General features: G+C 46.1%; 3 protein-coding genes across 3 annotated transcripts; 1 reads left to right on the plus strand and 2 right to left on the minus strand.

Moving 5' to 3' along the window:
• Window positions 1-10,164: 10,164 nt before the first annotated feature.
• Window positions 10,165-19,100, minus strand: CUNH22orf39 (chromosome unknown C22orf39 homolog). Its single transcript, XM_073675215.1, has 3 exons — window positions 19,005-19,100; window positions 18,472-18,639; window positions 10,165-10,478 (listed from the first exon to the last, which is right to left on the minus strand). Exons 1-3 carry the CDS (start codon window positions 19,020-19,022, stop codon window positions 10,335-10,337), a joined length of 330 nt encoding a protein of 109 aa, XP_073531316.1. The 5' UTR covers window positions 19,023-19,100; the 3' UTR covers window positions 10,165-10,334.
• A 47,290-nt stretch (window positions 19,101-66,390) lies between these two features.
• UFD1 (ubiquitin recognition factor in ER associated degradation 1) lies at window positions 66,391-93,293 on the minus strand. The gene is made up of 12 exons (XM_073675244.1): window positions 93,138-93,293; window positions 86,909-87,041; window positions 81,900-81,932; window positions 80,166-80,287; window positions 76,061-76,191; window positions 75,797-75,869; window positions 74,970-75,038; window positions 72,557-72,622; window positions 72,347-72,394; window positions 72,115-72,203; window positions 68,378-68,459; window positions 66,391-67,282 (listed from the first exon to the last, which is right to left on the minus strand). The coding sequence occupies exons 1-12, from the start codon at window positions 93,138-93,140 to the stop codon at window positions 67,208-67,210; spliced, it is 924 nt and encodes a 307-aa protein (XP_073531345.1). The 5' UTR covers window positions 93,141-93,293; the 3' UTR covers window positions 66,391-67,207.
• Window positions 93,294-93,331: 38 nt separating this feature from the next.
• On the plus strand, window positions 93,332-187,846 carry CDC45 (cell division cycle 45). The gene is made up of 19 exons (XM_073675229.1): window positions 93,332-93,535; window positions 135,039-135,098; window positions 135,689-135,781; window positions 137,905-138,042; window positions 138,135-138,281; window positions 139,747-139,805; window positions 140,728-140,776; window positions 150,358-150,419; window positions 171,882-171,932; window positions 172,612-172,731; window positions 173,758-173,889; window positions 175,494-175,592; window positions 177,281-177,442; window positions 178,020-178,158; window positions 180,200-180,283; window positions 181,281-181,399; window positions 186,841-186,917; window positions 187,276-187,341; window positions 187,635-187,846. The coding sequence occupies exons 1-18, from the start codon at window positions 93,485-93,487 to the stop codon at window positions 187,338-187,340; spliced, it is 1,707 nt and encodes a 568-aa protein (XP_073531330.1). The 5' UTR covers window positions 93,332-93,484; the 3' UTR covers window position 187,341; window positions 187,635-187,846.
• Window positions 187,847-288,358: the final 100,512 nt, after the last annotated feature.

Consider the following 288,358-nt stretch of genomic DNA (forward strand, 5'->3'; position numbering starts at 1 on the left):
AAAAAAAAAAAATACACATAATTGGTATCACTGCATTCCTAAAAATCCAATCTATTAAAATGCTAAATAAATTTCAGTAAACGTCGTAACGAAAAGAAAATCAAAACACCAGAATTACTATCTTTTGTAAAAACATCGTATCTACCCTAAAATGGTATCAGTAAAAACGTCAGCTCAGGGCGCAAAAAATAAGCCATCACATAGTTCCATATATCGAAAAACAAAAACGTTACAGATCTTGGAAAACGGCGACAAAACAACATTTTATTTTTTTTACAAACTTCCGATTTTTTTTTTCACTACTTAACTAAAAAAAACTATACATGTTTGGTATCTGCATACTCGTACTGACCTGGAGAATCATATTGCCAGGTCAGTTTTACCTTATAAACATGGTAAATAAAAAAGCCCAAAAACCAATTGTGAAACTGCACTTTTTTTGCAATTTCAACGCACTTGGAATTTTTACTATGTGGTAAAATCAATGGTGTCATTCAGAAATACAACTCATCCAGCAAAAAACAAGCCCTCATATGGCTATATTGATGGAAAAATAAAAAAGTTATGGCTCTTGGAAAAAGGCAAGGAAAAAAAGGAAAATGGCCACAGTATGAAGGAGTTAATCCCACGGCGGACCTGCCGGACTTTTCTTTCACAATACTGCTTCAGGCAAAAGCCAGCAGCGCCGGAGGTGGTTTTGCAGTCATCTTTGTGGTTCTGGTGTCTCCTCTTATAGAAAGCTATCAGCTTCCAAACACCCAAAGACTGAACATGTTACGTCTTTTAACTGCTTTGCGGTTTTCGCAATCATAATAGTAACAACGGTTAGGGTAATTAATAACTATAACACTGGTAAAGTTTGAACCAGGGTTTTAGTATTAGAGGAAAAGGAAGGGATAAAGAGATGTGCCTATGTGTCACTATTCCGCCATTCACAGTGTCCTAGGGACGCAGTGAGTGACAGCTCAGCCATCCTATGGACTGCAGGGGCGTGCTGTACTGTCAGTTTTGTGTATGGGATTTACTTGCAGCCCAATTAGGACAGGCCTGCTGGAAATCCTTCAGGTGTCGCCTTCTCAGGGTGATAGCTTGGCCATTTACCTGGCTAGCTCTGCCTTGACTATTGCCAGTCGTAGCTTCAGCTCAGTGGTGTGTTTGATTTGTGCTCTGAATATTATGATCGGAGCTTGGATTTTCCTTTTGACTACCCGTTTGTATTACCCCTTTTGCCTTGATGCACTCTGGCTTTGGAATTCTGACCCTGGACTGTGACCTGACTACGCCTTTGTCTCTGTTTATGATGTACCCTCCTGGCTGTTTACCTCGGACTCCTTGACTTCCCCGACTCCCCCGACTCCCGACTTGTCCTTGAGAAGTTACTCAGTGTTACATTAGGTAATATTAAAGGAGTTGTCAACGCGGCACAAGAAGTAAGACTGCCTTCGGAGACAAGGGACCCCTTATCAAACCTAGGTCTTTCAACGTCTCCTCTATTTTAACCCAGAAATGTCTAATATTAGGGCAGTACCAAAATATATGGGACATGTTCCCCACCCCTGCTTTACATCTCCAGGTAAGGTTAGAGTCAGACAATCCATAATGGCATAAAAGTTCTGGCATTCTATACCACCGTGTTAATATTTTGTACGAATTCTCTTGCAAACATATGCACCTGGAGAATCCGTGAAAATTAGTAAGAATGGATTTGACGTCTTCATCCGCCAAAGAGATGTTAAGTTCCTTTTCCCAAGAGTATATAAAGGAAGGTTTTTGGAAGGACTGAGGCAGGATCATATGGTTATATATCTTCGATATTCCTTTAGGAAAAGGGAAGGAGAAACTTTTTTTTTGCAAAGCCGCACTATGGGGGCAGAATGGAAACATGGCGGCAGAATAGGAGACATTTGGAGCACAATGGAAACATGGGGCAGAATGGAGAGACATTGGGGGCAGGATGGAGAGACATTGGGGGCAGGATGGAGACATTGGGTGCAGGATGGAGACTGGGGGCAGAATGGAGACATTGGGGGCATGATGGAGAGACTTGGGGGCAGAATGGAGAGACATGGGGGCAGGATGGAGAGACATGAGAGGCAGGATGGAAAGACATTGGGAGCAGGATGGAGAGACATGAGAGGCAGGATGGAAAGACATTGGAGGCAGGATGGAGAGACATTGGTTGGGGGCAGGATGGAGATATTGGGGGCAGAATGGAAACATGGGGGCAGAATGGAGACATTGGGGGCAGAATGGAGACATTGGGAGCAGAATGGTGACATGGGAACAGAATGGAGACATGGGAACAGAATGGAGACATGGGGGTAGAATGGAGACAAATGGAGATAATGGGGGTAGAATGGAGACAAATGGGGGCAGCATGGAGACAAATGGGGCAGAATGGAGACATGGGGGCAGGATGAAAACAAATGGAGTCATTGGAGACAGCATGGAGACATTGGGGGCAGGATGGAGACATGGGGCCAGGATGTGGGACATTATTACTGTAGGGCAGGGGTCTCAAACACGTGGGCCGCATGCGGCCCTTCAGGCTGCTTCATGCGGCCTGCAAGAACCATAGACCCCGATCGCGGCCCGGTCCAGGAGCTGCCGACAGCTGCGCCTTAGTTCAGTGTATTGCCGTGCAGAGACCGGCTCTCTGCACAGCAATACCAATGCCAGCCGCCGGCTTATCAGAGGCTAGCAGCTGACATCTGCGTCCCAGCGCAGCGACGTATGACGTCACTGCCATGTGCAGATGATAGGCCGGTGGCTGGCATTGGTATTGCTGTGCAGAGAGCCGGTCTCTGCGTGGCAATACACTGAACTAAAGCGCACCTGTCTGCGGGTCCTGGATCGGGCCGCGATCGCCAAGGGGGCTATGGTGCCTGCGGGCCACAGGTGAAGAAAGGACACCGAGGGAACATAGGACATGTGAGAAGAATCTTTTTTCTTTTTATTCTTATATGTGTATGTGAAGAATGGCACAAGGGACATTCCTCCAATATGGGGACCAGGATGGTGAACTTCCTACAAGATGGGGACCAGGAGGGGACATTCCTCCAACATGGGGACCAGGATGGGGACCTTCCTCCAAGATGGGGACCAGGATGGGGACCTTCCTCCAATATGGGGACCAGGATGGGGACCTTGCTACAATATGGGAACCAGGATGGGGACATTCCTCCAATATGGGGACCTTCCTATAAGATAGGGACCAGGATGGGGACCTTCCTACAGGATGGAGACATTCCTCCAACATGGAGACCAGGATGGGTCCATTCCTCCAACATGGGGACCAGGATGGGCACATTACTACAAGATGGGGACCAGGATGGGAACATTCCTACAATATGGGGACCAGGATGGGGGCATTACTACAAGATGGGGACCAGGATGGGTTCATTCTTACAATATGAGGACCAGGATGGGGACATTCCTACAAGATGGGGACCAGGATGGGCACATTACTTCAAGAGGGGGACTAGGATGGGGACCTTTCTACAATATGGGGCCCAGGATGGAAGACATTACAACAAGATGGGGACCAGAATGGAATATTACGACAAGATGGGGACAAAGATGGGGGACATTACAAGATGCAGACCAGGGTGGGGCACATTAATACAAGGTTTTTGCCAGAAAAGCTTCAAAATAAAGCATGAAAAAATATTTTTCCACTAAAAATGCTGCTTTATAAACTAAAGTAAACAAAAAAAGTGAATGTTTATTATCGCCACATCCATAACGACCCAAGCTATAAAAAATAAAATAAAACAGCAAAAATGTTCAAAAGGTGTACAGAAAAAAAAATGGTATCACTAAAAATTTCACTTTGTCCTGCAAAGAATGCGGCCCCCCAAATTATTTTTTTTTTCCGTGTGCGGCCCATATATCCAGTCGAGTTTGAGACCCCTGCTGTAGGGGTTAATTATGGAGACATTGGGGGCAGGATGGAGACATGGGGGCAAGATGGTGACATTGGGGCAGGATGTGGGACATTATTACTGTAGGGCCTAATTAGGGGATATTATTACTGCCGTGATGTATTTTATTTTTGAGGATACTGTTTTCAGTGAGGGGGGGTGTCCTGTTACTGTGCATGGGGGCACTATGTCGCTTTTATTTCTTCATCTTGTGTAGTGTAGACATTGGGGAAAAATTGGGGAATGTGCTCTGGAAGCAGTGCTCTAGATAACTGTGTTATTTTATGCAAAGACGAGTTCTGGCTGTAAGAAGTGATGGCAGTTTGAACAAGAAAAGCGAAGATGAAGGACTTCAACTATAGACTTCACTGGTGAGTCAGTGTGTTATCTGTACACTTACACTATACACTGTACACTATGTACAGAGCTCCTGTGTATAATGGCACTTATGGTAATATTAGTATTGTGTTTTTTTTTTATTAATGATCAGTATTGTAGTATTTAGTCACTATGTGGTGGCAATATGTGGTCCGGTCATGGTTATGACAGTATTTGTTCCTTGTATTTGGTATTATTTGGTCACTATGTGGTGGTAATATGTGATTTGGTAACGGTTTGGCGGTATTTGTCCTTTGCATGTGGTATCATTCGATCACTATGTGGTGGTAATATGTGATCTGGTCACGGTGTGGTGGTATTTGCCCATTGTATGTGGTATTATTCTGTCATTATGTGGTGGTAATATGTGGTATGGTCATGGTGTTGCGGTATTTGTCCCTTGTATGTGGTATTATTCGGTCACTATGTGGTGATATGTGGTCTGGTCATGGTGTGATGGTATTTGTCCCTTGTATGTGATATTATTGGTCATTTTAAAAAATGTATGTGACACATTCCCCTAAATAAAAATAAATACAAATATACCTAAAAGGAGTATTGGGTATTATAAGAAATGTTTAATAGGTTAGAGTAGAGTAGGGCCCGGCCAAAATAGTCTACCTTGTCCTGGTGGCGGCTTAAAAATATCTTTTGGCCAATACAAAATCTGCTGGCTATGCATGTGATATTGTCTTTGATGGGAACTTTTAATGTATGATTGGTGAGGACGTGGTGCAGAAAGTAGAGTTTTTCCAAGAGTGGGAGTGGGACTGTGGAAGGTTCGAAGGGGCGGAGGAGGAGCTGGGGTGGAAACGGAACTGGGGTGGAGTCTGGGCGGAGTCTCAAGGGGGCCCGAAAATTTTGCCCGTATGGGACCCTGAAATTCCTGGTGGCAATCCTGTGTGGACACACTGCGCTATGGGCCGGCCTTACCCTGGAGGGGCATAACTTAGTGACTACCTGGTATTCAGTAGAGCCTCTGATGGTGAGGATAGGCTTGGCTGCAGGTAGTCACCAGGTAACACTCCGGGGCAGTTCCCGGGTATGCAACTGCTGACCGGGGGGTCAGAGACACGGGTACGAGGTACAGGAGGACGAAGACTAAGACGTGGTTAGATAATCCGAGGTTAGGGCAGGCAGCACAGGATCAGAGTACAATTCCGAGGTCAGGAGCGGAGAGGTCAGACAGGATGAGTATACAAGCCAGGTTGATCACTGAAGAATCAATATAAACAAGCGCATAAACAGGATACTAGCAAACAAACTAACTAGGAATCATTTTTCAGGCAAGGAGTGATGGGAGGAGCTGCCTAATAAACCCTCTGCTGCCTTGGGAAAAGCTGGGAAAGTAAAACCTTGCACGACACAGCAGGGTTAAGTTCCTGCAGGATCTGGCTGCGTTTCCCTATAGCCAGGTGGAGACAGCAGGGATGTGCAGCAGAGTTGGACTCAGCACGGTGACCTGATATGGGAATTAGCAGCGAGGCGAACACACTGAGTAGCACGTAGCTGGGAATGCGTACATGTTACCACCGTGACAATGGTGAACGGTGCTACTATGACTGGACTAAAGCACTCAGGACGTTTGGTGACCCTGACAATGGCCACACTCCCACATCTGCTAGTCCCTAGGAAGGGGATGGGTTAAGGTGTATCTATGGAGACGCCAAGAACTATCCCATGGCCTAGGTCGATTTACGCACAGACTGTGGTTCCGTGTCACATGAAGTGGTAGTTGTCAAAGACTTATTGCATGCAATTGTTACCAAACTTGGCTTTCTGTTGTCGTGGACTTATAGTCTAAAGCTGTATCACCCAGTGGTCTGGTATGCCGCCAGAAGTCAGCTATGGTAACTGGGTCACATGATGTAACTGGTGAATTTCTTTTCACTGTACTGGCTAGAGAAGAGGAAGAGAAAGCATCACCTGAAGCCAATATCCCTAACCTGGAGGAGTCTTAAAACAACTTTGGGATTGCACAACTCACAGACGTTACTGTAAAATGTACTCTGGAAAATATAAGTAAGTTGCTATCACGTGATCACCGGTGCTAAAGTAATCACCTGTGCTAAAGTATAATCGGTTGGCTCAAGTGAGACAGTTTAAGCCTGGGGATCGGGTACAGTGGAGAGAAAGTGCCTTACCAAGTGGCAGGGACCCTATAAGGTAGTTGGAAAAGGTGGGAGAACTCAAACTATAAAGTAGCAGGATATTTGTCACCTTCCCCAAAACAGCAGGACTGGAAATTGGTACCCAAAAACAGGGACAGGTTTGTGGACATACTAGGTCACACTCGTGTTATCAAGCATGAGCCTCCCACTCCAGTCAATTTAAAGCCCTGTAGGCACTGTGGGTTGGCAGACGGTGCCCAGCCCTCGGCTTTGGACAGAGGGGCTAGATATATAGGAAAGGCAGGTAGGTGCTATGGTTAAATCCTAGCACTGCAGGCCTTGATTAGATACACCTGGCTAGCTTTGACTAAACCAGGACATGTGTTCACCTTGGGGGCTCTCAGTATGCTAGGGACATTGATCAGAATGGAGTATGTTGGAGCTACTGAGTGACCAGTAAATGTGAACTGTATCTGGGAGGAAGAAAAGACCTCTGGTGTTGGCAGTCTCAGCTACAAACGGAGAGGGAGAGGGAGCCCGCACTGACACATATCTGCTATATCTGCTTGCTGAATGAACTGTTTATTTGTGGTTATACCATTGAGCCCAGAAGAGGCTGTTTTGTTTTGAATCCCTTGGAGTTTTATGAAAGCAATAAAACTGCACGTTTAGACCATAGACCAATCCGTATTGCCTGTGTGAACGCTACCTACTGCTGAGGGTGAATCACTCCAATATAAATGTATTTATACAGTGCTCAGTATAAATGAGTACACTGCCTTTGAAAAGTAATATTTTAATCAATATTTCACTGAAAACAAGAGCAATAGAGCAATTTCAAAGAACATTTTTTTAACCCATAACATGAAAGTAAGGTTAATAATATAACTTTCATTACAAAATCTTCAGTTTTACTCAAATTAGTTGACTAGCAAAAATGAATACACCTCACATCAAAAGCTACTACATCTAGTATTTTGTATGACCTCCATGATTTTTAAGGACAGGCATGGAATGAACAAGTTGGTGACATATTACAACATCTATCTTTTTTCATTCTTCGAGATTGACCACTCAACATTGAAATTACATAACCAAGAAGGAAAAGTCATGGACTTATGGAAATCTCAGGATGGATGAATATGTTAATGATATGCAAATTATGAAAACATTGAATCAACTTTTTCAAAACTCAATTTATTCAATATTGAGTTATTGAGTATGAGCGCCACATGAAGAACTCGCCGCACTTAACCTTATTGATACCATGTCAAGGCATGTATCAATGGTTACTTCAGGAATGTTCTGCCATTCTGAATGCACTTGGGCAAATCACCAAAATCCACTGCTGGCAGCTCCCTTTGTAGTTGCTGATCAATGAAGTCCCAGATGTGCTTGATAGGAAAAAAGTCGGGAGAAGCTGCAAGCTATAGTAGCACAATTAGGCATCGTAGGCTGTTAACAGTCGTACAAGTGGCCTAGAATTGTCGTGTTGAAAAATGGGCAAATCACTGGTTCCACAACCAAATCAATGCAATGCTGAAATGATAGTGTACCTGTAATGAAGGCTAGAAGGTTCGGCTACCGCACATTATATGATCCCACACCATAATCCCGGGAGTAGGACTGGTTTGACGTGTGGGATACAGTAACTGGATCATTCTAGTCTTCATTCCAGGTACACTAATAGCTGATGGTATTCCATGATGGATAATTATTTCATTATGTATCTCAGCATTGAGGACAACATGGCTCTGTCAAGCAATAACATTTAGGGCTAATGCAGACATCCATGCAAATCGGTCTGAGCACAGACAGCTAAAGAAAAGACTAGCCATGCGTCTCCCTATACGAGAGTGGTAACCTCATACAAATATATAAAGCTGTGACGCTTGGGGCGGGGGAGATGCAGAAAGAACTCTTATGTAGGTTTTAACCCTTTCCTTACTTGTGACGTACATGCAAAGTGCAGATGTATGGCGCAAGCTCAGGAGATAAGCCAGTTCCATACATAGTGGACGCTGTCTGTGTAATATGGCTGGCATCTGCTTCTTACAGCGGCATTTAAGTGGAGCGATTGCAACTGTTTCGGCAACTATTGTGCTTGTGGGGTGCCGATCGCCCATGACTGGGCTTCAGCCCTTTTATGTACATTACTGAAATATTTAAATATATATGACAATTAATAAAATATTCGCCAGGGAAAGTGGTTAAATCAAATTAAGGCTTTCTCCTACCTTTCTTTAATCCCCTCACTACCGGGCGGTTTTCCATTTTTTCCCTCCCCTTCTCATATGAGCCATAACATTTTTATTTTTCTGGCCATATAGACGTATGAGGGCTTGTTTTTTACAGGACGAGTTGTAGTTTCGAATGACATCATTCATTTTACCATGTAGTGTACTGGAAAAAGGGAAAACAATTCCAAGTGTGTTAAAACTGCAAAAAAAGTGCAATTTTACCATTTTTTTTTTTTTGGGGGGGGGGGGTATTTCATTTACCATGTTCACTATATAATAAAACTGATCAGGCAATATGATTCCCGAAGTCAGTACTAGTACACAGATACCAAACATGTATAGTTGTTTTTTATTTAAATAGTAAAAAAAAAAAGAGGAAATTTTTCGGTATCTGGGGCTGGATGATGGCTTATTTTTTTGCGCCCTGAGCTGACGTTTTTAATGACACCATTTTGGAGTAGATATTATGTTTTGATTGCCTCTTATTGCATTGCATTGCAATGTTGCGGAGGCCGAAAAACCCTAATTCTGGTGTTTTGATGTTTTTCCTCATTACGTTTACCGCTCGGATTAATTTATTTTATACATTGATAAGGCGAACATTTCTGAACGCAGCGATACCAAAATGTGTATTTGTTTTTGTTTTATTTTTAATGCGAAAAAAGGAAGATGCTTTGAACTTGTGTTTTTTTTTCATATTTTTAAAAACGCTTTTACTGAATTTAATAGTCCCTTTAGGAGATGTGAAGCTGCTATCACCCGGCATTCACAGGAGACTTGTAATGACAGGCATGGAGATCATCAGCAGACCCCCCCCTTTCCCCCTTCGACTGTCATGACAACCCATAGGCACCCCGTGATCACGTCAATGGAACGATGCCCTCCCCGCCGGCGCGTGTTAAATGCCGCTATCAGCGATTGACAGCAGCATTTAACTGGTGGCCAGAGCATCGCTCCACCTATGGCTGTTAGAGGCACTTGCTGGCTGATTTAATCAGTGTGGAGATAAATGCAGGCTCAGCGTGTGAGACTGCATCAAATACAGGGGCATTACTTTTGACGTACAAGTACGTCAAAGGTAGTGAAGGGATTTAAAAAAAAAAAAGTGTGAAAACATTACATTTTTGCAAAAACCCTATTTTCTGGCCTTTTTTGTACAAATAATTTTTGGTACCCATTTTATGCATTACAAATCATGTGATTTATAAATTACTGTATTTGATTTACATAAAAGCTGCAAAAGATTTGCCCCAATATACTCAAGACCCTCCCCAGACTGACTTCATGTACGTCTGAGTTTTTTTTTTCTTTTTTTTTTTTTACAAGTTTTGCATAATTTTAGCGGAGCAAGCATTTTTTTCAAGCTAAATAAAGTTAGACCTGAAATAAAGAGCATTTTTGGTTTTGCACAAGATTTATGACTCACGTGAGCCATTTTGAAGTATTTGGCATCAACAAATACCAGAAAACTAAAAAAAAGAAAAGTTACTTAAAAAAAACCCAGAAATGATGAATCAGCCAACTGTCTTTTTTATTTTTACTCAGCACACAAGTGTTTGCAAGGAAAAAAATGTTTTAGTCTTTATAGGCACAGCTGTAAAGCAGAATGCAAATCTGGAAATACAAATAAATTAGGGAACTGACAGCACCATTCCAGATAGGTAGGAGGTTGTGCCATCATTTCAGTTCCAGGGGTCTTCCTGCTGAGGTTTATCTCGGTCCAGAGGGAGATGCCAGTCTACAGGCGGTCGCTTTCTCATCGTCCACACTGGGGTGTTATTCTGTCTCTCTTTTTCCCTTGTCATCTCACTCTGTATTAGAGCTTCCTGGAGAAGAAAACAGAAACTTCTGATTAGAGTACAGTTAGCATGGCAGACACCTCTACATATAGGTTTTATGCAAAACTGGCCTTAGACATTTAACATCCTTAAGGCATATCCTTCTGTATAAACTCACATCACACCTGGAGAGACATTGTGCCACAATGGGAAGGACAGATGCTAAGGTAGCTGTCTAATGTCCCGCAGGTATTGTGCACGTGTCCTATTGTCATTAATAGTGATAGGGTCATCAATGTCCAAGAAACGTAAAGGATCCAGCTTACTGTATATATACACACACATATATACAGTACAGATCAATAGTTTGGACACACCTTCTCATTTAAAGCTTTTTCTGTATTTTCATGACTATGAAAATTGTACATTCACACTGAAGGCATCAAAACTATGAATTAACACATGTGGAATTATATACTTAACAAAAAAAGTGTGAAACAACTGCAAATATGTCTTATATTCTAGGTTCTTCAAAGTAGACACCTTTTGCTTTGATGACTGCTTTGCACACTCTTGGCATTCTCTTGATGAGCTTCAAGAAGTAGTCACCGGAAATGGTTTTCACTTCACAGGTGTGCCCTGTCAGGCTTAATAAGTGTGATTTTTTTGCCTTATAAATGGGGTTGGGACCATCAGTTGTGTTGTGCAGAAGTCAGGTGGATACACAGCTGATAGTCCTACTTAATAGACTGTTAGAATTTGTATTATGGCAAGAAAAAAGCAGCTAAGTAAATAAAAACGAGTGGCCATCATTACTTTAAGAAATGAAGGTCAGTCAGTCCGAAAAATTGGGAAAACTTTGAAAGTGTCCCCTAGTGCAGTTGCAAAAACCATCAAGCGCTATAAAGAAACTGGCTCACATGAGGACCGCCCCAGGAAAGGAAGACCAAGAGTCACCTCTGCTTCTGAGGATAAGTTTATCCGAGTCACCAGCCTCAGAAATCGCAGGTTAACAGCAGCTCAGAATGGAGACCAGGTCAATGCAACACAGAGTTCTAGCAGCAGACACATCTCTACAACAACTGTTAAGAGGAGACTTTGTGCAGCAGGCCTTCATGGTAAAATAGCTGCTAGGAAACCACTACTAAGGACAGGCAACAAGCAAAAGAGACTTGTTTGGGCTAAAGAACACAAGGAATGGACATTAGACCAGTGGAAATCTGTGCTTTGGTCTGATGAGTCCAAATTTGAGATCTTTGGTTCCAACCACCGTGTCTTTGTGCGACGCAGAAAAGGTGAACGGATGGACTCTACATGCCTGGTTCCCACTGTGAAGCATGGAGGAGGAGGTGTGATGGTGTGGGGGTGCATTGCTGGTGACACTGTTGGGGATTTATTCAAAATTGAAGGCATACTGAACCAGCATGGCTACCACAGCATCTTGCAGCGGCATGCTATTCCATCCGCTTTGCGTTTAGTTGGACCATCATTTATTTTTCAACAGGACAATGACCCCAAACACACCTCCAGGCTGTGTAAGGGCTATTTGACCAAGGAGGAGAGTGATGGGGTGCTACGCCAGATGACCTGGCCTCCACAGTCACCAGACCTGAACCCAAATTGAGATGGTTTGGGGTGAGCTGGACAGCAGAGTGAAGGCAAAAGGGCCAACAAGTGCTAAGCAACTCTGGGAGCTCCTTCAAGATTGTTGGAAGACCATTTCCGGTGACTACCTCTTGAAGCTCATCAAGAGAATGCCAAGAGTGTGCAAAGCAGTCATCAAAGCAAAAGGTGGCTACTTTGAAGAACCTAGAATATAAGACATATTTTCAGTTGTTTCACACTTTTTTGTTAACTATATAATTCCACATGTGTTAATTCATAGTTTTGATGCCTTCAGTGTGAATGTACAATTTTCATAGTCATGAAAATACAGAAAAAGCTTTACATGAGAAGGTGTGTCCAAACTTTTGGTCTGTACTAATATATATATATGAAGACCATCAAATTTTATTTATTCAATTAAAACAGTGAAAAAATACGCACTTTGCAAAAGGTTGAGATGAATGGCGTCCATGAAAACCAACACGTTTTGAACGCTATTCTAGCGTTCTTAGTCCTAAAAAAATACATTGTATATTTTGTGGCAGATTTGATGCAGTTTTTCTGAGTCAAGCACAGGACTGGATGCTAAACAGCTTGGTAAACCAGCTTGTACAAGCAAATGTTATTTCCATAGACATTTACAAACGTGCCGATGATGGCTCTACTGCTCTCAAATGTGAACAAGACCAAAGTAATGATATGAAGAGTAAGTCTGTAAGAGTATGTGCACACTGAGTTTGTTAAAGTGGACAAAAATGACAAGATTTTTAAGTGGAAAGCTCTTCAGGATACACTCCTATGTGTAAGTTTTTTTCTGTAAGCATTTTGCTGACATTTTCTTGAACTTTTTTTTATAAATATACTTTCAAAGCGTTTCTTTTTGTAGGCCATTTTCTCACTTTATTTTTTTTTTTTTACGCATTAAAGGGGTTTTCCCCATGAACAAAAAGTTAATTTTAAAAATTGTCTGTGTCTGACTGTGCAGGAACATGGTCTGATAATACCACAGCTCCTGGGCAGGGGAGGAAGCTAAAGACTATACAGACATTACAGCAGGGGATCACAGAGGATTCATTTTGTGAGGTAAAACATGTCACTGCCTGTTTTTTTTTTCCTTTTTTAATATTTTATTTAGGAACGAAACATAAAACATAGCAAGTATATAGATAAAGCCATAGACTAAACATATTTTTGGCAGAGTAATACAGTAGAATACAAAAGTATCATAGAACAATCAATACACATATTAATAAAATATACTAAACATCTGTAATGCAATCAAGAATCCACATTGTGACTTTATTTTCGTCCAAATTTTTCATATTAAGACAAGATGGAGAAGAGCAGAGAGAAAAGAAGAACTTCAGGCAAAAAAGGAAGGGACTAAAAGAGAAAAGTAGACGGGGAGGAAAAAAAAAAAAAAAGAGGAAACAATCCCACCCCAGTCCAGACTACCGTTCGAACAAAAATCCCCCAATGGCAATCAAGTCGAGCTGCACAACACTGCCTGTTTTTATACAATATTTTACCTCACAAAATGAATCCACTGTGACCCCCTGCTGTAATGTCTGTATACTCTTTTGCTTCCTCCCCTGCCCAGGAGATGTGGTACACGGTCAGACACAGACAATTTTTAAAATGAACTTTTGTTTGGTGGAAAACCCCTTTAACCGGTTCCCGACCGCCCACTGTAGATAAACGTCGGCGCTTGCTGGGCTCTGTGCAGCACCGACGTTTAAAAACGGTGGGTGGTCTCGCAGCGCTCAGGACCCCCAGGGTCCTACAAGCACTGCGATTCCGGTGCAGATCGTTAGCTCTGACAGGGAACATCATCGGGACCTGATCCAGGTCCCAGTGATGTTAACCCTTTGCTATGTTCTATATGCCGCGATCTATAGTGATCGCGGCATATAGAAGATAGACAGAGGAGAGGGGGTCGTCCACTTACCTCTCCGACGACCCCTGATACCTTCCAGGACCTGGGGTTGCTATGGCAGCTGGAGGTCACATGACCGCCTCCAGATCTGCCATATATGGTGTCCTGCCTGGCTCAGCCTGCAGCTGAAGCCAGGCAGGAGACTCTGACTGTGAAACAGTGAGCGAAGATCTCATGTAATGTAATACATGTCTATTACATTACATGAGATCAGTGATCAGAAAAATAAAAATTAATGTCCCATACAGGGACTAAGTAAAAATGTAAAAAAAGTAAAAAAAAATGTTTTTAAACTGTAAAAAAAAAATAAAAATAAAAAAAATCACAAAATAAAATAAATAAAATATTAAACCAATAAATCTGTATATTTTTACAAAACCAAAAAAAGTACACATATTTGGTATCACCGCGTCCGAAACAACCCGAGCTATAAAACTGTCACACTAATTAACTCCTTCTGTGCACACCGTAATAAAAATAAAAAACAGAGCAAAAAAATATGCTTTTTCATCATATCGCCAAACAAAAAGTGGAAAAAAATGCGATAAAAAAACAAAATAGAAATGAAAATGGTACCGCTGAAAACGTCATCTTGTTCCGCAAAAAAAAAGCCGCCATACAGCTCCATCAGCCGAAAAATAAAAAAGTTATAGCGCTCAGAATAAAGCAATGCAAAAAAAATATTTTTTTCTATAAAGTTGTTTTATTGTGTAAATATTTTTTTCTATAAAATTGTTTTATTGTGTAAAAGCGCCAAAACATAAAAAAAATACAGTAAGTGTAGTATCGCTGTAAACGTACTGACCCGAAGAATAACGCTGCCTGATCACTTTTACCACACGCAGAACGGCATAAAAAAAAAACCTCAAAAAACAATTCCTGAATTGTTGGTTTTTGTTAATTTTACCTCCCAAAAAACGGAATAGAAAGCGATCAAAAAATGGCACGTACCCAGAAATGGTACCAATAAAAATGTCAACTCGTCCCGCAAGAAAACAAGCCATCACATGACTCTGTCGGCCGAAATATGGAAAAATTATAGCTCTCAAAATATGGTGATGCAAAAACTAGATTTTGCAAAAAAAGCGTCTTTTAGTGCGTGACAGCTGTCAGTCATAAAAACCCGATATAAATCTGGTATCTCTGTAATCGCACCGACCCGAAGAATAAAGTAATCTAATCAGTTATATCACACTAGGAACGGCGTAAAAAATAAATAAAACCAATTCTTCACCTGCTACTGATTTGTTTATTATGTCTCCCAAAGATCGCAGTAAGGCTCTGCTCACATTTATCCTGCGCTCTGGCTAAGCGCTTACACCAGAGTTTCCGTGTAAATCTCTGAAATATGTGATTCAGCCGGAACCCATGACGGAAGATTCCCTGTAATGAGGCAGATATAGGCCACTGTTGACGCCGTCTAGCCTGGGATCCCACGGTGTCATTTGTTTTAGGCGTACATAAAAGTGCGGTTGGCCACAGTTTTGTGCACTTCTGAATAAAAAGAACACCGCTAAACATAGGCCAGACGGAGTCCAGAGTAACTCTGCTGCCTCATTACAGTGAATGGATCCCGCAGGGGTTTCATCTGAATTACATCACTTGGAAATTTAGATGGAAACCCCGATGTAAGTGCTCAGCCTAGAGCGCCGGATAAATGTTACGTAAAATGTTCCCAATAAAAGCTTCAACTCAGTCCTCAAAAAAAGCTAGTCCCCACTCAGGTCCGTCATCTGTTAAAAATATAAGGGACTTCCAAGTTACTGGTAGCAGAAAGGCTCTGGAAAAGCGAAATGGCCCTTGCCCCCCAAAAGAAATTCAGAAAATGTTGTGCTCCCAAATCCAAATGCCTATTCTACAATAATTTGTTCTCCAATTGTCAAATAGCGCTCCGTCCCCCCCAGGTCTCGCCGTATGGCTGAGTGGTACGATACAGCCACATATGGGGTATTGCCACTTTTAGAAGAAATTGTGTGACACATTTCAGCACCATTTTTACCCATTGCCCTGTGTAAAAATGTAAAATCTGAGGGTAAAACATTTTTTTGTGGTAAAAATATAATTATGCTTTTTTCACTGCACAATGGTATAAATTTAAAAATTAAAAAATACTCACTACTTCCCTAGATGAATTCCTTGAGAGGTGTAGTTTACAAAATGGGGTCACTTGTGGGGGTTTCTGCTGTTTCGGCATGTCAGCGACTCTTCAAATGTGACATGGTGTCTGCCACCTATCCCAGCCAACATAGCGCTCCTTTCTCTTCCGAACCCTGCCGTACACCAAAGCAGTGGTTTTCCCCCACATATGGGGTATCGGCGTACTCAGGAGAAATTGCACTACAAATTTCAAGGTGCAATTTATCCTGTTACCCTTATGATAATGCAAAATTAGGGAATGAAAAACATTTTTTGTGGGAAAAATGTGAAAATTTTATTTTTACGGCTCAATATTATAAACTTCTGTGAAGCAGCTGGGGGTTCAAGGTGCTCACCACACATCTAGATAAGTTCCCTAAGGGGTCTAGTTTCCAAAATGGTGTCACTTGTGGGGGGTTTCCACTGTTTAGGCACATCAGGGGCTCCCCAAATGCAACATGGCGTCCGCTAATTATTCAAACAAATTTTACATTCAAAAAGTCAAATGGCGCTCTTTCCCTTTCAAACGCTGCCGTGCACCCAAACAGTGGTTTGCCTCCACATATGGGGTATCAGCTTGTTCAGGAGAAATTGCACAACAAATTTCATGGTGCAATTTTTCCTATTACCCTTATGATAATGCAAAATTAAGGGATGAAAAACGTTTTTGTGGGAAAAATGTGAAAATTTTATTTTTACAGCTCAATATTATAAACTTATGTGAAGCACCTTGGGGTTCAAGGTGCTCACCACACATCTAGATAAGTTCCCTAAGGGGTCTAGTTTCCAAAATGGTGTCACTTGCGGGGCGTTTCCACTGTTTAGGCACATCAGGAGCTCTCCAAACTCAACATGGCGTCTGCTAATTATTCAGACAAAGTTTACATTCAAAAAGTCTAATGGCGCTCCTTCCCTTCCGAACCCTGCAGTGCGCCCAAACAGTGGTTTTCCCTCACATATGGGGTATCAGCACGCTCAATAGAAATTGCACAAAAAAATTTGGGGTCCATTTTTTCCTGTTACCCCTGTGAAAATAAAAAAAATTGGGTCTAAAGTAACATTTTTGTTTAAAAAGTTAAATGTTAATTTTTTTCTTCCACATTCCAAAAATTCCTGTGAAGCACCTGAAGGGTTAATAAAGTTCTTGAATGTGATTTTGAGCACCTTGAGGGGTGCCGTTTTTAGAATGGTGTCACTTTTGGGTATTTTCTGTCATAAAGACCCCTCAAAGTGACTTCAAATATGATGTGGTCCCTAAAAAAATGTTTCTGTAAATTTTGTTGGAAAAATGAGAAATCGCTGGCCAAATTTTAACCCTTATAGCTCCCTAACAAAAAAAAATTTTGGTTCCAAAATTGTGCTGATGTAAAGTAGACATGTGGGAAATGTTATTTATTAACTATTTTGTGTGACATATTTCTCTGATTTAAGGGCATAAAAATTCAAAGTTTGAAAATTGCAAAATTTTTGCCAAATTTTCGATTTTTTCACAAATAAACGCAAGTTATATCGAAGAAATTTTACCACTATCATGAAGTACAATATGTCATGAAAAAAAACAATCTCAGAATCAGGGGAATACGTTGAAGCGTTCCAGAGTAATTACTTCATAAAGTGACAGTGGTCAGAATTGAAAAAATTGGCCCGGTCACGAAGGCGAAAACAGGCTCTGCTGCGAAGTGGTTAAACCAAAATAACTCAAAAAAATTTACAAGATGCTCAGGTGTCTTCAAGGCATTTTTGTAGCCTTCCCATTGCCTTATACTGTAACGTATGGAGTGATGTCATAGCAGAATACACCTAAAGAAAAGACAGTTTGTTTCCCATCTTTGGAAACCTAAAGCTAATCAAAAATGATCATAAGACTGAATGTATAAACAGCAAGTCGTTTGTCAATAGAAAATAGAAGGTAGGATCTTTCAAGTGTTTTTTGAGCAATTTTTCAGGTGTTTTTTTTTTTTTTTTTTTGGAGCAGACCTGCTCTGAAAGAGTCAAAAGCTCTGTGTACACATAACCCAATAGTGGTGGATAAATAACTGCAATGGCCGACCCAGGTCTTATCAATACAGGCAGCGCGGTAGCTCAGTGGTTAGCATTGCAGCGTTGGGGTCCTGGGTTCAAATCCCACCAAGGACAACATCTGGAGTTTGTATGTTCTTCCAGTGTTTGTGTGGGTTTCCTCCAAGCTCTCCGGTTTCCTCCCACACTCCCAAGACATACTGATAGGGAATGTAGATTGTAGATTGTGAGCCCCAATGGGGACAGTGATCATAATGTCTGTAAAGCGCTGTGGAATTAATGGTGCTATGTAAGTGAGTAAAATAAATAACAACTAGCGACTGTCATTATTTCAGGAAAGGTCACCTTGGCTGCTGGACTCCTCTTCTTCTCCCATTCCCTACAGGCCGTGTAGTCCGCTTTCCACTGCTGGCAGGCTGGTTTTCCACCATGGGTGTAGTAGTAGTGAAAACGGTTCTTCAGGCTCTTGCAGTATATCCATTCATCCCAATAGTCCTCGCAGCTTCGAGGAGGCTTAGAGGAAGATACAATGATATGGTTACTGCGGTCACTATCATCTCCCGCCATCTATGTGTATGCTCCAGTGTAGAAACCCTTTAGAAGATGCGTGGATTACAAATTCTAGGTGTAGACGGAACCAACATCTCCCATCTCTCACCACATCTATGGCATATCCGTACTGACGGGCAGAAGACAATGTCGTCTCCTTCCATACATTCAGCAACAATGGAGCTCTGACACAGACATGACTCCTAGTCTTCAGTAAAGTGTGTCATGGTTCCTATGGTGTTATATGTGTGTCCAGTACATTAGGGGCTGCCGCCATCATGTGTCTACTACATACAGGACATTACCTATGTGTCTGTCACCACACTCACCCTCCAGGTGTCAGCCATGTTACGTACTACTGGGGTAAAGGACCTTTCATGATGTCATGACCATGTGATCAGTCACATGACTGGGAGGAGTCAGGCTCTGGGTTTGCTTCTAGTGCTTGCATGCTGCAACCACATGAGGAGACTTGTGCGACATATCTATCTCTGCTGGAGACGTAGTAATATATATGTATATAGATAAAAGTATTGGGACACCTACACTTTATACCTAAGGCCACGTTCACACTTTGAGTATTTGGTCAGTTTTTTACCTCAGTATTTGTAAGCCAAAACCAGGAGTGGGTGATAAATGCAGAAGTGGTGACGTGTTTCTATTATACTTTTCCTCTGATTGTTCCATTCCTGGTTTTGGCTTACAAATACTGATGTAAAATACTGACCAAATACTGATAGTGTGCACGTGGCTTAAGACATCCATTCTAAATTCATAGGCATTAATATAGATTTTTTTCAGCTATTTCTCTTCAGAGAAGACTTTCTACAAGATTTTGGAGGTGTCTGGGAATTTTTGGCTATTCATGCAGAAAAGCATGGTGAGGTCAGACAGTGATGTTGGAGGAGAGGCCTGGTTTACAGTCTCTGTTCTAGGTCATCCTAAGATGTTTGATGAGATGGAGTTCATGGTTCTTTCTTTCACATCAAACTCGCCCAACTATGTCTTTATGGACCTTGTTTTCTGCACTGGGTCACACACATGCTGAAACAGAAAAAGTCCATCTCCAAACTGTTCCCACAAAATTAAAAGCTACAGTTGTCCAAAATGTCTTGAAATGCTGAAACATTAAGATTTCTCTTTATTGGAATTAAGGGACCAACCCCTGAAAAACAACCGCTCAGCTTTATCCTTTACGGTTTGTACAATGCACTCAGGCAGGTAACGTTTTCCCGACGTTTACCAAACCCAAACTCTTCCATCAGACAGATAAGAGCGATTCATCTCTTCAGAACACATTTCAGCTGCTCCAGAGTCCAGTGGGATCGTGCTTTACACCACTCCATGCAGCACTTGGCATTATACTTAGTGATGCAAGGCTTGAATGTATCCTTTTAGCCATATAAACCCATGGAGCTCAATGCAGTTTTTGTGCTGGTCTTAATGGAGGTTTGGACTCTGCAGTTCTTCAGTCAGCAGAGCATTGGTGACATTTATGCCCTTTGTACCTCAATAGTTGGTGACCCTGTCCTGTAACCCTAGTCAGAAACTTTTAAGGGAACCTGTAAGGTGATTCATGCTGCCCAAACCATAGTCAGCATGAATTTCAGACAGGTATAATATACTTTGAAATACAAAGTTTTGCGGGTTCATTCAATAAATATATAAACTTTATTAGTTACATAATATGCACAAATATAGCAACGGATAGCATGTGCAGAAAGACAGGGATGTAAGTAGTAGCAAGGGCACAGGTCAACCAAACACCCTCAATAAAGGAGTGGTTCTGCAGGTGGGGACCACAGACCACATCTCAGTACCAATGCTTTCTGGCTGATGTTTTGGTCACTTTTGAATGTTGGTTATGCTTTCACACTTGTGGTAGCATGAGACGGACTCTACAACCCACAGAAGTTGCTCAGGTAGTGCAGCTCATCCAGGATGGCACATCAATGCGAGCTGTGGCAAGAAGGTTTGCTGTGTCTATCAGCGTAGTGTCCAGAGGCTGGAGGCGCTACTAGGAGACAGGCAAGTACACCAGGAGACATGGAGAGGGCCGTAGGAGGGCAACAACCCAGCAGCAGGACCGCTACCTCCGCCTTTGTGCAAGGATGAACAAGAGGAGCACTGCCAGAGCCCTGCAAAATGACCTCCAGCAGGCAACAAATGTGCATGTGTCTGCACAAACAGTTAGAAACCGACTCCATGAGGGTGGTATGAGGGCCCGACGTCCACAGATGGGGGTTGTGCTCACAGCCCAACACCGTGCAGTAAGCTTGGCATTTGCCACAGAACACCAGTGTTGATAAAGTCGCCACTGGCGCCCTGTGCTCTTCACAGATGAAAGCAGGTTCACACTGAGCACATGTGACAGACGTGACAGAGTCTGGAGACGCTGTGGAGAGTGATCTGCTGCCTGCAACATCCTTCAGCATGACCGGTTTGGCAGTGGGTCAGTAATGGTGTGGGGTGGCATTTCTTTGGAGGGCCGCACAGACCTCCATGTGCTCGTCAGAGGTAGCTTGACTGCCATTAGGTACCGAGATGAGATCCTCAGACCCCTTGTGAGACCACATGCTGGTGCGGTTGGCCCTGGGTTCCTCCTAATGCAGGACAATGCCAGACCTCATGTGGCTGCAGTGTGTCAGCAGTTCTTGCAAGATGAAGGCATTGAAGCTATGGACTGGCCCGCCCGTTCCCCAGACCTGAATCCGATTGAGCACATCTGGGTCATCATGTCTTGCTCCATCCACGTTGCACCACAGACTGTCCAGGAATTGTCGGATGCTTTAGTCCAAGTCTGGGAGGAGATTCCACAGGAGACCATCCTCAACCTCATCAGGAGCATGCCCAGGCGTTGTAGGGAGGTCATACAGGCACGTGGAGGCAACACACAATGCTGAGCCTCATTTTGACTTGTTTTAAGGACATTACATCAAAGTTGGATCAGCCTGTAGTGTGTTTTTCCACTTTCATTTTGGGGGTGACTCCAAATCCAGGCCTCCATTGGTTAATACATTTGCTTTCCATTGATGATTTTTGTGTGATTTTGTTGTCAGCACATTCAACTTTGTACAGATCAAAGTATTCAATGAGAATATTTCATTCATTCAGATCTAGGATGTGTTATTTGAGTGTTCCCTTTATTTTTTTGAGCAGTGTATATATATATATAATCTATAGCAGTATTTCGGAGAATAACATACCTGGCTGCAATCTAAGCTGCACACCATTTGGGCAGCATGAACCGCCTGACAGGTTCCTTTTAGTCGGAATGATGGGTGACACAAAAGGTAAAAAGTGCTAGTATTCTCTAGTACAGTCATTTTTTTCTATAATAACTAAAGGTATTCATGTCAAGCTGCATGGACCAGTCAACAGCCAATCTCTGTATATGCCCTCATACAAAATGCTACTAGAGTGCATGGAGGGTGCAGGAAACTGATGAAACGGACCACATTCTGAGGAGGTAAGTAGGAAGAGAAAATGTAAAAACATTAGATTAGTGAAGTAGTGTATTAGGCCTGCTTAAAATGTCTGGAAATTGCCCTGAATTTCCGGGACGCCCATTCCAGAGAATTGGCACAGCACAAGAAAGTCTTGGAGACGGGAATGGATGGTTCGGATTATGGAGGATATTAGTCTTAGATCATTAGCAGAATGGAGAACAATGGTAGTGTTGCTCACCTCTCCCGAATACAGCAATTGGTGCTGCATCCTTCCCTGAGTCTGTTCCTTGGCATGTTGGATTGCCATGGCAACCAGGCTTGCACCAATCAAATCAAGTTCTCAAGCTTATAGGCCGGCTCAGTATAAGGTAGCAGGGATCTACCCGACTACTGTGGGCAGCTTCATTATTTGAAGATTATTTAAAGGGAACCTATAACCATAAAAAATATTATTACCATGCAGATATGGGGTTGATCTGCAGGTTAATAGCATTATTAACCTCCCGAATGCTGCGGGGAGAAAATGAACTTTATTCTCCCGGGCAGCATTCCGGTTTAAGTCGCAGGGGCGGCGCCGATGTGAATTCAGCCACCGCTCCGAGTATACAAAGTGGTGGCTGTAACCGTGCCCCCGGCCCTGACGGACATTGGCTTTGCATTAGGGCCGGCTTTGACGATCTAGTTACTCTTGCACCACACTACATTTACGTTTCAAAGAGAGATCCAGATAAAAGGATCACGGGCTACCACAAGCTTCTCTCAAGTCTAAATTCACAGATTTTTTTTATCCAAATCCTTGCAACTTGGGCACGATTCACTGTCCTCCACTAAAGAGAAATGTTTAGCTCCTATTTCTCTTTTCCCTACACGTTTTCTATTATTTATTCATTTACTTTTTTTTTATTTTTTTTACACATGCATTTGTGGGTCCTGGAGGCGCAGGAAAATTTCACTGACTTATCTTGGGCCAGCTGAAGAAGTCTTGTTTGGCAAGATGAAGGGCAGGTGTATAAGTGTCATGGCTCGGTTTCGGGCAGCAATCCAGTGAACACTAGCTGCATGGTTGGTTTCCCTCTCTGGCACAGCCTGCGTGGTCTTTGTCCAACTGCTGATAGTTCTCTTGTCTTTGCCTTCCTTTCCTTGGTTTGCTTCTATTCAAATGTCTCTCACTTCCCCATTTTGTTCTGTCCTGTCACGTCTTGGGAAGGGCTATTTACACTCACCAAGCACCTGCCTTCTTTTCTGGCTATACTTCAAGGTTGATGGGTGTTTGGAGTTTCAGCTGCAAAGGCTATGTTCACATGTACAGTAGTGATACGTTAGAAGAACGTATCCAGCAGCAGTCCGTTGGCAAAAAAGCTGTGCAGAGTGCAGACACAACTTTTTAGTCTGTTTTTAAATAACTGATCTCTGCTGGATCCGTTACAAATGAAAGAAAAACGGATGGCTAATTAACGGATCTGTTTTCTATAGACTTCAGTGTTAAAAAAATAGCCTCCCTATGGTTCCTTAGGAGGCACAAGAAACCTCTCGACGGCCTTTTAAGGAGACAGGTCCGAGGACGTGGATTTTTTTAGCTGTGCGGCTAGGAACTTTTCTAGTCTGTTCAGGGACCAGTTGGGTGTAGGTGTGGCATCTCCCTTTATTAGTCCTTACCTTCTTACGCTATTTCGTGCGAGTGTGTGATCACGTTTATAACAATGTCTTAAAGTATACCTTCTCGGGGTGGAGCCTACCAGCCGAGGCAGACAGAAGCAAGTCCCAGAAGCTCCAGCTGGAATTCAAAATATAACCTTACAATCCTGCTAAAAATTCTTCCTTTTCCTGAGCTTGAGAGACTCTCTGCTGATAGTGCCTGCCAGGGGCGTACATAGAAATCATGGGGCCCCATAGCAGAGGTTCTAATTGGGCAGCCCCCCCCTGCAAAAAAATATATATTAATTGTCGGAGTCACAGAAGAGCATATCTCACAACTTTAAGCATTTACATAGTAATTTTCCTCTACACAAAGGGATGAGGGGAAGGGGGAGTGGAGACCTCCCCTACCATTCCTATATTGGATCCTCACTAATCGCTGAACGGGAAACCTAAGCCCTGTAAATCCCTAGAGCTAGGCCATGGATAGGGATAGGGGGATGAGCACTGGTAAGTCCCCACTATAAACTAAAGACAACAAGGAAGAAAAACACAGGGGGAAGAAACTTAGCTCGAGTCGACTTCAGAGAGATTACACCAAACATCCTACAAGCACCAGAGAGGAAGTAAGCAGACTGCAGTAGCTCCAAGCCTTCACAAGGGAACATGTGAATATCACCGTTGCCTCCCTGTAGCAAACTGAAAGTATTTAAACACCCAGGCCAGGGTGTCAATCAGAGCAGGAGGGAGGTAGCCACTGGGTCCTTAAGTAAGACAGATTTAAGAAAATGTCTGCAATGCCAAACAAAGAAATCTTCTGCAGCCAACTGAAGAGCGACTGTCTATGACATCTAATACACCCGTGACAGTACCCTCCCCCCTTCTACGAGTGACCTCCCGACACTCAGGACCAGGTTTCTCAGGATAAGAGATGTGGAATGAATGAACCAGCCTGTGAGCGTTCACCTCTGATGCTGAAACCTACATCCTCTCCTCTGGACCATAACCCTTCCAGTGCACCAAGTATTGTAGGGAACGACGTTGGAGACGAGAATCTACAATCCTCGAAATCTGAAACTCCAGATTACCATCATCCATTATTGGAGGCGGCGGTAGAGGTGAGGACTCAAGAGGTTCCACATATTTATTGAGCAGAGACCTGTGAAAGACCTTGTGAACCTTAAGGGCCTGAGGTAGCTCAAGACGAAACGCTGCTTGGTTTATGATGGTAGTTATTTTATAGGGACCAATAAACCTAGGTCCCAGTTTCCAGTAAAGAACTTTCAACTTGATATTCCTGGTAGACAACAACACAAAGTCATTCACACTCAGGTCCGGACCTGGCAAGCGTTTTCTGTCAGCCATACGTTTGTACCTGTCTACCATGATCTTCAAATTTCTCAGAACCCTCCGCCACATAGAGGAGAGCGACGAAGCAAAACATTCCTCCTCAGGAACTCCCGAAGCTCCTCCCCCACTAAAAGTACCAAACTGTCGGTGGTAACCATATGCATCAAAGAACGGTGTCCTGCCAGTGGATTTTAGACGATCATTATTAATGGCAAATTCTGCCAGTGGTAAGTAGGATGCCCAATCCTGATTTTCTGAGACAAAACACCTGAGGTAGGTCTCCAAATTCTGATTGACACACTCGGTCAATACATTCGACTCCATACAACAAAGGACAGCTGCACCGCCAGTCGAGAACAGAATGCTTTCCAGAACTTGGAAAGAGACAAGCTAAGCATGTCAAGGTGTGGAGACTTTGAGCCGCAATGCTTCTCTGGGAAATATGCAGATACCCCGAAACACAGTGTCTGCAAATGGTGTTTCTGGTCTTGGCTTTTATCCTAAGTCATGTGACACGGCTCGTTAAAGGGTCAATATTAACTTTTAGGATTGCTACTTCCAATAGGTAGGCACTAGAGTTCTAGTTCTCTTCCTCTCTGAAGAGACAATTTGCAGAAATTGGAAACAAACTGAGTCCCCCGATCTGACACCACATCAGAGGGAACCCCGTGAAGCTTCACAATCTCATTTATAAACACATGAGCAAGAGTCTTGGCATTTGGAAGTGCCGGTAATGCGACGAAGTGAACCATTTTACTGAACCTATCTACAATCACCAAAACCACCGTTTTGCCTGCAGAAACCGGTAGGTCAGTAATAAAATCCATGGACAAGTGTGTCCATGGCCTGCTAGGGATAGGTAGCGTAAAAAGAGCACCAGACGGACAGGTATGCGAAAATTTAAAACACGCGCAGATACTGCAAGCAGATACGTATTCAACAACATCCCGATGCAACCCCGGCCACCAAAAATGACGAGAAAGGAGGTCCGTGGTTGCCTTACCACCTGGATGACCAAAAAGCACAGAGTTGTGATGTTCCTTAATTACTTTGCGGCGCAGATGGTACAAATAACCTTCCTCAAGGGCAGGAGGCAGGTGCATCCCCCTGGGCCTCCAACACCTCACTCTCCAGTTCAGGGTACAATGCCGATATGACTACCCCCTTCTGTAATATCGGGGTTGGGTTCTCATGGTCACCACCACCAGGGAAGTTCCAGGACCAAGCATCAGGCTTAACATTTTTGACCCCTGGACAAAAAGCGACAACAAAATTTAAGCTAGTAAAAAACAGGGACCATCGTCTCAACCCTAGCTTGCCTAGGGTTGAGACGTTTAGCTGATTAAAGATATTACTGGTTCTTATGGTCAGTATTATCAGTAATAGGATAGACAGCCCCCTCCAACCAATGTTGCCATTCTTCGAACGCCAATTTGATCCCAAAAAGTTCCCTATTACCCACGTCATAATTTCTCTCAGCCGAAGACAATTTCTTAGAAAAGAAAGCGCATGGACGCCATTTACCAGGGGACAGACCCTGAGACAACACAGCCCCAATGTCACGGATGTGTCAGACGTCACCCTGCAGTTGGTTGCAGGAGATCTCTACGTTTGGCATTACAGACATCTTCTTAGAGGCTGGCTTTCTCCAGGACCCAGCGTCTTCCTCCCTCTGACTAATTAGCGCCCTGGCCTGGGTGTATAAATACCTGGCGTATCTGAGAGGGCGGTGCCGGCGATATTCATTACTACTTGTGAGGCTTTAGCAAGAGCAGTACTTCGTCCTGTCTGGAGCTTGCGGCAGTGTGCACATTTGGCTGGAGTCGTCTAAAGCTAAGCAATCCCCCCGTTTGTCTAATGTTGTCTATAGAGTTTAGTGGAGATCGACTAGTGCTCATCTCCTCCCTTCCCTAGCCTTAGCCATACACCAGGGAAAGTCAAGGCGAGGCACGCGTGTGGCGATTGGTGAAGAGCCAATATAGGGAGGGTAATTGAGACAGGGTGAAACTAGACCAGACTAGGAGGTCTCCACTCCCCCCTTTCCCTAGTGTCTGGGCTCCCTTTCCCTCTTCCCTCTGTGTTGCACTAAGTCTTTCCAACACCCTGCATGACACCTAACCCCCAACTCCGACGCATCAACTTCCACAATAAAGGGTTGGCAAACATCGGGTTGACTGAGTATAGGTGCCGTGGCAAAACAGTTCTTAAAAAGGAGGAAAAAGCCTGCAGGGAGGCATCCGACCATTTGGAAAAATCAGCCCCCTTCCTAGTCATGTCAGTAAGGGGTTTCACAATTACTGAATAATTTTGGACGAATTTTCGGTAAAAATTAGTAAAGCCCAGAAAACGTTGCAGAGCCTTCAGGTTCTCGGGACGGTCCCTATCAAGGACCGCACGGATCTTCTCCGGATCCATCTGAAAACCCAAAGATGACAACAGGCACCCCAAAAACTGCACCTTCTGGACAGCGTAAACACATTTCTCTAGTTTGGCATATAGTTTGTTATCCCTTAATATCTGGAAAACCTGTTTAACATGCCCCTGATGTGTCTCAAAATCAGGTGAGTAAACCAAAATATTGTCCAGATAGACCAACATAAACCTCCCCACCAAATGATGGAAAATATAATAAACCGAAAGGCATAACCAAACTCTTGAAATGCCCTTCAGGGGTATTGAACGCTGTTTTCCATTCATCCACTTCTCTGATCCAAACCAGATTGTAGGCTCCCCTTAAATCCAACTTGGAGAATATCTTAGCTCCCACAACCTGGCTGAACAAATCTGGAATCAGAGGAAGAAGGTATGGATCTCGGATGGTAATTTGATTTAATTCCCAGAAATCTAAATAGGGACGTAAGCCGCCATCTTTTTTCTTCACGAAGAAGAACCCTGCCACCACGGACGAAGATGAGGGTCTGATATGTCCCTTCTCCAGACTTTCCACAATGAAATCCTTCATGGTTTGTCTCTCAGGGCCAGAAAGATTATACAATCTGGACTTTGGTAGTTTAGCTCCGTGGGTCAAATTAATAGGACAGTCATATGCACTATGAGGAGGCAAATCCTGAAAAAAAATGGCCTCAAAACCAGACAGTAAAGCAGGTAAGATTTCCGTAGAGACTATAGAAAGGGAAATATCTAAACAGTTCTCATGGCAGTAATCTCCACATTCAATGATCTCCCTAGACCCAAAACAATTGGAGTGGGAAGACCAGGATATAGCAAGGGATTATTTCACAATGAACTGACCCCACCCTCAGTTTTACATTATGTGCAATCTGAGTTAGAGCTTTCTGTGCAAGTGGCACTGAGTCGATGGCGAAGATGAGAATAGGCTTAGCTTAAGTACATCAAGCAAGACCATGAGTTCTCACAAACTCGGCATCAACCATGCTGACTCCAGCTCCATTGTCAAACACAGAAATTTTCTCGGTTTTGCTCTCTAGCACCACCTCAGCTGTCAGGACAAACTAGGAACTGCAGGTTGACGATAAATGTACCCCTTGCTTATCCAACTCCAGACTACCAAGGGTTAATTGAGTTTCCTTTTGCTTAGGAATCGAAGGACAGACCCCAATAAAATTTTCCTTTTTCCCGCAAAAAAACCACACACCTTTTTTTTTGCGAATGTCCGGGGAAATGTACGATGCAGAGGCACCCCTTAACTGCCTCTGCAGTGGCGCTTTGGACCCCGGCTCTCTGCGCCTCCACGTTTTGGTGGTGACCCCGTCTTATGTCGGGGCTTCATAAATCAGTGCACACTGCACTTTGAACTCCTGGCACACCAGTTCACCTCCGACCGGGCCAAAGTGGCGTTCATCATGTCTCACCTCACCAGGGAGGCATTGGCATGGCTAAACCCTCTGTGGGAAAGAGGGAATCCCTTGGTGTCTGATCTTCTGGCTTTCCTCGCTGCCTTCCGGAAGGTCTTCGATGAGCCCGGACGAAAATCTTCTACTGCCTCCTCACTTCTCCGTCTCCGCCAAGGGAGTCTCACTGTGGGCCAGTATGCCATACGTTCCTGAACCCTCGCATCTGAACTTGCCTGGAACAACGAGGCCCTGGTGTCCACCTTTTGGGAGGGTCTTTCCGGACGGATCAAGGATGAGCTAGCCGGTCGTGACATCCCTCACACCCTGGACGACATGGTGTCATTAGCTACCTGGATTGACATCCGTTTTCTGGAATGTGTTAAGGAGACTACCCGGGAGAGAAGATTTCCGTGTCTCGCTCCAACATTCCAAAGGCCAGCCTCGCAACCAGCAATTCCCCGGGCATGTTCGCCTGAGCCTATGCAAATTGACCAAACCAAGATGGTCAAGGAGATGGAGATGCGCCGAGATGGTCAAGGAGATGGAGATGCGCCGAGCCGAGGGGAGTTGCTTCTACTGTGGTAGTATAGAGCATCTGATCTGTTCCTGCCCGGTGAGGCCGGGAAACTCCAGTGTCTAGGACCGCTTGGAGAGGTCGCCCTAGGCAAGAGTAAATCCTCTCCGTCCTTGACTCTGTCTGTTTCTGTTTCCAATGGAGAGACCCGCTTCTTCGAGACTGCCCATCTGGATTCCGGAGCCGCTGGAAATCTCATTCAACAGGCTGTTGTGGAGCGGTATCAGATTCCTACCGTACGTCTGGCTGAACTATTGGCGGTTGCCTCCGTGGATGGGAGGCTTCTTCCGGTGACCATCTTGCTCGTCACAGAGCCTGTAACCCTTCAGGTGGGAATGCTGCTCTCGAAGATCTCCTTTCATGTGCTTGGTCTACCCTGGTTACAAAGACATGAGCCTGTACTGAATTGGAGATCCAGTGAAGTGCTCCATTGGGGTCAGGAATGCCATGAGTCCTGTCTGGTTCCGGTTCATCCCGCTCGACCCCCGTCTACTCCGGCTAATCTACCTGGTCTGCCGGCACCCTACTGGTCCTATGCGGACGTCTTTGACAAAAAGGAAGTGGAGACACTACCGCCTCATAGGCCTTATGATTGCCCCATCGACCTGGTACCTGGTGCTTCTCCTCCCCGCAGGCAAATCTACCCCTTGTCGCTGGCTGAGACCCGGGCCATGTCTGAGTACATAGAAGAGAATCTTGCTAGGGGATTTATCCAGAAATCCACCTCTCCGGCTGGAGCAGGATTCTTCTTCATCAAGAAGAAAGACGGCTCTCTACGTCCCTGTATCGATTACAGGGGCCTTAACCAGATTACCATCAAAAATAAGTACCCCCTACCTCTCATTTCGGAGCTGTTTGACCTCCTTAAAGGCGCGAAGATCTTCACCAAGCTCGATCTTCGTGGGGCGTACAATCTGGTCCGGATCCGCCAGGGAGACGAGTGGAAGACGGCATTCAACATCCCGGACGGTCACTACGAATACCGCGTGATGCCCTTTGGTCTTTGTAATGCTCCAGCCGTCTTCCAGGAGCTGGTGAACGACATCTTCCAAGACCTCCTGTATTCTTGCCTGGTGGTGTACCTGGACGATATCTTGGTTTTCTCTCTGGATCTGCCCTCACACCAGAGGGATGTTCGTCAGGTTCTGGTAAGGCTCCAGAAGAATCGCCTATACACTAAATTCGAGAAATGCCTCTTTGAGCAGACCTCTCTACCATTCCTGGGCTACGTTATCTCCGAGACTGGTCTGCGGATGGATCCCGAGAAGGTGTCTGCCGTCTTAAAGTGGCCCCGACAGGAGGGGTTGAAGGCAATTCAGCGATTCCTGGGCTTTGCAAACTATTACCGCCTCTTCATTCCTCATTTCTCCTCCCGGACTGCTCCCATCTCCGCGCTCACCCATAAAAGGAGCAAATCACAGGGAATGGACTTCCAAAGTGGAGAAGGCCTTCGTCTCCCTTAAACAAGCCTTCTCCTCCGCTCCTGTGCTGCACCGCCCGGATTACAACAAGCAGTTCTTCCTGGAGGTTGATGCATCCTCCTTCGGAGCCATGCTCACCCAGAAATCCTCATCCAGGAGAATGGTAACCTGCGGCTTCTTCTCCAAGCTCTTCTCCTTGTTCGAGCGCAACTACTCCATAGGAGATCGTGAGCTGCTGGCCATCAAATTAGCGCTGGAGTGGCGCTACTAGCTGGAGGGGACTCTGCTCCCGGTGGTCATCTACACTGACCACAAAAACCTCGCTTATTTGCAGAACGCCCAAAGACTAAATCCGTGTCAGGCGAGGTGGTCTCTATTCTTTGCCCGATTCTGCTTCACTCTGCATTACCGCCCGGCGGACAAGAACATTAAAGCTGACGCTCTATCCCGCTTATTCCTGTCTTCCGACCAAGAGTTGGAGCCTCTACATATCATGGACCCCTCCAAAGTAATGACTGTTGCTCCGTTTGACCTGTCTCATCTTCCACCCGGTAAGACCTTTCTTGCGGTTCCGGATCGAAAGAAGGTTCTACTCTAGGGCTATTCATCCAAACTAGCCGGTCATGCTGGCCAGAGGAAGACCTTTCTGCTCGTCGCCCGACATTACTGGTGGCCTTCCCTGCGCAAGGATGTTGCGGACTTTGTCGCGGCTTGTTCCTCTGGTGCCCGTAACAAGGTTCCCAGGCACCTTCCATCCGGCCGTCTCCTTCCTCTTCCCATGCCTTCCGCTCCGTGGCAACACATTGCAATGGACTTCATCACGGATCTCCCTGTTTCTGCCGGTTGTACTGTCGTTTGGGTGGTCGCTGACCGCTTTCCTAAAATGGCCCACTTCATCCCTCTGCCTGGTCTTCCATCTGCATCTGTGCTGGCTAAGGACTTTATGCATCACATCTTACATCTTCACGGCCTACCCCTCCACATTGTGTCTGATCGCGGAGTTCAGTTCACTTCGCGCTTCTGGAGAGCTAAGTGCAAGCTGCGGGACGTCTCTTTGGATTTCTCTTCTGCTTATCATCCTCAGTCCAATGGTCAAGTGGAACGTATCAACCAGATCCTTACCAGCTTTCTTCGGCACTTTGTCAATGCTCACCATAACGATGGGTTGAGCTCCTGCCCTGGGCCGAGTTCTCCAATAACAACCATGAGAGCGAGTCTTCTTCTAAATCCCCGTTTTTTGTGGTCTACGGTTGACACCCCCGAATTCCGTTTCCCGTCTCCTCTTCAGTGGATAATCCTGTGGCGGAGTCTCTCGTCAGCGAATTTTTGACTATTTGGGAAGACACTAGATCTGCGCTTCTTCTGTCCTCCGAGTGGATAAAGAAACATGCTAATAAGAGACGTCTGGATCCGCCTCAATTCCATCCAGGAGACAAGGTCTGGCTTTCCTCCAAATATGTCCGTCTCAAGATTCCATCATATAAGTTGGGTCCGCGGTTCATCGGTCCGTTCGAGGTTCTGAACCAAATCAATCCCGTGGCTTACAAGCTGAAACTCCCAGTCACCTTACAGATTCCCAACTCTTTTCATGTATCCCTCCTCAAACCAGTTGTCCTTAATTCCTTCTCTGACGATCCAGGTACCACTCCAGCTCCAGTCTCCGCTGAGGACGTCTTTGAGGTAGAAAACATTTTGGCCACCAAGAGGGTAAGAGGAAAGACTTTCTTTCTTGTGGATTGGAAGGGGTTTGGCCTGGAGGACAGGTCTTGGGAACCCAGGGAGAACATTCATGCCCCTCATCTTCTTAAAAAATTTCTTGCGGGCCTAAAGAAGAGGGGGCGTAAAGGGGGGAGCACTGTAGCATCGGCATTTCTGCCTCCTGCTGGGCAGAGACGCCGTTCCCCTCACCGCCGCGGTCCTGGTCTTTAGTCTCCCCTGCTGCTGTGGCGCGGACCGCATGAAGCTTCCCGGGCACTGTGCTTAGGGCGCGCGCTTGCTCCCTCCCACTTAAAGGGGCCGCGCGCGCCGTCCTAAAGAGTCCCCGGCCAATGGCCGGAGGACTTCTGCTATATAAGGCACCGCCTCCAAAATGGAGGTGCCTGTGCAAAGTTATTGTTCCGTCTGCTAACATTTGCTTCACCCCTCAGGTCCCGCTGCCAGTCAGTCCAGACCGCCAGTCTGCCAGTTACCTGCCGTGCCCGCCAGCCTGCCTACCTGGAGCACCTGCCAGTAACCTGCCGTGCCAGCCAGCCAGCCAGCCTACCTGGAGCACCTGCCAGTTACCTGTCGTGCCCGCCAGCCTGCCCACCCGGAGCACCTGCCAGTTACCTGCCGTGCCCGCCAGCCTGCCCACCCGGAGCAGCTGTTTGGCTATCTGCTGTACCAGCCTGCTGATCTACCCGGACCACCTGTCTGCCTTCCTGCCGTGCTCATCCGCTGTACCGGTCAGTTCCTGTCATCTGACCCGTGGGAGTCACCTGCTCTCACACAAGGTCTGTCCCAGAGTGGCACCTGGTTCAACTGCCCGGTCCCTCCCTGGTTCACGGAGTCGACTAAGCCGCCGTGTGACCTGGGTCAGGCCGAGTAGGCCCTTAGTCACGCCCTTCTGATCCCTTCTTGCACCGAAGCACAGAGGTTCCACCACCCGGACCCGTAACAGTAGCTAGTCTATTACATCATCCTATTTAGACTATTGAGCATTCAGTATTCTATCTTAGGGTGACCAACCAAAAAACGCCAGCTCAGCTCCGATGACGTAATCCTAATTACAGTTGCATCACATACTTTTAGAAACGTTCTGTGTAAGGTATACAGTTTTAGGATTTCTTAGAATATTGACATGTTTCTATGAGTTTTTTCAGAAATGCCTCGTTCTTGCATTAACAAAGCAAATAGCTTTTTGCTACATATGCAGAAAACTCAATTTTGCATCACAAAGGTGAAACTTTACTACCATGATAAGGAAAGCCTACAATCTGTATTTTTGCTGCAGAATAGGAGATCAGGACAAGAGCTGGACTCGACACATATGCTGCAATAGATGTGCATCACATCTTACCCAGTGGTTGCATGGGAAGAGGCAAACTATGTCTTTTGCAGTCCAAATTACCTGGAGAGAGCCAATTGATCACACCACTCCTTGCTATTTCTGTGTGGTGCTCCCCATTATGAAAGCAGTTTCAAGGAAGAAGAAGTGGACTTTACAGTATTGAAACATTCCATCTGCAATACGTCCAGGACCATATATAGGAGAACTGGTGGTTCCAAAAGCACCAGAAATATTTTCAGTCGAGTCAAGTGAGGAAGAATCCGGTTGTTGGTTGTGGCCTGTGGAATGTTGGTCCACTTCTCTTCAAGTGCTCTGGCAAACCTACACTGGGAAAGGAGATGTGACAGTGACCTGGGAGGCCTTCAAGGACTATTTGAAGGGATGTTTTAAATCTACCATTTCCAATACAAAAAAAATCCTCCTCTAGTGAGAAATTATCCTCACGATGTAAGTCACTAGAGGCTGCTTTTGTGGCTGACCCCTCTGACCAAAATAAATATAGCTGGCTTCACACTGGTAGACAATACCTACATTTATTAAAAGACAAAGCGGATAGACATCTATTCTTTACCAAACAGTCTTTTTTTTGAACTTGGCAATCACACTGGGCATCTTCTAGCCCATATAATTAACCGTAATACTGCCTCTCCTCCAGTCCTTCAGGTTAATGATCCTGAGGGGGCAGCAGGAGCCTGATTTTCGTGAGATTCTGTGTTTTCTAACTTCTACCTGGATCTGTACCATGGGCGTACCCACCGTGGGGCAGGGGTGGGCGGGCAGCTGCCCCCCCCCCCCCGTTTGAGCATCCCAGTAGACAATGGGATTCTCAAATGAAGCGTCATCAAAAGGAAGCAGAAAAGAAAAAAGCTGTTTGAAAGTGTAGTTAAAGCTCCACTCCTGCAGTTTTTTATTTTGCTGCTGGAGTGGCGCTTTAAACCTCACTCCCCTGCCAGTGAATGGGTCTGCGCACATGACAGTGTGTTTCCACAGACCGTGTGTCCGTGGGCAAAACACGCTGACATGTCAGTTTTTTACACGCTGCACGGGCCGCAAAACATCCCTTACTGATGACACATGGTTGACATCCGTGTGTCATCAGTGTGACACGCACCGATGCCTGGGAATAAGTGTACAGTTAGCGCTGTTCCCAAGCGCCAGGTGCTGAACACTACCCTCATCATTGTCCCCTGCCGGCGCTGCGATCAGCACCAGCAAGGGACAATGAGGAGTAGTATTCTACTCCAGCTGTGTCCTGGTGTAAGAATAAAATAAAAAAATTATTATACTCACCTGTCCGAAGATGTCCCCCACTGTAACCCATCTGACCGTTCAAGCCGAGGAGCCGGAGAGAATGACTCACTCCAGCGAGCGAGCCCCGAACCTCCGCTGCGCTCAGTGAGTGACAGGACACCGCTCACTAAGCACAGCATCAGTGCTGCAGAAGTCATTCTCCCTGGCTCCTCGGCGTGAACGGTCAGATGGGTTACAGTGGGGGACATCTTTGGACAGGTGAGTATAATGATTTTTTTATTTTATTCTTAATTTTACACCAGGACACAGCAGGAGCAGAATACTACTCATCACTCATTGTCCCTTGGGTGTGCTGATTTCAGCACCGGCAGGGGACAATGATGAGCGGAGCGTTCAGCACCCGACACTTGGGAACAGCGCTAACTGATGCGGCACGGCTGCCACACAAGTACACACGGATATCTCCGGTCCTGTTTTTTCCAGTACCGGAAATATCAGGACATATGAAACTGGCCTAACACTGAGTGTGTGGTGCACAGATCATAGTTAGTCTGTAAGAGCCTGTAAGGGTATGTGCACACGATCAGCAATCGCTTTGGATTGGACGCAGTGCAAACCACAGCGGCCAGATGTTAGATCATAGTGAATGGGATTTCTTGAAATCCCATCCACTATGCGTCTCCATGCATCTGCGAATTACCCGCGGACACGTACATGTGGCGCATCTTCACAGACCGCAGCATGTCAATTTCTCTTGCGGAGGCTAGCGACTCCGCAAGAGAAATTAGATCACTGTAATGTTTAGGATGCAGTGAATCCGCATGGTTCAATGAACACATGCGGATTCACATGCGTGCAGCGCTTTGGATGCAGCATAAAGTATACTGCGTTCAAAGCGCTGCCAATACCGACCATGTGCACATACCCTAATGCGTCTCTAAGCACTTATAATCAGAATCTTCTCCAGCGCTAGCAGATGTCACAGCACTGACTGATGCAGAAAGGACATTTACAAGCAATATCAGATACTAGACAGTAACACAGGTCAGCAATAATGTAGTATCGGCGTCTCTGCCCCCTGCCAGGCAGAGACGCCGTCCCTCTCACCTCCCCGCTCCCCGCATGGCGTCCTCCTGCGCTCCTCTTCCTGTGGCTCCCGGCGCGCCCTCCTTCCCGGGCATCGTGCTTAGGGCGCGCGCTCCCTCTCTCTTAAAGGGGCCGCGCGCGCCGTCCTATGGAGTCCCCGGCCAATTGCCGGAGGACCTCCCATATTTAGGGCACCTCCTGCAAAATGGAGGTGCCCGAGCAAAGTTGTTGCACAGTATACTTACCTCTGCTTCAGCCCTCAGGTCCCGTTGCCAGCCTGACTACCGTTCCAGTCCACCAGTCTGACTACTCTCCAGTCCGACAGTCTGCCTCCGGTCATCCGCCAGTCTGTCTATGGGCAAGGCCACCTGCTTACCAGGAAGCATTCGCCAGTCACCTGTCTGCTACCTGCCGTGCCTGCTAGCCCGCTCACCTGGGAGCACTTGTCTGTTACCCGCCTGCTAGCCAAGAGACTTCTACCCGCTCTGCTGTCACTTGCCGTGACCACCTGCCTGCTAGCCAAGAGACTACTACCCGCTCTGCTGTCACTTGCCGTGACTACCCGTCAGCTACTCAGAGACTTCTGCCTGCTTGTTGTGTCCATCCGCTATACCGGTCAGTCCCAGCCATCTGACCCGTGGGAGCCACCTGCTCTCTTACAAGGTTGTCCCCAGAATAGCACCTGGTCCCTCAGCTCAGATCCTCCCTGGTCACGGAGTCGTTAGCCGCCGTCCGACCAGGGTCCGTTTGAGTTGATACTTAGTTACGCCCCTCTGGGTCCCTCCTTGCACCGCAGCACAGAGGTTCCACCACCCGGACCCGTAACAAATAACCAGGAGTGAGCAGTCTGTACAGGAGCTGACACTCTGAGGACAGGGCAAAAAGCAATCTGCACTGCTTCAATAGATGCCTATACAGGTGTGTAATGAGGTTCTGGCTTTACAGTCAAAGGACTGGAGTTATAACAGTGAGAAAATTAGTATTATACAACCTGAACAACCATGGCTTGCCCCCCCCCCCCCCCCCTAGTTTTGATCCTGGGTACGCCCATGATCTGTACTACACTCAAGCAGATTACCCGGAGGAGACACTACAGGAATATGTGGACAGTAAGTCTCATGATCCTCGGAGAGGAGAGTACTGCAGTACTAGAAACTCCTATTACTGAGGAAGAGATAATGTAAGCAGGCAGATGTATGGCGCCAGGGAAGTCTCCAGGTCCAGATAGCCTTCCAGAGGGAGTCTAAGAAGAGGAGCCAATTGGTCAAAATATCTTAAAGTATATAATTCCTCACTAGAACAAAGCTTGCTACCCAAATCTTTCTATGCCAATATAGTGTTAATACTAAAACCGGATAAGTCTCCCGAAGATTATGCATCATATAGACCCATATTATTAAATTTAGATTATAAATTCTATTGAATAGACTAAATAATGTAATTCACCCATACCAGTGTTATTCCAGGTCGATCTACATTCAATAATATAAGGAGAGCGCAGGTGTGGCACCCCAGGGGTCCGGTTGCCACAGTGGCTTTGCCTCCCTAAAAAGAGGTAATGCCATGCCTGGAAGCAAGCAGGGATCCCCTAGTCAGGGATACTAAACATGCAACACTTTCCTGGCTCCAGACCAGCAAGGGGAGTCCCCTCCCCTTGGCAACTGGTATCTGGGAGCGGGGTTAGTTAGTCTTAGTGTCAGAGAGTTGAGATTAGGACGTCGAGGAGACAAGAGCTAGGGACTGGAGTTGAGGTAGCTCGTCCTAGCTAGAGAAACACAGAGGACCGGACACCGGAGTCCCAGGCTGTGGGGCACTGAAGGCCCAGCAGCAGATACCGTAGGGCAGGAGATTGAAGGTCTCCTGGCCCCATCAGACGCCTGGAGGCTCAGCAGCACAGAGGGACCAGCACCGTTACGTGGGAGCAACGCATGAGTAAGGCCCGAGCTGCCAGCCATACTGGTGAGCACAGAACGTTACACTCAGGGACGTGGGCTATAGCACAGCTACAAGCAGCAAAGCCAAAGAGTATAGTGAGAAGAGGAGGCCTACAACTTCACCTGGCAAGGAGGACTCTATGTTTGCTTCCAGGCTGACTGGACTCTTACCTCTAGCCAGTACCCCAGTCCAGGCTTGTCTAATTGTCATCAGCAAAGACCCTGGGACTGCACTATACTGACTCTGTGGTTATTACTGCACTGCGACACCCTGCACAACCACCAACATCCACACCCTGCCCTGAAGCTAACTCTTCCTGTGGTGAGTCATAACATCCTTGCTGCAACACCACCAGCTTCAGAGGACTGCTCCGCAGCGGCGGCCCCTTTGGCCGCATTCCACAGGTGGCGTAGTCGGACTCTTTAATAAAACCTATACATATAATTTCCCTTGGATTGACCGCCCTGGATCACGGACCGGGTCACCGCCACTGTGACTACAACCCCCAGCATCTACCGGCTCGGCACCGGGTACCCCACGGCCCAGGGGGCGCGTCAACTTTGGCGTAGTCGGCAGGATTTCGTGCCCATTGCCACCGGGTACTGTGTGCCTTAAAGAACTGTGTCGCATACCATGGTGAAGTTTCGTGCCAATTGCCGCTGTTTCCCGCCATTTCCGAGTCGCCGCGTGGGAAGAAGAGGGGCGTAACCGCTGGAAGCGCGCGAAGCCCAAGCCCCGCCTCACGCACTGACGCAGCGTCAGGTCCTGGAAGGAGGGCGCTGTGCCAGGAAGCCCGCGCCCTGATGTCAGACGCAAGGGAACGCCAGGTCCTGTACCGGGAACTGCTAGTCGAGCAGTTCTCCTCTTCCCGTCCGAGGGACCGCAGCCGGCTTAACAAGCAGGAAGGTAGGCCGCGGTTCACTAGGGGGGAGGAAGATGCCCAACATGGAAGAGGGTTCAGCCGCAGGCGCGGCCGCTGCCACTGTAATGCCGTTATCAATGCCATATATACCGGGGGCGGCTTGGTTGCCCCAGTACTCAGGGGAGTCGCACACCCTGAATGACTTTGAGGAAAGATTGCGCAGTTTGTTTAAAGTATACCCCCTGTCTGAGGAACAAAAAGTCAGCATCCTCATAGGCCAGCTAATCGGTGCAGCCCAGAGAGAGGTGAAGTCATGGCCGGGCAGAGACAAAGGCACTGTAAAAGAAATACTGGCCCGATTGAAGGATACCTTTGACACCCGCACTGCAGCAGAAATTAAAATAAAGTTTTACGGGTGCAAACAAAGAGTACAAGACAGTGTAGGGGACTATGCTCTTAACCTGCAGGAGTCGCTGCGGGCCATCAAACAGGTAGACCCGGACAGTGTGCATGATGAGAACAGATTGCTGACTGAGCAGTTTATTGAGGGACTCCTGTCCAGTGCTCACAGGACACAGCTGCGCATTATGGCTCTGCAAAACCCTGATCTGGACTTTGCACAATTTAAAGACAGAGCCATCCGGGTGCTGCGAGAATCAACACCAGGAGGCGCTGCATCCCACCGGCGCCCAGCTATCACCTACCACCAGGAGGTGGCATCCTTTTCCCCAACACCTGTGGAGGTTGACGCGCAGACGCTGGACAATGACCCGTCTGCATACCTGCGCCTTCAGGTCCAAGAGCTGACCAAAAGCGTGGCCGCGTTAACCAAAACCGTGCAGGCCCTGCAAGTGTCTCCCCAGGAAAAGATCGAGCTGGCTTCCAGTCCATATGACGTCCCGTGGCGGCGACAGAAAAGAATTCCACCGATCAGAGTGAGGAACAGCGATCGCTACGACCAAGACGGACAACCCATCTGCCGCCGCTGTCAAAAGGCAGGACACTACGCAAGATTCTGCAATTTAAACGGGCAACACCTGGGGCAGAGGGCCAACCCCCAGGAGTAAGACGACCAGGCCCACAAAGCTGGTGAGATAAGTACGTGGGAGGATGGCCGGTCCTACCTGTCGTGCTTGATGGCATCCCAATGAACGCGTTGCTGGACACTGGGTCCCAGGTGACCACGATGCCATATGTTCTTTATAAACAATACTGGACTGACTCAGACATTACTCGCCGTCCAGATGAACATCTTAACATCTATACCAGTAATGGTCAGCCCTTGCCTCAGGTGGGGTATAAAGAGGTGACCATAAAAGTCGGCAAAGTAGAGTTGCCATCGCAGGGAATGATAATTGTTGTTATTGATCGCCGAGAAAGTCATCCCATGATAACCTTAGGCACTAATGTCATAGAAAATTGTCTTTCAGAAATTATTGTCTTGTTACAGCAGGTCGCGGAGACTGTCAGTTCCAGTCAGCAGCGGGTTCTGCAGAGAGAAATCAGAGCCCTGATGAGAAGACAACAGGTTGAACTGTCTGGTGGTGAAATTGGCAGTGTCAGGATCAGTGACCCATTCCCCATTGCAATGCCCCATAGAAGTGAAATGTTGATATGGTGTCGGGCAGCAATCGGTCTCAGGGGTCGAGATCACCAGGCCCTGGTAGAGCCCGTATACTCTGATAGTAGGCCCACCATTTTGACAGCCAGGGGTGTGGATGATGTCCGCAATGGGACAGTGCCAGTCCGCATCCTGAATTGTGGGGAGGAAGAGGTCCATTTACCCCGGTATGCTACCCTTGCTAAATTATTCACAGTTAGTAACAACTCTATAAAGGCAGTGGAACCCTTGCCTCCATCCAAACCGGTGGAGGATAATGGCTCTAAGGGACAGATGGAGGATTGGTGTCAGAAGCTACTCGTGGGCACTGACTCCTCCCCTCAGCACCAAAAACATGGAGTATACCGGGTGGTCCAGGAGTATGAGCGGATCTTCAGCAAACACCCACTAGATTTTGGGCAGGTAAAAGGGGTACAACACCATATCCCCACGGGAGATCATCCACCCATTAAATAGCGGTACCGGCCTGTACCCCCAGCTCACTATCAATGTGCCAAAGGGATGTTACGGGAGATGAAGGAGGCTGGGGTAATAAGAGATAGTTGTAGCCCCTGGGCAGCTCCATTAGTTCTCGTCAGGAAAAAGGATGGTACAATGAGAATGTGTGTTGACTACAGGCAAATTAACCGCATTACACATAAGGATGCCTACCCGTTACCCAGAATTGAAGAGTCCCTAGCTGCATTAAGATCTGCTAATTAATTCTCTACTTTGGATCTCACCAGTGGGTATTGGCAGGTTCCTGTAGCAGAGGCGGATAAAGAAAAGACCGCATTTACAACGCCGATGGGCCTCAGCGAGTTCAACTGCATGCCATTCGGGCTCTGCAATGCCCCAGGAACCTTCCAGCGGTTGATGGAGTGCTGTCTAGGACACAAGAACTTTGAGACAGTCCTGCTGTACCTGGAGGACGTCATTGTCTACTCCAAGTCCTATGAAGACCACCTGAAGCACCTGGCAGAGGTGTTTGAAGCCCTAGCTGGTTTTGGCCTGAAGGTGAAGCCGTCCAAATGCCACCTGTTGAAGCCCAAGGTACAGTACCTAGGTCATGTGGTAAGCGCCGAAGGTGTAGCACCAGACCCTGAAAAGGTCACCGTAATTAAGGACTAGCCAAGACCTTCCACTATCAAGGAAGTGCGGCAGTTCCTCGGGTTGGTAGGCTACTACCGAAGGTTTATCAAAGGCTTCACCAAGATAGCGGCACCCATGCAGGACCTCCTAGTAGGCCAGTCCAGGAAGGCCAAAAACCCGAAGCCTCCATTCAAATGGGATAAGCCAGAAGACGAATTCTTCACCCGACTGAAGATGGCTCTCACGGGAGACGAAGTCCTGACCTACCCCGACTATGGCCAACCCTTCATACTCCATACGGACGCGAGCAACGTGGGGTTAGGAGCGGTGCTGTCCCAGTTACAGCAGGGCAGAGAGAGAGTAATTGCCTATGCCAGCAGGAAGCTCCGGCCCACGGAAAGGAACCCTGATAACTACAGTTCCTTCAAGTTGGAGTTCCTCGCCGTAGTCTGGGCTGTGACAGAGCGCTTCAAGCACTATCTCGCCTCCTCCAAATTTACGGTCTTCACGGACAATAACCCGCTGACGCACCTGGAAACTGCGAAGCTTGGTGCCCTGGAACAACGATGGATGGCCCGACTATCTAACTACGAGTTCACCATCAAGTATCGGGCTGGGCACAAAAATGCAAATGCTGACGCGCTGTCCAGGATGCCCAACTTGCCAGATGGGGGAGAAGACCCGGAAGAGCTGGAAGAGATAGAGATACCCGCTTTCCATCGTCATGGGGTAACCCAATGCTCCCATTGTGTGAAGAACAGGTGCTACACCAATAGAGAGGTCACGTTCAACCCATTGCCCCACCATGGATGGGCAGAAACGCAGGATAGCGACCCGGCTGTCCGCCTAGTCAAGGAGTTACTGACGCAAGCTGACTCGCACCCTGACCCAGATGCTCCACAGGAGACCCAAGAGTTGTGGAAGGAGAAGGGCAAACTGTTTCACTACGAAGGAAAGCTGTGTCGAAGAAGCATCAACTCCCGAACACATGAACTGGTCTGGCAGGTGGTAGTCCCGAGGCTGGATGCGTCGATGGTCTTAGAAGCGTACCACGATGGAGTAGGACACTTCGGGTGGAAGAAGTTGGAAGTCCTGCTACGTGAGCGATTCTACTGGGCTGGCATGAGAAAAGCAATCGAGAGATGGTGTCGAGAATGCGGACCATGCAACCTGAGACGAAAAGACCGTGACAGCCAGAGGGCTCACCTGCAGCCCATCATCACCAAACAGCCACTCGAACTGGTAGCCTTGGACCACGTGAAGCTAGCCCCAAGCAGGTCAGGCTATGTCTACGCTCTCACCATCGTAGACCACTACTCCCGGTTCCTGGTAGTAGTGCCAGTGAAAGACCAGACGGCTCAGACGGCAGCCAAGGCATTTCAACAGCACTTCTGTCACCCGCACAGTTACCCTGACCGTGTGCTTACTGACCAAGGTCCAGCCTTTGAAGCGGAGGTGTTCCAGGAATTCTGAAACCTGTACGGCTGCAAGAAAATCAGGACAACGCTGTATCACCCCCAAACCAATGGGTTGTGTGAGAAGATGAACCAGGTGGTGATAGACCTGTTGAAGACGTTGCCCCTTGAAGAACGCAGCCTGTGGCCAGAGAAGTTGCCAGATCTGGTGGATCTATATAATCACATCCCGGTGAACTCCACCAATTGTACAGCCACTTACCTGATGAGGGCAAGACCTGGTAAGCTGCCCATCGACTTGGACATGGGAGTCCTAACACCAGAGACAACCTCACCAGATGCGGATTGGGATACCGAGCGGCAGCAACAATACCGCAAAGTGCAAGAGAGTGTTGAAAGAAGTTTGTCCCAGGCAAGACAAAAGCAAGAGAAAACTTATAATCAACATGCACCTGCTGTCCCCTTGTTACCTGGAGAACAAGTCCTTAAGAGAAAGAGACGACTCCACAAACTAGAAGATCAGTGGGAGGTAGAGCCGTACACCATCCTACCCTCGAGTTACGATAACACCAAAGTGTGCCTCATCAGCAAAGATGGAGGAGAAACTTCAGTGGCGGTCTCAAGAGACCACTTGAAGATATGTCCTGAGCAGTTAAAACACACTAAAGAAAGTCAAGACAACTCTCAGCCCACAGAAGAAGTGGAAGAAGTGGTCCAAACAGTACTCGGAGAATTTCCCCGGTCGTGGACACAGGTAAACAACGCAATTGTAGTACCGGTCATTACCTTTCTCCAAGCGGCCTCACCGGAAGCTGCAGAAGTCCCAGAACAGCTGGAAGACCAGTCGGCTCCGGAGACAGAGGTTTCATCATCAGCAGATCAGGAGAATCAACCCTCTGCTAGCAGTGAACCTGTCGTACCCATGGTGAGCCAAAGAATTCGTAGGAAATTGCCCAGCCTACCAGTCTTACCTCAGACTACCTGTAGTGTAGTTCTCACTGAACCCATCACACAAGGGGTAGACACAAGGGACCAGGGTAGAGCAGTAACTACCAATGTACTACGTATATCGACCAGGAGTACAAAAGGTCTGCTCCCTGCCCGTTGGAGAAATTAAAATGTAAAGTTTAAAGTATAAGAGTATTAAAATGTATGCTGTAAGGGTATGCCAGAGACATTGCCAGTTTGAAAATTTTATATGAGTTTATCCAGTTACCCGGTAAGGGTACAAAGACTTGTAGGTTATGGACGGTGAATAACCAAAGGACTTTCCATTGTAAATAATTGCACTTGTTAAAGTGCCCCTTATTGGTGCTATATTAAAAGACCACTGAATAAAAACCCGTTTGGCGTGGCCGAAGACGTGGTCCAACGCCGGACCACCAAAGCCCTGCAGCCACGCCCTGGGCCTACGTTGAGGGTTTTCGAACGGGTCCTTCATGTTCAAATTGCACCTTGCTCAGTGGAATGGACACCTGGTTGCAGATTATACTGTAACCTGTTAAAGACTGTAATGTTAATAATTTTCTATGTGCCTTGTTATTGTTATTTGTTAATTTTGAAAAGTATCCTCAGTCCGGGAGTACTGAAATTAACTAGGGGGGAATGTGGCACCCCAGGGATCCGGTTGCCACAGTGGCTTTGCCTCCATAAAAAGAGGTAATGCCATGCCTGGAAGCAAGCAGGGATCCCCTAGTCAGGGATACTAAACATGCAACACTTTCCTGGCTCCAGACCAGCAAGGGGAGTCCCCTCCCCTTGGCAACTGGTATCTGGGAGCGGGGTTAGTTAGTCTTAGTGTCAGAGAGTTGAGTTTAGGACGTCGAGGAGTCAAGAGTTAGGGACTGGAGCTGAGGTAGTTCGTCCTAGCTAGAGAAACACAGAGGACCGGACACCGGGGTCCGAGGCTGTGGGGCACTGAAGGCCCAGCAGCAGATACCGTAGGGCAGGAGATTGATGGTCTCCTGGCCCCATCAGACGCCCGGAGGCTCAGCAGCACAGAGGGACCAGCACTGTTACGTGGGAGCAACGCATGAGTAAGGCCCGAGCTGCCAGCCATACGGGTGAGCACAGAACGTTACACTCAGGGACGTGGGCTATAGCACAGCTACAAGCAGCAAAGCCAAAGAGTATAGTGAGAAGGGAAGGCCTACAACTTCACCTGGCAAGGATGACTCTATGTTTGCTTACAGGCTGACCGGACTCTTACCTCTAGCCAGTACCCCAGTCCAGGCTTGTCTAATTGTCTTCAGTAAAGACCCTGGGACTGCACTATACTGACTCTGTGGTTATTACTGCATAACGACACCCTGCACAACCACCAACATCCACACCCAGCCCTGAAGCTAACTCTTCCTGTGGGGAGTCATAACATCCTTGCTGCAATACCACCAGCTTCAGAGGACTGCTCCGCAGCGGCGGCCCCTTTCCACAGGTGGCGTAGTCGGACTCTTTAATAAAACCTATACATATAATTTCCCTTGGATTGACCGCCCTGGGTCACGGACCGGGTCACCGCCACTGTGACTACAACCCCCAGCATCTACCGGCCCGGCACCGGGTACCCCACGGCCCAGGGGGCACGTCACAGGCAACTGCACAGTTGGGTTGGAAAGGACAGGAAGATTGGACATTGGCATCTCTGTATGCTGCTAAAGTATTTGATTTAGTGGAGTGGGACTACCTTAAGAATGTCCTTTGGTGATTTCGCTTTGGACCAGGTTCCGGAAGATGGATTGCAGTTTTGTATTGTTCTCCGAAAGCCAAGGTCCTACTTAATGGTTTTAAGTCCAGTTGATTCCCTTGGGGAGAGGTACCAGACATGGGTTCCCTGTCAGACCCTCCCCTTTTGTTCGTCATTGATTCTCCTATGACAAACAAAAGGGGGGGGGACAATGTGATTAAAATTATAGTCCTCCCTAAATTTCTATATGTTCTGAACATTCAGCCTCCATAGTCCCACTAAAGGTCTTTGCCATGATCAGCTCCCATTTAGCATCCTTTATATGGGGCTCAAACTAACACAAACCAAAACTGACCAATCTTTAGAGACCCAGAGATGAGGCAGGTGCGGAACTCCTGGACTTCTTGTTCTACTTAGCTGACCAACTTCACTTTTTACAACAAAGAATAGCAGATAATCATTTTCCTAATTCTGATCACTACCTTGTGCATTGTTTGAATCTTCAGAGTGTATGGGGGGTCTTATAGGCAACAGACCAATACTCACATTCCTTCACAGACTAGCAGTTCAAGTGTGGAGAGCCACCAAAAAGATTTTAATTCAAGGACACAGTAGCTGAGCCCCCCCTTACGGCATAACGCTGTTCATCCTGAATTACTACATTTCCAAAATGCTCAGTTTTGGTTTAACTTTAGGGGTCAAGAGATTGGCGCAGGTATACAGTGGCTTGAGAAAGTATTCACCCCCTTGGCTTTTTACCTATTTTGTTAAATTATAACCTGTGTTTAAATATTTTTTGTAATCTGTTTTGTGTCAGATGCATCAGCACTAAATAGTCTACGTTGGTGAAGTGAGAAAAATATAGGCATAAATTAAATTTATGGGATAAAAAAAAAGTGGCATGTGTATATGTATTCATTACTTTTGCTATGAAGCCCCTAAAAATTTCTGGTGCAAGTATTTACCTTCATAAGTCACATGCTTACTGAAAGGAAGTCCACCTGTGTGCAATCTAAGTGTCACATGGTCTGTCAGTATATACACACCTTTTCTGAAAGGCCACAAAGGCTGCAACACCATTAAGCAAGAGGCACCACTAACCAAACAACACCATGAAGACCAAGAAGATCTCCAAACAAGTCAGGGACAAAGTTGTTGAGAAGTACAAGTCAGGGATGGGTTATAAAAAAAATATCCCAATTTTTGATGATCCCCCATCAAATCTATTATCAAATGGAAGGAACATGGTACTAAAACAAACCTGCAAAGAAAAGGCCGCCCACCAAAACTCTCAGCCCGGGCAAGGAGGGCATTAATCAGAGAGCTAGCACAGAGACCAAAAGTAACCCAGAAGGAGCTGCAGAGTTCTCAAGTAGAGATTGGAGTATCTGTCTATATGACCACACTAAGCTGTACACTCCATAGAGGTGGCCTTTATGGAAGAGTGGGCAGAAAAAAAGCCTTTACTTTACTTACACACAAAAATTGTAAGGCTTGTTTTGAGTTTGCCAAAAGACATGTGGGAGACTCCCCAAATATATGAGAAAGGGGCTGTGGTCAGATGAGACCAAAAATTTTACTTTTTGGCCACCAAGGTAAACACTATGTTTGGCACCAAACTAACACAGCTCATCACTCTAAGAACACCATCTCTACATTGCAACATGGTGGTGGCAGCATCATGCTGTGGGATGTTTTTCGGCAGCAGGAACAGGGAAAATGGTCCAAGTCGAGGGGAAGATAGATGGTGCGAAATACAGGGACACTCTTGAGCAAAACCTATTTCAGTCTGTCAGTGATTTGAGACTGGGAGGTTCTCCTTCCAACAAGACAATTACCCAAAGCATACTGCTAAAGCAACATTCGAGGGATTTAAGAGGAAACGTGTAAATGTTTTGGAGTGGTCTAGTCAAAGCCCAGACCTTAATCCAATTGAGAATCTGTGGTCAGACTTGAAAATTGCTGTTCAACAGAGGAAACCATCTAATTTGAAAGAGCTGGAGCAGTTTTGCCTTGAGGAATGGGCAAAAATCCAAGTGGCAAGATGTGGAAAGCGAATAGAGACGTATCCCAAGCGACTTGCAGATGTAATTGCTGCATAAGGAAGCTCTACAAAGTGCTGAATTTTAGAAGAGTGAATACTTATGCACATTGAAGGTTTCAGTTATTTTGTCATATTTGTTGTTTGCTTCACAATAAAAAGAAAACCAAATGTTCACAGTTACATAGGTTGAATAAAGACCTAGGTCCATCAAGTTCAATGTTCCTCCACCAATTGTACATTTTGTCACTAATTTAACTGTAACCCACAATGTTATGTGTATCGAGGAAATCATTCAACCCTTTTTTAAAAGCTGTTATAGTGTCTGCCATCACTACCTCCTGTGGTCGGCGTTCCACCGTTTGACTGCTCTAACTGTAAAGAACCCTTTACTATTTAGCTGCCGAAATTGCCTTTCTTCCACCCGTAATGAGTGTCCCCTGGACCCTAGGGTATGTGCACACACGTTGTGTTTTTGCTGCACCAAAATCTGCTCATAACTTTTCTCTGGCAGGAAAACAGCTGCATAAAAAACGCATGTATTTGCTGCGCATTTTTGACCACCCATTACTTCCTAAGGGTGAAAAACGCAGCAAAATACGCAAATACGTGCGTTTCTTCTGAAAAAACGCTGAAAGAAGGGACATGTCACTTCTTTAGGCGTTTTTCTAATCACTGAAAATACGCAGCAAACAAAAAAGCAACATGTGGGAACAGTGAATACAGTTTATTCATACACTTTGCTGGTATTGCCAGATGCACCTGAAAATTTACATAAAAATCTGCTGCAAATACGCAGCAAAACGCGTGTGTGCACTTACCCTTGATATGGCATGCAGGCATGTTCTTTACTTGAACTGATGCAAACCCTTGTAGAAAAATAAAAAGGGAAATTCCAGGTTGTGAGGTAGTAAAACACAAAAAATACCAAAGGGGTGAATACTTTCGCAAGCCACTGTATATCCAGGGATAAGAAAAAAAAAAAAAAAAAAGGGGGAATATCGTCTCACCGAGTGCTGGAAAATGCAGTGATTAGGGTGATTAGACTCCAGACTGGCTCCTGGGTGAAGCGTGTAACAGAAAAGGAACAAAGTCCAGCATCCTCGGGAAAAATGGGTAAATATATTAAAATGTGACTTTATTAGCAGCTATTAAAATGGGGAATAAAAATTCACATAGGAGACATACAGGGAAGTGAAAAAAAGACACCGGTCTACACGTGTCGAGCCTAACTGCTCTTTGTCCTGTCTTGCAGATGCTGGATTTTTTCTGAGTATATCCAGGGTGTTCTTGTTTCCTTTGATCAATGCCAACAGCTCTATCAAGCCCCCAGAAACGCTTTCTTTAGGTATCCGCAATTAAGACATAACCTAAATACCCAGTTCCCAGACATTGGACATTCTCTCATATCCTCATACCACCTGATTTGCATATCTGACTCCTTAGAAACCCAGGGGTTGATTTTTATACTCCCAGTTACTAAGCAGATGCTCATCATCACCATTGTTGGTTGAGGCCAAATGGAGGACAGTAATACCCTCCCTATCGGTGGAGGATTGGGATGAGGCCTTGACCTCCCTGCAATGTTTCACCATTAACAAGCTAATCCAAATGTATATAGTCCATCAATGCTACCTGACACCTAAAAGGTTATATAACATGGGTAGATCCACAACTGCAGATTGTCATAGGTGTGGGGATGAGACAGCAGAATTTAAACACCTGATGTGTTAATGCCTTCCTATTGCAAATTTTTGGAAAGAGGTAATAGATATCCTCATCAAGATCATACAATCTCTTTTACCACTCTGCCCTAAGCTGTGTTTATTAGAAATGCTTGATGAGGAGGCCTGGCTTTCACGGACGGACAAAAGGATGTCCGGCGGACGGCACAACACACGGATGCAACAGGGTGAAATAGGGGGGAGGAAGGCCCTAGGGGACGAGGGAAGGGACATCTCCTGACACCAACCTGTGTCTGTCCCTAAGCTCCCCTATAATCCCTAGACGGGTCCTTCCCCCCGTTCGCGATCACATGCCTAAGCCCTCGCTGGCCCTGGACTTAACCTGGCTAGCGCGCAGGCCAGCGAGATACTGGTCTCACCACTACAATAAGACAACACAGGAAGGTAAGACAAAGAATGGGAAGACAAACACATAGAATACACTTAGCTCTCCAACAGGAAACTTCACTGCTGCAACAGCAACAAACACCACAGCTTCTCCAGAGACTGGCTCCTTCAAAGAGGTCAGCATAGAATGAACTATAACCGGCATAGAATGAACTATTACACTTATATACTTATATATAATCACCACTGCCATTTACAAGTATCATGTATTTTTTCTATTTTGTGCAATCTAACATTCTTTTTCTTGTCTTTTAGAACCATCCCTAGATCCCTGCTCCTTCCCTGATCCATCCTGACGTCCCCTCCTTGGATTCCTTCTTCCCATCTTTACCATACCCCTTGTTTTAACTATTCATGCCATCCAGCCACACAGTGGAACGCACAACCTCCGCCTTGGAACGCAAGCGGCGCGTCACTTCCGCCCACTTGACCGCAACTATGCATCAGGACCTAGTGACGCGGCCGTTACATCACTTCCGGTCCGGCAGGTCCTTCCAATATCATGTGGAATCACGGCGCCTCACTGCCACCAATGCTATCCTATCTTTCCTCACTGGGTCCACCCACCGCCTACTTGGACACCGCGTTCCCATACACCGATCAACAGTTATGTCCATAACAGGGTGGCACAAGTTAAGGAGCTGAAACTCCTAAACCCTTCATCCAATTTTAATGTGGATACCCTCAAATGAAAGCTGAAAGTCTGAACTTCAACTGCATCTGAATTGTTTTGTTTAAAATTCATTGTGGTAATGTCTAGAACCAAAATTAGAAAAATGTTGTCTCTGTCCAAATATATATGGACCTAACTGTATATTCCACTTGCTCAACTAAGGTATGTGCCTATCCCTTTGCCTCTTCCTGCGTCTACAGGCTATTTCCTATAACCAATACCCTATCTCTCCGCAGCCTTCATTGTGGTCTCAGCCCACTCCAGGCAATCTCACCTCTGAATACTGGTATGTTCTCTTTTCACTTCTCTATATCTCTGGGACATCAACCTCATGCTCCCTTCCCCTCCTTCCCTGTCCCCTCCCGTTCCTTTTCTCATTCCAAGTATTTACAACCATTATACCTATATGATATGCAATATATAATGACATATATTTCGTTTAACCATTGTGACCACATAATGACTGTCATTCATCTTTTTCATTGTTTGTTTTGTTTTGTTGTTTTAGTACGCTGATGAAGGTCCTATGCGACCGAAACGTTTGTATTCTGTATCATTATTCACTTTATTAAAAACAAGAAAATCAATTGAGTCTTCGAGTGCCGGGTTTTATTATATATTGATACTCGGCTTGGCACCTTACCCATGCACCAACCAATACCAGGGGTGCGATTGTAGAAAAACTAGCTATTGATTCCTATATATCAGCACCCTGGTTGGTCATGACTTCCTCCAACACATTCTTCTATAACACTGAAGAAACTTCTCAAATTATCTCTCAATCTAATTTATCCTGCGACTTCCTCCAAGCACCACCGAAGGAAACACGAGGAAGGGATTGGGAGAGGGAGCTCCGGCACTTAACTAACATTGAACTCCACTGTGCCACACTGACCGAATACGTATGCGTTCAGCGCATCCCACGAGGTTTGAGGGTACCACTCCGCCCTACTCAGTTCAGTGACCAAGGGGAATACTGTGCAAAATTCGAACATATCTTAAACAAATTCTCTTTTCACCTAATGACCCTTACTGTTAAATCCCTGCAGAAAGCCATTTCTTCTTCCAAAGAACAGATTACTAACATTGAGACGCAGCTATCCACACTAATCTCTACTGAGGAATTTTATAACCCTGAAGAATAATATCCAGGTCACCATCGAACAACATAGATGAGACACCGAGAACAGGAAACGTACCAAATTCACCATAGATTCAGAAGATTACCAACAGAACCGCGTCTATAGATGGCGAGACAAACAGGCTCCCAGACAAAACTACACACGCTTTGGGCACTCCTCTACAGACCAATCTACTTCTGGATCGGAGGTAGACAGACGCGATCTCACTACATCTACTCATTTTTTAGGCAACCGCAAGAAAAACTTCAGAAGAAGAGGACCAGGAGAGGAGGTACCCACAAGAGGCAACATGGACTTAGTCAGGGTGACCCGCTCCCAGGTATAGCCCCACTTGTAGTGAACATTTCCTCACGTTCTTTGAGTATTGCTGAACTTTCTGTACTCCAGAAAGGTCTCAATTTTTGTCCTTCTAACAGATGTAATACTTTTACATTAGATATGGAACTGCAGAGATTCTTTCGCTCTATCAGACTTAAAGCACACCTTTCACAGGAGTCCACTCCGGACACAACTACTTCACTATCCACTACTACCTCGAGTTCACCCCATATTACGGCAGCCAGTCTAGGTTTAAAACTCAAAAGCACCTATCGACCTCCACACAACCAACATGCAGTGGAAACTTATCGAATTTATAGATCATTCTTTCGAAAAACTACGATCTGACATGGATAGGGGACATATACATTACCACCACAATATGTCCAGTCTGGACAAACAAGCCCTAAAATCTCTGCAAGCTGACCAATCAATCATAATTAAACCTGCTGACAAAGGCGGGGCCATAGTCGTAATGGACAAGACTACCTATCTAGCAGAAATCCAGCTCCAACTTGACGATACTAAAGTGTACTTGAAATTAGCAAATGATCCCTCACACAACATTAGTGCACTCATTACAGGGACTATTGACCAACATTTGAGGAAGGGCACAATTGATCTCAATACACGACATTATCTAATAAAAAAAAATTCCCATAACCCCCGTGTTTTATACACTTCCCAACATCCATAAATGTTTGGACAATCCACCAGGATACCCGACAGTCGCCTCAACGGACTCCATGTTGGGCCCTTTGTCAATCTTTCTAGAAAAGATACTTACCCCATTGATAAAAGAAAGCCCATCATTTATACTTGACACAGGAGCCTTTCTCAGTATGATTTGAACAGTTCACCAGATCCAGCCAGATGCCCTCTTAGTGACCTTAGACATCAATAATCTCTACACTTCTATTCCACATGAAAAAGGCATCCAGTGTGTTGAGAACTTACTGGACAAATTCGGTATATCCCCAGAGGTATGAGATCTTTGCATAGATCTCCTTACCTTAGTTTTGACCAAAAATTTTTTCCTGTTCCAAGACTCCTATTACCTCCAAAGAGAGGGGACCGCTATGGGCTTGAATGTAGCCCCTCCTTATGCCAACTGCTACATGGCTACATTTGAAGATAATATCATCTACCCCAACGCACTGTATAAAGCTCATGCCATTCTATGGAAAAGATATATAGACGATATATATACGGCATATAGGGAGGTAAGGTCGAGTCACTCACAAATTTTTTTCAATACCATCAATTCAGCATGGGATGGACTTAAGTTCACTATTTCCTCTGACAACTTCCTAGACACAGGGGTCATTAAGAACCAAGAGGGAACACTTGCTACTGACCTCTATGTCAAACCCACTGACCGTAACGGGCTACTTCGTTTTGACAGCTTACACCCCAAATCTACTGTCTCTTCAGTTCCCAAGTCACAGTTCCATCGCGTGAAACGGATAGTAAGCGATCCGGTTACCCGTGACCTTAGACTTAAAGAAATGCAATGTAAATTTGAAGAGAGAGGATATTCCCCTGATTTACTAAAGAAATCCATGCAACCCCTGTCTAACACAAGCCCCACTACCTCTAACCGTATTCCATTTGCTCATACATACCATCCGACTGTACTCATCCTCCATAAAAATCAGACAACATTGGAAAATACTACAAACAGCATATCCCTCTGTACCTGAATTTAACGGCCCTTTCCTACCTTGTTTCAAAAGAGCCCCCAACATCCGAGATCGACTTATCCGAGCTGACTTTGGCACCACTAAAACTTTATCCCGACAAAGATTTCTCTCGAACCCGAAAACCGGCACGTTCCCTTATTTACAATGCTACCAGTGTAATAACGTCACCAGAGGAAATACATTCTACCACCCACACTCAGGCAAACAATACCAAATTAATGACTACTATACTTGCAATTAGTCCTTCATGGTCTATTTGATCAAATGTCCATGTGGGCTCATTTACATTGGAGAAACGACACAATTCGTCAAGGACCGCATATCGAAACACAAATCTACCATACGCTGCAAGAACTTACTACTACCATTACCCAACCATTTCATAACAGCCGGTCACACAATTTCAAAACTTAAATTCCAGGTTATTGATCATGTACCCCTACCACGCTGAGGTGGTGACCGCATACATATGCTTAAGCACCGGGAGGCCTATTGGATCCATGAATTACAATCTCTCACACCCAGGGGTCTCAATCGAGAATATGACCTTCTCTCATTCACCTAAAACCCTAATAGCCATTTATATAATCACATCGCTCCATAACTTTTTGCGTTGAACCCATATCAATTCGGTCACAAACACAGAATGCTTCCAGCCAGTGATATATTTTACTAAAGATGGGATCTACTGATTCAAGTTGAAAATTTGATCTCATTTTGTTGTTATTCTACATACAGTTATATGAAAAAGTTTGGGCACCCCTATTAATCCTAAGCTTAATGTTTTCTTAAAATTGGTGTTTTTGCAACAGCTATTTCAGTTTGATATATGTATTAACTGTTGGACACAGTAATGTTTCTGCCTTGAAATGAGGTTTATTGTACTAACAGAAAATGTGCAATCTGCATTCAAACAAAATTTGACAGGTGCATAAGTATGGGCACCTCACTAGAAAAGTGACATTAATATTTAGTAGATCCTCCTTTTGCAAAAATAACAGCCTCTAGTAGCTTCCTTTAGCTTTTAATGAGTTCCTGGATGAAGGTATTTTTGACCATTCCTCTTTACAAAACAATTCCAGTTCAGTTAAGTTTGATGGTCGCCGAGCATGGACAGCCCTCTTCAAATGATCCCACAGATGTTCAATGATATTCAGGTCTGGGGACTGGGATGGCCATTCCAGAACATTGTAATTGTTCCTCTGCATGAATGCCTGAGTAGATTTGGAGCGGTGTTTTGGATTATTGTCTTGCTGAAAGATCCATCCCCTGCGTAACTTCAACTTTATCACTGATTCTTGAACATTATTGTCAAGAATCTGCTGATACTGAGTGGAATCCATGCGTCCCTCAACTTTAACAAGATTCCCGGTGCCGGCATTGGCCACACAGCCCCAAAGCATGATGTAACCTCCACCAAATTTTACTGTGGGTAGCAAGTGTTTTTCTTGGAATGCTGTGTTTTTTTGCCGTCATGCATAATGCCTTTTTGTATGACCAAACAACTCCATCTTGGTTTCATCAGTCCACAGGACCTTCTTCCAAAAAGAAATTGGCTTCTCCAAATGTGCTTTTGCATACCTCAGCCGACTCTGTTTGTGGCGTGCTTGCAGAAATGGCTTCTTTCGCATCACTCTCCCATACAGCTTCTCCTTGTGCAAAGTGCGTTGTATAGTTGACCGATGCACAGTGACACCATCTGCAGCAAGTTGATGCTGCAGCTCTCTGGAGGTGGTCTGAGGATTGTCCTAGACTGATCTCACCATTCTTCTTCTCTGCCTTTCTGATGTTTTTCTTGGCCTGCCACTTCTGGCCTTAGCAAGAGCTGTCCCTGTGTTCTTCCATTTCCTTACTATGTTCCTCACAGTGGAAACTGACAGGTTAAATCTGAGACAGCTTTTTGTATCCTTCCCCTGAACAACTATGTTGAATAATCTTTGTTTTCAGATCATTTGACAGTTGTTTTGAGGAGCCCATGATGCCACTCTTCAGAGGAGATTCAAACAGGAGAACAACTTGCAAGTGGCCACTTTAAGTAGCTTTTCTCATGATTGCATACACCTGGCTATGAAGTTCAAAGCTCAAAAAAAGTGCTTTAGTAAGTCAGTAAAAAGTAGGTAGGAGTATTTAAAACAAGAAAATGATAAGGGTGCCCATACTTATGCACCTGTCAAATTTTGTTTGAATGCAGATTGCACATTTTCTGTTAGTACAATAAACCTCATTTCAAGGCAGAAACATTACTGTGTCCAACAGTTATTACATATATCAAACTGAAATAGCTGTTGCAAAAACACAAACTTTAAGAAAACATTAAGCTTAAGATTAATAGGGGTGCCCAAACTTTTTCATATAACTGTATGTTAGGTGTTACATTATGCTTACAGAGTAAAATCTAAATAATACTATGCAAGAATGCTATTACACTTATATATAAATCGCCATTTATAAGTATCATGTATTTTTTCTATCTATTTTGTGCAATCTAACATTCTTTTTCTTGTCTTTTAGAACCATCCCTAGATCCCTGCTCCTTCCCTGATCCATCCTGATGTCCCCTCCTTGGATTCTTTCTTCCCATCTTTACCATACCCCTTGTTTTAACTATTCATGCCATCCAGCCTCACAGTGGAACGCACAACCTCCGCCTTGGAACGGAAGCGGCACGTCACTTACGCCCACCGCTATGCATCAGGACCTAGTGACGCGGAAGCTACGTCACTTCCGGTCCGGCAGGTCCTTCCAATATCATGTGGAATCACGGCGCCTCACTGCCACCAATGTTATCCTATCTTTCCTCACTGGGTCCATCCACCACCTACTTAAGGCCTGCCCCTTGCATCCCATACCCGACACCATAAGGAACAAGCGGTGGACACCGCATTCCCATACACCTATCTATATTCCACTTGCTCAACTAAGGTATGTGCCTATCCCTTTGCCTCTTCCTGGGTCTACAGGCCATTTCCTATAACCAATACCCTCTCTCTCTCCGCAGCCTTCATTGTGGTCTCAGCCCACTCCAGGCAATCTCACCTCTGAATACTGGTATATTCTCTTTTCACTTCTCTATATCTCTGGGACATCAACCTCATGCTCCCTTCCCCTCCCGTTCCTTTTCCCATTCCAAGTATTTACAACCATTATACCTATATGATATGCAATATATAATGACAGATATTTCGTTTGACCATTGTGACCACATAATGACTGTCATTCATTTTTTGTTTTGCTGTTTTAGCACACTGATGAAGGTCCTATGCGACCGAAACGTTTGTATTCTGTATCATTATTCACTTTATTAAAGACAAGAAAATCAATTGAGTCTTCGAGTGCCAGGTTTTATTATATATTGATGAGGAGGCCTGGCTTTCACAGACGGACAAAAGGATGTCCGGCGGATGGCACAACACACGGATGCAACAGGGTGATATAGGGGGGAGAAAGGCCTTAGGGGATGAGGGAAGGGACACCTCCTGACACCAACCTGTGTCTGTCCCTAAGCTCCCCTATCGTCCCTAGACGGGTCCTTCCCCCCGTTCGCGATCACATGCCTAAGCCCTCGCTGGCCCTGGACTTAACCTGGCTAGCGCGCAGGCCAGCAAGATACTGGTCTCACCACTACAATAAGACAATACGAGGAAGGTAAGACAAAGAATGGGAAGACAAACACATAGAATACACTTAGCTCTCCAACAGGAAACTTCACTGCTGCAACAGCAACAAACACCACAGCTTCTCCAGAGACTGGCTCCTTCAAAGAGGCCAGCATAGAATGAACTATAACTGGCGGTCAGCTGCTGGATCATGTGGCTATTTAACGGAAGGTGGGAGTGGCACCAACCAACATCAGCTGACCATCCTCAGAAGGCTGCCAGCAAGAGACTAACATTAACCCTTGCTGGATCAAAGGAAAAAGCTACATTTAAATTACAGCATACCCAGATCTGCTACAAATCCGCAAATTATTTGTGACACTGGCCTCACTATCCTCAAACTCTTCTCAGGCTTCGAAGGCTATTGCCATGAAATAGATGGATAGAATACCCCCACTAATTTCACACTCTGAGAGGGTGGTATATAAAAAAAGACTTTGACCTCAAAAGATATGAAAGCTTGGTTTGATTCTCCTTGGAATCACATTAGTCTGCAGTCAATGGAATATTCTCACATGATAAAGTATGTGATATTTGGTGCCTGACATGGGCATCTTATGCTTTTGGTTATTATATTAGAACCGCTAAGGGCAAGGTTAAATATGCCAAACAGTATTAATGAGCAATGTTGTTTGTTCTATGAGGTAACCTTGTTATGTTGTATAATCCTTAATAAAATTAATAAGAAAAAAAAAAAGTGTACCTTCGGCTTCTCCCAAAAAACGATCATAGTACAGTATAATAATATTTTCTGAATCACCCTATGATTTATTTTTTGCAGACAACCCGAAGTACAGATCACCAGAGGTCTGTGGTGTGGGCTACACTTGTGGGGGTCGTGATGACATTCCACTCGTCCTCCAGTCACTCCAAATTCAAACTATGAGCATGGGTCAACCATTCAAAGAATGAGTCAGACAACAAGCTGGTTCAAACTCAGAGCACGCTCAGAAGACTACTACAGACAACGTTCTCAGCAATGTTCTGAGTTTATTTTTTACATGCACAAATCTAAATACACTACATAATGGGGAGGGGATAGGGGTTGTCCGGAGCGGGGTAAGCCATGAAAGTCCAGTGTCTGGCCACTCCTGATTGGTCCACATCTCCTTATCTCAGTCTCTGGGCAGATATTGCAGCCGTCAGCTTATAATCTTGTTTCGTTTCTCTGAAATAAGTCTTGGCAACACTGGAACTGTCTTAGTTTAAATTTCGATTTGAGTATTACGTAGCAAGGAAAGCTTATTGTTATAGAACACAAAATGGTGGTTAGTACATTAGCAAAAAAGCATATAAAAGTTACAAGAATATAAAAGTTACGAAAATATATATATTCTCTTTTTCCCCGACATTCCCCCCTAAACACTAAGCTTTCCCTTGCTTCGGGGCCTTTGAGACTGTCCATGTGTGGGGAGAGGGGAGGTGGATTTCTTCACCCAATCATCTTAGAAGCTGCCCCCTTATGGGACGCCCCCAGACAATCGAGCCCTACCCTAAATGACACATGGAGTTCTCCCAACTGTCCCTAAACTAAATCTTTCAATTGAACTCTGTCATGGGGGGGGGGCTGGTCAGACTTGTTCAAAGGAGTGTATTTCTCCATATCTTCCTTTGATTCAGAAAGGTCCCGGAGGTTGGGACAGCATTGGTTATAGCTTTTCTGTATAAGGGGACTATGCAGCACAGGACCACCAGGCCCAATACTAGTAGACCTCCCATTACTAGACAAACTTGTTGGAGGAATCCCTTGAGCCCTCCCAACCAACCTGAGAAGAAGGAGGTATCTACCCCTGTGTGGTAGCTGTCCACCCTGGGACAGACAGTAAGCATATGGAAAGGATATAGAAGAAGGTAGTCATCTTTTATAGACTCGTTCTGTCTCTCTTGCAGTGGGAGGCGTGAATCCAGGTGCTCTTGCCCTCAAGCTTCAGAGCCGTCGGGGTGGTGAGAAGCACAGTGTACGGTCCCTCGAACCGGGGCTGGAGGCAGTCTTTCCGGACAAACTTCTTCACATACACTAGATCGCCTGGGATGAAATCATGTACTGCATCACCTGTAGATTCTGGGAGAGAAGCAGATACTGGAGAGCGGGTGTTAGTCAATTCTTTAGACAGAGCAATCACAAATTTTACTACTCTATCATGTGTTTCAGACAACTCTTGGGGCCTAATCTCTCCTATCTTGGGTGGGGTCCTAAACAAAATTTTATAGGGAGTCAGCCCATGTTTGGCCTGAGGAGTGTGTGTGATATGATACAATACTATAGGGAGTAGGTCGGGCCAGGGGAGGGGATGATCTTAGGTCATTTTCAAGAGCTGGGTCTTGAGTGTGGAATTCATCCTTTCCACTTTGCCTGAACTGGCAGGATGGTATGGAGTGTGGAGGCCCAAATCTGTTCCCAACATGTTCCAGAGTTCTTTGTAAATATTTGCTGTGAAAGCTGGTCCTTGATCCGATTCTATGACTTGGGGAACTCCAAATCTGCAGGCAATTTCGGTGATCAGTTTCTTGGCTGTGACTTTAGCAGTCATGTTGACAACCGGGTAGGCCTCGGGCCAGGCTGAGAACATATCCACGGCTACCAAAACGTACTCCTATTTTCCTGCTTTAGGCATTTGGATATGGTCGACTTGTATTCTCTGCCAAGGGTAGTCTGGTTTAGCCAGGTGTTGAAGAGGGACCCGTGCCGTACACGTTGGGTTGCAGGTAGCGCAGACAGAACAGGATTTTGAGTATGCAGTCACAGTGGAAGAGATTCCGGGTGCAAAGTACAGTTTCTTGATACATGCCAAGGCTTGATTCTTTCCTCTGTGTGTAGGCCCGTGAGCCCATGCTGCCACGGCTGAGTACATGCGTCTAGGCAAGCAAGGCTTCCCATCCACTTGGTAAAGAGTCAAGTTGACCTTTGAATCTTTGCGACCTGCCAGCACAGCTCCTGCCGCTTTCCATTGCTTGACTTCTTCAGTGGGGGTCTTCCTTTGTTCCTCACACAATTTTTCTTCAGGCATCCTGACCCCCCTGGATTCCACTCGTGTCTCCGCTGGACTTGTATGGTCTTCCGCCGGCTGTTCTTTGGCTCTTGCTCTAGTGAGCGCCACAGCTACGGTTTGCAGGGTCTCCCCCATCTCTTCTTCCTTTTCCTGCCACTTTGATGACACATTCTCCACTGCTGCAGTCTTGGCTGCTTGGTCAGCTAGGTGGTTGCCCCTGGCTTCTCTGGATTCTAGTCTTCCATGAGCCTTGACCTTCATAACAGCAACCTGAATGGGTAGTTCCAGGGCCTTCATTAGGGCCTTAATCCATGAGACATGTTTCACTGGTGTACCTGCAGCTGTGATGAATCCTCTAGACTTCCACAAGAGTCCAGAATCATTGCAAATTCCATGTCCATACCTGGAATCGGTATATATATATATATTCGCCTTTGTTCCTGCTGCCAGGTGGCAGGCCTCTGTGAGAGCCACAAGTTCAGCTTCTTGTGCAGACATGTATGGTGGTAGAGCTTCAGCCTTCAGAACTGTTAGGTCTGTTGTGACAGCATATCCCGTGTGGAACTTCCCTTGAGGGTCTGCGAAACGGGATCCATCAGTCCATAGGTGCATGGCAGGGTGTGCGAGCGGATGTGCCACCATATTCTCTGGAGCAGAAGTCTCTTCCTGCAAAATTTTTATACAATCATGAGGTTCCACTAATGGACCTTCACCCTCTTCACCTTCCCCCCTAGAAGGTGGAAGCAAAGTGGCAGGATTGATAGTCAGACATCTGGTAAATGTTATATTGGAGGGCAACAATAGGGAACACTGCAGCCGCAGGTGTCTTTGGTTGGTGAGATGTTTCGGAGATGTTTGTTGCAGAACAGCTGAGAAATCATGGCCAGCCTGTATAACTAGATCATGTCCAAGGACGATATCAGCTGACTTGTCAAGGAAGATGTGAGCAGCGTGGACCGCCTTAAGGCACGTGGGGGCAGTTCGGGCGACAGGGTCCAGGTGGGCTGAGTAGTAGCCCAAAGGCCGATACTTATGATCATAACGTTGTGCTAGAACTCCAGAGGCATGACCTTCCGATTCCGAGACAAAAAGGTGAAATGGCTGAGTATAGTCTGGTAAGCCCAAGGCCGGGGCAGAGACAACAGCCTGTTTAAGGCGGTCAAAACATAGTCTGTGTTGATGAGAAACATGTGGATCTTCAGCATGAAGCCAAACTGAGCCTTCATCCATTCTAAGAGATTGGCTCCCAACAGATTGACAGGGCAAGTTTCAGATACCAAGAATCTTGTGAGTACTCCGGTGAACGGTCCTGTAGACACAGGGACTGTGAGTGGAGAGGAAATATGTTGGCCTTCCACCCCAACACAGATGAGGGTATCCGGTGATAGGGATACAGAAGGAGGGAGCTGTGCAGAGGAAATGACAGATGTGGCCGCCCCAGTGTCCACCAGGAACTCCAGTGGTTGATGGTCCACCTGGTTGTGTGGACCATCACGGAACGACCGTTCATGGTACTATCTGCGGGTTGGACAGTCTTTGAGGATGTGGTCAAGGTTACCACACTCCTAACACAACATTCGTCCTTCAGGATCACGAGATGGTCTTTTGTTTCTGGATGGTCCCCTGTCATCTCTTCTGTCTTGTCTTCTATATGTGGGAGGAGTATCATCACCTGTGCATTTAACCATTACCCACTTAATTCCATGTTGGTTGCCAGGGGGTGGGTAGCTTTCTTGAGCTTGATATACCATGGCAGGAGCGGCTTTCTTCTTTGGCTTAGTATCTTTTTCCATTTTTAGCATTGATTTTTGGAAAGCTTTAACGAAGTCCACCGCGTCGTTGAAAGAAGAAGAACGAATCTCGGGCCGTACTCTCAGGACTTTATCTCTGAGAGCGTCTTGTAGGCCATCTACTAGGGCCTGAACCAACAGGGCGGCCTGCGTCTTGACGTGAGGACTGTATCCGAGATCCTCAAAATGCATGCTGAGTCTTGCAGCATATCTTTCCACAGATTCATCAGGGTCTTGTTGAACATCTTGTACAGATCCAGCTTGACCTGACAAGCGATCCTGAGCCCAGGCTTTTAACTGTAGTAGGCAAGAAATATTCCTTGGCCTTCACAGATGTGATATCTGCCAAATCAGCCCAGGTTGCACCATAAATGGCTCTGGTTGTGTCCAAGCGTCTATCATACTGCATGGGAGATTTATCGGGATCAGGAAGCTTTGAGACCAGAGTGTCTACTTGTACTGGGGTAAAGGGTTGATATTTGATCATCCCTAAAGGTCCAGGAACTTGCTGGGGACCGGGCAGCGTCGCATGTTCCTTGGTGATGTCCGGGGTGGCCGCTAGGGAGTATTCTTCAGGCAACAGAACCGCATTAGGTATCGGTGTCGGGGAGGAGGTTGCCACTAGTAGCTTAAGGGCCAAAGGCATAGCAGCATGAACTGCTGGACTACGGACACAGACAATGCGTATTGAGTCCAATCCATGGGGGAGGGTCTCCATGCCTTCCTTGAGGGCTAGTACGTGTTCCTCCATGCACGGCCCGAGTGGGTAGCCGAAAATTCTGGAAGATATAAGTGGTATCGCTAAAGTGCGTCTGGGCATATCCTGATGACTCAATTTTCCTGCATGGTTGAGTACTGAACGGATGGTAGATATGAGAGTGGAACGTGACTCTTCAGGGTTCTGGGAGTCATAAATAGGACCCACTGCATGTATGATGACATCAGCGGGCAGTCTACCGCACGGGTGACTAAGGTCTGGCCTTGAGAAAGCTCTCCGTTTTCGGCTAAGTGAACCTGGCATTCTGCAGCCAGAGTAGAACCAGCAGCAAGGGCAATTTTACGAGCCAATCCTCCAGCATGGCTCATACAGGTGTTTGCAGGGTTAACTATGGCCCCCACCCGATGTGTAAGGATGTCACCATAGCCTATTGATAGTGACAGGGAGTCCTAATGGGTCTACTAGGTTCCGGGAACGGCAGGGGTCCCAGACTTCTGAGAGGCTGGGGGGTGGTGCTCTGTCAGCAGTTGCTTGGAGCAAGGGCCGGAGTATGGGTAATGAATGTGGGGTGGAGGATGCCATAGGAGACATATGGGGTAAAGGAGGGGGGGGCTGGAGTATCTTGAGCCCATCCCTCATCTGGCTCCGTATCGTCTTGAGTAACAGTATGTTGGCGGAGGGAGAGCAGTCTGGCCTGAAATTCTGGGGAGTTGAGGAGGATATCCCCAGGGTTGTGGGTGACTCCCATAGGAAACAGGGGAAGCGTCTCAGCATCGTGGACTGGAGCAGAGGGTGTCACATTAGTTTCAGATGGGTGCTCTGGGACTGCGGGCTTTTCCACCTGTGCTGGTGGCTGGTAATATGCACCGGACGGATCTAGTAGTGGATATAGGCCAGATTGGGGCTTTCCGGGCCTCCCACAACAAGTAAGAGGTGTAGCAAGATGGCCGTGGGAGGGAGGAGTTAGAGTGGGAGTGGGAATGTTCTTGGAGGCAGGCTGGGCATCGTGCCATGGGCGGCCCGCCCAGAGTGGGTTTTGCTCTCCACACACCCGACACGTCCACCCTTCCGGTGATTTGGCGTCGGCGCCATTATAGGGTGGTAACTGAGGGCTCAGTGTAGTGACAGGCATCAAAGGTGCAACGGCCATTTTGGGGGCACATAACAAATCACATTCTGCAGCTTTCATGTATCCGAACAAAGGCTCGGCATTCTCTGTTCCCCCCTGCACCATCTACTTATTTCCAGCCTTCAGACTTCAAATCACTCGCTACTCTAAGATGTGCTTGAGCCTGGTGCAGAAGTCCTCACCCAACTTTCCCAACTTCTGTGTAACACATTCATTCTACACTGAAAACTAAAGCCTGCCTGTACTGGATAAGCTTATCATGTTATACAAATTCCTAACATTCTTCTTGCCTTCCCGTAACTCCACTAATTGGCTTAACTCCTACAGCAGCATTCCACAACTTACGAGATCTTTCAAATTTGAATATACACAACATTTTCTTATAGAATGCAATGATCTGTCGCGACTCAGATCACTGGTGCAGCCGACAGGTCGCCACCCGTCAGTGTAGAGTACCTCTCAATACACTGATAAGATAGAGAGTACCTCTCAATCTATCCCTTCCCTAACCTTGAATGGCGACTTTACAGTACGACTCACCACGGCACCCTGACTGACAGCAGAACCCCTCCTTATGAGGTTTCTCTGTATAAGACGAAGAGCACCTCTCAATCCGTCTTCTTTCCTACCACGGCACCACCCGTCAGTGTAGAGTACCTCTCAATACACTGATGAGATAGAGAGTACACCTCTCAATCTATCTCCTTTGCTAACCTTGAATTTAGAGCAGTCTCTGTGTTAGACGAAGAGCACCTCTCAATTCGTCACAGATCCTTTCTCCCTTACACTACAATTCAGGAATGCTTTGAAACCTCGACTATCAGTTACGGGAGGCAGCTATCTAAGAAAAGTACAGTGACCGGGGGAGGAGGAGGTGGTGTGCACACGAGCACGCGCAGGCATGCGACGTCACTCGTTTTAACACTTGCTGGTTCAGGACGTGGTGCGGGACGCCTAAGGTCTCACCACTCGACCGGTCACCCACCCAGATCCAACCTGACAACCCAACAGGAACCGCTGCGGCTGACACACAGGCAAGTGAGACATATAAAATACATCTCAACTTACCGTGTTCGATGGAGGTTGATCAGGCCTCAAATTCAGCCACCGCGGTCACCACCAGGGAAGTCAGCAATATGGGTCCGGGAGGGCGGCGTACCGCTAGCCACGCCCCACGTTGAGCGCCATTTGTGGGGGTCGTGATGACATTCCAGTCGTCCTCCAGTCACTCCAAATTCAAACTATGAGCATGGGTCAACCATTCAAAGAATGAGTCAGACAACAAGCTGGTTCAAACTCAGAGCACGCTCAGAAGACTACTACAGACAACGTTCTCAGCAATGTTCTGAGTTTATTTTTTACATGCACAAATCTAAATACACTACATAATGGGGAGGGGATAGGGGTTGTCCGGAGCGGGGTAAGCCATGAAAGTCCAGTGTCTGGCCACTCCTGATTGGTCCACATCTCCTTATCTCAGTCTCTGGGCAGATATTGCAGCCGTCAGCTTATAATCTTGTTTCGTTTCTCTGAAATAAGTCTTGGCAACACTGGAACTGTCTTAGTTTAAATTTCGATTTGAGTATTACGTAGCAAGGAAAGCTTATTGTTATAGAACACAAAATGGTGGTTAGTACATTAGCAAAAAAGCATATAAAAGTTACAAGAATATAAAAGTTACGAAAATATATATATTCTCTTTTTCCCCGACACACTAAACTTAAGCAACTCTTAGCTACAGTCTTCATTACGGGAGTGAAAGCTGTAAAAAACTATGATGCTTGCTCCCACACTTTAGACCAGGGATGTCAAACTCAAACACACAGAACAAAAGGCCAAAATGAAAAACTTGGACAAAGTCGTGAGCCAACCAGTATACAGTATGGGCCCCACATAGTCCTCCATACAGAATTATGGGCTCACATAGGGATGGTGGTTCTGGTGTTGCGGGCCAGATTTGGCCCACGGGCCAGAGTTTGTGTGCTTTAGTCGGTAGTCTAGCGGCAGGAAAAGGAAGCTGCTTAGCTGAGTGCAGTAACCATTTTTGAACCTCCTTTGAGGACATGATTGGATATTTTGCAGGCTTTCTTAATTACTAAACATTTTCACCTTTTGCTCCAGCTAAAACTTCAAGATTTAGTCAAAACCCCCTCCCCCATATAAAAAAGTAACAATTGCTTGGATACACAAAACAAAAGAAACAGAATAGCAGTATTGAGCAGTTTATTACAAAGAAAAGCTGCATCTATTACCGTGTTAGTTTTGTGTATACATGTATAGTCAAAGAAAACGCTACTTATGCATCAACACTTATCTACCAATCAGACACTGGTTTTTATTTTTCCAAAACCAGGTTTCAAAATGTAACAAGCGATATGATTGGGTACCATGAGTAAAACGGTGGCTTTTGCTTAGGATAGTTTGCAAGAATATCCAAAGCTTTGACTCTTTCTGTAATGCCTATAAACCTCAGTTCTGAGGGCTGTAGGCATGAATGTATACCTATCCATTGAAGCGTATAAGGAATGCAAAAGCTCCCACTTTTCCAATAGAGGAGGATCCCAGAGGTGGGAAGAGTGCCCAGCCATATCTCTTGGATATGCCAAAACTGTGCAATATGGAAATAAGTTATTTTCTACTCTGCACTTTCCTGAAAAAAAACGCAAGTTTACAGCTATAAATGCAGGAAACAGAACAAAAAAGCTCAACAAATGAGTGGTAATTTATGTAGACATTAGATCACGAAGCTTTTATTGAGAATCTACATATCCTTTGAGTGTCTCGTATCAATAGCTTGCTATATTCTGGGATTCTTTCATATGCAGCCAATCTAGGAAACACTGATGTCAGGTTATTAGAATGAGTAGATTGTCTGGTTTTTCAGAACCTCCGCCTCTGCACCATCCTGAGGCTTGTAAGTAATAACACTCCAAAAGAAGTGTGTTGATTGTATTTCTTCTTGTCGAGTGAGAAAATCAACCAAATAAGTTCCATCATTTTTATTTTTTACTTGCACAGTCACTCTAGGGCTTCCTGCCCTTTTTCCGCAGGGACTGTCCTTCTCCAGAGAATGCAATAAAGCGATTGACAGAATCATCCTATATACAAAGAAACAAAACAAAAATTACCACAAAAGGTCAGAAGAAAACCCACCTCTGAAGTTTTCTGAGCATTTAAAGCAATTAATATCAGCACAAAAAAAAAATTTAAGCACTACACAATTTATCCTTTTTAAAAAAGAGTTGTCCCATCTGTGACGTTTATTGGAATTAAGGTCCAATATGTCTCACCAAAAATGGCAGAGAAAACACTTCTTGCAATTTTCAAACTGTTCATAGAAATGAATGGAGAAAGTCACACATTTTGAGAAAAGGCATCTAAAGGGGGGAAATAATTAACTTGTAGAAGACATAAATGACTCATATAAAAAGTATGGTCAAAAGCGGTTTCATGTAAAATCCACTGAAAAGACAAAAAGGGCACTTGGAATGGTCTACCTCAGGAGCTGGTCACAGCAGGAACCATCAATCGTTTAAAAAAAGGTTTCGATGCTTTCTTTGAAGAAAATAAGAGAAATGCTTATGCAAATGTGTAACGTTCTTTTGTGAAATGTTTAGTCCAAAGGATTGACAATTGGGATAAGGAGGGAAAAATTACCTCTTTTAGGGTGGCTCAGATTATGCATTATGGTTGTACAGAATATATACTCCTTCCCTTTATTATTCACCATCACCCGGTTGAACTTGATGGACATTTTTCAACCATTGTAACTATATGTGTGGCCACCTCTTCAATCCTAACAGAGCCTTGTTCTTAAGATATAGGCAAGTTCCACCGATGACTCCTGAATATATAGGGCATTAATGGCATATCCTGTCCACATGCCAAGTTACTACCTATAAGTAATGCTACAAGTCATGTGTGATCATCATTTTGCTCTACTCTATGAGGACAGATATGCACAATGACTCCAGTTTACCCAGTGTTTGCTGCCTTTGAATATAAAGAATGTTATCATTTATCGAGAGCAAGCAAACAACTTGAAACGAGTGAGATATTGAAAGTATGTTAACATTTTGGAGAAAGTTTAATTTCTACATTGTCTAAAACATTATTTATATTAAATGGGACCCCCTTTGTACCTTCTAACATGGCACTACCAGGTATTGTGGGGTACTTTAACACATACTTACTTCTTCTACCTTCTTTGCTTGTGGCCGTGAATTTCTAATAAAAGTAATTGTGCCAATCTTGAAGTCATAGTTTGGAATTCCTCTGCAACAAGATAAGTACTGTACATCTTAGAATTATAAGCAACTCGAGGACATTAATAGCTGTACATCTATAAATTTCGGGATCTTTTTTTTTTTTTCCCCATCGCTGCAATTTTATAGGCCAAAAGAGTTACACAACATACTATTTGTCTGTCAGTGTATATGAAAACAACAACTTTTGGCACCACAAGAATGTGCGTATATACATATATATATATATATATATATATATATATATATATATATATATATATATATATATATATATATATATATATATATATATATATATACATATATACAGTACAGACCAAAAGTTTGGACACACCTTCTCATTTAAAGATTTTTCTGTATTTTCATGACTATGAAAATTGTACATTCACACTGAAGGCATCAAAACTATTAATTAACACATGTGGAATTGTATATTTAACAAAAAAAAGTGTGAAACAACTGAAAATATGTCTTATATTCTAGGTTCTTCAAAGTAGCCACCTTTTGCTTTGATGACTGCTTTGCACACTCTTGGCATTCTCTTGATGAGCTTTAAGAGGTAGTCACTGGAAATGGTTTTCACTTTACAGGTGTGCCATGTCAGGTTTAATAAGTGGGATTTCTTGCCTTATAAATGGGGTTGGGACCATCAGTTGTGTTGTGCAGAAGTCAGGTGGATACACAGCTGATAGTCCTACTGAATAGACTGCTAGAATTTGCATTATGGCAAGAAAAAAGCAGCTAAGTAAAGAAAAACGAGTGGCCATCAGTACTTTAAGAAATGAAGCTAAGTCAGTGAGAAAAATTGAGAAAACTTTGAAAGTGTCCCCAAGTGCAGTTGCAAAAACCATCAAGCGCTACAAAGAAACTGTCTCACATGAAGACCGCCCCAGGAAAGGAAGACCAAGAGTCATTTCTGCTTCTGAGGATAAGTTTATCCGAATCACCAGCCTCAGAAATCTCAGATTAACAGCAGCTCAGATTAGAGACCAGGTCAATGCCACACAGAGTTCTAGCAGCAGACACATCTCTACAACAACTGTTAAGAGGAGACTTTGTGCAGCAGGCCTTCATGGTAAAATAGCTGCTAGGAAACCACTGCTAAGGACAGACAACAAGCAGAAGAGACTTGTTTGGGCTAAAGAACACAAGGAAGGACATTAGACCAGTGGAAATTTGTGCTTTGGTCTGATGAGTCCAACTTTGAGATCTTTGGTTCCAACCACCGTGTCTTTGTGCGACGCAGAAAAGGTGAACGGATGGACTCTACATGCCTGGTTTCCACCGTGAAGCATGGAGGAGGAGGTGTGATGGTGTGGGGGTGCTTTGCTGGTGACACTGTTGGGGATTTATTCAAAATTGAAGGCATACTGAACCAGCATGGCTACCACAGCTTCTTGCAGCGGCATGCTATTCCATCTGGTTTGCGTTTAGTTGGACCATCATTTATTTTTCAACAGGACAATGACCCCAAACACACCTCCAGGCTGTGTAAGGGCTATTTGACCAAGAAGGAGAGTGACGGGGTGCTACGTCAGATGACCTGGCCTCCACAGTCACCAGACCTGAACCCAATCGAGATGGTATGGGGTGAGCTGGACCACAGAGTGAAGGCAAAAGGACCAACAAGTGCTAAGCATCTCTGGGAACTCCCTCAAGATTGTTGGAAGACCATTTCCGGTGACTACCTCTTGAAGCTCATCAAGAGAATGCCAAGAGTGTGCAAAGCAGTCATCAAAGCAAAAGGTGGCTACTTTGAAGAACCTAGAATATAAGTCATATTTTCAGTTGTTTCACACTTTTTTGTTAAGTATATAATTCCACATGTGTTAATTCATAGTTTTGATGCCTTCAGTGAGAATGTACAATTTTCATAGTGATGAAAATACAAAAGAATCTTTAAATGAGAAGGTGTGTCCAAACTTTTGGTCTGTACTGTATATATATATATATACAGTACAGACCAAAAGTTTGGACACACCTTCTCATTTAAAGATTTTTCTGTATTTTCATGACTATGAAAATTGTACATTCACACTGAAGGCATCAAAACTATGAATTAACACATGTGGAGTTATATACTTAACAAAAAAGTGTGAAACAACTGAAAATATGTCTTATATTCTTGGTTCTTCAAAGTAGCCACCTTTTGCTTTGATGACTGCTTTGCACACTCTTGGCATTCTCTTGATGAGCTTCAAGAGGTAGTCACCAGAAATGGTTTTCACTTCACAGGTGTGCCCTTTCAGGTTTAATAAGTGGGATTTCTTTCCTTATAAATGGGGTTGGGACCGTCAGTTGTGTTGTGCAGAAGTCTGGTGGATACACAGCTGATAGGCGTACTGAATAGACTGTTAGCTGCTTTTTTCTTGCCATAATACAAATTCTAAGTAAAGAAAAACGAGTGGCCATCATTGCTTTAAGAAATTAAGGTCAGTCAGTCTGAAAAATTGGGAAAACTTTGAAAGTGTCCCCAAGTGCAGTTGCAAAAACCATCAAGTGCTACAAAGAAACTGGCTCACACGAGGACCGCCCCAGGAAAGGAAGACCAAGAGTCACCTCTGCTTCTGAGGATAAGTTTATCCGAGTCACCAGCCTCATAAATCGCAGGTTAACAGCAGCTCAGATTAGAGACCAGGTTAATGCCACACAGAGTTCTAGCAGCAGACACATCTCTACAACAACTGTTAAGAGGAGACTTTGTGCAGCAGGCCTTCATGGTAAAATAGCTGCTAGAAAACCACTGCTAAGGACAGACAACATGCAGAAGAGACTTGTTTGGGCTAAAGAACACAAGGAATGGACATTAGACCAGTGGAAATCTGTGCTTTGGTCTGATGAGTCCAAATTTGAGATCTTTGGTTCCAACCACTGTCTTTGTGCGACGCCGAAAAGGTGAACGGATGGACTCTACAAGCCTGGTTCCCACCGTGAAGCATGGAGGAGGAGGTGTGATGGTGTGGGGGTGCTTTGCTGGTGACACTGTTGGGGATTTATTCAAAATTGAAGGCATACTGAACCAGCATGGCTACCACAGCATCTTGCAGCGGCATGCTATTCCATCCAGTTTGCGTTTAGTTGGACCATCATTTATTTTTCAACAGGACAATGACCCCAAACACACCTCCAGGCTGTGTAAGAGCTATTTAACCAAGAAGGAGAGTGATGGGGTGCTATGCCAGATGACCTGGCCTCCACAGTCACCAGACCTGAACCCAATCGAGATGGTTTGGGGTGAGCTGGACCGCAGAGTGAAGGCAAAAGTGCCAAGTGCTAAGCATCTCTGGGAACTCCTTCAAGATTGTTGGAAGACCATTTTTGGTGACTACCTCATGAAGCTCATCAAGAAAATGCCAAGAGTGTGCAAAGCAGTCATCAAAGCAAAAGGTGGCTACTTTGAGGAACCTAGAATATAAGACATATTTTCAGTTGTTTCACACTTTTTTGTTAAGTATATAATTCCACATGTGTTAATTCATAGTTTTGATGCCTTCAGTGTGAATGTACAATTTTCATAGTCATGAAAATACAGAAAAATCTTTAAATGAGAAGGTGTGTCCAAACTTTTGGTCTGTACTGTATATATATATAATAAAAATATAATCACACATGCACTTTTTCAAGTTGTTGGCATTTGCTTCAATAAACTGTGAGACACTGACCTCCGAATATCTTCTGGTTTTAAAGGAGAAGGGCTGGGATCAATCCCCTTTTTCTTCCCATCCAATCTGTTGCCAGATCCTGAGAACGCCTGCATATGAAAGAAATGCAACAATACAGCAAATGCAAATATTGTGAACGGAAATATTGGCTGCCATATAAAAGTCAAGATATTATGCAAGTATAATGAAACTCTAATAATCCATACTATTTACACAATTGGCCGTGACTTACCCTGAATCCTATGTCTGTTGCATATTCACTGTGATCTGGTTCAACATCCTAGGAGGAAGTCAAGCATTCAGTAAAATATGGCACATGGGATGCGTTCTGTTCAGCGATTTCATCTTAGTATATAGGCTAAATATAATTAGGTTAAATACAGTAGTAAAGGATGCAAAATACTAAGCAAGGCAAAGACAGATTTATTTTTTTTTTTGTTACCGTTGGCTCTTCATGTTGAGTGTGTCTTTCTGGTTCTTTATAGCCTAGTGGGGCATCAAAATCCACCTGAAATTTTATAAATCCAAAATATCAATAGTATGTTCTGTAATAAAAATACCATTGCAATACGCTGTCATTAATACTCATGACGTGAAAATATTCTATTGATCTTGATGCGAGAAGGTGTTTCCGAGTCAGAGGTGCATATACCATTATTACTGTAGTGTGCCCTTCTGTGCCAAATGCTGGATCCATGCACAGTAGATATTTTATCTACTATGGTCTCCTATGAATGCCAGCTAAACGCTGATTTTCACAAAAGTATGACAGGCATAGGGGTCTTCAGCAGACCCCCGGCTGTCATGACAACCCATTGGTGCAGCGCGATAACATCATGGGCGTGCCGATGGGTGAGTGGAATGACAAGCACCCTCCCCACTGGCGTGTGTTAAATGCCGCTGTCAGAGATTGACAGCGGCATTTGACATTTTATCATCCGCTAGTGGAAAACCGCTCTACCCGAGGCTGTTAAGATACACCTAATAGCTGAATAAGTCAGCCATTATCTGCCGGGAAAGATACGGCCTCGCAAGCCCAGCCCACATCAAAGGCAGAGAACACGACGTATGACGTAACTGTATGTAATATGTTGTGAAGTGGTTAAATGGGTTGTCCACTACTCAAACAACCACTTCTCAACTACTATGTTCCCCCCTTAACACCAATACTTACCCGTGTGGTTCCAGTGGTGTTGGCATGGCTTCTCCCGAGTCATAGTTATGATGTGCGATCCCTGCGGCCAATCAGCAGCTGCCTCACTCTCCCCTCCTTCGGACAAATCAGACATTTGGGAGAAGTGAGAGCAGCTGCAGGTTTGACTTCCTCCGAATATCAGTTACGTCCAAAGGAGGAGAGAGTGAAGCGGAAGCTAATTGGCTGCAGGGATAGCGTGACAATGTCAAGTGAGCCCTGGGAGAGCCAATGCAGACACCGCAGGAACGACGCCGACACAAGAGGGGAGTATAGGTTGTATTTTATAAGGAGAAAACAGTGTTTGAAAAGGGGGTTATTGGAGTAGCAGACAACCCCTTTAATATATAGGTTTGTAATGACCCAGAAGGGGCCATTACAAACACGTACTCCTGCAGCAAGAAAGCCCCAGACCTCTGCTGAGCTCAGTGAGTGACAGGACACCGCTCTGTGAGCTCAGAGGTCTGGGGCCCGCTCGCTCCAGGAGTCATTCTCCCCGGCGTGAGCGCTCACATGGATTATAGCGGGGAACACTTAGAACAGGTGAGTATAAGGATTTTTTTAATTTTATTCTTATTTTTACAGTTGGACACTGTGGCAGACTGATACTCTCAATATTGTCCCCTGCTGGTGCTGATCACAGTGCCGACAGGGGACAATGATGAGGGCAGCAATCAGCAACCGGTGCTTGGGACCAGCGCTAACTGTACCGTTGATTCCCAGGCGCCGGTACGTGTCACACGGATGTCATTCGTGTATCATCAGTGTGGGACGTTTTGGGGTCCGTGCAGCAGGTAAAAAACGGACATGTCAACGTGTTTTGCGCACGGACAAACGGTCCGTGGAAACACACTGACATGTGCGCAGATAATGAATGGGTCTACGTGTGTCAGTGTCTCCAGTACGTGTGGAAATGATCATCATTCGAACCAGACACACTCATGTGTGGCCTAAGATCTACTCATTGCGCATGCTTGACCTAGGTGTTTGGCACTACTAGAGGGTGTGTCCAATAACAATGGGAGGTAAAAAGAGCCTAAAAAGGGAAGGGGGCATAATTTGGTGTTGAGGGGGTGATATTTCCAAGACAGGTCAGGTTTAAATATGAGCTGTACTATATATGAATATATATATATATATATATACATTACTATTAGACCACATCAATTGGTAAAGAACCCTTTAATATATTAAAGATAATGTCTCATCAGAAAATGACCTATTGTTTAAATCAGATGTGTTACATGTATTTTTTTTTTTTTTACAAATTTTTGGCATTGCTTTTTTTTCCATATCTCTATCAAAAAATGAATATTAGAAATATTGCAATTTTCAAAATAGACTGACTAACCCAATCTTTGTAAAGAAGCATCTAATGAGCGTGTGCAATGGTCATTGTGAAGGGAGGCGAACAGGGGCAGCTGTGACATCACACATTGTGATTGCTGGATCCTGTATATATAGCGGTGTTATCGGTCATTGCAATCCTGTCTCTGGATGAATATATATGGGGAAAGAAAATGCTATTTATTTTTTAAATACATGTAACACAAAAATCTGATTTAAATAAGTTATTTTCTGATAACACATTTGACATTTGTCTAACAGTTTTAGAGCTTGTACAGTGAGGAAGGATATACATTTTTTACTACATCAAACTTACATTCATGTCACACTCGATAATGGATACAGCTTTGTCTGGCTTTGTCTCCATGACGCGAAGTTCATAAATCTGTAATCAGATTAGTTATAAGTGTAAAGCAAAGCAATTGAGTTCACCTTAATAACACAAACAGATTGTGTGCAAGAGTTCAAAAATGTTTTAAGTCCTAAAACATGAAACTTACTTCTTTTTACAAGACGAGTTATAGTTAGTATCTCCCCCACCTGAATAGCTGATGACAGCAAACAGGTGATTGCATTTAACTGCACAGTAGCTATAATTAAAACAGAGACTATCAAGAGAGCGAGAGCAAAAGCAAGCGAGCGAGAGCGAAAGCAAGCGAGCGAGAGCAAAAGCAAGCGAGCGAGAGCAAAAGCAAGCGAGCGAGAGCAAAAGCAAGCGAGCGAGAGCAAAAGCAAGCGAGCGAGAGCAAAAGCAAGCGAGCGAGAGCAAAAGCAAGCGAGCGAGAGCAAAAGCAAGCGAGCGAGAGCAAAAGCGAGCGACAGAGAGCTTAATGATTATTAATTATGTAATAAAACTGCACCACCACTGGCTATGTGCACATAAAGCAAATATGCTAAAAATTTTTGATCCAGAGTTCTGGGAGGAAAAAGCGGCAGAAATTTTAAAATGAGCAAAGCGGATAAGATCAGGAAAGCTCATCCCCACACTATTGAAAATCTATACACATGTCAAAATCTGCAAAATGTCACGTTTTGCAGCAAAACAAGTATAAAAACATATTGTAAGAGAATCCCTTCCAATGGAAACGTAATAAATATTTGACAAAGTTTTTCTTCAAACAGCAGCCCATGATTTAACATTACCTTCTCATTGTAGTTAATAGCAATTACATCTCCTGTGGTCAAACAAGCAAAGTTCCTCAATGCATTCTCCAATCTGATTGTAAAGTTATGGAAGGTCAGAGAAAAACACAATGTACGTTATAGTAAAAGAAGAGTACTAATTTAGGAGCTGCTTACAACACATAACTGATGTTTTATTGTACTTGAAGAAAAGAAAAAAATAAAATGAATAAGCTAATAGCCTGGCATCTAAAATGTATTCACACCAACACAAAGGAAGGATACACTGCTTTGGGATTTGTGATGTCTAGGAAATCTGGGCTCTGGGGTTGGAATTTGGAATATGTGGCGACTTGAAGGTTGACGCTTTCCACTTGCACAAGACCTCCCTCTTCCAAAAGCAAATTTTGCATCATCTGTGAGGAACAGTAAATCAGCAGGCTTATATGTCATGAATGATGAAAACCTTTCTTCACATCCATATATTGGAATTAGCATTTCTTTTTCAAAAATGAATTTTTAGTGTTTTTTTTTTACCCAGCCAGGGCCCATTTATACCCAGGTATATAAAGATTGAAAACAAAGGAGTCAGCATTAAAACTGCTAGCTGTCCGAAAAACTACATACACCACAGATGGAACGCCTTCAGGGGTGTCCCAACATGAAAAAAATATTATCATTAATGATGTCCCTTGATCAGTCAGCTTTAGTGAAGATGCTTAATTATTAGATATTCCTTAGACTGGTTTCACACATCCGACATTCACAGTCCGAGCACGAGTGCGATGTCCGGATGGCTGAGAGTCTCCAGACTTGAACTTTACAGCCTCAGCTATGTAATTTCGGGCCTGTTGAGTTTAGGTCAGGAGATCCGCTGCTGGAGTGGACTCAGTAGTTTGTACTTGGGCTGGGAATGTCGGACGTGTGAAACCGGCCTTACGCAAATTCCACGATCAAGAGATCTTGTGAAAATATGAGATTCAAACTTCGTTGATAACGGCTCCTATACAGGTCAATGGGAGCTCTGTCCGAATGCCGATGTGTAATACAATATAATGAGAAAGCTGCTGCTTAAGCATAATCCTGATAATATAGGAAACTGTTTTAGACAACACTTTAACCCCTTCACACCACCTTCATATATAATGTAGAAACTTGGCACTCATAACTATGCTTAATACATTTTTTAATTGTATTTGCAGTCACACAAGTAGAGAAATAAAGTAGACATTTCGGTCATAAACAGGACCTTCATCAGTGTACTCCCAGTCCTGGAGAGACAAAAAAGGTATAGTGGTATAAGTGAACACAGTATCCACCGTTTGTTGCTGTGTGGATACCGTGTTCACTTATACCACTATACTTTTTTTTTTCTCTCCAGGACTGGGAGTACACTGATGAAGGTCCTGTTTATGACCGAAACGTCTACTTTATTTCTCTACTCGTGTGTCTCCAAAGATAAATATGCTTAATAGATTTTCTAATTGTGAGTGCCAAGTTTCTACATCATACACTGCTCAAAAAAATAAAGGGAACACAAACAGAATAGAACGCCAAGTAAATAAAACTTCTGTGAAATCAAACTATCCACTTAGGAAGCAACACTGATTGACAATCAATTGCACATGCTGTTGTGCAAATGGAATAGACAATAGATGGAAATTATTGGCAATTATCAAGACACACTCAATAAAGAAGTGGTTCTGCAGGTGGGGACCACAGACCACATCTCAGTACCAATGCTTTCTGGCTGATGTTTTGGTCACTTTTGAATGTTGGTTGTGCTTTCACACTTGTGGTAGCATGAGACGGACTCTACAACCCACAGAAGTTGCTCAGGTAGTGCAGATCATCCAAGATGGCACATCAATGCGAGCTGTGGCAAGAAGGTTTGCTGTGTCTATCAGCGTAGTGTCCAGAGGCTGGAGGCGCTACTAGGAGACAGGCCAGTACACCAGATGTGGAGGGGGCCGTAGGAGGGCAACAACCCAGCAGCAGGACCGCTACCTCCGCCTTTGTGCAAGGAGGAACAGGAGGAGCACTGCCAGAGCCCTGCAAAATGACCTCCAGCAGGCCACAAATGTGCATGTGTCTGCACAAACGGTTAGAAACCGACTCCATGAGGGTAGTAAGAGGGCTCGACGTCCACAGATGGGGGTTGTGCTCACAGCCAAACACCGTGCTGGATGCTTGGCACTTGCCACAGAACACCAGGATTGACAAAGTCGCCACTGGCGCCCTGTGCCCTTCACAGATGAAAGCAGGTTCACACTGAGCACATGTGACAGACGTGACAGAGTCTGGAGACGCTGTGGAGAGCGATCTACTGCCTGCAACATCCTTCAGCATGACCGGTTTGGCAGTGGGTCAGTAATGGTGTGGGGTGGCATTTCTTTGGAGGGCCGCACAGCCCTCCATGTGCTCGCCAGAGGTAGCCTGACTGCCATTAGGTACCGAGATGAGATCCTCAGATCCCTTGTGAGACCATATGCTGGTGCGGTTGGCCCTGGGTTCCTCCTAATGCAGGACAATGCCAGACCTCATGTGGCTGGAGCGTGTCAGCAGTTCCTGCAAGATGAAGGCATTGAAGCTACGGACTGGCACGCCTGTTCCCCAGACCTGAATCCGATTGAGCACATCTGGGACATCATGTCTCGCTCCATCCACCAACGTCACGTTGCACCACAGACTGTCCAGGAGTTGGCAGATGCTTTAGTCCAGGTCTGGGAGGAGATCCCACGGGAGACCATTCGCAACCTCATCAGGAGCATGCCCAGGCGTTGTAGGGAGGTCATACAGGCACGTGGAGGCCACACACAATACTGAGCCTCATTTTGACTTGTTTTAAGGACATTACATCAAAGTTGGATCAGCCTGTAGTGCGTTTTCCACTTTAATTTTGGGGGTGACTCCAAATCCAGGCCTCCATTGGTTAATAAATTTGATTTCCATTGATGATTTTTGTGTGATTTTGTTGTCAGCACATTCAACTTTGTACAGAACAAAGTATTCAATGAGAATATTTCATTCATTCAGATCTAGGATGTGTTATTTGAGTGTTCCCTTTATTTCTTTGAGCAGTGTATATCATTGGTTTTGGACCCTACTTGTGCATCTACTCCAGGAGTGCCGTGATCCATATTTATCCAAATGATCCAATGATCCAAATGACCAGGCCAAATTTTACAATTCTGACCAGCGTCACATTATGTGATAATAACTCTGGAACGCTTCTATGGATCCCACTGGCTCTCAGATTGTTTTTTTTCACGACACATTGTACTTCATGTTAGTGGTAAATTTAGGCCGATGTGACGTAAATTTGCAGGCATCCCTTCCAGACTGACGTAAACTTACATCAAAAGTCAGGAAGAGGTTAAAGGTATGTGCACGTCTTTTCTAGGCAGGTCTGCTGCAAAATTCTTGTGAAAAAAAATGCATATAAAAATAAATAATGTTGAAAAATGAGCATATGCACTGCAATGTGAAAACGACTTGCCATGCACATGTTCAGTATTTTTTAACCACTTCTGGTGCCTTCAGCAATTAAACGCAGTGACCTGACCATTGTTCAGGCAGCTTCCACTTGGAAGTTCCGCTGCAAATGAAAAATACAGAGGACGCCGAATATAACGCTGGTCATACTGTCATTTTGATATAATCACACTTTTCACTGCTGTAGATCTTGCAGTGCTATGAATGCTGAGCTCTGTATAACTCCACCTACACCATTGATTGGCAGCTTTCTGTGTATATTGACAGAAAGATGCTGATCAGTCTGAGTCGGGGTGGAGATACACAGAGCAGTTGACTAGAAGGCAGGAGACACCTAGTCCTGTAGTGATAATCTGCTACTGATAAAATACAAATTTTATTGAAACAGCAACACATGGCCTAGTAAGTGACAATAATGGGATCAGGGCCTCAGCCTCTACATCATGTTGCTCTCAGATTTCATAGCAAAAACCTGCTGACAGATTCCCTTTACTATATTAAAAGTGTTTGTCCAGACTTGGGGCTCAAGTCTGCAGTCTTTCTATGTAACTGCACACTTGTGAATCCTTAGAGCATGCGCTGTGAGGATACTCCAATGCCGATGTTGGGAGTGGGCATTCATATGACCACAAGTATGCGATTTGTATACTTCTGGCCACATTCCGACTAGACTTGTCCGGCCTCGCTCAACTCACTTATATTGAGTGAGGCTGGACACGTCTAGTCAGCACATGACCGCATGTATGTAAAACGCATACGTGCAGTCACACGTCTACCCGCTCCCGGAGGATCCTCACAGCGTAGCATAGAATCACTGCAGACTTTAACACTGAGCCCAGAGAACCCTTTTAAGAAAAGCATTGTTCTGTAAAAGACATTTATAGTGTTCACTTACCCAATGTGGGAGATAACAAATACCCTCATCTGCTACAAACTCAAGAACACCACAATGTGTCATCCGATCAGAATTTTTGTTGGTTAGCTTGAAGAGCATTGGGTAAGTGATATTTAATCTGCCTGGAGACAAAAGACATTAACTATCATCTAAACTTTTGTGGTTAATGCAATTAGAATTAAAAAAATGGAATCATCAGTGTGCCTGCATATAAAGCAAAAACTACAAAGTGTTAAATGAAAATACTCAAAAAAATAAAATAAAAAAATTCACCCCACTTGCTGCTAAATCTCTATTCATATCTGTGTTGGAGATTCAGTTCCACTATTTTTCCAGTAAAATGACAGAAACATGACAGACCCCAAAGAAAGTCACTGAGGTCTATCTAGCACCGCCGATGTCCAGCATGTATGGGATTGGGCACGGTCATTATTTGTGTCACTTTGTGCTCCTGCTCATCTCCTTAAAAACGCTGATGTGAACAGAGCCTAGCTCTGCTTGTTCTGATTAGTTGCAGAATATAACACAAGACCACCAGAAAGTCTGAGTGTATTTCTATTACAGGGAGTACAGAACAAACTATAAGCAAATAAACCACAATAAAAGTCTTCAATGTGGGAAGAGATTCAGATTACAATGGGATATTGAATATTCTGTAATCAAGTGTATAGGCAGGCTATACATGGTAGCAAAAAAATGAAAGAAAAATAGTAGGCAACACATAATAAAGAGCATACGTATAATCCAAAAGTATAAGTGAACTACATTTCTTTTTTACCAATTTTCAAAATCAAATATTGGATTTACATTACATGTTTGGCTCTGTTCACATTTCACAGATTTGTTCTAAAAACATAGAAATGGAACACATGTAAAAGGATGGATCTGTTACATAACAGGGCAGCACGGTGGCTCAGTGGTTAGCACTGCAGCCTTGCAGCGCTGGGGTCCTGGGTTCAAATCGCACCAAGGACAAGATCTGCAAGGAGTCTGTATGTTCTCCCCGTGTTTGTGTGGGTTTCCTCCAGGTTCTCCGGTTTCCTCCCACACTCCAAAGACATACTGATAGGGAATCTAGATTGTGAGCCCTAATGGGGACAGTGCCCATAAATCTCTGTAAAGCGCTGTGGAATTAATGGTGCTATATAAGTGAATTAATGGTGCTTTATAATGGTGCTATATAAATGAAATAATGGTTGCAATTGGCACCAGATACAGATTGTAATTGATGTGATGTATTAAAGTGTGCAGTATTTTTACCAGAAAAATCGTGCAGCTTTAGGTTTTTTTTTTTAGACCTGGTAAAATACCACACACCAAACAGACCCTACAAAAGTCAATACATCTGTCCTCTACATGAATTACAATTCTCTATTCCTAAGACAAGAAAGAGAAATAAAACTGCAAAATATTGGTGTGAACAGAGCCCACGAAGTAATGTAAATAATTTCACAAGAAGATATTTCACTTATGGTCTTGGTTCATAGAAATTCTGTATATTATGTATTACCTAATATTTAGATATAGCAGCTTGCACTAAGAATACAATCTTTCAGGTACAATAAAAGGCACCATAATGGTGATCAGATGGATCCCATTTTAGCCAATAGGGGTCCTTCTGTGCCTTTTGAATCTGGTATGTGAAGGATTTGTCCTGTGCATGAATTAGACGGAATTATAAAAAGCAGGTGTGAAGGCAGTCTTACGTTACCATCACTTGGGAAATACACTTACTTAATTGATCCAGAGCAGATGGAGGCATGATAACTGAAAAATAAAAATACACTAATAATTAAGACTCATTTCGGCTACCTGTGCGAACCATAAATTATAAACTACACAATAGCAAACTGACAGAGCATCTAATGAGTTGTACAGATCCCGTAACCTTCCAATTTACTTTCAATATTCCTCTTGTGCATCCATAATTCATATAAAGCTATCCAATAATTACAAGAAGCAAAAACAATTTAATATAAAAATGAATGGACAAAGAAAAATATATATTTGTACACACAGTCATAAGAAAAACTAAGTATACCCTCGTTAAACTCTTTGGGTTTATGTATCAGGACATAATTAAAAAAAAAATAAAAAAATCTGGTGATGAGTTTAGAGAAGCAGTTGTTGCTGCCATCAATCTGTGGAGGGTTACAAGGCCATTTCCATACAATTTGAAGTCCACAATGCTACAAGGAGTAAGATTATTCACAAATGGAGAACACTGAAGACAACTGTCAGTCTTCCCTGGAGTGAGAGTCCCAGCAAATTCACTTCAAGCTTAGACCGTGCAATTCTCAGAGAAACTGAAAAAATAAATAAATAAAAAAAGAGCTAGAGCTCAAAATCTAAAAGGCCTCAGCATGTAAAGCCCCCATCTCACACAGCGAGATCGCTAGCGAGATCGCTGCTGTGTCACGGTTTTGGTGACGCAACAGCGACCTCACCAGCGATGTCGCTATGTGTGACACTTTGCAGCGATCAGGCCCCTGCTGTGAGGTCGCTGATCGCTGCAAAGTGTCCTGGACCATTTTTTGGTCGTTGCCCTCCCGCTGGTCAGCACACATCGCTGTCTGTGACCAGCGATCAGGCTGGTAACCATGATAAACATCGGGTTACTAGGGGCACACACACACCTAGTAACCCGTTGTTTACCATGGTTACCACTCTGCTACAGTGAGCGGTAACCTCCAGCTCACTGTAGCAGAGTGGTAACCATGGTAAACAACGGGTTACTAGGTGCGCGTGTGCCCCTAGTAATCCGATGTTTACCATGGTTACCAGCCTGCTCCTGCTTCAGCAGCAGGCTGGTAACCAGGAGCAGGGCATCGTGGAAAGATTCTTTCCACGATGTCCTGCTCCCCTGATCGTTGGTGAGCCTGCCTGTTTGACAGCTCACCAGCGACCACATAGCGACGCAGCAACGATCCCTGACAGGTCATATCGTTGTCGGGATCGTTGCAGCGTCGCTAAGTGTGACGGGGCCTTAAAATGTTTAAGATGGTTCGGTACTGGATTTCGGGCCTGGGTACGGCTTCTATATAACAATCCGGTAGCTCGGATTAGAATTAATGGTAATCTTTCTGGTAGCATTGAAATGGGCAGGGGCACGCGTCAGGGCTGCCCGTTGTCTCCCCTACTGTTCGCCCTGGCTATGGAGCCATTGGCTGTTAAGCTTCGTTCCAGCAGTGAAATTCAGGGTTTCCGCTACAAAACACTGGAGGAGCGGGTGGCCCTATATGCTGACGACCTTCTATTGTTTTTGGGTGACACGGAGCAATCTCGGATGACAGCTATGAATTTAATAAGGGAGTTTGGAGATCATTCTGGCTTACGGATTAATTGGGACAAATCAGTTCTTATGCCGGTTGATGGTTTGTCTCAGAATACTAGGGTAGGGAGTACTTGCTTGAAGGTGGTGCGAGAATTTAAATATCTCGGAGTTAGAGTGACCACATCTATCGGAGATTATATTCCTTTAAATTTACTTGAACTGCTTACTAAATTTCAACAAAAGGCCAATACTTGGAGCAAACTTCCCCTATCAATGGTAGGTCGAACTAACTTAATTAAAATGGTGTTAATGCCCCAATTATTATATATCCTTCATAATTCACCGGTTTGGATCCCCATGAGAATATTTTATAAATTTCAGGCACTGTTTTGGGAATTGATCTGGAAAAAAGGGGTGGCCAGAATCAGTTTGGATACACTTCAAAGGCCCAAAGATCAGGGGGGACTAGCCACACCTAATCCATGGATATATTTTCTAGCTTCTCAAATGCAACAGCTCTGGTTAATCCAGGGGAACCTAGATAAACTGATACGTCTACTCTCACACAATCTGCCAATTACCTCCTTTCTAGAAACAGGAACCTCGGGGTGGGATGCTAGGAGACACCTCCCGACCCTAACACTTATGGGGAAAACGTGGCAGAAAATCAAATTGTTGTTGGGAATAAAAGGCTTTACCCAGTTTACCCCGTTGTGGCATAATGTGGGCCTTCCAGAGATCCATAAATTGAAAGGATTCGGAATATGGGAAAAATTGGGAATAACTAATGTGGCGCAAATATTAGAGGGGGAAATATTTAAATCGTTCCAACAGATAAAAGAAGAATATTGTATTCCACAAACTAGTTTCTACTTTTATCTCCAAATGAGGCATGCATGGTTTGTACAGCCGCGACATATGCAAAGTAAAATTCAACATCATCTACTGTTTAACACATTATTATGCCATAGAGGTGGGAAGGGATTGATTTCCAGAATTTACGGGATACTTATGCAGCAATTTCAGTGGGACAGACCCTTAAATGTTAAGGAGAGGTGGGAACGCGACATTGGTACTATAACCTCGGAAGAATGGGAAGATGTGGTGGGGAGCGTTCCGATACTATCTACATGTGAGGCACATAGACTTTCACAGTTGTACTTATTACATAGGGTATATAGAACCCCCAAATTTCTACAGCGCATTGGGGTAAGGAATGACAGTGTGTGTCCAAAATGTGGAGAGGAAGGAGCAGATCTTATGCATATGATGTGGACATGTAGAAAGGTCGCTGTATTCTGGAATGAGTGTGTGCAATACATTAATGATGTGTTTGAGTGTAATTTACCCCTATATCCTAAAGTGTGTGTATTAGGCCTTGTAGAAATAATAGGATGTGAAGAGGATGAAATAATAGCTGTTAAGAGGACTCTATACCAGGTCAGAAAGCTTATAGCTGCACATTGGTTGGATCCCTCCCCTCTCAGGCTCCAGGAATTTTGGGATAGAATGCGTCTTTTATTGAGATTAGAAGAGGGAGTGTACAAAAAGCGGAAGGCTATACGTAAATTTGATAAAATCTGGGGTAAATGGAATATGTTTCATGGTTATCAAATTATGTCTATTTTAAATATCACTTGAGTTTGAAATGTTGTGGTCTCTCATATTCTGTATAACTAATTACTGATTATCAGATATTAAGCTCTGTACCCATGGATCAAACTATTAATGCTTTAACAGTCGGATAAGCTATATGATGGTATACAGTCTGTAACAAAAATTTGCTTTTGCCATATGGTTCTTGGGGCTGTTATGGGTGGGGGGAAGGGGAACGGGTGGGTCTTGAGAGGCACTGCTAGTTTAGTGATGCCTCACTGTTGTTTATGTATAATGTTATAAAAAGTTTTTTTTAATAAAAAATATCTGATTTAAAAAAAAAAAAAATGTTTAAGATCATAACAATACAATTAGAAAAAAAACCTGAACAAGTATGGCTTGTTTGGAAGGGTTGCCAGGAGAAAGCCTCTCCTTTCTTAAAAGAATATGACAGCATGACTAATTTTAGCAAAGTTGCATCTGAACAATCCATAAGACTTCTGAAATAATGTCCTTTGGACACACAAGACCAAGGTGGAGATGTTTGGACACAACTCCTTGTGCGATGTCTGACAAGAACCAAAACACAGCCTGTAAGCACAAACCAGCAGTGAAGCCCAGTGGTGCAAGATGATGATGATGATTATTATTATTATTATGATTTGGGTATGTTTTGCAGCCACAGGGCTTTGGCACCTTGAAGTCATTGAGTCGACCATAAACTCCTCTGCTCACCAAAAGTATTCCAGAGTCAAATATAAGAGCATCTATCCAAAATCTAAAGCTTGGCCGAAACTGGGTCATACAAAAAAATACAATGATCCCAAGCACACCAGCAAAACTACAACAGAATGGCTGAAAAATAAAAAGATCAAAGTGTTGCAATGTTGGAGTCAAAGTACAGACCTCAATCCAACTGAAATGCAATGGCGGGAGATTAAGAGCTGCGCATAAACAAATGTCCACAAACCCCAATAAAAGAAAGTAACATTGTAAAGAAGAGCGAGCAAAAATTCCTCCAGAACCATGAGAGACTGATAACTGGAAGTCATAGTTTTCTGAGTGACGGTATTGCTGCTGAAGGTAATTCTACAAGCTTGTAATTCCTGGTCACACGCTGCTTCTGCATTTTGGCTTATTTTTTGTGCAATAAATACTGACGCAGTGCAATAATTTGTCATGTGTTGTTAATTTTAAGACCTTCCAATCTTAGATAAAGTACATGCAAGGACCTGATGTGTTTTACTCGTTTTATGTCCTGATACATGAAAACATAGAATTCATAGAGAGTATAGAGGTAGCTACAACACAACCACAACTCACTCCAACAGTAAGACTCCTACATTACTTATGTTATGGCATATACAAATGATACGCCATAATAAGAGGATTCTTGTCCCCAATGCCAAATCTGTAGAAAGTGCTGTTGCCTACAATATGACATTTATACTATTGGTGTAACATAATAGTCTGTAGGAGAGCGGCATTTGGGCCCTCTTGGGTACCAAGACTACGATGCAAATGGTACCTCTGAAACCCCCTATCACAGCATCACTCCAATAACATTGGTTAATGGGAATACCCTTTTAAAAATACGTTGCCATCCCCTGGAGGGAGTGAGTGAAAAGATCAGAAGAGAGGGAGCCATACAGTGTGTAGACATTACCAACGATAAACAGCAATTTATCATTCCAGAGGAGAAGAAAAGAAGAAAAAAAAATCAGTAAACGAGCGACGGAAGTGGTGGAAAATATTCTCCAAAATCCAGGAGTAGCGTGCCAGCTGGTTACCGTCCTTAGGTCCCACTGCACACAAAATCACACACATTTAACGCACTACCGACACAATCCATAATAGTGCTCCGGTAACATACTTTTCCCTCCTTTTTCTACATCAGAGCGGTCATTCGGCCCAGCCAGCATGGATACAGAATAGCAGCGGTACTGTGTGGAAAATCGGTTCTGAAAAACCCGAGGTATTGGATGGTCAAACATGTTAAATGAAAACTGAAAAAGAAACAAGAAAAAAATTAATATGGCATGATACGCTCACAAAAATAAACATATAATTCTATGAATCTAAGAAAGCAAGTAGCCATTGTTAGACCGGTTTCACAGTCGGAATATGGACCACAATGTACGTGGGTCTCCAGACCCGAACTCCCCAGCCTCAGGACTTATGTAGATCACTGTATTTTAAGTCTGAGTGTGGTCCGACAAAACATCAGATTCTACTCGGACCAATGTTAGTCTATAGGGCCGTGTAAAAGTCCAATGCTTTCCTTGGAGAACCTGTCCGACGAAAAAAAAAAAACATGTTCAATTTCCAACTGATATTCTGATCATACTCAGCCATGCAAGTCAAGGAGTCAGTTGAAAGCATTGGACAGCACTCGGATGACATATGAGTGCAGTCTGACAGACAGAATAGAGAAATTTATTTTTTTTCCCTCATCTTGTACTCATCTGAGAAAATTGGATCACACTATGATCACAGTTTGATCAAAGTGTGATAGCATAATCGGTCCGGTTCACTTGGATGAGAGAAAATACGCTGGTTTGACCCTAACCTCAAAGGCATTTATGAGATTGTCAAGTTTGGGTCATAAAATAACTACATTTCCATGGTGCTGCTCAATGCAGACCTGTCAGCTTTTTTATAATTTTTGAAGAAAAAGATAAGATAACTGCACTCCAGGGATGCCAACTGACCCTAACAATGCAGGCCTTAAGCCCCCGTCTCACATAGAGAGATCGCTGCTGTGTCACGGTTTTGGTGACGCAACAGCAACCTCACCAGCGATGTCGCTATGTGTGACACTTTGCAGCGATCAGGCCCCAGCTGTGAGGTCGCTGATCGCTGCAAAGTGTCCTGGACCATTTTTTGGTCGTTGCCCTCCCGCTGGTCAGCACACATCGCTGTGTGTGACCAGCGGGAGCAGCGATCAGGCTGGTAACCATGATAAACATCGGGTTACTAGGGGCACACGCGCACCTAGTAACCCATTGTTTATCATGGTTACCACTCTGCTACGGTGAGCGGTAACCTCCCGCTCACTGTAGCAGAGTGGTAACCATGATAAACAACGGGTTACTAGGTGCGCGTGTGCCCCTAGTAACCCGATGTTTACCATGGTTACCAGCCTGCTCCTGCTTCAGCAGGCTGGTAACGGGAGCAGGACATCGTGGAAAGATGTCGCTGCTCCCCTGATCGCTGGTGAGCCTGCCTGTTTGACAGCTCACCAGCGACCACATAGCGACGCAGCAACGATCTCTGACAGGTCGTATCATTGTCGGGATCGTTGCAGCGTCGCTAAGTGTGACGGGGCCCTTAGAGTGCAGTTTTAGAAGTTCTTCCCTGCGCACCACTATGGGTCACCAGCCCTGCAGCACAGCGCCTATCTCAGGATCGATGGTCAGAACGCCACCTATTAGCAAGTGATGGCATATCCTAGAGAAAACCTCTTATTTCCTCAATCATTTCAACATTTTCTGCTGGAAAATACCATTAGTCAGAGCTCCACCCTTTTGAGATAGATAAAGAGATATACAGTATATATATTATATACACAGTACAGACCAAAAGTTTGGACACACCTCATTTAAAGATTTTTCTGTATTTTCATGACTATGAAAATTGTACATTCACACTGAAGGCATCAAAACTATGAATTAACACATGTGGAATTATATACTTAACAAAAAAGTGTGAAACAACTGAAAATATGTCTTATATTCTAGGTTCTTCAAAGTAGTCACCTTTTGCTTTGATGACTGCTTTGCACACTCTTGATGAGCTTCAAGAGGTAGTCACCGGAAATGGTCTTCCAACAATCTTGAAGGAGTTCCCAGAGATGCTTAGCACTTGTTGGCCCTTTTGCCTTCACTCTGCGGTCCAGCTCACCCCAAACCATCTCGATTGGGTTCAGGTCTGGTGACTGTGGAGGCCAGGTCATCTGGCGTAGCACCCCATCACTCTCCCTCTTGGTCAAATAGCCCTTACACAGCCTGGAGGTGTGTTTGAGGTCATTTTCCTGTTGAAAAATAAATTATGGTCCAACTAAACGCAAACCGGATGGAATAGCATGCCGCTGCAAGATGCTGTGGTAGCCATGCTGGTTCAGCATGCCTTCAATTTTGAATAAATCCCCAACAGTGTCACCAGCAAAGCACCCCCACACCATCACACCTCTTCCTCCTCCATGCTTCACTGTGGGAACCAGGCATGTAGAGTCCATCCGTTCACCTTTTCTGCGTCGCACAAAGACCCGGTGGTTGGAACCTAAGATCTCAAATTTGGACTTATCAGACCAAAGCACAGATTTTCACTGGTCTAATGTCCATTCCTTGTGTTCTTTAGCCCAAACAAGTCTCTTCTGCTTGTTGCCTGTCCTTAGCAGTGGTTTCCTAGCAGCTATTTTACCATGAAGGCCTGCTGCTCAAAGTCTCTTCTTAACAATTGTTTTAGAGATGTGTCTGCTGCTAGAACTCTGCGTGGCATTGACCTGGTCTCTAATCTGAGCTGCTGTTAACCTGCGATTACTGAGGCTGGTGACTCGGATAAACTTATCCTCAGAAGCAGAGGTGACTCTTGGTCTTCCTTTCCTGGGGCGGTCCTCATGTGAGCCAGTTTCTTTGTAGCGCTTGATGTTTTTTGCAACTGCACTTGGGGACACTTTCAAAGTTTGCCCAATTTTTCGGACTGACTGACCTTCATTTCTTAAAGTAATGATAGCGACTCGTTTTTCTTTACTTAGCTGCTTTTTTCTTGCCATTATACAAATTCTAACAGTCTATTCAGTAGGACTATCAGCTGTGTATCCACAAGACTTCTGCACAACACAACTGATGGTCCCAACCCCATTTATAAGGCAAGAAATACCACTTATTAAACCTGACAGGGCACACCTGTGAAGTGAAAACCATTTCCAGTAACTACCTCTTGAAGCTCATCAAGAGAATGCCAAGAGTGTGCAAAGCAGTCATCAAAGCAAAAGGTGGCTACTTTGAAGAACCTAGAATATAAGACATATTTTCAGTTGTTTCACCCTTTTTTGTTAAGTATATAATTCCACATGTGTTAATTCATAGTTTTGATGCCTTCAGTGTGAATGTACAATTTTCAAAGTCATGAAAATACAGAAAAACCTTTAAATGAGAAGGTGTGTCCAAACTTTTGGTCTGTACTGTATATAATTTTTTTTTTTTTTTGCCAATAGCTATTTAAAGGGGTAGTCTCCCTGTTGTGACAGTTGTACATATGGCACAAGACTGCAGGGACTGGTTGCAGTGGTTACATTTATGTATTGCTACTGGACAAGGTAAAAAAAAAAAAAAGAAAGCCATCGGTGACCACAAGAGCATTGGGGGGATGTCTCAATTGAGTATTGGCTGTTGATTTTTTTTTGGTCTGGAGTTAGGATATATATCAAAGTACCGGTATTTGACACAGTAAATCTGATCTAAACCTCTAGCATCTGAATGAAATAGGATCCTTTAAGCATCCAATTGTATCAGTTAAAGATAGATCCATTGGATGGGGAATCTTTTAACAAGATGTGAATATAGAGCGTTCATATTTTTTAGCTTTACATCCTTCCTCAAACATACAGGTGATGTTTGCGCTTATTATGGGATAGTTTTTTTTTTTTTTTATTACATGATTCAGATGTGTTGTGACATTCTGTTTATCTGCTTTAGTTTTAGCAACATGACAAATGAAATTAGTGTAAAAAAACAGATCCACTGTATAACTGTCGCAAACATCAGCAGAGCGGCCCCATTGATCATTATGGAATCTGTTTGGATTCTGTTATGTTAGCTTTTTAGAATGGAAGAAAAAGTGCATCATGTAGAACTTTTCCTTCGGTTTGAAAAACAGACCTAATGGAACCCAAATAGACTCTATAATAATAATCATCAATGGGATCCCTTTGCATCAGTTATACAACAAATCCATTTTTGACATTAATTTTGTTTGTTCCTAAAAAATGTCAAAACATGTGTGAATATATTATATATCTGTATATATTATACACACACACACACATTACTCTGGTATTGATAACAGCTAATCTACATAACCAGATGAGCAGCTTTGTATTTACAGCATTATACTGATCCTGAGTGCCATCCCACATTCCAATCAGTCAAGAAGATGGTCTATTCTCATCAGATCTATATCCACAGGTGTACACCACCAAAAATAATCATGTTAGATAGGGGGAAGGGGAAGTAGGAGAAGTGTGGATATATAGAAAAATTTAAAATTCATAACCTTTATTAATTTATTAAATCTTAAAATACAAAATATCTAATGCATCTATAGATGCATATAAGGTAACCATCTATTAGAGTATAAAGATGGTACCCACTAATAAGTCTGGCTAGATGCAGTGTAGGGCAAATTAGGGACACCTCTGTCCAGTCCCTCTAATATAGGACCGAGGAAATATGTAAATGATATCCCCATATATTGGAATAGCTTCAATGCTAATATCAGGTGGAGCAGTTATGCAATTCAAAGAATAGGAAAATTAATTGTTATCTTTGCAAATTATTCCACTATCATGTATAAATCTGCCTTGGGACACAACTGTACACCCCCTAATTATCCCATAAAAATGAGATGACATTAGTCTAGCGGTTTGTAATATTATGGTAGTAATAGATGTCAGCTATAATCACTAACTCTGCCCAATACCGCAGTAGTCCATAATAAAGTGCACTGTGTGTGTGTATTAGTGCTTGTAATAACTGAGTCGGCACCACTTGAAATCTATGGCAGGAGGAAAACCTCACTGCCAAGCGATCATAAATCTTATGACAGTGAAGAGCAGCCCGCTGTGCCGAGCGACTCCTCACATGTCAGGTACTAATGATCACACTAATGTTCAGCGTGCCTGGCTGAACAGCTAATCACTGGGGTGAGGGGCAGTCTGTTGTCCCCTATCTCACTCCCAGCACATGTGCTCAGCGTCCCGGCTTCAAACAGCTGATCGCTGCAGTGAGGAGCGATACACTGTCTCCTTGCTCTCTCGCTGCACACGTGCATGCATGCCGGCTACAACAGCTGATCACTGCAGACCTGGACTGTCTGTTGTCCGCTGCAGCTTGGGGTACTGATGCGGTTCTCCCTGGTCCGAGTACCGCAATTGTGTGCATATTCCTAGGGCTTAATCTCATTCCCCCCTACACTATCAAATAGCTCAGATGCGAAACGCGCGTCAGGGAATGTATCTGAGCTATTTGATAGTGTAGGGGGGAATGAGATTAAGCAGATTTATACATGATAGTGGAATAATTTGCAAAGATAACAATTAATTTTCCTATTCTTTGAATTGCATAACTGCTCCACCTGATATTAGCACTGAAGCTATTCCAATATATGGGGATATCATTTACATATTTCCTCGGTCCTATATTAGAGGGACTGGACAGAGGTGTCCCTAATTTGCCCTACACTGCATCTAGCCAGACTTATTAGTGGGTACCATCTTTATACTCTAATAGATGGTTACCTTATATGCATCTATAGATGCATTAGATATTTTGTATTTTAAGATTTAATAAATTAATAAAGGTTATGAATTTTAAATTTTTCTATATATCCACACTTCTCCTACTTCCCCTTCCCCCTATCTAACGCATTCCAATCAGAGCCGTACATCCCCAATTGTGTAGGTAATAAACGTCAGATTAGTGGGGATCCAACCAGTGAGACCCCAGCCCCCACTCCAGACTGCTGCTGGGGGAGTTTGAATGGACCAGGGCCCATAATGTGCCCTATCAGTCCTTACAAAGTCCATGGCACTGACTGCAGGAGCCACTATTAGGGGCCTAGTGCTGCATCCATCTGGGGAGGGGGACTACTGTCAGCCCAACACCTGCCAGCTACACTACTGAAAGTGATCAGTTATGAAGCCCATAGTTAATATGGTGGACAATTCAGATAACACCCAGGGGCAATACAGAGCGGCATCATTAGCTGTGCAGCCAGGTGCAGGGCAGGAACCGGGCACTGAGCAGACATGTCAGCTACTTGCCCATCATTTCCATATGGGGCGCTCTCCTTCTGATACCCACAGAAGTTGCGTTTCTTACCATGTTGTCGTCTGTTGTCACCTAAGCAGCTCAGGACCTTTCGTACAGCCTGCCTGAGTCACTCTTCCTTCCCGGAAGTGTCCCTATTGGAGTCTAGTCAATGCACAGAAAAGCGCAGAAGCAGCACCGATGTGTACGGAGCTGAAAAACTACAATAACCATCAAGCACCGCACCGGGACCGGAAACGTTGTGTACCTATTGGCTGCTGAGCCCGCTGAGTGGCTGGAGGCGCCCGGGGTTATTGTCGCTGTCACTGACGCGTCAGGGGAGAAGCGCGCTCTGTGATTGGTCGGTGGCAAAACTCGGGTTTTCGCGCCAGTTTCGAGGACGCCCGCCAGCCGCAGAGATGTTTGTCAGCGATCTCCGCAAGGAGTTTTACGACGTCATAATAAACCAGGTGAGCCGTGCTGCCACCCGAGCCCACCCCACCCGGTACAGGCTGTGATGTGGCCCCTGGTTATCACATTCCATTCTCCACACTCTATGATATGCTTATGTAATTGTGCCGTCATTTATAGTATATATATATATATATGTAGTCACACACACTCTCTATGTATGTGTACACGCTCACGCTCTCTCCCTAGGGGTCAGCTCATGGGGAGGGGGTAAAACAGCTGAGGGGGCCCCTAATCAGGTAACCGTGTGTACAACTATGGTGGTGGGCCCTGACCGTGGATATAGAGGAACCTCAGCAGAAGACCGCGCTGTTATTGAAAATAACATACAGCGGTAGATACCAGACCTGTAGTCCTTACAAGTAATTACAGTCCAGTTATAGTACCTTGCAGATGACGTTCTCTCTGATGGAGTCATTCACGTTTCATGTCTTTTCCATCTGGCCCAGACCAACATGACAACTTCTTCCAGTCATGATTAATCTGCAGAGATTACAATAAAGATTTGACTTCACATTTCCATCCCCATCTATTCTCATCCTGCTGATACCAATACTGAGCTGCTGTCTGTGTCCCTATTACTGCACATGCTGTGTGGTACAAAACAGAGCTCATTTTACTGCCCCACATAATGCCCACCACTGTGCCCCTAACAGTGATAATGCCTCATTTGTGACCTCTAGATGGTAAAATTTCCTCCCTTGAAAAGATTAATGCACTGTGTAAACACCCTAGAAAAGTGTCCACGTTCTGCCCCTTTGATGGATAGCAATAATGCTTCTTAAGTGCCCACTTGACATTTAATAATGTCCACTTGGTTCCCCAATATACAGCTCCTTTATATACAGTATAGTGGACCCATAGCTCCCTTATACACAGTATGATGTCTCCACAGCTCCCCTATACACAATATAATGCTCCACAGCTTCCATATACACAGAACCACTGTCAGTACATGAATGCAGCACCAGAACCACACTTTACCTCCTCTGCCCACAAGATACTATGCTTTCAAATTGACATCCCTCACAACACAATATATATGAAACAAGAGTGGATTATTGGGAGAGTAAATAGGAAGCGCAGGCATCTAAGTGTAGTAGTTAGATTCCATGGGTATATACTCAGTATAAATCCACTCACCTATTTGGTGTCTTGAGGTTCTGCATGTAAATCCAATCAGTGGATTACTCCATTCCGCTTTCCATTCCGTTTGCTGCAGAAATCTGGGAGCTGACGAGAGCACTGGACAGTGCTCTCATGGGCGATACCACTTTTTAAATGTTTTTCCCAGCAATATTTGCTCCTGAAGGATGATGATGATGATGGAACTTGATGTTCGGATTCAAAGATAATGTTTATTTCAAACTAAAATACAACCGGTTTTAACTTCTTTGAGCCTTCCTCAGGTATAGTATCATACATATAAACAGATCTATCTACACACATTTTATACCAGATATCCCTGCTTGTCATTTTGGGTGGGGACTGAAAGATCTGTTTTTCAGACACACCCAGATACTCAGATATGCAGGATTTTGCACTCTGAGGAATCTAACAAAACCCATATACCAAATGGCTTTCATACAGTTTTTTTGGAACTAGTGAAACAAAATACTAGGGTTATATCTTCTACTCCAGGTGCAATTTCTCTACCGTTACAGAAGAAAGGAATTTATGGGGTAGGTAGCGAGGAGACTAGTCCAAATAATTCTGAGGGAGATATATTAATTGGGGAGGAAGAGGAAATCAATAATTCACTCTTCTCCTTTCTTTCCCCCAATTTAGTAGAGTGTAATACAAAATAACAGGAAACAATACGACCTCAGAATCACATATCTGAATTATGCTCTAACTATGGTATTTTTACAATACATAACTCCACTGAATCACCTAATCTTTACACTACAGTAGTGCAAGCACCATCTCCTTCTCCAGCAAATTCAAATATATCTTTTTTAGAGATTGTACCAAGACTAACACTACCACCCACGGAGATAATTTTACCCAGTCTGGAGACCGGCTCCCTAGTAGCGTCTCCAATACAGATACAAAAGAAGAATCTGATCACAAAGCATTTTCCTCCAACACCGTTGCAATCCTCAAAAAGAAAAGGAGGATCAGAGGTTCTAGAGGAGGGAGAAAAGAAAAAAACTCTGGTCTCTCCAAAGGAAGGAGGTATATAAAAAAGAATAATATTGAAGGGAATATAGAGAATAGTACGATAAAATTAATCTAATTTATCAAAACACCAACTCTCTAAGGCTGAAGAAGCAATTCTATCTAAAGGTCTGGACTTCTGTCCCACACAGAGAGCCAGGCCTTTCGATTTATTCCTAGATTTAAATAAATATGTCCGCAAATCTGCTATAAAATGTGTAGATAGATCTGTTTATATGCTTGATATTATACCTGAGGAAGGCTCAAAGAAGTCGGAACCGGTTGCATTCTAGTTTGAAATAAAAAATTATCTTTGAATCCGAATATCAAGTTCCATCATCATCATAATCATCATCCTTCAGGAGTGCATATTGCTGGGAAAAACATTTACAAATTAACATCCCTCATATACAATAAAAGTCCCTATAAACTTTGGCTCTAAAAGGTGCTTACTAGTGGTGAGTGAACGCGCTTGGTACTCGCCCGAACATCTCACTGCTCGAGATGCTCTGCGAGTATTTCCTGGTCGCTCGGGTCCCCTCCCTGTATGTTTGGTGCTCTTTAGAGAGCCAATGAATATGCAGGGATTTCCTGCCACACACTGTAATGCCATAGCCATGTTGGTTGTGGCATTACAGTGATTGGCTGGCCGAAGAGCGTCATCAGGTCTATATCAAACCAGGCTCGTCAGTCTACCCCGGAAACAGGCAATGTAGGGAATGGTGCTGCTTTGTCAGGGAGATATTTGCTTATTTATTAGTTAGTGTAGCTATTCCACAACATCTATATATATATATATATCCATCTGAACCAACAGTCCTTCTGAGGAAGTAATCCAGCTGCATATTTTCGGTGGTGTATGTGGCAGACTGCAGTGCATACAGCAAGAGGGTCCATTGGACGTCCTGTTAGTCTAGGTATTCCACAATATACAGGGTGGTCCAAAAGTAGGTGGACAGAAAGTGTAATAATGTTATGAAGGGGGAGATTTATCAAACACTAAATTGCAGCCGCCTGCCTGGATCATCCTCCAATAAACCATGAATTAGACGTGGACGATAAGCTTTCCACCCAATAGATTTCAGGATTCGCATGATAGAAGTTCGTGAAATTCCCAATTCCAAAGAGGCTCTTCTGGTGGACTTTTTTGGACTCTGAACAAATGTTTCAGCAACAAGTTGTTTATTACCTTATGTACAGACTGTTTTGGGTCGACCAGTTTTTGGAACATTAAGGATGGAGCCAGTGGCATTGAATTTGTCACAAATGCGGTTTATGGTTTGTCTCTTTGGGGCTTGAGTACCAAATGTTTCAACCCAATTTGCTTTAACGGTTTCAGCATTTTGAGATTTCCAATACTCTGTTAAAATCCATTTTCTTTGATCTGTATTTAAATTATTTGCCATTATGTGTTATCTGAATTATCTGAAAAGAAAACAGATTTGGGGGAGATCTATCTGAAAACTAGATCTGTGAAACTGGCTCAGTTGCCCTTAGCAACCAATCAGATGCCACCTTTCATTTTCCAAAGAGTCTGTGAGGAATGAAAAGTGGAATCTGACTGGTTGCTAAGGGCAGCTTAGCCAGTTTCACTTTACACAATGTTTGATAAATCTCTCCCTTCATAACCTTATTACACTTTCTGTCCACCTACTTTTGGACCACCGTGTGTGTGTGTGTGTGTGTGTGTATATATATATATATATAATGTGTGTGTGTGTGTATATATATTATATATATATATATATATATATATATATATATATATATATATAATGTGTGTGTGTGTGTATATATACATATATATATATACAGTACAGACCAAAAGTTTGGACACACCTTCTCATTTAAAGATTTTTCTGTATTTTCTTGACTATGAAAATTGTACATTCACACTGAAGGCATCAAAACTATGAATTAACACATGTGGAATTATATACTTAACAAAAAAGTGTGAAACAACTGAAAATATGTCTTATATTCTAGGTTCTTCAAAGTAGCCACCTTTTGCTTTGATGACTGCTTTGCACACTCTTGGCATTCTCTTGATGAGCTTCAAGAGGTAGTCACCGGAAATGGTTTTCACTTCACAGGTGTGCCCTGTCAGGTTTAATAGGTGGGATTTCTTGCCTTATAAATGTGGTTGGGACCATCAGTTGTGTTGTGCAGAAGTCAGGTGGATACACAGCTGATAGTCCTACTGAGTAGACTGTTAAAATTTGTATTATGGCAAGAAAAAAGCAGCTGAGTAAAGAAAAACGAGTGGCCATCATTACTTTAACCCCTTCCCGACCCGTGTCACACCGTTTGTGACATGGAAAACAGTTCGTTCCCGACCCATGTCACAGCGTCTGTGACAAGGAGGGAAAGAGCCCCTGCAGCGCCTGCGAGCGGGGTCGCTCAGGTTTCACAGTTGCTACTGCAACTGGACATCCTGAAGTCGACCCCCCGGGGGGTGGATTAACCCCCCCGTGCCTGGGACCCCTCCGATTGGCTGTTTCATTGTCACTTTTAATGAAACTGCCAATCGGTATGAATTAAATATTTCACCAATGAAAATTGGTGTAATTTTTAAATCTGGGCATGGCCTGATGCTTACAGCATCAGCCATTGGCTGGGGGGAGTGTCACCTCTGTCCCCCCCCTCCCCCCAGATCTGATTGGGGGGCTAGCGTCACATGGATACTAGCCCCAATCAGATGTGGAGTGAGTTTTTAATGATGCCGGCCGTTGTGGACCCTCTGCAGCTGCCCCCCCCCCCCCCCGTGGACCCTCTGCAGCTGCCCCCCCCGTGGACCCTCTGCAGCTGCCCCCCCCCGTGGACCCTCTGCAGCTGCCCCCCCCGTGGACCCTCTGCAGCTGCCCCCCCCCCCCCGTGGACCCTCTGCAGCTGCCCCCCCCCCCCCGTGGACCCTCTGCAGCTGCCCCCCCCCCCGTGGACCCTCTGCAGCTGCCCCCCCCCCCCCGTGGACCCTCTGCAGCTGCCCCCCCCCCGTGGACCCTCGCTTCTGTCGCCACTGATCGCCTGCCGCCGCCGCTGATCTGCATCAGGTAGTATTGCCCCCGCTCCACCCTGCCCCCCCCTCCACCCCCCCTCCACTTTCATACCTGCACCCCGACCTCCGCCTCTGCTCCCTCTCCCACGTCTTCATCCACCGGCTGCTGCTCTCCTTCTGACAGCCGGTGGACTGTGATCACAGCAGCAGCAGGCTCAGTGTAAATGCCCTGCTCCTGTGATCAAGCCCACCATCCCCCAGTCCCAGTGATATCACCCCCCATCTCCCAATAATCCCCCCTGTCCCCAGTGTTCACCCCCCCCTGTCCCCAGTGTTCACCCCCCCCTGTCCCCAGTGTTCACCCCCCCCTGTCCCCAGTGTTCACCCCCCCCTGTCCCCAGTGTTCACCCCCCCCTGTCCCCAGTGTTCACCCCCCCCTGTCCCCAGTGTTCACCCCCCCCTGTCCCCAGTGTTCACCCCCCCCTGTCCCCAGTGTTCACCCCCCCCTGTCCCCAGTGTTCACCCCCCCCTGTCCCCAGTGTTCACCCCCCCCTGTCCCCAGTGTTCACCCCCCCCTGTCCCCAGTGTTCACCCCCCCCTGTCCCCAGTGTTCACCCCCCCCTGTCCCCAGTGTTCACCCCCCCCTGTCCCCAGTGTTCACCCCCCCCTGTCCCCAGTGTTCACCCCCCCCTGTCCCCAGTGTTCACCCCCCCCTGTCCCCAGTGTTCACCCCCCCCTGTCCCCAGTGTTCACCCCCCCCTGTCCCCAGTGTTCACCCCCCCCTGTCCCCAGTGTTCACCCCCCCCTGTCCCCAGTGTTCACCCCCCCCTGTCCCCAGTGTTCACCCCCCCCTGTCCCCAGTGTTCACCCCCCCCTGTCCCCAGTGTTCACCCCCCCCTGTCCCCAGTGTTCACCCCCCCCTGTCCCCAGTGTTCACCCCCCCCTGTCCCCAGTGTTCACCCCCCCCTGTCCCCAGTGTTCACCCCCCCCTGTCCCCAGTGTTCACCCCCCCCTGTCCCCAGTGTTCACCCCCCCCTGTCCCCAGTGTTCACCCCCCCCTGTCCCCAGTGTTCACCCCCCCCTGTCCCCAGTGTTCACCCCCCCCTGTCCCCAGTGTTCACCCCCCCCTGTCCCCAGTGTTCACCCCCCCCTGTCCCCAGTGTTCACCCCCCCCTGTCCCCAGTGTTCACCCCCCCCTGTCCCCAGTGTTCACCCCCCCCTGTCCCCAGTGTTCACCCCCCCCTGTCCCCAGTGTTCACCCCCCCCTGTCCCCAGTGTTCACCCCCCCCTGTCCCCAGTGTTCACCCCCCCCTGTCCCCAGTGTTCACCCCCCCTGTCCCCAGTGTTCACCCCCCCTGTCCCCAGTGTTCACCCCCCCTGTCCCCAGTGTTCACCCCCCCCTGTCCCCAGTGTTCACCCCCCCCTGTCCCCAGTGTTCACCCCCCCCTGTCCCCAGTGTTCACCCCCCCCTGTCCCCAGTGTTCACCCCCCCCTGTCCCCAGTGTTCACCCCCCCCTGTCCCCAGTGTTCACCCCCCCCTGTCCCCAGTGTTCACCCCCCCCTGTCCCCAGTGTTCACCCCCCCCTGTCCCCAGTGTTCACCCCCCCCTGTCCCCAGTGTTCACCCCCCCCTGTCCCCAGTGTTCACCCCCCCCTGTCCCCAGTGTTCACCCCCCCCTGTCCCCAGTGTTCACCCCCCCCTGTCCCCAGTGTTCACCCCCCCCTGTCCCCAGTGTTCACCCCCCCCTGTCCCCAGTGTTCACCCCCCCCTGTCCCCAGTGTTCACCCCCCCCGTCCCCAGTGTTCACCCCCCCCTGTCCCCAGTGTTCACCCCCCCTGTCCCCAGTGTTCACCCCCCCTGTCCCCAGTGTTCACCCCCCCCTGTCCCCAGTGTTCACCCCCCCCTGTCCCCAGTGTTCACCCCCCCCTGTCCCCAGTGTTCACCCCCCCCTGTCCCCAGTGTTCACCCCCCCCTGTCCCCAGTGTTCACCCCCCCCTGTCCCCAGTGTTCACCCCCCCCTGTCCCCAGTGTTCACCCCCCCCTGTCCCCAGTGTTCACCCCCCCCTGTCCCCAGTGTTCACCCCCCCCTGTCCCCAGTGTTCACCCCCCCCTGTCCCCAGTGTTCACCCCCCCCTGTCCCCAGTGTTCACCCCCCCCTGTCCCCAGTGTTCACCCCCCCCTGTCCCCAGTGTTCACCCCCCCCTGTCCCCAGTGTTCACCCCCCCCTGTCCCCAGTGTTCACCCCCCCCTGTCCCCAGTGTTCACCCCCCCCTGTCCCCAGTGTTCACCCCCCCCTGTCCCCAGTGTTCACCCCCCCCTGTCCCCAGTGTTCACCCCCCCCTGTCCCCAGTGTTCACCCCCCCCTGTCCCCAGTGTTCACCCCCCCCTGTCCCCAGTGTTCACCCCCCCCTGTCCCCAGTGTTCACCCCCCCCTGTCCCCAGTGTTCACCCCCCCCTGTCCCCAGTGTTCACCCCCCCCTGTCCCCAGTGTTCACCCCCCCCTGTCCCCAGTGTTCACCCCCCCCTGTCCCCAGTGTTCACCCCCCCCTGTCCCCAGTGTTCACCCCCCCCTGTCCCCAGTGTTCACCCCCCCCTGTCCCCAGTGTTCACCCCCCCCTGTCCCCAGTGTTCACCCCCCCCTGTCCCCAGTGTTCACCCCCCCCTGTCCCCAGTGTTCACCCCCCCCTGTCCCCAGTGTTCACCCCCCCCTGTCCCCAGTGTTCACCCCCCCCTGTCCCCAGTGTTCACCCCCCCCTGTCCCCAGTGTTCACCCCCCCCTGTCCCCAGTGTTCACCCCCCCCTGTCCCCAGTGTTCACCCCCCCCTGTCCCCAGTGTTCACCCCCCCCTGTCCCCAGTGTTCACCCCCCCCTGTCCCCAGTGTTCACCCCCCCCTGTCCCCAGTGTTCACCCCCCCCTGTCCCCAGTGTTCACCCCCCCCTGTCCCCAGTGTTCACCCCCCCCTGTCCCCAGTGTTCACCCCCCCCTGTCCCCAGTGTTCACCCCCCCCTGTCCCCAGTGTTCACCCCCCCCTGTCCCCAGTGTTCACCCCCCCCTGTCCCCAGTGTTCACCCCCCCCTGTCCCCAGTGTTCACCCCCCCCTGTCCCCAGTGTTCACCCCCCCCTGTCCCCAGTGTTCACCCCCCCCTGTCCCCAGTGTTCACCCCCCCCTGTCCCCAGTGTTCACCCCCCCCTGTCCCCAGTGTTCACCCCCCCCTGTCCCCAGTGTTCACCCCCCCCTGTCCCCAGTGTTCACCCCCCCCTGTCCCCAGTGTTCACCCCCCCCTGTCCCCAGTGTTCACCCCCCCCTGTCCCCAGTGTTCACCCCCCCTGTCCCCAGTGTTCACCCCCCCCTGTCCCCAGTGTTCACCCCCCCCTGTCCCCAGTGTTCACCCCCCCCTGTCCCCAGTGTTCACCCCCCCCTGTCCCCAGTGTTCACCCCCCCCTGTCCCCAGTGTTCACCCCCCCCTGTCCCCAGTGTTCACCCCCCCCTGTCCCCAGTGTTCACCCCCCCCTGTCCCCAGTGTTCACCCCCCCCTGTCCCCAGTGTTCACCCCCCCCTGTCCCCAGTGTTCACCCCCCCCTGTCCCCAGTGTTCACCCCCCCCTGTCCCCAGTGTTCACCCCCCCCTGTCCCCAGTGTTCACCCCCCCCTGTCCCCAGTGTTCACCCCCCCCTGTCCCCAGTGTTCACCCCCCCCTGTCCCCAGTGTTCACCCCCCCTGTCCCCAGTGTTCACCCCCCCCTGTCCCCAGTGTTCACCCCCCCCTGTCCCCAGTGTTCACCCCCCCCTGTCCCCAGTGTTCACCCCCCCCTGTCCCCAGTGTTCACCCCCCCCTGTCCCCAGTGTTCACCCCCCCCTGTCCCCAGTGTTCACCCCCCCCTGTCCCCAGTGTTCACCCCCCCCTGTCCCCAGTGTTCACCCCCCCCTGTCCCCAGTGTTCACCCCCCCCTGTCCCCAGTGTTCACCCCCCCCTGTCCCCAGTGTTCACCCCCCCCTGTCCCCAGTGTTCACCCCCCCCTGTCCCCAGTGTTCACCCCCCCCTGTCCCCAGTGTTCACCCCCCCCGTCCCCAGTGTTCACCCCCCCCTGTCCCCAGTGTTCACCCCCCCCTGTCCCCAGTGTTCACCCCCCCCTGTCCCCAGTGTTCACCCCCCCCTGTCCCCAGTGTTCACCCCCCCCTGTCCCCAGTGTTCACCCCCCCCTGTCCCCAGTGTTCACCCCCCCCTGTCCCCAGTGTTCACCCCCCCCTGTCCCCAGTGTTCACCCCCCCCTGTCCCCAGTTGTGATGAAAGCCGGCCGGTGGGTGCAGCTCTCTGGCGCCCCCTTACCTCTCAGGTCAGTCAAGGTACTGCACCTAGAGAAAGTAGTGCCAGGTAGCTGCAACCAGCGCAGGGAACACGGTAGTGTGTTATCCCTTCAACGTCACTACACAGCACAACTCGCTAGCGCCCTCTTAGCCTCAGGTCAGTCAAGGAACTGCACCTAGGATAAGCGGTCGCCAGAGAGACTGTCCTGTAACCTACTGGGTATCGGGGCCCTCTGTAGTGAGGGCGGTATATATATCTTCCTTGGCCGCGCCAGGAATATATATATCTGAACCTCCGACCGTCACTACCAGCCTTCCCCAATCCCCAGTTGGTATGCTGCCACCAGTCCCTATTTTAGATATACGCCCAGTCCGTGAATGGGCCTATATCGGGTCAGGAACCAACCCTGGGTAGCGTTTTTGGCTTGAGCCGAGCTCACACGGACGTGCGTTCGTTATGCAGAATAAAAGGCAGGCCCACAATTACTTGAGGTAATTGATTATAATAATACACTAGATACACGATATACAACTAAATATACACAGGTATAAGGTCAGGCTAAACTATACAACAATGGAATACAACACACAGAATCACCACAGCATATCAGTTACCGGTTTCTTGATTTTCTTGTGACGCAGGGAGAGGATTCTGCGATCGCAGGCACGGTTCTTTGTTACAGGCTGAGGCCTACCACCGCATGGTCAAACTGCTCCTCCCCTTGGTGGCCTCAGCTGGTGCTCAGATGTTCAGCACACCACTCTTGGGTCAAAAACTGACTTGTCTCTTGTCTGTCCTGCTATCTTACCTGCCCTGTCCCGCCCACTGCTGGTGAGGTCAGCTGGCTCAGTCTCCACCCTCAGGTCTAACTTCGATCAGAAGCCCAAATTCTAAGGAACCCAATAACTTCTTCTGGGATGGTCTCAGGATACCCACAGGGGTTCCCACGGATTCGGGCCGCCGTAACCGACCTTTTGATATCAATTATGATACCATACGGTCCTCAGGAATGGCTCAGCGCTATATCTTGGCTTCCAGAGCACGTACAAACGTCTACCGCGGAGGCTTGTGTGCGCAATGGCTCCGGGACACCGTGATATTTTTTTATTGGCCCATCCCACGCAACATGCGTGTACTTTTCATGTTTCTATATCTTATGCCTCCATGCTTGTGACAGACAAAGAAACTAGTCCTATGGGACAAATGGTCAGTTACAGATGGACGAAGCACCCCCCCCTGCTGGCTGTGTTTCCTCTCGAAGTCTTTGAAGCTCCTAGCATTCAAGTGTTAAGTAGGCTTCTTATCTTACAGGAGCCTGGATGGGGGGAAACTATCTAGTTGACGTTTTAACAGAAGGTCCCAAGGGTGGGGGCTGCTGAAGTGTGGCCATCCCTGGATATGATTTATCATTACCAAGATGGCGGCTACAGGTTCATCACACCTCCCCCTATACGAGGGCGCGAGGGGGTAGCACATTCCTGTGTTCCCCCGTGCGTCCTTCTGCACCCTCCCCTTGCCGGGATAACCCGTCAGCGTTACCGTGGTCACGGCCTCTTCTGTGGCGAATGGAGAAGTGGTACTGCTGGAGAGCGAGGCTCCAGCGTAGCAACCTGCCATTCGACCCAGAGACCGTGTGTAACCAGCTGAGGGGGTTGTGGTCCGTCTCCACGGTGAAATGGCTCCCGTACAAGTAGGGCTGCAGACGCTGCAGGGCCCATACAATTGCCAGGCATTCTTTTTCCACCGTGGAGTAAGCCACCTCCCGGGGCAGTAGCTTCCTGCTCAGGTACAAGACAGGATGTTCCTGGCCTGTCGTGTTGACCTGACTTAGCACAGCACCGAGGCCAAAGTCACTGGCGTCGGTCTGTACCACAAACGGCCGGTCGAAGTCGGCAGCTTGCAGTACAGGGGAGCTACTTAGGGCGGCCTTGAGTGCCCCGAAAGCTGTCTCGCAGGCGACTGTCCAGTCGACTGCGACGGGCAGTCCAGTCGACTGCGACGGGCAGCTTCTTCTTGGTGAGGTCCGTCAGGGGCTTGGCCAGGGTGCTATAGTGTGGGACGAACCTCCTATAGTACCCGGCGGTCCCCAAGAAGGACATCACCTGCTTTTTGGTCCTAGGAGTGGGCCAGGATGCGATGGCATCCACTTTCCCCGGTTCTGGCTTCAGAACCCCCCCGCCTACCCGGTGACCCAGGTAGAGGACCTCACTCATGCCCAGCTGGCACTTTTCCGGCTTGATGGTCAAGCCTGCCCGGTGGATCCGACCGAGCACCTGCCGCAGGTGCTCTAGGTGATCCTCCCAAGTGGGACTGAAGACTGCAATATCGTCCAAGTACGCAGCCGCGTACCCTTCAAGTCCCTCAAGCAGCGTATTGACCATCCGCTGAAAAGTGGCAGGGGCATTCTTCATGCCGAATGGCATCACTGTGGACTCGTACAGTCCAAAAGGGGTGATAAAGGCAGAGCGTTCCCTTGCCGCGGGGGTCAGAGGAATCTGCCAGTACCCCCGGCTCAGATCCATGATGGTCAGGTACTTAGCCCCGGCCATCCGATCGAGCAGGTCATCGATGCGTGGTATGGGGAACGCATCGGTGGCCGTTACAGCGTTGAGCCCCCGGTAGTCCACGCAGAACCGTGTAGTTCGGTCCTTCTTTGGTACGAGGACTACAGGCGAGGCCCACGCGCTGCTGGATGCCTGGATCACCCCCAGCTTCAGCATCTCGTCTATCTCTTGGCGCATGTTTCCCTGCACCTCGAAAGAGACCCGATATGCTGAACGCCGGATCGGCGGGTGATCGCCAGTGTCCACGTCGTGGACAGCCATCTCAGTCCTTCCGGGCAGGCTGCTGAACAGCCCCCGGAAGGGGTGCAGGGTGGTCCCCAGCTGGGACCGTTGGTCCTCCGTGAGCTGGTGGCCAACCCCCACATCCTCGATGGACCCACCCGCCTTGGCTTGGGTGAGCAGATCCAGGAGGGTTTCTACCTCTCCTTCCTCGGGAAGGTTGCACACTGGGTGGGCAGTCGCTTCCCGCTCATGATGAGCCTTCATCATGTTCACGTGGAAGGCCTTCCTCCTTCCACGGGCGTGATCCAGGGTGACCAGATAGGTGACGGCATTGAGTTTCTGGTGCACGAAGTAGGGACCTTCCCAGGCTGCCTGAAGCTTGTTCTGTGGTACGGGGACCAGTACCCACACCTTTTGACCCACCTGGTAGGTCCTCTCACAAGCATTCTGGTCGTACCACCGCTTCTGGTCGGCCTGGGCCTGGGCCATATTGTCCTGCACCAGCTTTGCCAAGGCCATCATCCTGTCCCGGTGGCGCACGACATACTCGATGACCGACACCTCGGGGGTGGCCAAATCCCCTTCCCATGCTTCCTTCACCAGAGCCAGGGGGCCCCGTACCCGTCGCCCGTACAGGAGCTCAAAGGGGGAGAACCCCGTTGAGGCCTGCGGAACCTCCCGGTAAGCAAATAGGAGGTGTGGGAGGTAACGCTCCCAGTCTCTCCCGTGGGAGTCGACCAACATCTTAAGCATCTGCTTTAAGGTGCCATTGAACCGCTCACACAGGCCATTAGTCTGTGGGTGATACGGGCTGGCCACCAGATGTTGCACCTGCATTTGCTTACAGAGGGACTCCATCAGCCGCGACATGAACTGGGTCCCTCGGTCGGTGAGCATTTCTTGGGGGAAACCCACTCTGGAGAAGATCTCCAGTAAGGCGGTAGCCACCTTGTCGGCCCGAATGGACGACAAAGCTACCGCTTCCGGGTACCGGGTGGCATAGTCCACTACCGTGAGTATGAAGCATTTCCCGGAGTGGCTGGGAGTGGACAGAGGTCCAATAAGATCCACAGCGACCCTCGAGAAAGGCTCTTCGATGATTGGCAGAGTTACCAGTGGGGCTTTGGGGCGCGGCCCCGCCTTCCCCACCCTCTGACAGGTGTCACACGAACGGCAGTAGGCACCCACCGCGGCTCCCATCCCAGGCCAGTAGAAATGCTGAGCTATCCTGGCCTTGGTTTTAGCGATCCCTAGGTGTCCGGCCATCGGAATCTCGTGTGCGATCCGCAACAATTCCGCCCTGAACGGATAGGGTACCACTAACTGTCGGTCCCTGGGCCACGCCTCCGGTGAACCCTGCTGGACCGTTACCCGGTACAGCCGTCCCTGGTCCCAGACCACGCGCTCGCAGTCTGACTCCATGGGAGGCTGTGCCGCCTGTTCCTTGAGAGCTTTCAGGCTGTCGTCTGCTTCCAACGCAGCCTGAAATTCCTGACTTGATGTGGCCAGAATCGACGAAACTGCCACATCCTCCGTCAGCCCCTCCGGGCATGTCACCTGGCCGCTGTCTGACCCGGCAGACACTTGGTCAGAAGTGGGGAAGCCGTCGGACCTCTGCAAGGCTCCTTGGGCTCCGGCGCTCCCACTCCTGGTGACAGCGGCTATGACCGCTGTGACCGTGGGTAGTGCCTGCTTCCCCTCTGTTTCTGACCAAGCCGCCCGATCAGGCAGGCTTCCTAGGCCTTTGGACATCTCGGATGTGGGGAACTCCTGCCCTGGGGTCTTACCTGGCGGCTCCTCTCTTGGGACACCCCCACCTCCCATGGCCTGTTCCTCCCCCTGCAGTGGGCCTATACTCAGCAGCCTGGATACCCCTGGGAGCCCTACACTGCCGGTAGCTGCCCCCCTCTCCATCCCTGAGCTTCCCTCTACAGAATCCTGCCCGCCCCCTCCCTCACCGGAGGACAAGAGGTCACGGCACGCCGGCTGAGCACCTCTGCGGGCATCCCCACACTCCCCACCTGCTTTCACTAACCCTGTTTGTGTTGTGTCTGTGCAGGTGTTACCCTCAGGTTTCACTCCCTCCTCCTCAGCAGGACACACACTACATACAACATGGTTGGCATTAGCAGCAGACAAATCAATACACTCTTGGGGGGCCGAACTTGGGGGTTCAGAGGGTACATACTGCGATACTAGACGCCCCAAGTCGGTCCCTAATAAAACATTTGCGGGAATATTTGGCGTTACTCCCACCTCCCGCATCCCCCTTCCGGCACCCCAGTCCAAATACACCATGGCAACGGGAAGTGCCGGCTCCACGCCTCCAACCCCGGAGACGGAAAGAGTCTTTCCTGGTACCAAGTCCTGGGGGGACACCACCTCAGGCCGTACCAGTGTTCGTTCAGCGCCCGTGTCCCGCAGTCCCATGACCGCAGAACGGCCTATGGTGACGGGTTGGATGTTGTCCAGGGACCTACCACCACCCCCTCCCACACACAAAACATTGGGCGCTCTCTGGGACTGGGATGGGGTCTTTTGGCGCTGGGGACACTCAGCCCTAAAGTGTCCTGGTTTGTTGCATAGATGACAACGTCTTACGTCTGGTCCTTGCCTGGAGAGGGCAACAGGGGGATACACCCCTTGTGTTCTAGGGGCCGGGGAAACAGGGGCATGACTGGGCTTACCCCCTCTCCAGGTGCTGCTGGCAGACTTCTTCAGCTCAGGCGCCCTGTTATTGGCATACTCGTCTGCCAGGGCGGCTGTAGCAGAAGCCCCTGTTGGTTTTCGGTCACGGAGGAACTGTCGGAGGTCCTCTGGGCAGTTCCACAAAAACTGCTCCGTGACGAACAGTTCCTGGACCTCCTGGCGGGTAGTAAGCGCTAGACCCGAGGTCCAGTGCTCTGCGGCTCTCAACAGCGCCCGCATATGATCGGTCCAGGTGTCCTTGGGGCCACGCAGCAGGCTCCGGAACTTCTGGCGGTACGACTCGGGAGTGAGGTTGTACTGCCGGATCAGGGCCCGCTTGATGCAGTCGTAGTTCTGTACCTCCCCGGCAGGTAAGTCCCCCAAGGCATCCAGGGACTTACCCCTCAAACGGGGGGTCAGGTATCTGGCCCACTGATCCCGGGCCAGATGGTGCTGAAGACAGGTCCGTTCAAATGCCACCAGAAAGGAGTCCAGGTCCCCATCCTTCTCCAGTAGAGGGAAGTCCTCAGCTCGGACTTTGGACGACTTGGTCTCCTGATGGGTTGGTTGCTCTAGCGGAAGCCCCCGCTGGGCCAGGTCCAGTTGGTGCTGGCGCTCCGCAGCTCGCTCTGCACGCTCCGCAACCTCCCGGCGCTCTGCAGCTTCACGCTCCGCAGCCTCCCGGCGCTCTGCAGCTTCACGCTCCGCAGCCCGCTCCGCAGCCCGCTCCGCAGCCCGCTCTGCACGCTCCTCCTCCGCTGCCTTCTCTGATGCTGCCAGGAGGGTTTTGTAGACGGCATCGCCATGAGACTGGAGACTTGCCATAGCCGCTTGTAAAAGGGCTTGTGATCTGGACAGGCTGGGCTGGGTAGGTGGTGGGCAGCCCACTGCGGGACCGTATACTGGGGACTGGCTCCCTGAGGTGCCCGGGCTGGACTCCTCCTCGCCATGAGTAACAATGTCCTCCCCTCCTGCCACACGGACCGTAGCATTAGACTCCTGCAGGGTCTTGCTCCTGGTGCCGTCTGCCATCTTGGTAACCAACACCGCTGCAACCCTGAGTTTGCACACACCTTGTTATACTTTTAGCCTGACCGTCTAACGTTGGGCTGACCTTAAGACTCCAGCAGTGGAAGTTACCACTGGCAGTCTTTAGTGCCTGGGAGTAGGGGTCCCACAACACTATTATTCTGCAATCCCACCGCTCTGCCACCAATGTTATGAAAGCCGGCCGGTGGGTGCAGCTCTCTGGCGCCCCCTTACCTCTCAGGTCAGTCAAGGTACTGCACCTAGAGAAAGTAGTGCCAGGTAGCTGCAACCAGCGCAGGGAACACGGTAGTGTGTTATCCCTTCAACGTCACTACACAGCACAACTCGCTAGCGCTCTCTTAGCCTCAGGTCAGTCAAGGAACTGCACCTAGGATAAGCGGTCGCCAGAGAGACTGTCCTGTAACCTACTGGGTATCGGGGCCCTCTGTAGTGAGGGCGGTATATATATCTTCCTTGGCCGCGCCAGGAATATATATATCTGAACCTCCGACCGTCACTACCAGCCTTCCCCAATCCCCAGTTGGTATGCTGCCACCAGTCCCTATTTTAGATATACGCCCAGTCCGTGAATGGGCCTATATCGGGTCAGGAACCAACCCTGGGTAGCGTTTTTGGCTTGAGCCGAGCTCACACGGACGTGCGTTCGTTATGCAGAATAAAAGGCAGGCCCACAATTACTTGAGGTAATTGATTATAATAATACACTAGATACACGATATACAACTAAATATACACAGGTATAAGGTCAGGCTAAACTATACAACAATGGAATACAACACACAGAATCACCACAGCATATCAGTTACCGGTTTCTTGATTTTCTTGTGACGCAGGGAGAGGATTCTGCGATCGCAGGCACGGTTCTTTGTTACAGGCTGAGGCCTACCACCGCATGGTCAAACTGCTCCTCCCCTTGGTGGCCTCAGCTGGTGCTCAGATGTTCAGCACACCACTCTTGGGTCAAAAACTGACTTGTCTCTTGTCTGTCCTGCTATCTTACCTGCCCTGTCCCGCCCACTGCTGGTGAGGTCAGCTGGCTCAGTCTCCACCCTCAGGTCTAACTTCGATCAGAAGCCCAAATTCTAAGGAACCCAATAACTTCTTCTGGGATGGTCTCAGGATACCCACAGGGGTTCCCACGGATTCGGGCCGCCGTAACCGACCTTTTGATATCAATTATGATACCATACGGTCCTCAGGAATGGCTCAGCGCTATATCTTGGCTTCCAGAGCACGTACAAACGTCTACCGCGGAGGCTTGTGTGCGCAATGGCTCCGGGACACCGTGATATTTTTTTATTGGCCCATCCCACGCAACATGCGTGTACTTTTCATGTTTCTATATCTTATGCCTCCATGCTTGTGACAGACAAAGAAACTAGTCCTATGGGACAAATGGTCAGTTACAGATGGACGAAGCACCCCCCCCTGCTGGCTGTGTTTCCTCTCGAAGTCTTTGAAGCTCCTAGCATTCAAGTGTTAAGTAGGCTTCTTATCTTACAGGAGCCTGGATGGGGGGAAACTATCTAGTTGACGTTTTAACAGAAGGTCCCAAGGGTGGGGGCTGCTGAAGTGTGGCCATCCCTGGATATGATTTATCATTACCAAGATGGCGGCTACAGGTTCATCACACCAGTGTTCACCCCCCTGTCCCCAGTGTTCACCCCCCCCTGTCCCCAGTGTTCACCCCCCCCTGTCCCCAGTGTTCACCCCCCCCTGTCCCCAGTGTTCACCCCCCCCTGTCCCCAGTGTTCACCCCCCCCTGTCCCCAGTGTTCACCCCCCCCTGTCCCCAGTGTTCACCCCCCCCTGTCCCCAGTGTTCACCCCCCCCTGTCCCCAGTGTTCACCCCCCCCTGTCCCCAGTGTTCACCCCCCCCTGTCCCCAGTGTTCACCCCCCCCTGTCCCCAGTGTTCACCCCCCCCTGTCCCCAGTGTTCACCCCCCCCTGTCCCCAGTGTTCACCCCCCCCTGTCCCCAGTGTTCACCCCCCCCTGTCCCCAGTGTTCACCCCCCCCTGTCCCCAGTGTTCACCCCCCCCTGTCCCCAGTGTTCACCCCCCCCTGTCCCCAGTGTTCACCCCCCCCTGTCCCCAGTGTTCACCCCCCCCTGTCCCCAGTGTTCACCCCCCCCTGTCCCCAGTGTTCACCCCCCCCTGTCCCCAGTGTTCACCCCCCCCTGTCCCCAGTGTTCACCCCCCCCTGTCCCCAGTGTTCACCCCCCCCTGTCCCCAGTGTTCACCCCCCCCTGTCCCCAGTGTTCACCCCCCCCTGTCCCCAGTGTTCACCCCCCCCTGTCCCCAGTGTTCACCCCCCCCTGTCCCCAGTGTTCACCCCCCCCTGTCCCCAGTGTTCACCCCCCCCTGTCCCCAGTGTTCACCCCCCCCTGTCCCCAGTGTTCACCCCCCCCTGTCCCCAGTGTTCACCCCCCCCTGTCCCCAGTGTTCACCCCCCCCTGTCCCCAGTGTTCACCCCCCCCTGTCCCCAGTGTTCACCCCCCCCTGTCCCCAGTGTTCACCCCCCCCTGTCCCCAGTGTTCACCCCCCCCTGTCCCCAGTGTTCACCCCCCCCTGTCCCCAGTGTTCACCCCCCCCTGTCCCCAGTGTTCACCCCCCCCTGTCCCCAGTGTTCACCCCCCCCTGTCCCCAGTGTTCACCCCCCCCTGTCCCCAGTGTTCACCCCCCCCTGTCCCCAGTGTTCACCCCCCCCTGTCCCCAGTGTTCACCCCCCCCTGTCCCCAGTGTTCACCCCCCCCTGTCCCCAGTGTTCACCCCCCCCTGTCCCCAGTGTTCACCCCCCCCTGTCCCCAGTGTTCACCCCCCCCTGTCCCCAGTGTTCACCCCCCCCTGTCCCCAGTGTTCACCCCCCCCTGTCCCCAGTGTTCACCCCCCCCTGTCCCCAGTGTTCACCCCCCCCTGTCCCCAGTGTTCACCCCCCCCTGTCCCCAGTGTTCACCCCCCCCTGTCCCCAGTGTTCACCCCCCCCTGTCCCCAGTGTTCACCCCCCCCTGTCCCCAGTGTTCACCCCCCCCTGTCCCCAGTGTTCACCCCCCCCTGTCCCCAGTGTTCACCCCCCCCTGTCCCCAGTGTTCACCCCCCCCTGTCCCCAGTGTTCACCCCCCCCTGTCCCCAGTGTTCACCCCCCCCTGTCCCCAGTGTTCACCCCCCCCTGTCCCCAGTGTTCACCCCCCCCTGTCCCCAGTGTTCACCCCCCCCTGTCCCCAGTGTTCACCCCCCCCTGTCCCCAGTGTTCACCCCCCCCTGTCCCCAGTGTTCACCCCCCCCTGTCCCCAGTGTTCACCCCCCCCTGTCCCCAGTGTTCACCCCCCCCTGTCCCCAGTGTTCACCCCCCCCTGTCCCCAGTGTTCACCCCCCCCTGTCCCCAGTGTTCACCCCCCCCTGTCCCCAGTGTTCACCCCCCCCTGTCCCCAGTGTTCACCCCCCCCTGTCCCCAGTGTTCACCCCCCCCTGTCCCCAGTGTTCACCCCCCCCTGTCCCCAGTGTTCACCCCCCCCTGTCCCCAGTGTTCACCCCCCCCTGTCCCCAGTGTTCACCCCCCCCTGTCCCCAGTGTTCACCCCCCCCTGTCCCCAGTGTTCACCCCCCCCTGTCCCCAGTGTTCACCCCCCCCTGTCCCCAGTGTTCACCCCCCCCTGTCCCCAGTGTTCACCCCCCCCTGTCCCCAGTGTTCACCCCCCCCTGTCCCCAGTGTTCACCCCCCCCTGTCCCCAGTGTTCACCCCCCCCTGTCCCCAGTGTTCACCCCCCCCTGTCCCCAGTGTTCACCCCCCCCTGTCCCCAGTGTTCACCCCCCCCTGTCCCCAGTGTTCACCCCCCCCTGTCCCCAGTGTTCACCCCCCCCTGTCCCCAGTGTTCACCCCCCCCTGTCCCCAGTGTTCACCCCCCCCTGTCCCCAGTGTTCACCCCCCCCTGTCCCCAGTGTTCACCCCCCCCTGTCCCCAGTGTTCACCCCCCCCTGTCCCCAGTGTTCACCCCCCCCTGTCCCCAGTGTTCACCCCCCCCTGTCCCCAGTGTTCACCCCCCCCTGTCCCCAGTGTTCACCCCCCCCTGTCCCCAGTGTTCACCCCCCCCTGTCCCCAGTGTTCACCCCCCCCTGTCCCCAGTGTTCACCCCCCCCTGTCCCCAGTGTTCACCCCCCCCTGTCCCCAGTGTTCACCCCCCCCTGTCCCCAGTGTTCACCCCCCCCTGTCCCCAGTGTTCACCCCCCCCTGTCCCCAGTGTTCACCCCCCCCTGTCCCCAGTGTTCACCCCCCCCTGTCCCCAGTGTTCACCCCCCCCTGTCCCCAGTGTTCACCCCCCCCCTGTCCCCAGTGTTCACCCCCCCCCTGTCCCCAGTGTTCACCCCCCCCTGTCCCCAGTGTTCACCCCCCCCCTGTCCCCAGTGTTCACCCCCCCCCTGTCCCCAGTGTTCACCCCCCCCCTGTCCCCAGTGTTCACCCCCCCCCTGTCCCCAGTGTTCACCCCCCCCCTGTCCCCAGTGTTCACCCCCCCCCTGTCCCCAGTGTTCACCCCCCCCCTGTCCCCAGTGTTCACCCCCCCCTGTCCCCAGTGTTCACCCCCCCCCTGTCCCCAGTGTTCACCCCCCCCCTGTCCCCAGTGTTCACCCCCCCCCTGTCCCCAGTGTTCACCCCCCCCCTGTCCCCAGTGTTCACCCCCCCCCTGTCCCCAGTGTTCACCCCCCCCCTGTCCCCAGTGTTCACCCCCCCCCTGTCCCCAGTGTTCACCCCCCCCCTGTCCCCAGTGTTCACCCCCCCCCTGTCCCCAGTGTTCACCCCCCCCCTGTCCCCAGTGTTCACCCCCCCCCTGTCCCCAGTGTTCACCCCCCCCCTGTCCCCAGTGTTCACCCCCCCCCTGTCCCCAGTGTTCACCCCCCCCCTGTCCCCAGTGTTCACCCCCCCCCTGTCCCCAGTGTTCACCCCCCCCCTGTCCCCAGTGTTCACCCCCCCCCTGTCCCCAGTGTTCACCCCCCCCCTGTCCCCAGTGTTCACCCCCCCCCTGTCCCCAGTGTTCACCCCCCCCCTGTCCCCAGTGTTCACCCCCCCCCTGTCCCCAGTGTTCACCCCCCCCCTGTCCCCAGTGTTCACCCCCCCCCTGTCCCCAGTGTTCACCCCCCCCCTGTCCCCAGTGTTCACCCCCCCCCTGTCCCCAGTGTTCACCCCCCCCCTGTCCCCAGTGTTCACCCCCCCCCTGTCCCCAGTGTTCACCCCCCCCCTGTCCCCAGTGTTCACCCCCCCCCTGTCCCCAGTGTTCACCCCCCCCCTGTCCCCAGTGTTCACCCCCCCCCTGTCCCCAGTGTTCACCCCCCCCCTGTCCCCAGTGTTCACCCCCCCCCTGTCCCCAGTGTTCACCCCCCCCCTGTCCCCAGTGTTCACCCCCCCCTGTCCCCAGTGTTCACCCCCCCCTGTCCCCAGTGTTCACCCCCCCCTGTCCCCAGTGTTCACCCCCCCCCTGTCCCCAGTGTTCACCCCCCCCCTGTCCCCAGTGTTCACCCCCCCCCTGTCCCCAGTGTTCACCCCCCCCCTGTCCCCAGTGTTCACCCCCCCCCTGTCCCCAGTGTTCACCCCCCCCCTGTCCCCAGTGTTCACCCCCCCCTGTCCCCAGTGTTCACCCCCCCCCTGTCCCCAGTGTTCACCCCCCCCCTGTCCCCAGTGTTCACCCCCCCCCTGTCCCCAGTGTTCACCCCCCCCCTGTCCCCAGTGTTCACCCCCCCCCTGTCCCCAGTGTTCACCCCCCCCCTGTCCCCAGTGTTCACCCCCCCCCTGTCCCAGTGTTCACCCCCCCCCTGTCCCCAGTGTTCACCCCCCCCCTGTCCCCAGTGTTCACCCCCCCCTGTCCCCAGTGTTCACCCCCCCTGCTGCGCTGCTGGCTCCCCAGTGTTCACCCCACCCGTCCCAGTGTTCACCCCCCCCCTGTCCCCAGTGTTCACCCCCCCCCTGTGTCACCCCCCCCCTTCCCCAGTGTCACCCACACCACTCCACCGTACACTCCACACACGTCACTCGCACACGTACATCACACACTACACTCAAACGTCACTCATCTCTCTCCCAGTGTTCACCCAACCCCCTGTCCCCCAGTGTTCACCATGCTGCCGGCTCCTGCCCCAGCTGATCACCCCCTTGCTGCAGCTGCTGGCTCCTCCATCTCTTCAGCCCCCACACGTGACCTGCAGAAGGTTACACAAGCACACACACGTACGTACACGTACACACACGTACACACACGTACACTCACGTACACGTACACACACGTACACGTACGTACACTCACTACACGTACGTACACGTACACCCACACGTACACTCGCACACGTACACTCACACACGTACACTCGCACACGTACACTCCACACACGTACACTCGCACACGTACACTCACACACGTACACTCGCACACGTACACTCACACACGTACACTCACACACGTACACTCACACACGTACACTCACACACACGTACACTCACACACACGTACACTCACACACACGTACACTCACACACACGTACACTCACACACACGTACACTCACACACGTACACTCACACACACGTACACTCACACTATAATAAAGTTTCGATTTTTTTTTTTTTTTTTTACACACACGCACACAGCACACAAAATGTCCCGCCCGTCCCACTCATCCCAGTCTAGGGCGTACTCAGCTTAGGAGGCTATGTCAGGTTGGTGTGTGTGTGTGTGTGTGTGGTGTATACACTACAATATACCACACCGCACACCAACCTGACATACACTACACAATGGTGTCCACTAACAAATTGGAACCATGTTGCGTTTGGAGAGTCCCTGTGTGCCCAAACATTGGAGCTCCCCAACAAGTGACCCCATTTTGGAAACTAGACCCCCCAAGGCACCTATCTAGATGCATAGTGAGCACTTGAAACCCCCAGGTGCTTCACAAATTGATTCATAAAAATGAAAAAGTGGAAAAAAAACCACTTTTTTATTTTTACGGATTAATTTGTGAAGGACCTGGGGGTTCCAAGTGCTCACTATGCATCTAGAGAGGTGCCTTGGGGGGTCTAGTTTCCAAAATGGGGTCACTTGTGGGGGAGCTCCAATGTTTGGCCACACAGCGGCTCTCCAAACGTGACATGGTGTCCGCTAACAAATTGAATGGAAAATCGGCTCAAATTGTTAGCGGACACCATGTTGCGTTTGGAGAGCCCCTAATGTGCCTAAACAGTGTAGCTCCCCACAAGTGACCCCATTTTGGAAACTAGACCCCCCAAGGCACCTATCTAGATGCATAGTGAGCACTTGGAACCCCCAGGTGCTTCACAAAATGATCTGTGAAAACAAAAAAGTACTTTTTTTTTCACAAAAATTTTCTTTTAGCTTAAATTTTTTAATTTTCACATGGGTAACAGCAGGGCTCGACAAACCCAGGCGCCTGGTCGCCAGTGGCGCCTAGAAAATGTTGTCTGGCGCCTAGCTCACACACCCACCCGCCCACTCACTGTCGGGGCCCGGGCCCACACACCCGCCCGCCCACTCACTGTCGGGGCCCGGGCCCACACACCCACCCGCCCACTCACTGTCGGGGCCCTGGCCGCTTCCTCGGCACCTGTTCAGGGACGCAGGCGCTGCTTGATTGCCGGCACTTCCCCCAGACATGGCCGCGCGCTGTCCGGCTGTGTCTGCTAGTAATGATACGGCAGGGTCGACGGCACTGCACCTTTAATTGTGCTTGTGTGTCGCTCCTGCCGCGTCATTACTAGCAGGCACAGCGCGCGGCCATGTCTGGGGGAAGTGCCGGCAATCAAACATCGTCGGAGCGGAGGTCCTGCACAGATGGGCGGGAGGGGCCCGGACCCGACCGCAAGTGGGCCCCTCTGATGTTCCAGGGCCATGAAGTCTGTGACACGCCGGGGGCCCTGCACTGCCCCATACCAGAGGAGCTGCTGGACAGGACACTGGACCGGGGACAGGTGAGTGAGGCTTCCCCAATCCCCATATTAAAAATATTAGTAATGGGTCTGTGTGAGTGCATGTATGTGAATGTCAGTGTATATGACTGTCTATATATATTTGTCTGTTTTATCTATGTGTATGTCTGTATGTGTACATATGTCTGCGTACCGTGTGTGCGCGCATATGTCTGCGTACCGTGTGTGCGCGCATATGTCTGCGTACCGTGTGTGCGCGCATATGTCTGCGTACCGTGTGTGCGCACGCATATGTCTGCGTACCGTGTGTGCGCACGCATATGTCTGCGTACCGTGTGTGCGCACGCATATGTCTGCGTACCGTGTGTGCGCACGCATATGTCTGCGTACCGTGTGTGCGCGCGCATATGTCTGCGTATGTGAAGGATGAGGGGGCAGGCTGGGCCATGTGTAATAAATAAATATATATATAATATATATATATATATATATATATATATATTTATTTCTCCGCCGTATCTGTGCATCATGAATCGTGTATGTGTTAAAAGGGCCCACTGAGACTCTTTCGCCCGGGGCCCAGAAAAACCTGGAGCCGGCCCTGGGGGGAAGGATCGCTGTGGCCGGGGGGCCACTACCTGTGTAAGTACATACAAAGGCCGTGCTCCCCGGGGAGACGCCGTGTGTGAGGGGGTCTATATGTACAATTTGTCAACAAAAAAAATTCTGGCTCCTAAATTTTTTGGCTGGCTCCTAGATTCTGAACAACTTTGTCGACCCCTGGGTAACAGGATAAAATGCATCCTAAAATGTATTGGTCAATTTCTCCTGAGTACACGGATACCTCATATGTGGTCATAAACCACTGTTTGGGCGCATGGCAGGGCTCAGAAGAGAAGGAGCGCAATTTGACTTTTGGAGCTAATTTTCCATTCAAAAAGTAAAATGGCGCTCCTTCCCTTCTGAGCCCTGCCGTGTGCCCAAACAGTGGTTTATGACCACATATGAGGTATCAGTGTACTAAGGAGAAATTGACCAACAAATTTTAGGATGCATTTTATCCTGTTACCCATGTGAAAATTAAAAAATTTAGGCTAAAAGAAAATTTTTGTTAGAAAAATAAAAATGTTCATTTTTTTCTTCCATGTGGCTTTAGTTCCTGTGATGCACCTGAAGGGTTAATAATCTTCTTGAATGTAGTTTTGAGTAGCTTGAGGGGTGCAGTTTTTGGAATGGTGTCACTTTTGGGTGTTTTCTGTCATAAAGACCCCTCAAAGGGACTTCAAATGTGATGTGGTCACTAAAAAAATGGTTTTGTAAATTTTGCTGGAAAAAAGATAAATTGCTGATGAACTTTGAATCCTTCAAACTTCCTACCAAAATTTTTTTTTTTCCAAAATTGTGCTGATGTAAAGTAGACATGTGGGAAATGTTATTTATTAACTATTTTGTGTCACATCACTCTCTGGTTTAGTAGAATAAAAATTCAAAATTTGAAAATTGCAAAATTTTCAAATTTTTTCCCATATTTTTGATTTTTTCACAAATAAACGCAAATATTATCGACCTAAATTTAATACTAACATGAAGCCCAATATGTCACGAAAAAACAATCTCAGAATCGCTAGGATCCGTTGAAGTGTTCCAGAGTTTTTACTTCGTAAAGGGACACTGGTCAGAATTGACAAAAATGCCAAGGTCTTTAGGGTCAAAATAGGCTGGGTCCTGAAGGGGTTAAGAAATGAAGGTCAGTCAGTGCGAAAAATTGGGAAAACTTTGAAAGTGTCCCCAAGTGCCTTTGCAAAGACCATCAAGCGCTACAAAGAAACTGGTTCACATGAGGCCCGCCCCAGGAAAGGAAGACCAAGAGCCACCTCTGCTTCTGAGGATAAGTTTATCTGAGTCACCAGCCTCAGAAATCGCAGGTTAACAGCAGCTCAGATTAGAGACCAGGTCAATGCCACACAGAGTTCTAGCAGTAGGCACATCTCTTCAACAACTGTTAAGAGGAGACTTTGTGCAGCAGGTCTTCATGGTAAAATAGCTGCTAGGAAACCACTGCTAAGGACAGGCAACAAGCGGAAGAGACTTGTTTGGGCTAAAGAACACAAGGAATGGACATTAGACCAGTGGAAATCTGTGCTTTGGTCTGATGAGTCCAAATTTGAGATCTTTGGTTCCAACCACCGTGTCTTTGTACGATGCAGAAAAGGTGAACGGATGGACTCTACGTGCCTGGTTCCCACCGTGAAGCATGGACGAGGAGGTGTGATGGTGTGGAGGTGCTTTGCTGGTGACACTGTTGGGGATTTATTCAAAATTGAAGGCATACTGAACCAGCATGGCTACCACAGCATCTTGCAGCGGCATGCTATTCCATCCTGTTTGCGTTTAGTTGGACCATCATTTATTTTTCAACAGGACAATGACCCCAAACACGCCTCCAGGCTGTGTAAGGGCTATTTGACCAAGGAGGAGAGTGATGGGGTGCTACGCCAGATGACCTGGCCTCCACAGTCACCAGACCTGAACCCAATCGAGATGGTTTGTGGTGAGTTGGACCGCAGAGTGAAGGCTAAAGGGCCAACAAGTGCTAATCATCTCTGGGAACTCCTTCAAGATTGTTGGAAGACCATTTCCGGTGACTACCTCTTGAAGCTCATCAAGAGAATGCCAAGAGTGTGCAAAGCAGCCATCAAAGCAAAAGGTGGCTACTTTGAAGAACCTAGAATATAAGACATATTTTCAGTTGTTTCACACTTTTTTGTTAAGTATATAATTCCACATGTGTTAATTCATAGTTTTGATGCCTTCAGTGTGAATGTACAATTTTCATAGTCAAGAAAATACAGAAATTTCTTTAAATGAGAAGGTGTGTCCAAACTTTTGGTCTGTACTGTGTATGTGTATATATATATATATATATATATATATATATATATATATATATATATATATATATATATTTATAATTTCTCCATCTCTAAGCTCACAGACTGCAGTGTATAATACAACACAAGAGGCTCCATTCCAGTTCCGGCTGCTGCTAAAGATATTTCTACAAATAGCCCCAGGTATCCGGGGCCAGGGATAATTATTGTTTTGATTTTAATTTGGTTAAAAAGCTATCCAGAGAACAGTTTTTCTGCTCCATTTGCTTGTTGCCACAGCAGAATACAGCCAGATTCTTTCCATACTACAGCGATTAAATATCCAGAAATTTGTGGTGAACGTGGAAAATATTGGCATCCATTTAAATTTTGTTGCAGTGTGTCAGTGACGTTATTGACACCGGGTCGCTGTGAAAAATAGTAACCTACAGGCCAGCTATTTAAAACTGTGGTTTTCCGTCACACGTATCACATATTACTGCGGTTCAAATCCAGCCATTTGTAGTGAACGTGGAAAATATTGTCCTCCATTTAAAATGGGCAAGGCACGGGAAGTGGACGTGATGGTACATACAGAGGACGAGGCCGTGGGCAAGCTGAAATTGTGCCACAACAAACACCCACATCTTCTCGCTCGACCTTCCTGTCCCAATTAATAGGGGACCCCCAAACACAACTATTGAACACAGAGCAGTGTGAAAAGGTTATTGGTTGGATAGCAGAAAATGCTTCCAGTCACTTAGCCATCACAACCACCACCCTGTCTTCCACACGGTCTAGTTTCAGTAGCCGTGAGTCTGGACTGCATATTCCTCACCCTTATCCTCCTTCCTCCCACCATGCCGAGTACCCGGAGACAACTGATCCCACACTTGGACACTCTGAAGAGCTGTTTACTTTTCCATTTATGGATTTGGGCCTCTGCCGATAACCCCAAAAAGGCCATTTGCACCATCTGCCAGGCCAGCATCAGCAGTGGTAGCAAAACTAGCAGCCTGACCACCACCAGCATGATCAGGCACATGGCAGCAAAGCACCTGACTAAATGGGCTGAACCCCAGGGTCCGGCAGCAACTTTGTCTGCGGGTGACACCATTGCTTGTTCCGATGTTGTGCGTGCACGCCAACCCCCTGTCCATGGCACATGCCAAGATGCCTCCCGCCCTGCACCTGTCGTTGCACACTCTCAACTAGCACCATCAGCAAGCACGTCCATGTCCTTGTCCCAGTGCAGCGTACAGTTGTCCCTACCCCAGTCCTTGGAATGCAAGCGCAAATACGCAGCTAACTCCCCACAGGCCACTCTACTAAACTCAAACATTTTGTGAATGGTTGCGCTCGAAATGTTGCCTTTTAAGCTCGTAGAGATGGAAGCTTTCCGCAACCTCATGGCAGTGGCCGCTACTCGGTCCCCAGCCGCCACTCTTTCTCCTGATGTGCTGTCCCTGCATTACACAAGCATGTGTCCCATAACATTAGCTGTGCCCTCAACAATGCAGTTAATGGGAAAGTCCACCTAACCACGGACACGTGGACAAGTTCTATTGGGCAGGGACTGTACATCTCGCTGACGGCACACTGGGTTAACATAGTGGAAGCCGGGACCCAGTCGGACCTTGGGACGGAACACGTCCTCCTGACGCTGAGGACTGCAGGCCCTGGGTCAAGGTCAATCAGGATTGCCCCCACACTCTACAGCTCCTCCACCTCCTCCTCTTCAGTATTCATCTTCGAAATGACCACATCAGTTGCAAGCTGGAAGCACTGCCTCGGCCAAGCGGCAACAGGCTGTGCTGAAGCTAATATGCTTAGATGACAAACCACACAACGCTGAAGAGTTGTGGACAGCTCTGAAAGAGCAGGCAGATCTGTGGCTGACACTGCTGAACCTACAGCCAGGCATGGTCGTGTGTGACAATGGCGGGAACCTGGTGGCGGCTCTTAGCCGAAGCGAGCTCACACGTACCATGCCTGGCCCATGTGCTTAACCTCGGGGTTCAGCGGTTTCTCAAAACCTACCCGGATCTGCTTGTCAAAGTATTCCGCCTGTGTTTCCATTTTAGAAAGTCAGCTACAGCTTCTGCCGCTGTTGCTGTGCTTCAGTAGCATTTGCAACTTCCGGCTTACCGACTGGTGTGTGATGTCCCCACGCGCTGGAACTCTACATTGCAGATGTTAAGAAGGATTTGTGAGCAGAAGAGGGCAGTTGTTGACTACCTGCATCAACAAGGCCGTCGGTATTCAGGTCAGACTCCACACACAAAACCTCAGGCGTGGATATGGATGTCAGACGTCTGTACCATCCTCCAAAACATTGAGGACTCTACCAAGATGGTGAATGCCGATGACGCCATAATTAGCGTCACCATCCCGCTTCTGTCTTCTGAAACACTTTCTGCTCACAATCAAAGAGGATGCATTGCAGGCGGAGCACGAAGAGATGACTCAAGGAACCATACAGGGTGATTACACACAGCCCAGCCTCATTTCATCTCAGCGTGGATTGGGTGACAATGAGGAGCAGGAGCTAGTTTCCTGCGCTATAGACGGTACTACCTACACAACTGCCATACCGTCTGTTCAGCGTGGATGGCCTGAGGACAGGGAGGAGGAGGAGAGCATAGTCAATCGTCCTCTTGGTGAGGACACTGAAGTCTTGCCTCTTTGCAGTCTGGCACACATGGCTGAGTTTGTTACGCTGTCTTTCCTGTGACCCTCGCATTGTCCAAATTTTCGATGACAGTCATTACTGGTTGGTGATGCTTCTAGACCAGTGTATCCCAAACCCTATCCTCACAGACCCAATGCATTGTGTTTTCAGGATCTCCTTAGTATTGCACAGGTGAGAGAACCTGTGGCAGTTTCTGATGCCTTAACACTAGGACTACTGGACTCGTGACCCCGCCTAGAACTACTGAAAGGAGTTATTTTGACTCCTTGCTTGTTTTCGTTTATTTTTAGAGTTTCATTTGTGGTTATTTATTAATAATTATATTTTTTGTAATGTATTATTATTGTGAGATCCAACAGTAATGCTTTTGATTGTTTTTTTTCTGCTTTTCTTATTTTTCTACAGAAAATAACAATAATTATAATAGACGTTTTTCAAACATTTTTTTTTTATTCAAGTGCACACATATAAACAACAACTGAAGAACAAAAAGCAGAGAAAATGTAGGTGGAGGAGCATAAAAATGAAAATATGGCGCAGAATTCACCTTCTAAACATTTGGTGTTTCGCATTTTAGGCATTGCCTTTGATTTATGGCAGTACATTGCCCACACAAAGACTTACCACAAGTCTTACAATTTCCGACAGATCTATTTTTCTTGCACTTTTCTTTGATCTGGCAAAATTTTGTTTGAACCATCACTTCTGAGCATGTAGAAACTTGGGACGTGGAACCCTTTTCCCTATCTGTGACATAAGGACCACTCAACTCTCTCACAAGCGTTTGCAAAAATGCCTTGCGTGACATTTTTTGGTGGGTAATCTCCTTGAATATTATCCATGCATTTATACCCGCAAAGTCTAAGGCATTTTCAAATGCATGAACAGGCCATCTCCTTGTGCATGTTCGTGTGGTATATTTTCGTGCCATCTGATCCACTACATCTACTCCATATTTTGTTTCATTGTAAAACTTTACCGTTTCTGGAGTTTTTTTAGCGGAATCAGACGCAACAACAACATCTGGATGGACGGAACTCAAAATGACAACATTTTTGTTGGGCTTTCCTTGATATACTGTAAGTGTAAAATTGTCTTCATTTCTAAACACTTTAGTGTTGTACAATTCCTCTTTCATGGATTTTATTTCTTTAGGCACTTCTCGCCTTATCTTGTTCAGTGTTCCCACGATGGTTGTTCCTTTGCTTTTTAGCTGTTTAGCTAATTTTACTGAAGTAAAATAATTATAGTTTGTAACATTGCGACCTTTTTTCAAAAACAGGTCCAATAACTTCATTACCACATGGTCAGCTAAACGGTCCTCAGCACGGCGTGTGTCATCTTTGCCTAGATAAGGGAAGCCATTTGCCAGATATTTGCTCCTCTTATCAACAGCTAGCCAATATTTGTGGCCATATTTATCTGGTTTGGAAGGCATGTACTGCGTGAATGGACACCTAGTTTTGCTTGGGAAAAGTTGCTCATCCACCGTTATGTATGGGCCAGGTTTGTAACACGCAATACAATTTTCAATAAACCTGTCCCACACAGTAGAAAATAGAGCAAACTTGTCCGTTTGCAGTCTCTCCGATCGAGCAGATTTCTCATCAAATCTGAGAAACCTCATAATTTCAACAAAGCGGTCCCTAGACATTGTCGCTTTGCAAAACGGTATTCCCCAGTCATTACACCAAATACTGCTAATCGAGTGACGGTTCGTGCCAGATATTCCACGAGCATAGAATATCGCAATGAATGCATCTAGCTCCTCATCAGATAGAGTAAACTGTAAATTATTGTTCCTGCATGCTTCTGCAAGCGTACAGTTCTTTATATGTGTCAATATATATGAATCAAAAAATAAACGCCATGCGCTCAAAGGACTATCGATAATGATATTTCTTCTGGCGTATCCTGTAGGGCCAGGTGCTTCTCGAAGAATATTTTGGCTGTCACGCCTACCAGGCAAGTGTTCTCCAATTTCAACAGGTTTCCATTGAATACCATCCTCTGAAACTAGTATTCCTTCAGATTCGCCTTCTCTGGTGTTTGTTGTTGCATTACTTTCGCCGCCATCGTTATCTGTTGTTCTTTCTTTTCTGAGACGTTTTGCTGATTTTTTCTGTCCACGACCAGGAGGATGGTCACGAGGCAACATAACTGCATGAGCCCGATCCCCAGTTGATGTGCTTGGAATATCTGTAAAAAAGTTGATGAATATTTAGAATTTTTGTTTTGTAAGGGTCCGTGCACACTGGCTTGATTAGCGGCGGAATATCCGACCGGATTTTCTCACCACAATCCGGCCCGTACCTGCCCGCTCAGGTACAGAGCGGAGTTTCATACCTGAAGCTCCGCTCCGAACCCCGGGCTGGAGCCGCTGTCTGGGACGGAGCCGTGCTCGCGCGTAAGCAAGCGCTGCTCTGTCCCTGACAGCGGCTCCAGCCCGGGGTTCGGAGCGGAGCTTCAGGCATGAGCGGGCAGGTACGGCCTGTATTGCGGCAAGAATATCCAGATGGCTATTCAGCCAGAATTCTGCTAGTGTGCACAGGCCCTAACTCAGTGTGTGGAAGAACAAATAAATACACATAACTACTTACCTTCTGGATTTGTTCCTTCTGAGTCTTCAGATTCACTTGATATGTTCTGAGGAATGAAATCTTCATCACTGTCAGAATCAAATACATGTTCCTGCAATTCGGATTCCGATTCATCCTCCGGTATGGATTGCAAAGTAGCCAGAATATCCTGAGGCTTTATCAAACGTCTTCTCTCCATATTCCTCACAAATTCCATAATTCTATATAGTTCCCTGCTGAAAAATAGAAATGAAATGAAAACTAAAAGAAATAATAACTGTTCTGCCACCTTCAAAAGTAGGTGGGCTGAATCAGTTGACAGACAGCTAAACTATTTCATAACAATTCATACCTGTATGAGTCTTCAGAGCTCGTATGTCTGCGTCTGTTCTCTTTGTCTCTTCAGCTGAACTGAAAGTAAAGTTACTATCCAGAATACTGTCTCCTGCTAGGACCTTAGAAAAACACCACCCTTCATTAGCATAAGATAAGAGCCTAGAGTAAACAAGCTATTTTGTTCAGCATTACACAGTAATACAAGCAGGTAAAACACAAGGAAAATGTGAAAAGTTGACATGTAAATTGAACTACATCTATATGAACATCAGGGTAAATAAGACAGAGTGAAAAAATTATGCACAAAACTTTATAGCAACATTTAGTGACAAAAGGACCTCAAAATATAGTAGGGAGTCAAAATGACTCCCTTCAGTAGTTCTTGGTAAATTTTGAAAAAAACGCGCAAATTTTTCACCAAAATTATTTATTCTCACAAAATCTTTTTTCACATCATATTTGAGGAAAAGTCACCGAGTTTCAAGCCGGAATTCTGAAAAATGTAGTCACAGAAGAGAAATAAAAAACGAAAGGAGTCAAAATGACTCCATCAGTAGTTCTAGTGTTAATAATAATTCTATCACCTGGGCAATACTAAGGAAATCCTGAAAACATGACGTGTTGGGGGGCGTGAGGACTGGAGTTTGGGAAACACTGTTCTAGACCCACGCTACAGGTCAGGCCTAATAAAATAGGGCAGTACGAGAAGGCCCTTGTTGCTTATTTAGTGAAAAACTTCCCATCTGAAAACGCTGGCGGCAGAGGTCACAGTTCTTTGGACAACCAAGGAGTATAGGCGAGAGATACACAAATGCAATCCAGCTGAGGCAGGGGAACACTGTCAAAGTTCTGGGACAGTTTTCTCAGACCCTCCCATCGCACAGGCCCAGGGTGGGGGTAATCTCACAAGTAGTGCAAAGTTTTTGGAAGATTGTGAGGGAGTACCTTGCCGACCGTACCAACGTCCTCCATGATTCCTCTGTGCCTTATAATTATTGGGTATCCAAGCTGGACACGTGGAATGAACTGGCTCTCTACGCCTTGGAGGTCCTGGCCTGCCTTGCCGCTAGCGTTTTATCAGAGCGGGTTTTTAGTGCCGCTAGTGGAATTTTATAACTGATAAGCGCATCCGCCTGTCAACTGAAAATGCTGACAGGCTGACTCTTATAAAAATGAACTAGGGCTGGATTGGACCAGACTTCTCAACACCACCGTATGATAGCGGTGTAACATAAACTCAAATCCAGTGTCTTTTCTTAGGAGGTGTATTCCCATGCACCTCTTCACACCCACACATGGGTATACGCTTCCTGATTTTTGCTGTTTGCTCTTCTCCTTGTCCTTTTCCTCATCCTCCACCATCATATCACCACCATATGTACCATATCAACATATCTACGTCTCTTGCAAGGGACATTGGAGTTCATCCAAATTTTTGGCAGCCCTTGCAGTCACTGCATACGCAATAACATTATAGGAGACCCACTCATTAATAATGGGAACTACAAAGCCTAGCCGGTTGATGGCTGTCTAACAATATCTAGGGCCGACTGCTGGCCCTTTAAGAATAGTAAGGGCTGCCTGATGGCCCTATAAAAATAGACTTTGTGACTGTGTCCCTTCATCATAAATGAAACATGATGTGTCTGATGTGTCACGCACCATATGGCCAGATAAGGTTGTAAAATGTAATTTCCCAGTGAATGCATTTGTCTTGGTTGAAAGCAATGCAAAAGTGCAAAAAACGCATCAAAAACGCTACTTGTGAACATAGCCCAAGGTGTGGAGGAGCATTTTTGTTATTTTGCCTTATATGCAAGTCATTACCCTGGAAAGGATGTTCTTTAACGTATTTCCCAGGAAAATCCATTTTGGTTTAGTTTTTGTATGTTTTATTGTGAGTTCGTAAAAGTGGTGTAATACCTCTGACAACTTTGTTGACAGCAGTGACCTGGGAGTCAGAAATGCTTCCAGGGGTCTTCCCCATGCTGTTCCCATGTCATTTGAGCACTGTTCCCATCGATTTGGGCAATTTTTAGGCCCTCTGCAGACTGCCTGGATGAACCCCGGAAAAATGCTCGAGTTTCCCATAGACTTACATTGGGCTCATTACTCAGACTGTGCACTCGAGCATTCCAATTTGCTCGACCCAGGCATTTTAGTACTCGCTCATCACTAGTGCTTACCTTTCCTACTTTGGTCACAGGGTGACGGCGGCAGCAGGGTGACATGCACGGTAGGGAACCAGTGGCAGAAAGGTGACCGCCTCAGGCGGGTGACGAGCTGTTATTATATATGGATTGGTACATTTGTACACATTCAGGACCACGGTCAGTACATGAATCCATTATCAGATCCACTGTCAGTACGTGAATCCAACATCTCCATATTGTCCTCAAAGCTGTCACCTCTCCATACTGTCCCCCCACACTCCCATCTCTACATACTATTCCCCAACTTCTTCATATTATCTCACATGCTCACATGTCCATACTGTCCCCCCATACTCCATCTCTACTTACTGTTCCCCCACTTCTCCATACAATCTCTTCACACTCCCAGTTCCCCATCCTGTACCCTAATTTCTCCATATTGTCCTCTATGCTCCTACCTCTCTATACTGCCCCCCACTTATTCATATTGTCCCCCACTTCTCCATACTGTGCCCCTACTTCTCCATACAATCCCCCCACGCTCCCAATTCTCCATCCTGTTCCCCCATATTGTCCCCTACACTCCCACCTCTCCATACTGTTCCCCCCACTTCTTCATATTGAACACCCATTTTTCCATATGGTCCCCCACCTCTCCAAAATGCCCTCCACTTCTCCAAATGGTCCCCCTACTCCTCCATCTTGTTCCCCATGCTCCCTCCTCTCCATACTATCCCAACACTAATCCATATGGTCCACCCCCACGCTGCTCCCTCTCACAATTTTCCCTACTGCCCCATAATATGGAAACACGTGTCCTTTGCCGCTCTGCGGCTCACTCAGTGATCATCACATCAGCAGAGTGATGAGGTCAGCAGTGTGCGACCTCATCAATCCACTGCATGTCGGGGCAGGGAGATGATGAGCACTCCCCACCTCCCAGCGCTGCTGTGTTACACAGAGGTATTCACGTCTAAGAAATATGAATACCTCTGAGCACAGGGAAAAGGGAGTCTACTTTGAGCTGCATGCTGTGCAGCCTGGCTTTATGCATACCTGAGCTCTGTGCACTCCGATATAGTTGAGTAGCATAGCTCCGGGTGGGTGCCCCGTGGTGAGCCCCCCTTGGGCCCGAGGCGGCCGCACCTTCTGCCCCCCCGATAGCTACGCTACTGATATACTGGTGTTGTCAGCAGTGACACCACCAGGGTGCTGTGCCCCTCGCACGCAGCTCAGACATGTCCCTGACAATCCTACTCTATGAAATTTACCCTAGGAGATATTGTTAATGCTGTACACCCCCTTTAAACTGTTAGGGAGGCTTGCCAAGAAAAAACTGAATGCCATATACAGTAAATGACAGTGTAATTTATTGTCCCTGGATCCCACCACTAGCCGTAATTGTGCCCTTCATTTGACATAGGCACATGAGGGCCTTTTTTTTTTTTTCTTTCTATTTTTGCAACACAAGTTTGTTTTTTTTAAGTTGTGTTAATTCTACTTTACATATAATGTAGTGAGAAATGTAATTTTCTTTGGGCTCGGGGTTGAAACTAGCTCCCGTCCCCTTCAAGTATTCTGCATCTTCTGGGGGGGTCTTGGTTTTAGCATGCACCATGATATGTGACCCGCAGGTCAGTATGGTTCCGAGGTTACCAGCTTTATCTTACACAACAGATATATTGCCATCATGGGGACAGATTTGGCACCCATGCGATCGCCTGCAGGAGCTGGGCTGATATTCATAGTTGGGCTTTTGCTGAAGAAGAAAACACTGATTCCTGTAGTTTAACCCCCTAGATGCCACACTCCATAACAACCATGGCATCTAGGTGGTTAGACAATGGGCGTGAGCTTCCTCTGTCAGTTCATTGGCCTGATGATTGGTATCAGGTGACCTTACAATGACTGCCATCATAGCACCTGTACTAGAGGCAGCTGGGTATAATAAGATGCCATAAAAACCTCTACATAGTATAGGAGCAGTCAAGCTCAATGACGTCCCCAACTGAAAATAATAAATTAAAATTTAAAAAAATTATAAGAAAAAGCACCTTTTCCTTTCCAGAGGGTAATTAAAATAATGAAAATGTCACTTGGCCATATTGTTTTTACTACTTTTAAACTAACATCTATATCACATTGGTTTTTGTGTCAACCTACTAAGAGTATGTGCACACATTTTATTGATGCCGGTGTACCCGCTCAGTTTTTGCTATTGGAAGACATTTGAGGAACACAATGTTTCTCCTGAAGCGTCATCTTTTTTTTTTTAATCAGAAACTTTTATTAAACATAACAAAACTTGGAAGATATTACATGACAATACTCATTTTACAATATTACAGTAAGTCCCCCCCCCCCCAATGGAGACCTTTCTTTTTATTCCCCCCCCTTCTTTCCTTTCCTTTTCTTCCCTACTTTACTCCTTTTCTGAAGCTGAAGCGTCATCTTTGGCGTTTTTGAGGCGACTTTGGCTTTTTCTTACTGTTTTTTTCTTTAAATATTTTTATTGGGTTTTACAACATTATTGTGAAAACAGAACATTCCAATTGCGTGCAATAATAAGTTATCATTAAACATTAGAATATAAGTATAACTAGCTTGATTAGGTATTTGCTTTTACATGACCCAAATAATTGTGTGTGTGTGTGTGTGTGAGAGAAACAGAGGGCGGAAAGAATGGGAATAAAAAGTAGTGTGTGTGTGTTTTAAAAAACCCCCAAAACCACGACTTATTGAAACCAGCACTTCAGAGGAGACCACATCTACCACAACATTCTATTTTAAGTAACATTCTATTTTCTGACAACCAGATTACTAGGTCATTCCCCTCACTGAATAATATCCAACATGTCCTATAGCGATGGAAAGCCTCGAGGCGCCGATATTTTTTTTTATTTATATATAAAATAGTGAGCGGCGTCCATGCCGAAGCCTCCTTAAGAATTGTTAGGTCACTTCTTTTATTATTAGTACCATATATACTCGAGTATAAGCCGACCCGAATATAAGCCGAGGCACCTAATTTTACCACAAAAAACTGGGAAAACTTATTGACTCGAGTATAAGCCTAGGGAGGAAAATGTAGCAGCTACTGGTAAAATTCCCCATCCTGGTATGCATGACCTCTCCCTGTCATCCCCAATCCTGGTATGCATACCCCCCCCCCCCCCCCGTCATTCCCAGTCCTGGTATGCATGCCCCCCCCCCTCCCCCGTCATCCCCAATCTTGGTATGCATGGCCCCCCATCACTGCACACATTAAAAAAAAAAAACACTCATACTCCCCTTCCTCCCCTTTGCTCCAGGGCTTCTCCTGTTCTGCCACCAGCAACTCGCCTCCACATCTGAGCAGTGCATGATGTCACTGACATGCGCTCTGACGTTGACGTGAGCTGCAGGGATATTCACTCCTCTCCACGCCAGGACTATGTGTGTGGAGAGGGGTGAATATCCCTGTTCTTTAATGGCGTGCGCACAGTGTCAGCAGCCCCCGCTGCGGCTTAGCGGTCTTGTGTGCCCGCTACTAGAGAGAATGCATATTCACCCTTCTCCACGCCAATGGGCGTGGAGAAGGGTGAATATGCATTCTCTTTAGTAGCGGGCACAGAGGATCACTGCATACCAGGCTGCTGACACTGTGCGCACGCTATTAAAGAAATTAATATTCACCCCTCTCCACTCCTATGGGCGTGGAGAAGGGTGAATATTCATTTCTCTTTAGCAGCAGGCACACGTGGTAGCTGCAGCAGTGGCCACTGCGTGTGCCCCACTCCACCGCCGCCACAAACCCCCACTATCCACCACCGGACTATGTATATACCCGAGTATAAGCCGAGGGGGGGCTTTTTCAGCCTAAGAAATGGGCTGAAAAAGTCGGCTTATACTCGAGTATATACAGTGTTTATTTTTAAAGCACCATTGACTCCATGGTGCTGTACTTTAGAAAAGGTGTTACATACAAAGTACAGATAAATTACAGTGAACAAACTAACAATGACACACTGGTACAGAGGGGAGAGGACCCTGCCCTTTAGGGCTTACAGTCTGTGATTTTCAGTTGATAGGTAGGTTCACATGACCGTATATAAAAAATAGTTCAGAAGTTCATCCAGAAAACTCGGACGATATACAGGTGCTTCTCACAAAATTAGAATGTCATCAAAAAGTCAATTTATTTCGGTTCTTCAATACAAAAAGTGAAACTCATATATTATATAGAGCAGGGGTGGGCAATTAATTTTCCTGAGGGGCCACATGAGAGACTGTGAAAGTTGTGGAGGGCCGAACCAGGCTGAATTAATTCTCCTCAATATTAATATCAGCATATTAATTATAGTTATTATATTAATTGCATTACTTAATATTGAGCAGAAGTATGCTGACATCCCCCTATATACCGTTTGAACCCGAATAGAGCCTCTTCTATATACCGTATGAGAGCCCCACATAGCCTCACCACGTCCAGCATGACACCCTCATAGCCTCCCCATGTCCTGCAACGGACCCTCATAGCCTCCCCAAACACATTAAAAGAAAAAAAAAAAAAAAACACATTCACCTTGCTTTCGTTCCCCTGGTGCTATGCATCTGGCTCCCGTCTCCGATGCACTGACGTGATGACGTCATCGCATCAGCTGCTTCACGTGCTGATCGGCAGACAAGAGGGGCCTGAGGCCCCTCCTCTACCAAAGTCAGCGGCGGCGCGCAAATGGAGACAGGGTCAGGCGGCGCTGAAAGTGAGTGGGCAGGCACGGTGCGGTCCGTGGGCCACTGCTTCAGCCCTTCGGCTGTCTCGGTCCACGGGCCGCACTTTGCCCAGGTCTGATATAGTCATTACAAACAGAGTGATCTATTTCAAGTGTTTATTTCTGTTAATGTTGATGATTATGGCTTACAGCCAATGAAAACACAAAAGTCATTATCTCAGTAAATTAGAATACTTTATAACAGCTTGAAAAATGTTTTTAAAATCCGAAATGTTGGCCTACTGACTAGTGATGAGCGAGTATGTTTTGTTAACCAATTCGCCGAGTATACTCGGGCGAGCACCGAGTATTTACAGCGTGCTCGGTGATATGTTTGAATCACTCCCGTGTGCATAATTTGCGGCTGTTAAACAGTCGCAAATCATGCACACGGGAGTAATTCAAACATATCATCGAGCACGCTGTAAATACTCGGTGCTCGCCCGAGTATACTCGGCGAAAGGGTTAACAAAACATACTCGCTCATCACTAGTACTGACATGTATGTTCAGTAAATGCACTCAATACTTGGTCGGGGCTCCTTTTGCATCAATTACTGCATCAATACGGCGTGGCATGGAGGCGATCAGCCTGTGGCACTGCTGAGGTGTTATGGAAGCCCAGGTTGCTTTGATAGCAGCCTTCAGCTCATCTGCATTGTTGGGTCTGATGTCGCTCATCTTCCTCTTGACAATACCCCATAGATTCTCTATGGGGTTAAGGTCAGGCGAGTTTGCTGGCCAGTCAAGCACAGTGATACTGTTGTTTTTAAACCAGGTATTGGTACTTTTGGCAGTGTGGACAGGCGCCAAGTCCTGCAGGAAAATGAAATTTCCATCTCCAAAAAGCTTGTTGGCAGAGGGAAGCATGAACTGCTCTAAAATTTCCTGGTAGACGGCTGCGCTGACTTTGATCCTGATAAAACACAGTGGACCTTAACCAGCAGATGACATGGCTCCCCAAACCATCACTGATTGTGGAAACTTCACACTAGACCTCAAGCAGCTAGGATTGTGGCCTCTCCACTCTTCCTCCAGACTCTGGGACCTTGATTTCCAAATGAAATGCAAAATTTACTTTCATCTGAAAACAACAGTGCAGGTCTTTTTCTCCTTGGCCCAGGTAAGACGCTTCTGGTGTTGTCTATTGGTCATGAGTGGCTTGACACAAGGAATGCGACACTTGTAGCCCACTTCCTGGATACGTCTGTGTGTGATGGCTCTTGAAGCAATGACTCCAGCAGCAGTCCACTCCTTGTGAATCTCCCCAAATGTTTGAATGGTCTTTTCTTAACAATGCTTTCAAGGCTGCTGTTATCCCGGTTGCTTGTGCTCCTTTTTCTACCACACTTTTTTTCCTTCCACTCAACTTTCCATTAATATGCTTGGATACAGCACTCTGTGAACAGCCAGCTTCTTTAGCAATGACCTTTTGTGGCTTACCCTCCTTGTGGAGTGTGTCAATGACTGCCTTCTGGACATCTGTCAAGTCAGCGGTCTTCCCCATGATTGTGGAGCCTACTGAAACTGACTAAGGGACCTTTTTAAACGCGTAGGAAGTCTTTTCAGGTGTTTTTTGTTAATTATTTTAATTTACTGAGATAATGACTTTTTCATTGGCTGTAAGCCATAATCATCAACATTAACAGAAATAAACACTTGAAATAGATCACTCTTTGTAATGACTATGTAATGAGTTTCACTTTTTGTATTGAGGAATTGAAATTAACTTTTTTATATTCTAATTTAGTGAGAAGCACCTGTATTTCTCACTTGTTATCTGTTGTGCAGTCCTTGTTGTTGTACAGCAACAGCTTTTAATAATTTACAGGACAATTTACAGTTTCAGGTTTTACAGAATTGCAATGTATCTGTAAAAACCTGATGCTGTACTGTGTTTCTGATTTGAATGTGTGAATCTCATCCGACTTACTGAAGGAGCTTGTGCATGCTGCTATATAGATAGATATAATATCCTGCACATTAACCTATATCTGCCGGTTTCCCCATGCAAGTTGCTCTTAATGTTTTTCCTGTGGAAAAAAACATGTACGGTATGTATACAAGAAGATTTGGGGTGGGTGCATGATTGTGATGTTCGCCCTGTCTGTTCAGTCTACTAGGATCTATCATGCAGACATTTATGGTCTCTACTGTGATATTGGAAATGACGTAGTATCTTTCCATTCTTGTAACTTTGCATTTCTTTTACACAGCGGGTGCTTCTCATTGTCGCTCCTGATGTTGATGCTTTGTGTGCATGTAAAATATTGCAGGTAAGGGAATTTTCCATATTATATGTTTAGTTTGTATGTGCTGAGACCCATTATATCTCTAGATAAAAGCCAAATAATTATCATCTAACACCAACAGGGAATGATGCAAGAAAACCCAAAATATACCAGTGCAAGATTTTCCATGGTCCTATGACATAATCGGGGCGCCGTTCATCAATATGTTTGTATTAGGGCCGTTTATAACTTCACACTACCAGATCGGTCATACAACAAATCCCAAAGATACCAAACGGTCGCTAATGAATGCTAGGTGAACAGAAACCTAGAAGTGTATGTTCTCATAGTCTACAGCTTCCCTATATTCCTGTGACTTTGTCAGTATAACAATTCTGTATATTCAACCACTAGTTGCTTGCGCCTTTTAGACATTGATCTATTCATTAGGCAGAAGTCTCTAAAAACCCTGGTGTCTTCTTTGTAGACAGGTGCAGATGGCACTGATCTGAATGCTCCATCTCTGCTCTTCAGCTGTACAGTGCATTTGGATCAGCTCAAATGAATATTGTTCTACTTTTTGTATTCATTTTACTCATTTTATTTCATTCTATTCATTATATTGTGTTTCTCAGGCTTTATTTCAGTGTGACCATGTCCAGTATACATTAATTCCGATTTCTGGGTGGCAAGAACTTGAAGTTATTTTCCTTGAACATAAAGAACAGGTAGAATTGATGGATAATGTTATTTTCCTTCATTTTCCGTTACATTAGTTTTTTTCTTCTGTATAGTAAATGCCTCCATATGCTGTCTGGATTTACAATGTGTTTTTTTTTTTTTTTTTAAATTCTATAGAATTTAATTGTTTGCTTGCTCCTGTGTAATGTTGTTCTGCCTCTTGCTTCCTATGGCAAACCCATACATTTAGACTAGCCAATATATAGTGGTGTGAAAAACTGTTTGTCCCCTTCCTGATTTCTTATTCTTTTGCATGTTTATCACTCTTAAATGTTTCAGATCACAAAACATATTCAAATATTAGACAAAGATAGCACAAGTAAACACAAAATGCAGTTTTTAAATGAAGGTCTTTATTATTAAGGGAAAAAGAAATCCAAACCTACAGGTCCCTGTGTGAAAAAGTTATTGCCCCCTAAACCTAATAAATGGTTGGGCCACCCTTAACAGCAACAACTGCAATCAAGCGTTTGCAATAACTGGCAATGAGTCTTTTCCAACAATCTGGAGGAATATTGTCCACTCATCTTTGCAAAATTGTTGTAATGCTGCCACATTGGAGGGTTTCCAAGCATGAACCGCCTTTTTAAAGTTATGCCACAGCATCTCAATCAGATTAAGGTCAGAACTTTGACTAGGCCACTCCAAAGTCTTAATTTTGTTTTTCTTAAGCCATTCAGAGGTGGACTTGCTGGGGTGTTTTGGATCATTGTCCTGCTGCATAACCCAAGTGCGCTTCAGCTTGAGGTCATGAACAGATGGCTGGACATTCTCCTTCAGGATTTTTTGGTAGACAGCAGAATTCATGGTTCCATTTACCACAGCAAGTCTTCCAGGTCCTGAAGCAGCAAAACAGCCCCAGACCATCACATTACCACTACCATATTTTACTGTTAGTATGTTGTTCCGTTTCTGAAATGTTGTGTTACTTCTACGCCAGATGTAATGGGACATACACCTTCCAAAATGTTTAACTTTTGTCTTGTCAGTCCAGAGTATTCTCCCAAAAGTCTTGGCGATTATCAAGATGTTTTCTGGCAAAACTGAGATGAGCCTTTATGTTCTTTTTGCTCAGCAGTGGTTTTCATCTTGGAACTCTGCCATGCATGCCATTTTTGCTCAGTCTTTCTTTTGGTGGAGTCATGAACACTGACCTTAACTGAGGCAAGTGAGGCCTGCAGTTTTTTTGATGATGTTGGGGTCTTTTGTGACCTCTTGGATGAGTCTGCGCTGTGCTCTTGGGGTAATTTTGGTCAGCTGGCCACTCTAGGGAAGGTTCACCACTGTTCCATGTTTTCGCCATTTGTGGATAATGGCTCACTGTGGTGCGCTGGAGCCCCAAAGCTTTAGAAATGGCTTTATAACCTTTTCCTGACTGATGGATCTCAATTACGTTCTCATTTGTTCCTGAATTTCTTTGGATCGCAGCATGATGTCAAGCATTTGAGAATCTTTTCGTCTACTTCACTTTGTCAGGCAGGTCCTGTTTAAGTGATTTCTTGATTGAGAACAGGTGTAGCAGTTATCAGGCCTGTGTGTGGCTGGGGAAGTTGAACTCCACTTCCCAAAGATGTGATAAACCACAGTTAATTTTACTTTTTAAGGGGGAGGGCAATCACTTTTTCACACAGGGCCCTGTAGGTTTGGATTTCTTTTTCCTTTCTAATAAAGACCTTCATTTAAAAACTGCATTTTGTGTTTACTTGTGTTACCTTTGTCTAATATTTAAATTTGTTTTGTGATCTGAAACATTTAAGTGTGACAGACATGGAAAAGAATAAGAAATCCGTAAGGGGGGGAAATATTTTCACACCACTGTATGTGGTGTATTACTACCTAAACTGTTTTTAAAAAATCTTATTGCAAGACATTGTATACAAAAGCAGTTTTACAGTGCCACTTAAGACTTCATTAGGATATAGGATTTGGAACATCTACCTCCATACCTAGCAGGTTAGAACAGTTACCTGACAGTTTACCTTTAAATCCTTGTCTGTAGACTTAATTCATAAGTGTCTTCTTGGTGTTCTGACCTATTTTGACAAGAAAATAAATTAAATGTAAAAAAGCTTCCACTGTATTTACTCATTTATTTATTTTTTTCTTTCAGTTTCATTACTTTGTACTCTTGAATTGTGGTGCAAACGTTGATCTTTTGGAGACTTTGCAACCGCAGGAAGAGACAATCTTTTTTATATGCGACACCCACCGACCAATAGATGTAGTAAATGTGTACAATGATACCCAGGTATGTCTTGAATGTATGATAATTTATAGAATTAATATTTTATTTTTGTGTTACAATCAGGAGTTCATTGAGAATATTTATATGTTACACAGATAAAGTTACTTATTAAACAGGATGATGATCTTGAAATACCTGTCTATGATGACATTTTCCGGGATGATGAAGATGAGGAGGAAGACGATTCTGGGAATGAAAGTGAAGGCTCCGAGCCATCTGGAAAGCGCAGGCGCTTTGATGAGGTACCGTAAAATTAAATACTTGATAACACATTATGCATTTAGATCTGTTGTCAGCCATGGCCATTTTCCGTGTTTTCATGTTTTTCTCCCCTTCTTCCCAGAGCCATACATTTTTTTTTTTTATATTTCCGTCAATATGGCCGTATGAGGGCTTGTTTTTTGCTGGACTAGTTATGCTTTTGAATGACACCATTGATTTTACCATATAGTGTACTGGAAAATGGGGAAAAAAATTCCAAGTGCGGTGAAATTGCAAAAAAAAGTGCAATTCCACAATAGTTTGTTTTTGTTTTTATTTTATTTACCATGTTCCCGATACGTTAAGTCACCTGGCAATATGATTCTCCAGGTCAGTACAAGTACTCAGATACCAAATATGTATAGTGTTTTTTTTTTTTGTTTTTTTTTAAATCGTGAAAACAAACTCCAAAATTTTGTATAAAAAAGCTTTTGTTTGTTGCAATTTTCCAAGGCCCATAATGTTCTCATTTTTCAGGTTTTGGTGCTGAGTTATGGCTTTTTTTTTTTTGTTCCATGAGATTGTTTTTATTGATACCACTTTGGGGTAGATGTTTTGAACGCTTCCTATTGCATTTTATTGCAATGTTGTGGCGAACAAAAAAAAACATTCTGGCGTTTCGATTTTTTTCTTGTTGCGCCCTTTACTGATCTGATTAATTTACTTTATATTTTGATCTGTCATTTCTGAACGCAGTGATACCAAATATGTGTAATTTTTTAATTGTTTTATTTTCAATTGGGCAAAAGGGGGCGATTTGAACTTTTTTTTTTTATTTTTCATATTTTTAAAAACTTTCTATTGTATATAATTGTCCATTTGAAGACTTGAAGCTGCGATGATATGATTGCCTGTGCTATTCATAGCAGGGTTTCAGCTTTGCTATGTATAGCAGAAATTACCATATCCTATGAACGCCGGCCTCGAGCCGGTGTTCACAGGAGTATCATAATGATAGGCACCAGGCGGACTACTGCAGAAGACCCTCGGCTGTCATGACAACCCATCGGCACCCCACAATAACATGACTGGAACCGAAGGGCGGGATTTGTGACGCGCTTCCAACTGGTACATGTTAAATAGTGCTGTCAGAGATTCACAGCAGAACTTAACTGGTTAACAGCTGCGGGTAGAGTTCCCGTCCACCTGCAGCTGTTTAAAGGCATATGACAGCTGATTAGATCAGCTGTCATGTGCATGGAAAGATGCGGGCAGAGTTCTGGACACCACATCAAAGTCGGGGTCATGACGTTTATGACGTAAATATACATCATATGTCGTGAAGGGGTGAAAGCCTGTTCTTTGGTGCCATTCACTTCAGCATCAGGGAATGAAAGGTGCAGATGTTGTGATGGAATACCCACCAATCAACACATGTTACGCTATGTAGCTAAATTCTAAGTATATTAGAAAATATAAAATTGTTCATTTACTTTTCTTCCAAAGGTAGCTGTAGAAAGACGAATTGAGAGAAGACGTCAGAGAAGAGAGTGGGAGGCACGTAGGTAAGATGAGGATGATTAGATTTATATATTGTGACGCCTTGGAGTACAAAAATATTGAAGACAAAATAAATGCAGTTTAATATTGATAATGCTTGTACTGCTCAGCTCCTCTGGGGAGCTCCTTTATGACTGTTGGAAAGCCATTCTAGGTGATGACCTGATGAAACTGCTTTACAGAATGCCAAGGGCGTATAAAGCGGTCACCAGAGTGAAAGAGGGATACTTAGAGGAATCTAAGGTTTAAAGGGAATCTGTCAGGTGATTTTTGTGTAGTATAATAGGATCCTGAAAGGGCTACCGAAGCCCTATTTTAGGATGTGTAACTTTTAGTTCTCTACGTTGCCCCGTTGTGTTCCTGTAAGCCCTGGACAAATTTATTATCGCGTGCTGGCAAGTCAAGCATATGTAAATGACAAATGAATATTCACCTCTTCCCTCGCCCATAATCCCGCCCACCCCTCTGCACAGCTGTCACTAATTCAGTCGGACTGCCATCAGCGACACCAGTGCAGAGAGGTGGGTGGGAGAAGGGGTGAATATTCATTTATCATTTACATATGCTTGACTTGCTGGCGTGCGATAATAAATTTGTCCATGGCTGACAGGAACACGATGGGCCCATGTAGGGAATTAAGTTACATATCCTGAAAGGGCTGCTCAAGCCCTATTTCAGGATGCTATTAGAGTATACTACACGAAAATAACTTGACAGATTCCTTTTAATACATATTGTGGTTTTTTTTTTTCACACTTGTTTCGTTACGCCTTCTTTCTATATGTGTTTCTTTGGTGTTGCTCCCCTCAGTCAGAATCTACAATGTGCACATTCCAATAAAAACAAGGAAACCATTGTAGCAACAAGTGTGTACAAACTTTTGACTGGTACTTTGTCTTAAACTCTTATTTCCTTTCTAACCCACAGGAGGGAGATCCTTTTTGACTATGAACAGTATGAATACCATGGAACATCTGTGAGTAGTACATGGCCGGTATTGGTTTGTCCACACCCTCCTCTCTTATTTAATCTTTTTGCACCCTTTTTTTTGGGAGGGGGGGCGGAGGAGGGGGTGAGGGTTGCTAGGCACAGTGTAAGTATCTGCTGCAGAATGGTCCCAGTAGTAAGATGGATAAAGACTGGGAAACATTTATCATTGCATTTGAGCCATTTTTTTTCTCAAATTTCATTGTTGTAAATGACTAGGTTAAATTTAGTAAAGAGAATCTGTCGCCAGGTCTTCTCTACCTCATCTGAGAGCAGCATAATGTAGGGGCAGACACCCTGATTCCAGCGTTGTCACTTACTGGGCTGCTTGCTGCAGTTTTGATAAAATCCCTGTTCAAATTGCTGCAGATCTACCAGTTCTCTGAATCCGGAGCTCTGTATAATCCCCCCGCCCACACCCCTGATTGATAGCTTTCTGAGAACCCTGAAAAATCTAAACTTTGCAATTGTTTTCCCAGTCACCGCAGCTCTTTAAAAAAATTATAATTGAAAGTGTGATGGGTACCCTGAAGTGGATTCAGTGAAAAAGTCAGCTCAACACACAAAAACACAAGCCCTCCCTCAACACCTTCAGCAGAAAAATACAAATGTTACAGGTCTCAGAAAATGTCATTACAAACCAATAATTTATTTTTGTTTACAAACTTTTGAATCTTTTTTTCACCACTTAAAAAATATCTTCAAGTTTGGTATTACCGTACTTGTACTGACCCGGAGAGTCATGGAACCAATGTAATTTTGAACATACCATGAATGTAATAAAAACAAAACCCAAAAAACAATGCCAGAATTGTGTTGTTTTTTTTTTTGACCATTGCATCCCATTTGGAATCTTAATCACATTTCTCATTACATTGGTATGGTAAATTGAAATATGGCATTCAAAACTGCAGCTCATCCTGCAAAAAGCGGGTCCAATACGGCTATGTTGACGGAAAAAAACAAAAGAGAAAAATTAATGAAAAACTCCTATGTCCTCTTTTCTACTGATACTCATTACACGCTAAAGTCATTTTGATAACAATTATCGCAAATGATTGGATGTAGACTTTGAATAAGGATATAGTAAAAAGTATTCAAATGTGTTGTGTGGTTAGTAGTGTTGAGCATTCCGATACTGAAATATCGGGTATCGGCCGATATTCACTGTATCGGAATTCCGATACTTAATTCCGATACTTTTATAATATCGAATACCGGAATCGGAAGTTCCCATAATGCCTGCGCTCTGCAGTGTCTCTGAAGGATGACAAGCTGGATGGCAGCGCTCAGCTGCGATCCAGCTTGTCATCAGAATGCCATCCCAGCGTGGGAGAATTCTCCTGATTGTTTAAAAGCCGGCGCGCGGTAAAAAGCCGCCGGCTTTTAAACAATCACGCAGCCCCATACTGCTTCCCCGCAGCCTACCACCCCGATCCTCCGCTCCCCTCGCCACCTCCCATCCCGATCGTAAATTAGGACCGGGCGGGGAGCGCAGCACCAAGGAGCGAAGGACCCGGGCGGGGAAGCCGGCAGTGAAAAGACTTCACCGCCGGCTTTCCCGTTCTGTGCTGCGCTTTCCCGCCGGTTATTTCAAATGAACAGCTGAGGTATCAGGTGATGCCGATCAGCTGTTCATTTGAAGTAGCCGCGGTGCCCTCAGAGGGTTCATGTGAGTTCATGCTTGACTGCATGAACTCACATCAACTTTCCCACGGCCGCACAGGTCAGCCTCACCTCCCGGACCCGTCATGATTAGTGTGTGCGGGGTGTGTGTGTGTGCGGGGTGTGTGTGCGGGGTGTGTGTGTGCGGGTGTGTGTGTGCGGGTGTGTGTGCGGGTGTGTGTGCGGGTGTGTGTGCGGGTGTGTGTGCGGGCAGACATAGGCCGATGTGACACTACTACTCCCATCGGCCTATGTCTGTCCCCCGTCCACTCCTGCCAGCAGGATCAGCTCGATGGGAGCAGTAGTTCCCATCAGCCTGATCCTGCTATTTAAATTGCCCTACTGTGTCCCCAATAAATGTTAAATACATGTCATTGGTGGCCAGTGGTTACCTAAAAGAAATTAGTTCATACATTACCTGTCCCCGCCGATCGCCACCTAAAATAAAGTAAAAAATAAAAAACTACACCTATACTCACCAAGACACCTAATTCCCCGAAGCCATCGATCTCCTGTAATAAAATATAAAATAATAAACCACAACCTTATCCTTACCCCTCCGTAGTAGTCCACGAGTGTCCCACGAAGATCTCCAGTTCAGAGCAGCCACATAGAATGTGACCGCTCTGAACCGCTGCCGCCGCTAGAATGACGGGGCCGTAAGGGTTCACCGGAGTTCAGGCAGCGCTGCTCCGGTTAGCTCCTTTACGGCACTGCTGTATCGTGAGAAATTCCCACGGTACAGCACTGCCGTAAAGGAGGTCTCCGGAGCTGCGCTGCCTGAATGCACTCCGGTGACCTCAGTCAGTGGCTCCCGCTGCCGGGAGCGGACGTGTTCCCGGCAGCGTGAGCTTACAGCAGCCATGCACAGCTGTCACCATCTCCAGATGTGACAGCTGTGCATGGGAGATCAGCGCAGGAACGTGGACAGGTAACTATTTTTTTTTTAGTAAACTAAGAATTAAATAAAATGGTGTTTTATTTCAAATAAATTATTTTTTTCTGGGTGTAGTGTGTTTTTTCTTTTTAACACTTTGTAGGTTAGTAATGGGGGTGTCATATAGACGGCCATCATTACTAACCTGGGCTTCATGGCAGCTGGCGCTGACATGAACCCCACCACTATTACCCCCTGCCACCGCACCAGGGCAGCGTGGAAGAGCGAGGCTAAGTGCCAGAATTGGCGCATCCTATGGATGCGCCATTTCTGGGGCGGCTGACGGCTGGTGTTTCTAGCCTGGGAGGGGGCCAATATTCATGGCACCCTTCCTGAGCTATTAATATCAGCCCCCAGCTGTCTGCCTAGCCTTTGCTAGCTATTAAAATAGAGGGGACCCCACGTCATTTTTTTTTGGGGGGTCCCCCATTTTAATAGCTAGTAAAGGCTAGGTATTCAGCTGGGGGCTGATATTAGTAGCCTGGGAAGCTCCGTGGGTTTTACCCCCTTCCCAGGCTTCAAACATCTGCCCCAGCCGTCTGCTTAACCTCCGCTAGAGACTAAAATTATGGGGGATCCCACGCCATTTTTTTTTTAAATAAATCCTTTATTTTAACACTAAATGACATTTGAGGACTTAATAAAGATGCAGTCCCTAAATTATTATTTATTTTTTAATAAATTTTTCCCAAAACTTTTGACGTGGGCTTCGCCATATTTTTGTATGCCAGCCAGGTACAGCATCCAGCTTCTATGAACGCGCCATTTTCCGGGGCGGCCGCGGACTGCAATTTTCAGCGGGGGGGGGGAGGGCAAAAAGCTTGGGCCTCCCTGCGCTGCAGATTCCATCCCCCAGCTGCCTAGTTGTACCTGGCTGGACACAAAAATAGGGAGAAGCTCCACGTTTTTTTTTTTTTAATTATTTCATGAAATTCATCGAATAATTAAGAAAAAAAGGGCTTCCCTATATTGTTGTGTCTGGCTAGGTACAAATAGGCAGCTGGTGGTTGGGGGCAGCCCGTTCCTGCCTGCTGTACCTGGCTGGACACAAATATAGTGTGAAGCCCCACGTCAATTTTTTTTTAATTATTTCAGGAAATTCATGAAATAATTAAAAAAAAATTATGTGGGGCTTCGCCCTATAATTGTGTCCAGCCAGGTACAGCAGGCAGGAACGGGCTGCCCCCAACCACCAGCTGCCTATTTGTACCTAGCCGGACACAACAATATAGGGAAGCCCTTTTTTTCTTAATTATTCCATGAATTTCATGAAATAATTAAAAAAAAAAATGTGTGGCGCTTCGCCCTATTTTTGTGTCCAGCCAGGTACAACTAGGCAGCTGGGGGCTGGAATCTGCAGCGCAGGGAGACCCAAGCTTTCTGGGTCCCACCCGCTGCAAATTGCAGTCCGCAGCCGCCCCGGAAAATGGCGCGTTCATAGAAGCGCCATCTTCTGGCGCTGTACCCAACTCATCCAGGGCCCTGGTGCGGTGGCTCACTGGGTAATAAAGGGGTTAAGGCCAGCTTGGCATTATCAGCTGGCCCTAAGCCCGAAATTCATGGGGTCACGCCAATATTAGACATGACCGCCATGAATTTCTAGTAAAGTATTTAAAAAAAACACAACACCCAGAATAAAGTCCTTTAATTGAAATAAAGACACAATTCTTTATTGTTCTAAATTAAACCATACTTACCGCCACACCCATTCCAGCTGAAGCCAACGATCTCCTGCAATAAAAGTAAAATAATAAAGCAACCTCATCCTTACCTTTCCATGGTTCCCAGGACAGCTTCAGCTCTGCTACATCGAGATGACAGGCTGGACCGCAGCAGAACGCTGCCATCCAGCCTGTCATCCCGCGGACACTGAGAAGCGCAGGCATGCTTGCGCTCCTCAGTGTCTTTCTGTGACGTCATCCAGATGAGCCGAGGTCATGTCCAATGAACTCAGCTCACCTCATGCACGTCACTGACAGCGTGGGAAAATTCTCCTGCACTCAGCGCTTCAGCGTGAGAATTCTCCCACGCTGTCAGTGACGTGCATGAGGTGCGCCGAGTTCATGGGACATGACCTCACCTCATGCACGTCACTGACAGCGTGGGAAAATTCTCACGCTGAAGCGCTGAGTGCAGGAGAATTCTCCCACGCTGTCAGTGACGTACATGAGGTGAGCCGAGTTCATTGTCGGCTCATCTGGATGCCGTCACAGCCAGACACTGAGGAGTGGAAGTATGCCTGCGCTTCTCAGTGTCTGCGGGATGACAGGCTGGATGGCAGCGTTCTGCTGCGGTCCAGCCTGTCATCTCGATGTAGCAGAGCTGGAGCCGTCGTGGGAGCCATGGAAAGGTAAGGATGAGGTTGCTTTATTATTTTTCTTTTATTGCAGGAGATCGTTGGCTTCAGCTGGAATGGGCGTGATGGTAAGTATGGTTTAATTTAGAACAATAAAGAATTGTGTGTTTATTTCAATTAAAGGACTTTTTTCTGGGTGTTTGTGTTTTTTTTAAATACTTTACTAGAAATTCATGGTGGTCATGTCTAATATTGGCGTGACCCCATGAATTTCGGGCTTAGGGCCAGCTGATAATGCCAAGCTGGCCTTAACCCCTTTATTACCCAGTGAGCCACCGCATCAGGGCCCTGGATGAGTTGGGTACAGCGCCAGAAGATGGCGCTTCTATGAACGCGCCATTTTCCGGGGCGGCTGCGGACTGCAATTTGCAGCGGGTGGGGCCCAGAAAGCTTGGGCCTCCCTGCGCTGCAGATTCCATCCCCCAGCTGCCTAGTTGTACCTGGCTGGACACAAAAATAGGGCGAAGCTCCACGTTTTTTTTTTTTTAAATTCATGAAATTCATGGAATAATTCAGAAAAAAAGGGCTTCCCTATATTGTTGTGTCCGGCTAGGTACAAATAGGCTGCTGGTGGTTGGGGGCAGCCCGTTCCTGCCTGCTGTACCTGACTGGACACAAATATAGGGCGAAGCCCCACATCAATTTTTTTAAATTATTTCATGAATTTCCTGAAATGATTTAAAAAAAATTGACGTGGGGCTTCGCACTATATTTGTGTCCAGCCAGGTACAGCAGGCAGGAACGGGCTGCCCCCAACCACCAGCTGCCTATTTGTACCTGGTTGGACACAACAATATAGGGAAGCCCTTTTTTTCTTAATTATTTCATGAATTTCATGAAATAATTAAAAAAAAAAAATACGTGAAGCTTCTCCCTATTTTTGTGTCCAGCCAGGTACAACTAGGCAGCTGGGGGATGGAATCTGCAGCGCAGGGAGGCCCAAGCTTTCTGCCCCCCCCCCTCCCCCCGCTGAAAATTGCAGTGCGCAGCCACCCCGGAAAATGGCGCGTTCATAGAAGCTGGATGCTGTACCTGGCTGGCATACAAAAATATGGCGAAGCCCACGTCAAAAGTTTTGGGAAAAATTAATTAAAAAATAAATAATAATTTAGGGACTGCATCTTTATTAACTCCTCAAATGTCATTTAGTGTTAAAATAAAGGACTTATTTTAAAAAAAATTGACGTGGGGCTTCGCCCTATATTTGTGTCCAGCCAGGTACAGCAGGCAGGAACAGGCTGCCCCCAACCACCAGCTGCCTATTTGTACCTGGCCGGACACAACAATATAGGGAAGCCCTTTTTTAAAAAAATTATTTCATGAAATAATTAAAAAAAAATTGACGTGGGGCTTCGCACTATATTTGTGTCCAGCCAGGTACAGCAGGCAGGAATGGGCTGCCCCCAACCACCAGCTGCCTATTTGTACCTGGTTGGACACAACAATATAGGGAAGCCCTTTTTTTCTTAATTATTCCATGAATTTCATGAAATAATTTAAAAAAAAAATGCGTGGGGCTTCGCCCTATTTTTGTGCCCAGCCAGATACAACTAGGCAGCTGGGGGCTGGAATCCGCAGCGCAGGGAGACCCAAGCTTTCTGGGCCACCCCCGCTGCAAATTGCAGTCCGCAGCCGCCCCAGAAAATGGCGCGTTCATAGAAGCGCCATCTTCTGGCGCTGTACCCAACTCATCCAGGGCCCTGGTGCGGTGGCTCACTGGGTAATAAAGGGGTTAAGGCCAGCTTGGCATTATCAGCTGGCCCTAAGCCCAAAATTCATGGGGTCACGCCAATATTAGACATGACCACCATGAATTTCTAGTAAAGTATTTAAAAAAACACAACACCCAGAAAAAAGTCCTTTAATTGAAATAAACACACAATTCTTTATTGTTCTAAATTAAACCATACTTACCACCACGCCCATTCCAGCTGAAGCCAACGATCTCCTGCAATAAAAGTAAAATAATAAAGCAACCTCATCCTTACCTTTCCATGGCTCCCACGACAGCTTCAGCTCTGCTACATCGAGATGACAGGCTGGACCGCAGCAGAACGCTGCCATCCATCCTGTCATCCCGCAGACACTGAGAAGCGCAGGCATACTTCCACTCCTCAGTGTCTGGCTGTGACGGCATCCAGATGAGCCGAGGTCATGTCCAATGAACTCCGCTCACTTCATGTACGTCACTGACAGCGTGGGAAAATTCTCCTGCACTCAGCACTTCAGCGTGAGAATTTTCCCACGCTGTCAGTGACGTGCATGAGGTGAGCTGAGTTCATTGGACATGACCTCACCTCATGTATGTCACTGACAGCGTGGGAGAATTCTCACGCTGAAGCGCTGAGTGCAGGAGAATTTTCCCACGCTGTCAGTGACGTGCATGAGGTGAGCTGAGTTCATTGGACATGAACTCGGCTCATCTGGATGACGTCACAGAGAGACACTGAGGAGCGCAAGCATGCCTGCGCTTCTCAGTGTCTGCGGGATGACAGGCTGGATGGCAGCTTTCTGCTGCGGTCCAGCCTGTCATCTCGATGTAGCAGAGCTGGAGCTGTCCTGGGAACCATCGAAAGGTAAGGATGAGGTTGCTTTATTATTTTTCTTTTATTGCAGGAGATCGTTGGCTTCAGCTGGAATGGGCGTGATGGTAAGTATGGTTTAATTTAGAACAATAAAGAATTGTGTCTTTATTTCAATTAAAGGACTTTACTCTGGGTGTTTGTGTTTTCCTTTAACTTTGACTATGGGGTTAGTAATGGGGGTGTCTTATAGACGCCTCTCCATTACTAACCTGGGCTTGATGTCAGCTGGCATTATAAGCTGACATCAACCCCAACCCTATTACCCCCTGCCACCGCACCAGGGCAGCGTGGAAGAGCGAGGCTAAGTGCCAGAATTGGCGCATCCTATGGATGCGCCATTTCTGGGGCGGCTGACGGCTGGTGTTTCTAGCCTGGGAGGGGGCCAATATTCATGGCACCCTTCCTGGGCTATTAATATCAGCCCCCAGCTGTCTGCCTAGCCTGTGCTAGCTATTAAATTAGGGGGGACCCCACGTCATTTTTTTGGGGGGGTCCCCCATTTTAATAGCTAGTAAAGGCTAGGTATTCAGCTGGGGGCTGATATTAGTAGCCTGGGAAGCTCCGTGGGTATTACCCCCTTCCCAGGCTTCAAACATTTGCCCCAGCTGTCTGCTTAACCTCCGCTAGAGCCTAAAATTAAGGGGAACCCCACGCCAATTTTTTTTTAAATAAATCCTTTATTTTAACACTAAATGACAAGTACAGTAATCAACACTGTCACTGTACTTCATATATATGTGACTGACATGTTTCTATCTATCTAATCTATGTGTGATTCTCTATTCCTTCTATTCTAAATTGTCGGGTACAGATGCTGAATTGCCGGCCGGCTTTCTTAAAGAGACGGTGCATGAAAACACTATTATTTTTTTAAATAAATCCTTTACACTAAATGACAAGTTCTGTAAGCAACACTGTCACTGTACTTCTTATATATGTGACTGACATGTTTCTATCTATCTAATCTATGTGTGAAGCTCTATTCTGTCTGTTATAAATTGTCGGGTACAGATGCTGAATTGCCGGCCGGCTTTTTTAAAGAGACGGTGTACGAAAACACTAATATTTTTTTTAATAAATCCTTTACACTAAATGACAAGTACAGTAAGCAACACTGTCACTGTACTTCATATATATGTGACTGACATGTTTCTATCTATCTAATCTATGTGTGAAGCTCTATTCTTTCTGTTGTAAATTGTCGGGTACCGGTGAATGCCGCTGATGAATTGCCGGCTTTTCATGTCATTCTACATTATTCTTAGTTGTTTTACTTCATGTAGAATTAACCTACAAGGAAAGAAAGGGTTTATTTTCATTCCGATATTTGTGTCCCATTGACTTGCATTGGTTTCCGGTATCGGAATCGGCGATATCCGATACTTTTTGGGTATCGGCCCGATCCAATCCGATACGATATTTCCTGATATCGGAAGGTATCGCTCAACACTAGTGGTTAGGTGAAAATTAGTGCATCTTCTCAACCCTTTATTAGAGAGGTGGAAAAATGTAAATATTCTCAACATCATTTGGAAACGATAAACCTCTTATTTATTTATTCCTTTGTGTGTTTTTTTCGACTTAGGACATACTGTATATCAATTAAAGGGGTATGCCCATCTCCAAGTTCCCATCCCAATATGTAGTAGGTGCTGTAATAATACTAATAGCAAATACTTCCAATTAGAAATGGAGTATAGTTATTCTGATTCGCTGTCACTTACCCCATTTGCAGGCATTGCAGTAGCTTAGGTATACATGGTTACGACCACTTAAAGCTAACTATAACCATTGTAACCATGGATACCTAAGTTACTGCAATACCCTCCACATGGGGTAAGGGACAACGAATCAGAAGAACTATACTCCAATTCTAATTAAAGGTATTTGCAAATATTACACCTACTACTTATTGGGATAGGATCTTGGAGATGGGAATACCCCTTTGAAGCATTTATAGAACTGTTATTATTTTTGACTGTTATCATTCTGTGCTCATATCTTGTGTTGACTTCTTGCTTTGCTAGGCTGCTATGATGATGTTTGAATTGGCCTGGATTATGTCAAAGGATTCTAATGACATGTTGTGGTAAGTGTTGTAGCACGTATTTAGGAAATGTGTAAATGCTGCTAAAGAAAAGTGATGGTTGCAGTTAGGTCAGACTTTAAACAGACCTGTACTTTCAACAAACGTTGCATAGATTGATAGTACAGGAGATTTATAAGAAACTTTGTAATGTGTCTTATCAGATAAAGCAGCCACCTTCCTGTATTATCAGACACTTCTTACCCTCCTCCTGACCTCCCAATCCACTGCTGAGTAGCAGCTGCATCTTGCTGTGAGGAGACTAACTGCTGCTGTTATGTGACGCTGCTCATTATCCTCTATGGAGAGGGGAGGGAGAGTGAGGAGCAGGGAAGGGAACAAAGGTAGACAGAAAAACATACATCAGAGGTTGATTCAGATCAGCACAGCTCAGCTCTGCTGTACAATGTCCTTCATGTTGCTGCAGCTTGTCTTTGTGAGCTAAAAGGTGAATGAAGGGCAAGCATTTTCCTCTGTGCTATGCTGTCTGCGGGAAAAATCAATGTAACTCGTTTACTGGTGTATAAGGAAAGAAAAGGGAAAATTTCAGCCTACCATGCATATGCCATAAGTGTCCACTGGTGCACGGAAATCCTTGATAGCAAATCCAGGGATGAGAAGCATTAAGAAATAGATTAGAAAAACTCCAGCACCTTCTCCGTATCAATCACAAGAGATGTAAAGTTAAAACGTCCATTTTATTAGTTCCATTAAAAAAGCGCCATATGTAAGGCAGACCTTACGCGTTTCGAACCAAACAGGGGTTCTTAATCATAGGTTACATTGCTGTAGTTAAAAGACCTATATATACATATGGACTGAAAACAAGAGCAAAAATAGGGTGGTGACAACAAAGAACAGGAAGTTCATTAGTGAATGAAAATCCTCCTGAGGATAATTGCTCAGTAATATGCGTAAATTAACCTTATGTGCATGGTATGCTGGCAAATTAAGTACACCATTACAAAAAGTATCAAAAAATGTACATTAGATCATTGCGAAAATTGAGACCATTGGGAATGCAAGAGTTAAGTTTAAGGCTATGTGCCCACGATGCAGAAATGCTCAGCATTTTTTCCTGAGCATTTCTGCATCTCCCTGGCAGAAAAAACGCATGCGGATTGTACATGCGTTTCTCCTGCCAGGGACAAGCGTAAATGAAGCGTTTTTTCACATGCATTTCCGCATGCGGGTTGACAAGCGCTTTCCAAGCGATTTTAGCATCACTTGGAAAGTGCTTGTTAACTTGGTCACACTACATAAATCCATGCAAACGGCATAGATTTATATAGTGTGACCGAAAGAATGGGAAAAAAAATAAATGTATAGTTACCTTCTGATGGCCCCCGGAGTCTTGCTTCACTCCGTCCTCGCTTGCCGGCAGCTCGCGGTGCACTACAATGAAGAACCTGCCGTCACATGACTATGACGTCAGCGCAGGTCCTTCAGTCCACCGCGATCTGCCGGCAAGTGAAGACAAGGAGACCGGGGGCCGTCAGAAGGTAAATATATTTATTTTTTATTTTATTCTTTTTTTTTACAGGTTCTATGGTACCCGGGTCCGGAGGAGAGTCTCCTGTGCTCCACACCCGGGTACCATCCGCACATTGAAACGCTTGGATTCCGCATGTACAGATGCAGTGATGCGGAATCCAAGCATTCCAATGAAAGTCAATGGCGGTGAAAATGCAGCGCTTCCGCAAAATAATTGGTAGTGCTGCGTTTTTATCCGCAATGATAACCCGCAGCGGAAATTTCCGCAGCATGTGCACAGCACATGCGGATTATCATTGGGGAACATGGCAGGCCTTCTACCATGCTTTTTTTAAGCGTTTCTGCAGCGTTTTTGCTGCTGCGGAAACGCTTAAACGCATCGTGGGCACACAGCCTAAGAATCCATGAGGCTTCTCTGGCTAAGAGAAGCTTGCCTCTATCTCCTCCACGTATTTGTCTTTGCACCTTATCTATGCCAATAACCTTAAGTGTGGAAAGATCACCACAGTGAAAATCAGCAAAATGTTTGCTGAGCCCTGACATGGAGGACTCGCTGCATTAGGATTTGGAGTCGCTCTAGCAACATGCGTCTTTTGAGCATGCGGCTAGTGCAACCCACTTAAATTTTTTTGCAAGATGTGCACAGTGCTTGATGAATGACATACAGTTATATGAAAAAGTTTTGGCACCCCTATTAATCTTAAGCTTAATGTTTTATAAAAATTGGTGTTTTTGCAACAGCTATTTCAGTTTGATATATGTAATAACTGTTGGACACAGTAATGTTTCTGCCTTGAAATGAGGTTTATTGTACTAACAGAAAATGTGCAATCTGCATTCAAACAAAATTTGACAGGTGCATAAGTATGGGCACCCTTATCATTTTCTTGTTTTAAATACTCATACCTACTTTTTACTGACTTACTAAAGCACTTGTTTTGGTTTTGTAACCTCATTGAGCTTTGAACTTCATAGCCAGGTGCATGCAATCATGAGAAAAGCTACTTAAAGTGGCCACTTGCAAGTTGTTCTCCTGTTTGAATCTCCTCTGAAGAGTGGCATCATGGGCTCCTCAAAATAACTGTCAAATGATCTGAAAACAAAGATTATTCAACATAGTTGTTCAGGAGAAGGATACAAAAAGCTGTCTCAGCGATTTAACCTGTCAGTTTCCACTGTGAGGAACATAGTAAGGAAATGGAAGAACACAGGGACAGTTCTTGTTAAGGCCAGAAGTGGCAGGCCAAGAAAAACATCAGAAAGGCAGAGAAGAAGAATGGTGAGATCAGTCAAGGACAATCCTCAGACCACCTCCAGAGAGCTGCAGCATCAACTTGCTGCAGATGGTGTCACTGTACATCGGTCAACTATACAACGCAGGAGAAGCTGTATGGGAGAGTGATGCGAAAGAAGCCGTTTCTGCAATCACGCCACAAACAGAGTCGGCTGAGGTATGCAAAAGCACATTTGGAGAAGCCAATTTCTTTTTGGAAGAAGGTCCTGTAGACTGATGAAACCAAGATTGAGTTGTTTGGTCATGCAAAAAGGCGTTATGCATGGCGGCAAAAAAACACAGCATTCCAAGAAAAACACTTGCTACCCACAGTAAAATTTGGTGGAGGTTCCATCATGCTTTGGGGCTGTGTGGCCAATGCCGGCACCGGGAATCTTGTTAAAGTTGAGGGACGCATGGATTCCACTCAGTATCAGCAGATTCTTGACAATAATGTTCAAGAATCAGTGACAAAGTTGAAGTTACGCAGGGGATGGATCTTTCAGCAAGACAATGATCCAAAACACCGCTCCAAATCTACTCAGGCATTCATGCAGAGGAACAATTACATTGTTCTGGAATGGCCATCCCAGTCCCCAGACCTGAATATCATTGAACATCTGTGGGATCATTTGAAGAGGGCTGTCCATGCTCGGCGACCATCAAACTTAGCTGAACTGGAATTGTTTTGTAAAGAGGAATGGTCAAAAATACCTTCATCCAAGATCCAGGAAATCATTAAAAGCTACAGGAAGCGACTAGAGGCTGTTATTTTTGCAAAAGGAGGATCTACTAAATATTAATGTCACTTTTCTGGTGAGGTGCCCATACTTATGCACCTGTCAAATTTTGTTTGAATGCAGATTGCACATTTTCTGTTAGTACAATAAACCTCATTTCAAGGCAGAAACATTACTGTGTCCAACAGTTATTACATATATCAAACTGAAATAGCTGTTGCAAAAGCACCAATTTTTATAAAACATTAAGCTTAAGATTAATAGGGGTGCCCAAACTTTTTCATATAACTGTATATACTAGAGCAATTAATAAAGTGCTTGATATTATATATTTTGCCTGCACTGTCAGTAAATGTCTGGGTCTTAAACATAAATTTGCAAATATTGCACTTGGTACCTTCACATTTATAGGATCCATTAATATGAAGCCATGTGTCTGACTTTGGGCTTTTGGGGGACAAAAAACTTGGAGATAATAAATTTCCTATATTGGGGGATTTTTTAGCAGCAAAATTAATTCCTTCCTTAAGGATGCTCTGAAGTGCTTTGTCCTGATGTAATATACAAGCATATTTCCAAATTAAATCTGTGATGGCCTGATCGTCTGTGCTATAAGCTAACAACCAAGCAATGTGAACTGAGGTCTAAGATGGTACACATGCAAGAAATAAGAGTATGTTCACACTAGCAAAAAGATACAAAACCTACAAAAGACAAAAAATATATCACATACCCTACCATCATTATATATGAAAATTGTACATTCACACTGAAGGCATCAAAACTATGAATTAACACATGTGGAATTATATACTTAACAAAAAAGTGTGAAACAACTGAAAATATGTCTTATATTCTAGGTTCTTCAAAGTAGCCACCTTTTGCTTTGTTGCTTTGTTGACTGCTTGCACACTCTTGGCATTCTCTTGATGAGCTTCAAGAGGTAGTCACCGGAGATGGTTTTCACTTCACAGTTGTGCCCTGTCAGGTTTAATAAGTGGGATTTCTTGCCTTATAAATGGGGTTGGGACCATCAGTTGTGTTGTGCTGAAGTCTGGTGGATACCCAGCTGATAGTCCTACTGAATAGACTGTTAGCTGCTTTTTTCTTGCCATAATACAAATTCTAAGTGAAGAAAAACAGGTGGCCATCATTACTTTAAGAAATGAAGGTCAGTCAGTCCGAAAAATTGGGCAAACTTTGAAAGTGTCCCCAAGTACAGTTGCAAAAACCATCAAGCGCTACAAAGAAACTGGCTCACATGAGGACCGCCCCAGGAAAGGAAGACCAAGAGTTACCTCTGCTTCTGAGGATAAGTTTATCCGAGTCACCAGCCTCAGAAATCGCAGGTTAACAGCAGCTCAGATTAGAGACCAGGTCAATGCCACACAGAGTTCTAGCAATAGACACATCTCTTCAACAACTGTTAAGAGGAGACTTTGTGAAGTAGGCCTTCATGGTAAAATAGCTGCTAGGAAACCACTGCTAAGGACAGGCAACAAGCAGAAGAGACTTGTTTGGGCTAAAGAACACAAGGAATGGACATTAGACCAGTGGAAATCTGTGCTTTGGTCTGATGAGTCCAAATTTGAGATCTTTGGTTCCAACCACCGTGTCTTTGTGCGACGCAGAAAAGGTGAACGGATGGACTCTACATGCCTGGTTCCCACCGTGAAGCATGGAGAAGGAGGTGTGATGGTGTGGGGGTGCTTTGCTGGTGACACTGTTGGGGATTTATTCAAAATGGAAGGCATACTGAACCAGCATGGCTACCACAGCATCTTGCAGCGGCATGCTATTCCATCCGGTTTGCGTTTAGTTGGACCATCATTTATTTTTCAAAATGACATTGACCCCAAACACACCTCCAGGCTGTGTAAGGGCTATTTGACCAAGAAGGAGAGTGATGGGGTGCTACACCAGATGACCTGGCCTCCACAGTCACCAGACCTGAACCCAATCGAGATGGTTTGGGGTGAGCTGGACCGCAGAGTGAAGGCAAAAGGGCCAACAAGTGCTAAGCATCTCTGGGAACTCCTTCAAGATTGTTGGAAGACCATTTCCGGTGACTACCTCTTGAAGCTCATCAAGAGTGTGCAAAGCAGTCATCAAAGCAAAAGGTGGCTACTTTGAAGAACCTAGAATATAAGACATATTTTCAGTTGTTTCACACTTTTTTGTTAAGTATATAATTCCACATGTGTTAATTCATAGTTTTGATGCCTTCAGTGTGAATGTACAATTTTCATAGTCATGCTAATACAGAAAAATCTTTAAATGAGGTGTGTCCAAACTTTTGCTCTGTACTCTGTCTCACAAAATAATTAATAAATAACATTTCCCACATGTCTACTTTACATCAGCACAATTTTGGAACCAAATTTTTTTTTTATTGGGGAGCTATAAGGGTTAAAAGTTGACCAGCGACTTCTCATTTTTCCAACAAAATTTACAAAACCATTTTTTTAGGGACCACATCATATTTAAAGTCACTTTGAGGGGTCTTTATGACAGAAAATACCCAAAAGTGACACCATTCTAAAAACTGCACCCCTCAAGGTGCTCAAAACCACATTCAAGAACTTTATTAACCCTTCAGGTGCTTCACAGGAATTTTTGGAATGTGGAAGAAAAAAATGAAAATTTAACTTTTTTCACAAAAATGTTACTTTAGACCCATTTTTTTTTTTTTTTTAAATTTTCGCAGGGGTAACAGGAAAAAATAAACCCCAAAATTTGTTGTGCAATTTCCCCTGGGCACGCAGATACCCCATATGTGGGGAAAGAACACTGTTTGGGTGCACGGCAGTGTTAGGAAGGGAAGGAGCACCATTTGACTTTTTGAATGTAAAATTTGCTTGAATAATTAGCGGACGCCATGTTGCATTTGGGGAGCCCCTGATGTGCCTAAACAGTGGAAGCCCCCCACAAGTGACACCATTTTGGAAACTAGACCCCTCAGGGAACTTATCTAGATGTGTGGTGAACACCTTGAACCCCCAGGTGCTTGACAGAAGTTTATAACATGGAGCCGTAAAAATAAAATTTTCACCTTTTTCCCACAAACATGTTTTTCAGCCCCCACTTTTGCAGTTTCATAAGGGTAACAGGAGAAATTGCACCATGCAGTTTGTTGTGCAATTTCTCCTGAGCACGGCAATACCCCATATGTGGGGAAAATACAGTGTTTGGGCGCACGGCAGAGTTCAGAAGGGAAGGAGCACTGTGTGACTTTTTGAACGCAAAATCGGCTGGAATCGAGAGCGGACGCCATGTCGCGTTTGGAGAGCCCTTGATGTGCCTAAATAGTGGAAACCCTCCACAAGTGGCCCCATTTTGGAAACTACACCCCTCAAGGATTTTATCAAGGGGTATAGTGAACATTTTGAACCCAGAGGTACGACACAGAATTTGATAACATTAGGTCATCATATTGAATAAGTTGTCATTAGTCTTGAGCGCAAGTGCTCGCTACTTGAGTTTGCATCGGGTACTCAGGTATGCACCATGTATCACGGGTGCTCAAGTGAAATGCTCGAGTCCCCGCCCGCATGTTTCACGGTTATTAGACACCCCCCAAAAAAATGTGGGGATCGCTCGTGCATGGCAGGCAATCCCCGCAAGGTTTTTTTTGCCGCGAAGCATATGGGGCGTAGACTCGGACCCGCGATACTCAATGCGAGCACTTGCGTTCAACACTAGTTGCCATATCGTCTTTGTTTTTTTTCTTTTTTTCTTTTGAAAAAAAAACCAACCCCAACCCTAGCCCAACCCTAACCCCAACCTTAACATTAGCACAACCCTAACCCCCAACCCCAGCCCTAGTGTTTATTTTTTACGCCGTTCCTAGTGCGGTATAAGTGATTAGATGACCTTATTCTTTGGGTCGGTGCGACTACAGAGATACCAGAATCATATCAGGTTTTTATGACACACATTTTGTAAAATCTAGTTTTTGCATCACCATATTTTGAGAGCTATAATTTTTCCATATTTTGACCGACAGAGTCATGTGATGGCTTGTTTTTTGCGGGATGAGTTGACGTTTTTATTGGTGCCATTTTCAGGCATGTGACATTTTTTGATCGCTTTCTATTCCAGCTTTTGGGAGGCAGAATAAACAAAAACCAACAATACAGGAATTGTTGTTTTTTTAAATTTTTTTCTTATTCTTCTCCGCGTGTGGTAAAATTGATACGGTAGCTTTATTCTTCGGGTCAGTACGTTTACAGCGGTACCACATTTATATCGTTTTTCTATGTTTTGGCTCTTTTACACAATAAAACTATTTTATAGAAAAAAAAATTTTTTTTGCATCGCTTTATTCTGAGAGCTATAACTTTTTGATTTTTCGGATGGGGCTGTGGTGCTGCTTGTTTTCAGCGGTACCATTTTTATTTATATTCGTCTTTTTGATCGCGTGTTGTTCCATTTTTTGTTTGGCGGTATGATGATAAAGCATTGTTTTTTGCTTTGTTTTTTATTTTTTACAGTGTTCACTGAAGGGGTTAACTAGTGGGACTATTTTATAGGTCAGGTCGTTCCGGACGCGGCGATACCAAATATGTGTACTTTTATTGTTTTGTTTTTTTTCAGAATAATATTTATTGACGGGTACATTATATTTTTATTTTTGGTGGATTATTTTATTATATATATAATATTAATATATATATATATATATATATATATATATATATATATATACATATATACACACACACACATTTATTTATTTTTTTACAATTTTTTTTTATTTTATTTTTTTTTCACTTTCTGACAGTTTTTTTATTTGTTTACTTTGTCCCACTATGGGACTTTCACTTTTTTTTATTCTGATCGCCTGCATAGCATAGGGATGGAGCACCATACCTGTGCTATGCAGGCAGTCAGCGCTGCACAGTGATCAGACCAAAAAAATCTTCCTGCTGTCTGGTGACCCGGATGTTGTCATGATAACATCGGGTCGTCATGGCAACATCCGGGAAGCCGCGGCAGACAGCGCTGGAGGCTGGAAGAGGAGGCGAGTATACCGATCACCTCCCCTTAGCCACTGCAATGCTACGATCGACTTCGATCGCAGCATTGCGGGGGTTAATGTGCCGGGAGCGCTCCCTGCACATTGTCACAGCTGACACCCGGCGGCGATCGCGCCCGCACAGCCTGTGTGCGCGTGCGATCGCCATGACGTACTAATATTTGTCAGGCTCTTAAAGCCCAGGGCACTGACGCGTATTAATACATCATGGGCTTTAAAGGGGTTAAATGAGGTGTGTCCAAACTTTTGGTCTGTACTGTAGCTCTCATCTGTAGAGCATAGACGTCTGGCTCTAATGTTTTCACCTAGTGGTAACCTTTTAATAGTATGTGCTGGATGACAGCTGTTTGCCATGAACGTCCCATTGCCACTGGTTGGTTTTCTGTACAGACATGTGTGGATGCAGTTATTGCTGCTGTCTCCAGTTAAATATACATCCAAAAAGACCGTCTCATTTTGACAGATGTTAATGGTAAATTGTAAATTAAATGTATTGTCATTTAAAAACTGTAGAACTGTGGATAGCATATAAAATATAAAGTGCCTCATCATCAGGGGTACGCCAGATCATAATGACATCATCAATGTATCTGGGGTACCACCTGATGTAAGGCATAAAAGGATTGTCAAGGGTATGAATATGAAATGATTCCCACCAAGCTACATATAAATTAGCTAATGATGGGGAAAAAGACGCACCCATGGGGCAACCGCAGATTTGCAGAAAAAAATCTCCATTTAAGTAAAAAAAAATTTCAAGTAATAATTGTATCAAATTTCATATAAACTCATTTAATTCTTTTGTATAGAGATTGGTATTGTTAAGATGATTGGAGATAGATTTTAATGAGACATGGTGCGGGTTGCTAGGGTATAATGACACAATATCTGTAGTAGCCCATCTATCATTACATTCCCACTCAAAAGATTTCACATCAGATAATAAATGCTTGCTATCCCTGATACATCCTGTAGTGGCCAAAACTATAGGCTGTAGTTACTGATCAATCCATGCTGCAGTTCTTTCAGTAAGCGAACCAATTCCATCCACAATGGGGCGGAATGGGGGTAGAAATGTTTTTGTGCAGTTTAGGAAGGGCGTGCAGTATTGGGCACACTGCTGACTCAGTTAATAGATATTCATACAATTTTTGATGGAGTCCCTTTTACAAGCCTCCTCTTAGGATAAAATCCAATTTTCCTTTTACGTGATTAGTTGGATTTTCTGCTAGTTTACTATAGGTTTTTACATCCAATAGCATGGAGTTAATTTCTCTGATGTATAATGCCTTATCAAGGATTACAAGAGGGCCACCTTTGTCGGACGCTCTAATGATAATATTGTCTTTGTTTTTTAACAATTTCCATGCTTGTCGTTCTTTGGTGGTCAGATTATCCGTTGTGACTGATTCCCTGTCCAGTATTCAATTATATTTTGAAAACTGTCCATCCCCAGGTGTTCTAGAGACTAAACCCCCCGTCTCACACAGCGAGATCGCTGCTGTGTCACGGTTTTGGTGACGCAACTGCGACCTCACCAGCGATGTCGCTATGTGTGACACTTTGCAACGATCAGGCCCCTGCTGTGAGGTCGCTGATCGCTGCAAAGTGTCCAGGACCATTTTTTGGTCGTTGCTCTCCCGCTGGTCACCACACATCGCTGTGTGTGACCAGCGGGAGCAGCGATCAGGCTGGTGACTATGGTAAACATCGGGTTACTAGGGGCACACGCGCACCTAGTAACCCGCTGTTTATCATGGTTAACGAGCCTGCTAAAGTGAGCGGTAACCTCCTGCTCACTGTAGCAGAGTGGTAACCATGATAAACATCGGGTTACTAGGAGCGCGTGTGCCCCTAGTAACCCGATGTTTACCATAGTCACCAGCCTGCTCCTGCTTCAGCAGGCTCGTAACCAGGAGCAGGACATCGTGGAAATATTCTTTCTACGATGTCGCTGCTCCCCTGATCGTTGGTGAGCCTGCCTGTTTGACAGCTCACCAGCGACCACATAGCGACGCAGCAACGATCCCTGACAGGTCATATCGTTGTCGGGATCGTTGCAGCGTCGCTTAGTGTGGCGGGGCCTTAATGGATAGAATAGTGGATTTGGAAACAATGTTGTGAATGAGTCTTTTGGTATATCTGTTACAAAATCAGCATCCAAAGATTCCAAAGTTTTTACTGATATTTGTTCAAGTAAATTCCTAGAAAGGTCAATGGGTGGTGCTGTGGGGAAAGATTGAGCCACAATATGATGTTCTTTATCCCTGTGCTCTGCAAAGAAATGTCTCTTGACTGTCAAAGATCTTTCAAATCTGTTGACATCCTTGATAGTTTCAAATAGATTTGCTCTAGTTGTAGGAATAAATTTACTTCCTTTGCTTAATAACCGTAATTGAGACAGAGAAATAATATTCGCAGAGAGGTTGACTACAGCAACCTCCTCATTGTTGATCTTCATTTTAATTTTCTGGTTGGATACCTCTGATTTTTTTTTACGGATTTGTTTCCTTCCCTCTCTATGAAGCCCCTGTTTTTTGACAGGTTTCTTCTGGAAATATCATTATTTTCAGCAGGAGACTGAGCAGGTGATAAGGAGTAACCTGTAAATTCTCCTGTTGTATCCAAATCAGCCTGTGGAAATCCAACCTGTTTTTTCTTTTTTGGAGTTTTCAGTTTTGATGCTGGAGTCTCTTTAAGGATTAATTTGTCATCCAGCACATACTATTAAAAACCTACCACTAGGTGAACACATCAGAGCCAGGCGTCTATGCTCTACTGATGAGCTATATTCATGAATGTGACATACTGAAGTGCAGGTTTAAGCATAGAGGTTATTCAAATACACATATTTGCAGAGCCCGTAATATAGCCTTTCACAAAACACAGACATCTTTACTGGAGAATAACACAGTATGTAAGAGAAATAAACAAATTACTTTCTCCACAGCTTAGAGTACAGAAGATCAGGCTATCACAGATTTAATTTGGAAATATGCTTGTATATTACATCAGGACAAAGCACTTCAGAGCATCCTTAAGGAAGGAATTAATTTCTCTTTCCCCATGACGGCACCACGGAGATAGGGGATCCACCCTTCAAGGACAGGAAACCTACAGATAAAAAGGGCGGCACCTCTCTCCCGCATCAGTTGGTTTCCTGTCCTTGACGGGGACCTACAGATAGAAGAAAGAAAGAAAACGGAAAAGAAAGGAAGATAGAAGAAAGATAGACTTGCCAGACCGGTTCAGGCAGCGGTGGTTCCCTGCCTCGGCTGGTGCAGTGTCCTGTAGCGCCACCGCTTGGGTCAGTGGGCCTTTAGGGTGGCAGGGAGACGCAGCGCAGGGAAAGACTGGACCGCTGTGGTGTCGGGGCCCAGGTCGGTAAGTATGGCGGGGCTTCCGGGGCTCAGGTTAGTGAGTATGCCCGAGCTCTGGGGCCCAGGTCGGATGTTTGCCTGGGCTTCCGGGGTCGCTCACCTCTGACGCGGTCTGGGCGCGCGCACCGGAAGTGACGCGGGTCCCTCTGGGAGCGGCGTGTTTGAATGCGCGCTCGGGAAACCGAGGGACGGCTTGCACAGGAGGGGGTGTCCCCCATGCTGGAGGTGCACTGCGGTGGTCAAGCCGAGGGGGGGGGGGGGGCGAGCCTCATGGCACAGAGGTGGACAGGCCAGAGGGGGGCCGGACCCCTATAGAGGTTAAATTGCCAGGGAAGCACAGGGGAAGTGCTTCCTGGCACACTCTGGCACTCTTCAGCGATGAGCGAGCAGGAGCTACAGGAGGTGTAGTCCCTGCACCCCCACTCACCATCACCTCAGAAACACGGGAAGCGTACAAAAGGACCCTCCAGTGACCCTTCACGCCAACACAGCCAAGGTGAAGGTGGAAGCGGGCGGTCTGGCAGGTCTTCACAACGCGGCAAGGACTCCAGCGTGGCGTCAACCTCGAAGAAAGACCCAGCTACTGGAACAGGTTCCTCTTCAAATCCGGGAAGGAAGAGTACGGGCAAGTCCAAGCACAGGACCTGCGTGCTTTGCGCAGAGGATCTGCCCACCACGTGGCAAAAAAGACTGTGCAACTCATGCATTGAACAGACAATCTGTGAGGAGACCCCTAAATTCGCTTCAGAGCTCCGATCCCTGATTACGTCTCAGGTTGAGGATACCTTGAAGTCCCTGCAGAAGGGGGAAAGAAACGGGAAAAATCCAGACACCTATCCCCTGTATCAGAATCTAGTAGTTCAGACGGGGAGGTGGTAGTCTCCGATTCATCCTGCTTTATCATCTTTGTCATCTTCCATAGATGGGGGTCGTAGCTGTTTCCCTATAGAGGGTACAGATAGTTTGATTAAAGCAGTTAGGTCCACTATGGGGTTCGTAGATCCTCGCCCTAAAAAATCAGTCCAGGATATGATGTTTAGTGGCCTGGAACAAAAGAAAAGGAGATCTTTCCCTCTTAATGATGAGGTACACTCCCTGATTAAGAGGGAATGGAAAAAAACGGAAAGGAAAGGGTTGTTGCCGCCTAAAAGGAAATACCCCTTCGAAGACCCAGTATGCTCCTTCTGGGTGAAGGTGCCAAAGTTAGACGTAGCAATAGCCAAAGCCTCTAAAAAATTTTCCCTGCCATTCGAAGACATGGGGGTGCTGAAAGACCCAATGGACAAAAAAGCAGACTCCTTCCTGAAAGGAGCTTGGGAGGCGGCAGGAGGGGGGTTAAAACCCGCAGTGGCAGCCACATGCACAGCCAGATCTTTAATGATCTGGCTAGATCAGCTAGAAGCGCAACTGAAAAACAAAACGTCAAGAGATAACATAATAGGCTCTATCCCAGTAATGAAGGGCGCAGCAGCTTTTCTGGCTGACGCTTCAGCCGATTCCGTCAGGCTGGCAGCCAGGGCTGGGAGTTTTTCTAACGCAGCTAGGCGGGCCCTCTGGCTCAAATGCTGGCCGGGCGACCTCCAAACAAAATCTAGGCTGTGCTCCATTCCTTGTGAGGGGGAGTTCCTATTCGGATCCTGGACGATATCTTTGACAAAGCCGGGGATAACAAGAAACTCTTCCCAGTCCTCTCTGGTACTTCATTCAGGAAGTCCTTTCGGAGCAGGAAATGTATGCGTAGGAAACCCCCCCCAAAGACCAGGACAGGTGGGAGGATAGGAGACAAAAAAAGGCCAAAGGGTTTATGTTTAACAGGCCCCCCAGTGACCACAGAAAACCCGTCCAATGAAAGGCAGCCCCAGGTGGGGGGGAGACTTCTCCATTTCCTCCCAGCCTGGGAGAAAATATCAAACAGTTTTTGGATTTTAGACCTGATAATATCAGGACTAAGATTCCAGTTCCACTCCATTTCTTGTTCAAATTTCGTCATAACCCCTGTGAGGTCTTCAGGGGTAGAATAACTAGCTCTAGAACAGGAGGTTCTAGGCCTAATAGGGAAAGCAGTGCTTCAGGAAGTTCCCGCTCAGGAGGAAGGCGAAGGATTCTACTCCCCTCTGTTCCTCAGAAAAAAAAAATAGACGGGACGTTCAGGACTATCTTAAATCTAAAAAAATTGAACAAATTTCTAAAGGCACAATCGTTCAAGATGGAATCAATAAAAACGTCAGTGAAATTGTTGTTCCCAGACTGTTTTATGGCGGTCCTGGATCTGACGGACACCTATTATCACGTCCCCATACACAGAGACTACCGGAAATTCCTGAGAGTAGCGATACCGCTGAAAGGCATAATCAAACACTACCAATATACGGCTCTTCCCTTCGGGTCAGCGATAGCCCCAAGGGTCTTCACAAAAATAGTGGCAGAGGTAATGGCCCATCTGAGGGAGCAAAACATCCTAATAATCCCTTTACCTGGACGATCTGCTAATAGGCAACTCATTCAACCATTGCAAGGACCATCTAGCAAGAGTCATGGGTTCCTTGACAAATTTAGGCTGGCTTCTGAATCTAAAAAAGTCCAGGTTGGAGCCGGATCAAGTGCAAGAGTATTTAGGTATCCTATTAGATTCGAGGAATCAGGAATGCCGTCTCCCGGCAGGGAAAATCCAGAGTATGATGGCCCGAGTATCCCATGTAAAGAACTATCCCTGTATGACACTGCGGGGAGCAATGTCCCTTATAGGTTCCATGACTGCTTGCATCCCGGGGGTCCGCTGAGCTCAGTTGCACACCAGGGACTTACAATGGGAAATCTTGGGGGCGAAAAGGTCACTAAAAGGGCACTTAGAAGGTCGGCTAACTTTATGATCAAAAACCTTGCTTTCCCTAACATGATGGACAGAGGGGGACAATTTAGCCAGAGGCGTTCCATGGACAATATCAGTGTCACAGGTTCTAACGACAGATGCAAGCCCCAGGGGATGGGGGGCTCATCTAAACGACCAGATAGCTCAGGGAATCTGGTCAGAGGATTCGGAAGGGGTATCTTCCAACATGAGGGAACTTCTGACAGTAAAATTTGCCCTCTTAGAATTCTTAAACACTCTACGGGACACCATGTAAGAGTTTTTTCGGACAGCAAGGTAGTGGTGGCATACTAAAATCGCCAGGGGGGACTCTGTCCCATTCTCTTCTACTAGTGTCAAAATCCATCCTCCAGGTAGCAGAGAACAATCTAGAGTCCCTATCTGCACTCCACATAAAAGGGGCAGAAAATATCATGGCAGACTTCCTGAGCAGGACCCAGCTGAGACAGGGCGAGTGGGAGCTAAATCAGCTGGTGTTCAACCAAATCACGAAGGCTTGGGGGAACCCCTCCATAGAACTATTTGCCAACTGGCAAAACAAAAAAGTGGACATATTCTGTTCAATCAACCCCAAGGGGAACCCAGCGGCATTAGATGCCTTCTCAATTCCATGGAACCACCAGCTAGCTTATGCCTTTCCTCCGATTGCTCTTATTCCGGCGGTTCTGAGGAAAGTCAGGGAAGACGAGGCAAACATAACTCTGATTGCCCCCTTCTGGCCAAAGAGGCCTTGGTTTTCTTGGCTGAGGATAATGTCCACCTCCGACCCCTGGGTCCTTCCGGAAATTCCGGATCTCCTCTCTCAGGGACCGGTCCTTCACCCTCAGGTAGCAAACCTGCACCTGATGGCCTGGATTTTGAGAGGGCGCTCTTAAGAGAGAGAGGTTTTTCCCCCAATTTGATCTCCACCCTACTGCAGAGTAGGAAACCCGTAACCACCAGACGCTACGGTAAAACCTGGAAAAAATTCCTCTCATTCACGGGTTTGAAAGTATTAGGGGAGGCCCCCATTACTGCCATCTTAGAGTTCCTTCAAAAGGGGTTGGAGCGGAGGTTTGCCACAAGCACTCTAAAGGTTCAGGTTGCGGCACTGGGAGCCCTATATAACTGCGACCTGGCCAGGAATAGGTGGATCTCCAGGTTCATCAAGGCATCTCACAGGTCCAGGCCCATCCTCTCCCGGAATACTCCTCCTTGGGACCTAAATTTAGTTCTGTCAGCCCTGACCAAGCGTCCCTTTGAACCTCTAGCAAATGCATCTCTTAAAATTCTATCTCTTAAGACGTCTCTTCTAGTAGCCCTCACATTGGCACGTAGGGTTAGCGACATACAAGCCTTATCAGCAATGCCCCCCTTTACGCAAATTCTATAGGACAGGGTGACACTTAGGACTGACCCAGCATACCTTCCTAAGGTGGGATCACTCTTCCACAGGTCGCAGGAGGTCACCCTCCCTTCCTTTTGCTCAAACCCCAAAAACAAGGGGGAAGAAGTCCTACACACCTTAGATGTCAGAAGGTGCATTATCCAGTACTTAGAGGCCACACGGGAGTGTAGGAAGGACAGGTCTCTGTGTGCTTCCAGGGAGCTTGGAAGGGACGGAAAGCTTCCAAGAGCGCTCTGGCAAGGTGGATAAGGGATGCCATCTCCCTGGCTTACTCCTCAAGCGGGGAAACCGCCCCAGAGGATTTAAAAGCTCACTCAACTAGGGCAGTGGCAGCCTCCTGGGTGGAGAAAGCTGGGGCTTCAATCGAGCAGATATGTAGAGCTGCAACCTGGTCTTCCCCTTCTACATTCTTTAAGCACTACCGGCTGGATCTAACCTCTTCTTCGGACGTTACCTTTGGCAGAAGGGTTCTGGAAGCGGTGGTCCCTCCCTAAACGACACTTGTCTGCAAATCTCTCCGTGGTGCCGTCATGGGGAAAGAGAAAGACGTAGTTACTTACCGGTAACGGGATTTCTCGGAACCTATGACGGCACCCGTACATTCCCTCCCTTCACACATGGGTGTGCACATTTATTTATTATGTTTAGTCACAGGGTGTGTCTGGCAAGCTCCTTTTAAAAATGTTAAAATTTGTGTTACTAACCTGGGGGTCCTCTGTGCTTTGTAAACAACTGATGCGGGAGAGAGGTGCTGCCCTTTTTATCTGTAGGTTTCCTGTCCTTGAAGGGCGTATCCCCTCTCCGTGGTGCCGTCATGGGTTCCGAGAAATCTCGTCAGTAACTACGTCTTTTGTTGCTAAAAAATCCCCCAATATAGGAAATTTATTATCTCCAAGTTTTTTGTCCACCAAGGTCAGACACATGGCTTCATATTAATGGATCCTATAAATGTGGAGGCACCAAGTGTAATATTTGCAAATTTATGTTTAAGACCCAGACATTTACTGACAGTGCAGGCAAAATATATAATATCAAGCACTTTATTAATTGCTCTAGCATATATGTCATTTATCAAGCACTGTGCACATCTTGTAAAAAATTTTAAGTGGGTTGCACTAGCCGCATGCTCAAAAGACGCATCGCAGAGCATGTTGCTGGAGCGACTCCGAATCCTAATGCAGTGAGTCCTCCATGTCAGGGCTCGGCAAACATTTTTGCTGGTTTTCACTGTGGCGATCTTTCCACACTTAGGCTGTGTGCCCACGATGCGTTTTTTAAGCGTTTCCGCAGTGGCAAAAACACTGCAGAAACGCTTAAATAGCGCATGGTAGAAGGCCTGCCATGTTCCCCAATGATAATCCGCATGTGCTGTGCACATGCTGCGGAAATTTCCGCTGCGGGTTATCATTGTGGGAAAAAAACGAGCACTACCAATTATTTTGCGGAAGCGCTGCGTTTTCGCTGCCATTGACTTTCATTGGAACGCTTGGATTACGCATCACTGCATCTGTACATGCGGAATCCAAACGTTTCAATGTGCTTATGGTACCCGGGTCTGGAGGACAGGAGACTCTCCTCCGGACCCGGGTGCCATAGAACAAAAAAAAAAAAAAAAAAAAAGAATAAAATAAATATTATACTTTCCTTCTGATGACCCCCGGTCTCCTTGTCTTCGCTTGGCTTGCCGGCAGATCGCGGTGGACTGAAGGACCTGCGCTGATGTCAGTCATGTGACAGCAGGTCCTTCAGTGTACCGTGAGCTGCTGGCAAGCCAGGACGGAGCGAAGCAAGAGTCCGGGGGCCATCAGAAGGTAAGTATAGATTTATTATTTTATTTTTTACCTTTCTTTAAGGTCACACTATATAAATCCATGCCGTTTGCATGGATTTATGTAGTGTGACCAATTTGACAAGCACTTTCCAAGTGATGCTAAAATCGTTTGGAAAGCGCTTGTCAACCCGCATGCGGAAATGCATGTGAAGAACGCTTCACATCCGCTTGTCCCTGGCAGGAAAAACAGATGTACAATCCGCATGCATTTTTTCTGCCAGGGAGATGCAGAAACGCTCAGGAAAAAACCAGAGCATTTCTGCATCATGGGCACATAGCCTTAAGGCCCCGTCACACATAAAGAAATTGCTAGCGAGATTGTTATTACGTCACGGTTTTGGGATCGCTGGAGAGTTTTTTCGTGATCGCTGGGGAGCTGTCAAACATGCAGAACTTCCCAGCGATTTCGGCCGCCCCAGCGATCTAACTAACGATCTCGGCGGTCGTTGGGACGCTTTCACACAGCAGCTATTTCAACGATCCACACCTTGATGGGGACTGTACTGTGACTCCGTCGAATGAACGGATATCAACAGCCCGGAGAATTCTGCTAGGATCTGCAATCCAGCACGAGGTCAGAAGCAAAGGATAGAATCGCTATTCTGTTGCCTTCTTTATGCACTGCGGAAAATGAGAACGCTGTAGCGACCACCAATCGGGGACGAGGGGCGCGGAAAAGTCCAATTTATGCACGCCTACGTGTCTCAGTTCTGAATCGATAACAAGGTCGTTGATAAGGTGTCAAATACAGCGTTGCACACTGTCCAGCGGGAGCGCAACGACCCAGGAATGGTCCAGGAAGCTTTGTAACGATCAGCGATCTCACAGCAGGGGCCTGATCATTGCTACCTGTCAGACATAACGAGATCGCTATTGCGTCACAAAAACCGTGACGTATTAACGATCTCGCTAGCAATCTTGTTTTGTGTGACGGGGCCTTTAAGGTTATTGGTATAGATAAGGTGCAAAGACTAATAGGTGGAGGGAGATAGAGGCAAGCTTTTCTTAGCCAGAGAAGCCTTATGGATTCTTAAACTTAACTCTCGCATTCCCAATGGTTTCAATTTTCGCAATGATCTAATGTACATTTTTTGATACTTTTTTGTAATGGTGTACTTAATTTGCCAGCATACTATGCACATAAGTTTAATTTACGCATATTACTGAGCAATTATCCTCAGGAAGATTTTCATTCACTAATGAACTTCCTGTTCTTTGTTGTCACCACCCTATTTTTGCTCTTGTTTTCAGTCCATATGTATATATATGTCTTTTAACTACAGCAATGTAACCTATGATTAAGAACCCCTGTTTGGTTCGAAATGCGTAAGGTCTGCCTTACATATGGCTCTTTTTTAATGGAACTAATAAAATGGACGTTTTAACTTTACATCTCTTGTGATGGATATGGAGAAGGTGCTGGAGTTTTTCTAATCTACTTCTTACTAACTCGTTTACTGCCTTCAGTTCCCAGTGGATTTCAAGTTACTGAAAGCATGCAGACAGGGAAAGTGGTGAGAACGAAGGATATAAGCCACATAAGGACCAGATATAGGCCCCGATTCATCAAGACCAACAATTTTCTCGCTGGTCTTGATGAGGGGGTGGTGTGAAGTTAGATGCTCCTTATTCATGAAGAGGTGCACGCCTCTTCATGAATTTCACATGTCTGACGAGTGACGTATGCTCTACACTAGAAATCTTACTCCATGTATGTAGGAATTCGCTGGGCAATCTTGTGTTGAAGGATACAGTTAATTATGGCTTTAATCCAAAATTAGACATAAATACTGACAAATATCGCCATTGTCCATATTGGGTAATGTTTCGACCCACATGGGTCGCTAGATGAGAAGAAAACATGCAGTAAGTACCGTATATATACACAGGTGCATAGAAAAATAATGCAGGTTATAATACAGTATGTGAAATATATACAAAGTGTGCAGTTTTTTAAAGGGAATGTCAATAGGAATTTTAGAGGAAAGTAGCAAACAAAATCACTTGTGTCCTCACAGTAATATGGTTAATTTAGTAAAATTCTTATAAGCCACAGGAAAGTACAGTATAATCAACATAGTGTAAATGAAGTAAGAAGTGATCCTGGTATGAAAACCACAATTGATGTGGTAGACAGTGTTGTGGCAATGTAGACTGACACTGGAGATGGCATACCCTCACCTATGCCATCAGAATACTAATAGCCAATGGATAAAGTATATAGGATAGACTGAGTAGTGGAGCTAACCTGGTCAATAGTAAGGAGGTAGCCCATAATTTAGACAAATATCGTGCACAATTAATGAAATGAGCGATTCCTGCACCTAAGTCCGGTGGTTCTAAGTGTAAGTAGTGGGTTATATACTATAGGCAGTGGTAGCCGCCGGACCGGAAGTGCGTCTAAATGGTGCCGACCACTGAGTCACGCTATTTTTTATAAGTTTAACTTATAGTCTGTTTTTTCTTGTGTTTTTTTTAAAATGGTTTTAAAACCTTGACTGTATCACACATTGGTTGTGTTTAAAATTAATTCAATCAAATATCAAGCAAACAAGTCCTCTAATAGTATCGTTGACTTGTTTGCACATTACAGATTTAAGCATGAGTCTTCTTGGGTTTGCTACCATTAGGATGCGCACACACTCTGTTGTGTTTTCCTTTTAGATTTGCTTTTTTTTTTTTTGCTTGGCCTTAAAGGGGTTTTCCCACGAACAAAAGTTGATTTTAATCAATAGATCTTTAGATCTTGGAATAATAATAACTTCCACAATTGGATATGTTTAAATAAAATGTTCCTGTGCTGAGAGAATCTTATAAATGTTCCCCTGCTGTGTACTGTGTAATGGCTGTGTCTGATTGTTCAGGAACATGGTCTGATCATACCACATCTCCTGGGCAGGGGAGGAGCCAAGAGAGTATACAGACATTACAGCACAGGATCACAGCTGATTTTTTTGTGAGGTGAAACATTTCACTGTCTGTTTTTAAACAATGTTTTACTTCAAAGAAAGAAGCAGCTGTGATCCCCTGATGTAATGTCTGTATACTGTTTTGCTTCCTCCCCTGCCCAGGAGCTGTGGTATGATCAGACCGTTTTCCTGCATGGTAAGACACAGCCATTACACAGTACACAGCAGGTACACATTTATAAGATTATCTCAGCACAGGAACATTTTATTTAAACACATCCAATTGTGGAAGTTATTATTATTCCAAGATCTATTGAATAATGTCAACTTTTGTTTGTGGGAAAACCCCTTTAAGTACTTAACATAGCGAATCAGAAAAACTATACTACATTTCTAATTGGAGGTATTTGATGAAATTATTATTACACCTCATACATATTGGGATAGGATCTTGGAGATGAGAATTCCCTCTTTAAGTCTCAACCATCAATAAAATACATCTAGCTAAATGTATGTTTTCATTTTATTTCATTCCACTTCTTAGGTGGTCTATCGTTGGTCTAACTGACCAGTGGGTTCAAGACAGAATTACCCAGTAAGTTTTGTATATCTGTCTCTACAAAAGAAATATTAACCATTAAGAAGTATTGATTTTAAAATATAATTAATACAATTTTCATCATGATTTCAAGGTTATATATATGTGTATATATTAATATTTATATTTCATATTTTACATTAATAGATTATGGTAGATTGCCTCACTTGGTTGCACATAGAGGTACACAGGAACACTGTCTCTTTAAGTCTTCCGCTGAGTTTTTAAGAGTACTGCATAAACTACAGTAATGTTAGCAAAATCAAACACACCCTTCTGGCGTAACAGGAAAAACATAATCATAATGTATGGCACAGTCCTTGTTACTGGTAACTGCCCGCTTCAGGAACAAAACATCCCAAGATTTAGCTTTCCTTAACATGCACACCACAGCTTCAGAGCTTGTGCCTCCAGGCCCTCCCCACTCCAAATGTTCTGAAAGGCTGTGATTTTATCCTCAGAGTTCCTCCCTTTCTACAGGTGTTTAATCACCCTAGCACGAAGATGGCTGATTAACCCACTCGTGTGCTGGAACCTTTTTCCTATGTATAATTACTGCAGCTATTAATCTCAGTGCTACATTTATCCCCTCCAGTGCTTTGCCATTGGAGCTAGAAGAATATTTCACCAGTGATCGGTATGTTTTGTAAAAATGGACATAATGCTGTTTTTGCAGGATGAAATATGTGACTGATGTGGGCACACTTCAACGCCATGTTTCTAGACATAACCACCGAAACGAGGATGAAGAGAACTCCCTTTCTATCGACTGCATGAGAATAGCGTTTGAGTATGAGTATCCTTTAAATTTTAATCTCCTTCAGACTGCCAAACATTTACATGTTGAGCCATTCCACACATTGATATGCTGTCAAAGACCATGATTACTATACATGGCACAGGGTTCATCCAGTGGCTGTGCCATTTACTGCTCTGCTCACGTCCTGGCAATGACATGAGTGCTGGAACTTAGTAGCTCCAACAGTGTTTGTTACCTGCTTCTTCTACCCTTTGATATTTCAGCAAACAAATAAAAGCAAAATCGTCCAGAGACTTTTTTTTTATATATCTCTTCTTTCTGATGTTGGCAAAAAAGAAAATTATTAAATTGGCATTAAAATAAAACCCCGTTTATCAAAATGTAAAAATTATTTGAACTTCCAGACAAGACAACTTATGACTTTTCAACTTGCTTATACTAAAATATTTTACTTTAGATACTGTGTACCATTACCACAACATTCAAGAACTCCTTGCTGTTATTCAGTTGGCACTTTCACAGTTGTTCCATAATAATTGGTCCTGTGTTGGACACACTGGTATTGTGCTGGTATGTTAAACTGTGCATCTGCACTCCATCACATCACCCAACACAAATTTTAACTCCTGGAGAATAAATCATGAGGGTATCTATTAAATTACTGTAAGCAGAGATGTTGAAATCTGTGGCTTATTGATAGACCTTTTCTTACCTCTTCATTGTATAAAAAAATTACCATTATTTGCTCCAACAGAAGAACCTTTAATTTGCTTATTATATGTAACAACAATCACTATTAACGAAAACCATTGAAATATTTTGGATGAATGTTATGTCAGAAGTTTGCTGCTTTTGTTGCAAATACTATATCCAAGTTCAGCTAAGATTTTCTCACGTTTCCTATTTTTTTTTCTCCAAGTTTTGTATCTTGATGGGATGATTTCATTGTAAAACTGATCTTGGATATATTAAGTCAAATACTGATTTGGAAATTAGTATGGACTGTCTAGTTTTTCACTCCTGATTGGCCAGTGTAGTTTTCTTTAACATTTGGGGTGTTAGTATGCGCCTTTCTTTATACCAGCACTGGTCATTATATGAAAGCATCTGCAACTCTAGCTATACGTCTTCCAGTCTCAAACTCTGGTCTGTGCAAGGGCAAAAAAAGCTTCAAGAATTCTTGGCTGACATGGGGTAAGTGACCATATGGCAATTTTTTTTTTTTTTTGTCAAACTGATGTTTTTTTTTTATTCTGGAATAAATCAAATGTCACTTCCAATTTCTGATCAACAGTTCCAGAGAGCACAAAAGGGAAATTAAGTAGGTGTCAATCTAGCATGATAGCAATAAATTTCAGCTGTCATGTGCCTGAGAAGATGCGGGCTTGGCTCCGGAGCCTGCATCAAAGAGGGGGAGGTGACCTGTGACGTATCTATAGGTCATAGGTCATAAAGGGGTTAAAAAAGTTATGACTCTTGGCAGAAGGGGAGGAGAAAAAAAAAAGCGCAAAAAATATAAATGGTCTAGTCATGAAGGGGTTAATGCTAGTGTGCGAATTAGGAAGTGGAGATGTTTTCTTCCATTGCCTGACCATCGGACATCAGCCTGCTGTTAATGCGTATAAAAGTAGTACAGGTAGAACTTTTAAGCATCTCTGATGGCTCGTCCGAAGGAATAAACTAATACTTAGTGTAAAAGGTGTCCTACGTCTGACCAAAATGGTTGGGTCCATGCATAATCCCCAAAAATGTGAAATATAAGGTTATGATCCATTCTCTCCTTCAATGAACATCCAATACATCCAGATTCTGGTGTATGGTCAAGAGGTCTTTGCTGCCCACTTAAACGTATTTCTCCCATCTAATCATGTTGTTTATATATACGTCTAGTGAAACGATAGAAATTGTTCAGAATTAAAATTATGGCTGAAATAAGGCCCTTAGTGGAGGTTCCCGCTCTACATAAGCATGTACTGTAAATGTTCTGGGTATTAAGGCTTTGAAAAAGGGTTAGAGCAAAAATATAGCAGCTCTTACTAAAACATGCACATACTCGGGACTGTATGCACTTTCAAATATAAGGTTACTAAACATTTAGCTGGAAGAGACCAGTGTAGTAGTAATATGTCCTGCAAAATTATCTTGCTTTCGAAACGACTACTTTTACCGTACTGTGTAATGAGCAATTCAGCTAAAGGGAATCAATCCCCAAAATTTTGCCACCTAATCTGAGCGCAGCATAAAATAGAGACAGGGACCCTGATTCCAGTGATGTCACTTACCGGGCTGCTTGCTGTTGTTTTAATAAAATCTCTATTTTATCAGCCGGAGATAATCGCTAGAGCACTAGTAAACCTGCTGCCTTGTAGTCCTCCATATTCATGAGCTTTGTATAGCCCCGGCCCCAGCACTGATTGACCGCTTTTTGCCTATGCACAGTGTGCATAGAAAGCTTACCAATCAGGGGTGTGGGCGGGGTACAACAAAGCTCCGCATTCAGAGAACTGGTAGATCTGCAGCAGAGGTAACTGATTTTATAAAAGCTACAGTAAGCAGCCCAGTAAGTGACATCACTGGAATCAGGGTTTCTGCTTCTGCATCACACTGTTCTTAGATGGGGTAGCAAAAACCTGCTGGTAGATCCCCTTTAACAATATTTGCCGCTTGCTATATTGCCTCACTTGATTCATTTGAGTGCTTGGGAATTTTGTGCATTTGCCAGGTCTAAATCTGCTTTTTTCCACCTTTTTATTATTTCACTGTCTTCTCAAAAGTAAAATCTGTATTCTGTCTCCCAGGCTTCCTTTAAAACAAGTGAAACAGAAGTTTAACTCTATGGACATTTCCTTAAAGGAAAATCTGCGGGAAATGATTGAAGAATCTGCCAACAAATTTGGGTAAATGACATTAGTATTTTTGTGTCTTGTATAAATACTCACATATTGTCAGACAACATGGCTGGAGTTGAACACTTGTCAGATTCTCCGCACTGATTTGCAGCTGATTGGAGGCGCCAGTAATAAGACATCCTTAGATGAGCTTTTAGATCGTTCTAAATAAAAGCAACAGTTTAATTTCCATCTTGTGTCCAGAGTTGGATCTAATACCCAATTCTGGGAGGTAACAGTTGTAATTCCCATCCTTCATGACTGGGCTTCTTTAGAAGGTGTGTTCGTATTACATTTTTTTTCTTTCTGTGTTTACTTTTTCAAAATCGCACCAAATACTGCATCATGACTGCACAGTGTAAATTCATCCTTAACCCATACAAGGGTAAAGAGTGCAATTGCACTGACATTTTTGCTTTCATTTTTTTCCTTTTTCTTCCAAAAGCCGTAACTTTATTTTATTTTTCCGTTAACATGGCCATATGAGTGCGTTTTTGTGGGCCAGTTTGTAGTTTTCAATTCCGCCATACATTTTATAATGTGCTGAAAAAAATCCAAGTGGGATAAAATAGGGGAAGTTCAATCTGTGTTTACGAAGTTCAATCTGTGGTAAAATTAATATGGCAACATGATTGTCCAGGTCAGTACGATAACGACGACACCAAACGTATAAAGTATTTTTTTTATATTTGGGTGAATAGATGAATAAAATGGATTTAAGTGCAATAGAAAGAACAGGGCATAAGAAGAGGAATCCTGTTTTTCTGGATGAATATCGGCTGATTTTTAATACGCTTGACTTAACCCTGTCTTAATTAGACTCTTGCCAACATCACTCCCCTTGGACTATCTGCCATAAAGTTTTGTGCATCATGCTGCAAACATCCTCTCGATGTAGAGGAGCAGGTGAGCCCCGGTGATGGATCTGGAGCTTTGTAAGACTGTGTAGTCTAAGTTTACACTCTCATAAAATTAGACGGTATTAATAAATCTGCAGTGTAACCACTTCTACCTGCTATCGGTAACATTTTTAGTACAGAAAAAAGAGCTAAAGCCTTATCCATATGAATGTCTGCAAAGACGAGCCTGCTTCAACTGTACTCTGTGCCATAGGCAAAGAACCACTTTCAGTATGTAGCAGATCTAATACCTAGTGTAGAATGCTCAAAAATAGGAGTTGGCAAATTGTTTAGCTGCAAAGTCGGTTCTTGAACACTTAGATATGTAGGTTCAGTGCTGCGCCCGTAGGTGTCGCTGTTAATTGTAGGAAACCAGAACTCTGAGATTCCCCTAATCATACAATGAACATATGATGAGGCCTGAGTAGTCTCCAAAGCTTACAATTTGTTACCATCTTTTCAGTTAGCCATTAAAAGGTATCAACCACTGAGGCCTCTAAAATCTTAATATTTTTCCATATTGAGAACCGCAAACTATTTCAGCAAGAAGAAAATGAGCTAAAAATCTCTCTAAAAATAACTGACTCCTTTACCAAGACCACTACTGCACCTGCTACTGTGCCGCATGGCAAGTGCAACCTGTGTGTGTGGTTCTTCATGCACAAGTTTCTTTCATTGCAGTCAACAGAAGGTACAGAATACACTACTGAATAAAAGGAAAAATACAGCATGCACTACAAATTATATGGTATTAAATGGAGGTAGTGGTAACTACCTACCTTGTTCTTCTACTGGCAGGATGAAGGACATCAGGGTGCAGACCTTCAGTGTGCAGTTTGGATTTAAGAATAAGTTTCTGGCCGCTGACATTGTGTTCGCTGTCATTTCTCTTTTGGAAAACACTGAGAAAGATGAGCATGGAACGGATAACTTCATCAAGGCTTTAGACAGCCTGTCCAGGTAGATAATGTTTGCGTCTTACCACATTTATGCCTGAGAAGAAAATGACATAATCCTTTCACTAGACTGAAGACTCTACCTGCAGAGTTCAGGCTTTTCTCTGGGAAAATGTATGTAGTGAATGTAAAGGTATGTCATACAAAGGCCATCACTGTAAAAATGTATGCACCGACCTTTTTAATTTTTGCACTACTTTTTTTTGTTTTGTTTTGCAGGACTAGTTGTAGTTTTGAACAACATTCATTAATTTTATAGTGTATAAGGAGGAATGATGATCCTAAGGCTTGTTACAGTGTTGATCTAGACTTTTAGGATGGCTACCCCAATAGGTGGCAGTAGAGTCCAAGTCATCTTGAATAGAGGCTACTTGTAGCATATAATGTAGAGGGAAACGGGGGGAGGGAAACGGGGGGAGGGAAACGGGGGGGGGGGGGGGGATTCAAGCCGTGTGAATGGTGAAGTTCTGCCATTGTTTTATTGGGGTTTATTTTTTTGGAGTTCACTGTATGCCATTAGTAAAGATTTCTGTATTTTGGGAGCAGAGAAAATTATCATTTGTAACATTTTTAATTTACAGGAGCAACCTTGATAAACTACACAATGGCCTGGATCTCTCTAAGAAGCTATTACGCGCCATTCAACAGACTGTAGCCAGTTGTATATGCACCAATCTTATTCTATCGCAGGGTCCTTTCCTGTATTGTTATCTTATGGAGGTTGGTATCAAACTTTCAGGGCAACACTGGTGATTCATAGTTTTCCGGCCCATCTGATTGACCTGGCAATGATATAAAAATTGGTTTACTGATTACAACCACAGAAATTAATGTAGATGAAAACCAATGCTCGTCAGATCCTGTTTTACGCTCTGTAGCTGCTTAATTGGCAGGCAGATCTGTTCTCAGGCAAATGAGACTGATTTTTAGCTGCTGATTTGTTCATTTATGCACACCAGTTTTGAGATACATTCACATGCTACGCTATTGCACGCAGATGAAGACCATACTCAACTGCAGGTATCAGCTGAGTATTACCGGTAATGCACGCACTGCTATGTGGCAGCTGCACAGCGTGCAGACTAAAGGCAGCCATACACAGGCTAAAATCAGCCAAACTCTTTGATATTGGCGGGTTCTGCCAAGAGTCTAATGTCTATAGGGACCTTCCAACTGTTCCGGACAGTTGATGTTGGGGAGATAAAGTTCTGACATGTCTGATTTCTGGCTGTGGATCCTTTTGTTTTCTGTAAGATAAGACTGCCAGAGAGGAGTTTGGTAGCAGCTCTCTCATAGAGAACACAGGAACGCGCAACAGACTTGAGCGTTCCTGTGTATGGGATAGATAGCTGCTAGCTGGACAAAGAATCAGCTGAACAATTTTGACAGGCAGCTATCTATTGTAAATAGGACCCCGGAAATTGGTTTTGGTTTGATTGGAAACAAATTGGTGAGAGATCTCTGTGTAAAGGCACACTTAAAGAAGCACTCCTCCCATCAAAATTTGTATCCTCTTAATATATTGCAATCATCATACAGCACTGTGTACTTACAATTACTCATTTTGCCTTTCTACTCAGTTAATTCTTTTGTTTTCCATTAGGTCTATGACATCACATGATTAAAAACTAACTGAATTCTTCTAAGCTCTATGTAGAAACAATTATCCTTGTATGAGTCATTGGTTATTGCAAAAGTCCCTGGCAGGAGGAGGAGGGAGCAGCTGGGTCAGGAGTTCAAGAGGGTCATGATTTTTGGAGGGAAAAGAGACTTCCCGTTTCTACATGGAGCAGAGGAAAAAGAAGGATTTACTGGGTAGAAAGGCAAAATTAACAATTGTAAGTACACAGTGCTTTATAATATGCTGATTGTAATATATTAAGAGGATAAAAACTTTGATGGGAGTGCTTCTTTAAGATCCATTTACACTGTATGATGTGCAGTGTTAAACGATGGCCGACCGGCAATCTTCTTCCTTTAGGGGATAATTTACAGACTGTTTACACAGGCCAACCCCGTTTCAGATGCCCATATACTGCCATTGTTCTTGGCAGCGCATTTCCTGTTCTCATTATAATTGTGCTAGTTTATGGTGTGTGCCCCTCCCGCCCCCGTGTCAAATAGTGATGCTGGCAGATGTTGGCTGAGGGTCAATAGTATCTCATTTGTGTGTGTGAATCTTTTGGATCCATTTCAGTTTTTTCCAAACTCCGTATGCTCTAGATATGGTATATTTTTATGCAGATTCCCATAGATTACTCCAGTAAAAAGCCCCCGATTCATCAAGACTGACATCTTCCACACTGTTCTTGATGAGGGGGCCTGTAGGAGTCTGATGCTGCTGATTCATTAATAAGTGCACGCCTCTTAATAAATTTGGAGCATCTGAAAAGTGGCGTGTGCCTCGCCACAAATTTTACTCCAGTTGGGGACTGGTGTAAGCTTTTTGGCATAAGGAACATCGCCGCTTGTCGTGAGTTTGATGAGCCAGGGTTGCCTCACCCCCATCCCTTCCCCAGCTCTGCCTACTTTGTCGGAGTTGGGCAAAAATGGCACTAGAACGTTAAGTCACAAAAATTTAGCACCGCTTCAAGTTGTGCCAAAATTTTGTGACTTTTCAGATCTTTTTATGCCAGAATTTTGGCGTAAAAGCTTTGATGAATTGGGCACAAAATGTCTGTAAAAAATCCATAAATGATTTTGGGTAATAATCGCCCTTTACTCTTTAACCTGAGCTCAGAATTTTATTTTTTCTGTTTAGGGATCTCCAGATGTCAAGATGTTTTCTAAGCCTGTGTCATTGAGTCTGCTTTGCAAATACTTGCTGAAATCGTTTGTCAGTTCTGTGAGTATATATTTGATATTACTTCAAATAATTTTTAAAAATATGGCTTAATGGTTTTTAACTTTCAGGTGATGTCTGTCACATCTGTGACATTGAATATAACATTTGATGAGTATAATAAGTTTTTTTTTTTTTTTTTAACAATCTTTTTGGTCAGGTGAAGTCTGAACAGCAGATGGCCTGCTCATTGGCTGTTTGCAGGTGCCAGCATTCTTGCAAGCTGAAAAGATTCAGTATGCCATAATTACCCTTATGTATGCCTGTCTATTGCAAAGATACTAGTTGACCATGTAGCTATTGTTTAACGGCTGAGATTCACTTTAACCTTGAATATTATTAATAATATTTCAAACCTATACATAACATACAAGTACAATAAACATGGCTGAATGTGTGACAGGCTGGTACAGAGACTGAGATGATCCTGTCCACAATGTTCTGTGAAGGGCAAAAGTACAAAACTGTTTAATAAAAGAATGAGATTTTAGGGCTTACTGCAAAGGGACGGAAAAGCAGGTTTTGAATCGCAATAAACTTGGGAAGACAATTGCCGGTTTTCTGTCAGAAAGAGGATAAGGTCTTTCCTGACTCCATGACTGATTGCTGCACTTCCAGCTCTTTAAATATGTTCTTTTCTAAAATTGTCCAATTTAAGACTGTGCACTGCTCTCCTTCAATTGTGAGCTTCTCCTTGGCTGTCCTTACTGTAAAGACTTCTTTCCGTTAACTGGGAAACCATGCTTCCTCCAATCTTGAGGGATATCCTCCTGTCATTTGCACTTGCAAAGGGTTCAAAAGTTCTGCTTGGATGATAATATTTATAATATATGGCCTTTTTAGCATATTTATGTTTGAGTCTCCACACCCTGGATGTTAAGTTCAGTTTTAGTCTTTTAAAAGATGGATGAGTTGCCAAATATATTGTAGGGTTTGTCTTGGGCAGTGCTATGTGTTATTAGAGGATATCCATGTTCTACTTTTCTCTTCTGAATATTAGACTAAAAACAAGCGATGTAAGCTGCTCCCTCTGGTCCTGGCTGCTCCACTAGATATTGAGAAGGGGACAGTGATTATGGTGGGAATTCCTCCAGAAGTTGAGAGTTCTGACAAAAAGAAGTAAGATCCTTTTATTTTGGGTACAGACTAGTCTTTGTGTGAACACAGGATTCGTTTCCTTACCTTTTTAAAGGGGTTGTCCACCACCAAATACTTGCCTATTGCAACAGCCTTGCTCCTCCTCTGCACTCTGTTGTAGTCCTAGCATCAACATCTGTATCGCGTAACTGCTGCAGCCAATCAGAGGCAGCCTTACTACGCACTCAAATGCAAGAAGTTGGCATTATAAGCAGGACTTTTCAGTACAGAACAACTGTAAATGTTAGCCTTCTGACTGTGTATTTCTTTTTAATACACTAAACCAGTGGTCCCCAACCTTTTTTGCACCAGGGACTGGCTTGAAGCAAGATCATTTTTCCATGGCCCAGCAAGGAGGGGGTGGGGTGGGCGGGGCTTTGGTCATATGGGGGCGGGGTAATGGAGGGATTTGGAGTTTAGTGCATACTTATCATATAGTGTAGACCAGGTCCCCGCCAGGAGCTATGCCAGGAGCCCCACATAATGTGCTGTGCCAGGAGCCGCATCACTGAGGCCCCATCACACCCTGCAGCAGGACAGGGCAGCTGTCCTGACAGCTGCTGTTCAGCTGCATTTACTTCATCCCAGGGGTGGACACAGACTGTAGTGGGCCCCTGTGCAAGAAATTTTTGGGGGCCCCCCCCGCCCTTCATAAGGCAACAAAGTTATGTAAACATAACCCCCCCATGTGCATCTCTCATCCCCCTCCGTGCATCTCTCATCCCCCTCCGTGCATCTCTCATCCACCCCCCGTGCATCTCTCATCCCCTCCGTGCATCTCTCATCCACCCCCCGTGCATCTCTCATCCACCCCCCGTGCATCTCTCATCCACCCCCCGTGCATCTCTCATCCACCCCCCGTGCATCTCTCATCCACCCCCCGTGCATCTCTCATCCACCCCCCGTGCATCTCTCATCCACCCCCCGTGCATCTCTCATCCACCCCCCGTGCATCTCTCATCCACCCCCCGTGCATCTCTCATCCACCCCCCGTGCATCTCTCATCCACCCCCCGTGCATCTCTCATCCACCCCCCGTGCATCTCTCATCCACCCCCCGTGCATCTCTCATCCACCCCCCGTGCATCTCTCATCCACCCCCCGTGCATCTCTCATCCACCCCCCGTGCATCTCTCATCCACCCCCCGTGCATCTCTCATCCACCCCCCGTGCATCTCTCATCCACCCCCCGTGCATCTCTCATCCACCCCCCGTGCATCTCTCATCCACCCCCCGTGCATCTCTCATCCACCCCCCGTGCATCTCTCATCCACCCCCCGTGCATCTCTCATCCACCCCCCGTGCATCTCTCATCCACCCCCCGTGCATCTCTCATCCACCCCCCGTGCATCTCTCATCCACCCCCCGTGCATCTCTCATCCACCCCCCGTGCATCTCTCATCCACCCCCCGTGCATCTCTCATCCACCCCCCGTGCATCTCTCATCCACCCCCCGTGCATCTCTCATCCACCCCCCGTGCATCTCTCATCCACCCCCCGTGCATCTCTCATCCACCCCCCGTGCATCTCTCATCCACCCCCCGTGCATCTCTCATCCACCCCCCGTGCATCTCTCATCCACCCCCCGTGCATCTCTCATCCACCCCCCGTGCATCTCTCATCCACCCCCCGTGCATCTCTCATCCACCCCCCGTGCATCTCTCATCCACCCCCCGTGCATCTCTCATCCACCCCCCGTGCATCTCTCATCCACCCCCCGTGCATCTCTCATCCACCCCCCGTGCATCTCTCATCCACCCCCCGTGCATCTCTCATCCACCCCCCGTGCATCTCTCATCCACCCCCCGTGCATCTCTCATCCACCCCCCGTGCATCTCTCATCCACCCCCCGTGCATCTCTCATCCACCCCCCGTGCATCTCTCATCCACCCCCCGTGCATCTCTCATCCACCCCCCGTGCATCTCTCATCCACCCCCCGTGCATCTCTCATCCACCCCCCGTGCATCTCTCATCCACCCCCCGTGCATCTCTCATCCACCCCCCGTGCATCTCTCATCCACCCCCCGTGCATCTCTCATCCACCCCCCGTGCATCTCTCATCCACCCCCCGTGCATCTCTCATCCACCCCCCGTGCATCTCTCATCCACCCCCCGTGCATCTCTCATCCACCCCCCGTGCATCTCTCATCCACCCCCCGTGCATCTCTCATCCACCCCCCGTGCATCTCTCATCCACCCCCCGTGCATCTCTCATCCACCCCCCGTGCATCTCTCATCCACCCCCCGTGCATCTCTCATCCACCCCCCGTGCATCTCTCATCCACCCCCCGTGCATCTCTCATCCACCCCCCGTGCATCTCTCATCCACCCCCCGTGCATCTCTCATCCACCCCCCGTGCATCTCTCATCCACCCCCCGTGCATCTCTCATCCACCCCCCGTGCATCTCTCATCCACCCCCCGTGCATCTCTCATCCACCCCCCGTGCATCTCTCATCCACCCCCCGTGCATCTCTCATCCACCCCCCGTGCATCTCTCATCCACCCCCCGTGCATCTCTCATCCACCCCCCGTGCATCTCTCATCCACCCCCCGTGCATCTCTCATCCACCCCCCGTGCATCTCTCATCCACCCCCCGTGCATCTCTCATCCACCCCCCGTGCATCTCTCATCCACCCCCCGTGCATCTCTCATCCACCCCCCGTGCATCTCTCATCCACCCCCCGTGCATCTCTCATCCACCCCCCGTGCATCTCTCATCCACCCCCCGTGCATCTCTCATCCACCCCCCGTGCATCTCTCATCCACCCCCCGTGCATCTCTCATCCACCCCCCGTGCATCTCTCATCCACCCCCCGTGCATCTCTCATCCACCCCCCGTGCATCTCTCATCCACCCCCCGTGCATCTCTCATCCACCCCCCGTGCATCTCTCATCCACCCCCCGTGCATCTCTCATCCACCCCCCGTGCATCTCTCATCCACCCCCCGTGCATCTCTCATCCACCCCCCGTGCATCTCTCATCCACCCCCCGTGCATCTCTCATCCACCCCCCGTGCATCTCTCATCCACCCCCCGTGCATCTCTCATCCACCCCCCGTGCATCTCTCATCCACCCCCCGTGCATCTCTCATCCACCCCCCGTGCATCTCTCATCCACCCCCCCGTGCATCTCTCATCCACCCCCCCGTGCATCTCTCATCCACCCCCCCGTGCATCTCTCATCCACCCCCCCGTGCATCTCTCATCCACCCCCCCGTGCATCTCTCATCCACCCCCCCGTGCATCTCTCATCCACCCCCCCGTGCATCTCTCATCCACCCCCCCGTGCATCTCTCATCCACCCCCCCGTGCATCTCTCATCCACCCCCCCGTGCATCTCTCATCCACCCCCCCGTGCATCTCTCATCCACCCCCCCGTGCATCTCTCATCCACCCCCCCGTGCATCTCTCATCCACCCCCCCGTGCATCTCTCACCCCCCCGTGCATCTCTCATCCACCCCCCCGTGCATCTCTCATCCACCCCCCCGTGCATCTCTCATCCACCCCCCCGTGCATCTCTCACCCCCCCGTGCATCTCTCACCCCCCCGTGCATCTCTCACCCCCCCGTGCATCTCTCACCCCCCCGTGCATCTCTCACCCCCCCGTGCATCTCTCACCCCCCCGTGCATCTCTCACCCCCCCGTGCATCTCTCACCCCCCCGTGCATCTCTCACCCCCCCGTGCATCTCTCACCCCCCCGTGCATCTCTCACCCCCCCGTGCATCTCTCACCCCCCCGTGCATCTCTCACCCCCCCGTGCATCTCTCACCCCCCCCATGCATCTCTCATCTCTCCCATGTGCATCTCTCACCCCCCCGTGCATCTCTCACCCCCCCGTGCATCTCTCACCCCCCCGTGCATCTCTCACCCCCCCGTGCATCTCTCACCCCCCCGTGCATCTCTCACCCCCCCGTGCATCTCTCACCCCCCCGTGCATCTCTCACCCCCCCGTGCATCTCTCACCCCCCCGTGCATCTCTCATCTCTCCCCGTGCATCTCTCATCTCTCCCATGTGCATCTCTCACCCCCCCGTGCATCTCTCACCCCCCCGTGCATCTCTCATCTCTCCCATGTGCATCTCTCACCCCCCCGTGCATCTCTCACCCCCCCGTGCATCTCTCATCTCTCCCCGTGCATCTCTCATCTCTCCCATGTGCATCTCTCACCCCCCCGTGCATCTCTCATCTCTCCCCTCCCTCCCATGTGCATCTCTCATCTCTCCCCTCCCTCCCATGTGCATCTCTCATCTCTCCCCTCCCTCCCATGTGCATCTCTCATCTCTCCCCTCCCTCCCATGTGCATCTCTCATCTCTCCCCTCCCCCCATGTGCATCTCTCATCTCTCCCCTCCCCCCATGTGCATCTCTCATCTCTCCCCTCCCCCCATGTGCATCTCTCATCTCTCCCCTCCCCCCCCATGTGCATCTCTCATCTCTCCCCTCCCCCCATGTGCATCTCTCATCTCTCCCCTCCCCCCCATGTGCATCTCTCACCCCCCCGTGCATCTCTCATCTCTCCCCTCCCTCCCATGTGCATCTCTCATCTCTCCCCTCCCCCCATGTGCATCTCTCATCTCTCCCCTCCCCCCATGTGCATCTCTCATCTCTCCCCTCCCCCCATGTGCATCTCTCATCTCTCCCCTCCCCCCATGTGCATCTCTCATCTCTCCCCTCCCCCCATGTGCATCTCTCATCTCTCCCCTCCCCCCCATGTGCATCTCTCCCCTCCCCCATGTGCATCTCTCATCTCTCCCCTCCCCCCATGTGCATCTCTCATCTCTCCCCTCCCCCCATGTGCATCTCTCATCTCTCCCCTCCCCCCATGTGCATCTCTCATCTCTCCCCTCCCCCATGTGCATCTCCCATTCCCCCCACTCCTAGTTAATTGTATTTAAAAAAAAATAAAACTTGTTATACTTGCCCCCATGCGATCCCTGCAGAATCCTGGCGCTCGTCCAAATCGCTGACACCAGGTTCTCCTGACTTCCGGCCATGTGACGGCGCCGTCACATGACCGGAAGTCAGGGGAATCATGAAGGTGCTGCCGCTGCAGCGCAGCGCTAAGATGTCCCGGACCCGGCGCTTAGCATGCGGCCGGGGGCCCCATGAGGAGAGAGACGCACAAGAGGGGGGCTCCGAGGGGGCTCCTACCGGCCGGGCCCCATACTGGAGTCAGGGCAGTCATGCCCTGATGGCGGCCCTGCTGGAGGCTGGAGGGGCCCCCTCTCCCCGCGGACCGGCTGAAAAACCCCAACGGCCCGGTCCTGGTCCGCGGACCGGCGGTTGGGGACCTCTGCACTAAACTATAAACTTTGAGTTGTGGAATATTTAAATTTGTTCTAGTTTTATAATGCAATTATGTTCACGCTATTGTTGGCATACTCATGTACCCTTTTAGTTATAAACCTTTTTACCTCTAGTTTCTTTGGTCGAGCCTTTGAGAAAGCTGCGGAAAGTACAAGCTCTCGGACACTTCACAATCAATTTGATATGTCAAGTGAGTGAAGACCATTCTTGATGAATTCTGATCTCTAGCTCAAACTTTTGATATTTAGCTTTAATCTTTGTGGCTGGCTGCACAGTAGCTTCTGCAGTGGCTTTAATGAGGTCAGACTGGAAGTTTAGTGTGACCCATGACCCTCTTAACATGTTTTTGAGTGGTTGGAATTTTACCAGCAAAACAGCTGAGAGGAAGTGGTGGGGGGATGTCTTCTACAGAAGCTACTTTTCATCCTTGAGCACCTGAACAGATAGTTCTGATGACGACTAATGTATTTTCAAGCTCCTAGTGCATTAGAACATGAGGAGTTGCAGAATGTTAATGATGATAACTTCTTTGTTTACATCGTGTTTAGTAATTGAATTAAGGACAGAAGACCGAAGCAAATTCCTCGATGCTCTCATTTCTCTCCTCTCATAAGGTATGTTGTTAAATTCAGAATTTACATATTTTCTCAATTGTTTGAGATTTTATCCATAATTGTTTAGTTTACTCATTCTTTGTTAAAAAAAAAAAACAACAACAAATGTACATGAGATTGTAATAATTGTATCCTACTCGCTATCTAACGGTTCATACATGTCCCTGTATTATAGAGCGGACTGATTTTTGCAACCACTTATTATATACTTTAGAGGCATTAAAGCATAAATTTATATTTTTTCATTTTAACATGCCAGCAAATAAATGTTAATCTGTAATTTCTCTCTCCAGGAAATGATGTTTTTCAAGTGGGCCCTTGTGTTCTACCACACTCTTCTCGATGTAAATGAGCTTTTCTTTTATCCATCTTTGTTTTACATGTGGTGTTTTTAATGTGCAAACTTTAAATTATAGCTGAGGCTTTTCAGCAAAAATAATTTTATAATTTTCACTTCTGATTAGTCCCCTAAAATTGTAAATAAAACCTATTAAAGCCATCAAAACTGCTTGTTTTGTTTTACTGGTTGGGTTCAGTATTGTTCATTATAATTCATCTATAGCCAAGCATTAGTCATTTAATTCATTTTGACTTTTAAGTCTACATCCATTCCCTTTTTAACCACTTGACAACACTTTTGGTATTGAAGTTTATGTAATGAGGAGATGACTGACTTTTTCCTAAACCTTAGTTTTTATTCAAGATAATCTTGAGCAGCAAGTGCTGTTGCAGTTTAGAGAGGGCATAACTTTAACACTGAATCATGGCCAGTGTTATGCGCTGGGTGAAAGGTCTCCTGTACAGCGTCCTCTGCCTGGATCACTGATTGACTGGACGCTACATTGCAATAACGGGTGATCAAAACATCGTATCTACCCCAAGATGGTATCAATAAAAACGTCAGCTCGGTGCGCAAAAAATAAGCCCTCACCCAGCCCCAGATCCCAAAAAATTGAGACGCTACGGGTCTCGGAAAATCGCACGCGCGCGCACACTTTTTCTCTTTCCCCCATGACGGCACCACGGAGAGAGGGGATCCGCCCTTCAAGGACAGGAAGCCTACAGATAAAAGGGCGGTACCTCTCTCCCACATCAGTTGGTTTCCTGTCCTTGACGGGACCCTAGAGTCCGGAGGAGGCATACCTGCGGGGTGCCAGAAGATGGACGTCGTGGGATGCCCGGCCAGTCCAATACAGGCAGCGGGAGGCCTCTGCTGGTGCGGTGTCCTGATGCGCCACTGCTGGGGTCAGTGGGCCCTTAGGGTGTGCGGAGGGGGGTCCGGACGAAGAGGCGGGGCTGTCGAGGACTGTTCTGGACTCCCCTGGTTGCAGAGGTGAGCGCGTGCGTGCGGGGCGCCCCTGGATGACGCAGCGCCGCAATGCATGACTGGGTAGCCATTCTGCTCAGGCACGGGTGTCCCTTCCTCCCCGCACGTGCGCCGGGCGCCCCTGAATGACGCAACGCCGCAATGCATGACTGGGTAGCCAGTCTGCACAGGCGCGGGCGTCCTCCTGCAGGTGCAGGGGAGCAGGGGGCGTCAGGTCACCACAGGCACTATGGGAGGGACTCCCAGTGCCTTAAAGAGACAGCGAGGACACCAGTAATTGCTCATCAGAGCTCTGGCACGCTGTGTAGGGAAAAAAAAAAAAGTATATACATATATAATAATGAGTGACCAGGAGCTACCTGAGGAGCAAGAGCTACCTCCTCAGTCGCCACCGCCAACCCAACGAAAGAAGAGACCGGAAGAGACGGGGCACCAGGACCGGAACAGTGGAAGCGGGTGCTCCGGCAGATCGTCGCAGCGCAGCAAGTACTCCACCTCTGCATCTTCCAGGAGGACTCCATCTACAAAGATGGCTCCACCTCCTGAACCGGTACCCGCTCTTCCGTCTGGTTGGTAAGTGAGCTTCGTGAAAGTCCACTTTGTAACTAGGGGCCCTTGCTCTCTCTCTTTTGTCTCCTATAGGGGGAAAAAAGAGTACAGGGAAAACAAAAAAATAGGACTTGTGCACTATGCACTGAAACCTTGCCCACTACTTGGGATAAGAGACTCTGCAGCTCCTGTATTGAGCAGACTATATGCGAGGGAACCCCGAGATTTGCCTCTGAACTTAAAGACCTGATTAAATCGCAGGTCGAAAACACTATTAAATCTTTTCAGGGGGGCAAAAGGTTAAGGAAAACTAAAAACATATCCTCCGAGTCCAGGTCTAGCAGTTCTGAGGATGGCGGAGATTCAGACGCTTCCTTTCCCCCAAACGAAAGTACCCGTTTGAGGACCCAGTATGTTCCTTTTGGGAGAAAGCACCAAAACTAGATGTCACCATAGCCAAAGGCCTCAAAGAAATACTCCCTTCCATTTGAGGACATGGGCGTCTTAAAGGACCCAATGGATCAAAAGGCAGACACCTTCCTAAAGGGTTCCTGGGAAGCTGCTGGGGGGGGGGGGATAAAACCTGCGGTAGCTGCCACGTGTAAGGCCAGGTCACTAATGGTCTGGCTGGATCAGCTTGAATCACAACTGAGGCAAAAAACATCGAGAGACACAATCCTTGAATCTATCCCGATAATGAAAGGGGCAGCGGCCTTCCTGGCTGACGCCTCGGCTTACTTCGTCAGATTAGGTGCTAGAGCAGCAGGGCTTGCTAACGCGGCTAGACGAACCCTCTGGCTCAAATGTTTGCCCGGGGATCTGCAGACTAAGCCTAGGTGGTGGTCCATCCCCTGTGAGGGCGAGTTTCTATTTGGGCCCGCCGTTGATGATATCTTGGATAAGGCAGGGGGACAATAAGAAGCGGTTTCCTATCCTGTCTAACACTACTTACAGGAAACCCTTTCGGAGTAGAAGGTTTATACGTAGGAATCCCCCTAAAGAACAGGATAGATGGGAAGACAGGAGAAGGAAGACCAAGGGATTCCTATTTAACAAGCCCTCCAGTGATAACAGAAAGGTCCCCCAATGAAGATTTGCCCCGGGTGGGGGGAAGGCTATCAAGTTTTTTCCCGGCCTGGGAGCTAATATCCAACAGCTCATGGATTCTGAGCATAATACAATCGGGCCTGAAACTCCAGTTCCTCAAATTCCCTCAGCAAAACTTTGTTATAACCCCCGAAAGGTCTTCAAATGAGGAGCAACTGGCCTTGGAGCAGGAAATCCAGGGACTGGTAGGGAAGGCAGTCCTTTAGGAGGTCTTGGGGGTGGGTGGGGGGGGGGGGAGAGAAGGGCATGGGCTTTTATTCTCCATTATTCCTGAGAAAAAAAACAGATGGGACATACAGGACGATTGTGAATCTTAAAAAACTGAACAAACTGTTGAAGGTGGAAGCCTTCAAAATGAAAACGATAAAATCTTCAGTAAGAATGTTGTTTCATGGCCGTCCTGAACTTAAAAGACGCTTACTATCACGTCCCGATACACAAAGACTACCGGAAGTTCCTCAGGGTAGCAGTTCCTATGGGTGGAGTGGTCAAACACTACCAATATACAGCTCTCCCATTCGGCATCGCCATAGCCCCAAGGGTCTTCACCAAAGTTGTTGCAGAGGTGATGGCTCATCTAAGGGAACAGAACACCCTGGTCGTCCCAAACCTAGACGACTTCCTGATAATAGGCAGCTCCTTCCTATAGACTGCAAATCCCATCTGAAAAAGGTCATGGATAAATTGACTCGCTTAGGATGGCTTTTGAATCTGGAAAAGTCCAAAACAGAACCATGCCAAATACAGGAATATCTAGGCATCGTGCTGGATTCAAAAGGTCAGGAGTGTCGTCTCCCCGAAGGGAAAATTCAAAAAATCTTAAGCCAGATATCTCGGGCAAAGACCCACCCATCTATGTCCCTTCGGAAAGCCATGTCCCTACTAGGTTCCCTGACAGCATGCTTTCCGGCCGTCCAATGGGCTCAAATACATACCAGAACCCTTCAGTGGGAAATCCTAGAGGCATAAAAAGCCCTAAAAGGGCGTTTAGAAGGGCTTTTAACGCTATCTGCAAAAACCACACTTTCCCTAGAGTGGTGGGGGAACATAGACAATCTAGCCCGGGGGATTCCTTGGGCAATGCCAATGCCGCAAATCTTGACCACAGATGCAAGTCCCGGGGGCTGGGGGGCTCACCTCAACAATCTGGTAGCTCAGGGGGTCTGGACAGAACGCCTAAAACTAATGTCTTCAAACATGAAGGAGCTCCTAGCAGTAGAGCGGGCACTCTGGGAATTCATGCATACACTACAGGGTCATCACGTGAGGGTCTTTTCAGACAACCAAGTAGTAGTGGCATACCTGAACCACCAGGGGGGTACACGGTCCCATTCCCTAATGCAGACGACAGAGGTCATCTTTCACTTAGCCGAGGAGAACTTACAATCCCTATCCGCTCTACACATAAAAGGGATAGAAAATCGCACCGCAGACTTTGAGTCGGACACAGCTGAAGCAGGGCGAGTAGGAATTAAGTCAAGCAGTTTTTCGGCAGATTGTACAAAGGTGGGGCCGGCCCTCCATAGATCTGTTTGCCAACAATCAGAACAAAAAAACACGCTCTTTTTGCTCCCTAGATCCCAAAGGGAACCCCGTAGCCGTGGATGCCTTCATTATCCCATGGAATTACCCTCTAGCTTACGCTTTTCCTCCGACTGCTCTGATTCCAGCTGTTCTGAGGAAAATCCGAGAAGAGGAAGCGAGGGTAATCTTGATAGCCCCCTTTTGGCCAGAAAGGGCATGGTTTTCATGGCTGAGGAGGTTATCTATCTCCGACCCATGGGTTCTTCTGGAGCTCCCGGACCTTCTTTCTCGGGGTCCGGTCCTCCATCCTCGGGCGTGAAGCTTACACTTAACAGCCTGGAATTTGAGAGGGCTCTTCTGAAAGACAAAGGTTTCTCCCCAAATCTTATCACCACACTACTTCAAAGTAGAAAAACAGTCACCACCAAGCTGTACGGGAAAACCTGGAAGAAATTCCTTTCAGTCTCAGGTTCCAGGTTGGGTGGGGAGGTTCCATTGACAGCCATCCTGGAATTTTTACAGAGGGGGTTGGAGCAGGGCCTGGCCACAAGTACCTTAAAAGTTCAAGTGGCGGCCCTGGGAGCGCACTATAATTTTGACCTGGCTAGGGATAGATGGGTATCTAGGTTTATTAAGGCATCAGCTAGATCCCGTCCCATCCCATCCCGAAATACCACACCCTGGGATTTAAGCTTGGTCCTTTCAGCTTTAACAGAGGCCCCCTTTGAACCCCTGTCGGAAGCATCCCTTAAAATTCTGTCCCTAAAGACAGCACTCTTGGTAGCTCTCACATCCGCACGTAGGGTTAGTGATATTCAGGCTCTATCGGCAGGCTCCCCCTTCACACAAATCTTGAAGGATAGGGTTATTCTGAAAACCGACCCTGCCTATCTACCAAAAGTGGCGTCAAGATTTCACAGGTCCCAGGAAATCACCCTTCCTTCTTTCTGCCCTAACCCTAGGAACACGAAAGAGAAGGTCTTGCATACACTAGACGTCAGAAGATACCTAATCCAATATCTAGAGGCGACACGAGTGTAGGCAGGATAGTTCTTTGTTTGCTTTCAGGGCCCTCGTAAGGGGAAGAAAGCTTCTAAGGGCACGAAGGCCAGATGGTTAAGGGAGGCCATCACACTATCTTACTCCTCACGGGGAGAAGATGGCCCGGAGAAACTGAAGGCCCACTCAACGAGAGCGGTGGCAGCCTCGTTGGCGGAGAAGGCCGGTGCTATGATAGAGCAGATATGTAGAGCGGCAACCTGGTCTTCCCCCTCTACCTTCTTTAATCACTACCGGCTAGACTTAACCTCTTCTTCGGACCTTACTTTCGGGAGAAGGGTTCTGGAAGCTGTGGTCCCCCCCTAATGAGTCACTTCTCTGTAATTCTCTCCGTGGTGCCGTCATGAGGGAAGGAGAAAGACGTAGTTACTTACCGGTAACGGGATTTCTCAGAGCCCATGACGGCACCCGTACATTCCCTCCCTTCACGTGTGGGTGCGCACACTTATTCGTTTCTTGTAGCCACATGGTGTGTCTGACGAGGTCTTAAATTGTAAAATTTCGTGTTACTAACCTGGTGGTCCTCTCATGCTCTGTGAACAACTGATGCAGGAGAGAGGTACCGCCCTTTTATCTGTAGGTTTCCTGTCCTTGAAGGGCGGATCCTCTCTCTCCGTGGTGCCGTCCTGGGCTCTGAGAAATCCCGTTACCGGTAAGTAACTACGTGTTTTTTCAGCTTTTAAATGAAAAATTAGCCTATACAGGTTTGGTATCTACGAACTCGTAATGGCAGGTCAGTTTTAGCATTTAGTGAACATGGTAAAAAAAACTGTGAAATTGCCCTTTTTTTTTTGCAATTTCCCAACACCAAATTTTTTTCCCAGTTTTCCAGTACACAATATGGTAAAACCGCAAAAAATAAGCCCTCACTTCGCCATATTGACCGAAAAATAAAAAAGTTATGGCTCTGGGAAGAAGGGGAGCAGAAAATGGAAAATGGCCTGGTCATGAAGGGGTTAAGTTACATAAAATGTCCTTAGACACGCGTTTCTAGCATTTTCTTTCTAACTATCTGCCACATGTTCATTAGACTGTGTGCCCACGATGCGTTTTTTAAGCGTTTCCGCAGTGGCAAAAACGCTGTAGAAACGCTTAAAAACGCATGGTAGAAGGCCTGCCATGTCCCCCAATGATGATTCGCATGTGCTGTGCACATGCTGCGGAAAAAAATGCAGCACTACCAATTATTTTGCGGAAGCGCTGCGTTTTCGCCGCCATTGACCTGCATTAGAACGCGCCAATTCCGCAAGACTGCATCTTTACTTGCGTAATTGGCGCGTTTTAATGTGCGGATGGTACCCGGGTGTGGAGGACAGGAGATAATCCTCCACACCCAGGTACCCTAAAAGCTGTAAAATAAAAAAAAAAAAATAAAGATTATATTCACCTTCGACTACCCCCGGACTCCTTCCCTGTGCTGGCTGCCGACAGATCGCGCAGGACTGAAGGACCTGCGGTGACGTCACAGTCATGTGACGGCAGGTCTTTCAGTACAGCGTACCGCGATCTGCCGGCAGCCAGCACAGGAACGCAGCAAGACTGCAGGGGCCATCCGAAGATAAGTATAGGTTTATTTTTTTACATTCTCTCGGGTCACACTATATAAATCCATGCCGTTTGCATGGATTTATATAGTGTGACCGAGTTGTCAAGCACTTTCCAAGCGATGCTAAAATCGCTTGGAAAGCGCTTGACACCCGCATGCGGAAATGCATGGGAAGAACGCTTCACATCCGCATGTCCCTGGCAGGAAAACGCATGTTCAATCCGCATGCGTTTTTTCCTGCCAGGGAGATGCAGAAACGCTCAGGAAAAAATCCTGAGCATTTCTGCATCGTGGGCACATAGCCTTACAGTAGTACTTTTTTTGATGTTCATACTGCACCTCCATGTCCATTTAAAATATAGAATCCATGGGGGAAAAAAAAATTCAAGGCTCAGTTCAACACTGTCCAACCCTATACACGCATGCAAGAAGAGACCCGTTGGTCAAGAGAAGTGTGTGACGAGAAGCTGCCAGGGAGCCGCCTTTTCAGCAAGTCTTCTATGTGGCTTGGTCACCGACTACTTCTAATGTTTGAAACTCTTTGCAACGTTTCAGAGCCAACAATACATGGCTGACATACAGCGAGTGTCTGATACATGCTGCCTGTGGCTGAATACGCAGCCAGTGTAATTGTAAGGAGCTGTTGACACCTGTATTTTTAAACCATTCCATGTTCCTTAATATTAACCCCTTTATGACCTTGGATGTATGAGTACGTCCAAGATCGTATCCCTGCACTACATTTGGGCTCCTGCGCAGAGCACCCACTTTTTCGGGCATGTGATAGCTGATCTGATCAGCTGTCATGTGCCCCTAACAGCCACGGGTGAAATGCACGCGCCGGAAGCACGTCACTAATCCTGCCCATCGGCGCCTGTGTCACATGACCATGGGTCGCCGATCAGTTGGTATGACAACCCGGGGTCTGCAGGAAACCCCTGCGGTTGTCATTGCTGGGATGCTATGAGCACCGCTCAGTGGTCGGCGCTCATAGCAAGTGAGCATTTTTGCTACACAGCAGGGCTGAATCACCCCCCATTCAAAATAAAACAATAAAAAAATCAAATATACACACATTTGGAATCACCTGATTATCAATATATAAAAAGAATTAACCCGATTTGGTAAACTACGTAACGAGAAGAAAAATCAAAACACCAGAATTACGTATTTTTGGTCGCCGCAACATTGCAATAACAGGCGATCAAAAGATCGTATAAACGCCAAAATGTTGTCAATAAAAATGTCAGCTTGCCGTGCAAAAAATAAGCCCTCGCCCATCCCCAGATCCTGAAAAATGAAGATGCTAAGAGTCTCTGAAAATGGCTTTTTTTTTTTTTTGTTTCAAACTTTACATTTTTTTTTTCACCTTTTTAAATAAAAATGAAACTATACATATTTGATATCTACGAACTCGTAATGACCTGGAGGATCATAATGGCAGGTCAGTTTTAGCATTTAGTGAGCATGGTTAAAGAGAAAAAAAGAATTGTGGAATTGCACTGTTTATGCAATTTCATCGCAGTTTGATTTTTTTTTCATGGTTTCCAGTACATGATATGGTAAAGCAAATGGTGACGTTCTAAAGTACAACTTGTCCCGCAAAAAAACAAGCCCTCACATGGCGATATTGACCGAAAAATAAAAGTTATGGCTCTTGAAAGATGGGGAGCAAAAAACGAAAACAGAAAAACCCAAGGTGGTAAAGGGGGTGAGCATACTTCTACAGATACTTTATGATGACATTTATAGTGTTTTGATCAGCAGACACAGACTTTGTAACTATAGCAGTTGGGTTGAAATATAAAAATCTATCCCAGTGTGTACAGTTTTATGCTATTTGCTTTAAATATAGCAGTTTTACCTTTTGTACACTTTTTAGGTAACATTTACGTAAAAATTAACAATTAGACATTTACCATATAAGTTGAATATAGGACAAATCCATTAATCTCTAATGTAATTGTCCAGTTCTACTGGTGTGTGTGTGCTCTGGGTATAAACTAGATCAGTAGTTTTTAATGTGCCAAGTTGCCACTTTTCAGGCCAAGAGGAGATCCCGCAATAGCTTCCACCTAAATGTCACAGATGTGATCATGGTTATGTTTTTTTTTTTTATACTCATACGCATCATGTCAGTACGATCTCCTTACTACTGACAGCCTGCACTACACTAATAGTACTGCGTCGTACCTGTGATGGAAATATAATAAGGTGTGAACACCAAAAAACCTGGAATGCAGTGCTGACCAAATGTAGGGATGAAGTGGTCATACACTGCTCAAAAAAATGCGTAACTAAACTTTTCTTTAACTTCTCCAGAGTGTAGAGTTCTGTAACTTGCAAATCACTTTATTAGGGAATTTGTCTTTATTTCTGTAACATTGCATGTAAGTGGCTTTTATAGGTGTGATGTAAAGCAAGAAACGAGTGGGATACTTAAATGGTACAAAGGTAAAAATGCTCTCCAAGTTTAAAATATGTATATAAGAAAAAAGAGGCAGAAGCCATATTAAGGAGGGGTGGGGCTATTGAGAGGTTTACAGTGGCAGAATGGGAGGTTTGTTTGTTTTTCTTATGTGAATACCTTGTATACCAAAATGGAATATATAACCTTTAGGTGTCAGTTTATTGAATTTTAATAAATAGTTCTGATTAAAAAAATGAACATTCATTTGGAGTACAGATGATGGCAGTGAAAGGGTCAACAGGTGTTCTCCACGGTGTGCCGCCCTTAGGCCACATTCAGTATTTGATCAGTATTTTACATCAGTATTCATAAGCCAAAACCAGGAGTGGAACAAATCAGAGGAAAAGTATAATAGAAACACGTCACCACTTCTGTATTTATCACCCACTCCTGGTTTTGGCTTACAAATACTGAAGGTGTGAACGTGGCCATATCAGAACAGTCTGCAACAACTTGTCTCCAGAGTTAGTGAAACACAGATGCTAAGCTGACCCTTACACTGCCATCATCTATAGTCCCCTAATAAAGCAATTTGGAACATTTCATAACTGTCTTTGCTGGACAAAAATATTTAAAAAATATATTTATATGAAAGCAAAAAATTGAAAATTTGATAACACATAGGGATGAGTAAACGTAGCGTTTTTGTTTTTTTGTCAAAAATCACTCAAATAAGATATTCCACAAATTTTCAATATGGCGTAAGCAGAAAGGGATATATATACAGTTGCATCTCACAAAATTAGAATATCATCAAAAAGTTAATTTCCATTCTTCAATACAAAAAGTGAAGTCCTTGCAAACAGAGTGATCTATTTCAAGTGTTTATTTCTGTTAATGTTGATGATTATGGCTTACAGCCAATGAAAACACAAAAGTCATTATCTCAGTAAATTAGAATACTTCATAACTGCTTGTTTTTAAAATCTGAAATGTTGGCCTACTGAAATGTACGTTCAGTAAATGCACTCAATACTTGGTTGGGCTTCCTTTTGCATCAATTACTGCATCAATGCGGCGTGGCATGGAGGCGATCAGCCTGTGGCACTGCTGAGGTGTTATGGAAGCCCAGGTTGCTTTGATAGCAGCCTTCAGCTCATCTGCATTGTTGGGTCTTGTCTCTCTCATCTTCCTCTTGACAATACTCCATAGATTCTCTATGGGGTAAAGGTCAGGCGAGTTTGCTGGCCAATCAAGCACAAGGATACTGTTGTTTTTAAACCAGGTATTGGTACTTTTGGCAGTGTGGACAGGTGCCAAGTCCTGCTGGAGAATGAAATTTCCATCTCCAAAAAGATTGTCGGCAGAGGGAAGCATGAAGTGCTCTAAAAATTTCCTAGTAGACGGCTGCGCTGACTTTAGTCTTGATAAAACACAGTGAACCTACACCTGCAAATTTTGTCAGATGCAGCTGTATATAAAACTTAACAACATTTAATGTAAATTTTAAAAGGTAAAAAAAGACATATACAAAACAAATAAAGAAAGCCCGACAAAAAAGGCCGGCCTAGTGTGATAGGCTGTGATAATGTTTGTAATGTAAAGTGCTTTATGGGTAATAATATCAACACATAGTCAAACCATTTAGGTAATCAGAGAGAAATACCATTCACCTCACAACCAATGAGCCATAATAATAATATGGAATAAGCTTACCCAATTGCTGAAAAGACCTCCACCCTGGCTGCCATAACCCCTGATGAGTCCTATACGAGATGAAACGCGTCAGTAGGTGCTATAACTGTTAAAAGGAACCTTCTGATCCCTCTCATCCTGTGGGAGTGAAAGTTAGCACTGCGGATGCTCATACTACTGATGAAACTTGGAGGACGGATGTTGGTCCTTTTCAGCAATTGGGTGAGCTTATTCCATATTATTATTATTATTATTATGGCTCACTGGTTGTGATGTGAATGGTATTTCTCTCTGATTACCTAAATGGTTTGACTATGTGTTGATATTATTACCCATAAAGCACTTTACATTACAAACATCACAGTTATCACACTAGGCTGGCCTGTTTTGTCTGGCTTTCTTTGTGTTTTGTTTGTGTCTTGTATATGTCTTTTTATACCTTTTTTAAATTGACATTAAATGTTAAGTTTTCTATATACATCCCTTTCTGCTTATGCCAAATAGGGATGAGCTAGCATGCTCAAATATATGAAGTTACACAAGCTTCCTCGGATTCAGATGGAAGAGCCAGCGTGCTCGAGTCAAATGCTCTGGTAGCCACAGCCGCATGTATGGTGGCTGATACACTGCTGCTAAATATGTGGAGAATGCCCGTAAAAATGCAGAGAATGCCGATGCATACGGCTGCGGCTACCTGAACATTTGACTCGAGCACACCACAAGCTTGCTCCCTCATCCCTAATAACAAAATAACGTATCAACAACTTCAATGGAAACCAATCACAGGTGGATCCAGTTTGGTGAGTTTCATCACGCCAACTCATAATGTGACACTGTAGAGTATATGGCCCCTTTGCATCTATATGCACCTGAGAAATGTCTAGGAAAGCCCCCGCTGACACAGTGGATTGTGTCCTGGGGATCTCCTCCCAAACCTAAATTTAACCTCCAAGACAGTCTGTGTCAGTGCTTGATAGTGTTGGATTCACTGACACATTATATCCCAGAGATTCTCAGTTAGATTCTGGTCTGGGGAATGTTAGGGCCAGTCAATGGCATTAATGTCTTTGTCACCCAGAAACTGGCCACATGAGGCTGGGCATTGTTCTGCACCAGGAGGAACCCAAGGCTCACTATATCAACATAAGGACTGACCAGGTCAAAGGGAACTGGTCATGTTGAAAATGGTATCTGATCTGCAGACAGGATGTTACAGAGCAGGGAGCACTGATCAAATTGATATCAATTGTTGTGGGAAAAATTTAAGTGGAACTGCATTTTATCTTTTGAAATGCTTGCTGTTTGTATGTGGGTGGTCCCATTCAATGACTTACAGCCTTCCATGCATCCTCTGCATGAAGAGACAAGTAACAATCACTGAGTAGGACCGCCCACGGGACTCATGGATACAAACACCAGGTATTTAAATGGATAGAATATAAGTTGTATATACAGAGATATCACTTGCTCATATTCTTCTGTATATCATGCTACTTATAGATTGGACTGAATGTACAGTGCCTACAAGTAGTATTCAACCCCCTGCAGATTTAGCTGGTTGACACATGCGGAATTAACTTGGCATTGTGACATTTGTACTGTAGATCAGCCTGGAAGTGGGAAATGCACTGCAGCAAATTTATTTTTTATTTATTTATTTTTTTTTAAAAACGTTAAAAGTTAATTCAGAGTGTCATTTATTATTCAACCCCTCAAACCACAAGAATTCTGTTTGGTCCCCCTAAAGTATTAAGAAGTAGTTCAGGCACCAAGAATAATGAGCTTCACATGTGTGGATTAAAGATCTCTTTTGCCAGCCTTTTCTGACTATTTAAGACCCTCCCCAAACTTGTGAACAGCACTCAGACATGGTCAACATGGGAAAGACAAAGGAGCATTCCAAGGCCATCAGAGACCAGATCGTGGAGGGTCACAAGGCTGGCAAGGGGTACAAAACCCTTTCCAAGGAGTTGGGCCTACCTGTCTCCACTGTTGGGAGCATCATCCGTAAGTGGAAGGCTTATGGAACTACTGTTAGCCTTCCACGGCCAGGACAGCCTTTGAAAGTGTCCTCCCGTGCCGAGGCCAGGCTTGTCCGAAGAGTCAAGGCTAACCCAAGGACAACAAGGAAGGAGCTCCGGGAAGATCTCATGGCAGTGGGGACATTGGTTTCAGTCAATACCATAAGTAACGTACTCCACCGCAATGGTCTCCGTTCCAGACGAGCCCGTAAGGTACCTTTACTTTCAAAGCGTCATGTCAAGGCTCGTCTACAGCTTGCTCATGATCACTTGGAGGACTCTGAGACAGACTGGTTCAAGGTTCTATGGTCTGATGAGACCAAGATCGAGATCTTTGGTGCCAACCACACACGTGACGTTTGGAGACTGGATGGCACTGCATACGACCCCAAGAATACCATCCCTACAGTCAAGCATGGTGGTGGCAGCATCATGCTGTGGGGCTGTTTCTCAGCCAAGGGGCCTGGCCATCTGGTCCGCATCCATGGGAAGATGGATAGCACGGCCTACCTGGAGATTTTGGCCAAGAACATCCGCTCCTCCATCAAGGATCTTAAGATGGGTCGTAATTTCATCTTCCAACAAGACAACGACCCAAAGCACACAGCCAAGAAAACCAAGGCCTGGTTCAATAGGGAAAAAGTCAAGGTGTTGGAGTGGCCTAGTCAGTCTCCTGACCTTAACCCAATTGAAAACTTGTGGAAGGAGCTCAAGAATAAAGTCCACATGAGACACCCAAAGAACCTAGATAACTTGGAGAAGATCTGCATGGAGGAGTGGGCCAAGATAACTCCACAGACCTGTGCCGGCCTGATCAGGTCTTATAAAAGACGATTATTAGCTGTAATTGCAAACAAGGGTTATTCCACAAAATATTAAACATAGGGGTTGTATAATAATTGACCCACACTTTTATGTTTAAAATTTACTAAAATTCAACTGAGCAACATAACTTTTTGGTTTGTAAGATTTATGCTTCTGTTCATAAAACCTACTCTCGTTTGCAGTTTGAAGGCTCTAACTTATTTGCATCTTATCAAACCAGCTAAATCTGCAGGGGGTTGAATACTACTTGTAGGCACTGTACATTGTGACAAATTCCCTTTAAGTTTTTATTCTGGTACCTAACTGCAGTCAGTGCACTAGCCGTCACATGGAGGTTGTGCGAATCTTTGAGGATATACTTTTCCCAAACCATCACTGACCTACTGAAAAACTGGTCACGCTGGATTTTCTTGCAGGCAGGATAAGGTTCACCACAGAGACTAAGACTCCTTCACATCTGTCACATACTTAGTGTGAACCTGCTCTACTTTTGAAGAGAATGGCGGACATGCCAACTCTGGTGTTCTTGGGCAAATGCTAATCAGTGCTGGACAAGTGAGCACAGAACCCACTACAGGATATTGGGCCCTTATGGACTCTGTGCTTGGCCAGAAACATGCACACCAGTATTCTGCTGAGGGCCTGTTGTATTGCTCTGTCAGTGCTCTTACTTACTGTTCCTCAGTTAAAGCAGCAGATACAGTGCCTTGTGAAAGTATTTGGCCCCCTTGAACTTTTCTACCTTTTGCCACATTTCTGGCTTCAAACATAAAGATATAAAATTCTAATTTTTTGGGAAGAATCAACAACAAGTGGGACACAATTGTGAAGTGGAACGAAATTTATTGGATATTTTAAACTTTTTTAAAAAATTAAAAACTGAAAAGTGGGGCGTGCAATATTATTTGGCCCCCTTGAGTTAATACTTTGTAGCGCCACCTTTTGCTGCGATTACAGCTGCAAGGCGCTTGGGGTATGTCTCTATCAGTTTTGCACGTCGAGAGGCTGAAATTCTTGCCCATTCTTCCTTGCAAAACAGCTCGAGCTCATTGAGGTTGGATGGAGGGCATTTGTGAACAGCAGTTTTCAGCTCTTTCCACAGATTCTCGATTGGATTCAGGTCTGGACTTTGACTTGGCCATTCTAACACCTGGATACGTTTATTTTTGAACCATTCCATTGTAGATTTTGCTTTATGTTTGGGATCATTGTCTTGTTCGAAGATAAATCTCCGTCCCAGTCTCCGGTCTTTTGCAGACTCCCAACAGGTTTTCTTTCAGAATGGTCCTGTATTTGGCTCCGTCCATCTTCCCATCAATTTTAACCATCTTCCCTGTCCCTGCTGAAGAAAAGCAGGCCCAAACCATGATGCTGCTACCACCATGTTTGACAGTGGGGATGGTGTTTTGAGGGTGATGAGCTGTGTTGCTTTTACGCCAAACATATCGTTTTGCATTTGGCCAAAAAGTTCGATTTTGGTTTCATCTGACCAGAGCACCTTATTCCACATGTTTGGTGTGTCTCCCAGGTGGCTTGTGGCAAACTTCAAGCGAGACTTTTTATGGATATCTTAGAGAAATGGCTTTCTTCTTGCCACTCTTCCATAAAGGCCAGATTTGTGCAGTGTACAACTGACTGTTGTCCTATGGACAGACTCTCCCACCTCAGCTGTAGATCTCTGCAGTTCATCCAGAGTGATCATGGGCCTTTTGGCTGAATCTCTGATCAGTCTTCTGCTTGTTTGAGATGAAAGTTTAGAGGGAAGGCCGGGTCTTGGTAGATGTGCAGTGGTCTGATACTCCTTCCATTTCAATATGATCGCTTGCACAGTGCTCCTTGAGATGTTTAAAACTTGGGAAATCTTTTTGTATCCAAATCCGGCTCTAAACTTCGCCACAACAGTATCTCGGACCTGCCTGGTGTGTTCCTTGGTCTTCATGATGCGCTCTGCACTTGAAACAGAACCCTGAGACTATCACAGAGCAGGTGCATTTATACAGAGACTTGATTACACACAGGTGGATTCTGCTTATCATTACCAGTCATTTAGGACAACATTGGATCATTCAGAGATCCTCACTGAACTTCTGGCGTGAGTTTGCTGCACTGAAAGTAAAGGGGCCGAATAATATTGCACGCCCCACTTTTCAGTTTTTAATTTGTTAAAGTTTAAAATATCCAATAAATTTCGTTCCACTTCACGATTGTGTCCCACTTCTTGATTCTTCCCAAAAAAATTTGAATTTTATATCTTTGTTTGAAGCCAGAAATGTGGCAAAAGGCAGAAAAGTTCAAGGGGGCCAAATACTTTCACAAGGCACTGTACTTATCCTCCTGCTGGATAGATGGCCTTAACCACCCTGTCTGGCACTCATTGTATTACGGACCATGTCCTGGCATCTGCCTCTTTCCTCTTTAGACTGTGCTTGAAGACACAGCAAATGTTATGACAGATCATATTAATGTGTCGTCCTGGAGAAGCTAGAATGGGGTTCAGGTACCTCCTCATGCTACCAGTAGTCAAAAGGAAAATAGTAAAACCAAAGAACAATCAATCAGAAAGAATTGAGTAATTGTCTGCGGTCACCACCTGCAAGACCCTTCCCTTTGTGGGGATGTCTTGCTGTTACCTAATCAGCGCTCCTGTTGTCCCTTTCATTTCTATCAAAGCAGATGAAATTGATTCACAATCACTTATAGTTCCTAACTGTACAGATTGATATCACTGAAGTTTAACTGACTTGGAGTCATACTGTGATGTTTAACTGTTCATTTAAAGGGTTTTTATCAAATATGGAAATTATTCAAAATCCATAGAGAATAATTTCCTGATCACTGGCGAGTGGACAGCTGAGATCCCCACCAATACAGAGAACATGGCTCCTCCGTCCCTTTCATTTTCCATGAGACTGTCAGATATCGGAGAGCAGTTTTCTTTTTGGACCTATATGGATTAGACTTGTTCTTACAGTACATCTAACAGTTGCTTAAGTGGTTTGAGATCTGGATTTGGAGGCTAAGTCAGCACCTCAAACACTTTATGTGCCTCAAATCATTCCAGTACATTTTTGCAGTGTGGCAGGACACATTATGCTAAAAGAAGCTATAAAGGGGAGTCCCTGGTCTACAACATTGGCTTGCCTTCCCACACTGCATCCTGGCACCATCACTCCCCTATGTAACTGACATAAAATCACCTGGCTGTCCACATCAACTAAAATACAGTATGCGATTCATTAGAACGGTCTACATTTTTCCATTGGTCCTTGGTCTATATCTCTTATTCATGTTCCCACTTCTGAGATGGACAGGGGTCAGCATGCGCACTCTGACCAGTTTGTCAGCAGCAATGCACTGTCATTACTCCTATCTACCATTGCCTGTGTTAATTTTTTTTCACCAATTTGTGCAACAATAGCTCTTGTGTTGTATTACTTCAGATAGGCTAGCCTTTGTTCAACATACATATCAATGCGTGTAAGGCAGCCATAACCCTGTCACCAGTTTACTACTTGTCCATCCTAGTAGTACATTTGGTAGGCACTAACCATTGCATAACAAGATTACTCTACAACTCAGCACTGGGAACCCCCAGTGATTAGATATTTATTCCCTATCCTGTGACTAGATGATCAATGTCATTTGTGGGAAAACCCATTATAAAAGTGTTCCGGGGATGCCGTAGTCTTGACGTTTTACTTCCTTTCAACAAGTATAATAGAGGCAGAGAGAGCAGTATGCCATGTGCCACCACTAGACAACTAGTGCATGCAAGTCGTTTTGTGTGTGGCCTTTAAGACGAAAAACATGGCACCACTCTCAAGTATAATACAGTTATTAACACAGACACCAGAGGGTTAAACTAGAACAGGTTTTACACAACTTGAGGCATCTCAGCGTAATGTTACATTTTCTCAGTGGCGGCAAAAACGTGACCGTTGCACACTGAATAGTGGCTCAAAGCTTGATGGTTACACAGCAAATGGTGATAAAAAGCTTGGCGGTTACATACCACAACTGAGGCACAAAGCTTGGCGGTTACACGCCACACCTGAGGCACAATACTTGGTGGTTACACTCCAGAACTTAGGCACAAAGCTTGTGATTACATACCAGAACTGAGGCACAAAGCTTGGTGGTTACATACCACGACTGAGGCACAAAGCTTGGCGGCTACACACCAGAACTGAGGCACAAAGATTGGCGGTTACACGCCACAACTGAGGCAAAAAGCTTGGTGGTTACATGCCACAACTGAGGCACAAAGCTTGGTGGTTACATGCCACAACTGAGGCACAACGCTTGTGATTACATACCATAACTGAGGCACAAAGATTGGCAGTTACACGCCACAACTGAGGCACAAAACTTGGTGGGTAAACACCAGAACTGAGGCACAAAGCTTGTGAATACATACCAGAACTGAGGCACAAAGCTTGGCGGTTGCACACCAGAACTGAGGCACAAAGCTTGGCGGTTACACGCCACAACTGAGGCACAAAGCTTGGCGGTTACACGCCACAACTGAGGCACAAAGCTTGGCGGTTACACGCCACAACTGAGGCACAAAGCTTGGCCGTTACACGCCACAACTGAGGCACAAAGCTTGGCGGTTACATGCCAGAACTGATGCACAAAGCTTGGCGGTTACATACTGCAACAGGGCCCCAAGCTTGGTGGTTATATACCGCAACTGAGGCTCAAAGCTTGGTGGTTACATGCCACAACTGAGGCACAAAGCTTGGTGGTTACATGCCACACCTGAGGCACAAAGCTTGGTGGTTACATGTCACACCTGAGGCACAAAGCTTGGTGGTTACATGCCACACCTGAGGCACAAAGCTTGGTGGTTACATGCCACACCTGAGGCACAAAGCTTGGTGGTTACATGCCACACCTGAGGCACAAAGCTTGGCGGTTACATACTACAGCTGAGGCACAAAGCTTGGTGGTTACACACCAGTACTGATGCACAAAGCTTTATGGTTAGGGATAACAAGAGGAATGTATTTCACAGGACGGCAGTCACCAGTAGCCATTTCAGCTTGCCAACTTAGAGGAATTCACTTCGCACATGTCATAGTGTAGCACAGTTGGCACAGTCCTCAGTTACTCTCTTTAGGTACAGCCTGTGATGATACTAACGCAGGCCACAGTGCAACTGTCGTGCTTGGGCTTTTCTACTTGGATCTCCCCACTTACATGTACTTTGTAATACGGTAATAGTAATTACCAATGCGGTTTGTTTTTTGGAATGATAATTTTCATTTCTATAACGCCAACAGATGACATGGCACTTTACAATTCAGGAGACATGTACAGACAGCTTTTGTGTGCACAAGAATATTAAGAGACTTTTCCTGTAGCAGCTGTGTTAAAAATTCCAGTCAAGCATTTTTGCATCCATTTACTCCAGTGAATATCAGTGCTTTGTGCAATGTAAGATGAGAGTTGTACAACATACACAAACTAATTAAGTTGCATGAATGGCTTAAACTGCCTGTATTGGCACAGAATGACCCATGTGCCTGAAGCCATCATGAAACGGCTAAAAAAAGGGTGTTTTTTTTTCACCTGTTTAAGGCCGGGCCAGAATTGAGTGAAAACGTTTTTTATCCATTTTTAATAGTTTTTTCCTGGCTGGTGTTCTCTATGTCTAGTTTACATCCTTATGTTAACTATGTCTGTTTTTTACATCCATATGACCTCCGTTTCATGTATGAACATTTAAAAAAAATGTTAAAAAGCGCTAGACTTTTTAATGTAATCTTTGTACTGGATCTGTTAAAAACATATGCCATCCGAATGTGGTCTGCATGGTATCCTTTTTTTTTTTTTTTTTTTTCTTTTTTATAACGCACCCATTTGGTTTGAGGCAAGTCTGATTAGATTAAAAACGTAGCAGAATAGTATATTCTGCATTTTTGGTTTGTTTTTTTACACACAGACCGTTCTTCACATGAGCTAATCAATTCTCTGCCATTGTCAATGTGCCATTCATGTGCAGTCTGTGTGGCAAATGGATAATACAAGTACCAAAAAATATGATTGTGTGAACGAACTCTACGGAGTGAAGAAAGTTTGCCTAGCATTGTATTAAAAAGTATGATTATCCATTTTACAATGATAATAGGGGCGTAAAGCAAGATGGCAAAATGTACTTGGTGCATTTCTTTACCATTATTCTTGGGTGAAGTGTTTCTCAAGCAAAAATGTAATTATTGATATCAACTTATATTTAATAGTAACTTTGTTTTCTTGGCTGTCTGTTACTGGAAGAAGCCTTTAAAAGGGTTTTTCAAAACTTTGTATTAGTGGCCTACCATAAGAACCATTAGGTTAGGTTATCCATATCCTATCAGTGCTGGTTCTACACCCACTAACCCACTGATCAGCTGTGTTATGTCACTCACCGGTACTGCAATTCTGTTCCATTCAGTTAAAGGGAGTCTCTCAGCACCGAGTGACACTTCAAACTAAGTACCGCCACTCTGTGCTTCACGGCGAGGCCAATCACTTATATACACCATATACACCTTCTCATCTGCCTGTTTTACCTCAATACCCCCCCTCTTTGATTGACAGCTCTGGCTTCATAGAGCAGAGATAGCTGGAAACCAAGCAGGTGGGAAGGTGTATTTAAATGATTTCCCGCCACCTTTTACCAAACACCTGTACTTGGTTTAAACAGTAATTCTGTATTGACAGAGTTGCTAAAAGGGAGAGAGTTGCAGTACCATTCATGGCCACTATACAAGGTACAGAGCTGTGCCTGTTCCAGTGCCTCTTCAGCTCAATTTGGGGGTTACAGTATCCATTTTAGGACATGATCAGATATTAAAGTTAAACCTCAGAATAATGTCAGTTTGAGGCTAAATACCCTGTCTGAGAACTGACTTTGACATCTGACTTTGACATCTGATAATAAAAAAAAAAAGTTCACTGTACGCTGCTGGGACTTGAACCCAAAACTCTGTCTAGAAGCTAGTACACTTACCATTGAGCTATACACTCAGTTGAAGAAACTTAGGCATTCTATTTGGTTATGTGAGTTTCAGTGCAAACCTGTCTGAAACCCATTGGGACTTTCACAGACCTCCTCAAGCCAAATTCAAATGATGTGTGACTTTGATATGTACTGTAACTCTCATATCTGACTTTCTTCAAACATCAGAATCACAATGACTTTTAGACACCCTGAGTATTTTCATGGTTAATCCCATAAGCCAAGAAGAACTACCAGCCACTATCACTTGACCCGATGGCTGAATGATAAAGCTTCAGCCTCATAGAGTGGAGCTTTGGGATTCAAATTCCAGGAGCAGAAGAACATTTTTTTATTATGCTGGTTAGCTGGAGTTTTAAATTATGCTGGAGTTTGCAGCCAGTTCTTGGGTGGATGGTGGAAAGAAAAATTTGCAATAAATAAATTTGATAATTCGACCTCTTCCTAAGAAATTATGCAAACATACGGTTACTTGGAAATTGATATATAGAAAATTAGTGCCTCCCAATTTACTTTGGCTATGTGATTTACCATGCAAATAGACAGCGTGTCAGATGTCAGTCACTTATCAAAGTCAGATATCAAAGTCAGTTCTCAGACAAGGTATTTAGCCTCAAACTCACATTATTCTGATGTTTGACTTTGATATCTGATCATGTCCCAAAATGGACACTGTAGGGGGTGCTGTGAGTCACACATCCAGCGATGTGATAATGACTTGGCCTAACTACTTTTTTTTAGAATTTTCATTAACTTCACCCATTTTCAGACAAATAATTAGCTCCTGGCCCCAGTTTAGGCTGACCTATCCAAAGACAGAAGTACAGACCAAGCTTGAGCTAGCACCTGGGAGCTTCTATCCCTAATCCGTGCGGTGCTGGCACATAGGTCCACTGCCTATTTGACTGGAATGTCTTTTCATTTGACTAGACATTTCGCAGCAGGCCTAAGGGAAAGTGGCAGACACCTGCCACTGAGCCAGAAACGATTCGCTCTGACAACCATAGACAGTACTGTTTTTATTTCTGCTGCAAGATTTGGTAAGAGGACTCTAAAGAAAACTCAAGCAAATTATGTGTGAGGAATGTGCTGTAAGTGGCTGGGGCCATATCAAACTTTCTCAGGCACTGTTTCCCTATGCAGACTGTTTGTGTAGCATTCCTCTAGTAGTATCACAACTAATGTTCATAACTGTTTAAAAGTTTCTTTTACACCAAAATATACAAGCCAAATTCTAAATAGTCTTCAAAAAATAAAACCTTTTTTTTATCGTTCAGGTATATCACATTTAGTTTAAAAAAAAAAATAGAATAAATACCTTGTAATGATCCTGAGTTAGTCTATTGTAGATCATATGTAAGAAAAGAAATTGGGTTTAAGGCTGCGTGCCCACTATGCGTTTTTCAAGCCTTTTTGCCGTGGAATTTCCGCAGCGAAAACGCTTAAAAAATGCTTGGTAATACATGCCCTATGGTCCCCAATGATGATCCGCATGTGCTGTGCACATGCTGCGGAAATCTCCTCTGCGGATTATCATTGCGGAAAAATCCGCAGCATGTCCATTATTTTTGCGGACACGCGGCGCAATTGCCGCCATTGACTTGCATTGAAACGCTCAATATCCGCATGACTACATGTGCACATGCGGATATTAAGCGATTCAATGTGCGGATGGTACCCAGGTCTGGAGAAGAGGAGACTTTCCTCCAGACCCGGGTACCATAGTACCTATTAAAAAAAATTATTTAAAATAAAATACATTATACTTACCTTCTGATGGCCCCCAGTCTCCTGTACGGTGCGTCCTGGCTCCCCGGTGGCTCGCGGTGGTGTAAAAGGACCTTCCATGACATCATTTAGTCATGTGACAGGTCACGTGACCGCTGACGTCGGCGGTCGCGTGACCAGTCACATGACTAAATGACGTCATGGAAGGTCCTTTTACACCACTGCGAGCCGCACAAGAGACCGGACTCACCTGAGAGAAGACCGCGGGCCATCAGAAGGTGAGTATAATTTTTTATTTTTTACCACTTTTATTCTTTTTTTTAACTATTAACTTGGTCACACTCTATAAATCCATGCCGGTTGCATGGATTTACATAGCGTGACAAAGTTGTCAAGCACTTTTCCAATTGATGCTAAAATTGCTTGGAAAAGCGCTTGACAACCCGCATGCAGAAATGCATGCAAAAACGCTTGACCAACGCTTCTACCTGGCAGGAAAAACGCATGTAAAATCCGCATGCGTTTTTCCTGCCAGGGAGATGCAGAAAAAATCAGCAGCATTTCTGCATTGTGGGCACTTAGCCTAAAGGTTTACTTCAACTTAGAAGATGAGTAATATGTAAGTATGTTGGTAACGTGTATATGTAAGTAATAATTCATATGTATGGGTGTAAGCAACATTCACTGTGTTTTAACTGATCAGTGCCCAAGTTACAGTAAAACTGTAACTTTTTCACTAATTGGGGCATCCAGCCATCTCAGATCTTTTGTACAAGAAAATAAATTTTTGGGGTTAGAAATTAAATAAAAACAAACTACACTTATTAGTTAACTACACGACCATAATATCCAGACATATTAATTTAAAGGGGTCGTTCCCTTTCAATTACATCTTTTCCCTGGCTGCAGTTTGCTATAAAAAAAAATAAAACGTCAAACCATTCCCCAGGTCTACCGGCGAACTTCTGGCACTGTACCAGGTCAGGCATTGGCGGCTATACTGTCAAGGTGATGTCAGCGCTGCAGCCAATAAGTGAACTCAGTGGCTCTAAGTGGGCATTCCCCTGTATATGTAACGGCCATTTCAGAGCCACTGAGCTCACTGATTGGCTGCCATGCTGTCAAGCTCACAACAGCGCTGCAGCCAATGCCAGAATTGTAATTGATAGGGAAGAATCCGTTTAACCCCTTTACCCCCCAAGCCTGTATGCACCTTCATGATTAGGCCATTTTTTTTTTCAATTCTCACCAGTGTCACTTTATGAGGAACGCTTCAACGGATCCCACTGATTCTGAGGTTGTTTTTTCGTGACCTATTGTACTTCATGATAGTGGTAAAATTTCTTCGATATGACTTCTATTTGTGAAAAAAGCGGAAATTTGGAAAATTTTGCAATTTTCAACGTTTTTTTTCATTTAAAGCCCTTAAATCAGAGAGTTATGTCACATAAAATAGTTCATAAATAACATTTCCCGCATGTCTACTTTACATCAGCACAAGTTTTGAAGCATCATTTTTTTTTGTTTGGAAGTTATAAGGGTTAAAAGTTGACCAGCGATTTCTTATTTTTCCAACAAAATTTACAAAGCCATTTTTTTATGGACCACATCACTTTTGAAGTCACCTTTGTGGGGTCTATATGACAGAAAATACCCAAAAGTGACACCATTCTAAAAACTGCACCCCTCAAGGTGCTCAAAAGCACATTCAAGAAGTTTATTAACCCTTCAGGTGCCTCACAGGAATTAATGGAATGTGGAAGGAAAAAAATTTTTTAACTTTTTTTCACAAAAAATAATCTTTTAGCCCGAATTTTTTTTATTTTCACAAGGGTAACAGGAGAAAATGGACCTCTAATATTGTTGTGCAATTTCTCCTGAGTACGCTAATACCCCATATGTGGGGAAAAAACACTGTTTGTGCGCACGGCAGGGCTCAGAAGGGAAGGACCACTTTTTGACTTTTTCAACTCAAAATTGGCTGGAATCGAGAGCGGATGCCATATCGCGTTTTGAGAGCCCCTGATGTGCATAAACAGTGGAAATCCCCCAAAAGTGCCCCCTTTTTGGGAACTAGACCTCTCAAGGAACTTATCTAGATGTGTGGTGAGCACCTTGTACCCTCGGGTGCTTCATAGAAGTTTATAACGTAGAGCCGCAAAAATAAAAAAATCAAATTTTTTCCCCAAAAATTATCTTCTAGCTTTAATTTTTTTTATTTTCACAAGGGTAACAGAAGAAAATGGACCCCAAAATCTGTTGTGCAATTTCTCCTGAATACGCTGATGCCTCATATGTGGGGGAAAACCACTGTTTGGGCACTCGGCAGGGTTCGTAAGGGAAGGAGTGACGTTTTGAAATGCAGACTTTGATAGAATGGTGTGCGGGCGTCTGTCACGCAAGGTGCAGGAAAGACTAAGTGCAACACAGAGAAGAGGGGGAGGAAGCCCAAACACTAGGGAAAGGGGGAGTGGAGACCCCTAGGCAGATCTAATATCACCCTGCCTACCCTACCGTCCCTATATAGGTTCCACACCTATCGACGAGCTGGACCCTAAACACTGGAAGACCCTAGAGCTTGGCCCTAGATAGTGAGGGGGAGGGGTGAGTATTGGTCAGGCTCCACTACAAACTGAAGACAACAAGGTAGACAAACAAAGGGGATTAACTTAGCCTGAGCAGACACCAGAGGAGTAACGCCAACTGTGCTCCAAGGGCACCAGAGAAGGCGTTAACTGACTGCTAGTGCTGCAAGCCTGAACACAGAAGTATCACCGGCGATTGCCTGGAGCAAACAGAAGGTTTTTAACTCCCATGCAAGGGTGTGTCAATCAGCAGCAGGAGAGAGGTTGCCGCTGGGTCTTAAAGTAAGAAGGATTAAGAAGGTGTTTGCAATGCCAAGCGCAGTAACCTTCTACAGCTAGATGCAGAGCGACTGTCTATTACACCTGACACAACCATGACCACGTCATGTCGTGTTTGGAGAGCCCCTGATGTGCCTAAAAAGTGGAAATGCCTCACAAGTGACCTCATTTTGGAACTGATCTACTATTTCCTGGTATGTGAATGTTATAATGTAGTGGCTTACGTAAGTTGTGTAGAGTTCATCAGGTTGGCATACATGTATTGTGTCAGTCAGAAATGACTAAGTAGTTCATGGATGTGTGGTACAGTCTGAAGCATTCTTTTATACACAGGCTAGGTTTGTCGGGGCTGGTGTCATATTGACAAGTGGTGTCCTTGCGTATCCCCCTTATGTAACACACTCGGCACCTCTTTTGCGACCTTCTTTTTTGTGCTTTGAGGGACCTCCCCGGGGAAATGTTGGCTTGGTACGATATGAGCACCTTCAGTCCCGGAAGTACTGAGGCCTGCTTTTTCCAGATCTCCAAAGGTTAGGGCCTCGATCACTACCTCCTGGAACTGAAGGTACAACATACTGGTCTGACCTGCACATCGTGATAACACAAAAGCATTGTGCATTGCCATCTGTACAATGTGCACGGCCAGCTTCTTATACCACAGCTTGGCTTTTCTCATGGCACTGTACGGCTGGAGGACTTGATCATAGAGATCAACGACCCCATGGTCTTGTACCCCAGTACACAGTGTGGTTCGTGGACCTGTATAGAGGTACCTCGTACAGTGCTGGGAGTGTTGCCATTACCATGTATGGTGGTCAAGAAAAGGACATCTCTCTTGTACTTGATCACCAGCATGTTGTTGCTATATTGGCCTCTGCGCTCACCCTTTCTGAGCAGCTGCCCAATTAGCGTCTTAGGGAGGCCTCTCTCATTTTTGCGGACAGTACCGCAGGCTGTGGTAGCTCACACAGAAAGGGACTTGAGTGGGATGCTGGTATAAAAGTTATCTACGTAGAAGTGATAACCTTGAACCAGCAGTGGGTGCACCAAACCCCACACAATTTTCCCACTCACTCCCAGGACAGCGGGTTCATTCATGGGGTTCAAATCGGGAGTCCTTCCCTTCATAAACGCTAAACTTATGGGTGTACCCTGAGGCGCACTCACACAGTTTGTACAGCTTAATTCCATACCTGGCTCTCTTACTGGGCAGGTATTGCCGGAATTTGAACCTCCCCTTGAAATGGATTAGGGACTCATCCATGCAAATGTCCCTTTGCGGCAAGTACACCTCAGCAAACTTGCTGCTGAAGTGATCAATGACCGGCCAAACTTTGAAAAAACAGTTAAAGTTGGGGTCATCTCGGAGAGGACACCCTGCATTATCATTGTAATGCATAAACTTCTGAATGGCCTCAAGTCATGGCCATTCGAAACACTGGAGTGTTGTATAAAACATCAGTACTCCAATATTGCCAAAGTTCTGGCTTCTTCACTATCCCCATGTAAAGGATCAGGCCCCAAAACGTCATCATTTCCACTGCTCCTACTGGAGTCCAGTTAGAAAATGATGAGTGGTTTTGTGCCAACAATTGCGGAGCGTACAAATTTCTGAGCCACCATGGGGTTTACAAAATCTTCAGCGAAAAAGACTTTGAAAATGTCCATTTCTGTGAGGCTGGTGGTGTCACATTTGATTTCTGATTGCGCCACAAAATCAGGAATCAATGGCTCATAATCTTCAGGCGGTGAGGTCCATACAGGGTCAGTAACAGAGGGTGCTGGTTCAGTTGCCGTCTTGGGGCATCTGCGTGGCGATTCAGCCTCACCTGAGGAAGAGTAGGAGGAGGAAAAATAAAGGAAGGTGGGATCTTCTCACTCACTATCAGTGTCAGAGGCAAGGAAGGCTGATTCCTCCTCTGCTGAATACAATGTTTGGGACAAGCGGGACATTTTTTTTACGTATGTGGCGTTTGTGTGAGTACCAAATTTTATTCCGGTGTGAGTGCTTGGTGTAAACTTTTTTTTTATTTAGAAAAGGATAAAAGAAAAAAAAGCAACAACCAGAGGTTGATCACTGATGTGCGTCCGTGATCAGCGCTCAACGACTGTAGAACAGACGCACGAATGATTCTTTTTTTCCGCTCTGACACCAACTCAATTCAGTAAAAAAATACCGTAGCGTAGTAGATAACGATTACTACGGTAAATTTTTTACTAACTCTAACTCAATTCAGTAAAAAACACCGTAGTAGACGTCGATACTACAGTATATTTTTATTGTCCCTAATTTAGTCCTATAAACTAATCTAAATGATTTTTTTTTTCTTTTTTCACAAAAAAAATAAACAACCGGAGGCCTGTCAGTGATGTTAGTCACCGACCAGCTCTCGATTGCTGTAGTGCGCACACTCGGATGTGGTGCAAAAAGGGGATAAAAAAAAATAGGGAAAAAAAGTCCTTGCCAAAAACGAGCACGGGTGCTAATCAGTGGTGTGCGTCTGATCAGCGGCTTGGCGGCTGTATGATGCACACACGGAGTGGTGCAAAGCAGGTAGGAGGGGAAAATAGTGAAAAAAAAGTTGTGGAAAAAAGCGAGCACGAGTGCAGATCAGTGATTTGCGTCGCTGATCAATGCTCGGAGGCTGCTGGATGCACGCACGGAGGTGGTGCAAAGGGGCAGGGGAGAAAAATGGACAGGAACAAAAAAAAGTCCTGGAAAACAGTGAGCACCGACGTTGTTCAGTGATTTGCACTAATCAATCCTCAGCGGCTGCAGGACGCACAAAAAAAATACTGCCAAAAATCAAGCAATCGAGTATTGCTCAGCACTAGGGGGAAGGGGTGAGAGGGTGATTGGGGTGGATTAGAAAAGATAATGGAGAGATCAGGAACTCTTCTTTCTTCATCATCGATCGCACCAATCAAAGCTGGCTCTGGTGAGGCTGGCATTGCTAGACACCAGCCTATGATCGATGCTCTCTTCAGGTCATTGACCAGGTCCTCCCATGTAGTTCTGGGCTGATCCCTGACCTTTCTCAGAATCATCCCTCTCCCACGAGGCGAAATCTTGCATGGAGCACCAGACCGAGGAAGACTGACAGTCATCGTGTTTTTATTTCATTTTCTAATAATTGTGCCAACAGTTGTTGCCTTCTCATCAAGCTGCTTGCCTATTGTCCTGTAGCCCATCCCAGCCTTGTGCAGGTCTACAATTTTGTCCCTGGTGTTCTTAGACAGCTCTTTGGTCTTGGCCATGGTGGAGAGGTTGGAGTGTGATTGATTGAACTCACAACCTGTATAAAAGACACCTGTCCACACAAACAGGTGCAATTAATACAGGTCATGAGTGCAGAGTGGAAGGGCTTCTTAAAGAAAAACAAACAGGTCTGTGAGAGATGGAATTCTTCCTGGTTGGTAGGTGATCAAATACTTATTTCATGCAATAAAATGCAATTTAATTATTTAAAAATCATACAGTGTGATTTTCTGGTTTTTATTTTTAGATTCTGACTCTCACAGCTGAAATGTACAGTACAGAGCAAAAGTTTGGACACACCTTCTCATTTAAAGATTTTTCTGTATTTTCATGACTGAGAATTGTACATTCACACTGAAGGCATCAAAACTATGAATTAACACATGTGGAATTATATACTTAACAAAAAAGTGTGAAACAATGGAAAATATGTCTTATATTCTAGGTTCTTCAAAGTAGCCAACTTTTGCTTTGATGACTGCTTTGCACACTCTTGGCATTCTCTTGATGAGCTTCAAGAGGTAGTCACTGGAAATGGTTTTCACTTCACAGGTGTGCCCTGTCAGGTTTAATAAGTGGGATTTCTTTCCTTATGAATGAGGTTGGGACCATCAGTTGTGTTGTGCAGAAGTCTGCTGGATACACAGCTGATAGTCCTACTGAATAGACTGTTAGCTGCTTTTTTCTTGCCATAATACAAATTCTAAGTAAAGAAAAACAAGTGGCCATCATTACTTTAAGAAATGAAGGTCAGTCAGTGTGAAAAATTGGGAAAACTTTGAGTGTGTCCCCAAGTGCAGTTGCAAAAACCAGCAAGCGCTACAAAGAAACTGGCTCACATGAGGACCGCCCCAGGAAAGGAAGACCAAGAGTCACCTCTGCTTCTGAGGATAAGTTTATCCGAGTCACCAGCTTCAGAAATCACAGGTTAACAGCAGCTCAGATTAGAGACCAGGTCAATGCCACACAAAGTTCTAGCAGCAGACACATCTCTTCAACAACTGTTAAGAGGAGACTTTGTGCAGCAGGCCATCATCATAAAATAGCTGCTAGGAAACCACTGCTAAGGACAGGCAACAAGCAGAAGAGACTTGTTTGGGCTAAAGAACACAAGGAATGGACATTAGACCAGTGGAAATCTGTGCTTTGGTCTGATGAGTCCAAATTTGAGATCTTTGGTTCCAACCACCGTGTCTTTGTGCGATGCAGAAAAGGTGAACGGATGGAGGTGTGATGGTGTGGGGGTGCTTTGCAGGTGACACTGTTGGGGAATTATTCAAAATTGAAGGCATACTGAACCAGCATGGCTACCACAGCATCTTGCAGCGGCATGCTATTCCATCCGGTTTGCGTTTAGTTGGACCATCATTTATTTTTCAACAGGACAATGACCCCAAACACACCTCCAGGCTGTGTAAGGGCTATTTGACCAAGAAGGAGAGTGATGGGGTGCTACGCCAGATGACCTGGCCTCCACAGTCACCAGACCTGAACCCAATCGAGATGGTTTGGGGTGAGCTGCACCGCAGAGTGAAGGCAAAAGGGCCAACAAGTGCTAAGCATCTCTGGGAACTCCTTCAAGATTGTTGGAAGACCATTTCTGGTGACTACCTCTTGAAGCTCATCAAGAGAATGCCAAGAGTGTGCAAAGCAGTCATCAAAGCAAAAGGTGGCTACTTTGAAGAACCTAGAATATAAGACATATTTTCAGTTGTTTCACACTTTTTTGTTAAGTATATAATTCCACATGTATTAACTCATAGTTTTGATGCCTTCAGTGTGGATGTACAATTTTCATAGTAAAGAAAATACAGAAAAATCTTTAAATGAGAAGGTGTGTCCAAACTTTTGGTCTGTACTGTACCTACAATAGAAATTACAGACCTCTACATTCGTTGTAGAAGAGAAAACTTGCAAAATCGGCAGTGTATCAAATACTTATTTTCCCCACTGTATGTATTACTAAATTTCCTGATTAACAAGTCCATTTATAATGTTATTCACTTAAACCCATGTTTAAAATAAGTATTTATGAGCTCCATTTTTCTTATTCTAATTAGGCCTTTGACTAGTCAATGAACTGATAGTTTCCCCAGACTAGTTAGCATACTTTGCGTAATATCACACCCCTATGGGTACATCCGGGTCATCAAGCACTTGCAAGATGGTTTGATCATGCGCAATGCATAATCAAACTATGTTGTGTCTGCAGCACTGACAGTTATGAGGTATAGCAGTGATCCTGCACTGCTATACCTTATAACTGCGATCAAACTGCAAAAAGTGAAAGTCCACATAGTGGGACTAAATAAAAAAAAAAAGTTGTAAAAATATTTAAAAAAAATAAGTGTGTGTATATATAATATACATATACTGCTCAAAAAAATAAAGGGAACACTCAAATAACACATCCTAGATCGGAATGAATGAAATATTCTCATTGAATACTTTGTTCTGTACAAAGTTGAATGTGCTGACAACAAAATCACACAAAAATCATCAATGGAAATCAAATTTATTAACCAATGGAGGCCTGGATTTGGGGTCACCCCCAAAATTAAATTGGAAAAACACACTACAGGCTGATCCAACTTTGATGTAATGTCCATAAAACAAGTCAAAATGAGGCTCAGTATTGTGTGTGGCCTCCACGTGCCTATATGACCTCCCTACAGCGCCTGGGCATGCTCCTGATGAGGTTGCGGATGGTCTCCTGTGGGATCTCCTCCCAGACATGGACTAAAGCATCTGCCAACTCTTGTACAGTCTGTGGTGCATGGTTTTTGGATGAAGCGAGACATGATGTCCCAGATGTGCTCAGTCAGATTCAGGTCTGGGGAACGGGCGGGCCAGTCCATAGCTTCAATGCCTTCATCTTGCAGGAACTGCTGACACACTCCAGCTACATGAGGTCTGGCATTGTCCTGCATTAAGAGGAACCCAAGGCCAACCGCACCAGCATATGGTCTCACAAGGGGTCTGAGGATTTCATCTCGGTACCTAATGGAAGTCAGGCTACCTCTGGTGAGCACATGGAGGGCTGTGCGGCACTCCAAAGAAATGCCACTCCAAACCATTACTAACCCACTGCAAAACCGGTCATGCTGAAGGATGTTGCAGGCAACAGATCGCTCTCCACGGCATCTCCAGACTCTGTCACGTGTGCTAAGTGTGAACCTGCTTTCATCTGTGAAAAGCACAGGGCGCTAGTGGCGACTTTGCCAATCCTGGTGTTCTGTGGCAAATGTCAAGCGTCCTGCACGGTGTTGGGCTGTGAGCACAACCCCCATCTGTGGATCTCGGGCCCCCATACCACCCTCATGGAGTTGGTTTCTAAGCGTTTGTGCAGACACATGCACATTTATGGCTTGCTGGAGGTCATTTTGCAGGGCTCTGGCAGTGCTCTTCCTGTTCCTCCTTGCACAAAGGAGGAGGTAACGGTCCTGCTGCTGGGTTGTTGCCCTCCTATGGCTCCCTCCACATCTCCTGGTATCTGCTCCATGCTCTGGACACTGTGCTGACAGACACTGCTACCCTTCTTGCCACAGCTCGCATTGATGTGCCATCCTGGATGAACTGCACTACCTGAGCAACTTCTGTGGGTTATACTGTAGACACCGCCTCATGCTACTGTACCTCTAGGGGTGAGAGCAATGGCAAAATGAAAAAGTGACCAAAACGACAGCCAAAAAGGATGAGAACAGAGAAATGGTCTGTGGTCACCACCTGCAGAACCACTCCTTTATAGGGGGTATCTTGCTAATTGCCTATCATTTCTACCAGTTGTCTGTTCCATTTGCACAGCAGCAGGAGAAATTGATTCACAATCAGTGTTGCTTCATAACTGGACAGGTAGATTCCACAGAAGTGTTATTGACTTGGAGTTACATTGTGTTGTTTAAGTGTTCCCTTTATTTTTTTGAGCAGTATGTGTATATATATATATATGTATGTGTGTGTGTGTATATATATATATATATATATATATATATATATAGTACTCAGAAATAAATATTACTTTGAAAAAATAAAAGTACACAAATTTGGTATCGCCGCATCTGGAACGGCCTGACCTATAAGACTGTCCCAATAGTTAACCCCTTCAGTGAACACGGGGAGAAAAAAAAAAAAAACAAAAAACGGTGCTTTATCATACCGCCAAACAAAAAGTGTAATAAAACTTGATCAAAAAGACAAATGTAAATAAAAATGGTACTGCTGAGAACGTCATCTTTTCCCACAAAAAACAAGTCGCCATACAGCTCCATCAGCCAAAAAATAAAAAAGTTATCTCTCAGAATAAAGCGATGCAAAAAAAATAATTTTTCCTATAAAATTGTTTTTGTGTAAAAGCGCCAAACCATAAAAAAAAATATAAATGTAGTATAGCTGTAAAGGTGCTAACCAGAAGAATAAAGCTACCTTATTAATTTTACCACACGCGGAACTGCATAAAAAAAAAACTCAAAAAAAATTCCTGAATTGTTGGTTTTTGTTTATTCTGTCTCCCAAAAATCGGAATAGAAAGCGAACAAAAAATGTCACGTGCCCGAAAATGATACCAATAAAAACGACAACTTCTCCTGCACAAGCAAGCCCTTACATGACTGTCGGCCGAATGGCGATGCTAAACTAGTTTTTGCAAACAAAAACGTTTTTTAATGTGTGACAGCAGCCATAACATAACCCGATATAACTCTGGTATCGCTGTAATCGCATCGACCCAAAGAATAAAGTCGTCTAATCACTTGCATGAGGAACAGCATAAAAAATAAATAAAACCAATTCTTCACCTGCTGCTGATTTGTTCATACTGACTCCCAAAGATCACAATATGGCTCGGCTCACACTTATCCTGTGCTTTGCTCTGAGCGCTTACACCGGGGTTTCCATGTAAATCTCTGAAATACGTGATTCAGACGGAACACCCGACGGAAGATTCCCTATAATGAGGCAGATCAAGGCACCGAGGACGCCATCTGGCCTGTGATCCCACAGTGTCCGTCTTTTTATTAGGCGTGCATAAAAGTGCCGTCGGCCACAGTTTTGTGAACCTCTGAAAAAAAGGACACCGCTAAACAGAGGCCAGAGTAAGGCCTGTTCACACGTCCTGATATTTCCGATACCGGAGATATGCGCTCAGCGAGCGTTGTCCTGTCACTCACTGAGCTCAGCGCAGCCCAGGGTTCGCTTGCTGTAGCGAGTCATTCTTCCTGGCTCCTCTGCGTAAGTGGTCAGGTGGTCCAATTTCTCCTGTTACCCTTGTGAAAATAAAAAAATCGAGGCTAAAAGATCATTTTTTTGTGGAAAAAAGGGATGTGAAGCACCTGGGGGTTCAAAGTGCTCACCACACATCTAAATAAGTTCTTAGGGAACTTATCTAGATGTGTGGTGGTGTGGTGAGCACCTTGACCTCCCAGGTGCTTCACAGACGTTTATAACATTGAGCGGTAAAAATACAATTTTAAAATTTTTCCCACAAAAATGTTTTTCAGCCCTCAATTTTGCATTTTCATAAGGGTAACAGGAGAAATTGCACCATATCATTTGTTGTGCAATTTCTCCTGAGTAAGCCGATACCCCATATGTGGGGGAATACCACTGTTTGGGCGCACTGCAGGGCTCAGAAGGGAAGGAGCGCCATTTGACTTTTTGAATGTAAAATTTGCTTGAATTAGCAGACACCTAGTCTCATTTGGTGAGCCCCTGATGTGCCTAAACAGTGGAAACCCCACCACAAGTGATCCCTTTTTGGAACCTAGACCCCTTAAAGGGTCTAGTTTCCAAAATGGTGTCACTTGTGGGTGGTTTCTGTAAGAGAATAAGTCCTAATATTCTGAACAGCCATGTAAAACCTAGCAGCCATCTTGTTCAGAAGTTTGAGAACTGAGTTTTGCAGCTAATGACATGCATATCCTACACATGTCCTAGTCACAATGGAACCATAAAATGTCAGTGCCATTAGCAAGTATGGTTAGTATACACAAAGGTTAATGGGAACAGATGCAGGTCATTGTGAAAGTAAATAAGTGGTGTTATAAGGTAGTAAATAATGTTATTGTAATTGTTGTATAGAAATTAGGACAATATAGTTGTCAATATGTCATTTCTTAAGTAAGGACATGGGGATTTATGGATTTAAAGGAATTTGGTAAAAATACTCAAATATTGTCATGTTGCATTATCACATTGTTGTTCTAAAATGCACGTCTTCCCTGCAGTATGATGTTATCATGTATATGCCTTTTGCTGCAATATGTAGTTCCTTTGTTTAAGCTATGCATAAAAAGGCTCTGATACTGTTATTCGGGGCCATTCTATTGACAGTGTACAGGCAGTCCCCCGCCAAGGCCAGACCGAAGCCACATCATAGCCAGACCATCGCCAGACATCTCAATGCTGTTTTGCTTATCTAGACACCTGCGAGTGTCAAGTGTATTTTCCCTGCCTGCATTCTGAACTGTTCTGCCGCGTGCCTCTGAATAAACTTCATTCTCTGCTTTGAAGAATTATCTATGACTCGCCCCCAGAGCCGTGGAGTACCCGGTAGCCGGGCCTATGGATGCCGGTGGGGGATATCACGGTGGCTGGCCCGGTCCGTGGCCCAGGGCGGTCACCAAAAAGGGGAATTATTTATAGGGGATTTGTAAAGTGTTCGTGACGCCACCTGTGGAATGCAGCTAAAGGGGGCCGCCGCTGCGGAGCAGTCCTCTGAGGCAGATGTTAGGGCAGCTTATTATGGAACGGCTCCCCACAGGTGGAGCGGGCCTCAGGGCAGCGTGGGGTAATGGATGGTGGTACGGGGGAGAAACGGCCAGGATGGTTCAGGAAGAAATGACGGACACTCAAACGGGGGTTCGCTTCGGTACCTTTACTGGTGTAGATGCAGGTATGGTCCAGGGTACTCGGTAGGCAGGGTGCACTTCTGGACTCTCCCCATTGAGCGGGTATAGGGCCTCCTGATCTGTTGCTTCCACTTGCTAAGCTTCTGACCTGCCTGGAGCTAGGCCTGGCTTAATTACTGTCTCTCTCTCTTCCACCTGCTGACCTGGTGGTAGGGCCTTCTCTTGGAGATCACTCTCCCTGGACGCTGGGGCCTCCGTGACTCCTAGCCCTGGTACTGTAGTCAGCGTTGGTCGACCTGGGACTTGTAGTCCTCCAGGTGTCCGGTGGTCCCTACTGGGTATAAAGGGACCCGGTAGGTGCGGACCCGGTGTATATTTCGGGGTGAGCCTGGTACGCTCCTCTGCCCCCTCAACTCCTCTCTCCTTTCCTCTTTGCCGTCGGCCACACTCGGGGCCCTCACTACGGCAGCAGCAGACGAGCTGCGTCTTCGCTGCTCTCAGCGTCATCACGCTCTCAACTCACAAAACACTAAACTCTCGACTGAGCTGCCTGCCTCCACCCTCCATATATATATCCCTATCAGGGCTCCCTCTGCTGGTCTGAGGTGGTAGGGTGGAGGTGTGTGAATGTAATGAGGGCCTCTTGTGGAGAAGTCCATCCATGCACCCTACTGGGCGTAGCAGGGCGCCACATCTACACTGTTTTCCAGGACCTTCCAGTTCTCGGTAATGACTTTCTTACAATTTCCACTATTTAGGCACATCAGGGGCTCTCCAAACGCGACATAGTGTCCGCTAATTATTCCAGCAAATTTTACATTCAAAAAGTCTAATGGCACTCTTTGTATTCATCCATTGATGTTGCCATCATCTTGCTAAGACTAGTTGTCCAATAAGTGATTACCACCAACTATACTGTCACAAGTTTCAATTTGAGATCAACCGGACACACAGGAGCACTTACGGGCAATTCTTAAAGGAAACTAGTCGCAGTATTGTTCATGGCGATCAACTGTTTAACTATTGGTCTCCGTGTGTCATCAGTGTGGAACGTTCTGCTGCCTGTGCAGCGTGAAAAAAATTGACATGTCAGCTTATTTTGCCCACGGACACACGGTCCGTGGAAACACACTGACATGTGCACAGACCCATTCATTTGAATGGGTCTGCGTGTGCCAGTATCTCCGGTACGTGTGAAAACTATCACCACGTGTACTGGACACACTGACGTGTGAACGAAGCCTTAGTCCATGTGTCTGCACATGTGCACTGACACTGCCTGAGCCTGTCCAAGTGCACACTGTGTGTGGGGGGGACCTGTACTCCTCTCTGCGACCCTCACAAGTTACAGTGATACACCGAGAAGTGTAGCAAGCAAGCGTCTTCAGGAGGAGAACAGGCATGCGAGCTGAGTTCAGGCTGCCCTCGCTCTGGGTATAACCGTGCACTTAGCCACGCCACAGGAACGCTGAAGACCCATCATTTCCAAGTAATTTTTTCAAGCACTGTTCCACTAAAATGTACAGTAGTAATGATTTTTTTTATAGGGGCTAAATCTCCTATATCACTATACAGCTGGTTTAATATGCTTTTTGGGGGTGACAGACTCCCTTTAAATGTGTAAAACTAAACATCTGCCAAAAGCATGTGAGGTGCCCATTCAAATTTCAGATCCTAGAGATATGCTTCTTTTGTATACTTTAAGAACAAGCTCTAACGTTGCTTTGTGGAAAGAGGGGGTCGTTTCCTTTGAATAACATGCCTATGTAGTGAGGAATAATCCTCAGTAGGGCCAGAAGATATACAAATTCAGCCAAACCGGGTCCTTTAGAACTTTCTGTGCTCCCATGACTGGCATCAATCTTGTTGGTGAATGACAACTTGTGAGTCACTGCGTTATTCACTAGGGAAATATTCACACTGTAATGGTCTAATCCCATTCCCACCGTTCCTTATCTTTACTATGTGCATTGTACCTCTTACTGCTTAATACTACATCAGAGGGAAAATAAAGCTTTCTGGTTTAATAAAGAACAAGCTACCTCTTGTATGACATGATGAATTTGTCTTGTAGAAGCTATGCTTAGGTAACTAGATGGGGTTGTCCAAGATTAGAAAAACATGGCTGGTTTTTTGGGATAAGTGCACAGCTCAATGGCTTCTGTTTAATTTTGCAGTTCTGCTCCATAGACGTGAGTAGCTCTAAGCTGTATTACCCCATACAAACTGTTCATTGAAACAAAAGGAAAGGTCAGCATACTACAAAGGTATATAAGAATGTTCCGTGCAATTGCACCCACAAATGAAACTCCTGAACTGTAACCTACTATAGTGCAATATAAATCACCGGAACATAAAATATTTCTATAGTATCAATAAATGTAGCCCATAAAACCATGACTTAGCCAAAAAGTATGCACAAAGTTTATTAGGTAAACATATGGACACCATTAAAAACCAATTAAAAACAAACAACCTCAATGAGGAAGTGTGAGTACATGTGAAGTTTCCACCTCTGTGTAAGCCACTAATCACAAGATTGCAAGTACAAATGACAAGTTGGTTGTGCACACAGGTTTTTTTTTTCAACAAATGCTTCCAGCATACAAGTATAACAAACATGCATATTAAGGTACATATAACATGTTAAAAAGGGCATGTAAGTATAACTGTCATGCATTCAAAATGCACATGTGCAACCCTTATGCAGGACTATACAGCATAAATATTATAGCTAGTCATGTATCAATATACCCCTAGACCAGTAATGTACCCCTTGGTCCGTTTCTAAATTAATAATCAGATCCTATCTACCACCCATGACTAGTGATTGTCTAGAGATATATGGAATAAACTGACATTGTAGCAACCTGTGAATAGAAAACAGTGGAAACCTGAAGATGCAAAAAGGGAAACCCCACGCGTTACGCCTTTTCAGGCTTCCTCAGGGGTTGCTACAATGCCAGTTTATTCCATATATCTCTAGACACGCACTAGTCATGGGTGGTAGATAGGATCTGATTAATAATGAGATTTAAAACTCTGGGAGTAAGAGGTCAGGGACTTGCTAGAACATCAATCACACCACTTTGGGTATGATTCCTGAGGGCTCTTTTAATAGATAAGGTCAGCAAATGTGAGCCCTACGGCCATTTTTTACATTGACTTTCTTTTCAGGGGAATAAAGCATTGGAATAGTAAGTAATTCCAAGCATTACTGCCTGACAGTGATATCTCAATAGGCAACAAAAATGTGAAAAATCTGTCACTTCTCTTGCCATCCTATGAAACTTGGGAGTACAGGGAGTGCTGTTTTGAATAAACAATTAGCTGAATTTAGTGAATGGCAAGTGCATGTATCTGCACAATAATACAAAAACACAATATGAAGGACTATATTATATGGCCGTATATTATGCACATATTAACATGATTCTCTCTGGGTCTTCAATTCAGAAAGCCACATAATGAATAAATGCACATCAAACTTGGTATTGCAAGCATCGATATTTCCCTTTTCCTTTTTTTTTGCATAATAAAGAGAAGCATCATAAACTGGTGTCATTCAGAGTATTAATCCACAGTGCATCCATGTAGGAGACACTGGGCCAAAGAAGAACAATCGTGTACGTCTGCTGCATTTAAGGGACCTGCCCCTTCATCAGGCATAATGATTGCAATGTGGAGCAGTTGAGCATTTATTCATTAATTGAATGTGTTTTCAAGCATCTGTGTATTTGTGTGTGAACCTTCCAATCCTGATTAAGTCTCTGCTTACTTCTGTACCTGTATCCGGTGGAGCTTATAATGTATTTTTATAATCACACTATAGTGAAACTCCATGCAGATGTTGTGCCTGGTTGGATTTGAACAAGATCCTATTATGGGCAGCATGGTGGCTCAGTGGTTAGCACTGTTGCTTTGCAGCACTGGATCCTGGGTTCAAATCCCACAATATCTGCAAGGGGTTTGTATGTTCTCCATGTGTCTGTCTGGGTTTCCTCCAGGTTCTCTGGTTTCCTCCCACACTCCAAAGACATCCTGATAGGGAAATTAGATTGTCAGCCCCAATGGGGACAGTGATCATGATGTCTGTAAAGCTCTGCAAAATATGATGGCTGTATAAGCAGCACATAATAAGATCCTAATGATGCAGTGTAACAAAACTAACCAATGTAACCTGTGCTGACATTTATTTTGTTTATGGAATCGTTCTTTATTTTACAGTAAAATGACCCTTTGCGGATCAAAGAAAAACTGAATGATGTATTTTTGATATATTTACAATGTTTATATAAAGCTTAACCTCTCTTTGGGTAAGTGCATTCTGCCAAGAACTCGGTACTGAGTAAACAGTGCAACTGTGGTGACTAAAGCTTAGAATAAGCATCTAATATTCTTGGATCGAATGTACCATAATTCATTTCATTTGATTGGGTCATAAACAGGAAATTATAGCATATTTTTGTAGCATTATGACTTTGATGTGAACTGATTGTACATCCCCTATTCTTAGTCTTTTCATAAATTGTGTGCTACAGGGGGGCCATGTGCTTCAGCGCTGTCTCTCATAGCAGGAGGGGGTTAACCTGTATAAATAAATAAGCACAGGATGGGTGGTTATAAATATAAGAGAGAACAGAATTTTCCTGAAGTCACTGCACTAACATATGCTACGTAGTAAGATATGAAAATATTTGGTGTTCTTTGATGTTGAAATAATACCAGGATATTCTGAGTCTGGGATCTCTGCAGGAGCTGCTGGGCTTTGAGTCTGTCTCTTGTTCAGAGATAACATTCGCTGTGTTTATAGAGCGGCTTGTATTCTACACACAGAAGCAGGTTCTGCTCAGGTTCTGGTTAAAGGTTATCACTTATATAGGTGCAGATTTGACATAGAGACTGGACAAACATAGGGTTCACATACATTAGCAGATTCAACAAACTGTCAAGATAAACTATGTTACAGAAACAACTTTCATGCCTTGTTGGGGAGGTAAATACCTTAAGGTGATTGATAATTGTTGAGTCAACATTTATCAGGGTATGCAGTCCTTTGTAATTGTATTTTTCACCTGGAAACTGCGGTATCACTGTCTTAGTGGGTTCTCAGCACAATGAATATATATAATCAATCAAACCTTACAGTCAGGTTCTGGAGTGCTCATTGGGAGATCGGTCTAATAGATGCATGTATGGAATATGTCTATAGATGAGTCAATCAGGCTGGTCATAGACAGTTGTCCAATTGATAATCCAATATACTCTAACTTCAAAGACAGAGGCAGAGGCATGTGCAGAAAAATGTGTGGAACACAGTTCCATGTGACTCCTATAAAGCTTCAACGGGTGCCATATGTCAGATATATTCAGCTCTAGAAGCATTACTTAGAACAAGGATGTTTCTGCGAAGGGCCATTTGAATATTTAGACCATCAGTTGCAGACCGTACAAAGTCATTAACTTGTAATTTATCCTGCTATAGTTGATCAAACATTTAATGAATTCACCCCTAATCTGATGGCTGGAACCACTTCTTTGGCTGTGATGTTAAATGGTATTCATGATGTTGCTACTCACAACTGCTTTTCTAGATTAGCGTTGGTCTAGAGTGCAGGTGACTCTTTGTAATGGATTTTGAAAAGAAGTAAGTTTTGAGAACAGATGCATATTCCACTACATGTCTCCTCACAAGGGGAAATCACTGCTCATGTTACATTTATAGAATTTACAGTGGGGGGCCTGTAGTGTATACATCACATAGGAGACACTAAGACTGCTATATATATATTTTATTTATATTACAGACCAAAAGTTTGGACACACCTTCTCATTTAAACATTTTTCTGTATTTTCTTGACTATGAAAATTGTACATTCCCACTGAAGGCATCAAGACTATGAATTAACACATGTGGAATTATATACTTAACAAAAAAGTGTGAAATAACTGAAAATATGTCTTATATTCTAGGTTCCTCAAAGTAGCCACCTTTTGCTTTGCACACTCTTGGCATTCTCTTGATGAGCTTCAAGAGGTAGTCACCGGAAATGGTCTTCCAACAATCTTGAAGAAGTTGCCAGAGATGCTTAGCACTTGTTGGCCCTTTTGCCTTCACTCTGCGGTCCAGCGCACCCCAAACCATCTCGATTGGGTTCAGGTCTGGTGACTGTGGAGGCCAGGTCATCTGGCGTAGCACCCCAACACTCTCCTTCTTGGTCAAATAGCCCTTACACAGCCTGGAGGTGTGTTTGGGGTCATTGTCCTGTTGAAAAATAAATGATGGTCCGACTAAATGCAAACCGGATGGAATAGCATGCCGCTGCAAGATGCTGTGGTAGCCATGCTGGTTCAGTATGCCTTCAGTTTTGAATAAATCCAAAACAGTGTCACCAGCAAAGCACCCCCACACCATCACATCTCCTCCTCCATGCTTCACGGTGGGAACCAGGCATGTAGAGTCCATCCGTTCACTTTTTCTGCGTCGCACAAAAACACGGTGGTTGGAACCAAAGATCTCAAATTTGGACTCATCAGACCAAAGCACAGATTTCCACTGGTTTAATGTCCATTCCTTGTGTTCTTTAGCCCAAACAAGTCTCTTCTGCTTGTTGCCTGTCCTTAGCAGTGGTTTCCTAGCAGCTATTTTACCATGAAGGCCTGCTGCACAAAGTCTCCTCCTAACAGTTGTTGTAGAGATGTGTCTGCTGCTAGAACTCTGTGTGGCATTGACCTGGTCTCTAATCTGAGCTGCTGTTAACCTGCGATTTCTGAGCCTGGTGACTCGGATAAACTTATCCTCAGAAGCAGAGGTGACTCTTGGTCTTCCTTTCCTGGGGTGGTCCTCATGTGAGCCAATTTCTTTGTAGTGCTTGATGGTTTTTGCAACTGCACTTGGGGACACTTTCAAAGTTTTCACAATTTTTCGCACTGACTGACCTTCATTTCTTAAAGTAATGATGGCCACTCGTTTTTCTTTACTTAGCTGCTTTTTTTTGCCATAATACAAATTCTAACAGTCTATTCAGTAGGACTATCAGCTGTGTATCCACCTGACTTCTGCACAACACAACTGATGGTCCCAACCCCATTTATAAGGCTAGAAATCCCACTTATTAAACCTGACAGGGCACACCTGTGAAGTGAAAACAATTTCCGGTGACTACCCCTTGAAGCTCATCAAGAGAATGCCAAGAGTGTGCAAAGCAGTCATCAAAGCAAAAGGTGGCTACTTTGAAGAACCTAGAATATAAGACATATTTTCAGTTGTTTCACACTTTTTTGTTAAGTATATAATTCCACATGTGTTAATTCATAGTTTTGATGCCTTCAGTGTGAATGTACAATTTTCATAGTCATGAAAATACAGAAAAATCTTTAAATGAGAAGGTGTGTCCAAACTTTTGGTCTGTACTGTATGTGTATATTATATTATATATATATATATATATATATATATATATATATACACACACACACACACACACACACTGCTCAAAAAAAATAAAGGGAACACTTAAACAACAGAATATAACTACAAGTAAATCAAACCTCTGTGAAATCAAACTGTCCACTTAGGAAGCAACACTGATTGACAATCAATTTCACATGCTGACACGCTCCAGCTACATAAGGTCTGGCATTGTCCTGCATTAGGAGGAACCCAGGGCCAACCGCACCAGCATATGGTCTCACAAGGGATCTGAGGATCTCATCTCGGTACCTAATGGCAGTCAGGCTACCTCTGGCGAGCACATGGAGGGCTGTGCGGCCCTCCAAAGAAATGCCACCCAACACCATTACTGACCCACTGCCAAACCGGTCATGCTGAAGGATGTTGCAGGCAGCAGATCGCTCTCCACGGTGTCTCCAGACTCTGTCACATGTGCTCAGTGTGAACCTGCTTTCATCTGTGAAAAGCACAGGGCACCAGTGGCGACTTTGCCAATCCTGGTGTTCTGTGGCAAACGCCACATCTCCTGGTGTACTGGCCTGTCTCCTGGTAGCGCCTCCAGCCTCTGGACACTACGCTGTCAGACACAGCAAACTTTCTTGCCACAGCTCGCATTGATGTGCCATCCAGGATGAGCTGCACTACCTGAGCAACTTCTGTGGGTTGTAGAGTCCGTCTCATGCTACCACGAGTGTGAAAGCACAACCAACATTCAAAAGTGACCAAAAGCCAGAAAGCATTGGTACTGAGATGTGGTCTGGGGTCCCCACCTGCAGAACCACTCCTTTATTGAGGGTGTCTTGATAATTGCCAATAATTTCCATCTATTGTCTATTCCATTTGCGCAGCAGCATGTGAAATTGGTTGTCAATCAGTATTGCTTCCTAAGTGGACAGTTTGATTTCACAGAAGTTTGATTTACTTGGAGTTATATTCTGTTGTTTAAGTGTTCCCTTTATTTTTTTGAGCAGTGTATTTTAGGAGTTGGAGTCAGTACATTTTATCACGACTTCAATTCCACCAAAATGGACACCGATTCAGACTCCACAGCCCTGAGAGCAACTGCTTCCGCCCTGCTCTGTTAATGGGGCGTCCCTGCCAATAACATGCTGATTGACAGCCGACTCCCCTGCTGCCTAACTGCAGGAAGCCAGATGTCAGTTATATTCTGTTTAAGTGTTCCCTTTATTTTTTTGAGCAGTGTATGTATAATATATATATATATATACACATACACACACACACACACACACACACACACATCACATAGGATACATGGTCATAAGTATTCAGACCCTTTGCTCAGTATTGAGTAGAAGCACCCTTTTGAGCTAGTACAGCCATGAGTCTTCTTGGGAATGATGCAAAAAGTTTTCACACCTGGATTTAGGGATCCTCTTCCATTCTTCCTTGCAGATCCTCTCCAGTTCCGTCAGGTTGGATGGTGAACGTTGGTGGACAGCCATTTTCAGGTCTCTCCAGAGATGCTCAATTGGGTTTAGGTCATGGCTCTGGCTGGGCCAGTCAAGAATGGTCACAGAGTTGTTCTGAAGCCACTCCTTTGTTATTTTAACTGTGTGCTTAGGATCATTGTCTTGTTGGAAGGTGAACCTTCGGCCAAGTATGAGGTCCAGAGCACTCTGGAAGAGGTTTTCATTCAGAATATCTCTGTACTTGGCCGCATTCATGTTTCCTTCAATTGCAACCAGTCGTCCTGTCCCTGCAGCTGAAAAACACCCCCATAGCATGATGCTGCCACCACCATGTTTCACTGTTGGGATTGTATTGGGCAGGTGATGAGCAGTGCCTGGTTTTCTCCACGCATACCGCTTAGAAGTATCACCAAAAAGTTCTGTCTTCATCTCATCAGACCAGAGAATCTTATTTCTCATAGTCTGGGAGTCCTTCATGTGTTTTTGAGTAAACTCTATGCGGGCTTTCATATGTCTTGCACTGAGGAGAGGCTTCCGTCGGGCCACTCTGCCATAAAGGCCCGACTGGTGGAGGGCTGCAGTGATAGTTGACTTCGTGGAATTTTCTCCCATCTCCCTACTGCATCTCTGGAGCTCAGCCACAGTGATCTTGGGATTCTTCTTTACCTCTCTCACCAAGGCTCTTCTCCCACAATTGCTCAGTTTGGCTGGGCGGCCAGGTCTAGGAAGCCTTCTGGTGGTCCCAAACTTCTTCCATTTAATGATTATGGAGACCACTGTGCTCTTAGGAACCTTGAGTAATGCAGAAATTCATTTGTAACCTTGGCCAGATCTGTGCCTTGCCACACTTCTGTCTCTGAGCTCCTTGGGCAGTTCCTTTGAGCTCATGATTCTAATTTGGTCTGACATGCACTGTGAGGTCTTATATAGACAGGTGTGTGCCTTTCCAAATCAAGTCCTATCAGTTTAATTAAACATAGCTGGACTCCAGTGAAGGAGTAGAACCATCTCAAGGAGGATCACAAGGAAATCGACAACTTGTGACTGAGCAAAGGGTCTGAATACTTATGACCATTTGATATTTCAGTTTTTCTTTTTTTAATAAATTTGCAAAAATTTCTACATTTCTGTTTTTTTTCAGTCAAGATGGGGTGCAGAGTGTACTCTAATGAGAAAAAAAAATGAACTTTTTAAAATTTACATCACATCACAGGAGATGCAGGGGCACGTATATTACAGGAGACGCTGGGGACACACACATCAGATGCTGGAGCATATTTATCACAGGAGGGGCTGGGGCACATACAGGTGCATCTCACTAAATTAGAATATCATCAAAAAGTTAATTTATTTCAGTTCTTCAATACAAAAAGTGAAACTCATATATTACGAACAGAGTGATCTATTTCAAGTGTTTATTTCTGTTAATGTTGACGATTATGGCTTACAGCCAATGAAAACACAAAAGTCATTATCTCAGTAAATTAGAATACTTTATAACTACAGTTTGAAAAATGTTTTTAAAATCCGAAATGTTGGCCTACTGAAATGTATGTTCAGTAAATGCACTCAGTAGTTGGTCGGGGCTCCTTTTGCATCAATTACTGCATATTAATTATTTTAATTTACTGAGATAATGACTTTTATGTTACCTAGTTTAAAAACCACAGTATCACTGTATTTGATTGGCCAGCAAACTTGCCTGTCCTTAACCTCATAGAGAATCTATGGAGTATTGTCAAGAGGAAGATGAGACACCAGACCCAACAATGCAGACAAGCTGAAGGCTGCTATCAAAGCAACCTGGGCTTCCATAACACCTCAGCAGTGCCACAGGCTGATCGCCTCCATGCCAAGCCGCATTGATGCAGTAATTGATGCAAAAGGAGCCCCGACCAAGTACTGAGTGCATTTACTGAACATACATTTCAGTAGGCCAACATTTCGGACTTTAAAAACATTTTTCAAGCTGCTGTTATAAAGTATTCTAATTTACTGAGATAATGACTTTTGTGTTTTCATTGGCTGTAAGCCATAATCATCAACATTACCAGAAATAAACACTTGAAATAGATCACTCTATTTGTAATGACTCTATATAGTATATGAGTTTCACTTTTTGTATTGAAGAACTGAAATAAATTAACTTTTTGATGATATTCTAATTTAGTGAGATGCACCTGTACATCACAGGAGACGCTGGAGCCATATACATCACAGGAGGGTCTGAGGTATACACATTACAGAAGATGCAGAGGCGTACAGATTACAGGAGATGTTGGGACATATATACATCACAGGAAGGGCTGGGGGCATATACATCACAGGAGGGGCCTGGGCTGCTGCTGCTGTCGTCATCAGCAGGACTGAAGCACATGGCACGCTCATTCCACCCACAAAGTACATCCTGATGCAGGAAGTAATCCTTTATTCCACACACCGCAGCGTTCAGTAGTGAACTGTGTGTGCACGCAGTTTCAGGAGCCAAAGAGCTGGCAGCTGGCGTTTTGCTGGCCATTAACCTGAGCACTGCAAGCCCCAGCCTGAGCACTGCGGTCCCCAGGAATCTGCCTGGGAGACAAAGAAAAGGACATTATGGGCCGACAATGGCTCGCCGGCCCAAGGATACCCATCCCTGACTTAGAAGGTAGAAAAGTTCTGTACAGTAGAAAAGTTCTGTACAGTAGAAAAGTTCATACAGTGCTGGCCAAAAGTATTGGCACCCGTGCAATTCTGTCAGATAATACTCAGTTTCTTCCTGAAAATGATTGCAATCACAAATTCTTTGGTATTATTCTCTTCATTTAATTTGTCTTCAATGAAAAAAAACACAAAGAGTTGTCCTAAAGCCAAATTGGATATAATTCCACACCAAACCTAAAAAAAGGGGGTGGACAAAGTATTGGCACCCTTTGAAAAATCATGTGATGCTTCTCTAATTCGTGTAATTAACAGCACCTGTAACATAGCTGTGGCACCTAACAGGTGTTGGCAATAACTAAATCACACTTGCAGCAAGTTAACATGGATCAAAGTTGACTCAACCTCTGTCCTGTGTCCTTGTGTGTACCACATTGAGCATGGAGCAAAGAAAGAAGACCAAAGAACTGTCTGAGGACTTGAGAAACCAAATTGTGAGGAAGCATGAGCAATCTCAAGGCTACAAGTCCATCTCCAAAGACCTGAATGTTCCTGTGTCTTCCGTGCGCAGTGTCATCAAGAAGTTTAAAGCCCATGGCACTGTGGCTAACCTCCCTAGATGTGGACGGAAAAGAAAAATTGACGAGAGATTTCAACGCAAGATTGTGCGGATGGTGGATAAAAAACCTCGACTAACATCCAAACAAGTTCAAGCTACCCTGCAGTCCGAGGGTACAACAGTGTCAACCCGTACTATCCGTCGGCGTCTGAATGAAAAGGGACTGTATGGTAGGATACCCAGGAAGACCCCACTTCTTACCCCGAGACATAAAAAAAGCCAGGCTGGAGTTTGCCAAAACTTACCTGAGAAAGCCTAAAACGTTTTGGAAGAATGTTCTATGGTCAGATGAGAAGACAAAAGTAGAGCTTTTGGGGAAAAAGCATCAACATAGAGTGTACAGGAAAAAAAAAAAGGCATTCAAAGAAAAGAACACGGTCCCTACAGTCAAACATGGCGGAGGTTCCGTGATGTTTTGGGTTTGCTTTGCTGCCTCTGGCACTGGACTGCTTGACCGTGTGCATGGCATTATGAAATCTGAAGACTACCAACAAATTTTGCAGCATAATGTAGGACCCAGTGTGAGAAAGCTGGGTCTCCATCAGAGGTCATGGGTCTTCCAGCAGGACAATGACCCAAACCACACTTCCAAAAGCACTATAAAATGGTTTGAGAGAAAGCACTGGAGACTTCTAAGGTGGCCAGCAATGAGTCCAGACCTGAATCCCATAGAACACCTGTGGAGAGATCTCAAAATGGCAGTTTGGTGAAGGCACCCTTCAAATATCAGGGACCTGGAGCAGTTTGCCAAAGAAGAATGGTCTACAATTCCAGCAGAGCATTGTAAGAAACTCATTGATGGTTACCGGAAGCGGTTGTTCGCAGTTATTTTGGCTAAAGGTTGTGCAACCAAGTATTAGGCTGAGGGTGCAAATACTTTTGTCTGGCCCTTTTTTGGAGTTTTGTGTGAAATGATCAATGATTTGATTTTTGCTTCATTCTCTTTTGTGTTTTTTTCCTTGCAAGCAAATTAAATGAAGAGAATAATACCAAAGAATTTGTGGTTGCAATCATTTTCAGGAAGAAACTGAGTATTATCTGACAGAATTGCAGGGGTGCCAATACTTTTGGCCAGCACTGTACAGAACAGGAAAATGGGGATCCTAGCTGGTTGTGTATGCTGCTGTTACCTTAGCAATACGCCTCTGTAGATCGAATGCTGCCGCTTGACATGGCAGGCCAGGACCAGATGCAATGGATATGAATGATGGAGACCACAGTCCAAAAATAAACTTTTCTTTACTGAATAACTTGACGAGAAGTTATACATCAGATAGCAGGCACAATACTTTAAGAAGACTTCTGCACAATTCAGATGTAGAAACTTCACGATTACATGTGGCGGTACATTACTTCCATTACATGTTGCACACTGTAAGTCCAGCAAACCATTATGGTAATCTCCATTTTCTTTTGTGAGGACTTCACGGGTTGAGGTGTATCACTACAGCCACTAAAAGCTAGTCTCAACTTCCAGTTGATTTGTGAGGGCCTCATTAGCTGAGGTATTTCGGGTACTACTACTCTCCAAATCCATTCGATGAGGACCACACGTTTTCTGTTGTGCCACTGCAACTCCAGTTCTGTCTAACAACAGGAAATACATTTCTTTTGCCCATGTAGCACTTCTTACCATAGGCTGGCCCCATTAGTCAACCCTGTCTGCAGCTAACTAACTGTTGCTGGCCGCAAAATACACTGCTCAAAAAAATAAAGGGAACACTTTAACAACACAATGTAACTCCAAGTCAATAACACTTCTGTGAAATCTACCTGTCCAGTTATGAAGCAACACTGATTGTGAATCAATTTCTCCTGCTGTTGTGCAAATGGAACAGAGAACTGGTAGAAATGATAGGCAATTAGCAAGATACTCCCTGTAAAGGAGTGGTTCTGCAGGTGGTGACCACAGACCATTTCTCTGTTCTCATCCTTTTTGGCTGTTGTTTTGGTCACTTTTTCATTTTGCCATTGCTCTCACCCCTAGAGGTACAGTAGTATGAGGCGGTGTCTACAGTACAACCCACAGAAGTTGCTCAGGTAGTGCAGTTCATCCAGGATGGCACATCAGTGCGAGCTGTGGCAAGAAGGGTAGCTGTGTTTGTCAGCACAGTGTCCAGAGCATGGAGCAGATACCAGGAGATGTGGAGGGAGCCATAGGAGGGCAACAGCCCAGCAGCAGGGCCGTTACCTCCTCCTTTGTGCAAGGAGGAACAGGAGGAGCACTGCAAAATGACCTCCAACAGGCCACAAATGTGCATGTGTCTGCACAAACGGTTAGAAACCGACTCCATGAGGGTGGTATGAGGGCCCACAGCCCTCATACCACCCTCATGGGGGTATGTGCTCACAGCCCAACACCGTGCAGGACGCTTGGCATTTGCCACAGAACACCAGGATTGGCAAAGTCGCCACTTGCTCTTCACTGATGAAAGCAGGTTCACACAGAGCACATGTGACAAACGTGACAGAGTCTGGAGACGCCATGGAGAGCGATCTGCTGCCTGCAACATCCTTCAGCATGACCGGTTTGGCAGTGGGTCAGTAATGGTGTGGGGTGGCATTTCTTTGGAGGGCCGCACAACCCTCCATGTGCTCGCCAGAGGTAGCCTGACTGCCATTAGGTACCGAGAAGAGATCCTCAGACCCCTTGTGAGACCATATGCTGGTGCGGTTGGCCCTGGGTTCCTCCTAATGCAGGACAATGCCAGACCTCATGTGACTTGAGTGTGTCAGCAGTTCCTGCAAGATGAAGGCATTGAAGCTATGGACTGGCCCGCCCGTTCCCCATATCTGAATCCGATTGAGCACATTGTGGTGCAACGTCACGTTGCACCACAGACTGTCCAGGAGTTGGCGGATGCTTTAGTCCAGGTCTGGGAGGAGATCCCACAGGAGACCATCCGCAACCTCATCAGGAGCATGCCCAGGTGTTGTAAGGAGGTCATACAGGCACGTGGAGGCCACACACAATACTGAGCCTCATTTTGACTTGTTTTAAGGACATTACATCAAAGTTGGATCAGCCTGTAGTGTGTTTTTCCACTTTAATTTTGGGGGCGACTCCAAATCCAGGCCTCCATTGGTTAATAAATTTGATTTCCATTGATTATTTTTGTGTGATTTTGTTGTCAGCGCATTCAACTTTGTACAGAACAAAGTATTCAATGAGAATATTTAATTCATTCAGATCTAGGATGTGTTATTTGAGTGTTCCCTTTATTTTTTTGAGCAGTGTAGATAACACGACATGTAAAACAAGGCAATGCATTATATTACTATAAGATCTTCAAGGGGTGCAGCTTCTCCACTCCTTTACACCATAAGTCAGATATATTCCCTGCTAGAAGCAAAAGCAATACTTAGAAGAAAGAAATCAGAGCTTACCACGCTTTGTGAGTTGGAAATCCATGGGAGGAAAACCGGTGGGTGCCATGACTCCAGCTGGTATGGCTCAGCAACAATGGAAAAGTGAAATGAGCTGCACTTCTATAGGTAAAATAAAATAAAAGCACTATTTTATATCTTTATACCATAAAACCCGACATACAATGATAAAAAATTGACGCGTTTCCGGCATCCTAGTTGCCCTTAATCATACCATGGTAATGAAATGACAATGATCCTGTTTTAAGCTAAACACAGCCAATCACAGAGAGGCTGAAAATAACATGTGTAATTAGCAGCTTTGCAAGAACACAGAACATGCAATGAAATACAAAACATAACCAATCAATAAAAGATAACCAATATATAAAATATACATATGAAGTATTTTGCTGTCCAAATTTGGCAATTGTGCAAAAACAAAAAACATGCAATAAGAAACAAAAAATAACCAATACACTGTATTTTTCGGACCATAAGACGCACTTTTTCCCCCAATATTTGGGAGGAAAATGGGGGGTGCGTCTTATGCTCCGAACATTACCTGCGGTGGTGGTAAAGTGGGATCGCACGGCCCTCCAGGAACGCGGCGGTGGTAGCAGCGGCAGCAGAGGTTAGGCAGAGAGGCTGGGGCCGGCACCTGTGCCTGGCCGGTACTGGGGCTGGGGCCGGTGTCGGGCTGTGAGCGGCATCGGGCGGCAAAGCAGTGCGACCTGCGTTGGTTTCCGGTGTGCTTGACCATCTTCCTAGAGCTGTGATCTACAGGAAAATGGCCGCCGGAGCTACCGGTCTGCGCATGCGCCGGCTCGGGCGGCCATTTTCCTGTAGATCACAGCTGTAGGAAGATGGCCGCGCACACCGGAAACCTGCACAGGCCGCACTGCTTCGCCGCCCGACGCCGCTCACAGCACGGCACCGACCACAGCCCGGTGCAGGCCCCGGCCTCAGCCTTGGCCCTAACCTGAGCCAGAAGCTCATCAAGAGAATACCAAGAGTGTGCAAAGCAGTCATCAAAGCAAAAGGTGGCTACTTTGAAGAACCTAGAATATAAGACATATTTTCTGTTGTTTCACACTTTTTTGTTAAGTATATAATTACACGTGTTAATTCATAGTTTTGATGCTTTCAGTGTGAATGTACAATTTTCATAGTCAAGAAAATACAGAAAAATCTTGAAATGAGGAGGTGTGTCCAAACTTTTGGTCTGTACTATATATATATATATATATATATATATATATATATATATATATATATTGTAAGGCAGCGCTACTTATTATCCTGGGGGATACTCGCTTTGCTGCGTCAATCACTGCACACCAGCAACCACTTTGCCGTTTTTCATAATCCACAGTTTATTACACGTCATAAATAGTGTTGAGCATTCCGATACTGAAATATCGGGTATTGGCCGATATTCGCGGTATCGGAATTCCGATACTTAATTCCGATACTTTTACAATATCGAATACCGGAATCGGAAGTTCCCATAATGCCTGCGCTCTGCAGTGTCTCTGAAGGATGACAAGTTGGATGGCAGCGCGATCCAGCCTGTCATCAGAATGCCATCCCAGCGGGGGAGAATTCTCCTGATTGTTTAAAAGCCGGCGCGCGGTAAAAAGCCGCCGTCTTTTAAACAATCACACAGCCCCATACAGCTTCCCCGCAGCCTCCCACCCCGATCCTCCGCTCCCCCCGCCACCTCCCATCCCGATCGTAAGTTAGGACCGGGCGGGGAGCGCAGCACCAAGGAGCGAAGGACCTGGGCGGGGAAGCCGGCAGTGAAAAGACTTCACCGCCGGCTTTCCCGTTCTGTGCTGCGCTTTCCCGCCGGTTATTTCAAATGAACAGCTGAGGTATCAGGTGATGCCGATCAGCTGTTCATTTGAAGTAGCCGCGGTGCCCTCAGAGGGTTCATGTGAGTTCATGCTTGACTGCATGAACTCACATGAACTTTCCCACGGCCGCACAGGTCAGCCTCACCTCCCAGACGATCAGACCGGTCATGATTAGTGTCTGTGCGTGTGTGTGCGATGTCTGCGTGTGTGTGCGGGGTGTCTGTGCGATGTTTGTGCGGGTGTGCGCGGTGTCTGTGCGTGCAGGCAGACATAGGCCGAAGTGACACTACTACTCCCATCGGCCTATGTCTGTCCCCCGTCCACTCGTGCCAGCAGGATCAGCTCGATGGGAGCAGTAGTTCCCATCAGCCTGATCCTGCTATTTAAATTGCCCTACTCTGTCCCCAATAAATTTTAAATACATGTCATTGGTGGCCAGTGGTTGCCTACAATAAATTAGTTTATACATTACCTGTCCCCGCCGATCGCCACCTAAAATAAAGTAAAAAATAAAAAACTACACCTATACTCACCTAGACACCTAATTCCCCGAAGCCATCGATCTCCTGTAATAAAATATAAAATAATAAACCACAACCTTATCCTTACCCCTCCGTAGTAGTCCACGAGTGTCCCACGAAGATCTCCAGTTCAGAGAAGCCACATAGAATGTGACCGCTCTGAACCGCTGCCGCCGCTAGAATGACGGGGCCGTAAGGGTTCGCCGGAGTTCAGGCAGCGCTGCTCCGGTTAGCTGCTTTACGGCCCTGCTGTATCGTGAGAAATTCCCACGGTACAGCAGTGCCGTAAAGGAGGTCTCCGGAGCTGCGCTGCCTGAATGCACTCCGGTGACCTCAGTCAGTGGCTCCCGCTGCCGGGAGCGGACGTGTTCCCGGCAGCGTGAGCTTACAGCAGCCATGCACAGCTGTCACCATCTCCAGATGTGACAGCTGTGCATGGGAGATCAGCGCAGGAACGTGGACAGGTAACTATTATTTTTAGTAAACTAAGAATTAAATAAAATGGTGTGTTTTATTTCAAATAAATTATTTTTTTCTGGGTGTAGTGTGTTTTTTCTTTTTAACACTTTGTAGGTTAGTAATGGGGGTGTCTTATAGACGCCCATCATTACTAACCTGGGCTTCATGGCAGCTGACGCTGACATGAACCCCAGCCCCATTAGCCCCTGCCACCGCACCAGGGCAGCGTGGAAGAGCGAGGCTAAGTGCCAGAATTGGCGCATCCTATGGATGCGCCATTTCTGGGGCGGCTGACGGCTGGTGTTTCTAGCCTGGGAGGGGGCCATTATTCATGGCACCCTTCCTGGGCTATTAATATCAGCCCCCAGCTGTCTGCCTAGCCTTTGCTAGCTATTAAAATAGGGGGAACCCCACGTCATTTTTTTGAGGGGGGTCCCCCATTTTAATAGCTAGTAAAGGCTAGGTATTCAGCTGGGGGCTGATATTAGTAGCCTGGGAAGCTCCGTGGGTTTTACCCCCTTCCCAGGCTTCAAACATCTGCCCCAGCCGTCTGCTTAACCTCCGCTAGAGCCTAAAATTATGGGGGATCCCACGCCATTTTTTTTTTAAATAAATCCTTTATTTTAACACTAAATGACATTTGAGGAGTTAATAAAGATGCAGTCCCTAAATTATTATTTATTTTTTAATTAATTTTTCCCAAAACTTTTGACGTGGGCTTCGCCATATTTTTGTATGCCAGCCAGGTACAGCATCCAGCTTCTATGAACGCACCATTTTCCGGGGCGGCTGCGGACTGCAATTTTCAGCGGGGGGGGGCAGAAAGCTTGGGCCTCCCTGCGCTGCAGATTCCATCCCCCAGCTGCCTAGTTGTACCTGGCTGGACACAAAAATAGGGAGAAGCTCCACGTTTTTTTTTTTTTTAATTATTTCATGAAATTCATGGAATAATTAAGAAAAAAAGGGCTTCCCTATATTGTTGTGTCCAACCAGGTACAAATAGGCAGCTGATGGTTGGGGGCAGCCCGTTCCTGCCTGCTGTACCTGGCTGGACACAAATATAGTGCAAAGCCCCACGTCAATTTTTTTTAAATTATTTCAGGAAATTCATGAAATAATTAAAAAAAATTTATGTGGGGCTTCGCCCTATATTTGTGTCCAGTCAGGTACAGCAGGCAGGAACGGGCTGCCCCCAACCACCAGCTGCCTATTTGTACCTAGCCGGACACAACAATATAGGGAAGCCCTTTTTTTCTTAATTATTCCATGAATTTCATGAAATAATTAAAAAAAAAAAAATACGTGGGGCTTCGCCCTATTTTTGTGTCCAGCCAGGTACAACTAGGCAGCTGGGGGCTGGAATCTGCAGCGCAGGGAGGCCCAAGCTTTCTGGGCCCCACCCGCTGCAAATTGCAGTCCGCAGCCGCCCCGGAAAATGGCGCGTTCATAGAAGCGCCATCTTCTGGCGCTGTACCCAACTCATCCAGGGCCCTGGTGCGGTGGCTCACTGGGTAATAAAGGGGTTAAGGCCAGCTTGGCATTATCAGCTGGCCCTAAGCCCGAAATTCATGGGGTCACGCCAATATTAGACATGACCGCCATGAATTTCTAGTAAAGTATTTAAAAAAAACACAAACACCCAGAAAAAAGTCCTTTAATTGAAATAAAGACACAATTCTTTATTGTTCTAAATTAAACCATACTTACAGTCACGCCCATTCCAGCTGAAGCCAACGATCTCCTTCAATAAAAGAAAAATAATAAAGCAACCTCATCCTTACCTTTCCATGGTTCCCACGACAGCTTCAGCTCTGCTACATCGAGATGACAGGCTGGACCACAGCAGAACGCTGCCATCCAGCTTGCCATGCCGCAGACACTGAGAAGCACAGGCATGCTTGCGCTCCTCAGTGTCAGGCTGTGACGGCATAAAGATGAGCCGAGGTCATGTCCAATGAACTCAGCTCACCTCATGCACATCACTGACAGCGTGGGAAAATTCTCCTGCACTCAGCGCTTCAGCGTGAGAATTCTCCCACGCTGTCAGTGACATACATGAGGTGAGGTCATGTCCAATGAACTCAGCTCACCTCATGCACGTCACTGACAGCGTGGGAAAATTCTCCTGCACTCAGCGCTTCAGCGTGAGAATTCTCCCACGCTGTCAGTGACGTACATGAAGTGAGCTGAGTTCATTGGACATGACCTCGGCTCATCTTTATGCCGTCACAGCCAGACACTGAGGAGCGCAAGCATGCCTGCGCTTCTCAGTGTCTGCGGGATGACAGGCTGGATGGCAGCGTTCTGCTGCGGTCCAGCCTGTCATCTCGATGTAGCAGAGCTGAAGCTGTCGTGGGAGCCATGGAAAGGTAAGGATGATGTTGCTTTATTATTTTACTTTTATTGAAGGAGATCGTTGGCTTCAGCTGGAATGGGCGTGACTGTAAGTATGGTTTAATTTAGAACAATAAAGAATTGTGTGTTTATTTCAATTAAAGGACTTTTTTCTGTGTGTTTGTGTTTTTTTTTAAATACTTTACTAGAAATTCATGGTGGTCATGTCTAATATTGGCGTGACCCCATGAATTTCGGGCTTAGGGCCAGCTGATAATGCCAAGCTGGCCTTAACCCCTTTATTACCCAGTGAGCCACCGCACCAGGGCCCTGGATGTGTTGGGTACAGCGCCAGAAGATGGCGCTTCTATGAACGCGCCATTTTCCGGGGCGGCTGCGGACTGCAATTTGCAGCGGGTGGGGCCCAGAAAGCTTGGGCCTCCCTGCGCTGCAGATTCCAGCCCCCAGCTGCCTAGTTGTACCTGGCTGGACACAAAAATAGGGCGAAGCTCCACGTATTTTTTTTTTAAATTCATGAAATTCATGGAATAATTAAGAAAAAAAGGGCTTCCCTATATTGTTGTGTCCGGCTAGGTACAAATAGGCTGCTGGTGGTTGGGGGCAGCCCGTTCCTGCCTGCTGTACCTGACTGGACACAAATATAGGGCGAAGCCCCACATCAATTTTTTTTTTATTATTTCATGAATTTCCTGAAATAATTAAAAAAAAATTGACGTGGGGCTTCGCACTATATTTGTGTCCAGCCAGGTACAGCAGGCAGGAACGGGCTGCCCCCAACCACCAGCTGCCTATTTGTACCTGGTTGGACACAACAATATAGGGAAGCCCTTTTTTTCTTAATTATTCCATGAATTTCATGAAATAATTAAAAAAAAAAATGCGTGGGGCTTCGCCCTATTTTTGTGCCCAGCCAGGTACAACTAGGCAGCTGGGGGCTGGAATCCGCAGCGCAGGTAGACCCAAGCTTTCTGGGCCACCCCCGCTGCAAATTGCAGTCCGCAGCCGCCCCAGAAAATGGCGCGTTCATAGAAGCGCCATCTTCTGGCGCTGTACCCAACTCATCCAGGGCCCTGGTGCGGTGGCTCACTGGGTAATAAAGGGGTTAAGGCCAGCTTGGCATTATCAGCTGGCCCTAAGCCCGAAATTCATGGGGTCACGCCAATATTAGACATGACCACCATGAATTTCTAGTAAAGTATTTAAAAAAAACACAACACCCAGAATAAAGTCCTTTAATTGAAATAAACACACAATTCTTTATTGTTCTAAATTAAACCATACTTACAGTCACGCCCATTCCAGCTGAAGCCAACGATCTCCTGCAATAAAAGTAAAATAATAAAGCAACCTCATCCTTACCTTTCCATGGCTCCCACGACAGCTTCAGCTCTGCTACATCGAGATGACAGGCTGGACCGCAGCAGAACGCTGCCATCCAGCCTGTCATCCCGCAGACACTGAGAAGCGCAGGCATACTTGCACTCCTCAGTGTCTGGCTGTGACGGCATAAAGATGAGCCGAGGTCATGTCCAATGAACTCAGCTCACCTCATGCACGTCACTGATAGCGTGGGAAAATTCTCACGCTGAAGCGCTGAGTGCAGGAGAATTTTCCCACGCTGTCAGTGACGTGCATGAGGTGAGCTGAGTTCATTGGACATGACCTCACCTCATGTATGTCACTGACAGCGTGGGAGAATTCTCACGCTGAAGCGCTGAGTGCAGGAGAATTTTCCCACGCTGTCAGTGACGTGCATGAGGTGAGCTGAGTTCATTGGACATGACCTCGGCTCATCTTTATGCCGTCACAGCCAGACACTGAGGAGCGCAAGCATGCCTGCGCTTCTCAGTGTCTGCGGGATGACAGGCTGGATGGCAGCGTTCTGCTGCGGTCCAGCCTGTCATCTCGATATAGCAGAGCTGAAGCTGTCGTGGGAACCATGGAAAGGTAAGGATGAGGTTGCTTTATTATTTTTCTTTTATTGCAGGAGATCGTTGGCTTCAGCTGGAATGGGCGTGACTGTAAGTATGGTTTAATTTAGAACAATAAAGAATTGTGTGTTTATTTCAATTAAAGGACTTTATTCTGGGTGTTTGTGTTTTTCTTTAACTTTGACTATGGGGTTAGTAATGGGGGTGTCTTATAGACGCCTCTCCATTACTAACCTGGGCTTGATGTCAGCTGGCTGTAACATACCTGGCGGCGTCCTTGCATGGTGGTCCATCTCCCACTGTGCAAGAGGGCGCACTTGATCTCCTGTCCAGAATGTCTCTCTGGCTTCCCTCCATGCTGTCTGTTTGTGTCTGTTTCTGCTGCTTAAGGGCGGCGCCCGATCACTTCCTGCCTTTTGTACCTGCTGTGGGTCACACCCCTTGTGCGTCCTCAGCCTATTGCTGTCTGTCACTTGGTATATAGCTCAGCAGCTCCCTTCTATCCCTGCCTGAGCATAGTGTTTCCTTCAGTGTGTGCTTGCACTCTGAAGGTGCCAGGTCCCGTCTCTTGTCTCCTGCTTTTTGTATCAGTTCCCGTGTCTGAACTGAGTCCTGTATGTCTCCTGCTTTGCGGTATCAGCTCCCGTGTCTGAACTGTGTCCTGTATGTCTCCTGCTTTGCGGTATCAGCTCCCGTGTCTGAACTGAGTCCTGTATGTCTCCTGCTTTGCGGTTTCAGCTCCCGTGTCTGAACTGAGTCCTGTATGTCTCCTGCTTTGCGGTATCAGCTCCCGTGTCTGAACTGTGTCCTTTTTGTGTTCTCTGGTCTGTCCTGTCTGAACACGCTCCTTGCCTGTTCGTTCCGCCTTCTAGTGGCCGATTTCCTAGACCCGCTCCTGCGTCTGGTCTGTCCTGTCTGAACACGCTCCTTGCCTGTTCGTCCCGCCTCTCTGGGGGCCGTATTCCCAGACCCGCTCCTGTATCCCTCTGCAGTGTCGGTCTCCTCCGTACACTCAGTTCCAGTCTGAACTCTCTCCTGTCCTTTACCTGTTTTGCCTCTATGTCCGTTCCCTTCCTTTTTCTGCAGAGTCTGAACTCGTACCTAACTCCTGCTTGTTGTCTCTGCAAGTACTGTGTGAGTATCTGGCTCTGTCTTTCCCTTCCTGTCTGTTCCGTGTGAACAGAGCCCTGTCCTCCCTGCTCAGCCTTGTCTGCACTCTAGCTGTGCTTGCCTGTAACCCTCTGCCTGTATTGTTCCTGAGTCCCGGTGTGTACTGGGTCCTATCCCGCCTGTGTTCCTACCTGCTAGTGCCTCCCTGTCTGCACTCTAGCTGTGCTTGCCTTTACCCCCCTGCCTGCATACCCGCCTGCCTGCATACCAGTCGTGCCTGCCTATACCCACCAGTCTGTGTGCCAGCCTACCAGCCTGTTCCTGTATTCCCCTGTGTGGGTCAACAGCCGTGTCCGGGGTCTGTCCTGGAGTAGCACCTGGTCCCTCTGCTCGGTTCCTCCTTGGTGCACTGGCGTCGTATGCCGTCGTGCGACCCTGGTCGGATCGGGTGAATACTTAGTCACGCCCCTCCAGGCATTCACTCTCCGGCACGGTCCAGTGGAATCACTACAATCACACGCACACGCCGCTTAGCCCGGGCGTGTGCATAACAGCATGCTCAGGCCATGGTTCCCGTTGAGCCCCACGGCCTTCGCTCTTTGAGAAGTTTTTCCAGCGAATACATGCATTAAAATAAAATAAATAAATTTTTTTTCCCCCTTTAGCTGAGTTCCAGGCGAATTACGCACCCGTCCAGATGGATCTATCAGCCCTCGTTCCTGCGGATCCGCCACGTTACTATGGGGATCCAAGACAGTGTCGTGCATTTGTGGAGCAATGCATGCTACACTTTAAGGCCTACCCTCTCTATTTTCCTTCCGATTGGGCTAAAGTGGCCTTTATGATTGACTACCTAGCGGGTGATGCCTTGAAATGGGTCACTCCCCTATGGGAAGCATGGGATCCTGTCATCCTTGACCTGCAGGCCTTCCTGGTGGCCTTTCGTATGGTCTTCGAGGACCCTAACTCTGAAGCCCCTGCTGAAGCTTCACTTCCCAATATCCCGGAGCAGCCCCGACGGGTAATGTGTGTGGGTAGCGCAATAGTCCTCCAGCCCAATGAGACTACTGCCCACCCAGAATCCTCACAGGGTGACTACGCTTTCCGGAATACTTCTCTCAACCTCAAGAGGCAGTCCAGACGTGCTAGACTTAGAGGCAAGCCGTCACGCCAGGGTCTGTCCTCCCTGAGACCTCCTGACCCCAACCTTGAAGTCCCTACTGAAGCTTCATCTCCCTGTATCCCGGAGAAACCCCAATGGGTAATGTGCGTGGGTAGTGCACCAGTTCTCCTGGCCGAAGAGACTTCTGCCCATCCAGACTCCACACAGGAGAACTTCCTGCACCCGGCATCAGATGCTTCTTTCTCTTTAACCGGTGTGCATGTCCAAGGATGCTCCAAAGCTGTGGTTACCTCAGAGTCTGTGCACCTCTACTACCTGGCGGAGGATCCCCTGTTGCCTCCTGAACCCTCCGGGATACCACTCGATGACAAATGGAGAGAGACTTCTCTACACCCGGTACTCAATACTTTGTCCGCTTCGTCCTGTGAGCCTGACAATGGGTACCCCAAAGTGGTAGTTACCTCCGAGTCTCTACACCCCTCCGACCAGGCGGAGGATCTCCAGTTGTCTCCTGAACCCTTCGGGGTGCTACCTGGTAGCGAAAGGACAGAGACTCTCCTATACTCTGTACCTGATACCTCGCTCGCTTCGTCCAGTGAGTCCAACTTAGTGTACTCCGAAGCAGAGGTTACTCCTGAGTCTCTACACCCCTCCGACCAGGCGGAGGACCTCCAGTTGTGTTCAGAATCCTTCGGGGTGCCACCTGGTGGTGAATGGACAGAGACTTTCCTATATCCTGGATCTGATACCTCGCTTGCTTCGTCCAGTGAGTCCGACCTAGTGTACTCTGAAGCAGAGGTTACCCGTGAGTCTCTACACCCCTCTGACCAGGCGGAGGACCGCCAGCTGTCTCCAGAACCCTTCGGGGTGCCACCTGGTGGTGAATGGACAGAGACTCTCCTATACTCGGTACCCGATACCTCGCCTGCTTCCTCCAGTGAGTCCGACCTAGTGTACTCTGAAGCAGTTGTTTTCTCTGAGCCTCTGCACTCTTCTGACCCGGCGGAGGACCTCCAGTTGTTTCCTGAATCCTCCGGGATATCACCAGATAACAAAGAGACAGTGACTTTTCCTCATTATGTACCTGATAACCCGTCTATTTCTTCCTGTGAGCTTGACAAGATGTACCTCGAAGCAGAGATTACCCTTAAGTCTCTGTCCCCCTCCAACCCAGTGAACGACTGGCCCTCGAATTCCCTGCGGAAGATTCTGGCAGGCCTGAAGAAGAGGGGGCGTAAGGGGGGAGGTACTGTAACATACCTGGCGGCGTCCTTGCATGATGGTCCATCTCCCACTGTGCAAGAGGGCGCACTTGATCTCCTGTCCAGAATGTCTCTCTGGCTTCCCTCCATGCTGTCTGTTTGTGTCTGTTTCTGCTGCTTAAGGGCGGCGCCCGATCACTTCCTGCCTTTTGTACCTGCTGTGGGTCACACCCCTTGTGCGTCCTCAGCCTATTGCTGTCTGTCACTTGGTATATAGCTCAGCAGCTCCCTTCTATCCCTGCCTGAGCATAGTGTTTCCTTCAGTGTGTGCTTGCACTCTGAAGGTGCCAGGTCCCGTCTCTTGTCTCCTGCTTTTTGTATCAGTTCCCGTGTCTGAACTGAGTCCTGTATGTCTCCTGCTTTGCGGTATCAGCTCCCGTGTCTGAACTGTGTCCTGTATGTCTCCTGCTTTGCGGTATCAGCTCCCGTGTCTGAACTGAGTCCTGTATGTCTCCTGCTTTGCGGTTTCAGCTCCCGTGTCTGAACTGAGTCCTGTATGTCTCCTGCTTTGCGGTATCAGCTCCCGTGTCTGAACTGTGTCCTTTTTGTGTTCTCTGGTCTGTCCTGTCTGAACACGCTCCTTGCCTGTTCGTTCCGCCTTCTAGTGGCCGATTTCCTAGACCCGCTCCTGCGTCTGGTCTGTCCTGTCTGAACACGCTCCTTGCCTGTTCGTCCCGCCTCTCTGGGGGCCGTATTCCCAGACCCGCTCCTGTATCCCTCTGCAGTGTCGGTCTCCTCCGTACACTCAGTTCCAGTCTGAACTCTCTCCTGTCCTTTACCTGTTTTGCCTCTATGTCCGTTCCCTTCCTTTTTCTGCAGAGTCTGAACTCGTACCTAACTCCTGCTTGTTGTCTCTGCAAGTACTGTGTGAGTATCTGGCTCTGTCTTTCCCTTCCTGTCTGTTCCATGTGAACAGAGCCCTGTCCTCCCTGCTCAGCCTTGTCTGCACTCTAGCTGTGCTTGCCTGTAACCCTCTGCCTGTATTGTTCCTGAGTCCCGGTGTGTACTGGGTCCTATCCCGCCTGTGTTCCTACCTGCTAGTGCCTCCCTGTCTGCACTCTAGCTGTGCTTGCCTTTACCCCCCTGCCTGCATACCCGCCTGCCTGCATACCAGTCGTGCCTGCCTATACCCACCAGTCTGTGTGCCAGCCTACCAGCCTGTTCCTGTATTCCCCTGTGTGGGTCAACAGCCGTGTCCGGGGTCTGTCCTGGAGTAGCACCTGGTCCCTCTGCTCGGTTCCTCCTTGGTGCACTGGCGTCGTATGCCGTCGTGCGACCCTGGTCGGATCGGATGAATACTTAGTCACGCCCCTCCAGGCATTCACTCTCCGGCACGGTCCAGTGGAATCACTACAATCACACGCACACGCCGCTTAGCCCGGGCGTGTGCATAACACTGGCATTATAAGCTGACATCAACCCCAGCCCTATTACCCCACTGCCACCGCTACAGGGCAGTGGGAAGAGCGAGGCTAAGTGCCAGAATTGGCGCATCCTATGGATGCGCCATTTCTGGGGCGGCTGACGGCTGGTGTTTCTAGCCTGGGAGGGGGCCAATATTCATGGCACCCTTCCTGGGCTATTAAAATCAGCCCCCAGCTGTCTGCCTAGCCTTTGCTAGCTATTAAATTAGGGGGGACCCCATGTTATTTTTTTGGGGGGGTTCCCCCATTTTAATAGCTAGTAAAGGCTAGGTATTCAGCTGGGGGCTGATATTAGTAGACTGGGAAGCTCCGTGGGTATTACCCCCTTCCCAGGCTTCAAACATTTGCCCCAGCTGTCTGCTTAACCTCCGCTAGAGCCTAAAATTAAGGGGAACCCCACGCCAATTTTTTTTTAAATAAATCCTTTATTTTAACACTAAATGACAAGTACAGTAATCAACACTGTCACTGTACTTCATATATATGTGACTGACATGTTTCTATCTATCTAATCTATGTGTGATGCTCTATTCTTTCTATTCTAAATTGTCGGGTACAGATGCTGAATTGCCGGCCGGCTTTTTTAAAGAGACGGTGCATGAAAACACTATTATTTTTTTAAATAAATCCTTTACACTAAATGACAAGTTCTGTAAGCAACACTGTCACTGTACTTCATATATATATGTGACTGACATGGTTCTATCTACCTAATCTATGTGTGAAGCTCTATTCTTTCTGTTGTAAATTGTCGGGTACCGGTGAATGCCGCTGATGAATTGCCGGCTTTTCATGTCATTCTACATTATTCTTAGTTGTTTTACTTCATGTAGAATTAACCTACAAGGAAAGAAAGGGTTTATTTTCATTCCGATATTTGTGTCCCATTGACTTGCATTGGTTTCCGGTATCGGAATCGGCGATATCCGATACTTTTTGGGTATCGGCCCGATCCAATCCGATACGATATTTCCTGATATCGGAAGGTATCGCTCAACACTAGTCATAAACCGTATTTCCCATACAACATGTCCACGAGCCCAAGTGGCAGACCGACCCACTTGGCTCTAATTACAGCCTCCCGCAAGGTAATAAAACAATGTCCTTGAAAATGTCCATAACATAAAGAGTATTACCTTTATTGGCTTTCAGCTGCTTTTAGTCCGCCACCACTGTGACTCTAAGGCTTGACCACACGTGGTCTACAGCCCTCCACCCTTTAAGGCTTACTGGCATACTACATATATCCAGGCTTAACCTTTCAGGACGCTTGTGTGGCACTCCGAGGCTTACTGGCTTCCCCCCACACTCTCACAGGGATCCAGGCTTCACCTCCACCGGAGTCCACCAGGCCTCACACGAGCGGTGTTCCCACTCACACACCCAGGGAACAGCCTCGTGCCACTCACACGGTGTCCGCACAAACGGGTAACAGGAAACACGCCTGTCACACCCCTTTCACCTCAGCACACGGTGCCCACACAGGAGCTCCCAACACATAGGAACTCCTACACACTGGAACACACCCACACAGGAACACACAGGGTTTTTATATCTTGCAGCACACATGCACACATCCACAGATAGGACCTTAACTGATGTCAGAGTCATGTGTCCACACCCTCTGTGTGCATAAGGACCTGTGTGATGTCACGGTCATGTGACCAGTCAATTAAAGGGGAAGGTGCATGGTCATTCAAACACACTGAACCATTAAAGGGATGTCTGCTACATCACATATTCCCCCCCTCTGTTCAAACTTGTGGGGTTGAACACATAATATATAAAAGAGTCTATATCCCACAGTTCACACTGAGACCATGCACTTGACCCTTGCATTGTCCAGCCCCTGGAACATTAAACATTGACATTAGCCCACTCCTTAGGGATCTACCATCTGTCAATGTCATCGACTCCGTCAAGTCACATTTCCGGGTCGTAAAGTTGTCAGACTTCCGCCGCTCCCAGCGGCTCCCCCGCTCCCAGCGGTCAGTCGTAACCTTGTCAGGTCTCCACCGCTCCCAGCGGTCAGTCGAAACCCTACCAGGTATCCCCCTCTCCCAGCGGTCAATACAACAGTGTGACTCCACATGGTTCCGTCCTCTATTGGGTCGATTGTATGGGCCACTCAACCCTGAGTCACTGGAAGTCTCACTACCTCCAAACCCACTCCCAGGACAACCTGAAAGGTCCCTAACCTCAGCAACTCTGATATTTAGGGAGCCCTTTCTCTGTCTGGTCTCACACTTTCTAGACGGCTGCCATCTTCTGCTGCTCAGATGATGCGGTCTATTCACTCGCAGTCTAGCGAGATTCAACTTTTCCACCTCTCGCAGGTAGGTCACTCGGTACTCTACCAGCATGCTCATATCTGCAAGACTTTCTTCAGTTCCTAAAGCGTAGAACGACACCATGCCGTCTTCATCCGGCATCCAGTCCCGACGATCACGTGGACTGCTTACTTTTACCACACCAGACTTTTTCACCATCATCTGCATGGCTCGGCCATTTCTCCCAATGAGCTCTCTCACCAGAACACGAGGCACCCGGATGACCTCTTCTCGCAGACTGTGAGCCTTTCTCATCAGCTCCAGTTGTCTAGCGGCTTGCTCCGTCTTCAACCGGAGAAACCGCTTCGTGCGAATACATCGCCAATGTATGTCACTCAGGATCGCCACCCTCTTCACCGTGACTTCGATTGTGGACAGGACCACCAGCTGTCTAGCCTCTGAGGTCAAGTACACCTTCCAGGCTCCCACGGCCTTCTTAAACTCCTCATGCACAAACTCACGGGTGCATTCTTCCCTCAAGTACTCGGGTACATCTACGAGGCACTTGTACCGAGACGTTTCGGTCTCACCAGTGGTTCCCAGACGATCAACCAACTCAGGTTTCAGGGACAACTGACTTCCAGCTTCTCCACCCTGGATGCTTCCCCTGAGCGGACTCACAGCTACAACTTCACAACTTTTCGTCTTGACCACCTCCACTTCATCTTTATCTTCCGACGCCATACTCTTAGCTCTCCTCAGGTCCACCTTTTCATGGTCTAAGGGAGTAAGTGCAACTTGTTTGCCTTTTCCCTTCTCCAAGGAGACCTCGTTCACCACGTGACACTTTGCTAGGCGACCTTTGAGCTCTAAAACTTCTCCTTCCAGTTCAGTTACTCGCCTCTCAGCAGTCCATCTCTGAAGCTCTTCCTGCTTCAACTGCTCTTCCAGCAGCAGAGCTCTCTCAGACCTCTCCGTCTCCAATGCGCCCACTCGGCTCTCAATAGCCAGTCTCTCACGCTTCTCTTGCGTCCACTGGGCTTGTAGCAACTCCTTGAGCTGCTTGATCTCGGCTCCGACATCCACCGAATCCTCCGAGCCCACATCACTCGAGGAGGCATCGGCTCCATACCTCCCATCACCAGAGGTCAACTCCTGGCCTTGGTCTGTGGCTTTTCCGATGGACTCCTCCATCTTCTCTCGCTCAGCTTCCATCTTGCTGACTGTTTCCTTAAGGTACGTCTCCGCCTTCTGGAGAGTATCACAGGACATCTGGAGCTCCTTCACCTGAGCTTCCAGATCTAGGGTCTTTCCCCGGAGATCATCATTCTCCTCACGGATATCTTGCAGAGTGGTCTCAACCACTTGGCGCTCTTGCTCTGCATCCGCCTTACCCTCCTCTAGTTTTCCTTTCACCTTGAGGAGATCCTCATAATCTCTCTTACTCTGTTGCAGTTCCTCACTGAACTTTCCATACCTCTTTTCTGTCTCATGATCATGAGCAGACACTTCAACTTTTATTGCCTCTTTCAGGGTGGATAGCTCCTGGTCTCGCTGGTACAGAGAGTCCTCCAGCCGCTCCTTCTCCTGCATTAGAGGCTTTACTTGGTCCTGGAACTGCTGCAGCTCCCTCATGAGTTCATCATACTCCTTTTTAGATTTACACAGCTCCTGGTTGAACTGTTCGCGCAGTCGTTCTAGTTCCTGATCACGTCCAGAAACTCCATCCTGCCGCGCCTCCTTCTCAAGCTTCAACTGCAAAACCTCTTCCTTGATTTTGCGGCGATCCTCCTTAATTGCGTGGAACATCTCCTTCCACTGGACAACTTCCTCGTTGCTTTCCTTTAGACTTCACTGTAAGTCCTTCACATCCTGGTATACCCTCTGCCGTTCAGACTCCAGGCTCCGCTGGTCTGAGGACACGTTCTCCAGGTCCGTCACCTCCTCTTCTGCCTCTGAAGGAGGATCCACCCTTGTAACAACGGCATGCACCATTACATTTTCTTTATTTTCACTTTTCGTCAAGACTACAGGAGCAACCTTTTTGTGGCCCTTGCGCCATCTACGCGAGGTTGACTTTCTCACCTCATCTATCCCCTCCTGACTGACCTCTCCTTCTACTTCCGTAGTGTCACCGTCAGCTACGGGGTCTGTGTCACTCCCCATGGTGTTGTGGACTAACAGGTCACCTCCCACTTTGACATCAACCCCCTCCACTGGAGTCACCCCGTTCTCAACGGTCAAATTGTCATTTTTAGGAGGTACCAACCCACCATCAGCAACGATTTTAAGTTTTCTACCCTCCATGCTCTTGTGAAAATCCGCCCCCTTTTGAGACTCCGCCCCCTTTTGTACAACCACACCTGTAAGGGAATTTTTACAAAAAACATCAGCGACAGTCTTAGGACTCAGTTCACAAGACCTCTTACCACCTCCCTGGGCACTCTGGGACAACACGGGTGCCCCTGGAGAGTCCATAGAATGGTCCACCGCCGCCATTCTATACGGTGCCCACAGCTCCTGCGGTTCCCGCACCATGTCCAGTAACAGTTTCTCCAATACCTGCTCCGGTCCCAACCGGCCCTTCAAACGCTCAATAGCTGCAGACACCTCTGTTGCTTTGCTCACAGCCATCACGGTACACTGTTCACACTTGAACTTCACCGCTCTCCCCGAAAAAATTTTCGTGGCCCCGCCAAGCCACCGCAAAACAGGATTTGAGTTCGGCGACAACCTTTGCAACCCCGCCGAGTTGCAGCAAGATGCTTTGACCTTCGTGAGCCCCGCCGAGCCACAGAAAACCAGGTTTGAGTGCGACGACGACCTTCACAGTTGCTCCCAGCAACCAGACTGCAGTTGCTCCCAGCAACCAGACTGCAGATGCTCCCAGCAACCAGACTGCAGATGCTCCCAGCAACCAGACTGCAGTTGCTCCTAGCAACCAGACTGCAGCAGCTCCTAGCAACCAGACTGCAGCAGCTCCTAGCAACCAGACTGCAGCTGCCCGCACTCTCAAACCACATGTAAGGCAGCGCTACTTATTATCCTGGGGGATACTCGCTTTGCTGCGTCAATCACTGCACACCAGCAACCACTTTGCCGTTTTTCATAATCCATAGTTTATTACACGTCATAAACCGTATTTCCCATACAACATGTCCACGAGCCCAAGTGGCAGACCGGCCCACTTGGCTCTAATTACAGCCTCCCGCAAGGTAATAAAACAATGTCCTTGAAAATGTCCATAACATAAAGAGTATTACCTTTATCGGCTTTCAGCTGCTTTTAGTCCGCCACCACTGTGACTCTAAGGCTTGACCACACGTGGTCTACAGTCCTCCACCCTTTAAGGCTTACTGGCATACTACATATATCCAGGCTTAACCTTTCAGGACGCTTGTGTGGCACTCCGAGGCTTACTGGCATCCCCCCACACTCTCACAGGGATCCAGGCTTCACCTCCACCGGAGTCCACCAGGCCTCACACGAGCGGTGTTCCCACTCACACACCCAGGGAACAGCCTCGTGCCGCTCACACGGTGTCCGCACAAACGGGTAACAGGAAACACGCCTGTCACACCCCTTTCACCTCAGCACACGGTGCCCACACAGGAGCTCCCAACACATAGGAACTCCTACACACCGGAACACACCCACACAGGAACACACAGGGTTTTTATATCTTGCAGCACACATGCACACATCCACAGATAGGACCTTAACTGATGTCAGAGACATGTGTCCACACCCTCTGTGTGCATAAGGACCTGTGTGATGTCACGGTCATGTGACCAGTCAATTAAAGGGGAAGGTGCATGGTCATTCAAACACACTGAACCATTAAAGGGATGTCTGCTACATCACAATATATATATATATATATATATATATATATATATATATATATATACACACACACACACACACACACACACACACACACACACACACACACACACACACACATACATACATACATACATACATACATACATATATATAAAGGAGAGCTCTATCTTCTTGCTCATACATATGAAATATTTTGCTATCCAAATTTAATACGAATCATGGAGCGTACAGTAATGTACATAGAATGACAAATTAATATATATAAAAAAGATCGCTCCTATAATTCATACCTTTGGGATGTTTGCTATCTAAGTTTAATATCCAGAACGCTTCTCGCAGCACAAGGCGTTTTTGCCAACTACCTCCTCTGGAGAGATATGGCACTCTTTCTATACCGAAGAATTTAAAGTGTGTTGAATCACCATTATGCATGGTAATAAAATGTTAGATAGCATCAGAGTACGATCCATTTTTTTTTAAGATATATTATTTAAGTGCTCGGAAATTCGCTGTTTTAATTTTCTAGTAGTACATCCTATATACTGTACTTTACATAAATCACAGAAAATAGAATATATTACATGGTGGGTATCGCAGTTAATGAACTCTTAGATATAATGAACATCTTGAGAAGAGTGAAAACTTTTTGTTTTGTCCGCAGCAAAGGCGCACATGTTATATCGTTCCCATTGCAGTTGAAAAAAACCTTTGGGTTTTAACCAACAGGTTTTTTTGGTCAGACTTTGGAATAGGTTGGAGAAAGCATGTTGCCCAAGGTTCGGCCTCTTTTTGCCACAAACCTGCAGCCCTGAGAGATGATTTTTCTAAATGTGTCATCTTGGTTAATGACTGGAAGATTTTTTTTGATAATATTTTTGACTTGATTATATTATAGGCTGTAGGATGTGGAAAACGTAACAGATGCGTCATTATTCATATTTGGTGGAATATTTTTCGCATTAGATAGGAGATGATTTCTTGTTTTGTTTTTTACTTTGGTGAATGCACCCTGAATCAACTGACTTCCATATCCCCATTCTTGCAATCTGTTATGTACAACATTACTCTCCGCAAGGAAGCCATTGTCGTCTGAACAAGTGCGTCTGGCACATAACATTTCTCCATAGCCCTAGTAGTATGTTTGGGGTGACAGCTTGTCGATTGGAGAACAGTATTGCCTGATATACTTTTCCCGTAGAAAGATTTATGTACACGATTGGCAATGCAATCTCCTTCAAGCAAAATGTCCAGAAATGAGATTTGATTGGAAAGTGGATCAGCCATGAACTTCAAATTGCATGTGTGATCATTTAGATATAAAACAAATTCAGAAAATTACAATGTGCTTCCCACCCACACCAGGAGGAGGTCGTCTACATAGCGACCATACCACCTGATGTGGGTGGAGAAGGGGTTGTCAGGGTGAAATATAAATTTCTCCTCCCACCAAGCCATATACAGTATGGTGAGGGAGGGGGAGAATTTAGCACCCAATGGTGCTCCAACTATTTGTAAAAAATGTAGGATTGAACATGAAATAGTTGTGCATAAGCAGATAGTATAACAGTAATGATATAATGTTTGAGATCACTAGAATATGTACTGTAATTATCTAGATGGTATAAGACAGCTGTAACTGCAAGTGAATGTGGAATGCAGGAATACAAATTATCCACATCTAGTGTGGCAAACGTGTATTCCCCCTTCCATGAAAATTCATCAAATTGTCGAAGGACCGAAGTGATATCTTTAAAAAAAAACTGGTATTCTGGTAGTTAGTGGTTGCAAATGGTTGTCGAACCATTTGCTGAGTCCCTCATTCAGGGACCCTATTCCTGACTCCATCGGTCCTTGGGGCAGAGGGAAAATCCCTATGTGTGTTTTGGGTAAACCATGGAATATTGGTATTATGATATGGTCTGTGAATAATAATTTTCTGAGCTTGGAATTAATGATGCCCAGACTCTCCCTCATCTAATATTTGAGATAATTAATCTTTAAAAAAGATGGTGGGATCAGATCTGAGTTTCCTATAGGTACTGTCATCATGTAACATGTAAAACACCAAATCTGTAAATATTGAAGCATCTAAGACCACTACGCATCCTGCTTTGTCTGATTGGCGGATGACTAGGTTACTATTTGAGCAGAGTTCTTTTATTGCTGTAAATTGCTTAGTAGTCAAATTTTTATAAGATGGTGACCTTCCAATTTGTGTGTGGAGAGCCTTCAGATCCCATTTGAACAGGGTCTGAAAACAATCCAAAACTTGGGTTCTGGATTCAATTGGGTAATAAGTTGGATTTTTAATTTGTAACAAAACATCACCATTACTAATACCATTCAGATTACCATTTTCTGACTGTAGTTGCTGGCAACATAACAAAGCAGTTTGTTCCTGAAAAGAAAGCTTGCAGTATTCATTAGTATTATGTGACATTTCAGAAGCTTCACGTGCATCAAAATCATCCTTGAAGAAATGTTTTTTTTACAGTTAAATTATGGACAAATCTATTCACATCCTGCAAGGTGAGGAATAAATCAAAATTCTGTCTGGGGGCAAAATTCAAACCCCTGGCCAGAACATCAAGCTGATCCATAGACAGTATAGTCGGTGTCAGAATCAAAACACTGTCAAGATGTTGAGTTATGTTAGATGGAAATGTTTCTTCTCCCTGGTCGGATTTCTTCTGAGCATGCTTTCTCCGTGCTCCCCTCCTGCTCTGATGTTTTTTGGCAAATTTTTGGAACTGATTTCACGCCACTTGGGATCTGAATTAGATGCATCTGAAAAGCTGTAAGATTCGTACTCAGATGATGAGAAGGATACATGTCGCTCTGAATTATTTGCTTGATACCAAGCACTACGCTTTTTCATGATGGATTTAGAGCTGCCAGAAGGAAGAGTGGACTTGTGACTCCAAGTATACACTTTATTATTTTTGTAATCCATCAAATCTGTGTTAAATTTATATCTCTTGGTTTTAGTGATGGATTCTTCCAATTCACAAAGCCATACAAAGCCATTCACAACCTGTCTCCTCCATATATCTCTGACCTAGTCTCCCGGTACATACTCGCACGCAGCCTCCGATCCTCACAAGATCTCCTTCTCTACTCCCCTCTTATCTCTTCTTCCCACAATCGCATAAAAGATTTCTCCTGTGCATCCCCCCGATTCTGGAACTCTCTACCCCAACACATCAGACTCTCCTACCGTGGAAACCTTCAAAAGGAACCTGAAGACCCACCTCTTACGACAAGCGTACAACCTGCAGAAACCCTGGGTCCACCATACCCCTGCACGACCAGCTCTACCCTCATCTACTGTATCCTCCCCCATCCCCTGTAGATTGTGAGTCCTCGCGGGCAGGGTCCTCGCTCCTCCTGTACCAGTCGCCGTCACGTTTTGTTCAAGATTATTGTACTTGTTTTTGCTATGTATACCCCTTTCTCACATGTAAAGCGCCATGGAATAAATGGCGCTATAATAATAAATAATAATTTATTGAGTTTTTTTTAAGTTTTTGGTCAAGCATAGTGTATTCTGGATTATTAGCAGGTGTCAGTTTTATATCTTTGTATGTTGGGTTTTACGGTATAAAGAAATAAAATAGGGCTTTTATTTTACCTGTGGAAGTGCCGCTCTTTTCACTTTTCCATTCTGCACATACAGAATCCTCTGACGCATTACACATTTTTTTCTGTGGACTGATATGAAATTGGAGATATATTGCTATATGGATAAAGACAAATTTGCTACCAGGTGTTTGCAATCACTTGCATTGAGTGAGGTTGCGCACAAGATTGCTGTTTTGTACCATGAGTTATTGTCTGAGGATGGGGCATCTGGGCATGTGATGTTTTCTATTGGGCTGTTATAAGTCTATGAGCCATAACAAACCCTGTAAAAAAAAAGATAATATTGATTTAGTGTATACTATATATGGCCACATCTATTAATCCACAGGACAAGAATTGTAGGCTACGCATCTGTTTCTGGTTAAAAGCTAATATCAAATAAGTAAAATGGTATGAAAAAATATTTTTATAGGTTTATAGGTACGGCTTACCATTATGTAAACATTTGACACTTAGAAAGGTGGCTAGTAAGACTCAGCAAGACCACCTGTCCAAACCTAACATACTCTAAACTTAAAAGGAAAAGAAAAAAAACGATATAGCACAGGAAATCTGTATTTTACAGAGGAGTGGGGGTGAATTATATTTCATAATACTGGTATGATGGAAATGTTTCCTATAAACAGAGCATCTTTGTGAAGCTACATGAAAAGAATATGAGAACTTGCAGCAGGTGGAAAGAGGAGTTTAGCTGTTCTTATCAAGTTATGTGCTGAAAATGTCATCATACTTACTAAATATTAAGTGGTAACTGACTAGATGTAATACATTATCTTCAAGAACATTCAATATCATTGGCATTCAGCCATTATGCTTAAAAATGAAATCTCAGCCTTTTTACATCTCAGTCCTTGTGACAACACTTCTGGTTCTGTGCTCAGTTCAAGTTCAGGGACATCAGGTTCAGGAAGGGACTTTGTATGGATGCCAATACGGTAGGCACCAACTCACAATTAAAAGCAAGTGAGTTAGGATGTGAACATTGGTGCTAATTTGGATTTACACAATACCCATGTGATGACAAAATTTTGGTAACCGTTCACCTTGTGGAGAGCTCCAAGTTGGTGTAAGGAGACTTATAGGCCATGCAATGCTCGTCTGGGATTTAAATATGAAAATAACTTCTTCAGAAAGAAAGTACTCTAGTACCATCTGTTGGAGGTAGCAAACCTAAGTTTTAAAATCGACCCTTTAAACTTGCTACACAACTTAAAGAGGTTGTCCACTACTTTAACATTGATGGCCTATCCTTAGGATAGGTCATGAATGTCTGATCGGCCGGGGTCCCGCACCTGGCAACACCGCCGATCAGCTGTTCTCGATGTTGGCAGTGGCTGGAAGTGCTCAGTTATGGAGCTGCTCCATTTACTGATAGTGGCCGCAGCCAGGTGCTGCACATCTGCCCCCTATTCAAATCATGTGGATGTGCAGTACCCGGCCACTATCAGTAGAAGGAGCAGCTCAGAAACTGAGCACTTCCAGCCACAGCCAGCACAGATCGGGGGAGGTGCCAGCTGTCTCACACCCACAAATCGGACATTGATGATCTATCCTAAGTATAGATCATCAATGTTAAAGTAGTGGACAACCTCTTTAACATAAGAACCAAAAACAAAAGCTCTATTTGCAGACATGAATTTGGGGGTTTTGCCCCTCAGTTATGCAATATCCCTTAGCCTAATTCATGTGGCAGGGACCTATCAAAGATTAATATTGACTTTTAAAATTGCTACCTCCAACAGGTGGCACCTCCAACAGATCCCTGTCCCCTTAATCTCTGAAGAGGCTTTTTGCATATTTAAATTCACATGGGAGCATTGCATGTCGTATAAGTCTCCTTATGATAACTCTTTAAAAAAGGAGCAACTTTACCCATTAGACCACCTGTTACCTAATAGAGGACTCTCACCCAGTCAACTAGTTCTCCTATTTTGCACTGATGAGGGACCAAATCCCAGAAACACGTGTCTGCAAATTAAGCTTCTAATCTAGGGTGCTTCCCTATGTCATGTGACAATGCACTTTAAAGGTCTATGGTTCCTTGAAAAAGTACTCATAGCCTGTGAACTTTTCCACTTTTTTTTTTAATGTTACTCGTGCAAACTTAAGTATATTTTATTGGGATTTTATTTGATAAACCAACCCAAAGAAGCAAGGATTTTTAAAGTGTAAGGCTATGTTCACACATTGCATTTTTGCTGCATTTTTTTTATGCAAATTAAAAGCTGCTTTTTATAGTACCCACAAAAGCTATGAGATTTCAGAAATCACATTGTTTTTTTCCTGACCAAATTGAAAACTGCAGCATGTCACTTGTTTCAGCATTTTTGCAGCATTTTTTCACCAATAGAAAGCAAAGAGTAAGTGCAAAAAAGCAGCAAAAGACGTTGTCATCAGTTTTTGTTGCGTTTTTAGTGAAAAAAAACATATACAGCAGGATGTGAAACCCATTTATTTTTGTGATTTTTTCCAAGTTTAAACCAAAATGTCTTGGTCTCCTCACCTGAGAATGGCAGTTAGGATTAGTACAATTTAATTAAATTAGTGATGTGTAAAACTTTGGTCAGGCAATGTGTGAAATTGAACAATGTCTGACCAATGTGTGAACTTAAACAGTGTTCGCCCTACTCAATGCTCTGCCAATGTCTTAGGTAAACTGTTCCAGATCAATTCAACTCCCCTTACTGTTGTTAAATTTGTAATTATATATTTTTTCATGAACTTTTTTGTTCAGAATAGTCACTATTTTTTCAGACATAAAAATCTTTTTCCACTAAATAATTCGATAAATTTGTCCTTTTTTCCAAAAATGTTTTATGGTTTCACATACTGTATGTCTTGCATTGGTGGCCTAACACCTTGCTTTGTTCACGTTTATGTGCTGAAAGCTAAGCTAAACTTTGGGATCCTGAAAAACGCAGCAAAAAAGCCAGAAAACCCTTCTTTTTGTCTGCAGCTTTTTCACTGCCAAGAGATCAGGTTTTGGCTGCAGAAAAAGAGCAGCATGAAAAGCAACGAGTGAACATAACCTAAAGGAAATGATACATGGTTTTCTAAATATTTTTAAAATATATACAGTACAGACCAAAAGTTTGGACACACCTTCTCATTTAAAGATCTTTCTGTATTTTCATGACTATGAAAATTGTACATTCACACTGAAGGCATCAAAACTATGAATTAACACATGTGGTATTATATACTTAACAAAAAAGTGTGAAACAACTGAAAATATGTCTTATATTCTAGGTTCTTCAAAGTAGCCACCTTTTGCTTTGATGACTGCTTTGCACACTCTTGGCATTCTCTTGATGAGCTTCAAGAGGTAGTCACCGGAAATGGTTTTCACTTCACAGGTGTGCCCTGTCAGGTTCAATAAGTGGGATTTCTTGCCTTATAAATGGGGTTGGGACCATCAGTTGTGTTGTGCAAAAGTCTGGTGGATACACAGCTGATAGTCCTACTGAATAGACTGTTAGAATTTGTATTATGGCAAGAAAAAAGCAGCTAAGTAAAGAAAAATGAGTGGCCATCATTACTTTAAGAAATTAAGGTCAGTCAGTCAGTCTGAAAAATTGGGAAAACTTTGAAAGTGTCCCAAGTGCAGTTGAAAAAACCATCAAGCGCTACAAACAAACTGGCTCACATGAGGACCGCCCCAGGAAAGGAAGACCAAGAGTCACCTCTGCTTCTGAGGATAAGTTTATCCGAGTCACCAGCCTCAGAAATCGCAGGTTAACAGCAGCTCAGATTAGAGACCAGGTCAATGCCACACAGAGTTCTAGCAGCAGACACATCTCTTCAACAACTTTTAAGAGGAGACTTTGTGCAGCAGGCCTTAATGGTAAAATAACTGCTAGGAAACCACTGCTAAGGACAGGCAACAAGCAGAAGAGACTTGTTTGGGATAAAGAACACAAGGAATGGACATTAGACCAGTGGAAATCTGTGCATTGGTCTGATGAGTCCAAATTTGAGATCTTTGGTTCCAGCCACCGTGTCTTTGTGCGACGCAGAAAAGGTGAACGGATGGACTCTACATGCCTGGTTCCCACCGTGAAGCATGGAGGAGGAGGTGTGATGGTGTGGGGGTGCTTTGCTGGTGACACTGTTGCGGATTTATTCAAAATTGAAGGCATACTGAACCAGCATGGCTACCACAGCATCTTGCAGCGGCATGCTATTCCATCCGGTTTGCGTTTAGTTGGACCATCATTTATTTTTCAACAGGACAATGACCGCAAACACAGCTCCAGGCTCTGTAAGGGCTATTTGACCAAGCAGGAGAGTGGTGGGGTGCTACACCAGATGACCTGGCCTCCACAGTCACCAGACCTGAACCCAATCGAGATGGTTTGGGGTGAGCTGGACCACAGAGTGAAGGCAAAAGGGCCAACAAGTGCTAAGCATCTCTGGGAACTCCTTCAAGATTGTTGGAAGACTATTTCCGGTGACTACCTCTTGAAGCTCATCAAGAGAATACCAAGAGTGTGCAAAGCAGTCATCAAAGCAAAAGGTGGCTACTTTGAAGAACCTAGAATATAAGACATATTTTCAGTTGTTTCACACTTTTTTGTTAAGTATATAATTCCACATGTGTTTTGATGCCTTCAGTGTGAATGTACAATTTTCATAGTCATGAAAATACAGAAAAATCTTTAAATGAGGTGTGTCCAAACTTTTGGTCTGTACTGTATATATATATGAAAATTGTGATTTGCATTTGTATTCAGCCCCCCTGAGTCAATACTTTGTAGGACTACCTTTCGCTGCAATTACTGCTGCGAGTTATTAGGGATTGTCAACTCGTCCTGCAAAAAACAAGCCCTCACATGACTCTGTTGGCACAAATATACACTGCTCAAAAAAATAAAGGGAACACTTAAACAGCACAATGTAACTTCAAGTCAATAACACTTCTGTGAAATCTACCTGTCCAGTTATGAAGCAACACTGATTGTGAATCAATTTCTCCTGCTGTTGTGCAAATGGAACAGACAACTGATAGAAATGATAGGCAATTAGCAAGACACCCCCTATAAAGGAGTGGTTCTGCAGGTGGTGACCACAGACCATTTCTCTGTTCTCATCCTTTTTGGCTGTTGTTTTGGTCACTTTTTCATTTTGCCATTGCTCTCACCCCTAGAGGTACAGTAGCATAAGGCGGTGTCTACAGTACAACCCACAGAAGTTACTCAAGTAGTGCAGTTCATCCAGGATGGCACATCAGTGCGAGCTGTGGCAAGAAGGGTAGCTGTGTCTGTCAGCACAGTGTCCAGAGCATGGAGCAGATACCAGGAGATGTGGAGGGAGTAATAGGAGGGTAACAACCCAGCAGCAGGACCGTTACCTCCTCCTTTGTGCAAGGAGGAACAGGAGGAGCACTGCCAGAGCCCTGCAAAATGACCTCCAGCAGGCCACAAATGTGAATGTGTCTGCACAAACGGTTAGAAACCAACTCCATGAGGGTGGTATGAGGGCCCGACGTCCACATATGGGGGTTGTGCTCACAGCCCAACACCGTGCAGGACGCTTGGCATTTGCCGCAGAACACCAGGATTGGCAAAGTCGCCACTGGCGCCCTGTGCTCTTCACAGATGAATGCAGGTTCACACTGAGCACATGTGACAAACATGACAGAGTCTGGAGACGCCATGGAGAGCGATCTGCTGCCTGCAACATCCTTTAGCATGACCGGTTTGGCAGTGGGTCAGTAATGGTGTGGGGTGGCATTTCTTTGGAGGGCCGCACAGCCCTCCATGTGCTCGCCAGAGGTAGCCTGACTGCCATTAGGTACCGAGATGAGATCCTCAGACCCCTTGTGAGACCATATGCTGGTGCGGTTGGCCCCGGACAATGCCAGACCTCATGTGACTGGAGTGTGTCAGCAGTTCCTGCAAGATGAAGGCATTGAAGCTATGGACTGGCCCACCCGTTCCCCAGACCTGAATCCGATTGAGCACATTGTGGTGCAACGTCACGTTGCACCACAGACTGTCCAGGAGTTGGCGGATGCTTTAGTCCAGGTCTGGGAGGAGATCCCACAGGAGACCATCCACAACCTCATCAGGAGCATGCCCAGGCGCTGTAAGGAGGTCATACAGGCACGTGGAGGCCACACACAATACTGGGCCTCATTTTGACTTGTTTTAAGGACATTACATCAAAGCTGGATCAGCCTGTAGTGTGTTTTTCCACTTTAATTTTGGGGGTGACTCCAAATCCAGGCCTCCATTGGTTAATAAATTTGATTTCCATTGATGATTTTTGTGTGATTTTGTTGTCAGCACATTCAACTATGTACAGAACAAAGTATTCAATGAGAATATTTAATTCATTCAGATCTAGGATGTGTTATTTGAGTGTTCCCTTAATTTTTTTGAGCAGCGTATATAGCTCTCAAAATATAACGATGCAAAAACTTTGTTTTGCAAAAATAAGCTTCTTTTAGTGTGTGATAGCAGGCAAACATATAAAAATATATACATTTCGTAGTACTGTAATCGCACCGAGCCAAAGAATAAAGTCATCTAATCACTTATACCTCACAAGGAACGTAATTTAAAAAAAAAATAAAACCAATTCTTTACCTGCTGTTGATTTGTTCATTCTGTCTCCCGAAGATTGCAGTACAGATCAGCTCTCATTTATCCTGCACTCTACGCTGAGCACTTACACCGGAAATTACATGTACCGTATTTTTCAGACTATAAGATGCACTTTTTTTCCTCCAAATTTGGGGGGAAAATGGGGCTGCGTCTTATAGACCGAATGTAGCTTACCGGAGAGGGGGGGGGGGGGCGGCAGCAGTAGTTGGGTGATACTGCAGGCCCTGGGCTGGGAGCAGGGCGTGTTCAGAGGTGCGACGCTGTGGGGCTATGCTGCGAACCCAGGCTGGTGCTTAGTAGTGCTTGACGCTGCAGGATGATGCTGTGAGTCACTTCCAGGCTGATAGAAGTGGGTGTTCGGCAGTGCGGGGGCTCCGCTCACATTTTATGAAAACCCGGAGCCCCCGCACTTACATGGTTTCAATGGGGAGGTCTCCAGGAAAATGGCCACTGGTGGCGGCGCATGTGCAGATTGAGATCTCGGTACTGAACCCCCAAAGGAAGATTCCCTATAATGAGGCTGATGGAGACACTGTGGACGAATTCACAGCAAGATTATGATACTAAAGTACAAACTACAACTAAACAAATTCACTGCAAACTTTTTAAAAAAATATTAAAATTTAACCTTTAATAATAATTTTTATTTCTATAGTGCCAACATATTCCACGGCACATTTTAGAGAGAAATTGTACAGACAACAAAAGACATTTACAGAATAACAATAATCACATAAATTAACAGATACCAGAAGTAGTGAGGGTCCTGTTCTCAAGCTTACAATCTATGAGGAAATAGGGGAGACGCGAAAGGTGGATGGTAACAATAGGTTGTATTGTATGGTCCAACTATCAATGTAATAAATAAGGTGTTCACATAATGCTGAATGAACCAGTCACCAGCCAGTATGTGTATGTGGCACCCCAGGGGGTCTGGTTGCCACAGTGGTAGAAATACCATGTCTGAGAGCGAGCATGGGTTTTCCTGGTCAGGAGCACTATTGCATGCAACGCCTCCTGCCCCAGTCCAGGGAGGGGAGGAACCTGCCCTTTATAAACTGGATCTGGGGCGGGGTTAGGGAGTCGAGTCGAGTTCTAGTCCAGAGGAAGGGACAGAGGAGCAGCAAAGAGCTCTGTAGGAGACAGGAGCTGAAGGCCAGGGACTGGAGCTAGCAGAGCTCGTCCTGGCCGAAGACGCAGAGAACCGGACATTGGAGTCCGAGGCTGTGAGGATATCCACATCCAGCAGCAGAAACCACCTGGCAGGGGATTTCAGGTCCTCTGGCCATAGAAAGCCCGGAGGCTCAGTCACACGCAAGGGACCGGCACCGCCATCGAGGAGCGGAAGGTACCAAAGGCCCCAAGTCACCAGCCATACGGGTGAGCACCACACGGTACACTCAGGGACGTGGGCTACTACACGACTACAGCAGGGTAGCCAGGAAGGGTGCAGTCAGACGGGAAGGCCTATACCTCCAACTGGCCAGGGGGACTCTTGTTCGCTCACAGACTGACCAGGCCTCTAATGTTAGCCAGTACTCCCGGCAGGGCCTTCTTCATTACCAACAGTAAAGACCCTGAACTGCACTGCACGGACTCTGAGTCATTTCTGCTGCGCCCATGCACCACAACCCTCACCATCTACACACGCTGCCTTGAGGCTATACTCCTCCCGTGGGGAGTTATACTACCCTCTGCTGCGCACCCAACATCAGCCTCAGCGGTCTGCCCCGCAGCGGCGGTTCTCAGTGACCGCAACCCACGGGTGGCGTAGTCGGACATTTAAACATTAAAAACCAAATAAACAGATCCGCCACTGGTTTGACCACCCTGAGCCACGGGACCGGGTCGCCGCCACGGAGACTACAACCCCTAGCATTACACAGAGACCCAGCTCCGGGTATTCCCCCACACACGGCCCAGGGGGCGCGTCAACTTTGGCGTAGTCGGCAGGATTTCGTGCCTGCAACCACCGGGTACTGCGTGCCTGAAGAAAGACTGTGATACTTACCGTGGTGAAGTTTCCCGCCATCCGCAGCCGTTTTCCCGCCATCCGCAGCCATTTGGCGCCATTTTTGGGACGCCGCGCGGGAGGAAGAGGGGCGTGGACGCCAAAAGCGCGCGAGAGCTGAAGCCCCGCCTTATGTACTGACGCTGCGCAAGGTCCTGGAAGGAGCCCAGCGGACGCCGACGTCACCAGAGCGCGACACAAGGTCCTCGACACCGACGATCGCCTGCGGAGCCGCGGCCTACGGAGAAGAAGCAACGGAAGGTAGGCCACGGTTAACTAGGGGGGAGGAAGACACCAGGAATGGAGGGAGCTCCCACCGCCAGCACGGCTGCTGCCGCAGTGATGCCGTTCACGATGCCGTATATCCCCGGAGCGGCATGGTTACCCCAGTACTCAGGGGAGTCGCATACCCTGAGCGACTTTAAAGAAAGACTGAATAGCCTATTCAAAGTATACCCCCTGTCCGAGGAACAAAAAGTGAGCATCCTGATAGGCCAGTTAATCGGAGCAGCCCAAAGAGAAGTGAAGTCCTGGTCAGCCAGGGAAAAGGGGACTGTAAAGAAAATACTGGCCCGTCTAATGGACACTTTTGATACCCGCACCTCAGCAGAGATGAAGCTAAAATTTTATGGATGCAAACAGCAGGCACAAGACAGTATACGGGACTATGCTTTGAATTTGCAGGAGGCCCTGAGAGCCATTAAGCAGGCAGACCCTGACAGCGTGCGGAATGAGGATAAGCTGTTGACTGAACAGTTCATTGAGGGTCTAAAGTCCAGCGCCCACCGAACCCAGTTGCGTGTAATGGCCTTGCAGAACCCTGATTTGGACTTTGCGCAGTTTAAAGACAGGGCCATCCTTGTGCTCCGAGAACCGGCACCAGGTGGCGCTGTAACCCACAGGCGCCCTGCTATCACCTATCACCAGGAGGCGGCGCCCTTGTCTGCAGAGCCTGTGGGAGCTGATGCACAGGCTTTGGACAAAGCCCCGGTTGCAGACCTGCACCATCAGGTCCAAGAGCTGACCAAAAGCGTTGCCGCGCTAACCAGAACTGTGCAGTCTTTACAGGAGTCCCCCCCAGGAAAGATCCAGCTGGCTTCCAGTCCGGAGGATGTCCTTTGGCGCCGACAGAGGAGGATTCCATCATCCAGAGGAAGGCCCAGCGACCGCTACGACCAGGACGGACAACCCATCTGCCGCCGCTGCAACCAACTAGGACATATGGCAAGGTACTGTCATTTAAACGGGCCCAACCTGGGGCAGAGGGCCGACCCCCAGGCATAAGACCATCAGGCCCATCGAGCTGACGTGATAAGTACGTAGGGGTACGACCGGTCTTGCCTGTGGTGCTGGATGGCATTCCTATGAGTGCACTACTGGACACCGGGTCACAGGTAACCACCATCCCCTATGTGCTTTTTAAGCGGTACTGGAATGACTTAGATATTACTCGCTACCCAGATAACGATTTGAGCATCATCGCCAGCAATGGTCAGCCCGTACCGCAGGTGGGATTCAAGGAGGTGACCATCAAAATTGGTAAAGTTGAACTGCCAGCGCAAGGACTGATTATTGTGGACATTGACTGTCGTGAAAGCTACCCTAAGATAACCTTGGGTACTAATGTTATTGAAAATTGTCTTGCAGAGATAATTGTCATATTACAGCAGGTTGCGGTGAACGCCAGCTCCAGCCAGCAGCGTGTCCTACAAAAAGAGATCAGAGCCCTGATGAAAAGGCAACAGGTAGAACTGTCTGGTGGTGAGATTGGTAGTGTTAGGATGAGTGACCCGTTCCCTATCGCCATGCCCCCTAAAAGTGAGATGATGATCTGGTGCCGGACTGCAATCGGGTTAAGAGGAAGAGACTACCAAGCCATGGTAGAACCCGTCTACTCAGACAGTAGGCCCACCATTTTGACAGCACAGGGGGTGGTCGATGTATGCCATGGGAGGGTACCCGTCCGCATCCTAAACATTGGGGAAAGAGAAGTATACTTGCCCCGGTATGCCACTCTAGCCAAATTGTTCACCGTTAACCAAAACTTTGTAAAGGCCGTGGAACCCTTGTCTCCATCTCAACCAGAGGAGGGTAACGGCTCCAAGAAACAAATGGAGGACTGGTGTCAGAAGCTGCATGTGGGCACCGACTCCACTCCCTTACACCAAAAACAGGGAGTCTACCGGGTGGTGCAGGAGTACGAAGAGTCTTTAGCAAACACCCGCTAGACTTTGAGCAAGTAAAGGGGGTAGAACACCACATCCCCACGGGAGACCATCCACCCATAAAGGAAAGATACCGACCTGTACCCCCTGCACACTATCAGAATGCCAAGGGAATGTTGCGAGAAATGAAGGAGGCTGGGGTAATCAGGGACAGCTGTAGCCCCTGAGCAGCTCCACTAGTTCTTGTGAAAAAGAAAGATGGCACCATGAGAATGTGTGTAGATTACAGAAAGGTCAACCGTATCACACACAAAGATGCGTACCCGTTATCTAGGATAGAGGAATCTTTAGCTGCATTAAAGTCTGCTAACTTCTTCTCCACTTTGCATCTTACTAGCGGGTACTGGCAGGTTCCTGTAGCAGAGGCAGACAAGGAGAAGACCGCGTTCACCACCCCGATGGGTATCAGCGAATTCAACTGTATGCCGTTCGGGCTCTGCAACGCACCAGCAACCTTCCAGCGGTTGATGGAGTGCTGCCTGGGGCACAGGAATTTCGAGACGGTCCTGTTGTACAGTACAGACCAAAAGTTTGGACACACCTTCTCATTTAAAGATTTTTCTGTATTTTCATGACTATGAAAATTGTACATTCACACTGAAGGCATCAAACCTATGAATTAACACATGTGGAATTATATACTTAACAAAAAAGTGTGAAACAACTGAAAATATGTCTTATATTCTAGGTTCTTCAAAGTAGTCACCTTTTGCTTTGATGATTGCTTTGCACACTCTTGCCATTCTCTTGATGAGCTTCAAGAGGTAGTCACCGGAAATGGTTTTCACTTCACAGGTGTGCCCCGTCAGGTTTAATAAGTGGGATTTCTTGCCTTATAAATGGGGTTGGCACCATCAGTTGTGTTGTGCAGAAGTCTGGTGGATACACAGCTGATAGTCCTACTGAATAGACTGTTAGACTGTATTATGGCAAGAAAAAAGCAGCTAAGTAAAGAAAAACGAGTGGCCATCATTACTTTAAGAAACGAAGGTCAGTCAGTCCGAAAAATTGGGAAAACTTTGAAAGTGTCCCCAAGTGCAGTTGCAAAAACCATCAAGCGCTACAAAGAAACTGGCTCACATGAGGACCGCCCCAGGAAAGGAAGACCAAGAGTCACCTCTGCTTCTGAGGATAAGTTTATCCGAGTCACCAGCCTCAGAAATCGCAGGTTAACAGCAGCTCAGATTAGAGACCAGGTCAATGCCACACAGAGTTCTAGCAGCAGACACATCTGTTCATCATTACCAGGCCTTCATGGTAAAATAGCTGCTAAGAAACCACTGCTAAGGACAGGCAACAAGCAGAAGAGACTTGTTTGGGCTAAAGAACACAAGGAATGGACATTAGACCAGTGGAAATCTGTGCTTTGGTCTGATGAGTCCAAATTTGAAATCTTTGGTTCCAACCACCGTGTCTTTGTGCGACGCAGAAAAGGTGAACGGATGGACTCTACATGCCTGGTTCGCACCGTGAATCATGGAGGAGTAGGTGTGATGGTGTGGGGGTGCTTTGCTGGTGACACTTGGGGATTTATTCAAAATTGAAGGCATACTGAATCAGCATGGCTACCACAGCATCTTGCAGCGACATGCTATTCCATCAGGTTTGCGTTTATTTGGACCATCATTTATTTTTCAACAGGACAATGACCCCAAACACACCTCCAGGCTGTGCAAGGGCTATTTGACCAAGCAGGAGAGTGGTGGGGTGCTACGCCAGATGACCTGGCCTCCACAGTCACCAGACCTGAACCCAATCGAGATGGTTTGGGGTGAGCTGGACCGCAGAGTGAAGGCAAAAGGGCCAACAAGTGCTAAGCATCTCTGGGAACTCCTTCAAGATTGTTGGAAGACCATTTCCGGTGACTACCTCTTGAAGCTCATCAAGAGAATGCCAAGAGTGTGCAAAGCAGTCATCAAAGCAAAAGGTGGCTACTTTGAAGAACCTTGAATATAAGACATATTTTCAGTTGTTTCACACTTTTTTAGCATGTGTTAGTTCATAGTTTTGATGCCTTCAGTGTGAATGTACAATTTTCATAGTCAAGAAAATACAGAAAATACTTTAAATGAGAAGGTGTGTCCAAACTTTTGGTCTGTACTGTACCTGGACGATGTCATCGTGTATTCCAAAACATATGAGGACCATCTGAAACACCTGGCAGAGGTGTTTGACGCCCTGGCTGGCTACGGCCTAAAGGTGAAACCCTCCAAGTGTCATCTACTGAAACCAAAGGTTCAGTACCTGGGACACGTGGTAAGTGCTGATGGAGTAGCTCCAGACCCTGAAAAGATCACAGTGATTAAGGACTGGCCAAGACCCTCCAGCATAAAGGAAGTGCGGCAGTTCCTCTGGTTGGTAGGCTACTACCGAAGATTCATCCCCGGGTTCACCAAAATGGCAGCCCCTATGCAAGACCTCCTGTTAGGTCAGTCAAACACCAAGAATCAGAAGCCGCCCTTCAGGTGGGACAAGCTGGAAGAGGAGTCTTTCCGCCAGCTGAAGATGGCCCTCACGGGGGATGAGATCCTGGCTTACCCTGATTACGGCCAGCCTTTCATCCTCCACAAAGACGCCAGTAACGTGGGGCTGGGAGCCGTACTATCCCAGATCCAGCAGGGCAGAGAGCGGGTAATTGCTTGCGCCAGCCGAAAACTACGGCCCACAGAGAGAAACTCTGAGAATTATAGCTCCTTCAAGCTAGAGTTCCTGGCAGTGATGTGGGCAGTGACGGAACGTTTCAAACATTACCTTGCCTCTGCCAAGTTCACTGTGTACACGGACAACAACCCATTGACACACCTGGACACTGCAAGACTTGGTGCCCTGGAGCAAAGATGGATGGCGCGGCTGTCCAACTATGAGTTTACCATCAAATACCGGGCGGGACGCACAAATGCCAACGCAGATGCCCAGTCCAGGATGCCGAACTTGCCGGACAGAGGGGAAGATCCAGAAGAACTGGAAGAGATTGAACTCCCTGCGTTCCATCGTCATGGGATTACCCAGTTTTCCCACTGTGTAAGGGACAAGCACTCTGCCACGTTCAATCCCTTACCCCACTACAGCTGGGCAGAGACGCAAGACAGTGACCCAGCCGTCCGCCTGGTAAAAGAGATGCTGACGCAGGTTGATGCCCGCCTTGACCCAGACTCTCCGGAAGAGACCAAACAGCTGTGGAAGGAGAAGAGTAAACTGTTTCTCTACAAGGGGAAGCTGTGCCAGAGAATTGTCAACTCCCAGACTCATGAGCTGACCTGGCAGGTAGTGGTCCCGAGACGAGACGCGGCTATGGTCCTGGAGGCATACCACGACGGAGCAGGGCAATTTGTATGGAAGAAGTTGGAGTTCCTGTTGCGTGAACGGTTCTTCTGGGTAGGCATGAGAGGGGCCATTGAGAGATGGTGCAGAAACTGCGGCCTGTGCAACCTGAGAAGAAAGGACCGTGCCAGCCAGAAGACTCCCCTGCAGCCCATCATCACCAAGCAGCCACTAGAACTGGTAGCCCTGGACCATGTGAAGCTGGCTCCAATTAGGTCCGGGTACGTCTACGCCCTCACCATCGTAGACAACTACACCCGGTTCCAGGTGGTGGTCCCTGTCAAGGACTTAACAGCTCAGACAGCAGCTAGAGCCTTCCAGCAGCACTTCTGCCGTCCACATAGGTATCCGGAGCAAGTGTTGACTGACCAAGGTCCAGCCTTTGAAGCGGAGGTCTTCCAGGAGTTCTGCAACCTCTATGGCTGCAAGAAGATAAGGACAACGCCCTATCACCCCCAAACCAACGGATTGTGCGAGAAGATGAACCAGGTGGTGATAGACTTGCTGAAAACGTTGCCTCTGGAAGAACGCAGTCTGTGGCCTGAAAAACTGCCTGATCTGGTGGACTTGTATAACCACATCCCAGTAAATTCCACCAACTGCACCCCGGCTTACCTAATGTGAGCAAGACCTGGTAAGCTGCCTATTGACCTGGATATGGGAGTCCTGACACCCGAGGACACCTCGCCAGAGGCAGACTGGGATACAGAACGGCAGCAGCAGTACCGGAAAGTGCAGGAGAGTGTTGAGAGAAGTCTGTCTCAAGCAAGAGAAAGGTAAGAGAGGACTTACAACCAGCATGCTCCCGCTGTTCCCTTGGCACCTGGAGAGCAGGTCTTGAAGAGGAAGAGGCGGCTCCATAAGTTGGATGACCAGTGGGAGAAAGACCCGTACACAGTACTGCCCTCAAGCCATGAAAATCCGAAAGTATGCATTATCAGTAAGGATGGAGGAGAGACCACAGCCACTGTCTCCAGAGACCACCTGAAAAAGTGTCCCGAGCAGCTGCAAAGCACTGATGAAGACAAACATAGCCCTCAACCCGCAGAGGAAAGGGAAGAAATGGTCAGTACAGTACTCTGAGAATTTCCCCGGTCCTGGACACAAATTAACAACGCTATTGTGGTACCCGTCCTTACCTTTCTCCAGCCAGCCCCTCAAGGGCCTACAGAAGAGCAAGTAGTGTTGGAAGAGCAACCGGCCCCGGAGACAGAAGATTCCATACCAGCAGCCCAGGAGAATCAACCCTCTGCTAGTAGTGAGCCTGCCGTGCCCGTGGTAAGCCAAAGAGTACGCAGAAAGCTGCTCAACCTACCCGTAACATCTCCAATCACCTATAGTGCAGACACTAGTGAGCCCACTACACAAGGGGTGGAAACAGGGGACCCAGAAAGAACACCACCAGATAGTGTGTTACGTAGGTCCACCAGGAGCACTAGAGGTCAGAAGCCCGCTCGCTGGAGAATCTAGAAAAACAATGATATATACCTGTATATTGCAAATGTTGAAATGTTTTATGTTTGTTGCATGAATAATAATTATGTTTCTCAAGTTACCCGACAGGGTTTATGGACTGACAGGTTATGGACAATGAATAACCGGAACTGTACCTTGTAAATAGTTGCACCTGTTAAGTGCCCCCCTTTTGTCCGGACCACAGAATAAAAACTCTTGGAGGTGGCTGAAGATGTGGTCCAACGCCGGATCATCGATGCCCTGTAGCCACCCCAGGGCCTACGTGGAGGGTTTGGGACGGGTCCCTCAAAATACATCTTGGGTGACATGGACACCTGGTTACGGAAGCGCCGTGACCTATAAAGACTGAACTCATTGTACATATGTTGATGTGTTATTGCTTATACCCTGTTATGTATGTTTTCATAAAATGTGTTTAGTCCCGGAGTACTAAAATTTACCAGGGGGGAATGTGGCACCCCAGGGGGTCTGGTTGCCACAGTTGTAGAAATACCATGTCTGAGAGCGAGCATGGGTTTTCCTGGTCAGGAGCACTATTGCATGCAACGCCTCCTGCCCCAGTCCAGGGAGGGGAGGAACCTGTCCTTTATAAACTGGATCTGGGGCGTGGTTAGAGAGTCGAGTCGAGTTCTAGTCCAGAGGAAGGGACAGAGGAGCAGCAAGGAGCTCTGTAGGAGACAGGAGCTGAAGGCCAGGGACTGGAGCTAGCAGAGCTCGTCCTGGCCGAAGACGCAGAGAACCGGAGTCCGAGGCTGTGAGGATATCCACATCCAGCAGCAGAAACCACCTGGCAGGGGATTTCAGGTCCTCTGGCCATAGAAAGCCCGGAGGCTCAGTCACACGCAAGGGACCGGCACCGCCATCGAGGAGCGGAAGGTACCAAAGGCCCCAAGTCACCAGCCATACGGGTGAGCACCACACGGTACACTCGGACGTGGGCTACTACACGACTACAGCAGGGTAGCCAGGAAGAGTGCAGTCAGACGGGAAGGCCTACACCTCCACCTGGCCAGGGGAACTCTTGTTCACTCACAGACTAACCAGGCCTCTAATGTTAGACAGTACTCCTGGCAGGGTCTTCTTCATTACCAACAGTAAAGACCCTGAACTGCACTGCACGGACTCTGAGTCATTTCTGCTGCGCCCATGCACCACAACCCTCACCATCTACACACGCTGCCTTGAGGCTATACTCCTCCCGTGGGGAGTTATACTACCCTCTGCTGCGCATCCAACATCAGCCTCAGCGGTCTGCCCCGCAGCGGCGGTTCTCAGTGACCACAATCCACGGGTGGCGTAGTCGGACATTTAAACATTAAAAACCAAATAAACAGATCCGCCACTGGTTTGACCACCCTGAGCCACGGGACTAGGTCGCCGCCACGGAGACTACAACCCCTAGCATTACACAGAGACCCGGCTCCGGGTATTCCCCCACACACGGCCCATGGGGCGCGTCATGTACACGTACAGACACAGAGGCCTATTAAGTACATGGGGGGGTGTGAACAGATGATATGAGGGTCCTGATTTGGAAGGAAATTTTGTATTGGAAAAACAGGGATAATTAGACAAGTGTGGTGAGGCGATAGGCCAGTCTAAAGTAATGCATTTTTAGGGCATGCTTAAAACTGTGCTGATTGGGGATTAATCGAAGTGCCCTCGGTAGTGTGTTCCAAAGAATTGGCGCAGCATGAAAGAAGTCTTGGAGATGGGAGTGGGAGGTTCGGATTATTGAGGATGTTAATCTTAGGTCATTAGCAGAATTGAGGGCACGGGTAGACGGGTAGGGTGGTAGACTGAGACGAAGGAGGAGATGTAGGGTGGTCCTGAAGCATGGAGCGCTTTGTGGGTGAGGGTGATGAGTTTATATTGAACTCTATAGCGGATGAGCAACCAGTGCAACGACTGGCACAGGGTAAAGGCATCAGTGTAACTGTTGGCGAGGAATATGATACTGGCTGCTGCATTCGGAACGGATTGGAGAGGGGAGAGTTTAGTAAGAGGGAGATCGATTAGTAGAAAGCTGCAGTAGTCCAGCAAGACTGAATAAGAGCAACAGTAAAAATTTTGCAGAGTCAAAGGTAAGTAAAGGTCGAATTTTAGAGATATTTTTGAGGTGTAGATGACATGAGCGAGCGAGTGATCGGATGTAGGGAGTGAATGAAAGATCTGAATCACGTATGACCCCAAGACAGCGGGCATGTTGCTGGGGAGTAATGGTGGTGCCACACACGGAAATGGCAATATTGGGCATATGTAGGTGAGTGGAGGGAGGAAACACAAGGAGTTCAGTTTTTGACAGGTTCAGTTTCAGATAGAGGGAGGACATGATGTTAGAGACCGCGGAAAGACAAGGTGTTTCGTAATAATACAGGCATGATGTCAGTTTAATTCATTAATATAGAAAGATACACATATACAAAAGACAAACACCAATTAGGAGCACAATATCTATCCCTGTTTAGTCTCTTCCTTTTTTCCTACCTTGCCGCGGAGGTTGGCACCCTAGACATGCGCAATTCTAGAGATGTTTTTTAGGTGTAGTTGACATGAGCGATCGAGTGATCGGATGTAGGGAGTGAATGAAGACCCCTTTCACGAAATCTCTCTCTCAATTGCCTGGCTTGAGTATGAGAAGTTTGTGGTGAAGAACAATTTCTTCGAACTCTCTGGTATTGTCCCTTAGGGATACCCCTCCTAAGGCTGAAGGGATGAGGACTGTCCCATCTCAACAGATTGTTCGTCGAGGTTGGTTTTCTAATGGTTTTTGTATGAAGTCATCCAGCTTTGTTTTTTTCAATATTAATGTCCAGGAAGTCAATAGATATGCATTAAGATGTATATTTTAGACCTATATCGTTGATATTGAGTTCCCGGACAAAATCATCGAAAGCGCCCACAGGTTTGTGCACCTCTGAAAAGAGAGACACCGCTGACAAGAGGACAGACAGAGCAACTCTGCTTCATTATAGTGAATGGATCTGTTGGGGGTTTTATATGTCATTCGGAGATTTCGATGGAAACCCAGATGTAAGTGCTCAGCGGTGAGCGCAGGATGAATGTGATCCAATATGTTGTGTAAAATGTTCCCAATGAAAGCTTCAACTCAATCCATGAAAAAAAGCAAGTCCCAACTCAGGTCCTTCATCTGTCAAAAGGAAATATAGGGGGGTTCCACGTTTCTGGTAGCACAAAGGCTCTGGAAGAGCACAGTGGCTCCTCACCCCCAAAAGTAATCCAGCAAATTCTGCACTCTCGAATCCAAATGCATCCCTCCCTTCTGAGCACCACAGTGTGTTTAAACCGCAGTTAGCATCCATGTTTGGCAATTCTATGTTGATTAGAGCCCACTTAATTTATGGAGTCCGTGTCTCCAGATTTGCAATTTTCACTCAGTAGCATTCACTGCTACTTGATTCTGGCAAACACCCATGAAGTCAAAATCGTCACTGCACCTGTACATAAATTCCCAGAGGGGTGTAATTTCCATAGTGGGGTCACTTGAGGGGGGATTCTGCTCTTCTGGCACTTAGGGGCTCTGTATATGGAGTCTGCAAACTATTCTATGATCCTAGGATCTAGCCCGTCTTCCATTCCGAGTCACGCCATGTGGCTAAGCAGTGCAGTACAGCCACATTATTGCCATGTTCAGCAGAAATTGTGTGACACATTTTGGTGCAATTTTTACCCATTTTCCTGCGTGACAATGTCAATATTGGAGCGAAAGCAAAATTTTTGTGGTAAAAATGTAATTATTTTTTCTTCACTGCCCAATTTTATAACATTCTGTGACACACATGTGGTGTCAATATGATCACTGCACCCCTAGATGAATTCATTGACAGGTGTAGTTTGTAAAATGAGGTCACTTATGGGAAGGTTCTACTGTTCTGGCATTTCAGGGGCTTTGTCAATGTGACATGGCACTCTAAAATCATTCCATCAAAATGTGCACCTCAATATGGCGGTCCTCCCTGTCTGAGTTTTGCACTGTGCCTCAAAAGTGGTTTTCGACCACTTATGAGTAGTGTTGAGCGATACCTTCTGATATCGGGAAATATCGGATCGGATTGGATCGGACCGATACCCAAAAAGTATCGGATATCGCCGATTCCGATACCGGAAACCAATGCAAGTCAATGGGACAGAAATATCGGAATGAAAATAAACCCTTTCTTTCCTTGTAGGTTAATTCTACATGAAGGAAAACAACTAAGAATAATGTACAATGTATTGGGGGAGGTGGGGGAGACAATAAAGGCATAGAGGTTTAGCCCAATCAAATGGAATAGCAGGAATTAATATTTTTTTTAAGACGTTCTGAGTTACGGAAATATTGACTATGTTAAGTATTTTTATATTTTGTCAGATATTTATGTTTCACTACTTCCATGCTCTTCACCTTCTTTGTTACTTCTCCCACACTTTCTCCTTCATCATCCTCAACATCAGCATCTTTTTCATCAGCTTCTTCTTCATCTTCTTCTTCTTCACCTTCTTCGTATTATTCTTTTTTTTTACATTCTTCATATTCTTCTTATTCAACTATTATTCTTCTTCATATTCTACTTCTTCATCTTCTTCATATTCTTCTTCTTCATCATATTCTTATTTGTGACAGGCATTCCTGTAGTTGTTATCTATAAAAGTTTGAACATTACACCTTTCGTTCTGCCCGTCACAAAAGATTTACAAGAGGATTTGTCCGCGTTCAGTTTGGCCTGCAGCAGCAGGTCTTTTCCAGGGACACCACGAGGAGGAACAGACTCACCCCCATACACTGCTTAGTCATCTTCTGCTTATAATTTAGATATTATCTTTTGCTCTGATTTTTAGTCTTATGCTTAATGTTCTTCCGCTTTTTGTTCTGCAGCTTCTTGTACTTCTGCTTCTTGGTTTTCTGTCTCTTGTTCTTCTGTATCTTGGTGGTTGTCTTCTTCTTTGTCCTCTTGGTCAACTTCTTCAGGGTCATCTTCTTGGTCTTCTTTGGGGTGGTCTTCAGGGTCGTCGTCTTCAGGGTCGTTGTCTTTGGGGTCCTCGTCTTCTTCGGGGTGGTCTTCAGGGTCCTCGTCTTCAGGGTCGTCGTCTTCGGGGTCCTCGTCTTCTTCGGGGTCGTCTTCAGGGTCCTCATCTTCAGGGTCCTCGTCTTCGGGGTCCTCGTCTTCTTCGGGTTGGTCTTCAGGGTCCTCGTCTTCAGGGTCCTCATCTTCGGGGTCCTCATCTTCTTCGGGGTGGTCTTCAGGGTCCTTGTCTTCAGGGTCCTCGTCAGGGAGATCCAGAGTGATTACCAAGAACCATATCAAAAAGCTTGAACTTGGAAATGTAGCAGAAGGTACAAGAAGGCTGAGGAACTGCCGAGAACCAGCTGATGGTACTGGAACCCGGATGGGTAGCAGAAGGTACAAGAGCCAATGGAACTACCGAAGACCAGCTGACAGTACTGGAACTCGGTTACTAAGCAGGAGGTACCTGTGCCAGAAAGCACTACTAAGGACCAGCAGACGTTGGTGGAACTTGGATACCGAGAAGGAGGCACCTAAGCCAAAGGCACTGCCGCGAACCAGCTGACGGTACTGGAACCCGGATGGGTAGCAGAAGGTACCCATGTAAAAAAAAGTTGCAAGGCCGCGAGCCGGCCGCAGTTACCGAAACCCACAGTCCTACAGGGGGTGCTTGTCTTATTGGCACTATGGAACCAGCCTTCATTGCCAGATCCCGCAGCCCACATAGGAGTCACCTAAACTGCAGGCACCATAGAGTCGGCTAACCCGACCGCAACACGACAGGACAACGCATTGGAGGCAAAGTGACGTTGACACTACCCGGAAACAGCTGGCGTGCTGGAACCAGGCTGGGCAGGAGGGAGTACCCGTGCCAAAGACACTGCCGAGAACCAGCTGACGGTACTGGAACCCGGATGGGTAGTAGAAGGTACAAGAGCAAATGGAACTACCGAGGACCAGCTGACGGTACTGGAACCCGAATGGGTAGCAGAAGGTACAAGAGCCAATGGAACTACCGAGGACCAGCTGACGGTACTGGAACTCGGTTACTAAGCAGGAGGTACCTGTGCCAGAAAGCACTACCAAGGACCAGCAGACGTTGGTGGAACTTGGATACTGAGAAGGAGGCACCTAAGCCAAAGGCACTGCCGAGAACCAGCTGACGGTACTGGAACCCGGATGGGTAGCAGAAGGTACCCATGTAAAAAAAAGTTGCAAGGCCGCGAGCCGGCCGCAGTTACCGAAACCCACAGTCCTACAGGGGGTGCTTGTCTTATTGGCACTATGGAACCAGCCTTCATTGCCAGATCCCGCAGCCCACATAGGAGTCACCTAAACTGCAGGCACCATAGAGTCGGCTAACCCGACCGCAACACGACAGGACAACGCATTGGAGGCAAAGTGACGTTGACACTACCCGGAAACAGCTGGCGTGCTGGAACCAGGCTGGGCAGGAGGGAGTACCCGTGCCAAAGACACTGCCGAGAACCAGCTGACGGTACTGGAACCCGGATGGGTAGTAGAAGGTACAAGAGCAAATGGAACTACCGAGGACCAGCTGACGGTACTGGAACCCGGATGGGTAGCAGAAGGTACAAGAGCCAATGGAACTACCGAGGACGAGCTGACGGTACTGGAACTCGGTTACTAAGCAGGAGGTACCTGTGCCAGAAAGCACTACCAAGGACCAGCAGACGTTGGTGGAACTTGGATACCGAGAAGGAGGCACCTAAGCCAAAGGCACTGCCGAGAACCAGCTGACGGTACTGGAACCCGGATGGGTAGCAGAAGGTACAAGAGCCAATGGAACTACCGAGGACGAGCTGACGGTACTGGAACTCGGTTACTAAGCAGGAGGTACCTGTGCCAGAAAGCACTACCAAGGACCAGCAGACGTTGGTGGAACTTGGATACCGAGAAGGAGGCACCTAAGCCAAAGGCACTGCCGAGAACCAGCTGACGGTACTGGAACCCGGATGGGTAGCAGAAGGTACCCATGTAAAAAAAAGTTGCAAGGCCGCGAGCCGGCCGCAGTTACCGAAACCCACAGTCCTACAGGGGGTGCTTGTCTTATTGGCACTATGGAACCAGCCTTCATTGCCAGATCCCGCAGCCCACATAGGAGTCACCTAAACTGCAGGCACCATAGAGTCGGCTAACCCGACCGCAACACGACAGGACAACGCATTGGAGGCAAAGTGACGTTGACACTACCCGGAAACAGCTGGCGTGCTGGAACCAGGCTGGGCAGGAGGGAGTACCCGTGCCAAAGACACTGCCGAGAACCAGCTGACGGTACTGGAACCCGGATGGGTAGTAGAAGGTACAAGAGCAAATGGAACTACCGAGGACCAGCTGACGGTACTGGAACCCGGATGGGTAGCAGAAGGTACAAGAGCCAATGGAACTACCGAGGACCAGGTGACGGTACTGGAACTCGGTTACTAAGCAGGAGGTACCTGTGCCAGAAAGCACTACCAAGGACCAGCAGACGTTGGTGGAACTTGGATACCGAGAAGGAGGCACCTAAGCCAAAGGCACTGCCGAGAACCAGCTGACGGTACTGGAACCCGGATGGGTAGCAGAAGGTATCCATGTAAAAAAAAGTTGCAAGGCCGCGAGCCGACCGCAGTTACCGAAACCCACAGTCCTACAGGGGGTGCTTGTCTTATTGGCACTATGGAACCAGCCTTCATTGCCAGATCCCGCAGCCCACATAGGAGTCACCTAAACTGCAGGCACCATAGAGTCGGCTAACCCGACCGCAACACGACAGGTCAACGCATTGGAGGCAAAGTGACGTTGACACTACCCGGAAACAGCTGACGTGCTGGAACCAGGCTGGGCAGGAGGGAGTACCAGTGCCAAAGACACTGCTGGGAAACAGCTGGCGGTGCTGGAACCCAGGGTAAATACTAAAAACAGAGTGGAGCCAGAGGCGTAATTGGAGCAACTTTAAAATCTCTAGTAGTGTGAATGTGGACAGAGCAGGAGAATTTGCTGGACACACAGCTGGGGATCAGCTGACGTTACTGAACCCCAATAACACTGGAGCAAGCGTTGACTGTGCAGACGGCACTTCTGAGCAGCAACTAGCGGTATTGGAGCCCAGGGTAAATACTAAAAACAGAGGAGCCAGAGGTGTAATTGGAGCAAGTTTTAAATCAGTAGTACAGTGGATGTGGACAAAGCAGGAGAATTTGCCGGACACACAGCTGGGGATCAGCTGACGTTACTGAACCCCAATAACACTGGAGCAAGCGTTGACTGTGCAGACGGCACTTCTGAGCAGCAACTAGCGGTATTGGAGCCCAGGGTAAATACTAAAAACAGAGGAGCCAGAGGTGTAATTGGAGCAAGTTTTAAATCAGTAGTACAGTGGATGTGGACAAAGCAGGAGAATTTGCCGGACACACAGCTGGGGAACAGCAGACGTTACTGAACCCCAATAACACTGGAGCGAGCGTTGACTGTGCAGACGGCACTTCTGAGCAGCAACTAGCGGTATTGGAGCCCAGTGTAAATACTAAAAACAGAGGAGCCAGAGGTGTAATTGGAGCAAGTTTTAAATCAGTAGTACAGTGGATGTGGACAAAGGTGGAGAATTTGCTGGACACACAGCTGGGGATCAGCTGACGTTACTGAACCCCAATAACACTGGAGCAAGCGTTGACTGTGCAGACGGCACTTCTGAGCAGCAACTAGCGGTATTGGAGCCCAGGGTAAATACTAAAAACAGAGGAGCCAGAGGTGTAATTGGAGCAAGTTTTAAATCAGTAGTACAGTGGATGTGGACAAAGCAGGAGAATTTGCCGGACACACAGCTGAGGATCAGCTGACATTACTGAACCCCAATAACACTGGAGCAAGCGTTGACTGTGCAGACGGCACTTCTGAGCAGCAACTAGCAGTATTGGAGCCCAGGGTAAATACTAAAAACAGAGGAGCCAGAGGTGTAATTGGAGCAAGTTTTAAATCAGTAGTACAGTGGATGTGGACAAAGGTGGAAAATTTGCCGGACACACAGCTGGGGATCAGCTGACGTTACTGAACCCCAATAACACTGGAGCAAGCGTTGACTGTGCAGACGGCACTTCTGAGCAGCAACTAGCGGTATTGGAGCCCAGGGTAAATACTAAAAACAGAGGAGCCAGAGGTGTAATTGGAGCAAGTTTTAAATCAGTAGTACAGTGGATGTGGACAAAGCAGGAGAATTTGCCGGACACACAGCTGGGGATCAGCTGACGTTACTGAACCCCAATAACACTGGAGCAAGCGTTGACTGTGCAGACGGCACTTCTGAGCAGCAACTAGCGGTATTGCAGCCCAGGGTAAATACTAAAAACAGAGGAGCCAGAGGTGTAATTGGAGCAAGTTTTAAATCAGTAGTACAGTGGATGTGGACAAAGCAGGAGAATTTGCCGGACACACAGCTGGGGATCAGCTGACGTTACTGAACCCCAATAACACTGGAGCAAGCATTGACTGTGCAGACGGCACTTCTGAGCAGCAACTAGCGGTATTGGAGCCCATGGTAAATACTAAAAACAGAGGAGCCAGAGGTGTAATTGGAGCAAGTTTTAAATCAGTAGTACAGTGGATGTGGACAAAGCAGGAGAATTTGCCGGACACACAGCAGGGGAACAGCTGACGTTACTGAACCCCAATAACACGGCAGCAAGTGTTGACTGTGCAGACAGCACTTCCGAGCGCCAACTGGCGGTGTTGGAGCTCAGGGATAATACTGAAAACAGAGGAGCCAGAGGTGTAATTGGAGCAACTTTAAAATCTGTAGTAGTGTGAATGTGGACAGAGCAGGAGAAATTGCCGTCCGCACAGCAGGGGAACAGCTGACGTTACTGAACCCCAATAACACGACAGCAAGTGTTGACTGTGCAAACAGCACTTCTGAGCGCCAACTGGTGGTGTTGGAGCTCAGGGATTACAGTTCAGGTGGTAGAAACATGAACACAACAGGAGACCTGGATACTGTTGCCAACCAATTATTTATTCTGGAAGAGGACTGGCAAATTCATGAGAGATCCAGGCCTTGTTCATTTTGAGAAAAGTAAGCCGGTCAACGTTATCGGAGGATAGTTGCATGCGACGGTCTGTTAGTACACCACCTGCGGCACTAAAGACGCGTTACGATAATACACTAGCAGCAGGGCAAGCTAGCACCTCCAATGCATACTGGCTAAGCTCTGGCCATGTATCCAGCTTACAGACCCAAAACTTGAAGGGAGAAGAGCCGTCTGGGAGTACACTGAGAGGGCAAGACATGTAGTCTGTCACCATCTGACGGAAACGTTGCCTCCTGCTGACTGGAGCCGTCTGTGATGGTGTAGACTTTTGTGGCGGCGGGGACACAAAACTTTGCCACATTTCGGCCATACTGGTCTTGCCTTGTGCTGATGCACTGCTTCTGCTCCCTCTTTGTGCAGAGGTTCCTCCACTGCCTCGACGCACTGAGCTGCTTTGTAAAGCACTAGCAGCACTGCTCTCGGTTGGAATGGAGAACATGATGGAATGCACCAGTGCGTCTTGGTACTCCCGCATTTTACGCTCCCGGTTCAATGGTGTTATGAGGCTTTGTAAGTTGTCCCGGTAGCGAGGATCTAGGAGGGTGGACACCCAATAATCAGCCGTGTTGAGAATGTGGGCGATGCATCGGTCGTTTCTCAGGCACTGCAGCATGAAATCAACCATGTGCTGCAGACTGCCAACTGGCCAAGAAACGCTGTCCCCTGCTTGAGGCGTGATCTCTGCCTGCTCTGCATCACCCCACCCTCGCTCTAGATACTGACTACTAGAGCATTGTGTACCTCCCTCCTCTGGACAGATGTCTTCCTCCTCCATTGACTCCTCCTCATCCTCCTCACAAAGTGTCCCCTAGGCCTTTGTGAGGAACCACGTTGCGCAGACTGTAGAGAAGCAGATGGCATTTGTGACTCCTCATCCTCCACCTCTTCCTCCCTTAGTGCTTGCAGTGTTTTTTCAAGCAGGCAGATAAGGGGGATAGTCATGCTGACTAGTGCATCATCTGCACTCGCCATCCGCGTGGAATAATCGAAGGCACACAAAACGTGGCAAATGTCCTTCATAGAGGCCCACTCAGTGGTGGTGAAGTGCGAACGGCGCGCACTGCGACTTGTTTGCGCCAGCTGCAGCTGGTACTCCATTACTGCTGCCTGCTGCTCACACAACCTCTCCAACATAGGTAACGTTGAATTCCACCAGGTGGGTAGGTCACATATGATGCGATGTCCCGGAAGAGGTAATCGGCGCTGCAGAGCTGCAATGCGCGATCTTGCGTTGCTGGAACGCCGCAAGTGAGCGCACTCTATGCGGACCTTGTGAAGCAGTGCATCAAGATCCGGATAGTCCCTCAAAAAACTCTGCACGACCAAGTTGAGCACATGTGCCAGACATGGGATGTGAGTGAGGTTGCCTAGGCCCAGAGCTGCCACCAGATTTCGGCCATTGTCACACACTACCATGCCTGGCTGGAGATTTGCTGGCACAAACCACACGTCGCTCTGCTGCTTGATGGCATTCCAGAGCTCCTGCGCTGTGTGGCTTCGATTCCCCAAAGAAATTAATTTTAATACGGCCTGTTGACGTTTGGCCACGGCTGTGCTCATATCGGTCATCATAACAGGTAACCGTTCACGGGTCGATGTGGAGGTAGACCGTGACGGCTCCTGCAGCGCTGATTCAGAGGAACTGGAGTATGAGTCAATGTGTACAGACTGGATTCCTGCAATCCTTGGAGTTGGCAGAACACGTACAGCTCTATATTCTCCAGCGAGCGGGTATCTGTCCCTTTGTGCTCCTGGTTGACCTCCTTAACCCACTGTCTGGTGGTGGACCAACCTGGCTTTCCCCACTAGCGTTAGGGTTACAGCTACCAGCTGGGTGTACAGGTAGGGCAGGCAGCTGTCTGCGGGTTCTTTGGCTTACCGCAGGCATGGCAGGCTCACTGTCAGCAGAGGGTTGACTCTCCTGGGCTGCTGGTACAGGCTCTTCTGCCTCTGGAACCGCTTGCTCCTCTTCACCTTCCGGCTCTGGTGTTGGTTGTTGCTGTGCCGGTTGCAGGAAATGCAGGACAGGTACCACTATGGCATCATTTATGCGAGTCCAGGACTGAGGGAACTCTCCGAGAACGGTGCTGATCATTTCTTCCTTGTCCTCTGCGGGTTCAAGGTCACTCTGATCCTCTTCTGCACTACGGAGTTGCTCGGGGCACCTTTTGAGGTGGTCTCTGGAGATGACACTAGTGGTTTCTC

Source organism: Phyllobates terribilis, unplaced genomic scaffold (genome assembly GCF_046119375.1).
Source record: "Phyllobates terribilis strain yellow unplaced genomic scaffold, ASM4611937v1 Scaffold_1__5_contigs__length_1240528914, whole genome shotgun sequence".
NCBI classification, from domain to species: Eukaryota; Metazoa; Chordata; class Amphibia; order Anura; family Dendrobatidae; genus Phyllobates; species Phyllobates terribilis.

Bases quoted from the DNA above. Each gene is read 5' to 3' on its own strand.
- CUNH22orf39 (XM_073675215.1), bottom strand. The intron at 10,479-18,471 runs GTGACCTTTCCT...TTTCTTCTCCAG, and splicing joins AGAGGAGTCCAGCAGCCAAG to GAAGCTCTAATACAGAGTGA.
- CDC45 (XM_073675229.1), top strand. From the start codon at position 93,485: ATGTTTGTCAGCGATCTCCGCAAGGAGTTTTACGACGTCATAATAAAC. The intron at 138,043-138,134 runs GTATGTCTTGAA...TATGTTACACAG, and splicing joins ATGTGTACAATGATACCCAG to ATAAAGTTACTTATTAAACA. The intron at 140,777-150,357 runs GTGAGTAGTACA...TTGCTTTGCTAG, and splicing joins ATGAATACCATGGAACATCT to GCTGCTATGATGATGTTTGA.
- UFD1 (XM_073675244.1), bottom strand. The intron at 76,192-80,165 runs GTAAGTGAACAC...TGTTCCTCACAG, and splicing joins TTTGTTATCTCCCACATTGG to ATGATGCAAAATTTGCTTTT. The intron at 72,204-72,346 runs GTAAGTCACGGC...TTTCATATGCAG, and splicing joins CAACAGACATAGGATTCAGG to GCGTTCTCAGGATCTGGCAA.